Genomic DNA, 288,358 nt, shown 5'->3' on the forward strand with positions numbered 1-288,358 from the left:
TGATACGGGTGACGGGGGTGGAGCCCACAGGACTGCAACCTCATACTGCAGGGCTGGAGGCACAGAGTATTTACTATTCTATGGCGTGGGGGGCTCAAGCACAGAGCTCCTCATTAGCCAGAGTCCCCCAAGTTCCCCAAGCTCTAAGGATTTCCTCATCATCATGCAAGAAGAAGAGGAAAATGAGTGTCCATAGAAGCTCTGGAGCTCTTCCTCTAATCAGGAGAGACCTTGTGTGTATTATTCGCTTCTTTCCTTTCTTTTACAAGATCCAAGTGCTTTAATTTTCATCTTTTATTATGGGAAAATATACCATGTAGAAATGTTAAAAATTATAAATGTAGATTATTTCATATAGAATGGCCAGTATAAACATTTACAATTTCCACTCTTTTTCAGTTTACAGTTTAATCACATTAGGTACATTCACATTGTTTAGCAACCATCACCGCCATCCTCTCCAGAACAGTTTTATCCTTGAAAATGGAAATTGCACCCATTAACCAAACTCTCCATTCCTCTCTCTCTCGCCCACCCCTGGGGGCCACCATTCTATTTTGCAACTGTATAAGTTTAACTACTCTAGACACGTGATATAAGTGGAATCAGAGCGTGTTTAATTTTTCTGGTTTGTTTGTTTTGGAGACAGAGTCTTTCTCTGTCGCCCAGGCTGGAGTGCAGTGGCGTGGTCTCAGCTGACTGCAACCTCCACATCGTGAGTTCAAGCGATTCTTTTGTCTCAGTCTCCTGAGTGGCTGGGATTACAGGCATGCACCACCACGCCCAGCTAATTGTTGTATTTTTAATAGAGACGAGCTTTCACCATATTGGCCAGGCTGGTCTTGAACTCCTGACCTTCAGTGATCCGCCTGCCTCAGCCTCCCAAAGTTCTGGGGTTACAGGTGCGAGCCACTGAGCCTGGTCGTCTTTATCCTTTTGGGATTTATTTATTTCACTGACGAGAATGTCTTCAAGGTTCATCCGTGTTGCAGCCTGTGTCAGAAGTGCCTGTCTGGCTGTTTGGGTGTTTGGATGTTTTCTTTTTTCTTTTGGTTTGGTTTGGTTTGGTTTGGTTTTGTGTTCACATGGGGTCTCACTCTGTCGCACAGGCTGGAGTGCAGTGGCACAATCTGGGCTCACTGCAACCTCCGCCTCCCGGGTTCCAGCGATTCTTGTGCCTCAGCCTCCCGAGTAGCTGGGAATATAGGCACACGCCACCACGATCGTCTAATTTTTTGCATTTTCAGTAGAGACAGGGTTTCACCAAGAATGGCCAGGCTGGTCTTGAATTCCTGAACTCAGGTGATCCGCCCACCTCAGTCTTCCAAGATGCTGGGATTACAGGCGTGAGCCACCGCACCGGCCAGAAGTGCCTGCCTTTTTAAGGCTGAAAAGTCTTCCATCGCATGAATGAACTGCAGTGCACTTTTTCGTTCATCTGTCCACGAACCCTTGGGTTGCTTCCACATTTTGGCTGTTGTGAATACTGCTGCTATGAATTTGGGTGTACGAATCTCTCTTCCACTCCTGGCTTCTAATTCTTTTTGGCAGGTACCCACAAGTGCAACTGCGGGAACATCCGCTAATCCTGTTTCTACTTTTTCCGGTACACGCCATACTATTTTCCCTGTTCCTTCACGGTTTTACATTCCCTCCAATCAGATTCGAGCATTCCTACTTCCCTCTAGTTTCACCAATGCTTGTTTGTTTATCATATCCATCCAAATGTGTGGTATCACAATTTTGGTTTGATTTGCACTTCCTTATGATTAGTGATTTTGAACATCATTTTAGACGCTTATTGGCCATTGCTATATCTTCTTTAGGGACACGTCTACTCGAGTCTTCTGACCATTGTCAATGGGATGCTTTGGGTTTCTTGTTGTTCAGTTCTAGCTGTTCTATGTATACGATGCCTATCAGCCTCTTTTCAGAGATATGATTTGCAAATATTTTTCCTAATCCATGGGTTATCCTTTCACTCAGTTCACAGTGTTTGCTGATGCACAAAAGTGTCTGTCATTTAGATGTAATCCAAGGAATCTAATTTTCTTTTGTTGCCTATGCTTTTGGTGTCATATCCCAGAAAGCATTGCCCAATCTGATGTCATGAAAGTGTGGCCTATGTTTTCTTTTAGGCATATTATACTTTCAGCACTTGGGGTTAGGTCTTTGATCCAGTTTGTGTTAATTTTTGCACCTGGTGTGACATAGAGTCCACCTTCATTCTTCTGCATGTGGAAATCAAGTTTCCCCAACACCATTTCTTGAAAAGGCTGCTTTTCCACCAATGGACTTTCTTAGCACTCATGTGAAAAATCATTTGAACATATAGGTGAGAAGTTATTTCTGGGCTGAAAAACAAACAAACAACAACAGACAACAGATAAGGATGCAGCGTGGGCCAGGCACGGTTGCTCACACCTGTAATCCAAGCACTTTGGGAGGCCAAGGCGGGCAGATCACCTGAGGTCAGGAGTTCAAGACCAGCCTGACAGACAGGAAGAAAACCCCATCTCTACTACAAATATAACATTAGCTGGGCGTGCTGGGGCATGCCTGTAATCCCAGCTGCTCGGGAGATGGAGGCAGGAGAATCGCTTGAACCCAGGAGGCAGAGGTTGCGGTGAGTCAAGATTGCACCATTACACTCCAGCCTGGGCAACAAGAGCGAAACTCTGTCTCAAAACAAAAAACCAAAAACAAAAAATCCAGCATGATTTCGAGAGCAGAAAGAGAATAGCTGAAAAACCAGCATAATGAGAAAGTTAGGAAGCTTCTTACTAAAGCATCTGGAAACATGCAAGAAATTCTTGTGAACTAAAATTTTCATACTGTACTATCAAACACTAGAACTCACTTATTCCATCTTTCTGTATTTTGGGACCCAATTATCCACTTCTCTTCATTCCCCATCCCACCCCTTTTCTTCCTACCGTCTGCTAACCACCTTTATACTTTCCACCTTCCTGAGATTCCTTTTGTGTGTAGGTGTGTGATGGAGTCTCTTTCTGTTGCCCAGGTTGGAGTATACAGGCACAATCTGGGCTCACGGCAACCTCCGCCTCCTGAGTTCAAGCACTTCTTGGGCCTCAGCCCTCCGAGTAGCTGAGACTACAGGCACGCATCACCACGCCGGGCTAATTGTGTTTTTAGTAGAGACGGGGTTTCACCATGTTGGCCAGGCGGGTCTCGAACTCCTGGCCTCAAGTGATCCATGCGACTCGGCCTCCCAAAGTGCTGGGATTACAGGCCTGAGCCACCACACCTGGCCAAGATTTTCTTTTTTCTTCCTACACATAAGTGAGGACATGTAATATTTCTCATTCTGTGCCTGGCTTATTTCACTTAATATACAGACCTGAAATCTCATCCATTTTGTCTGCAGTGGAGAGGATTTTGTTTATTCCTTTTTAGGCTGAATAATACTTCATTGTGTGTGTATACCACAGTTTCTCAACTGAAACAAATTTCTAAAAAGCAAATATTTTTAACATGTCTCGGAATGTGAAACTTCAGGGATACTGTGCCTATTTTATTCTTTTCTATTTCCCGTCTTATGTATATGCAAGTGTATAACAAAGCAGCATCAAAGTGTGTATAAATCTATAATTTCAACAAATGTAAAATGAAAATGCTAAGTAGTGGCTGGGCGCGGTCGCTCATGCCCGTAATCCCAGAACATTGGGAGGCGGAAGCGGGCGGATCACCTGAGGTCAGGAGTTCAAGACCAGCCTGACCAATACGGAGAACCACTGTCTGTACTAAAAATACCAAAAAAAAAAAAAAAAAAAATTAGCCGGCATGGTAGTGCATGCCTGTAATCCCAGCTACTTGGAAGGCTGAGACAGGAGAATCACTTGAATACGGGAGGCAGAGGTTGCAGTGAGCCGAGACCGTGCCACCAGCCTGGGCAACAAGAGTGAAACTCTGCCTCGAAAAAAAAAAAAGAAAAGAAAAGAAAAAGAAAAAAATAGAAAATGCTAAATGGTAAGAAACAACAGCATAATAAACATTTGTATGGTGTTGATGGACAATGCATTTGAAGATAATATTTGAAGAAATCATATTACAATTAACATCTGTTCTTACTCATTGGAGCTTGATGCCTCTAAAAACTTCGTCATTGCAACCACCTCTGGTGCTTTAAAAAAAAAAAAAAATCCACATACTCACATAGGTGCAGGGAAATCAGAATCTGAGGTAATGAGACCCAGGCCTCATCATTTGTAAGCTCCCCAGGTGATTTGACTCAAAGCCAAGATTGAGGACCGGTGACATGGATCGCTACACATAACCTGCCTAAATAGATTCTTTAGAAGCAGTTTATAAAGAAATTCCACATGAACTCTGAAGAGGATATGAATTTGATGTACAGTATGTCCTCACTTATCGTCTTTGAAAGTCTCTTGGAAACTTCACCTTTAAGCAAGATTAGGTATAGTGAAACCACTTATTCCTCACCAACATTATAACTACACATCTTTGAACGCACCAATGGTGTTGGAGGACCTGCTGTACATTGCTTCCATGAAGTCAATTTTCAGGGAATTCCAAAACGAAGTGCGGACTTCATGTATATAAAAAGATGGCTGTGATTCCACCTGGATGACAGGGTTATTGCTCAGAAACTAAAGGAGGCCGCCTAGGTATAGAGGATTCAGTCATGAGGTTTCTGCTAAACAAAGGATCCCAGAATCCTCACCCACTCCAGTTAAAGGCACAACGAAGAAAACAATATCCACATAGGAAATGCAGAAAGGAATAAAAGCCATCAAGCCACAAAAATAATGTGACTAAGGGTCAGGATTTGCAGATGTAGGGATTTGATGTGGTTGCCCTTTCTTACCCACACAAGAAAAAGGATGGAACAGATCATGAGATTCGACTGTTCTGCTGCGCAGCCTCCACAGGGCGCTTTGAATGTCCCTGTTTCTCAGGCTGTAGATGAAAGGGTTCAGCATGGGGGTGACCACAGCGTACATCACTGACGCCACCACACCATTCCTGGGGGGTGGTGCCACAGCTGAAGTCAGGTACATGCCAATGCCTGTTCCATAAAATAAGCAAACAACTGCCAGGTGAGAGCCACAGGTGGAGAAGGCTTTATACTCCCATCTGACGATGAAATCCTTAGAATGGAGGGAACAATTTTATAGTAAGACAAAAGGATCCCTGAAATGGGAAGAAAACCAAACATAGTACTATTGAAATACATGAATATGCTATTGATGACGCTGTCAGAACAGGCAAGGTTGAGAAGTTGAGATGGCTCACAGACAAAATGAGAGATTTCCACATTCTTGAAGAAGGTGAATTGTAACAATCTAACTGTGCAGCTGGGAATCCAACAGGCTAAGGAAAAAGGACACCAAAACTAAGAAGACACAGAGGTGAGGATTCACGATGACTGCGTAGTGCAGAGGGCGACAGATGGCTACAAAGCAGTCCTAGGCCATCACAGTCAGGAGCATGTCTTCTATACATGCAAAAAGGACCAAGAAAGACATCCGTGTCAGGCAGCTCGCATAAGAGATGACTCTGATATGTGACTGCATGTCCACAGTCATCTTGGGAACCGTGGCCGAAGTGAAACCGATGTCAGCCCAGCACGGGTTGGAGAGGAAGAAGTACATGGGGGTGTGGAGGTGGGAGTCAGAGCTGACAGCCAGGATGACGAGCAGGTTCCTCAGCACTGTGACCAGATACATGGATGGGGACAGCCCAGCGAGGACAGGCTGCAGTTCTGGATCCTCTGAGAGTCCCAGGAGGAGGAATTCTCAGACACCTGTGAGATGCCGTGGCTCTGTGTGACTTGGACACCTTGGGAAGAAAAGAGGATTGGAAAAATAAAAGATAAAAACCAGCCCTTAATGCTGTGTGTATATTTTGGATGCAAGCAATTCACAAGGAACATTTTCACACTTGAGGACCATACACCGCCAGCAATATTTCTCAGTTGTGACAAGCCCAAAAGTCTCAGAATTATTACATGATTTACTTTTTTGCTATTCAACTCCTTCTGTACATACTACTTTAGAGAAAATCCACTGAAGAATTTTAGAAGTCCAAAACATAATATACAACAAATCCATGATCTCAGTAAAATACGGCCTACTCTTTTCAGAAAAAATAAAATGCAATGAAGATGCTCTTCTCTCTTTAAGAAAAAGATCTCAGTCTAATTGAAAGAAATTAAGAAGCAGTGAAATACACTCTGTTTTATTCTGACACCGTGCGACAAATTCCTTTGATGTAGAATATGTAAAAGGATGATACAAGAGCTAGGACCGCATTATCTAAAAACAAAATAGAACCTTAGAGTTCTTAATCGGAAGACCTTTTAACATGCCACTTACTTTTCATATTTATTATCATCCTTAGGTTTTCTGACATCATTTATTCATAAAAGTACATGCACACTCAAATATGGGAGCTGTGTTTCCACATTAATTTAATATATAACTCTTGGCCAAGTGCCATGGCTCACACCTGTAATCCCAGCACTTTGGGTGGCCGAGGCCGACGGATCACCTGAGGTCAGGAGTTCCAGACCAGCCTGGCCGACGTGGTGAAACCCCATCTCTAGTGAAAATAAAAAAAAAAATTAGCCAGGCGTGGTGGCGGGTAACCCTAGCTGCTCAGGAGGCCGAAGCAGGAGAATCCCTTAGAACCTGGAAGGCAGAGATTGTACACCCTGTGGTATGATTTTGGATATCCTAGGGAGACATTGCTCCTGACATCAGAGTGGGCGTACACCCTGTGATATTGTCTGTAATATCGTAGAAAGATGTTGCTCCTAATATCACAGTGGCTGCACACCCTGTGATACTAATTGTAATATCCTACAGAGATATCATTCCTAATAATACAGTGGGTGTACACCCTGTGATATTGTTCCTAATATCCAGGGAAGGAGAGGATGACATTATGCCCAATATCACTGGGGGTGTACCGCCTCCCGCGGGGATATTGTTCTTAATATCTGGAGGTGGAGAGAATGATGTTACTCCCAATATCACAGGGGGTGTACACTACCCCTGTTTGTAAACACCCCCTGTGATATTGGTCCAAATGGCCTGTGAAAGAATAAATATGACTCCCATTATCGCGGGGGGTGTTCAGCCCTGATGATATTGTTTTCTAACATCCAGGGAAAGAGAGTATGCTATTACTCCCAATATCGCAGGGGTCGTACACCCTTCTGTGTTTTTGTGCCCAATATCCAGGAAAGTAGAGGATGATATTACTCCCAATATCGAAGTAATTGTACAGCACCCCTGTGATATTCTTCCTCATATCCAGAAAGGGAAAGAATGATATTACTCCCAACAGCATAGGAAATGTATACCCGCGCTGTGATATCTTTCCCAATACCCAGTTGGGGAGAGGATCATATTACTTCCAATGTCGCAGGGTGTGTACACCCACTCTGTGATCTTGTTGCAAACATCCAGGTTTGGGGAGGATGACATTACTCCCAATATCGCAGGGGAAGTACACTCCCCCATGACCTTGTTAGTCATTTCCTGGGTGGAGAGGATGATATTACTCCCAATATCGCAGGGGGTGTACACACCCCTGTGAAAATCATCCTAATATCCAGAGGGAGAGAGGATGATATTACTCCCAGTACCGCAGGGGGTTTACACAGCCCTGTGATACTCTTCCTAATATCCACAGGAAGAGAGGATGATATTACTCCCAGTACCGCAGGGGGTGTACACAACCCTGTGACATTGTTCCTAATATCCAGAGCGAAAGAGGATGATATGACTCTCAATATCGCAGGGGGTGTACACCCCTCCTGTCCTATTGTTCTGAATACCCTGGGAGGGAGAGGATAAGGTTACTTTGAATATGGCAGGGAATGTACACCCTCCCCCTCTGATACCCTTCCTAATGTCCAGGGGAAGAGAGGAAAATTTTACTCCCAATATCGCAGAGGCAGTACACCCCACCTGTGATGTTGTTCCCAATATGCAAGGGGAGAGAGGATGATATTACTCCCAATATTGCAAGGCTGTTCACATCCCCAGTGACATTTTTCCTAATATCTAGGGGAGAGACAATTATATGACAGCAAAGGTCACAGGGTCTGTACATCCTGATATGGTTCCTAATATCCAGGGGGGAAGAGGATGATATCAAATATGAAAGGGGGTGTACACCACCCACCCCTATGATATTGTTCTTAATATTCATGAGGGGAGACGATGATATTCCTCCAAATATCACAGGGGTTGTTGACACCCCCCTGTGATATTGTTTCTGATATCCGGGCGGGAGAAAATCATATTACTTCCAATATTGCAGGTGGTGTATACCCCACCTGAAATATGGCATCGAATATCCAAAGAGGGAGAGGATGGTATTAATACCAATATCGAAGTGTGTGTACACACCCCTTGTGATATGGTTTTTAATATCCAGTGGGTGGGAGGATGATATTAGTCCCAACATCCCAGAGGGTGTACACTACCCCTGTGATATTGTCTCTAACTTCCAGAGGGGAGAGGATGATATCACTCCCAATATCTCAGAAGTTGTACATCCCCCGTGATATTGTTTGTCATATCCAGGGAGGCACAGGATGACATTCCATTGAATTTCGCGACAGGCGTACATGCACAGTGTGATATTGTTCCTAATATCCAAGAAGGGAGAGGATGATATTACTCCCAATAAAGCAGTGGGTGTACATGACCCCTGTGTTATTGTCTCTAATATCCGGGGCCAGGGGAGCGGGGGAGAGGATAACATTCCCTCAAATTTAGCAGGTGGTTTGACGCCCCTTGTGGTGTTGTTTTAAATATCCAGCGGGGAAGACAATAGTACTATTTTTGATACTCCGATTCATCCGCTCCACCTTTCTGGAACTCTGAGGCTGGGAGGCGGCACGCAGTTTCCGTGTGATCCCCAATACCTTTGCCGTCTTCTGTACCAAGGCAGCCAAAAACGCAGGCTTGTTATCTGAGCTGATCCGTAAGGACAGTCGAAATCTAGGAATCAGATCTCGAAGGAGCACAGGGTTTACTTCACCAGCTTTCTCAGTTTGTGTTTGATAGGCCTCCACCCACCCAGAGTAGGTACGCCCAAGAACTAGTAAATACTTGGTACCTCCACACTTTGGCATCTCTGTGAAGTCTACCTGGAGATCTTCAAAGGGGACTGCTCCATAAGCTTGTATGCCGGGCGGAACGGCTGGACCTTGCCTCGCATTATGCTCTCGGCAGGTAACTCACCGCTGCCTCAGCATTTTGGCAAGGGCTGACAAATGTGAGATGTAGAAATACCGGCCTAACAACTTTTCCAGTGACTCCTGACCTACATGGGTGGTTTCTTGCACAGCCAGTACAACTGCAGCTCCTAGCAACTGTGGCACAGCTATTCTCACATCTGGTAACTGAATCCATCCTCCCTCCATCACTTGTCCTTCCCTCTACCTGGAGAAAGTCCTTTTCTTCTTTAGAAGAAGTAGGTCCAAGATCAGGTGCTTGAGGGAGCACTGATGCCCAGAAGGGGGCAAATGCTGCTTCTTCGAGCCTCTGAGTCAGCGAGGGAATTCCCCAAACCCAGCAAGGTGGAAGCTCGCTGGTGTCCTCTGCAATGCATGACTGCCACCTTGTGGGGTTTCCATACTGCTTTTAATAATTGCAAGATTTCTTGTTGATATTTTCTGTCTTTTCCCCCAGAGTTCAATAGGCCCTTTTCTTTCTATCATGCTCCATGCACTTGAAGGGTTAAAAGACATACCAAGAATCAGTGTAAATGTTTACAGTCTCACCTTCACTGAGTTCTAAGGCCCGAGTGAAAGCAATGAGTTCCGCTTTCTGGGCTGAAGTGGCCTGGGGCAACAATCTGGCTTCAACAACAGTGTCCAGGGTTACCACTGCATACCCTGCATCTCTCTCTCCTTGGGGGTTGAAGAAGCTGCTCCCATCCACATATAGTTCCCAGTCTACTGATGTGCAAGGCTGGTCCCGGAGGTCAGGTGTGCTAGAGTCAACTGAGTCCAACACTTCTACACAATCAGGCTGGACAGGGCTCTCTGGTACCGGGAGCAAGGTGGCAGGGTGTAGGGTGTTACAAACTTCAATAGTTATATAGGGATTTTCACAGAGCAAAGTTTGGTGCTTGATGAGTCTGGCATTCGTTAGCGAATGATGTCCTTTAGTATTCATTAAAGTCACCACAGCATGGGGGGCCTTTATGTTCAGGTTTTGCCCAAGAGTCAGCTTATTAGCTTCTTGTACTAGCAGGGCAGTTGCTGCCAAGGCCCTCAAACAGGGGGACCATCCTTTAGAAACCCCATCTAGTTGTTTAGAGAGGTAGGCCACTGGCCTCAGCCAGGGCCCCACAGTTTGGGTTAAAAGTCCAGCTGCCATCTTTTCTCTCTCTGACACATACAATGGAAGAGGCTTTGTCAGATCGGGTAGCCCCAAGGCTGGGGCTGCCAGAAGGTTTTCCTTTAACTCATGAAAGACTTCCTGTTGTTGGGATCCCCATTCCAAAAGTTCCCAGTCCCTGCCCCCTTTGTGACCTCATACAAAGGCTTGGCTAATACTGCAAAGTTTGGGATCCACAGTCTACAAAACCCCACAGCTCCTAAGAATTCTCTCACTTGCCTTCTGCCCTGAGGCTCTGGTAGGTTGCAAATGACCTGCTTTCTTTCTGATCCAGGGCTGCATTCCGACCCCTCTCGGATAGTAAATCCCAAGTAAGGTACCTGCCGTCCGCAGATCTGAGCTTTCTTCTTGGACACCTAATACCCATAGTCCTCCAGGTGCCTGTGTAGGGCATCTGTTCCCTTGGCGCACCCGACCGCCGTGGGGTGTCTTAACCTACTGGAGCAACACACAGCCTAGGTCTCTGGTGGGAAACTCTGGAGGTCTCAAGCCAATGCCTCCCTGAAGATGGTGGGGAGTTCTTGAACCCTTGGGGAAGTCCAGTCCAAGTGTACTGAGTAGTGACACCTGACTCCGGATCTTCCCACTGAAAGGCAAACAGCTTCTGCCTCTCAGGGGCTAATCTGATAGGAAAGAAAGCATCTTTCAGGTCCAAGCAGGTGAACCAGCTGTCCTCAGCTGGCAGCAACCCCAACAATGTGGATGGGTTAGGTACTGTTGGACGTAAAGTCAGTGTAGCTTGATTAAGCAAGTGCAAATCCTGTACCGGCCGGTAGTCCTTGGTCCGTGGCTTGGGAACAGGCAGGAGGGGAGTGTTCCATGGAGACTGACAAGGAACAATAATTCCAAAAGTTCTTAGGTGCTTGAGATGGACCTGGATACCTTGAAGAGCTTCTCTGGGGACCAGGGCCTGTTTTTGCCTAACCGGCTGGGCCCCAGTCTTAACTGGCCAATCCCGGAGGGTTGTCTTCCACCCGTACTCTTGGCCACCGCTTAGCCAGAGCTGGTCTTCTCTCTTGGCCCAGCTCAGTTAAGAAAAGTCTCCATTCCTCCTCTCGGGGGACCATAAGGGTCATAATGACTCCTGTTCCGGGTAACTTTAGCAGCAAAGAGCCATGCTCTGTCAAAGAGATAGTGGCTCTCAGCTTGCTGAGCAAGTCCCTTCCCAAAAAGGGCAAGGGACAGTCAGGCATGTACCAAAACTGATGAATGACTTTATGTCCTCCTACAGTGCAAGTCCGAGGCAAGCAGAAAGCCTGCTTTGCTGAAACCCCCGTGGCTCCGATGACGTCAATAGTTGTTTCGGATAAGGGGGCGACCGGGGCGGTTACTAGCGAATGTTCAGCACCACTATCTACAAGAAAATCAATGTCTCTACCCCCGACTGTCATTCTGACCAGAGGCTCTTTGGGGACACTTGAGCCCGGTCTCCCTCAGGCCAATAACCCTTCTGCCAGGTTGAGCAGGGCCCCTTCCTCCTTCTCCGGGCCCTCCTGCTCTGAGTCACCTTGTTTTCTTTTGAGCTGAGGGCATTTGTTCTTCCGCTGTCCTATTTCTTTACAATAAGCACACTGGTTACGCTGCAAACTCTGACAGCCAAGCTGAGTTTCTTTCCCAGGGCCCCCCTTCCCTTGCCTCTTTGGGTGGGGGGCCCTCTGATTGCTGCAGCTAACAAACAGGTCGGTGTTTTGCTGGGCCTGACCTCCATTCTCTTTGCCGTTTTCCTTACTGCTTACTGCATCCCTGCTTACAAACACCTGGCTAGCTATTTCTAGTAATTGTGATGTATTCATCCCTGCAAGCCCAGCCTGTTTCTGCAGTTTTCTTCTCATGTCTTCTGTGCTTTGACGGACTAAAGCCATGTTAATCATGCGCTGATTTCAGGGCTATCGGGATCAAAGGGAGTATACATACAATAGGCCTCACACAGCCTCTCGTAGAATTGTGCTGGACTTTCTTCTTTTCCCTGAATGACCTCAGAGACCTTTTTAACATTTGTGGCCTTCTGAGCTCCCCTCATTAATCCTTCCAAGAGAGCTTCCCTGTCTCGGTTTAGCCTTTGCATATCCTCTCTTTCATGTGGGTCCAACTGGGGGTCGGTTCCTGGTAACTGGGTCCTTACATACTCTTGGGGGTTTTGATAATCAGCTGATGCATGTTCCTCTAGCCACTTAGTTGCTGCTTGGGGACTCTCCGCCTTTCTTCGCTGTTAAAGAGGAACATGAGCAACAGGTGCCAATCAGCCCAGGTGTGGTTGTGGGTCTGGATAACAGTTTGGAGCAAATCAATTAGGGCTTGTGGCTTTTTGGTATAGGGCGGTGTATTGGTTTTCCAGTTGAGAAGGTCGACGCAGGTGAAGGGCTGGTACCCAAAAACACGCCTCTCCACCACGTGACCATCCTCATCTATCCCAGTATACCGCTGCTCTCTCAGGGGCATTTGTATCCCCGTTTTGGGTCGTAAACGAGCTGCCGAGGGAGGGGTGGAATGGCGCAATGTGACTTACCGCAATTAATAATCTCAGTTATTAATTGACACTAATAATTATCAATATTAATAACTGATAATATAATTTTTAAAATCAATACCAATAATAATGATGATTAATATTAAATAGTCATACTAATGATAACAATAAATGATTAATATTAATGATTAATGATGCCCGATATTAATAACTGATATTGATCTTATTCACTAGAAAACAGTAATATTAGCTCCTAATAATTAATATTAATATTAATCTGAAAAATTTTTATTAGCAATTATTTCTTAATATTAATATGAATATCGGTCATTGATATTCATGTTAATAATAAATGAGGAATAATTCATACTACTATTAAGCCTAATACCTCAGTGGGTGTACACCCACCTGTGATATTGCTCCTAATGTCCAGGGAGGGAGAGAGCATGATATTACGTTCAATATCGCAGTAGGTGTACACCCAGCCAGTGATATTGATCCGAGTATAATCTCCAGGGGGTGGAGTATGAAGTTACTCCCAATATAGCACTGGGTGTGCATCCACCCGGTAATTTTGCTCCTAATAGTCACGGAAGAAGAGAATGCTATTACTCCCAGTATCGCAGGAAGTGCACACCCCTTCTGTGACATTGTTCCTAATATCCGGAGGGGGAGAGGGTGATATTACTCGCAATATCGCAGGCTGTGTACACCCACCCTCTGATATTGTTCCTAGTAGCCAGGAAGGGAGAGGAGGATATGACTCCCCATACAGCAGGAGGTGTATACCCATCCTGGGATATTATTCCTAATATCCATGGAGAGGAGAGGCTGATATGACTCCCAATATCGCAGGGGGTGTACATCCAGTCTGTGATATTGTTCTTAATATTCAAAGGCGGAGAGGTTGATATTACTCCCAATATCACAGAAAGTGTACAAACCCGTGTACTATTGTTGCTATTATCCAGAAGAAGAGAAGATGATATCACCCCCCCCCCCCCCCCCATCGCAGGAGGTGTACACCCACTCTGTGATATTTTTTCCAATGTGCAGGGCAGGGGAGGATAATATTCTTCTTAATAGCACAGGGTGTGTACAGCCCCACTGTGATATGGTCCTTAATATTCCTAGGTGGAGAGGATGATCTTACTCCCAATACCGCAGAAAGTGTACACCACCCCAGTGATATGGTTCCCATGATCCAGGAGAGAAGAGGATGATGTTACTTTCAATATCGCACGGGGTGGAAACGCCCCCAGTGATATTGTTCCTAATTTCAACGTGGGAGAGGATGATACTACACGGAATGCCCCTAGGGGTAAAAACACTCCTGTGATATTGTTCTTAATATCAAGGGGAAAGAGGATGCTATTACTCCAAAAGTGCAGAGGATGTGCACCCGTCTGTGACATAGTTGGTAATTTCCAGGGACGAAGATATTACTGACAATAACGTGAACACTCTGTGTGACCACCGTGGATCGTCATATCCAGCGGGGGAGAGGGGGGTGATATGACTCCCCGCATCGCGGGGGGCTCATCCCCTTGCCATGGGAGTCCTAAGAGCCAGGGGGGGATAGGGGCTGGCTCTTACTCCCCTTACCACGGAGGGGGCCTCACCCCCCTGCGATGGGGCTCCTAAGAGCCAGGGGCGGAGAGGGGCTGGCTCTTACTCCCCATATCGCAGGAGGTGTGTACAACCCCTGCGATATTGGGACTAATATTATCCTCTCCCCCTGAATATAAGAAACAATATCACAGGAGGATGTACACCCCCTGCGATATTGGAGGTAACATCATTTTCTCCCCCTTGGGATATTCGGAACAATATCACAGTGGGTGTGTACAGCCCCTGCGACATTGCCGCTAGTATCTTCCTCTCCCTCCCAGGATATAAGGAAGAATGTCACAAGAGGGTGTACACCCCCTGCGATATTGGCCGTAATATCTTCCTCTCCCCTGCTGCCCTTTAGGAGCAACGTCACAGAAGGGGTGTTCCCCCCCTGCTATATTGGGAGTGATATCATCCTCTCCGTCCCTGGATATTAGGAATAATATCCCTAGGGAGTGTACACCTCCTGCAATATTCAGACTAATATCATCCTCTCGCCGCCTGAGTATTAGGATCGATATCACAAGGGTGGTGTGCACCCCCGGCGAATTGGAAGAAATATCATCCTCTCCACCTTTGGATGTTAGGGACAGTATCACGGGGGAGGTCTCCGCCCCCTGCGATATTGGGAGTCATATCATCCGCTCCCACCCAGGATATTAGGAACAAGATGACCGAAGGGACGTACTCCCACTGCGATATTTTCAATAATGTCATCCTCTACCCCCTGGCTATTAGGAGTAACATCATAGAGGGGTGTACACTTTCTGCGATATTGGGAGTAATATCATCTCCCCCACAGATATCGGGAACAGTTACATTAATTATTAATATTAATAAACAATAACAATTAATAGTAATCATCGATATTAATAATTACAGTAGAGACAGTAAAACAGTATGGATTAAAATATTAATGGTTACTATTAATAATTAATAGCAATATCACTATTAATAATAAAATAATGATATCGGTAATTAATGTTACTTCAATCATAAGTGATGGTAATAAAACAATAATTAGTATTAAAATTAATAACTAATATTAAAAGTGACATTAATATTAATTATTTTAATCATGCATAATCATATCTTGAAAATAAGCATTAATGATTAATGACATTATACTATTAATCTTACCATTGATAATTCTTAATAAGACTGATGTTTAATAATTCATAATATTATTACTCCTAACACCACAGGGGGTGTACACCTACCTGTGATATTGTTCCTAATAGTCAGGGATGGAGAGCATGATATTAGTTTTCATATCACAGTAGGTGTACACTCACCCTGTGACACCGATCCTAATACCCAGCGGGTAGAGTATGACATGACTGCCAACAGAGCAATGAATGTACAGCCACCCGGTGATATTGCTCCTAACATCCACGGAAGAAGCGTATGATATTACTCCCAATATCGCAGGGAGTGTACACCTCTTCTGTGATATTGTTCCTAGTATGCTGAGGGGGACAGGATGATAATAATTCCAGCATCACAGGCTGTGTTCACCCAGCCTGTGAAATTGTTATTAATATCCTGAAAGGGAGAGGATGATATTACTCCCCATAATAGATAGATATGACTCCCCATAATAGAGCAGGAGGTGTACACCCACCCTGTGATATTCTTCCTAATCTTCAGAGGCCGAGAGGTTGATATTACTCCCGATATCGCAGGAAGTATACACCCGCATGTGAGATGGTCCTTAATAATATTCCAAGATGGAGGGGGTGATATGACTACATATATGACAGAAAGTGGACACCCCCCAGGGATATTGTTCCCATGATCTTGGAGGGAAGAGGATGGTATTACTTTCAATACGACAGAAGGTGGACACGCCCCTACTGATATTGTTTCTAATTGCAACATGGGAGAGGAGGATATGATACGCGATATCGTAGGGAGTAGAAACACCCCTGTAATACTGTTCTTAATATTCAGGGAGGAAGAGGATGATATTACTCCCAATACAGACGCTTGTACACCGTCTGTACACCGAGGGTGTACACCCGTCTGTGAAAAAGTTCATAATCTCCAGAGGGGGAGATGATATTACTCACAATATGGTAAACAGGCTGTGAGTCCACCGCGGATCCTAAAAACCAGGAGGGGGGAGAGGGGCTGGCTCTTACTCCCCGCATCGCGGGGGGTGCCTCACCCCCCTGCGATGGGGGTCCTAAGAGCCAGAGGGGGAGAGGGGCTGGCTCTTACTCCCCGCATCGCGGGGGGTGCCTCACCCCCCTGCGATGGGGGTCCTAAGAGCCGGGGGGGAGAGGGGCTGGCTCTTACTCCCCGCATCGTGGGGGGTGCCTCACCCCCCTGTGTTTGTTTGCACTTTTATTTTGCTGGAGTAAAACATCCAAAGAGAGGAGGTCATCTTTTGGAGTCCCTGCTGGGTAAAACTTTGTTTTGCTCTCAGAGAACCTCTCTGGGCAGCTGATGATGCCCTTCTGATGCAGGACAGGTGAGCCCCCACGATTAGGGCTTAGTCCAAGAAGTTTCTTGGCTTCACTAACGAACAAATTCAAGAGTGAGCTGGTGGTAGAAAACAGCCTAATTGAGGTAGCAGTGTCACAGCTCCATGACTGCTGCTGCAAAGCAGGGCTACCCCATAGGTGGTGTTTGGAGAGTAGCAGCTCAGAAGCAGTTTTGCAGTCATATTTATACCTGCTTTTAATTACTTGCAAATTCAGGGGTGGTTTATTCATAAATTTCTTTGGGCAGTAACTTCCAGGTGTTGCCATTGCAATGGTAAACCACCATGGCACTGGTGAGCATGTCTTGTGAAGAGATGCTTTCAGTGGCTGTTCCAGCCACTGTTCCAGCCAGTCTTTCATCTGGTCTGGATGAAAGACCAGATGTCTTTCATCTGGTCTGGATGAAAGACCAGATGTCTTTCATCTGGTCTGGATGAAAGACCAGATGTCTTTCATCTGGTCTGGATGAAAGACCAGATGTCTTTCATCTGGTCTGGATGAAAGACCAGATGTCTTTCATCTGGTCTGGATGAAAGACCAGATGTCTTTCATCTGGTCTGGATGAAAGACCAGATGTCTTTCATCTGGTCCTGCCTCTTACCTCATTCCCTGCTCAGAGATTAGATACTTCTCCTTGCAGAAAGGTGAAGGCCCATTTTCCGTAACTGCTTTCTGCTGATTTTAGGGGCATACGCCCTGCCTGGCATCAGAGGAGTAAAAATGTCTGTATACCTTATCTAGGGGGCCAAGAGGCAGGATGCTTTTATTCTCTGTATCAGTAGACAGAATGTGTTTGAAGCCTTGTGCCAGCATTGTGTTTACCTGGAACTGTTATAATCTAGAAGACATAAAGTTTACTAAGAGGTTAAAGTAGCAAGGGCCAAAGATTAGTAATAACAAGACAGCTATCAGAGGTCCTAGGATTGATAAAAACCAGGTGAGACTTGGGATGGCAATTTTAATAGTGGACCAGATATATTTGGGTTCACTGCCCCAGTTATATCTATGTAATCAGGTAGCTTGCTCATAGATCTTTTGAATGTTAACCTCAACATGCCCAGAGTTGTTAATATATGTGCAGTAAGTTTTACTAATAACTGCATAGACTTTGCTTTGTTCAGCTGGTAAATAATCCAATACTAGTCTGTTGTTGAGAACTACATTTGCCAAACAGTCTAGGGACTCTTGAATTCCCTTTACTGCCTGACCTGTGTTGGTGGCTAAGGATTCTAGGATTTCAGTCAAGTTCTTTAGGGTTGACTCGTGGTAGGCAAAGCTACCCCCTGGATGCCATTAGTCCTATTGCTGCCCTGATTCCTGCCAGAATTAATCCTCCTGCTTGCTCCTTTCTGGTATTCCTGGGTCTTATGGGGTTATAGACTGTGACCCCTGAAGAGGCAAGGGTGGTCAACATACATTCACCTCTGCTTCAAGCTTTGATATACAAGGGAAAGCTACTCCTAAAAGAACAGGTGGCTCCTTGGAGAGTCGGGCATGGTTATGGGGTGTGACTTCTTCCCATTCATGGCCACAGACAAAAATGAGCCCTGTTGGGGCTCAAATGGAGGCCCTTCAGGGTATGACACCTATCCTTTGCTGCCAAACTGGGTCTATGGAAATATTCCTCCCCTGTTCCCGTGGAGGTGGTTGAGCAATCTTTATTTTCCAGAGGTGGGCAGCACTCCCACCTTCCCAGCTTAGGCAGTTGTTCTTCCCCTGTATGTTCTGATCTGGGAGACGCCACCATATATGGTCTCCTTGCTCACAAGTGGAATTCCATTTACCTTGCTGCAGCCTTGGGAACTTGGCAACTAGAGCTGTACCAGAGCTTCACAGGGAAACTTCTGCTTTTGCGTCATTAACACAATAGGGGGTGCAAAAGATAGAATCATTAGTGTACTGGAGATATGGATACACAACTTCCCAGGTGCAGGTGATAGTGGTTGGGGAGGTTCAGGTGGAATCCATTAGGTGGGAGAGAGTTCCACAAAGCAAGTAGGGGTCTGGGAACTTTGGGATCATATGGTTAGTTAGGAGGTCTGGGAATATGACTGCGAGATTTTCCAGATAGACCATAAGGTGGAACTCTCTATCCTGGGGATGTTGATGAAAAATCCAGCAACCACAAAGATGATTCCCTGATGCCATAATTTTTGAAATACTTACCACAGAGTTATGTTCCCACCCACACTGGATCAGGATAATTGAGAGAGCCAACAGAATTAACAGTGACAGCATGGTATCTGGTTGGGCCTTAGAGTGGCTTCTACACCCAACAACTGCAAAAGAGGTGTTTCCCAGGAAGACGTGGTTGGCCAAAGCAATGGAAAAAATGTATTGCAGTTGGGAAAAAGAGAAAAATTAACATGCCTGTTCCCATTCCCAGCATCACATTACCACTTCTGGCTGAGTGTTGATTCTTTTAAGTAAGTAGTGGAGGTCTTTTAAAGGTTCACAGATGTCATCATGGTGTCCTCATTTTATGCCTTGCATAAAATGCAAAAGAAATAGGTTTAATCCTGGACAGGTGTACCCAACTAGTTATTCCCTGGAGTTTAACATGAGTAGGGTACTCAGCAACACTTGGCAAGCACCCTTCTGTTTTGGTTGTAATCCCTTGGAGGATTTTTCTTCTTCAGTTTTTAGTAAGACTAAGTCTTCTGGGAGGAGGCATTACTTTATTTCTATATTCTTAAAGGGTGTTGCAAACCTGGCCTAAATTGTAAAGGGGGCATAGTGAGGTGTCTCCAATCCCCTGTTTTGTGTCATGGACTGAATTAGTTGTTTTAGAATTTTCTTGTGTGTGTGGAAGGGGGATTTCCTTTGGCCAACAAACTTAGAATCAAAAGATTCATAGTCAATTAAACATTCTAGGCCAGTTGGGAATAGAGGTAGGCAGGTACTTAAAACCATTTTAAGCACTATAAGAGTCAAAAACTAAAAGCCAAAAATAAGGTTTTAAAACTGACTTATCTATACATTCTGTGCACTGAGCTACTGTAATCTTGACTTGTAGCAATTAGCTATACCAAACACAAGCATTTTGTTTAGGCATCTGTGTGCCTTTTTTTGATTTGGAGGGGCTGAATTAATTTTATCCCTCAAAACCCAGCCCTTGCAGTCTTTCATGCCCACTTATTCCACTATAGTTCCCAGGCCTGAAGGAATTAAATCATTTTAAATTCTAGATGTAAAACAAAACAGAGAATTAGCAATGTTTCAAGCAAAAAGTTCATAAGCCCTGCCTAGTTTTGAGAATGACAATAAAGAAAGCTCACAGGTAGCTAAACATTTAAATTATTTGGTGTCAAGGCATAGAATAAGTTATATTAATTCAGTTAGAGGCAAGATTATTAAATGAATACAAGCTTTTCTCTTGTCTCATGAAAGCAGTTTACTTTGATTGTCTCCTTTGCCCAGGTTTAAAGACAAGGCTTTGGTTAACTTGAGTTTGATATTAGATACTGGCAGGAATTGGTGCCATCTCTAGATGAGCTATGCATACCCAAGAATAAAAGCCCTGTAATTTAACAGCACATGGATTAGTTAATAGCACCTGATAAGGAACTTGTCAGAGGGCTGGAGGTAGTGATACTGGAGTTCATGACCTGACTGGAAGCTGTAAAAAGATTTTATAACATTGCAGTGATTAATTTTTATAGCTTTGATAAACTCCAGCAACAAGCAAGAGATTTAAACTAGGATTCAATTCTAAGGGCATTTGTCAAAGGGGTTAAAGGCCCAAAATATTTGATCAGTGTGGAACTACAGGTTATTGTAAGCAATAGTTACTTATTTATCCAAAGTTAAATATCCTTGGCACTGTGATTACCTCTCCATATGGGAACTCCACTTAAATAACCTGAAAGTTGAGTTTGATGAAGAAAAACATAATACTTGAATTTAATCAGATGCAGGAAAAGTGTATTTAAGATTATGAGTGTAGCAGGGGAACTGAGAAAGTTTTCTGGTTACACTGAAAATTTAGAAACATCAAGAAAAACCAAGAGTATAGAATCAAGTTATATTGGAGAAAAACACAGCTTTTATAGACCTCTGAGACAAAACACTTTAGTATCAGGCCACAATAACACTCAGAACCAGAAGAGAAAATGTCACAGGAGCTGATGAAAAGGCTAAAGGACACAGTTATATGACTCTGAGAAGCAAGAGGCTTTTAAAAGAAATAGAATATGAAATCGAAAAGCAAAATTTTGGGTAATTTAGCAAATTAATACTGTAAGAAAATTTGGTTTGACATGGAGACTATTTTTAGAAAGTCTATTATATACAATTTTCTTTTAATTACAGCTAGCTTAATCACACATAAAATTCCTTTCATAAATTCCCCTTTATGAACCTTATCACAACTTACATATACCATCTACCACATGCTTGGACATTTTGACTTGTCCTATACTACCTCTTTCTTAAATAACCATTCATTTTCCTCTAGGACAAGAGTTTACTGTAGAATATCTTTTTATACAAAATTACTCTTTCTTTATATCCTTCCTTGCAAAAAAAAATACATTTTTTATCTAGAGATTTCTTTCTATCTCTTTTTTTTCCACTCATGGTTGCTTCATAATTTGAACCTCACCTTCAATGACTTCTGAATTTGACAAAAATTACTCCTTTTCCCAATAAAGAATATATTTTCCCTGGCACATTTTATATAAACCTAGGAGGCAAGAAATCCTGAACTTCCCAACAGACATTGGCATTCTGTAGATAAGAACCATTTCACAATTTTAAGGTTTTCAACTACACAAAAAGCTTGCTATTTAAAGCCATTTTAACCAGTTCAAAACCTACAAACAACAGTGGTTTACCTTAAAGTTAAATTGTAAAAGGCACTATATTATTTTCAAACTAACAAGTTCAGACTAGACTTACATGTTTAATTTATTCTTGCTCTTTTATTTATAAGCCAATCTGATAGCATGCTAGACACAGGACATGCCACAATACCTGTCTATACACACAAACACTTCAAACAAAGGGCCTATGCAGGATAACAGGATCCAAGTTATTTACAAAACTGGGACCTGTCTACCTGACCAAACTTTATTTGCCCCAATAGGCATGGAAGACAGGAAGAGGCAGGGAAGGGGATCCTGTAGCAGCCAATAAGGAAAGGAGGGGGCAAACTGTGTTACTGAAGGGGAGACCTGAGTCTCTGAGCTGCTGGAGAGCTCACCCAGCAGTGGAACACTGAAGAAAAATGTTCAGGCAGCCTCTAGTCTGCCACTGCAGGAAGCTGTTTGTCAGGTAAAGGATCTAAGATCCCTAGTAAACTTACTTGAGCAAAGCAGCTCATTGGGGCTAGTGGAAGAAGGTTAGCTCTAGAATTGATGGAGAGTTTTTTCTCTCTGTCAGTAGGGACAGTTAGGACAGTCTCATTGTCAACAGCCCTTTTGTTCATAGTAGGCACATTGATTCTGACCCAGGGGCCAGTCAGTTTGGGGCTCTCATCTGGGCATTCCAGACACTGATCTTGTGACACTTTCTTGGGATGGGTAACCCTGAGGAGGAAGAGGGCTTAAAGCTTATGCTAATAATTGCACTTTTTGGCTATTTCTTATGGTTTTGCCTCTTCTTCTCCTTTGTCACTTTTGTTCTTAACTCCAAAAACCGTCTTTAGGAGTTGGATTATGGGGGTGTGAGACCCCCTTGCTGCTGCTTTTTGTAGCATTTTCCTGATGTCAGGGGAAGATTGAGTAATAAAATGCATACCCAGGAGAGCCTGCCTTTCTGAGGAGTCTGGATCTGTGTTAGTATATTTCTTGAGTGCCTCAACCAAACGACCCTGAAACAGAGTGGGACTTTCATATTTTCCCTGAGTTATTTCTCTAACCTTGTCATAACTCATTGGCTAAACCACACCCGTTTCCCACTGCATTTCTTCCATAGCACAGCAAGTAAATGATAATACTTGCAAGTCATGACAAGTTAAATTAAAGAACATGGTCAACTTAAAAAACTCCTCTATAAACTTTTCTGGATCCTCTGAAAACTAGCCAAATTTTTTTTGTTAAATACAGCCAAATCAGACATAGAAAATAGCACATGTACTCTAAGTGCTCCCCAATTTTCATCAGCTACTTCTTGCAAGGGACACAGGTTTGACTTTTAGGGGCTGATATGGGGTCCACTTCTGGAGGTATTGGTTGGGCTTACTCTTTTGAGCAGTAAGAAGTATAGGCTGGAGCTAGCTGGATAAGGGGGAGAGGTGCCTGATGACCTTGGGATGGAATCCTTTGTTAGAGAACTGGCAGGACCCTCCTCAGAACGGCGGCACTGAGGAGGCTCCAGGGAGGGCATAGGCCTTCTGTGAGAGCAGCTAGGAATGCCACTTGATGCAGGGCAGGCCAGTCCCAAAACTGGGGCTTAGCCTGGGAAAATTGTTGGCTTCACTCAGGAAAGGTTTCAAGAATGAGCTGGTGGTAGAAAAAAATGGCTTTTATTGGGGCAACAGTGTTACAGCTCTGTGACTGCCTCTGCAGAACCAGGATACCTCAAAGGCCGTGTGTTTGAGTAGCAGTTCAGAGGCAGTTCTCCAGTTATATTTATACATACTTTTAATTACATGCAAATTAAGGGGTGGGTTACTCAGAAATTTCTAGAACAGAAGTGGTAACTTCCAGGTGTTGGCACGGCAGTCGTAAACCATCATGGTGCTGGTAGGCATGCCTCTTCCCTGTTTCAACCAGTCTTCAATCTGGCCCGAAGTGAAATCCCACCTGCCACCTCACCTCCAGTGGTGTCTGCAGTGACATTTTGTTCCCTCTTTCAAAATCGTTTTCAATGGGGTCTCTTGTGGGTGGGGCATTAAGCACAAGTGCTCAGCCAACTGCACTGAACCAGAAATTCTGCATCTGTGCTGACCAGAGATGCTTTCTGGAAAACCAAGTGTATAAACCATGGGGACCATGGGACACATGTCACGCTGCTCTCTCACACCTTCATGTATGTCCTTTAGTGTTGCGCAGCAGCAGCCTCTAAGGGAAGCAGCCCTGAGATGTACTTTTAAAACATTTTTACTATTTCATTTGATTTTTTACAACTATGAGTCACAGATGTTTTACTGGGGAAAAAAATATGTAGAAGACATGGCTGGATGTGTGTTATGAGAAAGAGGTCAAGTGCAAATGAGAAAAAGAGGAACTCATGAACCTCTTCTGCCTTTTGGTGAGTGGCCAGTCATTTGAAACTGTGAAGCAGAAGGTAGTGAGGGGCAGTTGTTCCTGTGGGTGCCAAGGGGAAACTTCCTCTTTGCCCTTGGAAGGGTCACTGAAAATCAACTGACAAGAGACAGATTAATTGGAGAAAAGGCACACATATTTATTAATGTGCACAGGAATCTTACAAAGATCTCCAAGAAATGGTAAGGAGGTTGAGACTTTTACACTATCTTTTTAAAGGCTTTTGATATAGGGTCTCACTCTCTTGCCCAGGCTGTAGTGCAATGGCAGGATCATGGTTACTGTAGCCTCAAACTCCTGGGCTCAAGCAGTCCTTCAAGCAATCCCGCCTCAGCCTCCTGAGTAGCTGGAACTGTAGGCCTGTGCCACCATGGCTGGCTAATTCTTTTCACTTTTTGTAGAGATGGGGGTCTCGCTATGTTGCCTTGAACTTGAACTCCTGGCCTCAAGTGATCCTCCTGCCTTGGCCTCCCAAAGTGCTGGGATTATAGGCAGGAGTCACCACATCCAGCCTATACACAGCTTAAGGTTACAGAAAAAATGTGGGCTTGGAGTACGGCCAAAAACTGGTTGCGGTGGTAAATCAGGTTATGATGTCAAGGCAGGTTATGGGAGGAAGAGAAGAGGAGGTCTGGCTTGCAAATGTGGTCTTATTATACAGGTGAAACCTTACAGGTAGCAGTCCTCAGAGAGAATAGATGGTAAATGTTTATTTCAGAAATTTAAGGTGTCAGACTCTGTTAATCTTTTCTTGATCTGGACAAGGGTTAGCCTCAGAGAAAACCTGGCTGCACCATGCTGATTCTGTACAGATGCAAATCTCCCCGCAAAGGACAGCTTTGCAAGGCTACCTCTGTTTGCAGGCCCTCTGAACAGCCACCTCAAAATATGTCAAAGAAGGATATTTGGAGGTGAAATATTTTGGTTTCCTCCATTACAAATCTGGATCTGACACAAGATAGTACCATTTACTCAATGTATAGCTTGGGCCAAGTTGTTTGAATTCTCTGTCCCTCAGTTTATCTGTAAAATGAAGAAAATAATAGCACATACTTCACAGAGTTTTATGACAATCTAATTAATATAAGCAAAGCACTTCTAATAATGCCTGGCACATTGTAAATAACCAACCTGTTATTAGAAGACAGAATCCATGGATTTACTGTTAGTATAAACAATGTGCTCTCTGCTACACAGAAAAGCAGTCTCCAAGGGGAGCATCCATTTTCCATTTGGAATTCAAGCAGAAGCAGCGTCCCTGAGCCAGGAAGGTGGGCCACAAAGAAGAGAAGGTAGATCCATGTGTGCAGGGTGGGGCCATGGCTGTAGCAGCAATGCCCATTCCTGGCCACAAGCACAGATGAAGGTGCTACCAGGATCCAGAACCAGGCACTGAAGAGGGAAGTGGGCAAGCCATGTAAGTGATCACAAAGCACTTAGGTCACGAGAAGAGGCGACCCAGACCCCACTCCCCTAACCATCATGACAAGAAGGAAGAACCAGCTCCCTGCCAAGGGGAGCTTTTTAATTAGTATGTTCATTTAACTGATGCCAGCTCTCATTTCAGAATGTAAATTCAGTCTTTCCCAAAAAATCCTTGGATATCTTCAGGAAGTCCCAAGTTACTGTTAAATGTGGACACTTTCATCCCTTCTACCTTGGCTTTTTCAGAAGCAGACGCAGATTTGAGATCCCAGTAGAAAGAATTTATTTGGCAGGTGCAAGGTACCCCAGCAAGGGAGCAGGGACATGGGACCAGGAGGGGAAGGTGAGACCAGGAAGGGAAGGCAGCGCATTTGTGAGCCGCTGGAGCACAAGGAAACTGCAGAAAAATCTGTGCTTCTTCCTGAAGGATGAGGGAGCTGGGACATTCAGACACCGGCCTGTCAGTCATTGGTGGAGGGCTGCCAGGGCTATTAATTCCCTAGCACTCAAACCACCCTGGACATGGGCAGAGAGGCCTCCTGAGGCTTAGGAGAATGTCCTCAGGCAAAGAAGAAGTTGCAACTCAGATAGAACCCCCCAGGCCAGAGGGGTGTGAGTGAGTCACCAACAGTTCCTGTTACATTTACATTTAGGGAGAAGATTCTGGAACCCAACATAGATAGATCAAGGTAAAGAGCATCCCTCCCAGAAGGTTGCCAGGATGCTCTAGAGCTCATGAGATTTGCTCTTGCTGACACTGAGAAGCAGGAAGGAGTAGGAATGGAGAGTGCAGACTTTGAAATCCGCCCATCCGGGGCTGCTTCCCTGCTCTGCTCTCATAGCTCTGTGATCTTGCGCAAGTTCCGTAGCACCTCTGGGTGAGTTTTCCCATCTGTAAAACGGGGATGATGATAATACCTGTAGGGCTGTTGTGAGGACATAACACAGTCATACAGATAAAGCACTTAAAAAGCACCCAGCCCTTAAGCGCTCAAACATTTGTATTCTACATCTTTTGTCAATTGCCTTTGTTTAGAAATGCTCTGGCATGTTGGGTGCTCAAAAGATGTTGACAGTAATTTATTCACTACGACACACCAAGAATTAATGAAATATTGCTAAGAAAATAAAAACTAGTGTTCATCACATCCTGCGATGTGATGTCTCTTCAGAGAACCAGGCGAGGGTATGTGGCCAATGAACAGCCAATGAAGTCACTGTCAGAGTGGCTTTGTCACCCAAGGAGCCCCTACTAGTTTATTAGGGCAATCTGACTTTCAGATCTGAATCCTAGCAGTGTATGGATATAAAAGATACCAAGTCTAAAAATAATAATTATAAAGATCTTAAAAACAACCTGTGACACTCACAAATCCGTTTGACTGGTAATTTTTGAGACATTGGACCATATCTAATACTTGGCAACAGGGCACCACTGTGCTATCATGAAGCATCATCATCAGTTCCAGCGAAGGTGAAATGGTTTCTATTATAGGCATGTTAATAACTTCTATTAATAGAGGCGAGGAAAAGCACAAAACCTTTATCTCTTCTTTTCATGCATGGAATAAAATGAGAACTCTATATTACAAAAAAAAAAAAAAAGATTCCCTTTCTAATGCCATCCAAGGAACAATATTCTAAGTGTGCCTACTGAGACAGGATTTCATCTGAATCTATTGCTATGTATTCTCCAACATCCCCTCCAAGAAGATTAGACCATTTCCAGCTGAGACTGGTTTTTGCTAGCAGTGGTTAGATTTTCACAGTTCCCAGCCCAGGGGAAGGGAGGGTGCCTCCCTGAGACTACATTGCCCTCTGCTGCCCATCCAAGGCCAAGTCAGGTAGGGAAGGCCTCTGGGGAATTACATTTTAAAAAAATAAAGTTTATGAAAATTATACATGAGATTTGCATAAAAGGTGAAGTGAGGTTGTTACAGTTGCAAAGTCTCTCACTCTCCAGGGGCAAAATCAGGAGGTCAGAAGTGCACTTGGAACTATCGGGATGGTGAGGGTCACATAGGAAGTGTGGGTTTGGAGTCAGGCTCACGTTGTGCTGGTACTAGCTGTGCCATCTTGGGCAAGTTGTCAACCCCTCTAAGCATCAGTTTCTCATATGTGAGATGCGATAATCCCTGGGGCCACTTATCCAAAGATTAAAGAATAAAATGCACATCAAGTTGTAAGCAGAGTATGTGACACTTCGTGTTCTAACAAATGTTGGTTATTATTGCTCCAACTTCCTCCTTGCAGATGCAGAAACTGAAAACTCTCAGGACTTGACATAGGGACCCAAAGTCACATGTCTGCCTAGGGATGAGGAGGGGAGTCATCCCAGGCCAAACCTCCCACTGTCCCCAAGGCATCCTGGGCTTTCATGAGCATCTTTAGCTCCATCCCCCAGTCACAACCCATCTCAGTGGACATGTGTCCTGGACACTGCGCCTGGCCTACCCCACTGCCCCACACAAGGAAACATTCCCTGTGGGCTGGGCCTAACGCTTTGCTCACATTTGCCCCCTACAGAGCAGTTCACCTGGAGGGTAGCACAGGTGCTATTCCCAAAAGGCCATGTGAAGCTAGTGCAACTGTCAAAGTGAGGAGGAAATTCCATAGGCCATGAGCAGCTGGGCTGGGGCGGTAGGCTCGAGGGCAGGGGCTATTAATGACTGAACCATAGAAAAGTCCATTTGTCCATTTTTCTATTCATTCACTCCCAAGTATTTTTTGAGCAGCACATGCTAAGCAAGTCTTCTCAGCACTCACATCGAAGAAAAGAGGTGGCCCTGGTCTGCAACACCCTTGGGCACCTGGTAGGAGGCCTGGTTCCCCTTTTATGTGGTTTGTCACACTCTCAGGACTGTGACCAAAACCAAATGAGGGCATTCCCATTAGATCCTGCTGAGGGAGCAGTGCCTCCAGTAAACAAGCTTGAGCAGGTGTGGTTCATATTAACTGAGAACCTCATGCCACCAAACAACACATGTGCTAGCAAGGGTTGCCCACACGTTGCCTCAACACCAGCGCTTGTCCTTCCTGTGTCCTTCCTTCTGGACAGCCACACAGCACTAGGGCCATTGTGCAAGAATCATTCAAATCGCCACCACTAATGGGTTTGGATTGAAATTCCAGAAATAATCCCAGCTTCACTACTTACTACCGGTATTCCTTCAATGGAGTGATTAATCTTTCCTGTCTCCAAATTCTCATTGGATCATGCGAGTGACAATACTTATTTTGCAAAATTTTTGTAAGAATTAAAGACAGAAAATATAAAGCCCCTGGTTGCCTACACAAAGTGGACACTGAGGAAATAGGAGCCATTGTTACTATTTCACACCTAAACGAAATACACGTATGGACAGAGTATATGTATAAATTCACATACACATATTGATGCATATAAAAATATGCATGCCAATTTCTGTTGCTGTATATAAAATATATAGTATTATACTGGAAAAGCGCAAAGAACATACACTGTAGAGATTATAAAAACTAAATATGTTTATCTTGCCAAATACAACGTTTGAAAAGATACTGCTTTGGGTCATGAAGACAGTTGCTTTCTTATCTCTTGAGTTAAGGAAAATATATATTTTATGGAAAGCTATGGAGGTAGCTACTAACTAAAAGCAAGACTTAAACTTCTTTTGAGGAATAAAATCAGTATCCTCATTTTTTTAATATTCTGAGGAAATAAAAGAGAAATCACATGTATGAATACATAGTTTAGGTCAACTTACATTTCTGCAATGTAGGATGCTGTAACCATGCTGTAGAAATATACTCCTACTAAAACCCTCAGCAGTCATCCCTTCCCCACCCCGAAAAAGAAGGTGTTTTTCAGTAGCATCTGCTACTTTCAGATGGTCAAGTGATGGCAGAAGTGATTTACAGTAACCACGTGCGTAAGGATATAGGGGCAGCCTAGCCTATGATCTCAGGAGCCAGACTGTCTGGCTCTGCCACTTCCTAGATGTCTGATCTTGAGAACCTTTTCTGCCAACCTGTGCCTCAGTTTCCTCTGCCAGAAAATGTAAAGAATAGCACCCTGACCTTATTTCAGATTTAAATGAGTTGATGCTTAGAGAACAGAACATAATTAGCACTGTTTGTGAAATAATGCTTTTTGAATTTATTGGCATTTTAAAAGTCCTTCAACTGAAAAGAGACCTCAAAGACTCTTGGAGAAATTGCACTTAACAATAAGGAAATAGGATACTTTATCAACCCAATAAGGAGCATCTATAGAAAACTTATAGCCTGTGTCATACTGATGGTGACATGAACACTTTTCCCTAAGATGAAAAAGGAGGTAGAAATGTTCACATCCACCAGTTCTACTCAAGGTTGTACTGGAAGTTCTAGGCATTGCTATAAGGCAAGAAAAATAAATAATTAAATAAAAAATATAAAGCTGGAAAAGGAAAATAAAACTTCCTCCATTTGCAGATGACAGGACTGTTTACATAAAAAAAACTAAGGAATTTACAAAGAAACCACTATAACACAAAAGTGAACTTACTAAGGTCTCAGGATACGAAGTAAATATATAAATTTCAATTGCATACTTATATAATATCAATAAAAAATGGTAAATGAAACTTACAAAAAAACCACATACCATTTTATAATAATATAAAATACTTAGAAATAAGTAAAGATGTGTAAGACCTGTACACTGAAAACTATAAAACATCACTAAAAGAAATTAAAAAGGACCTAAATTAATGGAGAGTTATACTATGTTCATAGATGGAAAGATTCACTATTGTTAAAGTATCATTTCTCCCCAAATTTACCTATATATTCAATACAATACCAACCAAAATCCAAAGAGGGCTTGTTTGTAGAAATTAACAAGCTAATTTTTTAATATTTATATGGAAATGAAAAAGACCTACAATAACCCAAACAGTCTTGAAAAATAAAATAGGGAAATAAATACCTAATTTCAAGTCTTAATGTAGTATGGTAATCAAGACAGTATGGTATTGGTGTAAGGATGAATAGATAATTAAACAGAATAGAAATTCCAGAAGTAGACCCACATGTATACAATTACAAGATTTTTGACAAAAGCATCAAAGCAATGAAAAAGGGAAAAGGAAAGTCCTTTCAAGAAATAGTGCTGAAACAACTGGATATTTGTGTAGAAAATTAATAACTCACTTCCTATTTTACACTATACAAAAAATTAATTCAAGATGCATCAGAGTTCTATTACACATAAAAGCAATAAAATTTCTCAAAATAATAAGAGAATATCTAATGTGGTAGGCAAAGTGTTCTCAGGCTGGTAAAAAACAGCACTCATCTAAAAATAAGAAAATTGTTCCATTTCATTTAATCAAAATTAACTTCTGCTTATCAAAAGACAATGATAAGAAAATGAAAAAGGTAGCAGTAGATTAGGAGAAAATATTTGCCAAATATGTATCAGACAAATGACTTCAATCCAGAATATATCTTTTATAGTTCTACAAATTAATAATCAAAAGACAATCTAATTTTTAATGGGCAAAATATTGGACAAACACTTCATAAAAAATAACAGAAAAGAGTTCATAAGCACATAAAAATATGTTCAACATCATTGGTCATCAGGACAACTAAGACCACAGTGAGATATCACCATCCCCTCACTAAAAGATAGTCAGATAACATCAAGTGTCGGCAAGGATGTGAAGCAACTGGAGCTCTCATACACTGCACAAATCTTGTACACAAAATGATACAACCCCTTTGGAACCTTCTTGGCATTTTCCCAGACAGCCATCTGCTCTATAACTCAGGAATTCTACTCTTAGATCCTAGGAACTTATCCAAGAGGAATTAAAATGTAAGTCCACAAAAAAGACTCACACAAGAATATTCATAGCAGCCCTATTCAAAACAGAAAAAAAAAAAACTAGACATAGCTCAAATATCCATCAACAGAACAACAAACAAATAAATATATATCTCTGTATAATTACAGTTGAAAAAAACAAACGAACAGTTTTTCTCCTACCATACTCAGTACAGAACACTTCTGGTCATCAAAGGACAGCGGGGTGTCCTTCCACTCAGTTTTAATCCGATACTATCTACCTGGAGATAGCATCAGATCACAGAGGTTGAGGGCTTAGTGTCACAAAACTCTTCCCCGTTTAGATGCCAGACCCAAGCCCCAGGTTGTGACCTGCACTTCTAGCCAGTTATAAATCAGGATTTTCAGCCGGGTGCGGTGGCTCATGCCTGTAATCCCAGCACTTTGGGAGACAGAGGCGGGCAGATCACGAGGTCAGGAGATGGAGACCATCCTGGCCAACATGGTGAAACCCTGTCTCTACTAAATTACACACACACACAAAATTAGCTGGGCGTGGTGGCGCATGCCTGTAGTCCCAGCTACTCGGGAAGCTGAGGCAGGAGAATCACTTGAACCCAGGAGGCGGAGGTAGCAGTGAACCGAGATCGCGCCACTGCACTCCAGCCTGGTGACAGAGGGAGACTCTGTCTCAAAAATAAATAAATAAATAAATAAATAAATAAATATATAAGGATTCCCCCTCCTCAGGTTAGATAATTTGCTAGGACAGCTGACAGAACTCAGGGGAACACTTTACTCACATTTACCCATTTATTATGGAGGATACTAGAAAGGATACAGATAAATACTCAGATGGAAGAGATGCATAGTGCAATGTATGTGAGAAGAAGCGCAGAGCTTCCATTGCCACTCCTGGGGCACCACTCTCCATTGTTCACCAATTCAGAAACTCCAAGTCTTGTCTTTTTGGGTTTTTGTGAATGTTTCATTGTAATGTTTCATTACATACGCATAATTGATTAATGTATGGGCCCTTGGTGATCAAGTCAGACTTCAGCCCCACTCTTCTCCCCAGAAGTCCACTTGGGGCTGAGAGTTCCAAGCTGCTAATCACATGATTGGTTCCCATGGCAACCAGCCCCATCCTGAGGCTATCTAGGAGCTCCCCATCCCCCATCAGTCATCTCCTTAGCATACAAAAAGGCATTTACCATTTTGGAGATTCCAAGGCAGATAGGAGCTGTACGCCAGAAAACAGGGACAAGACCAAATACAGTGTATTTCTTATTATAAGTCACAGTTATCACAATCAACAAAAAATAAATAAACAGCATGGCTGAATCTTAAAACCATGAAGTTGAGCAGATGAAACTGGACACACAAGAGTACATAAATGTGAATGACAGAGCCTTGGGAGACGTAAAAAAAAACTACATAAATGTAAGGATCTCATTTAAATAAAGTTCAAGAACAGAGAAAACGAATCTCAGATGACAGAAATCAATTTTTTTTTTTTTTTGAGACAGAGTCTCACTGTCAGCCAGGCTGGAGTGCAATGGCGTGGTCTCAGTTCACTGCAACCTCTGCCTTCCAGGTTCAAGCTATTCTCCCACCTCAGCCTCCCAAGTAGCTGGGACTACAGGCATGTGCCACCACACTTGGTTAAGTTTTTTTGTTTTTTTTTTTTTGTATTTTTTAATAGGCTCTAGGGGATTGGGGACTGGCTGCAAGGGGACAATTTCTTAGATGATGGAAATTCTCTATGTCTTGATCACAGTGATGGTTACCAATCCAAACAAAAAGAGTCAAACTCTGTAAAATATTTAATATTTTATTATGAGCTAAATATGGGCAACCAATGGTCCATGACACAGCCCTCAGGACATCCTGAGGACTTGTGCCCAAGGTGGTTTTATACATTTAGGGAAACCTAAGACATTAATCAATACATTTAAGATGTACATTGGTTCAGTCTCAAAAGCAGGGGCTTCCAGGTCATAAGCAGATTCAAAGATTTTCTGATTGGCAAATGGTTGGGGGAGTTAATATCTTAAGACCTGGAATCAATAGAAAGAAATCTGGGTTATGATAAGGGTTTGTGAATGCCAAGGTTTATCATGCAGATGAAGCCTCCAGGTAGCAGGGCTTCAAAGAGAATAGATTGTAAGTGTTTCTTCTCAGACTTAAAGAGTCTACCAGTCTTCAGGTCTCTGTGTTGATGTTAATTCTGGTCAGCTGTGAGACATGTTCAACACCCTCTTCCCACCAAACCCCTACTTCCATCATGGATTGAACTAGTTTTTCAGGTTAACTTTAGAATGCCCTTGGCTGAGAGAAGGGGTCCTGATTGGGGGCTTAGAATTTTGTATTTGTTATACATTCTCCCTCTTCTGGCCAAGATTTGCCAGAAGCAACATCAATGGACACCAAACTTTCACTGTGTCCCATAGCATTGCCAAAGTGGCATGGCTGTCTGCTCTGGGTCCCTCCTGTCCCTCAGTGGGACGCCTATGGCCAAGGGACTTAGAGCCAAAAGATGCATAGCCAATGTAAACGTTCTAGGCCAGACAGGGATGGATGTAGACAGGTGTTCGCTAGTCCTTAAAACATTTTTTCAGTAATGCAAGAGCCTACAAACAAAAAGCCAAAGACAAGGTTACAAATTGACTTATCTACCTCTCAATTCTATATGTTGAGCTACTGTGATCTTGGTTTTAGTTACAGACTTATTGCAATTAGCTATACAAAACATAAGCACTATTAAAGCCTTTTAAGCTAAGGAATTCAGAGACTTTTGCTGTGCCTCAATGATTTTTGCAGTATTTTACTAATTTGTCCCAAGACGGCTGATAATAAACGTTAAATATATATATATAGGCCGGGCGTGGTGGCTCATGCCTGTAATCCCAGCACTTTTGGAGGCCGAGGTGGGTGGATCACGAGGTCAGGAGTTCAAGACCAGCCTGACCAACATGGTGAAACCCCATCTCTACTAAAAATACAAAAATTAGCCAGGCATGGTGGTGAGTGCCTGTAATCCCAGCTACTTGGGAGGAGAATTGCTTGAACCTGGGAGGCAGAGGTTGCAGTGAGCCAACATTGTACCATTGCAGTCCAGCCTGGGTGACAGAGCTAGACTCTGTCTCAAAAATAAATAAATAAATAAATAAATAAATAAAATATATATATATGCATAAATCTCATAACTGGGAGTATTATACCCAGCAAGCTTTGTCACAAAGTGTCTTTATATCCTCTCAGTAATTTTCTTTTAATTCTATGGGAAGCAGGAAATTCTTTACGGTTAGGATGGACAAAAGGGTGCCACATACATAATAACACAGGAGGCACAGTCCCTTATTTTACCAGCTGTTTAGGTATCTGTGATTTGGAGGCTCTAAACTAATTCTATCCCACAAAACTGGCCCTTGCAATCTCACACACTGACGTCTTACGTGATAGTCCCTGGGCCTAGAGGGAGGGTGCTTGTATAGTTTTAGCAGCAGGGCATTTGCAATGAAAGACAGATGGGGCCCGGTGGGATTCCAAATGAGGGAGATTCACAGGCTTTGTCAAATTATCTCTAGTCTTATGAATATATGATTCTAATTTTCTCAGAAGTAAAACTACATGAGATAAATAACATTAGTAAACTTGCTAATCAAAACAGAATCTGTGTGTCAGAACAGAAAAAGGAAACTATTTCATTAGGGCAACAACTAAAAACATGAAGAAAATTATAAGCTGGTACTTTTTAGAGGATTATTGTAGGAAGAGATGTAATTCGATCTGCACTCTAAAACAAGTCGGGGCTGGAATTCAGTAACGGGTGTTACAGTTTTCCCTTGAAACAATTTTTCTCTGATTCTCTAGCCCTCCTTTTCTACTAAAGAGAAATTATAGTAAGACCAATTTGTGTGCAGAATAAGTTTTTGGCTTATTACACTTGGCTTGATTATTCACATAAAGCGCAGCAGGAATTACTTGGTTTGAAATGCTTGTTCTTTGGTGCCATAAAGAAATAGCACTTGAACATAAATTTAATTTATTTAGTAAGGCCACTTTTACTTCCTGCAGAAAGGGTACACTCGCCAGCAGTTTTGCCATGAGAGTACACTGAACAAAGGAGACAGGGTCATTTATAACCTGACGTGTCCACCCTACTGTTGTGTCCAGTTTCCATTGGCTGGAACAAGAGCTCGCATTCTGTATTTGTCCTGATTGGCTAGCAACTTAGAACTTTTTAAAAGAGGCAAAGGTAGAGGGGAACAAAGGAAGGAGGAAGTAACTAGTGGAAGGCTGAGAAAGGTAAAAACACTTTTAAATAAGGAAGAGGAACAGGCTATGACCTAATGCTTGCTTGGACCAGTATAAGCATGCCAGGGCAAATATTTAGGCTAAATTGTGGGAGCTAGGAACATAAATTGTATATTGATTTTTTTATTATGGCTAGCAGATATTTAAGAATGTTAGCACAGGTCTTTGAATAAATTTTGCTTCTAAGAGAAGTTACTATTTATTCCTAATTAGACGGGGAGGAAAGTCTTTGAAGAGGAACCTCTACTTTACTTTTTACAGTTGGCCATAGAGACTCTTTTCAAGTTGACTTTGCTGGAGCTTCACCTAATAATGTTATTCTAGTCAAAGCCTTGGTATAATAACCAGCACCTGCAATTGTGTCCTGTTTCAAAAGAAAGGGCTCTTATTAAACATGCCTTTACATATCACATATTTATCAGTTTACTGTTGATTGCCTATCTGCCTGCTAAACTGTTTGCTTCTGCAAAATAGAGACCTTGCCTGTCCTGCACCCCCAGAGCTTAGGCCTGCATAATGCTCAGTAGACATTGCATATATAATAGATGTTGGAAGAAGATGCAGTTGGCAGAGAGATGTAAGGACAATTTCTCATTGTTTTGTCAACATAAAGTATGTATGTTTTATATTGGAAAGCTGAGATCTTGAAAAAACTGTATACAAAAATTTTTGCAGGTATGTCTCTGTTTCTCCATATTGAGCTTCCACTTTTGATGATTGTAGAAATGTGCTGTAGAATGGATTAGACCATGTTTTTTTGTTTGTTTGTTTGTTTGTTTTGAGATGGAGTTTCGCTCTTGTTGCCCAGGCTAGCGTGCAATGGCACAGTCTCCACTCACCACAACCTCCACCTCCTGGGTTCAAGCGATTCTCCTGCCTCAGCCTCCCGAGTAGCTGGGATTACAGATATGTACCACCACACCCGGCTAATTTTGTATTTTTAGTAGAGACGAGATTTCTCTATGTTGGTCAGGCTGGTCTCAAACTCTTGACCTCAGGTGATCTGCCCACCTCAGCCTCCCAAAGTGCTGAGATTACAGGTGTGAGCCACTGCACCCAGCCAATTACACAGTGTTTTAAAGACAAATAAATATGTGAATTTTGTATTAAAGTTCAGCTGCTCTTCACCTAAGAAATATTCATCAAGTAAGAAGTATCTGGCTTGGGTAATTGTTAACTAAAGAATCATGAGATTCATAAATTTGGAGAGGAGAGTGTTATTTCTTATAAAGGCTTGCATCCAGCAGGCTGCCCACTGTGCAGGCTGGGAAGCATAGCTTCTGGTAGAAACCAAAAGCAGGCACTTTGAAAGAGGGAAAGGTGAGACAGAAATTTGGGCTGAATGGGCTAGCTAAGTATACATATTCAATAGTTATAGGAAGGGCTGAGAATAATTATGAAGGGGGTGCACACATTCATAGCAAGCAAACATCCATGTTACATTCATCTCATATTCATTTGGGGTGAAGACTTACATTTAATTGCATTATAATTTCACTCTGTATGTCACAAAGTGAAAGCAAGGACACAGGGGCATGTTGTCTGCAGCCTGTGAATACCTGCCAGAGCCAGTCTACGGCCAGTGGTCTTTTATCAGGAAGGAATGCCAGTCAGTTGTTGTGTAAATCAGAGGTGAAGCGAGTCTTTCAAAAGAGCTGGTTTCTGTCTGTTAGAGAAGGAAGATTGATGGCAGTAAGGGAGGTGGCATAACAAGGCGTGTCCCACCTCCTGTGTGCCTGGCATGGCTGGCAACTCAGTTTTTAAGGCTTCTCTGAGGCTCCTTGGACAAAGAGGGAGTCCATTCAGTTAGTTAGGGGACTTAGAATTTTATTTTTATTTCTCAGAATTTATCTAGGAAAGTTAGATGGTAGATCGTAAAGGTGCAGAATGTCATGTTAATTTGGCTTGCTATCGAGATGTATCAGAGTACAACAATAACAGTGTTATCAGCTGTATACTAAAAACATCCTTGGTCAGCAATATCTCAGACATTTTCCAAGGACAAAAGTATTAAATTTCATAAAGAAATAGCACGCTTTCAAATAACACTCCCAGGGCTTGACACGTGTATAAGAAAATCTAATTCCCAGGCACATTTCCCAGTAAGGCCATGAAAATAGCCGCGGAATGTGAAATATACACGTGACTGCCATCCTAATTTGGATGTTTCTTTAACACCCACAAGAAGGATGATAACTTCTCTCCCCCTAGCTCCTATTACGCCACTCCAATATGCACCCTGGACCTCAAAGATCATTTCTCTTTCCTGCATCCAGATAAAAGGTCACGATTCCTGGTGCCTGGTGTGCTCTGGACCACAGTGTATTTCCCAAGGTAGTCACGACCCCTTTAATGGACCACAGTGTATTTCCCAAGGTAGTCACGACCCCTTTAATGGCAGACTCTGCCTGCAGACTGCTGGTGCTGAGAGGGTGCTGGTGCTTGTGCACATAGCAAGAAGTGAAATAGAAATGACTGAGTTTGTTTTGTGCAGCATCACCACTGTTCTCGTAAAGAATGAACTATATAAGCACATAAGAACTACAAAGTGCAAATTGTGTAATTTTGGTGATTCCGCATACGAGTCCAATGTTTTTATGTTTACATTTAAAACTGGCATAACAAATTCTATGTAAAGATAAATGGTAAAGTCCGTATTAATAATTTATAATTTCTATTTTTATTTAGTTAGAATGACATTCAATAGCAAATTTAAAAAAACACTGACATCTTGAAAGAGACAACAGAAGAGAAAAAAGGTTTTATATTTTAATACCTTTAATGGCCATTTTATTTTGCTTTTTGAACCAGGATCCATTTTTTATTTTGTACTGGGCCCCACAGATTATGAAGTTGGCCCTAGGCACAACCTCACACCACTACCTGTTCTGGTTAGCTATTACTAGGTAAGCTATGTAACATATTACCCCAAAACCTGGTGCCTTGAAACAACAATCATTCTTAAATATCTCACGATTTTGTGACTCAGAAGCTCAGGCGGAGCTCAGCTAGGTGATTCTTCTGCTTCACATGGCATTAACTAGGCACTCAGCTGGCTTTCAGGCTGTTAACACAGCCTTGGCAAAGATTGGGGAAGACTGGGCTCAGCTTTGCACCTCCAACTCTGCCCCACCCTTTGGCCTCTCCAGCAATCTTTGGAGTTCTTACATGGCAGTTCAGGGTTCCAAGAGACCAAGACCTAAGCTGTCCATCCTCTAAAAGGCTAGGCTTAAAATAAAAATGCCGTCACTTCTGCCACACTCTCTTGGTCAAAGCAGTAATAGGGCAGCCCAGATGCAAGAGGGAGAGTCTATTACACATCAGGAAACCAAGGCCCAGAGAGGCTCAGTAACTTGCACAAAGTCACACAGCTAGTAGGTTATAAACTTGGGAGTTGAACCAAATCTGGCTCCACGGTCAGTGCTGTAGGCCACTTTGCCATGCTGGTAATAGTAGTCTCCAAACACCTAAACTGTGTGACAATAAAGGACAAAGTCTTAACTTCAGAAAGCAGCTTTAACCCACACACACAAAGAGAGAGAGAGAGATGTCTTAGGAAGTAAAACGTGTGAAAGAACTTTATAAATATTGGAGTTCTCCAAAACTGTAACTTAGAGATTCTAAAACCTCTTCTATCCTAGAGACAGGACCCCGGAGCAAAATTGCTGGATGTACCTCTGCCCCCAGGGATGGAGCAAACCAGTCCCAGAGCAAAGCTGACATCTGGAGGGGACTTGTGCACCAGTGATGATGCACACACTGAGATGCTGAGTGCTATCCATCCCACTCTCAAAATAGAAGCGTGAATCCCCCAACATGGTGCCAATCAATGATTGGTGGGTTTGAGTTATTCTCAAAACTGAATCAGAGAATCTGTTGTCTATGAATCCATACACATACGTATTTTCTATGTGTACTGATAATAAAAGTTAAAATCTCATCTTGTGAGGGGAGAAGCTTTTGCCCTCAGAGTTTCTCAAATCCTGAAAAAAAAAATTATAATGAAGCAAAATTACAAAGCTGTAGTAATTAAAGCAGCAACATCCTATTGGATATTAGATAGATCAATGAAAAGCAAAAGAAACACCAGAACTAAACCCAGGTGTTTAAGCAATCTGGCATTTGATAAAGCTTAAGTACCAATCAGTGAGGAGAAGATGGATTGTTGGATAAACTGACTAACCACTAGGGAAAAAGAAATAGAATCTCTATCTTGCTCCTTATGACCAAACAAAATCCCAAATGGATTACAAATAATTAAATGTGAAAAGGTGGCCAGGTGCTATGGCTCACGCCTGTAATCCCAGCACTGTGGGAGGCCAAGATGGGGAGATCACGAGGTCAGGAGTTTGAGACCAGCCTGGCAAACATAGTGAAACCCCGTCTCCACTAAAAATACAAAAAAATTAGCCAGGCATGCTGGCGGGCGTCTGTAATCCCAGCTACTTGGGAAGCTGAGGCAGGAGAATGGCTTAAACCCAGGAGGTGGAGGTTGCAGTGAGCTGAGATAGTACTATTGCACTCTGGCCTGGGCGACAGTGCAAGACTCAAAAAAAAAAAGGAGTGAACATTTTTATATATTTGGAATAACAAAGGTATCAAAGCTAGAAATCATAGTTGATTTTTTTTCCATATAAAACGTTTAAATCATATTGTTGGCACAAATAAATGAATAAATAAGAGAAAACTAAAGAATGAACTCGAGAAAATGTTAATAACATAATTGATGAACATATAATCCATTAAAACTTTGTAAATCAATAAAGATTAGTATCTCATAAAAAATATTGAGAAATTTGATGAATAAGGATTTTACAAAAGAAATAAATATGAACAGTCAACAAACATATAAAATAGTTTTCAACTTCTATAGTTAAAATGATACAAATTAGAAACAAAAATGAGATCTCTTTTACCTCTAGGATGAGAGGTAAAACAAAAATGAGATCTCTTTTACCCCAGAATGAAAACATTAATAATGCCTAGAACTAATGGCTCTAGGTAGCAGAAATGCCTGCCCTCACAGCCTGACACCAGGAGCTTGCCTGTTCCTATAGAAACTGTGTATGATGAAGGGACAGGCACCCCTTCCTTGGGGCAGATGCAGCTCCCTGCTGGTCAAACAGAGGGTGGTCTAGGTTTCAGCCCCACCAGACTCAGAGAGCACCCCTGTGCTGAGCACAGCCTGTACCAGGTGGAAGTATAAACCAGAATTGAATCTTTCCTAAGTGCAATTTAGCAACAAATGTCACAAATAAAACAGCATCTCCTCTGACTCTCAACATTTCTCCTAGGAATTTATCTCTTAGAGAGATTTATCAAGGATCAAAGATGTATAAACAGGAGTGTTCCCTGTATAGTAGGTCATAATAACAAAACCCTGGAAACAACTGTGTATCAGTCAGGGGTTGGTTAATAACCTCATGGTTCATGCATTCAAGAGAATGATATATAGTCAATAAGAAGACAGTATGGAAGTATTTCCACAACATGCTATCTAATCCAATAGTCAGCTTACTAAATCACATATGTAACAACATTTACACTTACATTTCTGTATGTAGAGACAGATACTAAAATATTAACAAAAGTTGGAGCATATTTGCCTCTAAGATTGGGATTTGGGGTGTCTTATATTTTACCCCCTTTATTAATTTTTCTATTATATATTATTTTTGAAACATCAGAGGGTTCTTTATCAAGTCTGTTCTACTTACAAATTCTGCACTCATTTATCCCTACCTGGCCTCAAAGCCCCCAGAGTTTCCTTGAGATCTATTTTGTCTTTGACACAAATCACAGAGCACCCCGTTTGGAGAGGAGTGAGCTGCATCTTGAGGACTCACAGACCCAGAGGTGAAAGTGTAGCCAAGAGTTCAAAACTGTGGACAATTATGGTCAATCAATCATCTCTTCCATATCTACTTGGCAATCAAGTTTTACAGCTACCTGGGTTAATAATAACAAAATATACATAACTTAATAATCTTGTCATTTTGAATTTAGTTTCACGGTAGCAACCTCGACCCTAGATCAAACTTGGAAATTGAAATCAATCAACTCTTTCAAACATTTTTCAATAAAACAGATGTGTATGGACAAGCAGGAAATGCCTATTCATACTGAAACATATTTGAGTCAGAAAATATAATCTCTGTTCCTTGTTTCTAGGCAGTTTTTTCCGAGTACACTTAAAATAGATGATGATTCCCAGTGTAGTAATATGTAACAGAATTTAACATCCATTCATTTAATATTTTATATTAGAAGACTCTCCAAAATAATGTTATAATTTTTCTCATTTTTCTTTTATATTTAGCTAAATTTGCCCTGTGGGTCACTCATCATACCATGTATGAACTTCAATAAGCAAATCCATTTGAGTACCGTCAAACTGAAAGAAAATCCCAGTGTAGTAATATGTAACAGAATTTAACATCCATTCATTTAATATTTTATATTAGAAGACTCTCCAAAATAATGTTATAATTTTTCTCATTTTTCTTTTATATTTAGCTAAATTTCCCCTGTGGGTCACTCATCATACCATGTATGAACTTCAATAAGCAAATCCATTTGAGTACTGTCAAACTGAAAGAAAAAGACTAGTTATTTGTCACACAGTGTCGGTTGTGTAAGATTAATTTTCTGCTGTCTGGGATAGGCATCTGTAATCTTCAGCATAGGCTCCAAGGAGGGCACAAAGATTATTTGTCTGGGTCAGGAATGAGGAGGTTGCTACTAATACTTCAGCCCCAAGAAAATCTGACAGTAGGAGGCCTATATCCTGGCCCATGTTCCTCAGGTCCTTGGAATCTGGTTGGCCAAAGTGTTCCACCTGGTATTTTCCATGCCCTGTCCTGCCTGCCCAGAGAGGCACACACTGCTTTCCCCACCCCAACCCCATCAATAAAAACCCTTTAACTTCAGTGCCTCAGGAAAAAAGAAGAGAAACAGTTCTTGAATGAAAGAGTGGATAGTTTCGTCGAAACTCTCTCCAATGAAACAATTCTTTGAGTGGCAAAAATTATAAAAAATAAAACACGTAAAAATCTCTGGGAATTGTCCTAAAGACACACAGCAAGTAGAAAACTATTTATTTGAGAAAAATGATAAAATATCAGTAAGAACACAAGAGCCCGCATCATCTGAGCCATGACCTGCTCTCATCTCCTCCCCGGTGTTCAGCATAACACAAGCTCTACTCTGGGTGGAGGCTGCCAAGAAGATGGGTGTGCTCTCCCCCAGCTCCAGTCTACAGCTCCAGTTTTACCCCAGCAGGGGCAGGCCTTGGGCCTCTCCCATCCCCTCACCCCCATCTTCTGGTTGCAGAAACTGCATCCCAGGACACCCATCTCCCGGTTGCAGAAGCTCCATCCCAGGAAACTGCATCAAGAGAACTGGGGCTCCCTTCCCCCACCAAGCCCCCACTCGTAGAGTGGATGCTTTACCCCAGGGACTCTAATTGCCACTTCCCTAGCACCCTTATAAGGCAGAAGTTCCACTCATAGAAGGCTACTGACCCCACCCAGTGCCCTGCTAGTAGAGTCAGGGTATCAGCCCAGGAGAACCAGGCCACTGTCTCCACTCCCAGGTCCGGTGCAAGAGAGCAGAGTTTCTTCCCAGTGGAAAGGCAGGTTGTAAGAGCAGAGAGCTCCCTAGCTCACCCTAAGGGGGCCGACTTTATTTGAAATAGAGGACAAAGTCCCAGCTAAGTATTCTCAAAAACAAGAAGGTCCTTAACAATTAAAAGGAGCAACAAGTAAAACATAGATGCCAGGAGCAACAATGATGCCAGGAGCAACAAGAGAAACATAGACCAGCTGGAACACTAACAGAGGAAAAGAGGCAGTTCGGAGGTCTCCCGATGTGGGAGCAAGCCTCAAAGACTGGTAACAGCTGTCCTGCAAACAGCACTGACTTTAATGGGATTTGACTGGAGGAATTTATACCTTAGGGCATTGTTGAGAACAACAGAGAAATCAGCAGGCCACTAGAACAGGCTAAGATCTGTTGTGACACCAATAACAAACCGGACATAAGCTCAACAAGGAGATTAGAGACAGAGAGAGCCAAAGCGATCCCCACTCAGACCACAGTCATCCTGATGGTCAGAGAGACAGTTTCCACACCCAAGATGGCACTCACGGAAGAGCAACATCATAGGCTGCACATTGTCAGGGAAATAGATTTCACTGGAGTCCAGCCAAGACCCTAAACACATGCTAAAGCAAGCAACAACAAACCCTCAGAGGGCAATCAGTAACAGACGTGCTATAATATATTATCAAAAATGTTGGCTTTTCTTTTCTTTTCTTTTTTTTTTCTTTTGAGACAGAGTCTCGCTCTGTTGCCCAAGCTGGAGGGCAGTGGTGTGATCTAGGCTCACTGCAACCTCTGCCTCCTGGGTTCAAGCAATTCCCCCGCCTCAGCCTCCCACGTAGCTGGGACTACAGATGTGTGCCACCACACCTGGCTAATTTTTTTGTATCTTTAGTAGAGACAGGGTTTCACCATTTTGGCAAGGCTGGTCTTGAACTCCTGACCACAAGTGATCTGCCCACCTCGGCCTCCCAAAGTGCTGGGATTACAGGCATGAGCTACCATGCCCAGCCTAAAATGTTGAGTTTTCAACAACAAAATAGTGAGACACTCATAGAATCAGGAACATATCACTGGGACATAAAAAAACAGGCAATGGAAACTGCCTTTATAAGGACTCAGATGGTGCATTTAGCAGACTTCAAAGGAGTTATTATAAATATTATTGACAAAAAGAGTCAAACTCTATAAAATATTTGAAGAGATTTATTCTGAGTCAAATATGAGTGATCAATGGCCTGTGACCACAGCCTTCAGGAGATCCTGAGAACATGTGCCCAAGGTGATTGGGCCACAGTTTGGTTTTATACATTTTGGGGAGACATAAGACATCAATCAATATGTGTAAGATGTGTATTGGTTTGGTCCAGAACGGTGGGACAACTGAAGTGGGAGTTTCCAGGTCATAGGTGCATTCAAAGCTTTACTGATGACAGTTGGTTGAAAGAGTTATTATCAATAGAAAGGAATGTCTGAGTTATGATAAGAGGTTATGGAGACCAAGGTTTTATCATGTACATGAAGCCTCCAAGTAGCAGGCTTCAGAGAGAATTGATTGTTAATGTTTCTTATTAGACTTAAAGAGTCTTTTAGTACTATTCCAAAAAGGAGGAGGGTGTGATAAGGTATGTACAGCACCCCCTATCATGGCTTGAATGGGATTTTCAGGTTAACTTTGGAATGCCCTTGGCCAAGAGGAGGGGGTCCATTCAGATGGTTGGAGGAGGGGAGGCTTAGAATTTACTTTTGGTTTATAATATGTTCCAAGAAGTAACGAAAACCATGCTTTAAAAAATAAGCTAAAGAAGATCCACAAAAGGACCACATTCATTGATAAGAATATTTAATATTTATTCTCAAATTGATGTAGAGATTCAACACAAGCCCTATCAAAATCTCAGCTTTTGTTTTCACATAAATGGACAAGCTGATCCTAAAATTCATATGAAAATGCAAAGGAACCATAATAGCCAACACAATATTGAAAAGGAACAAAGTTGTAGGACTCAAACTTCTTAATTTCAAAGCTTACTACAAAGTTGCAGTACTAAAAACTCTTTAGTACTTGTAAATGCCTGATGGGTTCTTCCTGCTTACTGCACAGGCAAAACCAATTTATTGAGACCACACCATCACAATAAAAGAGTTTAATTGACACAAGGCCGGCCACACCACATGAGAGATGAAGTTACTACTCAAATCAATCTCGGAAAATTTGGAGGCTAGGATTTTTCAAAGATAGTATGGCAGGCTAAGGAGTCTGTTTCTGGGTGGGAGCACATGACTGGTCCGTAGGGTTGGTGGGGTCAGGGAGGTCAGTGGGGTCAGCAGGGCCAGCAGGGTCAGCAGGGTTGGTGGATCCAGGTGAAGCCATTGGTTGTCAGAAATTCAAAAACCTAAAAGGTATCTCAAAAAGCGAATCTTAGTTTCTGCAACGGTGATGTTATCTGCAGGAGTAATTGGGAAACTTGCAAAACTTGTGACCTCTAAATAATAGCTGGTAATCATTTATGTCTACACCTTAGCAGAATTCAGGCTCCTCACACCCTCCTAACCTGGTGGCCTTTCACAAGCTTTACAAAGGTGGTTTAATTTGGGGAAAGGACTATTGTCATTTAAACTATAAACTAAATGTCTCCCCAGGATAACTTAGCTCAGACCCAAGAATGGTTAAGGGCAGTTTGGAGGCTAATGGCAAGATGAAACTTGGTTAGATCAGATACTTTCCACTGTCATAATTTTCCCACTGTTATAATTTTTGAAAAGGTGGTTTTAAGTTAGAATGGCAATCATTAAAAAGTCAGGAAACAACAGGTGTGGAGAGGATGTGGAGAAATAGGAACACTTTTACACTGTTGGTGGAACTGTAAACTAGTTCAACCATTGTGGAAGTCAGTGTGGCGATTCCTCAGGGATCTAGAACTAGAAATACCATTTGACCCAGCCATCCCATTACTGGGTATATACCCAAAGGACTATAAATCATGCTGCTATAAAGACACATGTACACGTATGTTTATTGCGGCACTATTCACAATAGCAAATACTTGGAACCAACCCAAATGTCCAACAATGATAGACTGGATTAAGAAAATGTGGCACATATACACCATGGAATACTATGCAACCATAAAAAATGATAAGTTCATGTCCTTTGTAGGGACATGGATGAAATTGGAAATCATCATTCTCAGTAAACTATCGCAAGAACAAAAAACCAAACACCGCATATTCTCACTCATAGGTGGGAATTGAGCAATGAGAACACATGGACACAGGAAGGGGAACATCACACTCTGGGGACTGTTGTGGGGTGCGGGGAGCGGGGAGGGATAGCTTTAGGAGATATACCTAATGCTAAATGACGAGTTAATGGGTGCAGCACACCAGCATGGCACATGTATACATATGTAACTAACCTGCACATTGTGCACATGTACCCTAAAACTTAAAGTATAATAAAATAAAATAAAATAAAATAAAATAAAATAAAATAAAATAAAATAAAATAAAATAAAATAAAGAAAAGGTAGTTTTATAAAGATAAATATACAGATCAATGAAATAGAATTGGAAGTCTGGAAATAAACCTTTACATTGATTTTCAAAAAGTGTGTCAACTCAATTAGGACAGAATAATTGTTTTAACAACTACTGTTGAACTGGTACAACTGGAAATCTGCATGCAAAAAAAATGAAATTGGATCTTTGCCTCATATTGTACATGAAAATTAACTCAAAATGGATGTTGGGCATAAATGTAAGAGTTAAAACTATAAAATTCCTAGAGGAAATCATAGGAGTAAATCTTCATGACCTTAGATAGTAGTTTCTTAGCTACATCACCAAAAGCATAAACAACAAAAGAAAAAAGTCGATAAATTGAACTTCATCAAAATTAAAAACTTTTATTCTGCAAATGATACCATCACAAAAGTGAAAAGACAACTCTCAGAACAGGAGAAAATATTGGGAAATTCTATATCTAATAAGAGACTTGTATTCAAAATATGTAAAGAACTCTTACAACTTAATGATACAAAGATAAGTGACTCAATTGAAAACTGGGCAAATGATCTGAATAGACACTTCTCCAAAAATATGCAAATGACAAAGAAGCACATGAAAAGATTCTCAGCATTGTTAGTCATAAATGAAATGAAAATGAAGTCATCAGATACCACTTCACGCCCACTAGGATGGCTATAATCAAAACGACAGACAATAACAAGAGTTGACAAAGATGTGGAAAAATTGGAACCCTCCTGTTTTGCTGGTGGAAACCTGAAAATGGTGAAGCCACTTTTGAAAACAGTTATCAGTTCCTCAAAATGACAAACATAGATTTACTATATCACTCAGCAATTCCACTCCTAGTTATATATTCAAGAAAAAAGGAAAATATACACCCACACAAAAACTTGTATAGGAATGGTTGATGCAAAATTATTTATAGTAGCCAAAGAGCAGAAACCGATGAGTGGATAAATAAAATGTGGCCTATCCATACAATGGAATATTATTTGGTACTAAAAATGTAAAACACTGATGTATGCTATAACATGAATGAAAACATTATGCTAAGTAAATAAGCCAGTCACAAAGAGCACATATTACATCATGCAATTTATATGAAATGTCCAGAATAGGCATGTCTACAGAGACAAAAAGTAGATGGGAGGTTTTCCTAGGGCCTTGGATGGGGAGGAGGGAAAGGATTGTGTGGGATGGGAAGCATGAGAAGTGATATGGGTATGGGGTTTTGTTTTGTGGTTTAAAAAAGTTCTTCCAGGTGCAGTGGCTCACATCTGTAATCCTAGCACTTAAGGATGCAGTGGCAGGAGTATAGTGTGAGCCCAGGAGTTTGAGACCTGCCTGGGCAATATAAAGAGACCCCATTCTTCACAAAAAAGAAAAAAAGTGCTTAAAAAAGTTCTAATATTGATAGTGATGATGGTTGTACAACTTTGTGAATACACTTAAAACAATTTAATTGTATACTTTCAACAAGTAAACTGGATGTTATGTGAATTATATCTTTTGAAAACTTAAAAATGGAACCGCACTTTGAAAAATATAAAAAAGAAAAAGAATGAAAAGATCTTGGTATGAGAAAAACCATCTAATTTTCACTACAGTGAAAAATAACAGCTGAACTACCTTCTAATTATATAATTATATTTTAAAAGAGTACTCTGTTAAGCAAATGATTAGCTACCCATTGAAATAGATGAAAGGGAGGAGTTATTTTTGAGCATAAGTTTTTTCCATCCTTTTGAATCTCCAGTGGCTTGGGTCATGTCTGGCAAGTAAAGGACCCTAATTCAATTATTGAATTGTTTGCTCCCTGGAATTTCACAAAAAAATAAGGAATCAGGTACACAGAGGAAACTTGACTTGCTCAGAGCTGCACACCTACAAAAAGTAGCAGAGCTGAGACTACTATGGCCCGTGCTTCCTGACCCGTGGCCAGTGCACCTACCGCTGGGTTTAAACACATGTGATCACACTTCAGACACTATCTTTGGTCTTTAAGTAACTTTTCTGTTTTGTTTGTTCAAAAGATTACTAACAAAAGAAAAATGAGGAAGTTTACCATTTGTAGGTGAAAAGTCACTTTTATATCTGGTTGAATTGGTTAGGGAATACCAGCAGAAGGAAGTTGTTCCTCTGGCTACATCCTGTGTCATTTCAGCAACTGGATGAATGTGATCAGAAGGTGAAAATCACTGAGAGAAGCCACTCACCTCCATCATGCTGGTCTATCAAAATTAACTTCCCTTCATAGGACACAATAGGGTTGTTACTTTTTTTTTAAAGGTATACCTACATATGAAAATAATTAATTTTATCTAAATTTAATGTAATATGCATAAAAATACACCTGATGCTGTCCTAACTATGCAATATTCTCCTTTGTGTGTCAATAAAAGTGTATTATTTCAATACATGGAGTTGGTTATTATTTTACTTGCAACCTAAAGCACCTTAACAGATATATCATGTGTAACTTGTGTATTTTTTTAATTTAGAAGAGACAAAAATGAGGACCTTACATTCTAAATATTAAAATGTGCAATCACATGAGTCCAGGAGTTTGAGACCAGCCTGGCAACGTAGTAAAACCCCATCTCTACTAAAAATACAAAAAGTCCCAGCTACTCAGGAGGCTGAGGTGGGGGAATCACTTGAGCTGGGGAAGCCAAGGCTGCAGTGAGCTGTGATTGCGCCACTGCACTCCAGTCTGAGTGACAGAGTAAGACCCTGTCACAAAAAAAAAAAAGTACAGCGTATATTCTATAGTAAAAAACATGTGGGCCATTACATTCTGAAAGAACATAGTGAAACATTTACAGAATATCAAGGCCTCACCATCTAGAAGAAAAGAATCCTTACTTTCCTCATCTTTCTACCTCAAGAAAAAAGGGAAGCGGGAAGAAACAAAAGTGCTAAAGTTACAAGTGGTAACCAAACAAGAAAAGGAGAACCGCTTAACAAAATGCACTTTGAAAAGCGCTGGCTCATATAAAAACCAGAAGTTTGAGAGTATCACAATGAGGCCACACTCCAACCTCCCAGAAACCATATATTGTGCGTCTACAAAATCCTGAACAATTCTCACTCAGATCTTGAGAGAAGAAGGGGCCATTGTTTATCCTTAGTTTTTCTCATTTTTGACTGTGGAGTAGTGAAAATGGCTGCAGTGGAGATTAGTGCAAAAGGAAATAGCAGCAATGTGGCATGATTTTGTCAGAGTGTGAGGACTCCAACGACCCACATTAATTGGGGGAATGAGCTGAAACTCACAGATGCCCCCAACCTCGCTGGACAGAGTAAGCTCAGCCTTCTCCCTCCCTCAATGAAGTGCGAAGCCTGCATGTTCCTCACAGTCTCACATTGGAAGGAGGGGCCCAGTTTGTGCAACACAACTCCAGCTAAGCCCACCCCCACCATTCCCACGCTCAAAGGTTATAGAAAATCAAGCTCAAAAGGAATATTAAGCCGTCATATGTAATCCAGAAAAGGGGTAAGAAAAGGCTCTGACATGAGGATTTAGGAGCTGCCACACACAAAGGGGCAGAGCAAAGTGAAAGTCTGAAGAAAGCTGCCAAGTATGGACAAGATGAAATCAATGAACTAGCAGCTATGCAAACCTTAAAAGAAAATAACATGCACAAATTAAAAATAAAATCCAGTCTGAAAGAATTTTTAAGTGCACAGGCTACAAAATTTGATAAGAGCCTGCATTCAATTTTTTAAAAAACTCAAGAACCGATTGAATAACCAAGAGAAAATAACTAAAAAGAGTGAGATAGAGAGAACCAGAGACAAAGAAATAATTTGAGGACCAATAAACCTACCTACAGGTAAATTAGAAATAACAAGAAATAAAGCAGACCCAGCTAAACATTTAGTTCCCGAAAAAAAAGAAAGGGAGAGAGAGAAAATCACTGTGAACCAGGAAGAAAAAACAAAGTAGATTACTACAATCAGAGAAAAGATAATAGACTTAGATGATAAAAAGTTAATTAATATCCTTGAAGAAAAGCACTTAACAAATAAAAAGGTATTTAAAATCACACAAGAAAAAATTCTTTGAATGAAGATCTAAATCTGCGCATTACAATGGTGGATACACAGCATTATATATTTGTTAAACACCATACAATATACAACACCAAGAGGGAACCTCAATGCAAACTTTGGGCTTTGGGTGATTATGATGTGCATTAAAGAGTGCATTGTGTTTAAGAAATAAAAGATGGCCGGGTGTGGTGACTCCTGCCATCACTTTGGGAGGCCAAGGCAGGATGATCACCTGAGGTCAGGAGTTCGAGACCAGCCTGGCCAACATGGTGAAACTCTGTCTCTACTAAAAATACAAAAAATTAGCTGGGCTTGGTGGCGGGCGCCTGTAATCCCAGCTGCTCAGGAGGCTGAGGCAGGAGAATTGCTTGAACCTGGGAGGCAGAGGTTGCAGTGAGCCAAGATCACGCCATTGCACACCAGCCTGGGCAACAAGAGTGAAACTCCATCTCAAAAAAAGAAAAAGAAATAAAAGATGCTGGTTGATCTGTATCAGTATATATCCTTGTCAAGTTTCTTAATATCTCAGTTAAAGAAAGTTTCCTCCAGCAGCCTGGAAAGAAGAGCAAGTCACCTAAAAGAGGACAAAGGACTGGCTGTTCTCACATTTCTCCAAAACAACATTCAATGCCAAAGGGGCAAGGGAGGAAAATCAACCGAGTCTAGGCCAAAGGGAAGTAGGATGGAGACACAATGTGCCCACCTTGATGTCACTGCAATACAACAGCAACAGAATAACATCCTGAAAGTGGAGAGCATTGATAGATGCAGTATGTGGGATCACATCTTCACAGAGTCCATCCAGCTCATCAACAAAGAAAGTAGGAATGAGATATGGTGGTAGAAAGGTCTGGAGGTGCATAAGGTATCCTTTTAAATGGAGAACTAAGAAGAGACCACTGAGGGTTTATGGTTACAGAAATCAAAAATTTTAAACTTAACTATGTAAAACTCATATAACTAGGGAAACGTGAGAGGTGAGCTGAAGTGAAGTGGAGTGAGAGAGGTAATTGGTTCATGTATCATAGCAGAGTTACTGATACTGTCTGAAATTAAAGCTCATGGTTTAGAAGAAATGACGAAAACTGCTTATTATTGTCACTTTTCTTTTCCTTTAATCAAAGTGGGGTCATTTCAGAAATGATACATTTGTGGCAAAGAATCATTTCTATAAAATCAGCAATTCTTTAGATCCCATTTCAGAATTTTTTATTCTGTTAAATTTAAGTAGAATTAAATATCATATTTAACATGGATAAAATGTATAATAAATGTATTATATTTAAAATGATGCCCATTTTTATATCTATTGCCATGTGTACATATAGAAAGAGATAATTTTGTAAGGGTCACCTAACGGTAATGATGATTATGTCTGAAATTTGGGATGTTTCTATTTCCTTTGTGCTTTTATTCTTTTAAGGGATTGCCTATTAGGAATACTTGCCACTGTTACCAAAAAAACTATTTTTTTAAATTAAACACTATTTTTTAGAGCAGTTTTAGGTTCACAGTAAAAATGAGAGGCAGGTACCGAGGTTTCCCATATACCCACTGACCTCACACATGCACAGCCTTTCCCATTATCAACAGCCCCATCAGACTGGTACATTTGTTACAATTGATGAACCTACTTTGACACATCATAATCACCCAAAGCCTGAAGTTTACACTGATGTTCCCTCTTGGTGTTGTATATTGTATGGTGTTTAACAAATGTATAGTGCTGTGTATCCACCATTGTAATATCATACAGCATACTTTCACAGCCCTAAAAAATCTCTGTTCTCCTTCTATTCATCCTGCCCTCCCCACCAGCCCATGGCAGCCACTGATCTTTTTACTATCCAGATAGTTTGGCTCTTTCCAGAATATCACCTGTTGAAATTATACAGTATGTAGCCTTTTCAGAGGGCTTCTTTCACTTGGTAATATGCATTTAGATTTCATCCATTTCTTTTCATAACTTGCTAGTGCATTTCATTTTAGTGTGGAACAATATTCCATTACACTGATGTACAAGAGTTTATATATCCATTCACTTACTGAATGACATCTTGTTTGTGTCCAAGTTTTGGCAATAAACTTAGTAAATAAAGCCAGCGTAAACATTTGTGTGCAGATTTTTGTGTGAACATAAGGTTTGAACTCCTTTGGGTAAATACCAAGAAGCACAATTACTGGGTACTACTTTAGGTAAATACCAACTACTTTGGGTAAATACCAAGAAGGACAATCCTCTTATAATTACTCATGTTGTAAGAGGATGTTTAGTTTCATAAGAAACTGCCAAACTGTCTTCCACAGTGGCTGTACCATCTTGCATTCACAACAGCAATGAATGAGTATTTCTATTGCTTCACATCCTCACTAGTGTTCACTGCGGTCAGTGTTCCGAATTTGGGCCATACTGATATCTTACTGTCTTCATTTGCATTTCCCTGATGATACATAATGTGAACCATCTTTTAGGCTAGGCATGGTGGCTCACGCCTGTAATCCCAGCATTTTGGGAGGCCAAGGCAGGCAGATCACGAGGTCAGGAGATCGAGACCATCCTGGCGAACACGGTGAAACCCCGTCTCTACTAAAAATACAAAAAATTAGCCGGGCATGGTGGCGGGCGCCTATAGTCCCAGCTACTCGGGAGGCTGAGGCAGGAGAATGGCGTGAGCCCAGGAGGCAGAGCTTGCGGTGAGCTGAGATGATCGGGCCACTGTACTCCAGCCTGGGCAACAGAGTGAGGCTCCGTCTCAAAAAAAAAAAAAATTACTACATGATACTAAGTAATGCGGAAGGTGACTCAAAGGGGGAAAGGAACACAGCAGTGTAAAGGAAGGAGGTTGTAGATGGATCTAGAATTTCCCCCTCATTTCCATCAGGTGAAAGCCTGAGAAAACTGCAATCTTTGTGCAGGCTGGGTTTGCTTTGTACACACTGGTCCCCTAGTGTTCATCTCCAATAATGCTGACAACTCTGAAAACCATCTGTAGACATTCTGCAGGCTCCATCTCAGGAACAATGGCTATTTTTTCGGGTAGTTGAAGCAAAATTAAGTCCAATGATAAGCAAATATAACCATTATCAAAATCTTCCATTTATGTTTGTTAAAGCAACCTAAGTATGATCTGAGAAGGACTCTGTATTCTATATTTGAGTCCTTGTGGATGAACTGTAACCTAGCTTAATAGGCAGACAAGATTGAAAACCTAATTTAGGAGTATGTGCCTTTAACAATAGCTGAGTCTTGGCCAATCCCAGTGGCCATACTTCAACCATTCATACACTGCTGAGTGTTCAAACTGTGTTCAAAGAAGGCAAAAGCCAACCTGTAACCAATCCAGTTGTTTCTCTGCCTTACCTCCAATTTCTGTATGTCACTTCCCTTTTTTTGTCTATAAATATGTTCTGACCATGAGGCATCCCTGGAGTCTCTGAATCCGCTGTGATTCTGGAAGCTGCCCCATTCGCAAATCATTCATTACTCAATTAAACTGCTTTAAATTTAATTCTGCTGAAGTTTTCTTTTAACAGGTTTAGAAAAAATAATGGCAAAAATGAATGAAAATCCAATAACCCTGGAAGCAGAAAAGGCTGGGGGCTCCAATAAGTGTAAATAGTCCCATCCCTATATTTTCTCCATGGCAATTACAATCCAGCACATTATATATATATTTTTTTGCTTCTCGCATTTTGGCTTAGGGTAAAGCTTTTTAAAACAGGCACTGCCAACCAGTGTTATCAAGAAGGTCTGGATGCCGTTTTGTGGGAACATTTTAAAGAGGAATGTCCAAAAGGAAAAGGGGGATGGGTTGGGAGAAGGGTATCAGGCGGGTATCTCAAAACCATTCTTAGGGCTATAGGTTTAATTTATTTGGTTGTGGACGTCAGAGCCGTCATGGTAAGAAGGAAGCAAAGCCTTTTGTAATAATTAAAGCCTTCAGAAGCAGCGTGCCCCATTGCCCACTAGTGCGCCGTGAAGTCTGGTGTTCACCTACAGGGTCCCTCTCAGCACTGCCCAGGCCTCCCGAGTGCTCCAGCACAGTAGCTTGGAGCTTGTTGGTTTGGTGACCAAGATACACTCCAGGGAATATGCCATGCAGTGGAGTCTCTTCCCCGGCACTGCATAGCAAAAGGAAAGGGCCGCTGGGTGTCTGTGGGTCCTGGGCAGTCACAGAAGCCACCGCGCTGGCGGGGAGGAGGGGGACCGATGCGGTCCATGTCCCGGGCAGCCCCACCTTCTCTGCCTGCGAAGGGCCCTTGTCCGGCGGGAGGAGAGAGGCGCGCCCCACCCGGGCTCCTCTACACCTGCCGCCGCCTGGGCCGATTCCGCGGGCCTCGCCCGGCGCTTCAGCCGATTCCCGCCCAGCTCCGGGCTCATGGGCGCGGTCAGCAGGGCGGGCCAGGGCGGCGGGGCGCGACACTGGGAGGAAGTGCGGGCCGCCTGCCCGGGCGCGTTAAGGAAGTTGCCCAAAATGAGGAAGAGCCGCGGGCCCGGCGGCTGAGGCCACCCCGGCGGCGGCTGGAGAGCGAGGAGGAGCGGGTGGCCCCGCGCTGCGCCCGCCCTCGCCTCACCTGGCGCAGGTAGGTGTGGCCGCGTCCCCTACCCGGCCGGGACTTTCTGGTAAGGAGAGGAGGTTACGGGGAACGACGCGCTGCTTTCATGCCCTTTCTTGTTCTACCTTCATCGGCCGAGGTAAAAGTGCTGAAACCATGTGAATAAAATACAGGTGGGTTCCGCCAGCTTCGCTCCTGAACCTACCCGCGCTCGGGATCCAGAAGCTGCGCCGGGAGAGAGGGGCTCAGGCCTGGGCGGAGGGGACGGAGGTCAGACCGTGCGGAAAGTGACCCGGGCACCCCAGGGCGCCCAGGCCCCCAGGGAGCGCGGAAAGTGCGGTCGCGGCCCGGCCCTCGGGAGACGCGGGATTGGGATCAGGCACAGCGCGAGGAAGTCGATCTTGGAGCTAGAACATTTTCCTTTGGCCATTTACACGAATCCACTGGAAAATGCCGCAGTGTTTATCAAAGTTACTCAAAGTAGAAATGTCCAGACGTCTTATGAGCTTAGACAAATCTTTTACTACAAAAAGAAACAGCAGTTGCATTCAAACAACAACCCTTCTGAACCACTACTAAAATTTAGCATAATTACTCTTGTGGATACATTTTCATTGTCAAGTAATTTACTTAGCCAATGAACTTGGAGAGCAAGAAAGTTTTATGTAGTAAAATGTAAATTTGAGTTAAGAGTTAAGGGTGTTTCTTTTTGTCTGTTTGTCTGTTTTTGGCAATGTGGCTCCAAAACCTTAAGCCCACCTAAAAACTATATAAATGCAATCCATTCTTTTGTTGGAATGTTCAAGGACTAGAAAGACAATTGGAGAAGTGAGAGTTTGAATCTTTTTTTACGTTGGAAACAGTGTTGCAAAATATTTTTTGAGTTTTGCCTGACTTAGCAAAGATTCAGTCGAACTCAAGTAGAGTTCAAAGCATTGCAGCGTGTAGTAAAAAAAAAAAAGAGTTGAAGATGTTGTGCCATATCTGATTCTTGGTATTAAAAATAAAAAAAGGAACCATTTAATCCCTAAGAGTTCCTGGAAGAAATGGAATTGATTCTACCATCTGACTTCTTTGTCTTAGTAGGGACAAATTCATTGCCTTCACACAGGCAGCATTTTAATTAAATGCAACTAAATACATTGATGTCCTCCTTCTCCCCAGTGAAAGTCCGAGCAGTGCATAGATAGAATTATATTTTCTCAAAAAGGCTTAAATACATGTAAATTATTAAGTGTTTTAAGTGAGAAATCTTTGTCAGTTGAAATTATTTTATCAAATCATTTTTGTTCTGAACGGCACTTTTGTTTTAACGTATTTAGAAAACTCTTGCATTAAAACAGAAATTGATTTGTATTATCCCCTGTATTTGAAGTGCACTTTAAAGTGTATTTGAATGAGAGATTATAATCAAATTACTTGATTTGTGTCTTATCCTCTTACTCTTCTACCTTGGATTTGAAAAGGTTGGATTTGAACACTAGGAAAAAAGAGATTTTTCTACTGAGGGATTGTGGGAAGATTTTTTTTTAAGCCTCTGTATTTGAAGTGAAATATAAAATAGGATTTTATAATAGTCTTAATAACTAGAAAGTTTTAAGCTAGGATAAAAATGGGGTGTATACTTTAGGTCTTTATCTTTCCTGAGAGATGAAATTGGTAGAAACGTTATTTTATTGCTAGATTTCACTTTAGAAATGAATCACCCTGATCTTTGTTAGGCCCCTATTTAATATTCTAAATGCAGGTCTAATCTCTCTGCTTTTTTTTAATGGAAGACTTCTTAGTAGAACTTCACTTATTTAGCACATTGTTTGCCCATGGTTATAATCCAATATGCTTGTGCCAAGACGTATTTTGGAATTCAAGCTTTTTCAGAATTTGGAATTAAAATTTAGAATCTAAATTTCAGAACTGAGAAAGACATTGCTCAGAATTTAGAAAGGTAAACATACATGTTGACCCTGCTGGTTACATGCCATTCCAATATAGTCTGGAGAGAATCCTGTAATTCCATGCATTAATATTTCTGTACTTTTACATTTAAGAACATGAATATTCTCACTAAGTGGAATAAATAAAGACTATAAAGAGCTGTGTGTCTGTTTAGAGCAGGTGTTATCACTACGAGAGCTTCTCTAAGACTTACCAAAAAAAAAAAAAGTGTTGTTTTTCAGAGCTTTTTAGAGCTGCAGCTGAGGGACTGAGTCTGTATTAGACTCCACTGAACTACGGTTTGCTTTTAAAAGGAAAGTGCATTTATGTTGTTCAATACTTCACACTTTCCAGTAATTAGAAGGGCAGTTCCTCTCTCTTTAGGGAGTCTTAAATAGCAAGATTTTACTGAATTTTCAATCATACCGATCAAAATAGAGGTACTTCAAGTAAGAGTGGATGTCTCATCTTTGTAATATAATTTCAAACAGCATAGTTTCTGACAGTCTACCATTTTAGAGAAACAGAGCAGAAGTTACTTACAGGAGGGGTTACTGTCACCCTTTACAGCTGCAGTCTGTCCATGGAAGAAATATTATTTCCTGTTAACTTTGCAACCAGCTGGGTTTGTGTCAGTTATCTAAGCCTAAGTGATGGCTAATTTTTACTTTCTCAACTTTCCCTGTATAGATTTTTTTCCAGCTACCCCCTGACTTTTCTACTCTTGCTTTGCTGGTTTTAACATTTTCCACTACTTCTGGATTGGTTTAGCTATAACTGGGTGGAGAAAACAACAACAACAACAGGAATTTAGGCCTTTGGGGAAGAATTTGTTTTGTTTTAGAAGTCTACACATTGAGCATTACTTTTTCTTCTAAAGCAACTAAAATCAGAAGGCAGAGTCCTAATGAGAGATTATGATCAAATTGCCTCATTTGTGTCTTATCACCTTCCTCTTCTACTTAGATTTGAACAGGTTGGATTTGAATACTAGGAAAAAAGGGTTTTCTACTGAGGGATTGTGGGAAGATGTTTTAAGAACTAGTCTGATTGGATTTTAGGAAAGTTCATTCATTTTGATATGATGTTATCAGGGACATTTTCTATTTGCTTATAATTTTATCTGACCAATATTAGCTTGTATCAATTTGAGGTTTTTTTTTCCTTTATGAATCAATTGTGCAAGGTTTGCCCTACATCTCTTAAAAGGTGGTTAAACTGGAATCTTAAAGACAGTTGAATTTAGCCAAGACCAAAGATATGCAAAGAAAGAATATTTTGTTTATGTTACAGTACATTTAATAAATCCAAATGGCTCCCTTGATTCTTTTCTTTCTGGGACACCACGTATTGATTTCTGGCAGCTGGCCAAAGGCAGATGGTGGTGGAGCAAGCGAGGACAGTTAAGAATGTTGATGATTACTGGATTACTGAGGAGTACTGTGAGCTTTCTGGTCCTCTGCTCAGAGGTGTCTAGCTCTGAAACTGGGATCCTGGCTCTGAGCTGGAGAGGCGCTTCCAGTTACTGCTGTCCTGGAGCGCTGGAAGGGAGCATAAGTGTGAGGAGACAGTGGGCTTTTAGCCTGGGATGCAGATGAGAGATGTCTTGACCTGAGTGAAAACCTTGCAGGCAAGCTGCAGGTCTACCGAGCAGGGTGAGGGAGGCTCTCGACCTGGATACTGTGAACTAGGGAGAGAAAGTAAATTCAACAGAAGGAGGGCCCAGGGCAGAGATTTAGGAATATCCACAGTTTAAATATTGCTTTACTTAAGTATACTCTGCCTGACTATAAGTAGCATTTGAATGTTCAACATATGACCTTTCATTTCTCCCCTCCATTGGTTTGTCTTAACTGATAAATCTTTATTTTCCCATGGTCAACCTGGTAGTTTATTAATATTACATCTATCAGTTCCTGTTGAGTTGACATGAAAATGTTTTGGTGTGACCTAAGTTAATTTCTCTTTTTGTTTAATTTTAATTTGTAATGAGTTCCTCTTTTCATTCTGCCCATCCTTTGGTACTGCTTTGAGTTATGTCCTCTAGAATTCTCACTATTTCCTTATGATTGGCATATTTTCAAAGTTTTTTGGTGTACTAATTTTAAACAGTGTTTGTTGACACTGAGAATTCAGGACTTTGGAGTTTTAGACCACCATCACCTTCTACTCCTTCTCACACCATCCCAGGATAATTATTCTCTCATTTGAGATTAAGAAGTTATTTGGTTTATTTTATTATGGTTATATAAATATAGTTTACTGCTAAAGCAAGGTATATCATTCCATTTTCTATCTCGTACCCCTTTTTGCTCTTCCTGGGGTAAACCCTTGCTTTGTTTTTGTGTTTTCTTAGTTTGCACTGTGCCTATTATCATTTCCTTCCCAACTTTCTGACATAAAGATGAAAGCCCTATTGACACAATTTTCTACAGTGTCAGATATACCAAGTAATCTCACGGTTCCATTTTTCTTTCTTTTTTTCTAGAACCCTCCATCTTCTTCTTGTCTAACAGTTGCTCTTCAGTCTTGCTATACATACAGTAATACCTGAAGAATGTTTGGAGGATATTTGGTGTGGGACTTTTCTTTTTTTTTTTTCTTTTTCTTTTTTGTAGAGATGGGCTCTCACTATATTGCCCAGGCTAGTCTCAAACTCCTGGGCCCAAGCAATCCTCTTGCCTCAGCCTCCCAAAGTGCTGGGATTATAGGCATGATCCACTGTGCCCAGCCCTATGGGGAATATTTGTTGACTAAATATGTTTTATGTAAATTGCTTATCATACTCTTTGTTGTAACATCTGTGGCATTAATATGCCTCTTGTTAACACTCACCTACATTTTACCTGTTGTAAATCCACTGTCATAATTATTGAAAATATTTCTCCAGAGCTTTTTAATTCTATGGTTATTTATTTATTGTAGTATAGAACTTTTATGATTTCTTCCATCAGGGTGCATTCTGAATCATGCTTAGTGAGAGATGGTTTTTAACTCCACTTTAACAGTTAGCATCTATGTTTTACATCAGTGTCAATGTCACTTTTGTATTATATACGACACCAACATTTTATTATCTGAGTGATGAGAATGTTTATTTTTGTGGAAATGGAGATCTCATGAGACTTTAAGCAGATTGCTGGCCTTCTCCTCGATTTCCTTGATTGATTCCTGAAGTGGAACTGCAGTGCTAAGTGGAATTCCCTGGGAAGCTTGCTCAAGTAAGTAAGCATGAGAAATGCTGAATGAAATAAAGTGCAGCAAGCAGGGATAAATATCATGGGCATCTTCAGAGCCTTTGTGCAGGTAACATGCACAGAGATTCTCTGAGAGAGTCAGTCTCAGCCAGTGGTCCTACACTTCCATGACCCTGCAGTGCGTTTGTTCTTAGAGTGGCTTTCAGGGCTGGCTCTGCCACAGCCTCTTTGGGAAACCATGCATGACCTCTTGCTGCTCCTTACCAAGCTCCTTAGGCTTTGCTTGGTAGAGGCAGAATGTTGTGGTTGTTTTCATCTTAAATGCTAACAATATATGAATTATGTGGTGGATACACTGCCTCAAAGTGACATTTATCGAATATTTTTGTAGCTACGGGTTGAGAGTAAGGGTCTGAGGCCCCACTGGGTTCAAGTCCCCCTTCTTTATTTGTAAGCTCTTCTTTTGTAAATGGAGCAGTCACAGGGGGCTTCACTCTGATACCTAATGGAGACCGTGCCTGCAGTGCTCGGTACCTGGTATGTGGTTAAAACTGACATAACTGTCAGAGCCTCTCCCAGGCGGGCTGACTCTGGGAATCTGCCCTGCAGTCTTGGAGGGAAGGCACGTCCAGATAGGTTTGATGAGCAACTACAATTGCCAAAGTTAGTTTCTCTGACCTCCAAGATGGGAGAACTTTCTAATATTTTCTTTTAGGAAAGTTGTCCATTGCATAACTGATACACGAGTACATATCCTTTAGTACAGGATTCAGATACAGCGAGCAACAGAAAAGCCCTTCTTAACCTCCACCCTCAGTCCCAGCCCTGCCCCCAGTCCCACTGTTGGGGAGCAGTTGGAGCTCTAACCTCTCTTCTTTCGTCCTGTGCATTCATGTGTGCATGTGTGCACGTCTTCAGAAGATATAATGGTGGGCTGTGTATGTCTTCTTAATACCTTTATCACTCTGGAACTTTCTTTTTATTAATATGTTGGGGTGCGGGGAGGTCTCCATATTCAGTGATTATTGTAATTTTTATGACAGTCCAGAATAGGCATGTCGATTTTTTTTAATTTTTGATATTATAAACAGTGCTGCAATGAATGCACTTTTTCTTTTCATTCTTTCCCTCTCCTTTGCCATTTGCACTGTGTTTTCATGAAACCATCAGGTTAATCTTTATCTCAAGGAAGCCCTTCATCCCTGTCCATCCTGTTCTTCAGTCCATCCACTTAGTTTTCCTATGATTATTTTAGCAAGCAGGTGGTTAATTTCCAAGGAATGTAGTTACTTCTTTGGGATTTTTTTAAGTGATGTATTAGTTTTCTGTGTATTTTATTACTTGTTTGAGTGCACCATTACCCCCGTCTCCCGGGGTATCAGTTCATCTGCTTGCATGCTTGGTGCCTCTCTCTCCTGCTGTCAGCTTTCCTGATGTGCTGGGTATTTCCACGTGTGTGTTGGTTTTTTTTTTTTTTTAGGTACCCTAGGCATTAGTCTTTTAAGGCTGCATTCTTGCAGCCTGTCCCACATGAGATAGGAGGAGGGCAAGACCTGGATGTGCACAGGGCAGGATGGGCCCATAACTGGTCTGTGTGGTGTGTGGGTGGCAGGAACTCCCTGTTCTTTGTGGGTATGGCCATGCCTTCCCTATTCAAACGAAGCCACACACCTGTCTTTTCCTGCGAGGCGTCTTCTGCTGCTTTCTTGGAGCTGGGGAGCATCTACTCTTCCCTTGTCCTCCCGCTCCTCCCTGTTCCTCCCTCAGGTCTCTGTCGCTTCTAAGGCACTCCACCCTTGGTCTTCTCCCACCTTGCACCCCCCACACTGCTGCCTGCCTGCACAGGGGGACTGTGATTGCCCCCTTCAGTGTGAGCCTGACCTGCTTCATGCCTTTCAAGGAGAGCATTCATTGCCAAGCTACTCATGGAACATCTCCTCAGATCCTCAGCGTGCTATGACTTCATTTTCTGTAATACTGTTTTTCATGTTTCTTCCCCTTCTCTGCATTTATAGCTGTGCATATGCTTGAGGTGGAAGGCCACCACTTCCTTTTGGTTAACAACACCAATCAGCTGATGGTCATGGCTACGTGAAGGAACTCACAGTGAGGGCTCAGGAAGAGCCTGGCTAGAGCAGGCTGCATCGCAGGCCTTGGCGTTAGGTTCCCCAAATCACTGCTGGTGATCTTGTAGCTCTGTCATGAAGTCTGTCCTGCTTATTAGGATACCGAGGGTCCAAATTCATAGATTCTTAGAAGCCTGTTTAAATATGCAGAGTATCTAATTCAACCCGATTAGAAACGGGCTCAGAAAGGTGAAGGGATTTGTCCAACCACTGAGTGATGCTGCTGGGATTAGAACTCTCAAAACTAGGTGTTTCTAATCCAGAACCAGAATCCCTATCCACTACTCTAATAAGGCGTAAAAGAGGATCTGCTGTCCTGCCTAATTGGTGGGCAGGTTTGGAGTCCTGTCAGCAGCTCAGGAAAGCCTGGAGAGGCAGAGGGAGGACACAGGCTCAGTGTCAGACATGCCAATTTTACTCATCACCAATGGTTACACAAAACTTGTTTTGATCTTTGTGGCTTTTGCATTGAGAAGTTAAGCATATACAATAGGAATTAGACACAATCCCAAACCAATGAGAGACTCAAGTGAGAAGAGCTGAAGCTTTTATGCATGCCTTCCTTCCATAGAGATAAATTTACTATCCAGAGTGAACTAGAGCCTCGTGGAAAGTGAGTGCCGAGCCCCTAGCTGTGAGTGTCTCTGTCCTTCCCACATCAGACCTCCATGTCTGTGGCTGTCCCCCTACGGGGCAGAACTGCTGCTCTCTGCTTGTGTTGCTGTCGTGAGGGTTGGGAGTGGACAGGTGTGGACAGATCTCAGACCCGTTTCCCTCCTGTTATGGAAATGTTTGTGAGGCAGGTGGGACTTCAATGATTTGGTCAAGGAAAGGCAGCTTGGCAGCTGGGGAGAAGGGCTCAGGCTAGAAAGGCAAGCGTTTGTGAGGGATGATTTCCCCAAAGAAGCCAGCAGTGTGTAAGGTATTCCCCGGAGCTTGTTTCTTCTCAGAAGACTCTGGAAGCTGTGTCAGTGTCTGTTATGGAGGAATGGAGTATCAGTCCGATCAGGCTTTCATAACAAAGCACCACATACTGAACGGCTTGAACAGCCCAATGTGTCGCCTCCCAACTCTGAGCCAAAGAGACTGAGGTCAGGATGTCCCAGGGTGGCTCCTTCCAAGGGTTGGGTGGGACAATGTGCCCCCAGCATCTCCTTGGCTTGTGGGTGACCATCTCCAGCTCCACATGGCATGCTCCCTGTGTGCCTGTCTCTGGGTCCAGATCTCCTTTTCATGTAAGGACACCAGTCATGTTGGAGTAGGGCTCACCCTAAGGACTTCAATGGGGCGTAATCACTGCTGTAAAGACCCTGTCTTTAAATAAGGTCACACTCAGAGGGGTTAGGGAGTTAGGACATCAACATTTGAACTTGGGGGGACACAATTCAACCTGTAACAAATGTGTGAGTGAAGACTGGCACCTCCCCACGATGGCCTTTCTGTGATGCCATCAAGAGCACCAGGGAGCTCTCCAGATATGGAGATGGACAGATGTCTAAGGCCCCTGAAATGAGCCTGCTGTACAGATGATTCCAGAACTCTGTCAGTGTGAAGACCAAACACAATTAAGCACATTAAAATACTTACGGTAAAGTGTTTCTTTCACTTTAGATGTGCAAAAACTTAAAGAGAGAGAGACTTATGAGAAGACTCAGGGAAGAAATGTAAGATAAAGGTGTTAAGGGAGACAAACTCCACAAAATTGTAAAGTGAAGCTGCTGTGGGGAGTAGAGCCCAGACCCAGATAATATGCAGGCATGGGTCCAAGGGAGGCTTTGCACACCAGGCGGGGGAGGTGCAGGGCCATGGATGAATGGTCTTGGGAAAACGGCAAATCGTTTGGAAAAAAAAACAAAACTTTGCTCTTTATATCAAAATAAATTCCAAGCTGAACAAAGAATAAAAATATAGCATTGAAATAATGAAGCTATTAAAAGAAAACTTAGGTGAGTTTTAAAATAATTGTGAAGAGGCCTGTCTAAATGTGATAAAACATATGAATTTATATTCACACTCATCACAAGATTGATAAGCATGATTTCCTAAAATTTTAAGCAAATCCCCATAAAATGAAAAAATATACAAATAAGTGAAAAAAATGGTAAGATATATTTAATTTCAATACTTGTGGTAAAGCATCAATAGCTTTAATATGCAGCGAGTTTTTTCAAATCAATAAGAAAAAAGACACAGATGGGTGCTGACAGGGCCGTTTGGTAATATCTTTTAAAATTTAAAACACAAGTGCTTTCACTCAACAACTTCACTTTTAGGAACCTATCACACATATAAATTGACAAAAGTGGAGAAATATTCATTGCAACATTTTATTTTATAATAGCAAAAAAAAATCACTAAGGGAAGTACAGTTGATTCATATGTTGGAATCCTATGCAGTCTTCTAAAAAATGTGGAATTTATTTCATACACCAAATATAACAATGTCCAAGTTCTACTAGTGAAAAAGCAAGATGTAACATATCATTGTATTTGTTTAAAAAACTCATGCTGGGTTGGGTGCAATGACTCATGCCTGTAATTCCAGCACTTTGGGAAGCCAAGGTGGGTGGATTGCTTGAGCTCAGGAGTTTGAAGCCAGCCTGGGCAATATGGCAAAACCCCACCTCTATGACAAATACCAAAAAAAAAAACTAGCCTGGACTGGTGGTGTGCACCTGTAGTCCCAGCTACATGGGGGCGCTGAGGTGGGGGGATCACTTGAGTCCAAGAGGTCAAGGCTGCAGTGAGCTGAGATCATGCCACTGCACACCAGCCTGGGTGACAGAGCAAGACCCTGTCTCAAAAATAATAAGTGAAAAAAAAAAAAAAAACCTAAAAATCTCCCACATGCACATAATAATTTAAGTGATATTGGATTGTCGTTTACTACTTATACATGCATTTCTGCCTATACATATTCTATCCAGTGTGTACACATGTGTATGTAAATATGTAGCATGATCTGGAAGTGTAAGCACCAAATTAAGAACAGCAGCTTTGGGGGGAGGGGAATAGAATTGGTTTAGAGAAAAAGGTGAAATTAACATTTTTATTCTGCCTACTTCAGTGTGCCTGCAGTATTTACAACGATCAGGAGTGTGTACTTTTTTCAATTTAGAAAAATGATAATAATAAGGTTTGCTTGGGGGGAAAGGGTAAGTAGGATGAGACCAGGAAGAGAAGTAACTTAGAAACACATCATGCATCATGACTGCTGGCACCATTCTGTCCTCCAATGAAGAGCGAGGCTTTGAGAGGTTCAGCAGCTCACCCAAAGGTGTACAGCCATGGTCTCAAACATGCTTGCACCCTGCTGTCACTCAGGTCCTGAAGCCCAGGCCACCTCCAAGGACACTGGGGTGCTCTGGGGTGCAGCCTGCCTTCAGATGTTTCTTAAAGCCACTCCTACTCCACCCCACCCAGTGCAGGAGCCAAGATTGAGGACCACCATTTGACAGCTAGTTCATAGGATTTCATAGCACACAAACACATCTTTAAAGGCTGATGAGGTTTCCACCAAATTGGGATTTATTGGTATGCTGGGTATAATGGCAGCTGTGTGTGCCTTTGACTGCAAAGACACTGGGCAGGCCAGAGTGGCTCCTCCCCATTTGATATGTGTGTGTGTGTGTGTGTGTGTGTGTGTGTGTGTGTGAGAGAGAGAGATTGAGAGAGAGAGGGCTCGTGTTTTTCTGTTGCGAACAGTCCTTTCCACGGGAACTTATATTCTCCTAAGGTTTGCCACTCTGCAGAACTTTTGGAGGAAGGCTTTAGAGTGAGAATGTCAGTGCATTCTCAGCGTGCAACTGTAAGACTTGCAGGAGGTGAATGCACATGAAATAATTCTCAGAGGAAGAATATGTGCACTGGTCAGATAGCAAAACTGACCTGTAACATTTTCTACACAAGAGGATTTGAATGGTTTTCGTCTTTAAGATTTTTTTTTAACATTATGCTTAGTCCACCATGCTTTATTCTGTCAGACCATTTGCCATCTGCATGCTTCATGAGAAATGTTTTTTTCTCGTGAGAAGGACGTAAGCAATTTCGCTCCTGGTTGAGAGTTTGGTCCATAGTTTCTTGGTGTCTGTGGGTTGGCTTCTGGGCCTCGCTGGCTGCAGCTGATGGTGACCAGAAGGGCTGTTCTTGTGAGTCATTAGGGGATGGGCCGCTGCTGCTACCTCCCCACCCCAGCCACCTCCATCAGCACTGTGCCATACTCGCCCAGAAGGGCCCCTGGACTCATCGCCTGCCCCCATGTTTACACTTTTTAATAAAATCTCTAGAATTGTGGCTTAGACCTGTAAACATCCAGTTCCAAGAAGTGGCTCTAAAGCCCTCTCTGGGGGCAGAGTGGTTGTCAGAAGCAGACCAGGCCTCGGGGTCTAGATTCCATCCTTCACTGGAACTGCTGGGGGCTGGTAGTACCCCATCTGCAAAATGAGGTTAAAAATACCTAACCCTTGGGTTGCTATCAAGCTCAGAGATGCTGTATGCAAAGCACCAATCAGACTGGCTCACAAAGAATAGGCCCTCTGTCAAATGTTCATGGTTGAGTGCGGGATGTCAAGGATAAATAGCTACTGGTTACCAGGGAATTGAAGACAGGGTTCTTTTACAAGCAAAAAGATTTTATAAGAGGGTCACAGAAACAGAGTGACTCTTGCCCAACAGTATCATAAGCAAATAAGCTGTGTCTAGATCCTAATCATGTGTTTAGGGCTCTGCTGGGTTTAATAAGCAACACATAGGGGGTGCGTTGTCCTCCACTCTCACATCCCCAGTCACTAGACAAGGTCACTCCCCCGGGGGGCATCTTACTCAGAAGCTCTAAAAGACTTTGTTGCATGACTTTGGCCCTTGCTCTTTTAAAATGTCCAGTTAGAGACCATGGCATGGAGAGTTTTGTATACTCTGCTCCCAGCATGGCACCCTCTTTGCATATTGTGGGCACTCTTAAAGTTATTTCTCATATTGTAATATATCAGATATGACTTGGATATAGTCAACTAGATATTTAGTGAAAAATGTATCACCCCCATTATCAAAAGAAAACCCAAAGCCTTCAAGTTTGGCCCAACTAGAAGGAATTTCTGGAAGGGGGAAGTACCAGGACCACACAGACTCTGGTCCTGGCGGTGTGTTTATAAGATGCAGCTCATCATGTTGGTCTCTGTCATCCCTGCTAAGGCTGTTCATTATGGAACCACTGGCCACATGTGGCCACTGACCGCTCAATTACTTAAAACCATTTAAAATAAATGTTGAATTTCATTTAAAATTTAAAATTCAGTTCTCAGTCACACAGGCCAGGTGTCAGGGACCAGTTGCCACACGTGGGTGGAAGGTGTGTGTCAGGCAGAGTAGAACAGGTATTTCCATTGCTGTAGCAAGGTCTGCCAGACACCAAGCTGCTCTCAGCCCATCCCCTGAGGAGCCCAGAAGGGATATGAACTTCCACCCACCTCTCCCCTTTCCCAGTTCTCAGTGCCACTCCTTGCCTAAGTGCACGGTAACACTCGCCACTATTTCATGTGTTGATACCTGCAGCTCCCAATTTTCTTAAGAGGATCTGACCCTGGGAACTGATGAGGGCACCAGGAGTGCCCTCTCCTTTGACATGAGACCTTGAGTCTTGTCCATGGGGCCCTGGCCTGGCCCTTTTCATCCCCAAGGCTGTAACATTCTCCTGCACAACACAACACACGTGCACACACACACACACACACACACACACACACAAAATAATGTTACTTCTCAGTCACCCGGGAACTGACATGGTTCCCAGTTATTTCCTTGCAGCAGCCCTCCAAGCGGTAACACAGCCTTGGAGAAAGCTACTAAGTCATGTATCCTTGGGGTAAGCACACTTGGTTCAGAATAGTTTCTGAAAGAACAAACCAGGTTTTTGCTCAAGAGGGTTTTGAGGGACTGGAGAAAACCTTAGTGCTTGTTCCTTTCTCTTCGGTTAAAAAAAAAAAATCCAACATAGTTTCCTTGAAACATTTGGAACCTGAGGTTTTGTCCATTTTGAAAAGAAGATGTAGAGAGGTAACGTGTTTCTCACGAAGGCAAAACAAAAAAATAAGATGCCAAGCAAGTGGCCCTTGTACCTTCAAGACCAAGAAATAAGGCGTTTGTTTCTGGGAATGCCTTCCATTTGCTCATTTTGTAAGTAATCAAGGCAGGCTGAGAGGGGAGCCTTCTGAGGCACCCCAGTGAGCAGAGGTGGGGTCCTGCCACTGGCCCCTCGGCTCCAACCTTGCCTCACTCCAGGCGCTGGGGCAGAGATGTGTGGTTGGCCTGTCTCTGGAGTTCCTGTGCTGCTTAATTTGAGTAGAGATAAAAGGCCACAAGAGAAGTCGTTTTGAAGGGTTTGTGAATTATAGGACTTCCTTTCATGATTCAGCCTGACTCCAGGAAGTGCAGTCACGTGCTGCCCTCCTAGGGGAGCTTCGCCCCACCACCAGCACTCAGGCTCCACTTACTGCAAAAGGCGCGATCAAGATTCTTCTTCCTGAATTATTGTCTTAACAAAATTGATACGTCTAAACATTGAGTTAACACTTTCATTCACTAAAAATGTTTTCCTGAATGATGCTTTTCATGTGACTTCTTTATAGTCCCACGTGAAAAGGGGAATGTGCTCGGCTCTGTGCTTGTTCCCCTCTGTTTGGGAGCCTGCGCTGCTGCTCACTTCTGCAGTCAGCTCTGTTTGGATCAGTTTTGAACCCCAGAACCTTCCACATAGAGGTGATAATTCTAGATAATTCTAGAGCAACTGCTTCTCTATCTGGCTGTATGCTAAGCTCTCTAGAGAGCTTTACAAGGGAGAGATTCTGAGTGTTAGGGCTGGGAAAAGAGCACTCTGTGTGATCCTAACCTGCAGCTGAAATGCAGAACCACTGTTCTCAGCTGGAGCTTTTCATTGTTTTTTGTTTGTTTGTTTTGTTTTGTTTTGTTTTGCTTGTGAATTGAGCTTACTAATGGAAGCAGGAGCTTGTTCTGTTTAGCGATCGTGAGAACCACCTAGGCAGCGGAGCCTGCCCTTAGAATCTGCTTCACTGGGCTGTACTGGGCTGGGCATTGGCAGTTTTAGGACACATCTAGATGTGTCCCAAGCAATCTGATATTTTGATGTTTATCTTACAGAGAAGCATGTGTTTAGAAGGCAGATAGCTGTGCTTCTGTTCTTCTGATTTTCGACAGAGACATCAGAACCTTCCACAGTCATTTTAGTCTAAGTCCTGAAATCGTTCACTGCCAGCCCTGAGTCTAGCTGGACTATATGCCTCTGGTTGGACACGTCTGCCACCTCTGAGAACTGTGTGGATGTAACTCTTCTGTCTTCTGGCTCGTTGTGTTTCCAAGGAGAAGCTTGAGGCCCAGTAATACTTAAAAATTTTTTGGACAAATTTAATCTTACATAATTATGGGGTACACAGTGATATTATATCTGTACAAGGTGGAAGGGTTGAATCAAGCCAATTAACATACCCATCATCATAAATGCTTATCATTAATCCTCCTCTCTATCTGCAACTTTGTAGTCTTTGACTGTCATCTCCTTATTCCATCACTCCCCAGCCCCTGGTAACCACTATTTTGTTCTCTGTTTCTATGAGTTCAATCATTTTAGATTCCACATATGAGTGAGATCATGAGGTATTTGTTTTTCTGTGCTTGACTTATTTCACTTTACATAACTTTCTCCAGCTTCTTCTATGTTATCACAAACAATAGGATTTCCTTCTTTTTCATGGCTGAATAGTATTCCATTGTGTGTGTGCCACATTTTCCTTAGCCGTTTATTCCTTGGTGGACTTTTAAGTTGATTTTGTATCTTGGCTATTGCGAATAGTGCTGCAGTGAAGCATGGGAGTACAGATATCTTTTCAACATAAATTTGTAAACTTTCTTAAAACATTATGAGTTTTTTGTTTTGTTTTGTTTTGTTTTTTGCAATTTTTTGTTTTTGGCTCATCAGCTATCATTAGTGTTAGTATATTTTATGTGTGGCTCAAGACAATTCTTCTTCTTCCAGTGTGGCCCAGGAAAGCCAAAAGATTGCACATCCCTGCTCTAGAGGTTCCTGGATAAGATGCTCTTTTAACCCCTGTAGACAAGACTTTTTTTATTTCTGGAAATTTTATAACTTTAAACATGTGTTTTACTCCTTTATTTTAATTCTCTATTTCAGGGACATTAATTTTATATATTTTAGATCACCCCTGTCTTTCTCAATTTTTCTGTTGAATTCCTGAAGTCTTTGTTAATTCCTATTTCATTTTTCTCAAGCTCCACAGATCCTGTCCCCCATGCTGCCTGCAGTGTTAATATCCATTCATTTTTCCCTGCTTGATATAATAGCCAACATTTCTTTTCTGGCCTTTTCTCCTGATCTCTGCTGGCTTATCATTGTTTTTTGTTTTTTGTTTTTTGGCCCCTTCCTCCCTTTTGAGCTGTTATTTTAACCAAGTGATTATTCTGTTAAGTTCTTTGATTCCATATCTGTGTGTGTGGACATGCCTTCATCTGCCTTTTGGGACATTTTTCTCATGAAAGTCCTTTGCCATTTGTTTCTCCTGTTACTTCTCTTCTTTAATTATTTCAGCATCATTGTACAAATCCAAGGTAGGATCCTCATCTTTGAAATAGATCATGGAAGGGCCTTGGATGTGTTCCAGTTTACCAGAATATTTCCTCCCTTCTCAATAATGTTGTGTGTGTGTGTGTGTGTGTGTGTGTGTGTGTGTGTGAGAGAGAGAGAGAGAGAGAGAGAGAGGGTGAAAGAGAGAGAATGAATTGGTTTAATACATATTTCTCCCCAGTGAGGCTGCCAGCCATTCAGTCTCCTCTCTTCAACACTCTAAGAAATGGTTGGCTTTCCATTGCTGTGTATATCCTTCCACTCTGCAGGCCTTGTCTGAAGTCTACAGCAGCCAGTCCCCACTAAGGGTCTTCATGATCCCAGGGCAAACATAGCTGCATTGGGCTCCGCTTGTGGCATGTTATTGCTCAGGATCGGGGTGCCCACTGGTTCCATTTTATTTCTTTATCTGGTTCTTGTTGCAGGGTCATTTCAGAGAGGAGGGGGCAGTATCTCTGCCAACACCCAAGCAATCTGATATTTTGATGTTTATCTTACAGAGTGACTTAGAGTATGTGGCATTGAAACCAATGGTTAAAAATCAACAAATAAGCAGGAAACAACTTCAGAATGACCAAAAAAGTTCCTGGGGCACTCTTAGCTTCCACCAGCCTCTCTGATGGTCAACCAGGCCATTTTGTTGGCTTTGATCCGTTCAGCACATTGAGTTATGGGGCGCCTCCCACGTGTCAGGAGCAGGGTGAGGTATGGGGGCTGTCGCAGCAGCTGAGATGCTTCCCTGCACTTGACTTGTTTACGGTCAGATCGTAAGGAAGCATGGGAGCCCAGCATCAGGCTCTGCTCATGCATAATCTCATTTATTAGTGACAGCAACCATAGGGTTTTTCTTTGTGAAAAAAATTATAAAATACAGAACAGTGCAGTACCACCCAAATTAATAAATGTTGTTATTTTACCATTTATGCCTTTATTTTTCCTAAAAGAACAGTCCCAATAAAGTGGAAGCTATAACCTTTTATGGATGAGGAAGTGGAGAGTAATCTGCTCAAGGCTGGCTAGCTGGTGAGCAGCAGGCCTGGCTCAGGCCCCTCTGGTGCCCCTGATTTAGGCTTCATGGCCTTCTCTACCCTGCAGGAATTATGCTGGCTCAGCTGTGCAGGTTGGCGACTGCAAATATCAACCCCTCTAATAGGAAACCAGGCAGATTTTTCTCATGCTATCAGCTGATTTTTGGTATATGTAAATAAAACCTATGTTTTTGAGAGTAGCAGGAAACATTTTGTTAGAAAACCAAATGAATACAGGGAGATATGGCTATCAGGAGCTGAGACTGATATTATAATTTTCCAAGTACTAGTATCTGTGTATTGATTTTTACAGTAATTTGTACTTTCCCATCCAGCTTGTTTGTGACCACTGAGGCCCTTGGTGAATATCTTAGAAGTCACTCAAAATGGATAAAGAATGAATGTGAGTCACCCATAGCAGTCTTATGTGAGATAATATATGGTTGATCCTCAGTATTCATGGCTTCTGAATTTGTGAATTTGCCTACTCACAATCACAGTCATTTATCTGTAATCCCCAAATCAATAACCATGATGCTTTCAAGACCATTTGAGGTCATACACACAGTGTATTAGTTCATTTTCCCACTGCTGATAAAGACATGCCCAAGACTGGGAAGAAAAAGAGGTTTAATTGGAATTACAGTTCCACATGGCTGGGGAGGCCTCAGAATCATGGCAGGAGGTGAAAGGCACTTCTTACATGGTGGCAGCAAGAGAAAATGAGGAAGAAGCAGAAGAGGAAACCCCTGATAAATCCATGAGATCTTGTAAGACTTAATCACTATTACAAGAATAGCATGGAAAAGACTGGCCCCCATGATTCAATTACCCCCCTTCCTTGGGTCCCTCCCATAACATGTGGGAATTCTGGGAGGTACAATTCAAGTTGAGATTTGGGTGGGGACACAGCCAAATCATATCACCCACCCCTGGCCCCTTCAAATCTCATGTCCTCAAATTTCAAAACCAATCATGCCTTCCCAATAGTCCCCCAAAGTCTTAACTCATTTCAGCATTAACCCAAAAGTCCACAGTCCAAGTTTCATCTGAGACAAGGCAAGTCCCTTCCATCTCTGAGCCTGTAAAATCAAAAGCAAGCTAGTTACTTCCTAGATACAATGGGGGTACAGGTATTGGGTAAATACACCCATTCCAACTGGGAGAAATTGTCCAAAACAAAGAGGTTACAGGGCCAATGCAAGCTGAAATCCAGCAGTGCAGTCAATTTTTAAGCTCCAAGATGATCTCCTTTGACTCCAGGTCACACAGCCAGGTCCCATTGATGCAAGAGATGGGTTCCCATGGTCTTGGACAGCTTCATCCCTGTGGCTTTGCAGTGTACAGCCTCCCTCATGGCTGCTTTCACAGGTTGGCATTGAGTGTCTGTGGCTTTTCCAGGCACATGGTGCAAGCTGTCAGTGGATCTACCATTCTGAGGTCTGTAGGATGGTGACCCTCTACTCACGGCTCCACTAGGCAGTGCCCCAGTAGGGACTCTGTGTGGGAGCTGTGACCCCACATTTCCCTTCTGTGCTGTCCTAGCAGAGGTTATCCATGAGGGCCCTGCCCCTGCAGCGAACTTTTGCCTGGTCATCCAGGCATTTTCATACATCTTCTGAAGTCTAGGCAGAGGTTCCCAAACCTCAATTCTTGACTTCTGTGCACTCGCAGGCTCAACACCACGTGGAAGCTGCCAAAGCTTGGGGCTTTCACCCTCTGAAGCCACAGCCTGAGCTCTACGGTGGCCCCTTTCAGCCACAGCTGGAGCAGCTGGGACACAGGGCACCAAGTCCCTAGGCTGCACACTGCATGAGGACCCTGGGCCCAGGCCACGAAACCACTTTTTCCTCCTGGGCCTCCAGGTCTGTGATAGGAGGGACTGCTGTGGAGGTCTCTGACATGGCCTGGAGACATCTTCCCCATGGTCTTGGGGATTAACATTAGGCTCATTGCTACTTATGCAAATTTCTGCAGCTGAGTTGAATTTCTCCCCAGAAAATGGATATTTCTTTTCTATTACATAGTCAGGCTGCAAATTTTCCAAACTTTTATGCTCTTTTTTTTTTTTTAATAAAACTGAATGACTTTAACAGTCCCCAAGTCACCTCTTGAATGCTTTGCCTGCTTAGAAATTTCTTCTGCCAGATACCCTAAATCATCGCTCTCAAGTTCAAAGTTTCACAGATCTCTAGGGCAGGGGCAAAATGCTACCAATCTCTTTGCTAAAACATAACAAGAGTCACCTTTACTCCAGTTCCTAACAAGTTTCTCATCTCCATCTGAGACTGCCTCAGCCTGGACCTTATTGTTAATATCGTTATTAGCATTTTTGTCAAAACCATTCAACAAGTCTCTAGGAGGTTCCAAACTTTCCCACATTTTCCTGTCTTCTTCTGAACCCTCCAAACTGTTCCAGCCTCTGCCTGTTACCCAGTTCCAAAGTCACTTCCACATTTTGGAGTATCTTTTCAGCAACACCCCACTCTTCTGGTACCAATTTACTGTATTTGTTTATTTTCACATTGCTGATAAAGACATATCTAAGACTGGGAAGAAAAAGAGACAGTTCCACATGGCTGGGAGGCCCCAGAATCATGGAGGGAGGTGAAAGGCACTTCTTATATGGCAGCAGCAAGAGAAAATGAGGAAGAAGCAAAAGTGGAAACCCCTGATAAACCCATTAGATCTCATGAGACTTATTCACTACCATGAGAATAGCATGGGAAAGACTGGCCCCAGTAATTCAATTACCTCCCCGTGGGTCCCTCTCACAACATGTGGGAATTCTGGGAGATACAATTCAAGTTGAGATTTGGGTGAGGACACAGCCAAACCATATCACAGAGTGGCACAAAATTTTAGCCACATGCATATTCCAGACGCTCCAACTCCTCCTTTCACCTCATATTATAAGTAAGTGTCTTTTTCCCCAGTCTACTTAGTGCCGTATTTTTTGCATTTTTGTTCCTTTTTTCAAATTGTGGTGACTTTGCTGTTTAGAGTACCCCCAGCTGAAGTGCTATCTGGTGTCCCTAGGTGTAAGAAGGCTGTGCTGTGCCTTACAGGGAAAATATGTGGGTTAGAGAAGCCTCTGTCAGGCATGAGTCATAGTTAGTGCTGTCGGCCGTGAGTCCAATGGTAGTGCATCAACAATAGATATGAAATAAGGTGCCTTTACACAGAAACACATAAAACAAGTGATGCATTGATCAGTTGATGAAAATATGGTGACGGCAGGCTCTCAGGCACATAACCCCTGAGAAGCGATGGGCTACTACTTGCTAATTCAGTTTTGGGGGTGACTTTGTGGAATGTATAACCTGAAATAATGAGAATAAACTATATTCTACTTCTTTTACAAAGCAAGGAAATAATTTTTAAAAGCAAGTTAAATTTTACTGTTTTTGTAAGAGATATGTTTTCGAAACAGTTGAACTGTTTTATAACACAGAGAAAGTCTCTTTGCCTTACATTTTATATTAGTTAATTAAGTCAGCAGATTTTTCTTGGGCTCCTGTGATGTGACTGGCACTGTTTTGGTACCAAAAGGGCATTGCAAAAAAAGTCCAGAAGTAGACAGATCACAGCCTTCAGGATTAAAAGCAGTCTCATCAATGTGATATTTCGTTTAAACTTAGTAGCAAGCCCATTGAATTCTCAAAATGAGAATCTGCTAATTATCACACACTTTTCTTATGAAAGAATAATTTTTCATAGTCAATATTTCTAAAATATAATGTCTCTTTCTCATTAGCAGAGACCGATTGTATGGCAGATTTACTTGCACCTGCGGATGCTGGAGATAGGTGATGATTTAGTATAGTGCACATCCACCAGGCGGTCCTCCTGGGTCCCAATATTTAGGCCCACAGGATGAGTCCAGGTGATATTGGGCACAGGCTCACTCAGAGGCTATCAGACAGAAAGCTCTGCCTCACTGCACAGCAGCTTCAAGCATTGCCTTCAGTGGGAGTCTTACTTGCAGTCCACACAGCTCAGGTACAAGGCCCCTGAGGTCCACACCTGGAGCTAATCATCTCTTTGAATAACACTGTAGACATAGCTACCAGAAAATAAAAGAAATAGAAAGGCATGATTAATACAAGCCTCACTAGGTTCTTATTGTGAAGATCTGAGAAAGAGCTCCTCATGGCCCTGGCATGGGAGGGAAGAGTGATAACTGTAAAATACCCCTAGGCTTTCTCCATGACAATGGTTACTCTCCAAGGGAAAACACTTTGCAAGAGCCTTGTCTCAGCTGGGAATTCCCAAGGGAATTCCTCAAGTTCCAGCACCCTCATCACTTTATCACTTAAAGGACAAAAAACTCATAGTCAACAGGGGTCAGCGCTTCAAGGAAATTGTTACAGAATGGTAAAGGGGTCGAATATCCAAGAAGACATAACAATCCTAAATGTGTATGTGCATAACAACAGAGCATCAAAATATGCAAGACAAACACTGGTAAGACTGAAAGGAGAAGTAGACAAATCCTGTCTTATAGTTAGAGATTTTAATCTCTTTCTCACAAAAGTTGATAGACCAAATAGATAGGATAAAAATGACCTAAGCAGTACTGTCACTCAACTTGATCTAATTGACATTTATAAAATATTCCATTCAACAACAGAAAAATACACATTCTTCTCAAGCTCACTTGGAATATTCACCAAGATAGAGCACATTCTTGGAAAACATGTTAACACATTTGAAAGACTAAACGTCATACCAATTATGTTCTCAGAACACAGTATAATTAAACTAGATATCAACAACAAAAAGATGGAGGTTTTGGGAAATTTCCCAAATATCTGGAAATCAAACAACAGACTTCTATATAACCTATGTTTCCAAGAAGAAGTCTCCAAAATCTAAAAAAATATTTTGAAGTGCATAAAAATAAAAATATAATTTATCAAAAATTTTGGAATGTAGCAAAAGCAGTGCTTATAGAGAAATTTATAGAACTAAGTGCACACATTAGGTAAAAAATATATAAAGAAAATTACTTGTGATTCTACTTTTAAGAAACTACAGAAAGAAGAGCAAATTAGGCCTAAACCAAGCAAAAGAAAAGAAATAATTAAAATGAAAGCAGAAATCATTGAAATTAAAAACAGGAAAACAGTAGAGAAAAGTCAATAAAACCAATGTTGGTTCTTTGAAATCATCAACCAAATTGATAAACCTTTAACCAAGAAAAAAAAAAGAAAAAAATGTAGAAGATGCAATTTACCAATATCAGAAATGAAGGAAAGGTCATAACTGTTGATCTAATGGATATAAAAAGATGATAAAGGAAGATCATGAACAACTCTGTACTCACAAATGTGGTAACTTAGGTGAAATAAACTAATGCTTGAGTGACACAAACTACTAAAACTTACAGAAGAAATAGGTAGCCTGAATAGCCCTATATCTTTAAAATTTAAATTAATATAACCTTTAAAACAGAAATCATCAGGCCCAGATGGGTCCACTAGTGAATTCTGTCAAACACTTAAGAAAGAAAGAATACCAGTTTTCCATAATCTCTTCCAGAAAATAGAAATGGAGGAAACAGTTTCTAATTCATTTTATGAGTTCAGATTTCACGTAATACCAAAACCAGTTAAGGCATTACAAGAAAACAAAGCAATATTACTTATATATACAAAAACCCTCAACAAAATGTTAGAAAATCAAACCCAACAACGTATGAAAAGAGCTATGTACCACAGCCAAGTGGAATTTATTCCAGGTATGCAAAACAGGTTCAACATTTGAAAATAAATTAATGTGATACATCACATCAATGGGCTAGAGAAGAAAAATCATATGACCATGTTAATGGAGGCAGAAAGGGCATTTGACAAACTCAAAACACTCTTTCATGTCAAAAAAAAAATCTTAAACTAGGAATAGAGGAAAACTTTTGTAACTTGATAAAGAGCATTAAAAAAAAAAACCTACAGGTAACATCATACTTAATGGTGAGAGACTGAACACTGTCCCTCTGATACTGAAAACAAGGTAAGACTGTCCTCTCTTACCACTCTGTTCAACATCCTACTGGGAGCCCTAGCTAGTGCAAGAAAACAAAACAAAACTTATACAGATCAGAAAAGAAGAAATAAGACATCTTTTTTCACAGATAATATGCATGTCCATATGGAGAACTTCAAAGAATCCATAAAACAACTCTAATAACCAATAAGTGAGTCTACAGGATGCTAGATCAATATACAAAAGTCGGTTGCTTTCCTATATACCAGTAGTTAACTATTGAAATTTGAAATAAGAATAATTACCATGTATAATAGCACCAAAAAGACAAAAAAAAAAAAACACAAGAAAATACTTAGGTATAAATCTAACAAAATATGTACAGGATCTGTATGCAGAAAACTACAAAATAATGATGGAAGAATCAAAGAAGATGTAAGTAAATGGAAAAGTAGTCCATGTTCGTACATTGGAAGACTCAATGTTGTTAAAATGTTCATTCTGCCAAGCTTGATCTGTAGATTCAACCCAATCCCAATCAAAATCCCAGCAAGCTGTTTTGTAGCTAATGATGAAATGATTCTGAACTTTACTTGGGAAGGTAAAAGATCTAGAATACCCAACACAATACCCACTAAAAAGGACAAAGTTGGAGGACTCACACTACTCAATTTCAAGTCTTACTAGAAACAGATACAATTTCTGCCCTTATGGGACAAACAGACATTCATCAAAAATTCACATGCTAGAAAGTAAAGGTAAATTAAGTCAAAACAGTGGTCAGTGGTACAAAAGGAAAGCATGTTAGTTTTGACTGTGGGGACAGGGACATGTTTATCCTGAGCTCAAAGGGTAGCCTGGACAGTGGAGGATTTTTAGCAGAGAAAAGGGCCACAGCTTAGAACATGTAGGAAGGGAGCAAGGTGGGGGCACTGACAGCCAGAGCTACTCAAAAGAGATGTGGAGGAAAAGGATGTTATGTGGTTTTGGAGACAAGTAGGCATGTGTGGGAGGCTGAGACGTGAGATGGGAGGGATTGGCAAGGGGTTGACTTTCAGCAGTGTAGAGAAGGGAATGATCTAAGAGAGCTTGGATTTTCATCTTCATAAATGGATGGAGCTCTTGGGCCAAGGTTCTCAAACTTGAGCCTTTAAAATACAAAACCTAGAGCTTCACCCCAGAGTTTCTGATTTGGCAGGTCAGGGTGGAACCCTAAGAATTTTCATATCCTCCATGTTTCCTGGTGATGCTGACATTGCTGGTCCAGAGACGCACATTGAGAACCCAGCTCCAGGGAACAAGAAGGAGCTCCAAGTTAGGCAGGAAAGCCCCAAGCTTACATTTGGATGGGTTGACTATGAGGGCCTTTGCACTGCCACCTGAAGATGGTAGCTAAGAGAAGAGGCAGGCTTCAAATATTGGCTCCACCACATACTGTGTGTTCTTCAGCAAGCCAGTTGACCCTCCTGAGGCTCGATGACCAGGTCTGTGAATTGAGGATAACAATAGTATCTACCATTAGGGATGTTGTGCACATCAGTTGATAACCTTTGAGTCAAGTACTCATGGAATAGCTGTTTTGCATTATCCTCATCACCTTCATCATCATGGCCATTCTGGCCAGCACTAAAGATGTACAGCCAACCTCTTCTGTGGCTGAAGTTTATCTTCTATAAAATGAGAACTTGTTTTTCATGAAGCTGTCATTTTCACAAGTTTGGGGTGCAGGTGCAGATTGCCTACTGTTGTGTTTCTGAACACTTCCCTCGCGAGGCTCCTAACCCCACCCCAGTAAACTCATCAACATGACTCCTTCCAGCTTCTACAGCTCTGGAGAGGGTTCCTTTTTATCTTGCGTTTCCAGGGATGTTTCACGGCCTTTTGTGGAGTGGGCCCTGGCTGAGCTTCTGGCCCTTCTTGAGTGTGGAGGATGTCACAGACTGCAGTGGGAAATTAAAAAGCTGCTTGCTTCACAGAGTAAGGGAATGTTAGTAGATGCTTGAAAAGTACCCTGAGGGAGCTGGTCAGAGGTGCTCTGTAAAGTTGCATCTGTTGCTAGCACCATGAGCAGCTGTCTGACCAGGAGGCCTGGGAACAGGGACAGAGAGAGCTGGCACCCTTCTTTCCTCTGCCCTACACATTGGCCTTTCCGCCATTAAGACCATCTCTGCTTGACTTTTTCAGTCTCCTGGCTGGCAATTAGCATCTTGAGGTCTCCATTAAGATCTTTTCAAGGATGCTCTTCCTATTTGGTTCAATCTTCTGGTTGAATTTGATACATGTTATGATGTAGGACTTTTTAAAAAAACATAAAACAATCAGGAAAACCTCGCTATACCCATTCCAGCAATTCAAGACCAAGTTCATTTTTGGTAAAAACACTTGGGAAAGGGCATTTCCAGGCTGGCTAAGCACTAAATGGCACAGCCCTGTCCACTGACTCCCTCCTCAACTGGTGTGTGTTCTGGAGGGATCCATGTCTCAGAGCATTACTTCATTTTGAATGTGCAATTAAAAGAGGCCCCGTGCTGCTGGGGATCTCACACTTCTGCTTTCTGGTTTGTTTTGCATGCTGACACTTTGAGGAAAAGCCCATTTCCCTAATTACAGACATCGTCCAGCAGCAGGAAGCACTCTGGCTTGTTGATGCCTGTCTTGTGCTTTCTCTCTGTTTCAGCTGTTTTCCTTTTAAGATACTCCTCTCAGATTTGTGTGCTTCTTCCCTTCCCACATTCTATACTGCCCAGCGCCTGGGATTCCAGATCTGCGTTTGAATCCAGGAAAGGGAGGTAGGTCAAATTTGTGGGAATCAAGCATATTTAGAAACCCTAACCTCAGGCTCTGCGCATCTGTGGGTGTCTGTAGGAGGGATACTTAGGTTTCATGCCTGCATCTGCGTTTCCTCTCCTCTGCCGCTAACATTCTTCCACTGAGCACATGTCCATCTTGAGCTGGAAGGTTTAGCGGTTTGCCATCTTGTCTTGCCTGCAGTTATGATGCAGCTAAAGCATCCTTCTCTCCTTCCTATAACCTATGCCACTTTGCTTTAAGCATTGAGTATATTTATGTCTCAGGTTTATGAAAGACAATTATAAAATCTCAGGAGACCATCATAAGCTCCTGTAATATCTTGCAGTCCTGAGTCACCCACAATTATTTTTTAACTGGCTAGGAAAAAGAATGCTAGCGATTTTTTTTAAATAGACATTCAGTAAAACTCTAGATATTTCTTAATCCACATTTACTGTGTCCTTTTTGCTTAAGTCAGGTGTTTTGGTTTCTCTAGCAGCTGCAGGATCCCCATAAAGATTATGCTCATAAGGTAGTGATGGAAAAGTAAAATAGAGCCTGAAAGCGGGAAACTTCAGCAAGGCACTAAGGCACAGACAAGAGATGTTAGGTCTGCCGGCTGTTGTCATTGCAGTCTGCTGTGGCCTCACCCCCGCCCCCCCCCCCGCCCCGCCCAGGCCTTCACAGCTGAGTAGGAAAGGATCTTGGGATGGGTACCAGGGCAGGATCAAGGAAAGCCTGCAACTGCGCTGCCCTTCTCATCATCCATATGTGGTTTGCCCAGATAAAAGCAATATAGTAAGATCTATCAGGCATATTCAACGTGAGTTCTTTTTTCTAGCATCTTGTTGGTTGTTTGTGTTTTTCCCCAGAGAAGAGTGAGTGATGAGGTGGCCCTGGGACATGGTAGATGGTGCAGTTCACTGGGGAGACATCCTTGGCCCCACTCAGGGTCAATATGCGCCCCACACCGCTGGCTGCAACCCCACCCTGTCCTCTTCTGCTCAAAAGAGCATGCAAGGGACATTGCTAAGTGGCAATTTTGGTTGCAACCCAGTGTTCTGTTAATTATTCACAAAAGCTAGCTCTCTTTTTAATTACCAATTGTGTGTGCGTTGCGTGTGCGTCCCTTCCCCCTTCTCTGAGCACACCTGTATGATGAGGCATGTACTTCTTCCTGGTGGAGAAGAACTGCAGAGATGTCTCCCAGGTTGAGCCTGCAGCCTGGCCCGGTCACCAGCACAGCACGGTGACTTGACTGTCCTCCCTGGCTCCCTTCCCCACCCGTGGCAAGTGGCAACTTGCTTTCGCTCACACTGAACGTGGTCAACTTGCCTCCCTGTCACACTGTAGCACTTGAATAGGGCAATATTAGATTATAGCAGAGGTTCTCAGACATTAGAGTGCTTAAAAATCACCTGGGAAGCAGGCCAGGCGCAGAGGCTCACGCCTGTAATCCCAACACTTTGGGATGCCGAGGTGGGCGGATCATGAGGTCAGGAGTTTGACACCAGCCTGGCCAACATAGTGAAACCCTGTCTCTACTAAAAATACAAAAAATTAGCTGGGTGTGGTGGTGTGCGCTGTAGTCCCAGCTACTCAGGAGGCTGAGGCAGGAGAATTGCTTGAACCCAGGAGGCAGACGTTGCAGTGAGTGGAGATCGTGCCATTGCACTCCAGCTGGGGTGACAGAATAAGACTCCGTCTCAAAAAAAAAAAAAAATCACCTAGGAAGCTGTTTAAAATTTACCCTTCTTGTCCGTATGCCCTATTTGCTGGGTCTGAGGTGGGCCCAGAACCCTGCTTTCCAGAAGGGAGCCTGAGGGTGGGGTGCCCTGAAGACCACACTCAGGAAGAACCGGACATGTGAGCTTTCATGAGCCAGAGTCCTGCCAAGAACTAGAATCTGCAGGTGGCTTTGGCCAGTCCCACTTAGAGGCAAGAAGACGTGAGGATAGTAGAGAACCTGGAAATCACGCAGTCCCCAGGATGAAAGTGGAACTCTCGGACCAGATCCTTATTCTCTTACTTTCGTGAGCCATTTCTGCCTACCTGTTGTCAGGGAGGCAGGAGGTTCATTTTTCTCTCACATGGTGCCTGACATAATGACTTGCACGTGATAGATGCTCAACAAGCATATTGAATGAATCAATCAGTTAGATTGTAAATTAAATGCACCAGATGGGCTGGTTGTTTATTTATAACTACACAGTTAACATTTATATTAACATAATGTTAACACCAAAGCGTAATATCTGTTTTCTGTGTTAATTATGGCAAGGTGGGCATAGAGAAGAGATTTCTGAGTGTCTTTTGCAGAGCTTGAAAATGTCTATGTGTTGGTTGAGATAGATCAGCCTTTACTTGATGCACTTTCAATCTTTTAAGTTCTGAAGGCACAGCAAGAGAATTTGGTGTTGAAGGTTTGGATAATGTTTTCAAGTATTTCAATATCCCTCTATTTCTAAACATTAGTAAAAATCATGCCTCATGCTACCATCCTTAGCTTCACTTTGTGTTTCTGAATTGTGTATCTCTATATACTAAGAAGTCCCCCATGTATGCCTGCAAATATGGGAGAGTCAACCGCTCAGCAGAATGTGCACAATGTAAGGCTGTGCCTTGGAGACCAGGCACCCTGTGCAGTGTGATGCACAGGCAGGCCTCAGGATGGCGCCGTGGAGGGCAAGTGATACCTACTGACGAAGCCAGTGGAGTGGATGCAAGGCCAACTCAGGCCCTGCAGCTGGGGTTCTGTTCCTCAGTGTTGAGGCCACAGGTCTGTGTCCACATGTTTTCTTTTGTACAGTGGGATTCTGCCGCACAAGGCAGTGCCCCCAGCCCTTTGCAGATGAGTCAAACATGCTTGTTTGCAGAGCCTGGTGCTGGGTGGGGTGGTCCCATCACATCACCTCTTCCTTGGTCATTTCTCTGTAATTAATCAGCCAGTCCCTGACCAAACCAGCAAGATCAATTCTCCCTCTGGTTGGACTCATTCCTCTTTTTTTTTTTTTTTTTTTTTTGAGATGGAGTCTCGCTCTGTCGCCCAGGCTGGAGTGCAGTGGCATGATTTCTGCTCACTGCAAACTCCGCCTCCCAGGTTCATGCCATTCTCCTGCCTCAGCCTCCCAAGTAGCTGGGACTACAGGCGCCCACCACCACGCCTGGCTAATTTTTTGTATTTTTAGTAGAGACGGGGTTTCACCCTGTTAGCCAGGATGGTCTCAATCTCCTGACCTTGTGATCCACCCGCCTCAGCCTCCCAAAGTGCTGGGATTACAAGCGTGAGCCACCACACCCGGCCTCCTCTTTCTTATGAAAATTAACCCACAGATGAAGTTTCCTTTCACCCAAGTCTTGACAATTTTCTCAGCTTCAAGCTGCAGAGGAAATTCCTAGGCACATCTTAACAGGGCTGCTTTGCATTGAGGGGGCTGTGTGGTTTGAGCGTGATAAGCCTGGATATCTTTCTGCACTATGCTGATTTTTGTTCCCTTAAATGGTATGGATTTGGCAACAATTGTTTGCAGGTGATCTTTTCCCAGAGAACCACTTATTTCCCCCACTGTCTCTGTATGATAGGAGGGCTCTAATGGCCCAGGGATGTGAAAGTGAGACACCTTCAATCGCTAAGGACTGCTGGAAATGTGAACTACAGGAAGTTGAGGGGGCTGGAGGGGAGGAGGCAGCACCTGCCGGAGCCATGCTTCAGTGGGTCTCAAGAAAAGCAGAAGCCTGGAATCTCAGGGCTGAGGCCCCTTGATAACTAGGACAGATGGGTTAATAAAAAGGGATACAGAGACATAGGCTACCTCTTCTGGTTCAATGCCAAGCTAGAAAATCCTGAAATGAACACAGATTTATGAGATAGGAGTAATATATTTAAGAACACAGTCTTACATAGAGATAACTATTTTCCCAAAACATCCAAGGTAAATTTATATATCTTTATGGATGAGGTTGGGTCTTTTCAGGGAAGGTTGGGGAGACGGAAGGGAAATTACTTATTATCAGTCCTCATGATTCATGGATTCCATATCTCCGCATTCATCTATTCATTTAAATCTGTTTGCAACCCCAAAATCAATACTCACAGCACTTTTGCAGTCATTTGTGACGTGCACAAAGCAGTGAAAAATTTAAGTCACCCAACACATACGTTGAGGTCGCACAAGGTGACACTCTGCTTTCTTGTTTTAGCTCTTATAAACACATTTTCTTTTCTCTTGGCCCATTTAGTCCATGGTTTTTGCATTTTTGTGCTTTTCTGGGGTGATTTTGCTATTTAAAAATGGCCCCAAACACAATGCTAAAGTACTTACTGTCTGGTGTCTCTAAGTGCAAGAAGGTTGTGATGTGCTTTACAGAGAAAATACGTGTGTTAGGGAAGCTACTTTCAGGCATGAGTTATTGTGCTGTTGACCATGAGTTCAAGGTTAATGAATCAACAATATATATGAAATAAATATCTTTAAATAGAAATACACATAAAACAAGGTTCTGTATTGATTGATTGACAAAAAAGTTGTAACCAGAGGATCACAAAAACCTAACACCATATTTCCCCAGGAGCAACTGTTCAGGATTTGCAAATTCAGCTTTCATGGTGATTTTATAGAGCATAACTATTGTGAATAACAAGAAGCAACTGTATTTTGTTTCATGCATAAGATGGAAAGAGAACAGAACCAGAAGTATGATATCGATGAAATGGAGAGAGGAGAAAGAAAAGAAAGAAATGACACTATGAAGATTTATTAGTTAAAATGTTACTAGTGATAATAAATTAATCAGAACTTTGGCCTCTGCCTTTGATCCTGGTTCCCATAATCTCTAAGTGCCAGGCTCAGATAATGTGGCCCTTGCAGGGTTTGGGCAGCTAGTCCTCTAACCATTTTCTACAGGTAAACGTGGACATGAAAGAAGCCAGGGTGAGGCAGGCAGCTTCCAGAAGCACACACTGGGCTCAGCTCCTTCCTTCCTAACCTCTATTTTAGCTCCACGTACCTCTTCAATACCAGAAAGTCTTCTTCTGATTCTGCCAGAGCCCAGCTCCTAGAACCTAGCTCATACACTCACCAGCCTTTTTTGTCAACAATTCATTCAAATATTTATTTACTTAAATATCCATTAAGCACTGTTGCTTCTCTCGCCCAACTCCATTGCACATGCTATATCAGTTATCTGTTGCTACATAACAGATCACTCTAAACTTAGTGGTTTAAAACAACAATAATTACTTATTATTGCTCATAATTTCTGTGGGCCAAGCATTTGAGATAGCTGGGTAGGCTCAGGCCCTCTGTAGGGTTGTAGTCAGGTGTGGGCCAGGGCTACAGTCTCATCTGAAGGCTTGATAGAGGCTGGAAGATACTATTCCAAGGTGGCTGCTCATACGGCTGGTCACTTACTGCTGGCTATTGGCTAGAGGCCTCAGTTCCTTACCACATGAGCCTCCCCAAAGAGCTACTTGAGCATCTTTCCAATGAGGCATCTGGTTTCCCCAGAGTGAGCAATCCAAAAGCTGAGGAAAAGTGTTAAGGGCTTTCATGAGCTAGCTTCAGAGACCCAACATTGTCACTCTGCAGTCAGCCACTCTGTGTGCAAGGGATGGGAGTACCAGGAAGTGAGGATCACTGGGCACCATCTTGGAGGCTGCCTGCCATGTATACATTTTAACTCTCAAACAAAATTTGAAGACTGAAGACCCATACTTAAAGTAGCCTCTGTTCCAGGCAGTAGAGAACAAAATGTAAACGTACTTACACTAATGGAGTGTCTATTCTAGTGGCTTTGGGGAATATAGACAAAAAAACAGAACTAAAACTCTAAGGTGGGACAGGGAGCTGGGAGTGTTAGTGTCAGGTGGGCCTATAGAGCTCAGCCCCCCTTCATCATGTTGGCATTCATGCTGGCTGTTCCTCTGTAGGGGATGAAATTTTCCCCTGCCAGAAGAATGGGCTCTGGACAGCTTGTTCAGCTGCTTGCTCAGGTGTGAGCATCTGTGCCTAATCTTCCAGTCAGACTGCCCTAGAAACATCATTTCTTAATTAGCTGAAAGGGTATCTGAAACATTGTACTTATGGTGGCAAGCATGGATCTATTGCTCTTCATCTATAAAGTTGCTGCCTGATAAGGTAGAACTACACAAATGATAGTTTCCCAACTAAATGCATTTTAAAGGGCAAAGGTTGTATAGTCAGCTTTAGTCCTGGCATAGGGGAAATGGACTATGGAAGTCTAGTTGGAAGAGAAGATTGAAACATGCCAGTAAGTGCAAAAGGATACAGTATAATTTAAATAAAACACATGGAAGACATGAGGATGCTAGTGGGATATGATGGGCTCATCCATTTCTGCAGGCTCCAGGAGGGTGGCTGGCAGGGCTTCTTTGGTGTGGGGCAGAAAGAATCAAAGCCTGTAGAATAAATCTGACTCCGTTCTAGATTTAACTCCTCATGGTGTATCACGTGCAAGGTGAAGCCTGACTGGCACTAGGGAGGATTTTGAGGTAAGGAAGCATTGTCTTTGGTTCAGTCCAAGCCCTCACTGACTTTCCACCATCTTCAGGTGGGGGTGGGCATGTCCGTCTGTCTCCCAGCCTCATGCACACACATGTGTGCACACACATGCACACACATGCATGCCTTCTTATGAAGTGTGGGTCTGGCTGCCCGTGCTTTTTCCTTCATCTCACCATGACTTATCCTTCCCTCTTCTATTCAAAGTTCCCACTTGAGAGGGTCCAGTTGCCCTGGGCACCCCTCCACACTCCCCACTCATGACTGAAATTAGTTACAGTGGCTTTGGTATACTGTCATCCCCTTTCACCAGTGAAGAACTCTATTGCTATAGTGCCCAGGTCACACAAAGCTGGGCCGGGTCGCCAGCGTTCCCGATTCTCACCTCTGTGTCCCTGGGTTTCCTGCTCTCTGGCCCAGTGGAACCACCTCCACGGGGTACCATTCCTTTCCAGCCTTGTCTTTTGTTCATTGGCAATGATGTTAACAAATTAAATAGGGGAATATTTGTTCATCTAATTTATTGGTAAAAAGGCTAGAACAAGCTTATCCAACCCATGACCCATAGGCCACATGTGGTCCAGGATAGCTATGAATGTGGCCCAACTAAAATTTGTAAGCTTTCTTAGAACATTATGAGATTTCTTTCCCTTCTTTTCTGTAGTTCATCAGCTATCATTAGTATTAGTATATTTTATATGTGGCCCAAGACAATCCTTCTTTTATCAGTGTGGCCCAGGGAAGCCAAAAGATTGGACACCCCTGGGCTAGAGCAATAAAATGGGCACATCAGATTTGTGTCCACAACAGCTGACACAGTGGTTTCCAGTCAGGGGTAAGTTACCCTTAGGGAACACTTGGCAATATCTGGAGACGATGTTTGGCTGTCATGATTGGGGAATGGGGTGCTACTGGCATCTAGTGGGGAGAGGCCAGGGATGCTGCTCAATAGTCTGTACTAGATGAGACAGCCCCCGACCCTACACACATAACAGAGAAGGATCCAGCCCAAATGTCAAGAGTGCCAAGGTTGAGTAACCCCGAGCTAATGTGATGAATGGTGCCAGATGGAAATGGGTGGGACCATCATAAGGAGGGGGAACAGGGTAAAGGCAACCATCTTAATTTGTAAATTGAGTGTGGGGGATGTGTTTTGACCACATGCTTTTGAAAAGGGAAGCTGTTCATTCTCCAGAAGCCCAGCGGAGATGTTGGATGGATGGGGCCACCCATAGCTGCATTCATGGACAGCTGGACACGGGCCCAGGAAATCTTGGCAGCGTCACTGGGGCCGGTGCACTTTTAAGAGGAGCTTGGGTGATATGAAATTGTTTGGACAAAATGAGTGAGAGGTCTTGAAATAATGTCAAGGCAGGAAGAATGCATTGACTTGGAGTGGCTGCCAAGAGCAAGCATTTGCAGGTTGTTTTGGGGAAGCAGAACTGGCTGTGTTCTCTTTGTCCTGTGCACAGTTGGAAGACGGGAAATGGAGGAGGAGAGATGGGGAAGGAGAGATGGGGAATCAGATAAGAAAGTGTTTTCCAACAGAAGCATCGGCACACATTGGAGTGAGTTCCCTTCCCTTAAGAGGCCAGGAGCTTATGTAGGAACCAAGCTCCATCTGAAGCAGCCACAGGGCTGGAGCATCTCGCAGATTAGTTGCCAGGGTTCTCTGATTCTGGCCCTGTTAGCCTCCATCTGGACACACAGCAATTGCATGTTTAGCATTTTTATTACAAAAGCAACATACAATTTTGACCCTTGAACGTTACAGGTTTGAACCATGTGGGTTCACTTATATGCGGATTTTTTTTCAACAAAAATATTGGAAAAAAGTTTTGAAGGTTTTTGACAATTTTAAAAACTTGCAGATGAACTCCATAGCCCAGAAATATAAAAAATGTTGGCCGGGCGCTGTGGCTCACGCCTCTAATCCCAGCACTTTGGGAGGCTGAGGAGGGCAGATCACGAGGTCAGGAGATCGAGATCATCCTGGCTAACAAGGTGAAACCCCGTCTCTACTAAACATACAAAAGTTAGCCAGGCGTGGTGGTGGGCACCTGTAATCCCAGCTACTTGGGAGGCTGAGGCAGGAGAACAGCGTGAACTGGGGAGGCGGAGCTTGCAGTGAGCCGAGATTGTGCCACTGCACTCCAGCCTGGGCAACAGAGCGAGACTTCATCTCAAAAAAAAAAAAAAAAAGTTAAGAAAAAGTTAAGTGTATATTGAATGCACAAAATATATGTAGTCTATTTTTTCATTTACTACCATAAAATGTGTACAACTCTATTATTAAAATTAAAATTTATCAAAACTTACACATAAATACTTATATGCCATTCACAGTCGAGGAAAATGTAAATAAATATAAAGATGCAGTATTAAATCATAATTGCATAAAATTAACTGCAGTACACACTGTACTGCTGTAATAATTTCATAGCCACTTCCTGTTGCTATTGTGATGAGCTCGAGAGTTGCAAGTACCTGCCTAAATCACTGTGTGATGCTCATCATCTCTGTGTGAGCAGTTCATCTCTCCAGTAAATTGCATATTGCAGTAAAAAGTGATCTTTAATAAGTGATCTCTTGCAGTTCTCAAGTATTTTTCATAATGTTTAGTGCAATACCGTACAACCTGAATAACACCATGGGTCCCATGTGAAGGGTCACAGTGAGGCTGGAAGTGCTCCCAAGAAGTCATGACATTATAAGAAAAAGCTGAATTGCTTGATGAGGATTGTAGATGGAGGACTGTAGCCATGGTTGCCTGCCATTTCAGATGGATGAGTCATCTTGTAAACAGATGACAGTAAATTTATGGTATTGATAAATACAGTACAGTATTGTAAACATATATTCTATTCCTTATGATTTTCTTAATGACATTTTCTTCTCTAGCTTACCTCACTATAAGAATATAGTATATGATACATATAACATGCAAAATATGTGTTAATCAGTTATTTATGTTATAGGTAAGCCTTCTGGTCAACAGTAGACTATTAGTTAAGTTTTGGGGGAGTCAAAAGTTACACATGAATTTTTACTACAGGGTGGGTGGTCAGCATCCCCACATTGTTCAAGGGTCAGTTGTATATTCACTGTGGAAATCCTAAAAAGCAAAGAGCAACATGTTTCCATCAAGCAGGATTTTGCCAGCCTCTGGTTAAACCCTGAAGCCTGAGCAAGGCAGTGAAATCTCCAGACCTTTGGGGCTCACATTTTAGGGAAAGGGCAGGTTTGTGTTGATGCTACAAAGGTAATAGATGCTTTTGAGAAGTTAACTATGTGCGGGGGTGGCCAAGGTAGGCCGAAGCAGCACCTGAGACTGGATCATCATGATGCAACTCTCTGAGTAAAGGCCTGAGAAGGAGGAAGCCAAGCAGGAGGCAGGAGAGGCCTCAACCTGGAGGCAGAAGCACAGTGTGGTGGAGATAGTGAGCAAGGTGAGGTTGCAGGTCTCGGGCCTGGTCAAGGAGAGCCTTGTGGAGGAGCAATGAAGATTTGCGATGTGATGTGGATGGAGAGGTTCCTTGTGAGCCTCACTCCACCTTCAGGGTAGGGAATTGTCAGTAAGGAAAGGAAGGACCAGGTGAGACTTCCAATACCTGAGAGATGGCGGTGGCTTCCACGAGGGCAGCCTCAGGAGCTATGGGGAGACATGATGGCTTGGGAATATATTTTAAAGAAAAGCTACTCAGAGGACCTGGAGACCAGCTCATCTAACCTGCTTCAAGATTCTCCATCCCTGTGACTGCATCAGATGGAGCTCAGCTCCTGCACAAGCTCATGGCTTCCCTGCATCACTGTGAGTGGCCAATGCTTCTGGTAGAAAGCACATTCCTTTCTGACTTGGTGAGAGGGAAGACTCCTGAAAGCAGCCAGGGTCTCATCCTCAGCAACTGTGGTGCTCAATGTCATTTCCTCAATTAGGAGAGACTGAGGGAGGAAGAGATTTGCTGAGGGAGTGGCAGGAGGAGTCAAAAGCCTCATCTGGAGTATGTGGAGGTCAACTTGTCTGTTACACATCCAAGGGGGGACGTCAGATAAGCAGACATGCAGATCAGGAGCTCAGTGGAGAGAAATAAATACCCATTAACCAACAAATATTTTTGATGACTTATTCTGCACTAGGAGCTGTTCCAGGCATGGTGATATGGCAGTGAACAAGGTCATCCTATTCTCACCTCCCAGAGCTGGCCCTCTGGTGGGAAGAACAAGACAATACTCAAATTCAACAGTGAATCATGATTTAAAGGGCTGCTGCCTTATGGAGATGTGCTGCAGAGAAAAATTAGGCAGGGAAGGGAGGTATGCGGCCCAGGACATTACAGAAGATTATTTCATGTCAAAAAACATTTTTCTACAACTAAGTGCACATTTAACTTGTGTCACAAAAAAGGTCTCAAAAGAGCAAGGGATTTGCAGTGTTTTCAGGAGCTCACCAGACACCTGAAAACCCTCCTTGCTGAACCACTACCTGCCCAGGTGTTCACTGAGGTGCCAGACCCAGCAGGCTGAGGGGTACAGGTGGAGTTAAGGAGGAGCTAAGTGGCCTGGTTTGTTTCTCAGTTTCGTGCTTTGGAATGAAGTAGTGTCACACATGGAAAAAAATAACTGGGAATGTTGAATTAAGAAAAAATAGGGAGCAAGTTCTAAACACTATTTGGAAGAAAATGATCCCTGGGAATGCTAAAGAGAATTTGAGCCATGAGCTGTTCCTGTAGTCAGAGTTAAGCATTGTGAGTTGGCAAAAGCATCAGGCGGGAAGGACTGAGTCTGTGTGTGCAGGAGGAATGCCTGCAGGGGAAAGTCACGGGCTCCGTCCCTGTCTCAGTTGGTGGGGGTGGCAGAGATGCCACAGCCGTGGCCAAGACTACGCTGGGTGAAAAGTGAGACTCTCTGGATTTGCCATACTGACTGAAAGCTGATATCTGAAAAGTGGAGCTGAGAACAGCAGCCTGGGCCACTGTGGGCAGTGACTGGAATGGAGATGGCCATTTCCTGCCAAGGTGGCCTGAGAAAGAGGAGGTTGGAGACCAGGACAAGGCCCCGGGTGGGTGCCGGTGGGTGCCAGTCCTGAGAAGGTATGCACAGGAACACCATGGACATTGTTTATTCCCCCAATTAAGTAGCCCAAAAATGTGCCATAAGCTGTCCTTGCAGTGAACCAGTGATTCTGCCCAAACCATCACCACCAACATACCCAGGTCAACTCCGGCACAGGAAGTCACATGGCCAGAAAAGGGCCATCAGCCACATCGGTGCTGACACTGAGTGCAGCACATTCTTCTGCCACCTGCTTGCGAACATATCTGCAATGCACCATCAAAGCCACACAGAGTGTCCCTGGCGTGTGCCTGGAGGTTGCTCCGGGTCTGCAGATGCTCCCCAAGACCCGACCACAGCCTGTCTCACTTCCTTTCCATTCACTTCAATATGGGATTCATGCCCAAGTGCCAGCACCGATGTAATGATTAGTGACAAGCCAATGAATTTTTAAAATAGTAGCTATGTTAAGATTTATATGAATTAAAAAGTATTTGCTCTCATTTTATTTAAAATTTTGTTCCTACAAAGTTACTGTCTCAGTTTGAGCTGATGGTGCAGTCTGCTGTTCTGCAACTACATAAAAAGTAACCTGGGCCCTGCAGAGGGGACACAAGCATCGGGGCCAGGTACACAGTGACAGGGGTATTTGAGCTGGGTCTGTAAGGATGACTGAGATGGCTGGGAGGAAGAGCTGCACGCCTCAGCAGAAAGCACACGTGGTGAGAACAAGAAGGGAAAGCCACAGCATCCCGGTGCAGTCCAGTGTGGTCTGTGGACTGGGCATGTTGGAATAGGCAGGAAGGGCTGATGTGCGCTTTGAGGGAGGACCGGGCAGCTGGAGAGGGAGGCGTCAGGAAGCAGGAGGGCAGAAGGTGAGGAGTGAAGGGCAGCAGTGGAAAGGACAGGGTTACGCCAAGCAGTGGTCATGGATATGGGCAGTAAGGAACATGCACCAAGGGCGCCTGGAAAACGAACCTTAGAGAACGCAAGTCCTGCGGAGGACTCCTGGGTTCCTGGCTGGGACACCGCCTGGGCAGGGAAGGCAGAGAAGATGGAGAACCTGGTCTCAGGTGGCATCAGAACCCAGCATCCGCATCACCAGGATTGCAGGAGCAGCAGCGTCTCAGGCCCTGGGTGTGTCAGAGCCCCCAGGCCACGTGGAAGTATGAGACGTGCTGGGCTGCAGGGGAAACAATGGAAATGAGGTTGGAGGCCCGAGAAGACCCACTGCAGGAAAAGGGTGGAGTGGGGGAAAAGCAGGCTGGGGGCAGTGGCTGGCCTGCAACAAAAGCATTGTAGAATGCAGGCGTGAGCCACCGCGCCCGGCCAAGGCGGGCAGATCATGAGGTCAGGAGATCGCGACCATCCTGGCTAATGCGGTGAAACCCCGTCTCTTCTAAAAAAAAAAAAAAAAAAAAAACTGTAGAAAGGGGAAAGCAGTCCAAAGAGAAGTATTTCTTCCAAGAGACTCATCAGCACACTGTGTTTCCAGAGATGTCTTTCTGTTAACAGCATTCTTAGACTCAAAAGTAAATGTAGATATACTTTAAAAAACAAAAACACCTTGCTAAGAGATGAATTTTTAGAAACTTGTTGGACAAAGAAAAGTCATTGATAGTCAACTGCTGTGAGAGGCAAGCCAGGAAATGATGATTAATACCCTCAAATTATAATAAAACCCATGCCTCATTAGGGGCTCGCCCAGGAGTACTGACTTGTGGATAGACACCGTCTGGGGAAAACTCTGTCGCCTGTGTCAGGCTGATGCTCTTACATTTTATAGCCCCTTGTAGGATAGTGCATGTTGAGAAGAAGCCGCTTCACATCATCGTGGTGCAGGATCTGTGGTGTGGTGTGCTTCATGTGTGTGTTTTGTGTGTGTAGTGTGTATGTAGTGTAGTGTTAGTTGTGTGTACTATGGTGTGTGTGTGGCATGTATGTAGTTTGTGTGTGGTGTGTGTGCAGTGTGTGTGATGTGTGTAGTGTGCATGTAGTGATGTGGTGTGGTTTGTGTGTGTTTTTATGTGTAGTGTGTAGTATGTGTGTTGCATGTAGTGTGTTGTGTGTCGTGTGTATGTAGTTTGTGTGTGTGGTGTGTTTGCAGTGTGTGTGGGTGTGTACTGTGTTATGTGTGTAATGTGTATGTAGTTTGTGTGCTGCACGTAGTGTGTTGTGTGTACTGTGTATGTAGTTTGTGTATACTGTGTGTAGTATGTGTGCAGTGTGTGTGTAGTTTGTGTATGACGTGTGCAGTGTGTGTAAGATGTGTGTAGTGTGTTGTGTGTGTAGTGTGTATGTAGTTTGTGTGTGTGTGGTGTGCGTTTAGTGCATGTGTGGTATGTGTCCATATGTGTGGCATGCATGTAGTGGGCATGTAGTATGGGGGTGTATGTGTGTGGTGTAGTGTGTGTGATGTGTGTAGTGTGCATGTAGTTGTGTGGTGTGTTTCGTGTGTGTTTTGTGTGTGTAGTGTGTATGTAGTGTAGCATGTGTTTAGTATGGTGTGTGGTGTGTATGTAGTTTGTGTGTGATATGTGTGTAGTATGTGTGATGTGTGTAGTGTGTACTGTGTGTGGTGTGTATGTATTTTGTGTGTGTGGTGTATGTGATGTGTGTAGTACATGGTGTGTGTAGTGTGTTATGTGTGTAGTGTGTTGTATGTGGTGTGTATGTAGTTTGTGTGTTGTGTGTGCAGTGTGTTATGTGTGTTGTGTGTGTAGTGTGTATGTAGTCTGTGGTGTGTGTGATGTGGGTAGTGTCCGTGTAGTACATGGTGTGTGTAGTGTGTGTGGTGTGTGTAGTGTGTTGTATGTGGAGTGTATGTAGTTTTTGTGTGTTGTGTGTGCAGTGTGTGATATGTGTAGTGTGTTGTGTGTGTGGTGTACGTGTAGTTGGTGTGTGTGATGTGTGTAGTGTCCATGTAGTACATGGTGTGTGTAGTGTGTGTAGTGTGTTGTATGTGGTATGTATGTAATTTGTGTTGTGTGTGCAGTGTGTGTTGTTTGTAGTGTGTTGTGTGTGTGGTGTGTATGTAGTTTGTGTGTGTGGTGTGTGTGTGATGTGCATAGTGTGCGTGTAGTGCATGGTGTGTGTGTAGTGCAGCTGTGGCATGTGTTCGTAGTGTGTGTGGCATGCATGTAGTGTCCATGTGGTATGGAGTGTGTGTGTGTGGTGTAGTGTATGTGATGTGTGTGGTGTGTGGTGTACCGTATGTGATGTGTGTAGTGCGCATGTAGTCATGTGGTGTGTTTCATGTGTGTTTTGTGTGTATGTAACGTAGAATTTGGTGTGTGCGGTGTGTTTCATGTGTGTGGTGTGTATGTAGTTTGTGTGTATGTGTATGTGTGTGGGGTAGTGTGTGTGATGTGTGTTGTGTGCATGCAGTGGTGTGTTTCATGTCTGTTTTGTGTGTGTAGCATGTATGTAGTGTAGCATGTGATGTGTGTAGTGTGTTTCGTGTGTGTGGTATGTATGTAGTTTGTGTGTTTGGTGTGTGTGATGTGCATAGTGTGCATGTAGTACATGGTGTGTGTGTAGTGCAGGTGTGGCATGTGTTCATAGTGTGTGTGGCATGCATGTAGTGTGCATGTGGTATGGAGAGAGTGTGTGTGTGTGTGTGTGTGTGTGTGTGTGTGTGTGTGTACCATGAGGGACATGCGCTTTGCTCCCTGGATAAATGGATGGAGTCATGTAGATAATTTTCCATTCACGACCAGCCCCTTTTGGTTAAAATGTGCCTCCTTGGATACTTTTGGGGCTGGCAATATGTATCCTTCTAGTTTACAACCATGATTGAGAGGGAATACTCTCCATGTTAAATATGCATTGGCCGCCTTTCTTTTTGCTTCTGAAATGTATTTATTTACTGCAAGCAGTGTCTCTCCTGTGTCAGATGTCCTCGTGGGCTGGGAACCGGCACTATCTCTTTAGCACGGGCCCTGCAGATGGGAAGTGGCGTTGCCCAGGAAGTGGTCTGGAGAAGCGGGGAGAAGACAGCCTATGGGCCCCAGGCCTCGGGAGCCAGGGAGGGTGTCACTCTTCATGTCTCAGGCAGTGGCTTGTTGCTATCATAGCCCCGGGCTGGAGGTGGGAAGGCCTTATGGTGACCACAAGTCACAGTTCCGTGTGGGCCCTCAACGTGGCCTCACTTCACCTCTGGGGCTCAGCACCAGCGTGTGACTGACTGCTCGAGGCAGCGTCTCGCAGCTCAGGTGGGTGAGGTGGTGGTAGCGTCCTCCTTGGTAATATCACTGTGATGAGGAGCAAGGCTTCTCTAACATTGTCTGGACTCAGGAGGAGCAGTTGGTTTGTTCTCATGTAGATTCTGCCTCCTGTATGCTGCTGGGACCCTGAGGGTCAGCCCAAGAGTCCTGTTTTGCAATAGCCCTTCTGTTTGCTTCTCTTTGCGGTATGTTTATTTTTAGAATTCTTTGTCTTTCCCCACTCCCCCCAAAAAAGAATTATTTAATTTGGTCACTTCCATCAAATGCTCTGATTTTAGCTTAGTTAGAAGGCATGCTGAAAACTGTAATGATGATGTGAACAGAAAGACAACTGTGTGTTGGGAGGGCCAAAGAGGGAAGTGCCTTTGTTCAGAGATGGGAGGGTTTGTCTCCACTTTGAAAGGGTTTGAGTGGTTTTAGCAAACGTTCCCTGCCACGTGGGGTCCTCACCAAAGTTCTCTGTCTCTGTCTTGCCCAGGTGGACACCTGCGCAGGTGTGTGCCCTCCGGCCCCTGAAGCATGGCCAGCAGCGGCATGGCTGACAGCGCCAACCACCTGCCCTTCTTTTTCGGCAACATCACCCGGGAGGAGGCAGAAGATTACCTGGTCCAGGGGGGCATGAGTGATGGGCTTTATTTGCTGCGCCAGAGCCGCAACTACCTGGGTGGCTTCGCCCTGTCCGTGGCCCACGGGAGGAAGGCACACCACTACACCATCGAGCGGGAGCTGAATGGCACCTACGCCATCGCCGGTGGCAGGACCCATGCCAGCCCCGCCGACCTCTGCCACTACCACTCCCAGGAGTCTGATGGCCTGGTCTGCCTCCTCAAGAAGCCCTTCAACCGGCCCCAAGGGGTGCAGCCCAAGACTGGGCCCTTTGAGGATTTGAAGGAAAACCTCATCAGGGAATATGTGAAGCAGACATGGAACCTGCAGGTGGGCCACAGCTGGTCCTGCTCCCTGGGCCCAGGGGGCCCTGTGACCCCACACAGACTTCCTGGCTACATGCAACACATGTGCCTATGTGCCCTGTGTGCCCAAATAACACAACCATCTCCTTAAGCATCAATTTTGGCCAAAAAATGCCTCTCTCTGATAAGAGCCTTTCCTCTTTCACAGCCACAGCTGAGAGGGTGGGTCCCTTTGTGCCAGCAGTGTGGGTTTCTCCACAGCAGGGAACCACTGTTACCCAGTGCAAGGAGGGCCTTTTCAGAGAGGCATTGATAGGTGTTGATTGGTTTCTGTTTATCTGACAAGGTCCTACCATACACACTGATAGGCACTTGATTTTATGGCTTCCTAATATCTCTTGCAGAACTTTCTGTGTCAACACTCATATAGTTGCATCACCCGTTCTTTGGCTATCTGGTATCACCTGCTATGCACCACAATTTATTTAACTAGTACCTATTGATGGACACATTTGCTGTTTATGAATAAACGCTGCTAACAACATTGCTCTAGACCTATCGTATACTACACTTGTATGCAACGTCTGCAGGATAAACTTTGAAAGGGTTGGGATTGCCACAGCAAAGGATATGTGTGTTTATTTTTTTATTTTTTATTTTTTTGAGACAGAGTCTTGCTCTGTCACCCAGGCTGGAGTGCAGTGGCATGATCTCAGCTCAATGCAACCTCTGGCTCCAAGGTTCAAGCGATTCTACTGCCTCAGCCTCCCAAGTAGCTGGGATTACAGGCATGTGCCACCACACCTGGCTAATTTTTGTATTTTTAGTAGAGATGGGGTTTCACCATGCTGGCCAGGCTGGTCTCGAACTCCTGACCTCAAGTGAACCATCCTCCTTGGCCTCCCAAAATACTGGGATTATAAGCGTGAGCCACCGTGCCCGGCCATGTTATTTTTATTTATACACTTGAAAGTACTTAAGTAATGTGTAAAGGTCTTTCTGGTTTTATTTACTGAATGAATGAGTGAATAAGTTTTGATCCTGTTTTACCATGCCAGGACTCGAGATAGATTGGAAATGCCTTCTGCATCATTTTCATTTTTCCTCGGTATGGTTTACTCTGCTTTGCTCTCCATGTGGCAGGGTCAGGCTCTGGAGCAGGCCATCATCAGTCAGAAGCCTCAGCTGGAGAAGCTGATCGCTACCACAGCCCATGAAAAAATGCCTTGGTTCCATGGAAAAATCTCTCGGGAAGAATCTGAGCAAATTGTCCTGATAGGATCAAAGACAAATGGAAAGTTCCTGTGAGTATCGTGCCTTCCCCCTCACCTCCTGCCACCAGGCCTGTGTGGACAATTGGGAATAATTCAGCTTCCTTGTGACTGGCCCCACATGACCCTGGGAAGAGGCCATGCATTGCCATTTGACAACATGCATGCTGGCCTGTTCTAAAGACATTTCTAACCAAAGCTATCACTTGTGACCCAGTGTTTATTTTGCCCAGTCTAACTCTAAAATGAACACTCTTTTTGGGCACCGAGGGATGTAATATTTAAAGAAAATGTGATTCAGCCCCATATTCTCCTTTTAATGGCAAATTATAGGTTGCATAGCACATTCTGTGGTTATCCAACTAAAATTAAAATACTGCAGTTTTTTTACTCAAACTACCCCCTTGATCTCAGACTTTACTTCTATTTTACATGAAACAAGATGCCAACAGGAAAGATGTTAAGGAAAAGTTCCTGGGAGTAGCATCCATGAGTGGTGAGTGCAGGTTTGAAGACTTCAGCCTTAGGCCCACAGTCATTAGAGGGTCTGTCTGAATCCTGGGTTCTGTTTGCTATCCTCAGTGGTTCAGTGTAAATCTAAATTGTAGAAGGTTCTGAGATACAGGCCAACGTGGTCAGTCAGTTGTCCAGAGAAGGTAAAGAACTGTCTTTGGGAGGTGTCAACCTTGTTCCCTCGAGGGGGTCTGGTCAAGGTGGCTCAGTGGGGCAGTTGTCCCTGGGGGAAATGATCCCCTGGTCACCTCTCAGTGTCCCTACAGAGATGCTTACCTTGGAAACATAACCAGAAACAGCGATGCAGCCTCATGGTTTGGCAATTGGTGAATCCCCAGCCGACTTCGTAAACTTTTCCTAGATTTAGAAGCGTTTTCTCTGCCTGTCCATCTATTCAAAGGAATTTCCTCAGACTTCACTGTCATACCTTGTATTTTAAAAATGATCTTAGCTGAGTGCAGTGGCACGCACCTGTAGTCCCAGCTACTCCTGGCAGGAGGATCGCTTCATCCTCACTATGATCTCACTATCGTTTGAGGCTAGTTTGAGACCAGCCTGGGCAACATAGTGAGGCCCTGTCTCAAAAAAAGAAAAAAAGAAAAGAAAAATTGACCACAATACTCTTAAAAAAAAAAAAAAAAAAGGAAGAAGGAAGAGTGGCCCAGGTTGCCACGCGGCAGTGCCTAGAGTGATGGTCTTTAGTGGGATGCAGCCCCAGCCAGCAGCAGAATGCTGTGGGGAGGGAAGACATTGCCCCTCAGTGGAGGCACCTATGGCTATTTTTGCTGAGGTTTGGCTTCTTACCATCTCAGCAATAATTTCCAACATGAATGTCATGGGACCATGCACATAGCATCTTGGCATGTGAAGTCAACCCAAAATAGCATAATCCACACGATGAGGCTGGCCAACTTCTGCTGGTTAAGAAGCCTGCTCATAGCCTCTTTGGCCACGAAGCTGTTTCTTTTTTCGGAGTTGTCTATTCCCGAAAACAGCAGTTGCATCCTTCATGGCCATGACTTTTGCTCTCTCCTTCCTTTCTGGGAGATGTATATAAACCCCATGCAGAAGGCTGGGAGGTGCAGCTCTTGTTTGATGAACATGCCTTGTTCCCTATCTGCCCTGTACAGACTGACATCTCATGTGTCCTCACAGCACATGTCCCTGACACTGAGGCTTATGGTTTATGCAAGAGAGTCTCAAACTTGCCGTGCTTCCTATTCAGCTGGTGTCAGAGCTAACCAGGCATGGGCCTGTGAGAGAGGGGCCTGGGCTTCTGTGTTTTCATCGAGCACCCTCTCCTTAGTTGTCTTCTTCTCCTGGGTTCTTATTCCTGGGTTCTTATTCTCCTGGGTTCTTATTCCACTTTATATTGCAGTTGTCCAGTTATCACCCCATAATTGCCAACCTCCCAGATAATAGCTTCCAAGGCTTTCTCCCTTGTGTTGTCCACAGCTCAGTCCCACACCTTCCCGTGCTCCCTCCACACCTGCAGGGCTCACCTGTGGACTGATGGTGCATAGCACCCCATGCCCAGGCCTGGCATCAGGCAGGGTATTAGTGAGAGGGAAGAGCAGAGCTAAGCCTGGGCAGCAAGACCCAGCTTCAGAACCCATGTTCCCATGATGGTTGTAGAACCTTAGACTAAGGGAAACTTTCCCCAGGCTCTGCTCCTCTGGGTCTGTGACTGTCTTGAGGATTCAATGAAAATACACACCACGTACACCGCACAGCACATGTGGTCATCACTGATGTAGCTTTTCTTCTCTCTTCAGTGCTCTTTCTCCATCATGAGCACCAGGAAAGTCTCCTTGTCAGGGTATCTTATGGTGTTTTTAACAGAGAAAGTGTGAGGAAACACCTTGGAGGGGTTTGCCACCTGGCAATTTCACCTCTTGACAACCTTTCATCTCCTACAGAACCTGGCTGGGGTTCTTGGCTGTTGCTGGGTGTGTAAACCTTCCTTGTTGCAGTGTAGTGGGCGTGTTATACTGTGAGTGTTTGAATATGGTTGTGTATGCTTGTGGAGAGCAGGGAGAGTTTGCCAGCATACTGGATACAGTCCAAGTCTACCATGCTTCCAGCACGGGGCAGGGTCTGCATCCCTGAATACAACGTCTCCCAAGTCCAGGTTGCCTAGACGTTGGTCCAGATTCTTTCATCTTTAGAAGTGTTTGTTTGTGTGTTTCTTTCATGGGAAATAGAGCTAAAAGGCTCCAGGGAACTCTTGTAAACCATCACCAGATCCTGTGGCTGCCCTCTCAGTGTGAGTGCGTCAGCTCCTGATTCACTGTGGGAGTCTGTCCTATATTCCCCTGTTGGGTCAGGCCAACGTTGCAGGAAGTCCCAGACCTGGTTTTGAATCATCCAAATCTGCCCTACTTGCAGATAGTTTTATAAAATGCACATTATTTGCAACGAATAGCCACAGCACAAGGTCTTTGGAGTCAGAACTAGATTCCAGTCACTGCTGGATGTCCTCACTGAGCCAGCTGCTGTTTTTTTCCCACTGTTCTTCTCGGGCCTTCATTCAGATTCTCCTAACGAATGTGCTCATGTCTACTTTCCAATCATCATGTCAGCTAATCCATCCATGGACCAACATTACTGGAGTCTGTAGTTGCATGAAGCACTAAGTGCCAGGCACCATTCTGGACTTTGGGAAGGGAGAAGTGAATCAGCAAGCACCTGCCCTCATGGACCCTGCATTTCAGTGGGAGAAAAGACGCTGAACAATAGGAAAGAACTGCATTTAAGTAAGGGCGTAGAGCACACTGGGGTATGGATGCTGGGTCTTCTTTCTGCTGCGTGGGGAGGATGGACCTTGCTGTGAGGGAGGCCATTGAGAAGAGGCCTGAAGGCAGCGAGGAACCATCCCCACCCAGGGAATGGCAAATTCGAATGCCCTGTGGCAGGAGCGTGCCTGGGGAGCAGGGCACCCACAGAGGCCAGTGTCACTGGCAGAGAGTGAGTGGAGAAGGGTGGAGTTGAGGGCCAGGTTGCAGAGCACTCACGGCACTGGGAGGACCCTGCTTTGGGCAAGTTGGGGGGGCTGTCTTTAGGAAGCAAAGGGCCAGGGCCAGCTGACATTCGGTGGGCTCTGCCTGGCTGCCACATCATCGGTTTGCTGTGGGGAGTTGTGCCTGTACATATACTTGCAAACCAAATGTGTTGATTTTTTTATCGTGATTTCAGGGCCTTCACTTTCTCATGCCTGAGCATCAGTCAGTTTGTCTCCGCTCTGATCTCCTGTCCACCCCACCCACCGTGCTTTTACCTGGGTCCTGTACAGGCCTGTGGGCTGGCCCTTAAGAGGTTTTCAATGAATGCTTGTCACCTAAATCAATGAATTGTTTGGATCCATTCTCCATCTCCCAGCTCGTTTTTGCTTTCCACTTCCTGACATGTAGTAATACCACTGTAGTTCTGTATGGGGGCAGCTCCACACCTGTCTATGTTGGGGAGGGAATGGGGATTCTTGCACCTCTTTCTACCTCCTCTTAAATCATTACTGATGGACAGATGCAGGGACACAGCAATAGATATAGAAATATAAAAACATGACACTGCGCACTCTATGGTTTGTAAGATTCACTTTCTCTGGGTAGGAGGCAGTGTGGCCTGTTAACAACATACCATTCGGGTTGTCTGGCCTCAAATGCTGGCTCCACCTTATCACCAGCTATGGGACCTTGAGCAAGTTACTCAGTGGTCTGTTTCCTTCATTTCTTTGTCTGTAAAATGGCTTTAATGTCATCTCTGACTCTTAGAGTCATTGAGGGTTATAGAGTATCATAAACCGAAGGCCTGCTGCACGGTGCTTGGCACCGAACGAAGCAGCTTCACCCCACTCCTGCAGTGGCCTGGACCACACTTGGATACATCAGTAACATACACTGAAGGTCAGGTCCTCCATGCAAACTCTTTCCATCCCTGCATCACAGGTGTACCATGACCTCTGCAGGTGAGTCATTCTTCTGCAGGTGAGAAAACCAGGCAGGTCCCCCTTATCCTTCCCTTCTCTTCTTCAGTCTGCAGTAGGTGTGTTTATTTCCACTCTGTGGCTATGAATAGATAGAGTGAGAGTCACTGGCCATAAAAGGATTCACACTAGGCTTTTGCTTTTATGAAGTGACAGACTTAAATAAAGAATAATTATTTCGGCCGGGCATGGTGGCTCATGCCTGTAATCCCAGCACTTTGGGAGGCTGAGGCGGGCAATCACAAGGTCTAGAGATCAAGACCATCCTGGCCAACATGGTGAAACCCCATCTCTACTAACAGTATAAAAATTAGCTGAGTATAGTGGTGTGTGCCTGTAGTCCCAGCTACTTGGGAGGCTGAGGCAGGAGAATCTCTTGAACCCAGGAGGCGGAGGTTGCAGTGAGCCAAGATTGTGCCACTGCACTCCAGCCTGGGCAACAGAGCAAGACTCCATCTCAAAAAATATATATATTATTATTATTATTATTTCACAGAGGGGGTTGGAAGTTTATTTTTGCATTGCAAGCCATAAACTAATCAAGAGGATTTTACTAGTTTGGTGGATAATATGGGTAAACAAAATCCCAGCGATTACTCTTCACACTTTCATCGTGAGTACCAATATGCTGTCTCCACCATTCAGATGCCAGCATTTCAGTCTGAGAATCGCTTTACGTGGAAAGTGGCATTGGTAAGAATTGGACTAAAAGGTAAAAAAAAAAAAAAAAGAATTCCTGAAATGCATGCACCTCCATAGCCATCACAAAATGCCTTTGCTCAAACAGACCTTGAAAACACTGAGGGTAAGGCAGCATATTTTGGAGATCAAAATCTGATTATAAATCCTAGGTAATGCAGTTCAAAATGCAGATGATGGAAGCAGATTACGTCTGGGAGATGCTGTCCAACTCGGATCCCAGTTTTCTCTCCTCAGAACTATATGTGAAATCCACTTACAGTGAGAGTACACCTGAGCTAGAGGGCATTTACCACTTAAGGGGGCTAAACTTATTGTTTTTCAAACAAGAACTCGGGTGTGGAGGAGCTTGTCCAAGGCAGGAAGGCAAAACCAGGTCCCTGATGTTGTCTGGGGCTAAGCAGAAACAGCAGCCAGCAACCAAATCCATCTCCAGATGGATCCATCTCCACAACCACAGGCCCCTCCCTATTCCCCATGCAAGATGCAGCACCAGGGCATGTCCATGTGAAATCTCAGAACACACAGAGGCGTCCATCAGCTTTCCCCTCTCTTGTGTCCTGTCCACAGAGCTTACCCACACCATTCAGGAGTGACTTTGAGAAGGTAGTTACAGGGCCTTTGCACATGTGCTTGAAGAATAACGAATATAAACAGAGGCTCTTTGTGGAGGGGCTGGGCAGTGTGGGTCAGTGGTTGTCCCTCACAGCCGCCTGTGGCATTTCTGGAGGTGATGTTCATCACCTGGCCTTTGCTATATAAGCACTGCCCTTGTCTGGGGTCTAGCTGGCCAGAAGCGAGCACTGGAGGGGGAGTCCTCCAGCCCACGTTTGGTGGGTGAGGGTCAGAGTGCTGCCTTGTTGGTGACGTCAGGGACCAAGGCAAGGGAGAGGAGCTGAGTGGGGAAGGAGATCCCCTGCCCCCAGAGGCCTTGTATAGCAGCACAGTTTGCTATTTTGAGAAGCTAGTCACAGCTGTCTGTGAAAAATGAATTTGTTAGGAAAAGGAAACAAAGCTTACTTTATAAAAATTATATATCCCTTCCCCAAAAGGGAGGATCCAGGATTGAGGGGTCCGAAGCATATACAATTTGAAGACTCTCTTATTTTTTTAAAAATATAAAATTAGGCATACAATAGAATGTATTTTTTGGACTAAGGAAAAAAATTCAATAAATTAGAATTTTTTTAAAGGCTGGTCAATACTACAAGCATACAAACTTTAGAAAAGATAATGTAATATTTTAATTAACTGCCTGACACGTCTCTATAACACCTTTTGTTTCCTCCATGTCCTTGACTTCACTGTGTTTGACTACATCTTAGTTCAACAATATTTAATAATATATTTGTCTATATATAGAAAAAGAGACTATTCATTCCTTCCTCTAGGTTCACACTTCATTATTAATAATATCATGTACATTTTTAGAATCCTTGTCAAATTTGGGAGGGGAAGATAAAGTAGAACAGAGTGAGCTTCCCTGGCTGTGACTAAAATATCTTTTGCAATCTGTACAAAACCTAAGGCCGTGCAGTCACATTGCTGGGCTCCTCTTGGTCTGGAGGAGGCTGTGATCAACTCCTCTCTGACCCTCATCCACTTGGTTCACACAATGTGGTTTATTGCCATTGTGCACAGCCAATTCTCCCACACACATCGCTCTGCTAAAATGTAATGGGATGTGGCCTTCATTTCATCTTATAAATGATCTTAGAATGGAAATGCTCTAAAAAGTCCATGCCAGGCAAAATTTTAAAGATGGAAGTATTGTTTCTTTGTATTAAGTGTATTGTTTTTGGCTAAGAGTCCTTGTAAATCTTACAAAGCCAAGAACAATTTCAAGGTGACCTTTAAGACACATAAGTGGCTGCTCTCCAAATAGCTCGATTAATGTTAAAAATAAAAGGTAGTATTTCAGATTTGTGGATGGAGTCGTCCAACCAGTAAGTCACCAATGCTATTTTAACTACAGTTTCTACCTTCTGACTTTAGAAAAAAAAGTTACAAAAACAGTCATTCATTCAACAAAATAGGCATGTTTTCAACCAGACATGCAGCAGGCATTGTGATAGGACTTGGCTACTGTGAGGAATAAGTCAGACCTTAGTCCCTGCCCTCACCGGACTTTGACTGCAGGGGGAAGATGACAAACGCAAGCTGATGTGCTGCAAAGTCTGCAATGCATGGCAGTAGGTCCCCTCCACCACGACACTGGGCCTACGCAGCATGATCTTGATTTTGTTTTCATTTACTTGTTTATAGTCCCCACCCCCACTTGTGCTGGATGCACAAGGGCAGAGATGGGGCTGTTGCCTTCACGAGTGCAACCCAGCACCTAGAACATGGTCTTGGTGGGAAAAATCTCTCTGGGTAAAGGAACATTCTGGCTGCTAACTTGAATGGTGGCCACTACTTGGATAGGAGGAGGGACAACATGGTTCATCGGGCCTGTCTCAGGTGCCCAGGCTGGACTATCATCTAGTGTGTCGCTAACTATAGGAACTGGGAAGTGGCCTTCAGAGCAAGTGGGCTGACTGGATTTGGCAGAGCTTGACACCTCACCAGGCAGATGCAACAAAAGAGCAGGGCAGACCCAGCCATCCCATTACTGGGTATATACCCAAAGGACTATAAATCATGCTGCTATAAAGACACATGCACACGTATGTTTATTGCGGCACTATTCACAATAGCAAAGACTTGGAACCAACCCAGATGTCCAACAATGATAGACTGGATTAAGAAAATGTGGCACATATACACCATGGAATACTATGCAGCCATAAAAAGTGATGAGTTCATGTCCTTTGTAGGGACACGGATGAAATTGGAAATCATCATTCTCAGTAAACTATCGCAAGGACAAAAAAACAAACACCGCATGTTCTCACTCATAGGTGGGAACTGAACATTGAGAACACATGGACACAGGAAGGGGAACATCACACTCTGGGGACTGTTGTGGGGTGGGAGGAGCGGGGAGGGATAGCTTTAGGAGATATACCTAATGCTAAATGACAAGTTAATGGGTGCAGCACACCAGCATGGCACATGTATACATATGTAACTAACCTGCACATTGTGCACATGTACCCTAAAACTTAAAGTATAATAATAATAAAATAAAATAAAATAAAAAAGAAAAAAAAGAGAGCAGGGCAGCAAGAGATTCACGGGGTAGCATGGGTATGGTGGCCAGGGCAGGCCTGGATGCCTGCAGGAGAGGGAGGGAAGTGAAGCGGTGGATGCCGAGTGGGTGTGCAGGAGCCCGGGCATCTACAGAACCCCAGTCCGAGCCCCAGGAGGCAGCACCATGTCATGGTCACGTGGTGCCCTGAGACCATTTTGGTGCCCTGAGATTCTATGGATGGTGGCAGAGTTTTCCTTGATGGTGGCAGACTGGCCGGGTGGTGGAGGGATTGGCACGTGGCTGCCCCAGGCCACACCATGAGGTGTTGAGAGAGATCCTGGCTGCTCAGCTGCCCCGAGTGTGCAGCATGGAGCAGGGGCGGCTGCTCTGACGGCTCACAGCAGGAGAGGCACCTGGAGAGCTGGGCTGTGATCAGGCCCAGTAGTTTGCAGATGTCTGGAGAGAAACTGAGTCAGAGAGGAAGCCCAGGAGGTTGTGAGCCTCAGCGATCTGAGAGGCATGCATGTTGAAGAGTGAGTGAGGAGGATGGGAAGCCTGCAGGCTTGGTGGGTCCTAAAGTTGCAAGAACATCACTGTCCCCTGCAGCTAAGTGGGCCTGATGTACTCCACTCAGGCCACAGTTGCTGTACATGATCTCTTGGGACCCTAGAAGTGCTCCTTTCCATGATAGCTCTTTAATACATTAGTTAAAACGATTCCCAGGAAGCCCTTGTTCCAAGTATGCAGGATCAGATAAAAAGCGCAGAAACCCTCAGAGCAGGGACCGACGGTGAGTGCAGTTTGCCCTCAGAGGCCTTGGTAGTCACCCCTTCCCAACCCCCATGCCACCACTGAATCCCCATGTGGCTTGTTCTTATATGCCCTGCAGCTGAAATTCAGGTGCCCTCCTGACCTTCCTTCCCCTGTCCATTTTGAAAAGAAATAAGCAGTGTAATCTTTGAGTCATCCCTTTTGTACTAGCCAAGTTCCAGGTGCAGCATGACACACTCGTTATCTCCACCTCTCTTCTCCCCTTCCTTTCCCTCATGTCTGCACACACTCCCATCCCCTCACTTCTTCCCCCTACAGCCCGCCTCTCTCTCTCTCACACACACACATACATACACACACACACACACACACACACACACTTGAGAACCGCGGCTGCATATCATCTCCTGTGGACCTGTGCACAACCTGTGGGGCCCAACTTAAAGTACTGCATCCATTCTCCGTGGTTTATCCTAATTTAGGTTTGTTTCCTGGTCATATAGAATACTGAAGTATATGTCTTTAGGAACTGTCTCAATTTCTTAGAGAAATGGGATATACGTGAATAAAATTTTTATGATTCCCTTATACTGAGTCCCACTTGCACTGCAAAGGATTAATAACATCTGTTTCCAAAGCAAGGCGTCACCTGCCATGCAAGCCACCTGCTGGGGAGGGGAGGTGAAGGGTGTGAGCATTGGTGAGAGGTGTTGTTCTCATGTTCAAGGTGACAGGTATGTTATCTGGTGTCCCCAGGCTGGGTCCCACCCAGGGCCTGCTCCTGGACGAGGGCTGTATGGCTCTGATTTGCACACCCCTGATTCTGGTGGACACAACCCTTTTTCTTAGAAAGCCAGAATCACTGTATCTTCTAGTCCTTAGCTGCATAAAAAAATGGGGTGCAAAACTTCTCTGGACTGTCTATTCTTATTGTTCATTGGTTTATCCTGCAGGGCCACCCATGGAGCCCGTAACTTAAGATGCACAAATGAGCTATTGAGTGAATATGTGTGTGTGTGTGTGTGTGTGGGTGTGTGTGAGAGAGAGAGAGAGAGAGAGACAGACAGAGAAAAAGAAAGAACCATCTGGAGGGCTGGCAAAAGCACAGATGTCTGCGTTCCATCCCCTGAGTTTTTAATTCACAGGTCTGTGTAAGGACTCTTCCATTTGCATTCCTGCCAAGTTCTCAAATGATGCTGATGCTGCTGGTCTGGGGATATGGTGTGAGCCTGTTTGAGATACCTGTTACCTACCTGGGCTGGATTAACAACTATGATCATTTGAGATTTTCATAGTTCATTGGAGGGTCTGTAACTGCATTTGCAGTTGCAATTCCTGCAAAATGCCCAAATACTGTATTATTGGACTGGTTCCGATAAAGTTATCTTTGAAAATGCCTCTATTTCTAGAAACTTAAGTTAGATAGTAAAGAAATTCAGGCCATGAGTCAGACAGGCCCTGCCACTTAATAGCTCTGTGATTTGGACAACTTAATTTTGCTCTCTGAGCCTCTGTTTCCTCAGTAATAAAATGGGGAGACTGATGTTTTATCTGAGTCATTATGGAGATGACTTAAGTAATGTGTATAAAGCTAAGCCAATGGTTCTCATGTCTCTGTGGTTCCTACATCCATGAATTCTTTTCTTTCATCAGTTCTGAAAAACATCTTGCTACTTTTTTCTTCAAATATTGCTCTCTGTTGTTCTTGCCCATTTCTTCCTTCAGAGACTCCTATTAAATACAGTTTGACCTTCTCAATTCATCCTTTATATTTTTTATTTTCCCTTGCCTTTTCTGTGTCCTGTGCTATGAGTAACGTCGTTGAATTATTCTTCCAGCGCACTAATTTTTCCTTCATTTGTGTCCAATCTGCTCTTACGCTCATTCACTGATTTTTTTTAATTACATTTTTTAGAAAATTTCTAGCAGTTCTGTTTGTTTGTTTGTTTGTTTGTTTTTTCAAATATTTCTGGGGCATTTTTAGAGTATCTTATTGGTTGCTAATTTCCATGGTTCCGTTTTTTATTTTGTTAAACATTTCATAGTTTATATTCTATATCTGATTATTCTACTACCGAAACTTTTGGAGGATGTAAATCTCTCTCTCTTTCCCTCCCTACCCCTTTTCTCATAACTCATGCTTCCTTATGTTTTCAGTGATCTTTCTGAGCTTATGCCTGATTGATATTAATCTGTGGGAATCCTGAGTATTCGATGCTGGGAACACTTTCCTCCAGAGTTGAAGGGGATTTCCTCTTCACAGGTCCTTGCTTTAAGGTGGGAATCCCACATCCAGGTGCTCACTGGGCTGCTGGCCTGAGATTCTGTCCCTGTCCACAGCTGTGCTGATATTGGCATTGGCCCTTTGGCCAAACCCACTTTAATTGCTCTCATTTGCCACTCACTTTTTGCTGTTCAAGTTTCAACTCACTTTTTGTCCTATACTTCAATTTCAAAAGTGAATTTGCGGCTTAGGAAAAACCTTTTCCTTGTTCATTGAGGAATGAGACTGTGTTAGGCTGTCACGAGCCTCCTTTGCCACAACAAAAACTCTGTTCCATCAGTGCTTTCATATGCTGCCGTAATTGATCAAAGTATGCCATTTTATTTGACACATGTGGTTTTGCAGACCTAGGTCATCATAAAGAGTCATGACCTGTCTGAAGTTAAAACTTCAAAGAGAGTTGTGGGCTGATGTCAATATCACTTCATTGATGCTGATCAAAGTCTCCTTGAAGCTGAAAGACAAGATGCGTTAAATAATTCCACCTTCATGAACTAAAGCAGAGGGAGAGAATGAGAGGGCGTTTGTAATAAAATGTTTTAAACGACAGGTGTGTTAAAACAGCTTGGTGTGGCCTCAGATAGGGATTGTGTACTGATCTTGCTCTTCTTTGTGTGGAATGCACATGTGCCTCAGTAGTGCTATGGCGCAAGGCAGAAGCACTCAGAAGTTGCATTATCTATATCTTTCATGGATCAGTAAAGCTGGCATTTCTCCTGCCTCTTGCTGACATACACACTGTTCAGGACCTCATTCGCTCCCACATCCTCCTCTTCCCCTCTCCCAGCTCTCTTTGAGAAACCACTGTTGGGAGATGGCTCTGAGTGAGAACTGCCCACCCAACCCAGCACAGGCCCCCTCTGTCCATCTGCCCAGCCCACCTTAGCCACAGTGAGCATTCATCCTTTGCACATCTAATGCACACAGCCAATCCCAGGCATCTTCCTTCCCCTTGTATGAGTCTGACAACTGACCCGGTGATACTCTACTCTGCCATGGAAAAAAAATGGCAGGGGAGAATGAGAACACCTAGTGGGCTGGAATGTGCCCGGCTTTTCTGTTCCGTCTACAGCAGATACAGGCAGTGTCCCCGTAGCCCTGGGGAGGCCACCTTGAGTGCCTCACTACTTCTTACATCCTCACTTTCCCCTTGGTGCCCGGGCATCACCTCTGTATATTCTCTCTCCCCTAGGAGGGTGCAGGAGAGTAGAGGAGTCCAGCCCTTCCAGGCCATGCCCCAGCAGAGTCAACATGCCTCACCTTTGGATAGTGTTCTAGTGTCTGTGAGGCACAAGGCCTGCTCACCCCAGAGGCCAAGGCTGCCTACCCTGGGAAAGTAGACATGCCGCAGGTCAAGGACTGTCTCAAGACCAGTTAGGACAGCTTCTCAGCATCATCTCAAGCTCAAGCCCTGGAAATCTCAGGCTTTGCAATAGCAAAACACAAATCTGTTAACTTACTCCTCCCAAGACAATTACTGGGAAAAAATATTTTGTAAATATTCAAAGGCTTCTGTGAACAGCCTGAGGCCAGATGACCCTGAAGGCGGAAGGCAGCAAGCCAGACAGGAGCCAGGAGCCTTGCCTGTGTGCACGCCCTCTCTGGGTGTCTGTAGAGCCATAAGCCTGGGTGGGTGTCCTGATGCCACCACCAGGGCAAAGCTCTCAGTAAGAGGACACAGCCAAGAGGAGGAGCAAGCCTTCCAAATCAGTTTGTCTCCTATGTTTAATTAAAAATGGCCTGGTCCAGGATCTGCCTGCAGCCAACAGATACCTCACAGTTGCTGGTGGTTAATGTCGCGAGCCTTCTGGTCTTTGCCACCTACAGATGCTGGGCCTGTGGGTTTCCTTTCTCTGCTCTTGTTTCCTGCCACCTGCCACAGGGGGCTGCCCAGGCCACATGTCCATGGTCACTACCTATACCTTCCAGTTACCTGTTGCCAGGACTGGCCAGGGCTGCTTGGTGGAGCACAGGAAGAGAGGGGATCGCCTGCAGAACCTGTCCTCTTGAAGAGCCTCAAGGAAGTGAGGCCTTTGCAGAAACTGCTTGTTCCAAAGCAAAGGGCACTCTCTGTTTCCTCTGGGTTGCTCTCTATTTCCTCCTGGTACCAGCTCTCTTTTTATACTGCTTTTATTGTGAAATATAAAACAAACACATAAGAGTGCATAACTAAATAGGTACAACTTAATGAATGATTATCAAGCAAACACAACCCAGTCAAGAAATGAAATGCACCCAGCATTGCAGGAGACCACTCCGCCCTCACACACTCATACCCATCTGTACAGCTGGCCTCCTGGGAGGCACCACCTCCTGAACTCTTGTGTTCATCACGCCCTTGCTTTTTTTGTTATTTTTCATTTGTTTGTTTTTTTAGTTTTACCACCTAGGTGTACATCACTAGATAAAACAGGTGGCTTTTGTCTGTTTGGGGACTTTGTGTATATGGTAGCATGGAGTGAGTTTTATGTTTGTGAGACTCATCTGTGCTTTGTATAGCTACCATTTGCTCATTTTATTGCTTTAGAATACAGTATTGTGTGAATTCCTACAATTTACTTGCTCTGTGGTCACTTACGTTGTGTGCAGTTTTTGATAAGCACAGATGAAGCTGCTATAAGTAGCCTTGGGGTGCATAGTGCACACATTTCATACACCTAGGGGTGGAATTGCTCATTCACGAGGTCTGTGAATGAATAAGTTCAGTTTCAGGAGACTGTTCCAAATTGTTTTCCAAAGTGGGTGAGCCCATTTATGCTCCCACAAGCAACGTAGGAGGGGCCTTGCTGCTCCCCACTCTCAGTAGCACTTAGAATGATCTTTCTAACTTCCACCAGTCTGAAGAGCGTGGAATGGTACTTCCCTGGGGTCTTCATTCATGTTTGCCAGATGCCTAATGAGGTTGATGGCATCATCTCTCAGGGAAACCTGTGCTTGTCTGTCTCAGTTTTTAACAAGAAAATGTCAATCAAGACATAGGGTAAGATGGAGTACAGCAGATTGGACATGGATTCAGAAACCAGAGTTCAGATCCCATTTATTACTACTATCTTTTTTTCTGGAGAGATGGCGTCTCACTCTGTTGCCCAGGCTGGAGTGCCATGGTGCAGTCTTGGCTCACTGCAGCTTTCACCTCCTGGGCTCAAGTAATCCTCCTGCCTTGGCCTCCCAAAGTGCTAGGATTACAGATGTGTGCCACTGCACCTGGTTCAGATCCCATGTATTATCTCCATGACCTTGAGGTCACAGACGTAAAAGATTAAATTATAGGAAATACTTTGGAGTGACATATTGTCACCATTCTTTCAAGGCCAACTTTTATAGGCATATGCATCCACTCTTACTGCTGTAGTATTTGGATAGCTCTCTATACCCTCAAACTATAAGCCACTGATATGTATAGAATAAACATAAATAGTCTCACTTTATAAGATACTTTCCCTATAAAACAGACTCAGTTCTCTCTTTATATGAAAAGATTACCATGTGGTTTTTTGTTGTGTTGTGTTGTGTTGTATTTAACAGTCACCAACTGCTGGCTGTAGTCGGCCATGTGGCTGTGAAAAGGGAGCTCACACCTTGGGCGCTGGCAACTCGGTTGGTTTGGGAAGAAGAGGTTGTTCTCACAGTGGGGAGGTTTCAGCACAGCCACCTGCTGAGGCCACAGAGAACCTAGATATGTGTCCTGTACCCTGGCCAGCTGCCCTGAGCTGTGGGGTGCTGTGCATGGCCAAGCACCGCTAGAAAAGACACTTATTCTGAATTTCACTCCTCCCATGCCATCGTTCAGCTTTCAAGTCTTGGGTTAGCTTTTTGAGATAAGTCTCCATGGCAAGGGACAGGAAAGCATGGCCATGTCCAGTTCTGAAGGCCATCTCAACTCTCCCTGTGGTCGTGTATCTGACTTCTTGCAACCAGGAGGAGGCATCAGAAATTTCCCCAGTACCCAGACGTCCCAAGGCAGTTGGGCACACTTGAACTCTGCCCCAAGTACAGTGCATTTGGGCACGTGGCTTAACAATTTTGGACCTCAGCTTCCTCATTTTAGAAAATGCAGGGGCCAAAGAGGCTTCCTGGGACTTCATGACTCACCCTCAGAACCTAAGATCTCATGAACCAAAGGGCTGCAGCTGTGGAGAGGGGAGAATGGGGCAGTGTGTGTGACTACGAAGCTAAACTGGGGGATTCGCACCCATTTCGTGCCTTTTCAGCCTCCACTGGGACCTCGAACTCCCCAAGTCCCACAGGTCTTCCAGGGGATCTCTCACCTCCCCATGAGTCATAAGCCTTACGTGGCATGCACTGCAGTGGGGGTGTTGTTCCCTGCCTGGCATCAGACTCCTGTGTTTCTGTTCACCAGGACCCAGGGCAGGGGGTTGTTCTGAGGGTCGCCCAGCATTACCATGAAGACAGAGCCTTGGCTGCTCAGCACGGCCAGCACAGCTCTGGTTTCACCTCTGTCTCTTCACCCCACAGTGGATGTCATTTTCTTCTCCTGGGGGTGTTACCCGACAATATCATCATTTGAAACTGTTTGAAGTCCAGCCCTGCCTCCCTTTCCTGCATTGGGAGCTTGGAAGTCCAGCCCTGCCTCCCTTTCCTGCAGTGGGAGAGTGGAAGTCCAGCCCTGCCTCCCTTTCCTGCAGTGGGAGAGTGGAAGTCCAGCCCTGCCTCCCTTTCCTGCAGTGGGAGCATGGGAGGGACTGAGGAAGGCCCGGGGGATGGAGGCTTCCATAACCCTCCATCTCTGGTCCAGAAGATGGCTGGTTAAAATGCCCACCAAACACCCCCACCCACACTCCAAGCTAGGTGGTAGAGCTGTCCATCTTGGATCTAACCCAAATGCAGGCCCTGGTGAAGAAAGGTGAGTCCACAGTGCTCCACAGATAATCAGGGCCCGTGGTGCCCCTGTGCTCATCACCCTGAGAAGCGTCACTGCTACTGAGCACCAGGCTCTCCTGACCACTGCCCAGAGCTCCTGGGCCCTGCTAGAGCTTAGCCATGGTCCATTCATCACCAACCTGCTAGCATTTCCTTGTTGCAAGCTTGCCCACTGGCATCATCCCTGAGTGGTAAACTGGGCCTTCCTGGGTTGGGTAAAGCCCTTGACCCTGAGGCTCCAAACTCTGCCCTCCAGCTGCCTTGCCAGGTGACAGGCCCCAGAGAGCGGCTGCTGACCATTCAGGCCAGGGTGCTTCCTCCCAGGGTCCCACCTGGAGACTGGCGGGCCTGGGGATGATGCAGTTCCATCCTCTCTTCTAGGATCCGAGCCAGAGACAACAACGGCTCCTACGCCCTGTGCCTGCTGCACGAAGGGAAGGTGCTGCACTATCGCATCGACAAAGACAAGACAGGGAAGCTCTCCATCCCCGAGGGAAAGAAGTTCGACACGCTCTGGCAGGTACCCAGCCTCCTCTCCCCACCTTGTGGGTAGAGTACAGGGCACGTGGGGCTCCTTGTCCCATGGACTCTTAGACATGAGAGGAACTGGACCACCCACTGCCCACAGTGTGGTCCCCAGGCCAGCAGTAGCTCTGGAGCTCATGAGAAACACACACCTGGACCACACCTGGGCTCCTGCCCCACCTGCCCATCAGACCCCACTTTCAGCCTCCAGGTGGCTTCTGTGTTTGAGAAGCACTGGTCCAGAGGCCGTCATGTGAGGTGAACGAAGGTTCCATGGCTTGTTCAGGGCCACTCAGCCCTCAGTGCCACAAGGTGATGTAAGTGCAGGGCTGTGTTCAGAGTTTAACAAGACACTCTCTTTGGAGATCTAGAAAATATTTCTTCCTAGGATATTCTAACTAGAGCCCAGAACAGCCTTTCAGACAAAGACACACAAAATAAAGGAATGGATGCCTGGGGAAGGAGGCCTAGGAACAGCCAAGCAGGACTTTGTTGGTGGTGTGAGAGGCTGAATTAGACAGCAAATGTCAGGTGCCCTCCTCATTGTAAATCGAGTCTCTCTCTGTGGAAACTAAGGCAATTTAGGAAGCATACTCCCTGGGCTCCAGGCTGCTGCTTATGCTGATTGCCACAGCCCTGGTCTAAAAAGTGCTTATTCCTGACCCAGCTACTAGAAAACCCTGAAACAACTCCCAATTTGGAAGTTCCTTAGGCACTAATGAGCACTAAAATAATGCTCATCACTGCTTTCCCTGAATCGCAGTGAGCACAGATTGCTTGTCTTAATTTTGCATCACAGCTACACTGGCTGATGATGAAGGAAATAACCGTAACAGTACTTCGTGCATCATCTTCGCAGAGCATCCTATAAACTGTAGTAGGTTCAGAAACAGGGAGAAAGCCAACCGACTCTGCCACCACCCCACCGCCCCAGAGCACCAGCTACCTTGAACATGTGTGGGTGAGGGGCATAATCAGGGCGTGTTCCAATGTCCTCACCCAAGCCCAGCTGGGGCCACACATGCAGTCAATGTTGAGGAAAGGACTCAACTCAAAATCCTGTCTTTTCAAAAACTGAGACTACAGAGCCTTAGCCCCTTTAAAGCACTTAAACTTACTACTTCCAAATGTGATTTGCTTTCTAGTGCTGTAATTGGAAAAAAAAAATACTCCTTTTTTGAATGCTGGATATGATCATATTAAAAAATGTTAGTCACAACATTTACATTGTCTTTTGATTTTGTGGCTCATTGCCATTTGTCATCATTAACCACAGGCTTCTTTCTTTTAACGATATTGATTCGAAAGAGTATTTAACCTTTCTACACTCAAAGCCCCAAAGCACATCAGGGAGGTGAGTAGGGAATGTGGCCTTCTGGAATGCAAAGGCACCTGGAGTCCTCTATGCCAGCTTAATGCTCCAAGGTCCCAGGCCCCATCACTTATAAACAGCCATTCATTCACCTTCTCCTGAAAGGGCATTTTATGTGTGTGGCGTTCTGTCACCATTTCAAAGGCTGAGCACTCACCATAGTGTTAAGCATCTCTAATTATTGAGAATGTCCTTCCCAAGAATCTTTACTATTTGTATTGATTCCCCTGGTAGATCATAGCATTCATCCCTAATTAAATATTCCTCATTGTATATTTTCTAGGCACTGTGTTTAGGAAACTACGTCAAAAATGCCAGCAATACGTTCCAATTTCCCATGCATGATTTCATTGATTTTTCTTGACAGCGTTCTAAGGTACTTCTGTACCCTACCCAACTCCAGGGCCCCAGTGCTATTTCACGGAGAGTTGGTGATTGCCATAATACCCTATTTCAATATTCTTTACTGTAGACCAGGGATCTGCAAACCCACAGACCAACTCTGGCTCTCAGCCTGTTTCTGTGTAGTCCCTGAAGAGAATGGTTTGTATGCTGTTAAAGGTGTTGTTTTGGATAAATAAATAAATAAACAAAGGACACAGATACGGTATGAGGCCCACAAAAGCCTAAAATACCACTTTCTGGCCCTTTACAGAAAAAATTTGCTGCCCCTAGCCCAAGAGGGGGGATCCCTAGCTGTGGGCCCACTTCCCCAGCCACCCTTGTGGAGTGGACTTAAGCACATAAAAGCATTTATGTGTCTTGGGGCCACTTCGAAAGCCCAACAGTCAGTCAGTAGCTCTCAGTCACTATTTGTCTATTTCCTGACCTTGGTATTTACCACTTTCTTACTTTTTTCTCTTTCAGCTAGTCGAGCATTATTCTTATAAAGCAGATGGTTTGTTAAGAGTTCTTACTGTCCCATGTCAAAAAATCGGCACACAGGGTGAGTTCCCAAGACACTGGAGTCTCAGTGTTTGAGGTATCAGTGACAATCAGCCTCATTTTAGACTTAGCTGATTGCAGATTTGGGTTGGATGAGGACTTCTTTTTACGGGTTGATTAATAATGATATCAGAGCACTCCGATTTTGTATATCGTGAATCAAAAAATAGCCAGTTGCTTTAACTTTAAAAAAATTGTAATTTATTTGTCTTCATTGCATGCGGGAAAAAGTAAAAGAGGGTCGAAAGAAGTACCTGCAGAAAGCGTGCTCACTTCTCAAGCAGCAGCACATCCTGATCTCATTGATTGATCTGCAGTGGGGAGGGGAAGGAAGTGGTTTCCTCAGATAGAGCAGTAATTGTCCATGCTCTCTCTAACCAGGAAATGTTAATTTTGGAGGCCGTCCACAACTTCCAGGTTCCCATCCTGCGGTAAGTGTCACTAGGAATACCACTGAATGAGAAGCTGTTGCATATTTCACAAATGAAAAGCATGTTTTAGCTAACAGGAGTAGTAGGCATTGATATTTTGATTGCGCTTCAAAACATACTCCGTGATGAGCTGGGATTGCTAGTGAGTGTTAGGCAGAATCAGCCTCCTATTAGTGATAAACTAACCACATTTTCTTTTCTTTTTTTCTTTTGCTTTTTTTTTTTGGAGATGGAGTGTCTCACTCTGTCACCCTGACTGGAGTGCACTGGTGCAATCACGGCTCACTGCAACCTCTGCCTCCCAGCTTCAAGCCATTCTCATGCCTCAGCCTCCCGAGTAGCTGGGATTACAGGTGCCTGCCATCACACCCGGCTAATTTTTGTATTTTTTAGTAGAGACGAGGTTTTGCCATTTTGGTCAGGCTGGTCTCAAATTCCTGGCCTCAAGTTATCCTCCTGCTTCGACCTCCCAAAGTGCTTGGATTACAGGCATGAGCCACCACACTCTGCCTAGCCACATTTTCTTAACTTCTTGTCTAGATGAAATTCTCTTCATTTTTGGAGAATATACACAATGCGAATGAAACCCAATATTAAATCAGAAGTAGGCCTCTTGCAATATTTGAGAAATGGGAACATATTTTTTAACTTCATCCTTGAGCCGTCTATGTTAACACACGTAATTCACAGGACCTCAGCTGTCTCCTCCCTCCAGCCTGTTAGGAAGTCAGGTACAGATTTATGCTCTAAGCAGGAATTATTTTCCTGCTCTTTTCTTGGGGCTACATATGGCCTTTTTTTTTTTTTTTTTTTTTTTTTGAGACGGAGTCTCGCTCTGTTGCCCAGGCTGGAGTGCAGTGGCGCGATCTCAGCTCACTGCAAGCTCTGCCTCCCGGGTTCACGCCATTCTCCTGCCTCAGCCTCGCGAGTAGCTGGGACTACAGGCGCCCGCCACAACACCCGGCTAATTTTTTTATATTTTTAGTAGAGATGGGGTTTCACCCCGTTAGCCAGGATGGTCTCGATCTCCTAACCTCGTGATCTGCCCGCCTCGGCCTCCCAAAGTGCTGGGATTACAGGCGTGAGCCACCGTGCCCGGCCCATATGGACTTTTTATGCCCTTTAATGCCATCTGTGAAGTGCGCCCTCTGCACCTCACTTTTTGCCTGGTAACCCTTGAAAAACAAAATCTGCAGAAAGCCAAATATACATCCTGCCTCCAGTAGGGACAATTGGCTGCCCAGTAGCTGAGCCCAGGTTGAAACAGGGGAGGCTGTCCAGGGGCAGCACTTGTTATCAAATGCAGGGAACGTGAATTTGCTAAAATACCAGTGACCTTTGGGATCAAAATGTAATGCCTTTATGGAAGTGTGACTTTATTTTGCCCTTTACAGGGCTCACAGGCCTGGCAACTCTATCTTAATATTATAGGCTCGGTGAGACAGATCCATACACCCTTCAGATGGATGAGGGCTTAGGGCTGAGAACTCTTAAAAGAATGTCAAGCCCTGTGCTTAGCCATCATCACCCAATGACTACAAGAAGTTAGATATTTTGGAATAACTTTTTAATTGACTGGTAAGATACATACGGGAAAAAAAAGGCATACGCCCTATGTGTACAACTCAATTAATTTCCACAAAATTTTCCACCGTGGAACCAGCACCCACCATGAAGAAGCAACACAACTGAGCACTCAGATCTACTTGTAGTTTCTTTCGGTGGTTTGTCTTGAGCTTACAACTTAATAATTCCACGTGAAGCATGAGCTAGTGAATGTAACAGCTCTAATTTTGTAGCCTTCAGTGGAACATATTTCCCAAATATATTTCTAGATCCTTCTTCCCAAGTGGCAGGCCCTTCCAGAAGCCTTCCCAATGATCAGGTGTTGCCCGTGGTCGATCTCATTGGCAGGGACAGGAGGGGGTTAGTGGTGCGATTATAGAAGCAAATTTAAGTAGCATGTCGTGGAAGGGATCCTGTATTTGTTTTCTGAAACATTTACTGTTCCTCTTTGCCGTTGTGGTTTCTAGACTTGGTCAGCGGGTGGAATAATCTCAAGAATCAAATCATACTCCTTCCCAAAGCCTGGCCACAGAAAGGTGCTAAAGCAACCCCTGCTTGCTGTCCAACTAAGTGGTAGGACCAACGCGCACTCAGCTCCCGCCCGCCCAGTCTGCCCTGTGTGTGCGCTGCCCCCCATCTCTTGCCACTCTGCTTCCAGGCCTCTTTGCCCTTGCTCACACCTGCTGTTCCTGGGCAGCCGCGCCCCAGGTACATCATGTGCTTTTCATGTGGGTCCTCAGTCCGTCAGCTGGAAGTCCAACAGTGTGAGCATGCTTTCTGTGCTCAAGCGTCATTTTAAAGTCGTTTCAGTTGGCGTCATCCGTCATAGCTAATTATCATGTCCGAAAATCTTTTCAAAGATGGCCCACTTACTTTTTGGTGGCCAGACTCACGTGTTGCAGTGTTCTGGTAATTGATTATGTAAGTTACGTTGTGATGGAGGGAACACCAAGGTTTTGTGAGGCGCGCTGCACAGTGAGGTCAGGCAGTGCATGGTAACTTCATTATGGCTTAGACGTCTAACATAGAACTGCAAATGTGACATGTAAAGAAGAGGTGTAATCTGAGGTCTAGAAAAACCAGTTTTCTTTTTGAGGCAGTAATGTTGACATCTCATTGATTTCCATGTTTTGTTCTATTATTGGATTTTGAGGGAAAATAAAAATAAGTTCTTTTTCATGACTTTTATTTATAATGACTTATTTATTCCTTCCCCCAAAATATGTATATATAATGTGTTTGAATTGCTTTTTTTCCATTCTACTTTTATTATCAGTGGGGTAAAATTGGTTCTTTTATCAGTAATTCTTTTTATTTTCATATTACTTGGTGTTTTTACCGACATTTTAGCATATAATTGAGCATCCACTCATGAAATAGATTGCCTAAAGTATTTACTAGAAACAACAGAAATAAAAGACATAAAACCCTTGAGATTTTATTTAGTAATAATTTTCCAAGTTTACTCATACTCAAGAAGTTCTCAATCGTGTTGACCACAGAACAGAAAGATTTAATGCAGTGTTCGAGAGGAAGAAAAGGTTTATTTTACACTTGAATAAAGTAACTATGTCTGTTTTTCATGTTTACCCAAGGCAAAACACCCCCACAGATTACTCACAGTGGCTAAAGAAATACCTAGAAAATAAGTTTTGGTGCATCTTTAGACTACAGGAGAACATGTCAGAAAAAAGTTGAAGAAAATATCAGTGACCACCTAAAAATAAAGAAGTATATGTGTAGATAACAACCATAACATCATCAAAAGAGAAATGAGAAACTGGGAGTAAGTAGCACTAATGCTGACACATAGATTAATAGCTTTAATATACAAAGAGATTCTAAAAATAATTAACAAAAATATTAACTGTCTACTAGGATAATTGGCAGGGAATATCAGTAGTAGTTTATAGTAAAGCAAATATAAATAGTTCTTAAACATATGAAATGTTGTTTAACTTCATGAGAAGAGAAATGCAAGTTAAAACTATGGTGCTTAACTGTGTCCACCTATGATCCAAATTTTAAAAGCTTGATAACACTGTAGTAAAGGCATGGTAGATAAGCACTTTCACTCTTCCTTGGGGAAGTCTGAAATGATGCAATCTGTAAGAAAGGCTCTGCAATTTTATTTCTAAGTATGTACAGATATTCTTGCATTTGTGTGAAATCATGTACATGTGAAGGTGTTTTTTCCAAAATTGTATAATTGACAAAGTCTGATAATAATTTAAATGCCTATCAATGGAAAACAAATGAAATTGGTTACAGTAAAATTGCTACTATGGGAGGCAGCTGAGATCTAGAATTGTTTTCAAAATATAATTTTAAGTGTAAAAGTCAATGTCCTGCAACACACACATACACATACATATATGCAGAATGTGTTGATATCGTATACAGTATCCTAGAAAAATACAGAAAATGCTGGCAATGCTGGTTGCCTCTGGAGTAAGAGATGGGAATGTTAAGAAATCCCACTTTTCATTGTAAACTCTGTTGTATCTTTTTAAATTTGAACCTGTTAAGAAATTTTAATCAATTTTTTTAAAACAGAAAATTAAATAGTAGAGAGTAATTAATCTGATTAATATTGTGAAAATACCTTTCTGGCAAAAAAAAAAGTTTGCTTTCTATTTAAGTTTAGAAGAACTTTAAAGTATACATTGAATTTTTTATAGAAATAAGAAACTGGAAATAAATATTACTAATGATGACACATATATAAGGCCAAAAATATCAACAGATAATTTTTAAAAGATCAAGGTTGTAAGGTTTAAGCTATAGATTAAAAATATTTTAATTGCTTATCAGAAATATTTTAGAGCTAATATGTATATTTTCACAAACAAATGGGGAACTTTCCATTATGTAATCAGTCATGAGAAAAGAATTGTGAGAATTATGTCAAATGTCCCATCATGTTAGCTAAGAGATAAATAACTTTCTTGAACTTGTTAATTTGCTCAGTGTACATAGTTGTTTTAATAATTCAGGCACAAAAAATACATGTTAGAACTTGAACTACCTATAGCATCTAGATAGTTAATGAAAAGTATGTTTAGATTTGAAGATGATTATGAATCAGATAATTTAAATTTTTCATAAAATTACTAACAGGCTGATGCATTTTAAACTTGTCTTTAGAAATTAGTAGCTTACTGCCAAGCACAGTGGCTCATGCCTATAATCCCAGCACTTTGGGAGGCCGAGGCAGGTGGATCACTTGAGGTCAGGAGTTCAAGACTAGCCTGGCCAATATGGTGAAAACTCATCTCTATTAAAAATACAAAAATTAGCCAGGCGTGGTGGCACACGCCTATAATCCCAGCTACTCAGGAGGCTGAAGCAGGAAAATCACTTAAGCCTGGGAGGTGGAGATTGCAGAGATCGTGCCATTGCCCTCCAGCCTGGGAGACAGAGCAAGACTCTGTCTCAAAAACAAAAAAAGAAAAGAAAAGAAAAGAAATTAGTAACATACTTATAAAGTATAAACAAAATTAACTTAAGAATACAACTAGTAGTCTTTAAATGAATTAAACCCCTCCCAATATTAGTCCTGGAATTTCTTTCTCTGCTGCTTTAAGCACAGAACCTTATCCTTCTTTTATGGAAAATAGGTGGAAATTAAACAGCAACATCTCTAAAAAGACTTCCAGGGAACTTTTCAGCTTTGCATTTCAAAGGCACATCCCCTAAGAGGATTAAACTGAAATGTGTCCCAGAATTTCCAATTAAAACCCATTTTTCATGTTTTATTCCAACACATACATTGGTGATTATAATATTTTAAAACTTACATTTAAGTACAGGGCTCAGTGGGAAGAGAAAAAAGAAAGAAACATCCTCAAGTTGTACCCTGTTGCTTGGTAATGCCTTAGTAGACCAGACCCTTGAGAAAATGTGTTTTCATATAATTATAAAGGAACAGATTTTAGATCTTCACTGTAAGAGAACAGTAATTGCAGAGGTCAAGTGTTATTTTCATGGATCTCAGAGCAAAGCTAATAGTAGCCTATTCCCCAGCCAACAGTCTGCCCTCGCCTGTGGGGGTCTACTGAACCAGGGTAATTCCACCAAAAAAAGGAAACCAAACCTAGTTTATTGCAGCCAATATTTCTAAAGCCAGCTGGCTCTTTTGTCACTATTATTGTGATGACTAATGACTGTATTGTCATCTGCATTACTGCTGTTGCCTAATTTGAAAATGGCCCAAGAATCTGGGAGTAAAAATTAAGATCTAGTAAATGGATGTTAGGACACTTGGCAATACTCTGGAATCAGGAAACTCTGAATGGACCTATCAGTTCCACAGACCAATAATTTTTTCCTCTTTTGTTCACTTTTGGATCACCAGCTTTTAAACATAGGCACTCAAAGAATGCTTGTCAAATACATTTTCTATTCGCAGTTAAACCTTACCAATAGGAAATCAGGGATAATAATTTATAACTGGACTTATTATTGCAGAGTGATATCCTTACCTGAATTTATAAAATTTAAAGAAAAGTCACCAGTTGTTCTTTTGGAAGGTAGAAAGCGAAGGTGGCTAATGCCATCTAGCGGTGGACTGAAGGTTTGAGCCTGTTCTGAGTATTAGCAAAAATGAAGAAAGTGGAATGGTCAACATTTCATTTACACCTTGTTGCTCACTGTGCAGAACAGATGACACTTATTGATTGGGACAGAATGGCTCTCTCAAATGCAAACATAAAGAATAAAAGGTTAATAGTAATGTAGACCGGAAATATATTTTTTATTAAAATTAAATGTCATTACATTTTTTAAGAATAGTATTTTTACAATTTATCATTATGCCACTGTGCTCATTCTTTACAAACTCCTCAAATTTTTCTTTTTAACTGAGCATTTTCTTTTAGAGATTGTTTTGGTTATTGTTCTACTAAGTGGCATATTCACCAAGTGCTTTGGGAAAGATGAAGCATGGATTTTGCATCTTCATCTTTATCATAAAGTAACTACTGTTCTTTTAACTGACTCAATAGGAAACCTCCCATTTCTTCCACATTCTTCCAGTTGTGGCATCATTCTTTGCTCCAGTCCTGTTAGTCACCAGAAAGAGATAGGGGCAGGGAGCCCAGGGATCTGGGTAGGAGAGAGTTGATGTGGGGTTGTTGAGAGACATGAGGGTTCTTTGTGGCTTGGCTTAAAAGGCTTATAATCACATAGTGGTCTGTGTTGGGCAGCATGGAAATGAAGCCCCAAGCTTTATTGGCTATAAACGTGGAGTTCTAATTTCCGAGGAAGATCTCCCATCTGTTTCCCTATCCATAAGCCAAGATAGACTAGGGGTGAACAACACACTGCTAGTGAGAGTATAAATTATTTGTGCCCAGGGGTTTAGATTCTCTGTGTCCATCGCTACTAATTCTTACTCATTCCTGACACCCTAGTATCCCTTTCAGCATATTTTGACAACCCCATCTCTGTTTTAAAATTCTTCCCTGCAGGATTCATATGTCAGGGAATTGCGTTCTGGTTTAATTGGAACAAGCCATTTGGAAGTCCTCCTGGTCTGGAGAACATTCTGTGAGGTAGAGAGGCTGCAACCCCAGGATAATGTCCTCAGTGGGAGGGACAGGAGGTCTTATGTCAAGAAGAGGTGATGGTCCCTCTCCTCACCAGTGATGGCTAGTCCGAGGACATCCTTTAATTCCACATCTGTTCAAGTTTTGTCTTTGGATCTCAGAATGTGCCTGCCTGCAGGGAAAATCAAAGGAGTTGAAATGACAGTAAATATTAACCTTGAAAGAGACTTTAAAAAAAATAAAACTATTTTCAGCCTAGAATTGGTTGCGGGAGAAAACTGGGCAAAAGAGGAGGACAGAAAGCCTAGGGGATCACCCAGTTTCTGTCAGGACAGTTTTCCAGAGGCAGGATAATTATATTATAAATCAGAAGTGAAACCACAGCACAGTCCTGTAATCATATGTAAATGTTTAAAAGAAATAGATTGTCATTTGGAATTATTCATTCTTATTTCTCTTCATCAGCATAAAGGCTTGAGAGAGAGCTAATTTTTAAAGCACATTAGATTATACTTCACATCTCCTAGTTTTTAGAAGTGATTTTCATTCATTCACCCATCCATTCATTCATGTGTTTGTTCAACACATTTTTATTGAGCGTCCTTGTGGACGTGGCACAGTTCCGAGTGCAGTGAATAAATGTCTCCCCCTCCTTGAGCTTATATTCTATTTTTATTTTTGATGTGTCATAGTTACTTCTGTTAATCAGTTCAGTAGAAGTGCTGAGATACTCTGTGACAAAACAGATCCCATCGACATCATTTTTACAAATAAGACCAGATGTCCTTTAGCCTTGTCAACAGGCTTGGGCCATGGTGAACAATGTCTGCCTCTGAAGTGCTCAGCAGACCGTGTGAAAGAAGAAGGTCCGGGTGTTTGGAAACAATGGCTGAGTGGCGGTAGTGGTGCATTGTGACCTCATTATTCTGCTTTTGGTTTCTCGCCTTGTAATATGAATAAGGCACATGAGGATTTAGTGTGTGTCATAAGATAAGTGACTGTCACGTTAAGCTTAATGTCTCTGTTTCTGTAACTTTCTCCATAATCTGGCAGTATCTCATTTCTTCGTGGCCAGTGTTTGGGCACTGAAAAGGTCAATCAATACATAGAATTGTGACTCAACTCACGCTGAAAAAAAAAAAAAAGCATCTGAATCATGGTTCTCCTGTGAATTAAATTTAGTAGCAAGAATCTTGTTTTAATTTGGAAGAAAGGGTGGGTCAGGAAAACTCAAGATAGAGACTTTCAAAAGGGAAAGTCCTTAGGATAATGAGTAGATTTCCCCCCCCAGTTGTTTCATGATATAAACTGATGTGGACCAAATAAATACCTGTCTCACAGGGGTACTGATTTCCAGCATTAGCTGTGGCAGCTGGAGCATTGCTGGCCTAGGTGGCAGCAACTGGCCTTCCCTTGGGACCTGTAGTTACTGACCAGTGCCACCCTCTGCCATCCACCCCAATGCTGCTGCATCTCCACCGAAGATAAAGACTTGGGTGGAGACTTGGAAAACATATGTGCGTTGGAGTTGGGAAGTAGGTAGGAGCAGCTGATGAGTACTAATTTTCCTCTTTAAATAATGTCCATGTAATATGAAATTGAAGAGCACAAGTTAAAGAAGGAAAATGCTTCCAAGGCGAACATGCAAATCATCAGCGATCTTTGGTAGGTGGGAATAGGATGTGCAAGGGGGTGAGTGGGGAAGCAGCTCTATCCAGGCCAGTAGAGTTGACTCTCACCACACCCTCTGAACACCTCACAGAGTCCCTTGAGTTGTAGCAGCACAAGCTTGCTTTAGCCCTTGCAAGATCCAAATAATTGCCCGAAGAATGAGATCAGCCTTATTTTCTTCCCTGTTTTTCGTAATTCTTTCCTTTGTCTTTCCTGCAAAAGTTAAACTGTGATTATTGGAAAATAAAAATAATTATGCAGATCAACTTAACAGTTTTGTGGATGAAGAAAAACAACCTGTTGTCCTTTATGTACTTTAGTCCTCCCCTGCCCAAGGGAACCGGCAAGAGAGTACTGTGTCATTCAATCCGTATGAGCCAGAACTTGCACCCTGGGCTGCAGACAAAGGTGAGACTTCCTTTCATTCAAGGGACATTCACAGAGCAAAGTGCGTGGTCACTTGTAAGTTTGTAGAGTTGGTTCACGAATCCACACCACGTCCGTGATTGCAATACAGCCACAGTTAGCCATGGAAACACTCACATCTAGTGGCAGGCAGCAGGCACCACATGCCCATGAGCAGTGATGGTGCTATTGAATGAAATGGTCTTTCCCACCTCCCTCACCCAACGACGTTGGAAATGTCCCTGCCACTCTTCAGAATTTCTCATCCCTTGCAACATTGATGCTACTCTGAGTTCATATTCCCATGAAGATCATGTTCTTGGAAGGATGAATCCTGGTGTGGGGTCCAGCCCCAGGTCGTATGTTTCTTGACTGCATTGCAGGCCCCCAGAGAGAAGCCCTACCCATGGACACAGAGGTGTACGAGAGCCCCTACGCGGACCCCGAGGAGATCAGGCCCAAGGAGGTTTACCTGGACCGAAAGCTGCTGACGCTGGAAGACAAAGAACTGGGCTCTGGTAATTTTGGAACTGTGAAAAAGGGCTACTACCAAATGAAAAAGTAAGTTGCTATGTTCCACCAGCCTCACCCTCACATGAGCTCAGGTTCTAGACATGACTGAGAATAACAAAATGTAACCTGGCATGACTAAACCCTTTTTTTATTAATGCTACCATTCTTGTTAATTTCTGGTACTATTATAATGAAAGCGTCCATTACCTTTAATGGCAAAAACTGCAATTACTTTTGCACCAACCTAATAGTACATGCACCTTATGGAAAATTAGGAAATAGAAACAAGCAGAAACATAAGAAAATAAAAACATCAAATTGGCATGGTGGCTCATGCCTGTAATCTTAGCAATTTGGGAGGCTGGGATAGGAGGATTGTTTGAGGCCTGGAGCTTGAGACCAGCCTGGGCAACATAGCAAGACCCTGTCTCTACAAAAAAAATAAATAAATAAATAAATAAATAAAACATAAAAAATTAGCCAGACATAGTAGTGCACACATATACTTCCAGCTGCTCAAGAGGCCAAGAAGCCAAGGCTGCAGTGAGCCATGATTGCACCACTGCACTCTAGCCTGGGTAACAAAGCAAGGCCCTGTTTCAAAAAACAAAACAAAAAAAAGAAAAGAAGAACATCATATTTGTATAATACCATCCCAACACTACTACTGTTAACTAAACATTACTACTGTTAACTTAATCTTATTGTATATATTTTTAGATCTTTATTTGTACACACAGATATTATTTAATTAAAACAAAATCATTCCATTATAACAATAGTTTTTACATTTATTTTCTTTAATTTTATAGTTACATCTCATTTTTCTTACATGAAAATTATTGATTCCAAATATGATTAGTATAATTATTTATTGGCTTTATCCTATGATTTCAGATAACAATACATATTATACAACAGTTAAAATTGCTAAATTTCGAAAATATCTTTGTATTTCTTTTGGTCTTTAGAAGGTACCCAACATAGAATGTACAAGTAAAACTACTGGTTTCTAAAGTCCTTTGAAATACACCCTCTGTTTGAATTGGTATGATACTAATATGAATGTGGTTAGATTTAGTAGCTTCATGGTATTTCAAATGTAAGGGATTTTTGTAAAAAAAAAATTCGTGAGTAGGTAATTTTTATGATTCAAGGGTTAAAAATATAGACAAAAATATACACAGACATGCGTGCTTTCCGGCCGGGTGCCGTGGCTCATGCCTATAATCCCAGCACTTTGGGAGGCCAAGGTAGGTGGATCACCTGAGGTCTGGAGTTCAAGACCATCCTGGCCAACATGGTAAAACCTCGTCTCCACTAAAAATACAAAAAATTAGCTGGGTGTGGTGGCATACACCTGTAGTCCCAACTACTTAGGAGGCTGAGGCAGGAGAATCACTTGAACCTGGGAGGAAGAGGTTGCAGCCAGCCAAGATCACACCATTGCACTCCAGCCTGGGCAACAAGAGTGAAACTCTGCCTCAAAAAAAAAAAAAAAAAAAGAAAGAAAGAAAAAAGAAATGCTTGCTTTCCAATCTGTCCCTTCGATTTGTTTTTGTGCATGTGTGTGTGTGTAAATTAGATACACATACATGTATGTATACACACACAAACATACACACATATGTATACATTCACAAGTATATACATGCGCACATATATACACACACAATCAAAATTGGCTGTGATACTTATTTTAAAATATATGTTTGTATATCACAGTCATTTTGTACAATGAGTAAAAATGTTTCTGTATTAATCCTAAGCTTTTTCAGATTATGAAAGGTTGTGATCTTTATTCTGTGCTTAAATTTGTGAATTAACATAGACATGACTGTGGACATAATTTCAACTAGAGAATTTGGGGAGAGGAGAGGCTCTCTCGGTCAATTTGGGGCAAAATGATGTCTTTACAATACTGAGTCTTTCAATCTATAAACACAGCCCATCTCTCCATTTACCAGGTCTTCTTCAGCCTCTCTCAGGAGAGTTGTTTACCTTTTCAATGTATTACATTGAAATATATGCTTTTAAATTCTGCACCTAGAAATTCACTTTCAACAATTATGAAAGGCATTTTATATTCACATTCATTACATGTAATCTGAGATGGTGAATCCCAAGATGTTACAGGAATTCGTACATGTCATCGTTGGTGAAGTTTATTTACAAGTTATTTAAATATTTTACAGTTTAGGGTTTTTGCTTGGTTGGGACATTCTTCAGTACTGTTCTTCACCATTCTTTTTATTTTATATTATTTTTTAGAAACAGTGTTTCACTGTGTCACCCAGGCTGGAGTGAAGTGGCAAGAAGCTCACTGCAGCCTTGAACTCCTGAGTCCAAGTGATTCTCCCACCTCAGCCTCCCGAGCAGCTGGGACTACAGGCTTGCACTGTCACACCTGGGTGATTTTTTTTAGAGATGGGGGTCTCACTATGTTGCCCAGGCTGACCTTGAACTTCTGACCTCAAGCAATCCTCCCCTTTCAACCTCCCAAAGTATGGGGATTGTCAGCATGAGCCACCATGCCCAGCCCCCACCATTCTTTTTTAGTAATGGAGTATTACTCTCATTGTCTATAAAATAAGGGAATATAGGTTGGAAGGCCAGCCATCCATTACAGGCTTCTGAAGACACATTGCCACTCTGTGGCAGGTATTTCCGTGGGACTGTTTCCACAGGGGGATTATGCTTCACAGGATAAGATTATCTAGAAGTGAGGCATTTTGGAAAGTTTCTTGTGTGTTATGATTTCTCTTGCAGAGTTGTGAAAACCGTGGCTGTGAAAATACTGAAAAACGAGGCCAATGACCCCGCTCTTAAAGATGAGTTATTAGCAGAAGCAAATGTCATGCAGCAGCTGGACAACCCGTACATCGTGCGGATGATCGGGATATGCGAGGCCGAGTCCTGGATGCTGGTTATGGAGATGGCAGAACTTGGTCCCCTCAATAAGTATTTGCAGCAGAACAGGTATTGTCAGGTGCCCCCACACATCTGGAAGCTATCCCCTAAGGGACAGGGCCCACCCCTGGATGGGCCGAGCAGCCTGATTTCCTTGGGAAGCCTTCCCACCCTCCTGTGCCTTCCTTTATTGGTCCATACTCAGGGACCTTGACAGAGGGACAGGGAGACATAGTCTTTGGATTCAGCTCTGTTAGCTCTAGTTGTTCAGAGAAGAACTCATTTGACAGTTTTGTCTTTTTTTTCTTCCTGTAGTCATTCAGTCTTGGCCTAGTGATAGACTCAGCCTCAGAATATCTTGACATGGAATCTCCTTTCTCACTGGGAAGAACACTTTCTTTTTAAAGAAACATTTTAAATAAATGCTTTTCTAAGAGGTGACAGTTAAGTCTTATCTGTTTGGCTGACCTTATGTTCTCATGAGTGATGACTTCTGAAAATACCAATCACTGCTAATTGATTACATCCATCAAGGGAGTAATTGTGTTCTTCTCATCTAAAGCTGTTGTTGAGATGAAGAAACTCACTTGGAGTAAGACAGAATGATGGCCACCGAGGAGCTTGCCTCATTTGCTGTGCTACGTTTGTACTTAGATTGTCTCTTTAGTCTCCATGGAAGGGAGGTGTTCTTACCCTGACTTTGTAGGTGAGAAACTGATTCTCAGGGTTAGTTCTGTGACCTGTGTGATACTGGAACAAGGATTTGAGGTGGTGCCTGGCTATCTGTGAGCCAGGCCTGACTACTCTGTTATACTGCTTTTCTTGCAATTCCAAGCATGCCAGGAAACTCAATCCCATTGAACACCAGGAGAATATGGCATTGAGTCCTGAAGAGCTATATGCTAACAAAGTTATTTGTCACCACTCGTGAGTTTTGTTGTTTAAGAAGAGGGAAGGAGTAGATTCACCCACTGCCTGCGTGAGGAGCATGGTTGTTTGTTGTGAAATGGGTCACTGTCTGTTATAGCTGATGAGATCATTATGACTTTCAGACATGTCAAGGATAAGAACATCATAGAACTGGTTCATCAGGTTTCCATGGGCATGAAGTACTTGGAGGAGAGCAATTTTGTGCACAGAGATCTGGCTGCAAGAAATGTGTTGCTAGTTACCCAACATTACGCCAAGATCAGTGATTTCGGACTTTCCAAAGCACTGCGTGCTGATGAAAACTACTACAAGGTAAGTACAACTTAGCTAATATTCAGAGCAGCAGGTGGTAAAAAATGCAAGATAAATGTACGTTTTCTTTATTTTATTATTGGTATGGTTTCAAAAAGCAGTTTTGCTACTGAAAAATAACTATGTAAGATATGTTCTTATAATCTTTGATTTTACTGTTTAAAAAATAAAAATAATATCACACCTTGAGATTTACTCAAAGTAGTATATTCTAAATTATGTTTCATGGAATGATCAGGAATCGAGGTATTAAGTGAAGATTTGTTTTGAAAAAAGAAGAATGGGATTCCTTCATTAAGTTAATTTGAAAAGTTTGCATTGGACAGCTTGATTCTTGCAGGATTTCCCCGAAGCCCTTTTCATGCTACTTAACATTACGAATCTCAGTAGAGGGTTTACTGCACTGCATTTCTCAAACCAGATTCATCCATGGCATCCTTTTCTGATAGGACATTTCATAACATGTGGTGGAACACTGTCCCACAGCATGGAGCTATTGGAGCTTGGAGCTCCAGTACTGCAGTTCAGAGCTCCAATATTGCAGCTTGGAGCTATTCCAAAATAACTTTCTAATGAACACCTACCTATACATGCAAAAGTTAGAAAGTGAAGATTTACCAAATAAACTCGTCATCTGTGTATGTCCACTACATATGTAGAAATTGTTCTATTGGCTTAACTGGTATCCAGAAGAGTTGAAGTGTCAAAAAATAGATGCAGTGCTGGAAAGAAGAGATCTAGATAGTTATGTGACTGAAGCTAAAAGAAATATGCCCCTTGGTTTGGTGAGGCAGAGATTATCAAGAATTAAGGGTGGACTTCCAGCAAAACATAAAGTAGAAACTAGTTCTGGGTGCAGGTTTGGACTTCCTAAAAAATAATTTCACAGTGACCAATCCCCTTGCTAATATAACTTGACCCCTCTCTGAACCCTCAAATGAACCAATAACAACTAAAAGAAGAAAAGATAAGAAAGCTCTATCTTCATATTAACTCATCTGTGGTGTATACCTAGGGTCTATGTTAACCAACTGGAAAACGTGATGGCACCAATCCCACTGAGTCAAAGAGGGTGCCGAAGGCAGGTTAACAACCCTGCTAGTCTCTGGTGAAGTCCACATGCTCAGAAATAGATGGCAGACCTTCAAAATCTACCTAGTGGGTGGCAGATAGGATCCTGTGTTTCATGCCCTGCAGTGGTCAGAGACCCCACCCTGAGTGACAATACCCACCCACTCACCTTTCCCTAAGAGGCAGTCCATGGACTGGTAGGTGATGGGGAATGGTGGACCTCGGCCAGCAAAGGGACTGCATGAAGGGTAAGCCACAAGAGCCAAGCTCCCAGGCAGGCAGGCAGACTCCACCATCTTGAGCACAAAGGCCAGGCGAGAGTACAGCAGGGGTCAGGCTGGCCCTCCTCACCCCATTCTTCATACAGTAGCTTCCCAGAAGGAAGCCCCTTCAGAGGTGAACCACTGTGAGAAAGGCATCAGCATGGGCCTGGATAGAAATAGCAGGGAAACAGAGCAAGGAAGACAGCAGCCTAGGATGACCAGCATGGGACATGCTGGAGAAAGAAGCCTGTTGTAATGCTGGATGTACCTCATCATGATCATTACAGAAAAGAAGACAGCCTGTCTGAAACAAGGACACAGAGGAGATAGAGAAAATGAAACATGAATGCTGGGCACCTTATCCACTGCTGTATAACAAATCACCCCAAACTTACTGCCAAAAACACCACCAGGTGTTGGTTTCCCTGCCGTCCTGCTGTGTGGGCAGGGCCAGGTAGGCAGGGTTCAGTGCGTCTGCTCACACAGGGGATTGCACAGTGGCCCGAGGGACAGGAGGACCGTTTCCACTCTGCTCACTCACACTACTCAGCCACTGAGCAGCTGGTTAGACACAGCCCATGCTGGAGACCTCTGCGGGGCTGTCAGCCAGCTCACCTGCACATGGCCTCTCCTTGGGGCCCTTGGGCTTCCCTTGGGCCCATGCTTCCCTTGGGCAGCATGGCAGCTGCGGGCTGAGAGCAGTTACCCAAGAGGCAGGAAGTGGGGGCTGCCAGGCCTATAAAACCAGGCCCAGAAACTACCTCAGGGTCACTTCCACCTGATCCTATTGGTCAGAGCAGCCAAGGCCACCAGCTTCAAAGGATGGGATAGATAGAACCACCCTTTTGAGGAGAAGTGTCAAAGAGTCAAAGAACATGGGGCCAATTCTAAAACTGCTGTAGATATTAAACAGCATACCATTAAAAAGTAAACTAAACTAAAAAGTAAACCAAAGATTGTCTTTGGACAATCAATGAAGAAAAAAAGCCACTAGGGAAATAAAAGCCATCTTGGAAGCAGCAAAAAGAGACAAAACTACCGAAAAGATAGGGTAGTGGAAGATTTCTGTATGAAAACAAAGCAAAGTGAAATGGAAAAGAATAAAAAGTGGGCCGGGCGTGGTGGCTCACGCCTGTAATCCCAGCACTTTGGGAGGCTGAGGTGGGTGGATTACCTGAGGTCAGGAGTTCGAGACCAGCCTGGCCAACATGGTGAAATCCCGTCTCTACTAAAAACACAAAAATTAGCCAGGCATGGTGGCAGGCACCTGTAATCCCAGCTACTCTGGTGGCTGAGGCAGGAGAATTGCTTGAGCCCGGGAGGTGGAGGTTGCAGTGAGCTGAGATCGTGCCACTGCACTCTAGCCTGGCCAACAGAGCAAGACTCTGTCTCAAAAAAAAAAAGGAATAAAAAGTGAAACAAGATCAAAGAAAAGTGCTAGCTGTGGAAGCAAACGAACGCTGGCACTCGGGAAACCATGCGTGACAGGGTAGATTTGTGCAGCATCACAACTGAAAAACACAGGTGTTCTTTGATCCAGCAGCTCCTTCCGAGAGCAAACACACACATCTGGTAATGTGCACTCTAGCACGGGCTGCCACGGCAAAAATCTGGAAACTGCCTGACGACTGCTCCGCAGGGTTTGGTCCAATCAGTCATAGCAGATTCACAGGAAGCTCACAATGCAACCCTTTTAAAAGTGACTTATTTGCATGTGCTGACCTAGAAATATGTCTACTATACATGGTTAGGTAGAAAAATTAAAAAGTACAGTGCTCAAAGAATATGCCCCTAGTTTTATGACCAGAAAAAAGTATACACTACCTATTTATGCATGTATCTAGGTTATTCTGAAGACAGCCTAAATTTCATTGCATTTAAGATTTGTCAAAGGTTTACTTTTTTCATCAGTTCAAAATTCAGAAGAAACCTGAAATAACACACATGGTTGTATTGTTCATGACTTGTAAGATCAAAATTTTAAAATAGCACACAAGGTGATGGAAACAGAAGTATAATCAGTTGTATCATTTGGAAGAGAAGTGCCAGGGCACCTTATGGTCTCCAGATTGATGTCCTGAATGTCTCCTTGTGATCCACTGTAGTGTCATGAAATCAGTTTTCACTGAAATCATGTCCCCCTCTCCACCCCAATGAGACCTCACACAGGTGACATCAGCAGAAGATAACCAGACTCCGCTGTGTGCCCCCTGAATCCCAAACCCAGAGAGAGGGTTTTGCTATGCAGTTTTGACCTCTGTACTATCACTTGCTTTTTAAAATTAGGAAATTAGAATGCTTAGATCATTTTTTAATGATGCTAGCAAGTAGTGCATGCTAAAATAATTGACCTGGGTGGAGAACTGATCAAGATGGACGACTAAATGCAACTAGTATATGCTCCTCCGTAGAGACGGACCAAAATAACAAGTACATATTCACACTTCCAATAGATGGTCTAAGAGAGAACACAGATGCAACCAAGGAGCGACAGGAAGCACCAAAAGCAAAGCACAGGGAAACAAGGCAGCCTGCTTGGCCAGGAATGACTGGGAGCTGGGAGAAGCTTCCAGATATGGGGAAAGCATAAATGAGAGATCCCCAGGGCTCCACATTCCAGCCAAGGACTTCTACAATCCTAGCGACAGAAGAACCCCTCGACCCACGTGGGCCTTAAGACTAACATAGGGAGCTGCCTAGGGATCACACAGAGGCATTGCTCCATAGAGGGAACTCACGCTGAGTCCCACAGGCTTCCAAGCTCTGAGTAGCTGCAGCTTGGTGCCATACTGAGAACCAAGTCCCCAAAGGACTGCATCTTGCCCTGGGACTATTGCTGATGCTGCCATCACCAGGCCAAGGACAGAGGGGAGAATGGACACCTTCACACACCCCAGGGACAGATCCCCCTGCTGCTACAGGCTGCTGTGGGGCTGAGACACAAGCAAATCACACCCCCTATAGCTGCCTGCCTACACTGCTCCCCCTGAGAATGTCCGCAGCCTCCCCAGGAGCAGGCCCATAGCCAGCGCCATTCTGAGAGCCAAGCCTCCAAAGGTCTGTGTCCTTCCTTGGGCCAGGGCTGATGCTGCCACTGCCCCGCCACATAGGGAGAAGGGAGGCCAGGCACTTTCACATGCCACAAAAACAAATACCACCACCACTGCTGAGGGCTGCTGTGGGACCAAGGCTCAAGAAGACTGCATATCCCACAGCTACCTGCCTACTCTGCACCTATTGAGAGTGGCCCTACCCTTTCTGGTGGTAGGCCTTCAGGGCAGCCACTGCTGGCAACCTAGAGACCACCCCTCCCTGCGTATCACAGCCAGCAGCTGAATGCACCACCAGGGAGCCTGAGCACAAGTCCATTGGCCTAGTCACATGCCCCAATACTTGAGCATGACATCCTGTTGCAGCCACCGCCAACACCAACATGGACCACTTGGGTTCCAGTGAGTTGCCCTACCACCATTACTGCCATCACCCACATCACACCCACTCCCCAGGAACCCAAGAACCTGCCCACATGCCCAGCCACTGCAGCATCCACACAATCTACCTGAAAGCCCAAGGGTCAGCCTTCTTAGACCTACTAACACCAGTGCTAGTGTATACCGCCCTAGGGCCCAAGGACAGGCATACTCAGCTCACTGCTGTCACCACTGGGGTCTGAAGACTGGCCCACCTAGCATCCTATTCACAGTACACCTTCACAACAGCCTCCACTAATAACCATACCCTAAGGCACTGAGAAAATCACAGGTGTCACTGAGGCTGTTTATGGCCATAGAAATTATACATAGATTAAATACTGCATTCACCCCAAATCAAACCCAAAGTGCCCTACATATATATATGTGTGTGTGTATATATACACACATACACATACGTGTATATATACACACATACACATACGTGTATATATACACGCATATACACATACACATACGTGTATATATACACATACACATACACATACGTGTATATATACACACATATACACATACGTGTATATATACACACATATACACATACACATACGTGTATATATACACACATACACATACGTGTATACATACATACACACATACGTGTATATATGCATACATACACATATGTGTATATATACATACATATACACATATGTGTGTACATATACATACACATACACATATGTGTGTACATATACATACACACACATACACATATGTGTACATGTACATACATACACATACACATATGTGTACATGTACATACATACACATACACATATGTGTACATGTACATACATACACATACACATATGTGTACATGTACATATATACACATATACACATATGTGTACATGTACATATATACACATATACACATATGTGTACATGTACATATATACACATATACACATATGTGTACATGTACATATACACATATACACATATGTGTACATGTACATATACACATATACACATATGTGTACATGCACATATACACATGTGTACATGCACATATACACATATGTGTACATACACATATACACATATGTGTGTATATACATATACACACATATGTGTGTATATACATATATACATATATACATATATATACATATGCACATATGTGTATATATACATATATATACATATGCACATATGTGTATATATATACACACATATATGTGTATATATATATATACCCAACATATATATACCCAACAACATATATATATTTTCAGGAAAAAGACCTCCTCTACAAAAGCAATTTCAAAAAACTGGAAGAAATGACTGTTGTACCACATGGGCAGATATCAATGTAAGAACACAGGAAACATGAAAAAGCAAGGAAATATGATACCTCCAAAGGAACACACAATTCTCCAGCAAAAAAATCCCAATCAAAAAGAAATTCACAAAACCCCAGATGAACAATTCAAAATATTGATTTTAAAGAAGCTAAATAAGATATAAGAGAATTCTGAAAAACAATAGAGAGAATTCAGAAAAACAGTTCAGGATATGAATGAGAAATTTATCAAAGAAATAGATATTTTTAAAAGAACCAAACAGAAATTCTGGAACTAAAGATTCATTGAATGCAATAAAAAATACATCCCAAACTCCACCAATAGACTAGATCAGGCAAAAGAAAGAATCTCAGAACTTGAAGACAGGTCTTTTGAAACAACCTATTCAGACAAAAATAAAGAGAAAAGAATAAAAAAGAATGAGCAAACCCTTCATGATATATGGGGCAGTGTAAAGCAACTGAATATTCAAATCATCAGTGTCCCCAAGGGTGAAGAGAGAATGAAAGATTAGAAATCCTATTTAATGAAATATTAGATCAAAACTTCCCAAATATAACAACAAACCTAGACATCCAGATGCAGGAGGCCCAAAGGTCCCCAAACAGATACAATGCAAAATCATCTTCTCCACAGCACGTTATAATCAAACCACTTAAAGTCAAAGCAAAAGCAAATATACTAAAAAGAGCAAAAGAAAATCTTCTAATTACCCATAAAGGAACCACCATTAGACTAACAGTGGATTTCTCAGCAGACACCTTACAGGCCAGGAGAGAAGGGGATGACATTTTCAAAGTGCTGAAAGAAAAATACTGCCACCCAAGGAGACCATGTCCAGCAAAACTATTCTTCATAAATAAAAGAAAAATAAAGCCTTTCCCAGGTAAGCAAACACTGAGGGAATTCATCACCACTAGACTGATCCTAGAAGAAATACTCAAAGGAATCTTAAACGTGGAAGTAAAAGGACAATATTTACCATCATAAAAACACACAAAAGTATAAAACTCACTGGTAAACCAAACATACAAATAATCCTGTTAAATAGTGGGCTAAGAACATAGATAGACATTTCTCAAAAGAAGATATACAAATGGCCAACAGGTATATGAAAAAATGCTCAATATCACCAAACAGCAGGGAAATGCAAATTACAAACACAATGAGATACCATCTTACCCCGGCTAGAATGGCTGTTATTAAAAAGACTTTTTTTAAAAAAATGCTTTGCAGATGCAGGAAAAAAAGGAACTCTTATACACTGTTTGTGGGAATGTAAATTAGTATAGTCACTACGGAAAATATTAGAGAGACTTCTCAAAACAAAAACAGGCTGGGCACGGTGGCTCACACCTGTAATCCCAGCAGTTTTGGAAGCCCGAGGCAGGCAGATCACAAGGTCAGGAGATCAAGACCATCCTGGCTAACACGGTGAAACCCTGTCTCTACTAAAAATACAAAAAATTGGCCAGGCCTGGTGACAGGTGCCTGTCATCCCAGCTACCTGGGAGGCTGAGGCAGAAGAATGGCATGAACCCAGGAGGCGGAGCTTGCAGTGAGCTGAAATCACACTACTGCACACTCCAGCCTGGGCGATAGAGTGAGACTCCATCTCAAAAACAAAAAGAAGAAAAAAAAACTAACTACACATAGAATTACCATATGATCCAGCAAGTCTACTATTGGGTATTTATCCAGAGGCAAATAAACTTGTATCAAAGGGACACATACACTCAACGTGCTTATCATAGAACTATTCACAATAGCAAAGATGTGGAATCAACCTAACTGTCCATGGATGGATGAATGGATAAAGAAAATGTGGTGTGTATATATATATATACACCTCTAGAGGTGTTCACTGGTTACTTAGGGTACACCCTATGTAAATGAAGAGGCTAAAGTGAAGTTACAAAGTTATTTACTTGGTGTACACCCTATGTAAATGAGGAGGATGAAGTAATGTTACAAAGTCATTTACTGAGTGTACACCCTGTGTAAATGAAGAGGATATTTCCTGTCATAGCTGAAGTGTTTCCATTTGATTTAGTTCTAGGAAGTCCTTAGGTTCCCTGCCTCCAGGCCCTATTCTCCTGTCTCAATTTCACTCAGCATAATGTCCTCTAGGCTCATGCATATTGTAGTGAATTCCCTTCCTTTTGAAGGCTGAATGCTATTCCATTGTCTATATAGAGGGTGTTTTGTTTATCCACTCATCTGCTGAAGGACACTTGGGTTGCTTTCATGTTTTAGCTATTGGGAATAATGCTGCTATGAACATGAATGTACACAATTTTATGCTTTTCTTTCTTTCTTTTTTTTTTTTTTTTGAGATGGAGTCTCTCGTTGTGTCACCCAGGCTGCAGTGCAGTGGTGTGATCTGAGATCACTGCAACCTCTGCCTTCTGGGTTCAAGCAATTCTCCTGCCTCAGCCTCCCAAGTAGCTGGAATTACAGGCACCCGCCACCACACCTGGCTAATTTTTGTATTTTTAATAGAGATGGGGTTTCCTCTTGGCCAGGCTGGTCTCAAGCTCCCGATCTCAAGTGATCTGCTCTCCTCAGCCTCCCAAAGTGCTGGGATTACAGGCATGAACCAATGTGCCCGGCCCACAATTTTATTCTTAATGGAATTTCTCCCTCTGCTTTGCTTTTAGGCCCAGACCCATGGAAAGTGGCCTGTCAAGTGGTACGCTCCGGAATGCATCAACTACTACAAGTTCTCCAGCAAAAGCGATGTCTGGAGCTTTGGAGTGTTGATGTGGGAAGCATTCTCCTATGGGCAGAAGCCATATCGAGTGAGCCAGTCCTGCTTCATTTTCTCACTGTGGGGCCATTAGAACAGATAAGCACCAGATTGTCTTTACAACAACCTGAAAATCCTAATCTGAGTCTCTCATTATCTTTTACCAGTAAGCAGTTAATGTGCCCTCAGTCTATTCCAAACTGAGAATGAAATATCTGATGCTCACTGAAGAGTGTGTTTTTCCCATTGTGTGTCAACACATGTAAATATACACAAAATATAACCCAGATCATTACTCATTAGAGTTGAAATAGAAATAATGACTATTTACAGTATCTTAATTACATTTTTTAGATCTTTTAATTAAAACATATATACCAAAAAGGGCACAACTCTTAGCATGCAGTACAGTGGTTTTCCACAAATGAAACATACCCATGAAATCAGCCCCCAGATGAAGAACAGAACCCCAGAAGCCTGTTTCCTCTGCACACACAGCCTTCCCCAGGGGTGACCCAACTGACTCCAACATCACAGATTAAGTGCTCCTGTTTTTATACTTCGTATAATTGAAATCATACAATGTGTACTCCTTCATGTCTTGGAGTGGCTGTTTTGTTTTGTTTGACTAACACCTTTAAAAAAAAAAAAGCTTATGCATATCTTGCATGTTGTAGGGGATGAAAGGAAGTGAAGTCACCGCTATGTTAGAGAAAGGAGAGCGGATGGGGTGCCCTGCAGGGTGTCCAAGAGAGATGTACGATCTCATGAATCTGTGCTGGACATACGAGTGAGTACCTGACACTGACTGTGATGTATTCAGATGCTCTGGAAACAGGTGAAATGGTTGGGCGTCTAAAAAAAAGGATAAAGTTCACCTTTTCATGAATCAGGAATGTGCCCGCTTTCTAAACAAACAACGGTGGGGGCTGGTCTTGCTTTAGAGACCTTGCTTTCTGGCCCATGCACTTACATGTAGTAGAGCCTAAAGAGCAAGTTTAGATGGGGACTCTAACCCGAGTGTCCAAATTTAAATGTCGATAATGGTGGAGAGATGGGGCAAGGGCAGTCAAAGTAAAAAAGTGTTTGTAAGAGTTTGGGGCTGGATGCCATTTTTGGCATAGAGGATGGCAGAAGCACTCGGTAGGGGATGGTATACTTTCCTGACTCCCTGATTACCATGAGCAGTGAGGGGTGACCTCGGACTCTGGCCAGCTCACAGATACATTGGCTAAGGTTGCACTTCCCTAGAATCTACCTCATCCTTGAAGTGGTGGCCTCAGTCCACCCTGACTGCCGTCATACGTCTCGCTTAGTGGATCCCAGGTGCTGTTATGCTTTTAAAGTACACCTGGCATTATTCTTAGGTGATGTTCAGGGCAGCTCAGCAAGGAAGGAAAATGCATTGCCACTGAAAATTAGGAGTACAGTTTTGCCAGGCTCAGCAGCCTGCTTGTGCGTGCATAGCACGGTGACCCCAAGCCGCCATCTCCAGTTCCCTGGTACTGAACTGTGCACACAGAGCCCACACAGCTGAGAATCGATGTGGTTTGTGATCAGGAGGACATCACAAATCCTGGCCATGGATTTGATGCTTTGCGGAATCAGGTTTGCCTTCAGATACAGCTGACATTGCCAGAGCCTCTGAAAGATGAGGGCTATTCCAAATGCTGCAGATGCCACCTGGGATTCCGAGACCTCCCCTCCCCACCCTGGGAGTATCACTCTACCACAATTGTGAGTGACAGGGAAATAATCTCATTCTGTATCTAGAAACCACCCAGGGGGCAGCCACAAAGGCAGCAGGCAAACTGTGGGTATATGCTTCCCTGCCCCTGCTGCTGCCGTGGCTCAGGAGAGGAGCCTGGCCTGGGCCCCGGAGCATCTTCTCCAACCCCAAGTGTTAGTGCAACAGGGAGAGCTAAGTGTCAGCAAGAGGGAAGTGCTACTCATGGATCTAAGAGGATGTTTATTCCTAAGTCTTGGCTTAATTCTCCCAGTGCCTAAACTAGAATCGTAAGAACCATTGGCAGGTAGGCACTGGCAGCACTGGACCCTGGGGAGGGCAGCCCTTGGGCACGTGGCAGCCTATGACCCTTTACTGAAAGTGTTCTTTGGTCCAGCCTGCAGCTCCCTTTGCAAGGCTTCCCTTCTTGTAGAAGGGTGAGGAGGGTAGAGTTTAAAACATTGTGATACAAATGCAAAAACTTTGAATTAAAAATGAACTCGCAGTGGGGGAGTTTTTGCATTTAACGTTGATGCTGATCTATGTACTTCTGTCGATTCTTCTTTGTGGTGTGTGTTTAACAGTGAGGAGTGAAAGGTGGGTGGGAAGAGAGCAGGGTGCGCAGCCAGGGGCACCACCTCCCACTTGGCTCCCAGGTGGGTGCAGTGAGGCTGCTGAATACCCTTTGGGCTCGTGGTGTATTCTTGTGACTCAAGGAATCAGGATAGGGGCTGCTGGGCCGACCTCTGTCCTCCATGGACGCACGTAACAGTGGGCAGTTATTTCCAGAGTGGTCCACCAGGGGCAGACCGGGGAGGGAAAGCAGTCTACGTGATATTCACTGGATGTTCACCAGAATTACAGCAAAGTAGAGCAGTAGAACAGTCTCCTTAAGAGAGTATTCTTTCTAAACGTATTTTCCCGCCTGGAGATTTAAGATGGAACCTGAGTGAGGTTCACAGGCAGGCAATGTCTTTCCCCTTGGTTCCCACCCCAGTCCGCTCTGCAGGGGTGCATTTCAGTGAGTTCTGCAGGCTTGGAGGAGTCAGCTCCAGGGCACAAGCCCCAGTCAAAAGGAAATCATGACAATGGCCCATGCCCCATATTAGAAATCACAGCTCTTTATCAGACTTTGATTTATTTCCCAACAAAGCTATATTTCTGAAGGTTACAGTGTTTCTAGTAGTGACCTCAAACAGGGTTGGGGGAGGTGGGGAGATGTTCTGAAACTTTTGAAGCAGCTGTGTTTGTCTGGGGTAATACCTGAGCTCGTTGCCTCACGCCAAGGAAATCAAAGATGCAGACACACAAGAAGTGAGTTTAAGAGCAGAGGTTTAATAGGCAACAGAAAAGAGAAAAGCTCTCTTTCCTGCAGAGAGACAAGGGCTCCCAAGTGGTTCTTCCGGCTCCGTGTGGAAATGCAAGGGTTTTATAGACGAGCTTGAGTCTGATTACATAGGGCCCAAAGATCGGTTGGACAGCCAGGCCATTTACATAACACGAAAAGAAACTGGCTGCCCCACCCTAATCTTTTATTATGCAGATGAGGTCTCTCCTTGGCCGACGCCATGTTGCCTGCTTTTTTTTTTTTTTTTTTTTTGAGACGGAGTCTCACTCTGTCGCCCAGGCTGGAGTGCAGTGGCGCGATCTGGGCTCACTGCAAGCTCTGTCTCCCGGGTTCACACCATACTCCTGCCTCAGCCTCCCGAGTAGCTGGGACTACAGGCGCCCGCCACCACGCCCAGCTAATTTTTTTGTATTTTTTAGTGGAGACGGGGTTTCACCGTGTTAGTCAGGATGGTCTCGATCTCCTGACCTCATGATCCGCCCGCCTCAGCCTTGTTGCCTGCTTTTTTACTGCACACGTGGCAACAAGGAAAGTGGAAGAGGGAACCTCCATGTTGAATATCCCTGGCTCCAGGGATCCCTTTTCTATTGACACAGCTGCCGGCATTTACCTATGTGAGCTTTTAGCTTGCTTAGCTATGCTTGCAGCTTGATTTTTCAGGCTGCTTTTTGTTATAAAAGACATGATTTAGGAGCTGCTTTTTATTGCAAGGAAACCTTACAGAGGACTCTGTTACCCTCACTATCTGCCTAAATAATTTCTTTCTAGCTCTGAATCACTTTGTCTAAACATAAGAAATTCAATGAGGTGCAGTTGAATGAAAAAAAAGGAAAAGATTCCTTGGAGCAGGGCCACAAGGAGAACTCAGAAGCGCCAAGGGCTGGTCCTGGTAACCCAGGCTATTGCTTGAGGCCCTCCAGAAGATGCAGGGGGTCCCTCACTGCAGGCATTGTCATCAGTTCCAGGGTGTGGTCCTGGAGGGAATTCAAAGGGACTTCCCAGCCTCAATGACAAAGCCCTGAGAAGGCAGACAGCATCCCTCACCCTTGTAAGACAGCCAGAGATTACCTCCAACCCCTTTTTAGTCTTAATGGACTCTTCAGCTGGACCTAGAAACCAAATTGATACCAGGCCAGATTAACAAAAGAAAAGCTTACCAATTTTACTAGTTTTACATGTTTATGGGGATCCTCACAAGACAGTGAAGTCTAAAGAAGTGGCCAAAACAACATGCTTTTATAATCTTTAGACAAAGAACCATACATTTAAGGAGAAATGACAGGACAAATAAAATCTGGCTAGAAGGAGTAAATTTTCTAGAGAAGGCGCTAGGAGATATGAGGAGGGTGTAAAACCAGTGGAAGATAAGGGATACTGTGTTAAATATGTTTACTCAGGCCCATTGCAGCTCCAATGCCCAGTCTCTGATGATAAGGGGCATTTTCTCATCCTGCTACAGGAAGGGTCTCCTTCCCAGAGGAATCTTTATGGCTTGCTGCAGGCATGAAGAGACAGGTCAGTTAGTCCTATCCGAAACTACAATGTATCCAATATTTTCAACTCAAAATAATCAATATCCCAATCTGGCATATTTTGGGATGGCCCATGCTTCACTCCTTCCCCCTCTCACTTTCCAAAGAGGAAACACAACATCAGAGTCCTGCCCTGTGCAGGTCACTCAAGGAGGCAGCGTGAAAGCCAGGAAGGAAACACTGGCCCTAAGAAAAGCAGGAATCAGTCAGGAAGCCTTCCACTGTAGTGTTTTCCAGAGCCAAGTCATGCTTGGGGTGATTAAAGACACCAGTGGGGAAAGCCCTTGCAAATGGAGAGAAGTTGGTGCTCTTGATCCTGAAAAACGGTTTCCTAATAGTCCCAGCCCTCCAGTGGGGGCCTCTGCCGAATGGAGAAATTTCCTGGGCTCTCCAGGTTCTCTGAGAGTCAGGGAGGCTCTAGATGCGGCTCAAATTCCTGTTTAAAGATCAACAAGCCCAAGATAAAACATGAATTCCCAGGACCTTGGTGAGATGTCCCCTGGCTCCCTGCACAACCTCAGCTCCAAGGCTTTCCTCTGAGCGGCACATCCTCTGAGAGCCCTGGGTCATTCACAGGGTCGGTGGCCACTGCCGGAGCTCCTGCTATGCAGGCTGCCACCCCAGGTGCAAGCCTCACAGAAGCCTCAGACCCTGTCCCTATCAGACCTTATAGTTGGGGCTGGGGCAGACAGGCAATAAACAATAAGCTAAAAATAAGTGTGTCCTATGATGTGTCTTAGGAAAGGGATGACTCCAGTGGGAATTCTAAGCAAGGAGGGCACAGGGGCCTGGAGGATATCACGTGTATATATGGGGTTTTTTAAGCCCTCTCGTGTCGAAGTAGTTTCTCACAGTTGCCTGCAGCACAGAAGCACATTGGAGCTTCTAGAATGTGGTGGATTCAATGAAGGGACTACAGGTGGTCCTAGTATATTCTCTGTTTTGTTTTGTTTTGCTTTGTTTTTTCATTTTTTCCTCAGTAGTAAACAGCCACTCTCTCCAAGGTGATATATAGAGACAGACAGAGAGAGCGGGAGGGAGGTAGATGAAGGGAGAGAAGGAGGGAGGGAGGGAGAGAAATAGTCTCATTAGCACAAACCCAGGTATGGTTGAAGGGGGTTTATTATGAGTAACAAAAGATGCTGCTTTCAGCCCAACAATCAGGAAATTCCAAGGGTTTTAGGAGCTCTGTGCCAGGAACCCAGGATAAAGACCATATATCTCTTTATATAAAATCACACACTGGAAACTTTAAAAGAGAACAGAAAATTATGGGGAGGGAAGCCTCACACTTCCAGCAGGGGCTCCAGATAGGCCGCCTTTAGGGATTGCAGCTGAGACCTGCAGGCTAAGAAGCAAGGTTGAGTGCAGGGATGAGGGGAGAGGAGGAGGGTCACTGGGTACAAGGAGCAGAGCAGAATCTGCACTCTGGCCCGAAAGCAGAGTGGCAGGCCAGGGCAGGCCAGGAAGCTGGGCACGCAAGGGCACTGCATCACCCTCCTGCTGCTGAAGCACAGCTGTGTCCCAGCTTCCTGGAGGCAGCATCTCCCATGGATGTACAGGAGAGATTTCCTAGGAGACCTGACCAGGTGTTTTTCCTGAGGACGAGTCTGTATTCCTGTTTCCCTGCATTTGTTTGCTCCTTGGCTGCTGGGCAGATGAACCCCCAGAGCAAGATCCAAAGGTGCTCTTTGTACCATTTGGATCCCCACAGTTGGAGCAGAGCCCCCTGTTTTGCAAAGATGCTGAAGTGTGTTCTCTTTGACTGTAGAAGTTTAGGAGCAAGACAGAGGCTGTCCCTCTGGGTGGACACATGCTCCTGTACCAGAGGCTTGGCCACCATATCCCCTCTCGGAACACACTTGGTGGCCAGAGACAAAGCCCCTCTCAGTGACACCCTGGGAGGCCCGTGTCCCCAGACATGACCACAGATGGCTGACCACACTGATCAATTCGAGCAGTTTTATCATTTTGCTCACTATTGAAAGCTATAAGAGAAACCATGTATTTTGATGCCATTTGACAAAGCTACCCATTTTGATTTGTAGAAGCCACTCTGCTCTTATAATGATGAGTGAGTCTTGGTCCTGATGCGCGTTCTATGGCTGTTCTCTTGTGTCGACATTGAATCATATGAAATTGCCATTGATATAGGTCAAAATGGCTGAATGTGGACGGTTTCCTACAATTTAACCTCACATTCTGTTTCACTTTTTCACTTATTGTATTTCAACTTCACCCACTTGCAATATATCCAGAAATCTTGCAAAATAAGAAAAATAACTTCTAAGTGAGGATCGATTATCAGGGTTTTAGTACTTACTTCCAACTGATCTGTACAGGATGTCTGTGTAAGACAAAACAGAAGTGTCTGTAAGTGTTTGTTTAGAGACTGCGAACTGTTAATGCTTTTGCCCATAGTTTACTGACATTAGTGCCTCCCTGGCCAGCAGTGGCAGTAAGGACTGGCTATATTAAGGTGGATCATAGACAAGCCCTGGGTCTTTGCTCCTGCCATGACATGTTTTGAGCTTTCCTAAGAACCCATATCAACAGCCCATTTTCAGAAAATCCAGAGCCATCGATTAGAGCGTGGAAAGGGAGAATTAAAGTTATGTTCGTATTTCTTCTCTTAACAAGATTATGAGTCAGATGTTGACTATATCTGCAGAACATTTGCCAAGTATTTTCAGACACCTGTTTTGCTAAAATCACAGAGTGACAGCCTCTTCGTGTTGCCTGTGGCACAGAAGCATATTGTGTGCCGCATATCTGAACCTGGGGCTAAAACACTCCCAGTTCTAATGCAAAAAGTCTCCTACTTTAGGGTGGACATGAATCACCGGGAGGTCTTGTTAAAGTGCAGATATGGGTTATTTAGGTCTACAGTAGGCCGACACTATTTTTGACAGCCTTGTGGTCACCCTGGGGTGGGGGGCACAGGGACCACGCTGTGAGCTGCAGGCCCTAGAGTTAGCCACCAGGGAGCAGCACCACTGGTACTCAGCCTGCAGAGGCCCTGCTTGTGATCAGCAATTTTTCACAAGCACATTGACAAACAAGAATGCATCTCTTCCATTCCAGTGTGGAAAACAGGCCCGGATTCGCAGCAGTGGAACTGCGGCTGCGCAATTACTACTATGACGTGGTGAACTAACCGCTCCCGCACCTGTCGGTGGCTGCCTTTGATCACAGGAGCAATCACAGGAAAATGTATCCAGAGGAATTGATTGTCAGCCACCTCCCTCTGCCAGTCGGGAGAGCCAGGCTTGGATGGAACATGCCCACAACTTGTCACCCAAAGCCTGTCCCAGGACTCACCCTCCACAAAGCAAAGGCAGTCCCGGGAGAAAAGACGGATGGCAGGATCCAAGGGGCTAGCTGGATTTGTTTGTTTTCTTGTCTGTGTGATTTTCATACAGGTTATTTTTACGATCTGTTTCCAAATCCCTTTCATGTCTTTCCACTTCTCTGGGTCCCGGGGTGCATTTGTTACTCATCGGGCCCAGGGACATTGCAGAGTGGCCTAGAGCACTCTCACCCCAAGCGGCCTTTTCCAAATGCCCAAGGATGCCTTAGCATGTGACTCCTGAAGGGAAGGCAAAGGCAGAGGAATTTGGCTGCTTCTACGGCCATGAGACTGATCCCTGGCCACTGAAAAGCTTTCCTGACAATAAAAATGTTTTGAGGCTTTAAAAAGAAAATCAAGTTTGACCAGTGCAGTTTCTAAGCATGTAGCCAGTTAAGGAAAGAAAGAAAGAAAAAAAAAAAAGGCCTGGATACTGCTTTTGCTGTCTCTGTTATGAGATGGAAGACTTACATGTTTGTGATAAAAGGGGACCATGAGAATGAATTGGCTTGGCTTACTTTCCCCCTGAAATCCTCTCTCCTGCAGACTGTCTTGAAGACCTGGTGACTGGTAAATAAAGCCCTGCATGGAGGCTGCACAGCAGGGGCAAGAGGCCCATCCCCCAGCATCTCACTGAGGACAGCTTCAGGCTGCCTTCCTCTGAACGTGGTCCACACCTTCCTCTCCTCCACAGAGAGGGTGCCGCCAGAATCCCCTGTCGCTTTCTGTGTCTGCAATGGGGGGCAGCACAGGGATCAAAGCCATCTAAAGAGTTTCCAAAGAAAGTATTAATTCAGAACAAGCCAAAGACCCTGAGCCTCACCACAAACAGGCCTTTTGGAGTGTGAATTTGAGTTGAAGATACAAGATCGGAGAATGATTTTCTGGTCTTAACTAATCCTCATCTTCATGTTTGATCTTTAAGAAGTCATCACCCATTGATTTCAGTTTTGCTGTACCTCTTGAAAGTTAAAGAGACATCTCAGCACTTTAGGAGGCCGAGGCGGGTGGATCACTTGAGGTAAGGAGTTTGAGACTAGCCTGGCCAATATGGTAAAACCCCATCTCTACTAAAAATACAAAAATTAGCCGGGCATGGTGGCATGTGTCTGTAGTCCCAGCTACTCGGGAGGCTGAGGCAGGAGAATCGCTTGAACCCAGGAAACGGAGGTCGCAGTGAGCCAAGATCATGCCACTGCACTCCAGCTTGGGCATCACAGCGAGACTCTGTCAAAACAAACAAACAAAAAAACAACTTAAAGAGGTAATTTAGCCATCATTCTTATGCCAGCAGATATAAATAAACTTGGACCCATCTGGTCTTCAGCTAAACCTGAGACATTTTAAAGTGCATGGACAGCCATGGACAGCAGGCCCTCCTCTAACAGGGGATGCAAGGCATGGAGAAAGACAATCAGTACCCAAGCTCAGCCACAGAAGACAGGAGTCACTCATATAACTTGTGTTTAGAAGTTTTTGGTAGCCACGCACACTTTCTGAAATCACACTATCTGGTGGTTTAATCATATTTTTAAAGACAGAATCCCTGAGTGCTGAGCAGATTCTCAAAACACATTTAGAATCCCTGAAATTAGAAAGATCAATGACAAAATATCTGTCAGCCAGGCCACAAACAGGTGTAAAATTATGAAAGGAGTGGTTGGATGTGCCAAGTTTGGTAAAGTGGTGACTGCATCTGAGAAAGAGGCTGTGAGGCTGAACTCTTGGTGGCTTCCTTCTGTAACTTCCAGAGGGAGTCTTCAACACAGGCCCCGTGCTCGTAGGAATACGGTAGCACCTATGTAGGAAGTGCGTGGAGTTTTCTGTCTTCTTTCTGTGTGATTTTTGGCCTTTTTATCAGCACTTCTCCCCTCCCAGGAGCCTGGGGATGCCAAACATCCAGAATGTGATGGGACAAGATGGGGGCAGGGGCCTCACCTCCCTGCAGAGGTCCGGCCAGGTCTCCTTGTCCCTGGACAATCTCCTGAGCCTCTCTGCTTGGTGGAGCAGGCACCTGTGTGCAGAATTCCCACTGTGGCCAGCACGAGGAAGTCTTTTCTAGTGAAAATGTGTCTTGTGGTCAGGAATAATTATCCTTTCCCCTGTAGCCACCAAGGAGGGCAAATAGAGAAAGGTAACCTAATTGAAGGATTGGTCATGTGAAAAGGGCTACATTTGGGAAGCTGGGAAAGGCCTCCAGGCTTCTAGAGCAGCTAGCTTGGGCTGGATTCTCATACCCAGGCTGCCCCTTGGATTGTTCTACCCAAGCTTTTCCCTGGGGTCTGGGCTCACTCCATAAGGTAAGGTGCCTTTTACCTTATGGTCCTTCTTTAGCAGGTAACAAAGGAGCATCAGGGGCAGGCTGCCCTGGTGGCATCACACTGGCTAGTGAGGCCGTGAATATCTTGTCCCCCAGCAGGGCCGACAGTTTCTATCACAGAAAACAGTGTGTTCAGTGGTGAAAATCGTTGCATGCATGTTTTCATCTGAGCGTGTCCTTCTCCCATACTCCCTATCAGCCAGCCCTGCCTGTAGCTGCTGTATGGTGATTGCACTTGGACATCAGTCCAATGACTGCAAGTCGGCCTGGATTTTCACTTGCAGAGGCTACAGCTGCATTGTCAGGTCTCCCAGCCCTGCAGAGAGCTCCCTCCACTGGTTAGCAGTGTGTTGTGTTTTCCATTCATTTCAGAAGAGCTACATTGTGTCACTGGACATTTTTAAAAACTGTGATTTTTAATAAAAATTTAAAATTTGCTTTGTGATGATTTTCATGGAAGTTATTAGGATGTGGTAAGTCACACTGTCAAATAGTGTCAAGCAGCATTGTCAAAGGGGTAGCTAAATGTTTTCTAAAACATTAAGTCCCTGCCATGTCCCAAAAAAGTGAATGTGTTGGCCGGGTGCAGTGGCTCATGCCTGTAATCCCAGCAGTTTGGGAGCCCAAGGCAGGAGGATCTCTTGAGCCCAGAGTTTGAGACCAGCCTGGACAACATAGTAAGACTTTAGCTCTGCAGAAATCAAAACATTAGCCGGGTGTGGTGGTATGCACCTGTAGTCCCAGCTACTTGGGAGGCTGGGGCAGGAAGATTGCTTGAGCCTGGGAGGTCGAGGCTGAAATGAGCTGTGATGGCACCACTGCACTCCCAGCTGGGTGACAGAGCAAGATCCTATCTCAAAAAAAAAAGTGGATGTGCACAGGTCAAAGTTGACTGTGAGATTCCACCACACAGAACGGCGGGGAGGCCCATCAGGGAGGGCCCTGTCCTGCCCTGCCTCTATCTTTTATTCATGAGCAGAGCATCTACCCAGCCAGGGCCTGACAGCCCATGGCCTGCCTAATAAAAGACAGACTGAGGAGACCCAGAAATCCCCCATCAGGCCAAAGCAGGGCTGTGGGTTTTGAGCTATCCCTTTCTCTATGAAGACAGCCTAAAAGGAACTGCGGTAGGCAAAGAAAGGATTCCAGAGCCCCAATTTCTGCCTGTTCTAAGGAGGTTACACACATGCGCAGACATGCACACATATACATCCACATGCACACATGCATTCACACATGCACAGAAGGCATGCACACGTGTACATATGCACACATGCATATATGTCAGTGCATACATGTATATGCACACATGTACATACACATGTGCATGGGCACAAATGCATGCATTTACATGAACACATGCATCCACACACATAAGCACATGCACAAATGTACACATGCATTCACACATGTGCACACATGTGCATGCATGTACATACACCTGTACCCACATGCACACATATACATACACATATGCAGAGACGGGCACACATACATACACATGCACACAAATACACAGAACATGCATGCACCACACAGTACACATATACACATACCAAACACATACCACATACACCTTCACACACCACACACATACATACACTGCGCATACACATACTATGCCATACACACACACCACGCAAGCACACACACACAAAACGCACACACCACCGCACATACTGAACCTTACTCCAAATAACCACTTAAAAATCCATGTGAGGCAGTGGTCCTGCAGTGGACACACCCTCGTGTCTGTATCCATCTTCATTACCACCCTCTCTGGTGTCAAGCACTAAGGGACTCTCCTCACAATCTTCCATCCTAGCCTCCCCTGGGTCCCCTCTGCTCTTGCCAAGCCAAGTTAGGTTTGGAGGAAACAATTAAGTTGGCTGGGCCAAGGCTCCCTGGGTCAGCTGGGAGATGGGAAGGACACAGACTGCCCAGTAGCCCAGTGGCCTGCGGGGGGCTGCTCCAAATACAGTGGGGTGGTGAAGAGCCCTGAAGTCAGAGAAGAACACAACACACAAGAGACCACTGGGCTCCAGCACTGACCTTAGGCATGTCCTATAAATTGAACCCCTGAGCACCACAATTTCAGCTGAGGGTGCCTATGCTGACACATGTAAGTGCCAGCACAGTGGCCTTATTCTAAAAATGTCAGCAGATGCCATGGTCTGTGCTGTTCATGCCAGTGGCCATCTGCTGGGAGGAATGCTGCAGGCAGCAGACGGCGCAGGCCCTAGGACAGCTCTGGAAATAAGCACTGGCCTTTGGCTTCAACCCCAGGGAGGGAAAAACTCTTGTGATAATGTATCACTGCACTGCAGTGAGATGGCTTTACCACTAGCCTGAGCTGCAGCAGAGAAGCGGTTTAAGACCCCGGGGCTTGTCCTTCGGAGATGAGGAGGGGACTTTAGAACTGATAGATAAATATATTCTCATTTTAGGGAGGAAGGGAGCACTTTGAAAAAGGCAGATTTTGGTTTTTAAATTATGTTTTAGTTTGTGATAAACAATGCCGTGTCTCTTTTCCTCTCTTGGTTACTCGCTGGTGGTCTCAGGGTGGAAATTCATCCCTGCTTCTGGGCAAGCAACCCTACCGAATTATTACCTCCTCTCTGGTGTTAGGCTGCAACAGGGACCAACACCTCTGTGCTGTGGGACCTCCCACCCCCTCCTGCTCCATGCTCTGTCTCCTGTGGCCTGACATTTCCAAAGAGCATCCCCAAAAAAGGCATTTCACAAAGTGTCTTCCGGGATATGAGTCTGGAAGGTGGAGACACGCTCTACAGCACGCAGTTTCCCTGATTAACTAACTTAGAAAACATGGCCAAGTACATTCACAGTGCACATTAATCTACTAATAGCTCCAAAGAGCACTGCAACCAAGATCTTTTCATGGAGCTTTTCTAGCTCAACATTCTCCTGACTTCTTTTGCCACTACCACTAGGTGCTCAATACCTATTAGCATGATAGAGTGCTGTTCCCCCCACACTCACTGGGAAATGTGCTTAAGGAGAATTAGGGAGGCATCTCTAAAGGGCAATGGTCATTTGGTCCAACCCTGAAATCACACCAAGGAAGCAGGTATCTGTGTTCTTATTAACTGGAAAGCCAGCCCTGTCCTGTCAGTTCTCAAAGGTTAATTTACACATGATATGTTCTTTCACTCTCTCTCTCTCAGATACATACACACACACACACTCTCTCTCTCTCTCTCTCTCTCTCTCTCTCTCTCTCTCTCTGTCTCTCTCTCTCTCCAGGGCATATAGATTCAATCTTTCCTCCAAAGAAAAAGAAGAAACGATGACAGCACTTTGGTATAGAAAGGTGTGGGCAGCAAGACACCCAGGTGCCGAGGCAAGAGACTGAAGGCACAAGCTGTTCCAGTATAATAAAGAAAATAATAAGAATAAGAATAGTTATACTAGAAATAGAATATAGATATGATTATATATGAATATTATTAATCATTAGTTTGTAGAATTACTCTTTGTTCTGTTATTATAATAATCCCTATTCTAGAATTATAACCTAGGAATAACCAGGCCATACGGAGTTAGGAGCTGAAGGGACACGATGAGAAGTGACCAGAAGGTAAGAGTGTGAGCCCTCTGTCACGCCCAGATAAGCGCAACTAGAGGACTCCTTGGTCTAGTGGTAACGCCAGTGCCTGGGAAGGCACCTGTTACTTAAGCGGGAAAGGGAATCTCCTTTTCCCTGGAGGAATTAGAGAACACTCTGCTCCACCACTTCTTGTGGGAGTCCTGACATTAGCCAGGCCCACACACAGCCATTCAGAAGCTTGAACGTCTCCCAGTGATGCTGTGCTTCAGCAGTCACGCTCCTGGTCCACTTTCATGTTCCGCTCTGTACCTCTGGCTCCTCCTTCTAGATAACAGTAGCAGAATTAGTGAAAGTATTAAAGTCTTTGATCTTTCTGTTAAGTGCTTAGAAGAAATGATGACGTATGATGTATGCTGTCCTCTCTCTCTCTGCCTCGGCTGCCATAAAGGGAAAGGCCCCCTGTATGGTGGACACGTGACTCGTGTGACCTTATCAATCACTGGAGATGACTCACACTTCTTGCCCTGCCCCCTTGCCATATATACAATAAATAGCAGCATGGCCAAGCATTCAGGGCTACTACCAGTCTCCGCATCTTGGTGGTAGTTGTCCCCCGGGCCCAGCTGTTTTTTCTTCTATCTCTTTGTCTTGTGTCTTTATTTCTACAATCTCTTGTCTCTGCACATGAAGAGAAAACCCACAAGCCCTGTAGGGCTGGACACTACATCTGGCGCCCAACGAGGATTTCTCTTTCATTATGTGAAGGCGCGCTTCGAGCATGGAACACAGTGGAGAGCATCAATGACAGATTCCTGAGAACTGCAGTCAATACGCTTGGTGGTAGGCTTGGGCACTCAGAGTATCCCCGGACACCATGGGACAGGCCAGTACTAAGTACTCGGCTTATTTAAACTTTATAAAAACTCTCCTTAAAGAAGGAGGTGTAAAAGTCTCTACTGATAAGTTAATTGCAGTGTTTGAGGTCATAGATCTCCTCTGCCCTTGGTTTCCTACTGACGGAACTTTAGAACTCAAAGATTGGGATGAGATTGGCCAACAATTCAAAATTGCTCATAAAGGGGGAAATATTCCTCCCACCATTTGGTCAATCTGGGCTTTGGTTCACTCTGTTCTAGAGTCCTTGCAGACTCAGGAGAACAACATGGAGACTGACCCCTGTTTCCTGTCCTCTGAGGAGGTTGAGGAAGTCCTCAGTTCTCTTTCCCCTGAGGAAACTGCACAGATTGAGGCCGTCATTTTACAGATGAACCTCCATTCTGACATTCCTTTGACCCTGCCACCTACACCAGAGCCTACCGCGCCCCCATTATCACTTTATGATGAACTTTTACATGATTTAAATAATCTCATTTCCCCAAACCAGAGAAATCCAACCGAAATACATTCTCAACAGCTGTTGTAACTGGACCCTCCTGTCTTTCCTCAGACCTGCTGTAGGGCCCCCGACCTTCCATCTGCGCAGCCCGAAAATGGCTCTAAACTACCTTTCTATGGAGCCCGGTAATGAGGCTCTCAATTCTGTCCCTGTTCAGCCCTGCTGTAGGGCCCTCAAACTTCCACCTGTTCAGCCCGGTAATGAGGCTCTCAACTCTGTCCCTGTTCAGCCCTGCTGCAGGGCCCTCAACTTTCCATCTATTCGGCCTGGCAATGAGGCCCTCAAACCTGTCCCTCTGCAGCCTGATTATCCATCTCTCACTTTTGTTTCTCCTTCAGCAAATCAGGCTCCCTTGAAGCCTCAGGGTCCCTTGAAGCCTGTCCCGCAGTTACCACTGCAGCCTGGACCTCAGGCCCCTGAAGGACCTGCCCAGCAGGTAATCTCACCTCAACCTGGCTTACAGGTTCTCAATTCTTCCTCCGTTCAAAATCCTAACTTCGTTTCTCCTTCTGGTCTGGTCACTACTGCCGCTCATAAGCAACAAGTTACATACATCCCTCAAGATGATACTCCTCTTATGAGAGCCATCACTCAGGCCAGAGAATATGGGGCTCCTGAGGCCTGGCAATTTCCTGTAATTTTACAACCTCCTATACCTGCCGTCCCTGCAGCACAAAATCAGCCACAGCCCGCTGACCCTGCTCAGCAGGAGGCTGACCCCGCGGCTCCTCAAGATCTACAGCCTGAGAATCAGGTCCCTCAGCCCGAGAATCAGGCTCCTCAGGCAAATAATCAGCCCCCACAACTGCCTGCTGCTGTGGCACAGCCAGTTCCAGGTATACATCCAGGCAGCAGTCCAACCAGATCCTATTCATCCAGGCCAGGTTTGGCTACGCCCTGCTACTTGGGAAAGTTTTTCTTTTAAATTCCTCAAAGATTTCAAAGCATCAGTGAAGCAGTACGGCACCAACTCCCCGTTTGTTCATTCCACATTAAAGGCCCTAGCAGAAGGTAAACGTTTGGTGCCCTATGACTGGAAAATTCTAGCAAAGTCAGTCTTATTTAAATCCCAATATTTACAATTCAGGACTTGGTGGGTTAATGCTGTCCAGGAATGCATTCATCTTAATCAGGTCTCTAATCCTCCTGTTAATGTTACGGCTGACCAGTTACTGGGAATGGGACTATGGGATGGAATTCGAAACCAAGCTATACTAAATGATGAGGTTATTGAACAATTATGAAAATGTTGCCTAGATGCTTGGGATAACATTCAGAATGATGGTAAAATATGTCCATCTTTTACGGCTGTTACACAGGGACAGCAGGAACCCTATCCAGACTTTATTGCCCATCTTCAAGATGCGACAGAGAAAACCATCCCTGATAGCCACGGCCAACGACTTGTTGTAGAACTTAAGGCTTATGAACAAACAAATGCAGACTGCCAAGTGGCTATTCGCCCCATTAAAGGCAAAATTCCACCAGGAGGTGATATACTCTTCTACATTAAAGCCTGTGAAGGCGTGGGGGAACTCTACATACAGCAATGGTCCTGGCACAAGCCATGGCCACTATTAGAATGCCTGGACGATTCTCTGGCAAATGCTTTCAATGCGGCCAATCAGGGCATTGTAGAAAAAATTGTCCTCGGCTTTCAGGCTGCCATTCTTTTCAATGCCAACAACAAAACCCTATACAGCAACAAATCTTGCCCTCCAGTCTGTGCCCACGATGCCGTAAGGGAAATCACTGGGCTGCTCAGTGCCGCGCAAAATTTGACATTGATGGTAACCCTTTAAAGCCATTCAGCAACTAGGGAAATGGAAAGAGGGGCCAGCCCCAGGCCCCTCCAAACAATGGGGAATTCCTCAACTCACAGCCTTTGGCAGCCAGCCAGATGAGCACTTTCCCAGCCCAATCCATTCAACCTGCCCCCCAGTTCCCACTTCAGCCATTTGTACCACAGGATCTAACGACTCAGTCCCAACACAAATCTCAGTACAATGCTTGTCCCCTGCCACCACAGGCTCAGCCACTGTAGATCTCTGCTGCACTCGAGATATTTCTCTCTTACCCGGAGAGCCACCTATTGCTGTTTCCACAGGTGTGTTTGGCCGTTTGCCACCTGGCACTGTCAGCTTGCTTCTTGGTCGCTCAAGCCTAAATTTAAAAGGTGTTCAAGTACATACTGGTGTAATCGACTCTGATTATTCAGGTGAAATTCACATTGTCATTAGCTCTGCAGTATCTTGGTATGCAGCAGCAGGAGACAGCATTGCTCAACTTCTTATACTCCGTTACATTCCACTAGGATCTAGTTCTTGTAAGAGAACCAGAGGTTTCAGAAGCACAGACTTTCAGGGCAAAACAGCCTATAGGGCCAGCAAGATTTCTGATACTCGTCCTGTGTGCTCCATGCATACATATTCAAGGAAGGAAGTTTGAGGGAATGATTGACTCGGGTGCTGATATCACCATTATAGCCTCATATCAATAGCCTAGACACTGGCCCAAAGAATATGCATCCACAGCCTTAGTTGGTGTTGGTCAGGCTTCAGAGGTTTATGAAAATTCCACTATTTTACACTGTACGGGCCCAGAGGGACAGACTGGTACTGTTCACCCCCTCATTACGCCTATTCCAGTTAATCTTTGGGGAAGAGATCTTTTACAACAATGGAGGACACAGATTTCTTTCCCACAAGGTAATTACAGCTAACAAAGTAAAGACATTATGGCAAAAATGGGATTTGTTCAAGGTATGGTTCTGGAAAAATCAGCACAAGGTATTACTGATACTATTATAACTACTCATAAATCTGATTCAACAGGACTTGGTTGTTCTTTTTAGAAGCAGTCACTATCAAGCCTCCAGATCCCATCCCCTTAACTTGGAAAACTCAGAAACCGGTTTGGGTAGATCAGTGGCTGCTCCCTAAAAATAAGCTGGCGGCACTCCATATTTTGGTCCTTGAACAATTAAAATTGGGACACATAAAGCAATCTTTTTCTCCTTGGAATTCACCTGTTTTTGTTATTCAAAAGAAATCTGGTAAGTGGAAAATGCTTACTGATCTTAGGGCAGTAAATGCTGTCCTTCAACGTATGGCAACCCAACTTGCCATCCCCCACTATGATTCCTGAGTATTGGCCATTTATCATCATTGATCTTAAAACTGTTTCTTTAATATTCCTCTGGCCCCCTCAGGACTTTAAAAAATCCACAGGCCCTGTAGGGCTGGACCCTACAGAAGGGTACATAATTTCATGTTTCATTAGAGAGTGCTTTTTAAGGCCACTTGTTATTTTATAGCTTTGCAAAATTAAGTGGTGAAAGGAAGAACACTTTCTCAGAGCCCTGCCCACCAAACCCAGCGAGCCTGCACTGCGATGCCCATCACATCCCAACAGATGTCACATGTCCAGCATTTGCCTGAACCCCTACCTCACAGCCTGTTGCTGCCACCACTCCCTTATGGCGCATCACACAGCTAAGAGATGCTCACAGCCCCCACGCAGCTCAGCTGGCGATGTTTCCCGGAGCTATTTTTCCTTATTAGTTAAGCATTATTTTACCAAAGCCATGAGTCATAAGACTTTAAACATCTGCAAATCTTTGAGGTCTTTGAATAACTCAGTTTTCCACGACTATCATCAAACTGTGGAACAATGAGTGAAAAATGTATTTTGTTCATAAACAACTCATCCTCATTCATAAAAATAAAGAGCCAGTGTCTCATACTGTTTGTTCTCCACAGCTCATATCAAATGACATCATAAATTTCTGTCAACCAAGCCCACTGGAACACAGTGAGGTGAACACACCCCCACTTGTGAACAGCTGCTTTAGTTCTTTCCTTCCCTGAAACAAGAGTAGAGGGAAGACCTCAGCCTCCAAGCGTAGTGAACAGGTTAGCAAATGGAGGCCCATCACTATCAAGAAAATGGTTTTGCTAGAGTCCTTATCAAGTGGATTGTGCCAGAAAGAAAGTGATCATCATAGGAGTAGGCAAGTCAGCCTCGCCAACTGTACAGGACATGACCTTTCCATTTCCTGATGAACCCGGAGGTGTAAGGTCACACCCATAGCAATGGCTCCTCTCGTACCAAAAGCGCCTGGTAAAGCACACTTTCTGGACACCGGATGTGTTCCCAGGGATGCCAGAGAGCTCCCTGTAGCCGGTGGCATCCAGGTGGACAGACTTACACAGCAGCACGCTGTCCCTCGCTACATCGGTCAGAATTTAGGGACACAAGCTGCCCAGTGCACCTCCATCCATCACCTCTCTTCCCCCTCTTCTTGCTTCCTTCATTATTCAACCTCGAAATAAAAAAGAAAACAAGATGCTTGGTCAAGCCAATCTCAACTACCGAGACTTTCTACCTCACACTACCGTGTACATGGCAGGAAATCTCAACAGAACAGGGGCGAGAAAAGACTCCTCGGACAGACTTCAGTGGACCAGGATCTGAGCAGGATTTGCTCGCCTTGGAAATAAGGCAGACCTCCCAAGGTGGAGAGAATTTAAGTAGAAGAGATTCATGAAGAGAAAAATATCGCCCAGTTAAAGCATGGCCGTGAACAAACAGCCATTTTATTTATTTTTCTACAGTCAAAATATTAGACACTTGTTCATTCAATCTTCTCTTTTAAAATTAATGAGATATCCATTCCTTAATGTCATGCTATGAATTTTTTTCTCAGCCTCACCCCAGTTCTTTAATCTTGATCACTAAATAGTAGCTTTCTAGAGGATGCTTTTTTTCATTTGCTACCAGGGCTTCCCCTAATGGGCCGGAGGGTTCATCCTGTTAGGAATCTGTGTGTGTGTGGGAGGGGGTGTACGTGTGCATCTGTTTGTAGTATGTGTGTGTCCGTTCATGATGTGCGCATGTGGTTTGGGGAGGTGTCTGTGTGTGTCCATGTGTGTTTGTATGTTTGCATGCATACATGGTGTGTGTATATGTGTGTATCTCTGTGTGGTGTATCTGTGTTTGTATATGTGTGGCATGTGTGTGTCTATGTGTGTAGTGTGTGCATGTGGTATGTGGGGATGTCTGTGTATACATATGTATGCATGTTTATGTATCTGTGTGTGTATGTATTTGTGTGTGTGGTGTGTTTGTGTGGCATATGTCTATGTATGTGCTTCTGTATGTGGTGTGTATTTGTGTACTTGTGTGTATGCATATCTGCATGTGTATACCTGCATGTATGTGTGTATGTGTAGTGTGTGTGGTGTGTGTATGTGTACCTGTGTGTTTGTGTGTGGTGTATATGTGTCTCTGTTAAGCAGATGTCTTTGTCCTTTCATTTTTCAGATCTTCTTATGCTCTCAACATTACTGCCAACGTGAAAATGACCTTTTATTATTAACCAGCTTGGTCATCATTTTTCCCCATTCGGGTCACGGTGTGTAGAACCGGTTTTCCATCTCACTGGCATCCACGGGAGTTAGCCCTTCCCCGGTGGATCTGGACATGACACCCCCACTCCCATCTCAAACCACCTGCGATTGGCTCTATGATAGACGCCACCATTACCACAGTAAAAATAAAACAATGGAGAGGCCATTACTTAGGTCCCTGAAGCCCAAAACAGGCCAGTACACTTTTACCTAAGTCTTCATGAGAGCCAAGCACCTCCACTCACAGCGAAAGGTCTGCCTCTCCCGCACAGCCTAAATAAGGACCCTGCCTCTGCCCCTCTGGGGCGTGCAGAGGGTGGGAGGGCACTGAGCAGCACCCACATCACACCCATGGGTGCTTTCTCATGGAAGCTGGGCTTGCCAGGACCGCCTGTTCTCCTTCAGACAGCATCTGCCCTGCCGCAGCCCGGAGTGAGAAAGCAGCCGAGCGGGAAGCGGGCTTTGAGCCTCGAGACAGACTCCATCTCTCTTGTTTCTTACATGGTCTCCTGCTGCATGGCCTGAAGGAGGGGCGCCAGCCCAATGGCTCCCAGCACTCAGTAGTGTCAGCAGCTGCCAGGGCCCAGTATGGCTCAAAATCATGCCCTGCCAGGCTCCCAGTACAGCTGGTGGGGCAGGGACCCTTCCCAGGTTTCGGCTGATGTTTCAGGCCACTGGCAGTTCTTGGAGATGCCTTCTTAAAGCCAGAACAGGCTTCTCTAGGAGAAAAACCACAGTTAGACTATTCATCCACTTCATTTGACAGTGACATTAGAGTCTGGCTGTCACTGTCTCCCTGCCTCCCCATTCTCAGCCTTTGGAGAGTGAGTACACAGGTGAGTACCCAAGGATCAAAGTACACTCGATGCCCTCCAGCAGCTCATCGCTAACATGCAAATGACTTTACAATCAAAACATGTGAATGCCCAGAGCGTTGCTCACATGTGCAAATGCATTAGCTTGCTGTGATAGAATAGATGCATACTATGTTACTTTTGAACACTTTAACGGAAGTTGCATTTGCATAATATTTTATAGCTCACAAAGCCTTTTCAGGTAAATTTTCTATTTTAAGTCTAAAAACAACCAGCTTTAGAGATAGTTGCTATTATTAACTCCTCATTTTACAAATGAAAAAGCCAGTAAGTAGGCTGACTGCTGACTAAGTAGACAGCACCAAAAAGAAGCAGCAGACTCCCATTTCTTCCTAGAACATCGCTGGTTCTCAGGCCCAAGTGCCCATTAAAAGCAGCAATAGCCTTAACAGTGCTGGTGCCCAGGCTCCATTCCCTGAGAGCCTGGTGTAATGGGTCTGGACTGGGGCCAGAGACCAGGCACTGAAAATCTTTAAAAGTGTACTGGGGGCTGGGTGCAGTGGCTCATGCCTGTAATCCCAGCACTTTGGGAGTCCCAGCACTTTGGGACTTCAGTCCCAGTTCTTCAGATTGTGTCTGCTGTACCTCCATAGAGCTGGGTGTGGTGATCAGGCCAAGCTTCAAGGTCTTGTTTTGCATGCCGGTCCCATGTCTCCAGCATCCCCTGAATCCAGTGACACCTAGTCCTCCCTGTCAGCTTCTCCGCCAGTAGTAGTCTGATAGGGCTGCCAAGACAAAGCAGTGCAAACAGCAGACATTCATGGTCTCAGCTCTGGAGGCTGGAAGTCTGAGATCAAAGTGTTGGCAGGATTGATTCCTTCCGAGGCCTCTCTTCTTGACTTGCAAAGGCCTTTCTCCTGTGTCCTCCTGCAGTCCTACTCCTGTATGACCTTATCTTAGCAAATTACATCAGCAAAGTTCACATTCTGAGGTTCTGGGAGTTGGGACTGTAACATATGTTTTTGGCAGGGAGTTGGGGGCAGACATAATTCATCTCATATCACTGTGCGGATGGACCCTGTCCTTCTGTGCACTGCTTCATCTCAAGTGCCTGTGAATGGCATACCCCCAGTGGACCCAGATTAAGGCCTCACTCCTAGCTCAGAGAGGATTCTAGGTGACTGAGTGTGGTTGGTTCCCTCAGAGCTGGACCCTGGGGCTGTGCAGCAAGTTGGTGAAGATGCCTTCTGAAGACCTAGGGGGAGCAGGAATGAGGCTGGGGCCTTCCAGGGGACTGGCTTCATTGGTCTTGGCCTTGGGTGGCCCCTGCACATCAGGAGGAGGGGATGCACAGGCCCGCCCACCCTGAGTCATTCTGGGTAAAGTGGTGTTGAATCGTGTGCCCTGGAAAGATGTTGAAGTCCTAACCCCAGTATCTGTGGATGTGGCCTTATTTGGAAATAGGGTCTTTGCAGACCTATAACTTATCTTAGATCAAGTTAAAACAAGGCCATAAGGTGGTCTCTAATTTAGTAGGACTCTGTGTCCTTAGAAGATGGGGAAACCTGCATAGGCATACACACTGGGAGACATGAAGACACGATCTGCAGGCCAAGAAGAGAGGCCTCAGAAGAAACTCCCAACTTCCAAACTGTGAGACAATCAACTTCTGTAGCTTAAGCCGCCCAGTCCCCACCACCAGAAAGTGAATCCAGGTATTGACAGGAAGCCCCAGGTCGGCTGCCCCACCATGCTAGCCATGCCCCCACCTCCCCGGGCCCCTGAGGTAAGTGCACAGGGAGACTCCGGAAAGGGGGCGAAGGACTCCAGGGCTCACAGTTCACACCTCCCTGTACCTGACAATTATTGGAATCTTATTGAAAAGCAGATTCTGCCTCAGTGGGTCATAATGAGTCAGCCAGGTTGGAGGGGGTCCCTCGAGAAACTCCTACCAGCCTGTCCACTGAGGTGGAGCCTCAGGAAGTTCATGATGTTTGCAGCTGGGAGGAGCCTGGCCCTTCCTCTTCGTGTGCAGAACCTGAGATTTGAATGGCAGCAGGAAGCCCTCTAGCAGGGACTCTGGCCTCGCAAGAGTCCTCATTTCCCCCTTTTCTTCTTTTTTATCCAGTAAAACCCTGCTTTACTCACCCTCTCCAACTGCCTGCAAGCCTAAATTTTCATGGCCGTGGGACAGACAAGGACCCAGTCTTTAGCTGAACTAAGGAAAGGTCCTGCAACAGTGGAGGCTGGGGGGCTGCATTTCTCTCAGCTCTTGGGTGATGTAGATGGGGCCCTACCTGACTACAGGCACTGGGCACTCACCTGTGAAAGTCCATGAGGCTGGCTCCTGGTTCTGGGCTGTGGCCTGGCAGCTGTCTAAAGCCCCTGGGCAAGTCAAATGAGCAGCTGGTTTGAGACCCAGGGCCTTCAGGAGGGAGACACTTCCAGGGGTTCAGGTGGTAAGCACTCCAGTTCTGTGGGGCCTGCACCTCCTCCAGTCTGGGGCCATTTGTAAGAATAGACAAATGTGAATATACCACCACTCAGGAAGCTGCAGGAGAGAGGTTGCGGCTCAACGGCCTGTGGCCAAAATGCCTCACTTATTCTCAAATATATAGAGCCCCACCTCCAGCAGAAGCACCCCTGTCAACCCTGGCCTCTGGCAGGAGGTCCAGCCTATGACGTGATGCTGCAAGTTGGTTTAACATCTCACCAGAAGAAGTCTGACCAGAGCCTGAAGCTGAGGGGAGCCCAGCGTGGCACCACGTCTCCCGCTCCAGCGCCGTCCCTCTGGCCACCAGCCCAGGTCACAAGCACCAAATATATATTCATGTGATCATACATCCTAGGAAGAGGCAGAAGAGGGCCCCCAGCCTGAGTGCTTTTAGCTGTACAATAACCCTCCCATAGCCATGAGGCAGGGCCACTGGGAGGAGCACTCAGGACTGAGCCGAAAACGTTCCTGGGTTCTCCCAGAGCCTGAGGGGGGGTCTGCTCATTAGGGCCCTGAATTCTTCTGGTGAGATGTTAAACCACCTTGTAGCATTACGTCATAGGCTGGACCTCCTGCCAGAGGCCGGGGTTGATGGGGGTGCTTCTGCTGGAGATGGGGCTGTGCAGGTGTGTACAGCTGTGCACATCTTGGGCCACCTGGGGCAACTCTGCTGGATCACATTAGCTCCAGAGCCCCTGTGAGGGTATCCAAAGCTTCTGTTCACTTCTGCTGTGGCAGGCATGGACGCCAGGGGCTGTCCTGGATGAACCCCTGATCTCCACTGCCTCCCAGAGCCAGCTTCCCAGGACCAGCTGCCACAAGCTGCTTCCAGCTCTGTGGGGGGAGCTGGACGCTCACCCATTTTGTGCTGTGTGCTGTGCGTTGCAGTTGGGCGTTGACTGTTGCTGGGTTAGAGGGCACATATCCTCACTGAAAATGATAGCAGCTGCCTAACTGTCCCCAGGACACCGCCATCAGTCCACAAGAGCACCCAGCCCCATGCCCTCCTGCTCTCTCCACCACTTGGGGTCCGCTGAGGCCCAAGAGAGGAGAAGAAACAACTGTCTGCCACTACAGACACCCAAGCCTGCAGGGTCAGAGTCACACACAGGTAGGAGGGGAGGGCAGTGCAGCCCCTGGCTCTGTGTACAGCGGTGTGGAAGTGGGGGGTGTTGGGAGAGGACCCAGCCAGAACTCACTGTCCCGACACCTCAGTCCTGGTAGTAGCAGCTCAGCAGAGCCACCTTAGCAATGGAGCTCAGGAGGGCATGATCTCAGAGCCAGGGGCCTGGGCCACCCGCCCTGCCACTCTCTCCTGGGTGACCCCAGCTGCCTGGTCCCTGCCTGCAGGGCGTGGGGAGCATCACCCACGTGTGTAGCCAAGACTTGCTCATCTCTGGCCTGTCGAGATGACCAGGTCACTGCAAGGCAGGTGGGAGAATTCCAGGTGCAAACATTGTACTCGAAGTGTCCTATCCCTCTGCCATTGTTTACCTCTGCCTAGTGGTGTTGGGGCTGAGAAACACTGGCCTGTGAGGATGTCTGAATTCAGAGACTCTGATTCAGCCAATCTCAGCCATGGCTAATTAGCATCAATAAATGTGTCTTATTGTGGGTCTTTCCTGACGACTTTCAAACCAGCCAGTCTGGCAGGACACCATGCCACTTCCCTCCAGAGCAGACCAAGCCCCTGTTTTCTCCCCCAGCCCCAACTTCAAGCCTGCATGGGCCCCAGGGTGCCCATCGTCAGCCAGAGAATCAGGATCTTCCGAGTCACCTGACTTTCATCTCTTAGCAGCTGTATAACATCCTAGATGTCCCCTCATAACCACTCTCCTCGGTGGCTGGGACAGGTGCCCAGAAGTCACCTGGATGGGGGTGGGGGATCTCTCTTAGAAGCCAGATTCCTCCCCCTCCATGCTCGGGAACTGCCCCACCCCATGCAGACTCCATGGGCTTTTCAGGGACAGGACCCATGAAGCTGCCCACATGGAGGCATGGAGCTGTGCTGGGACCCGGGGAGGCCAGGAGGGCAATGCTGGGCTCTGAGACTGCCCTGCTGTCTGCTGAAAAACCTGGTGGTCCCTGTGAAAACAACACCCGACGCCCAACGTGAGACCGTTCCTGGGGAATGGGCAGGTGAAAGGCACAGGTGGGTGTTTCCCAAAGTCCCTGCTCAAAAAACAGTGACAGAATGAGGGTCATATCTGCCCAGGGCCATGTCCCAACCAGCTTCCGCTCCCTGGGGGTCAGACCTGTCTGTGTAGGTTTGTCCAGACAGACTGGTAGAAAGATCAGGCCAGGTCCAGCTGGCATGTTCTGGCTCTGTCCTCTAACCCTGCAAGGCCAGGGTACCCCAAGGTGGGCAGCTATAATCCCAGAGCTGCCCCCACCACACAAGCCCCATGGACGGAGCTGCATCGCTAAGTCCCACTCCACCCATGTTGCCTGGTGCCGTGGGGAGGAGCAAAGGAGATGCTGTCCCTGAAGTCTGACCAGAGCCTGAAGCTGAGGGAAGCCCGGCGTGGCACCACGTCTCCCGCTCCAGTGCCGTCCCTCTGGCCACCAGCCCAGGTCACAGGCATCCAGCAACAACTGCAGCATGGACTCTGGGTCTGTTGGATGTGGGCATGGCTGCTGGCTCACTGCTAAGTCAGGGAAGCACCACGTGGCCCACGCTGTGGGCCCCTCCAAAGCCACTGTGTTCCAGCCCAGTGCCCAGCCCCAAGTACCGTGTTATAATGAGCGGCGACTGACGTGACCCAAGGCAGCCTCCCATCCAGAGCTCCTGGGCCCAGGATGTGAATCTCAATCCCTGATGAGTGCTTATTCCTGAAGCCCCAAGGTAAGACAAGGGACCCTGAGCTCTGGGGTTTCACCGTGTAGACCCCCCAGGGCTGGGGTTTACATAAAGAATGGCCATCCTCAGGGTAGTTCCTCAAGTAAGCAGTAGTGGCAAATACTGCCCACTGCTGCTGCACTCTCTCTCACTTCGGGGGGTTAATTTCCTTGGTTTGGGAATTAAATTGGCTTGCCAATTTTAAAAGGCAAACATTACCAGAAGGACAGAGGGAAGGAAAAAGAAGGGAAAGGACAAGAAGTGGGGGTTGGCCATGGAGCCATGTCCCTGACATGGGGTGGGAAGGCCTGGCCAGAGTGCTGCTCTCCAGGGCAGGAAGGAGGCAGCTTGCAGGGTGCCTCTCCGCACGGGGACGGCCCACTTGGGGCAGACAACTGAGAGTTGGACTGCACAGCAGCTCAGGGCTACTTCTCAAGTGCCCACTAGATGGCAGCCAACACCTGGGCATGAGCTGGTCCCAGCCATCCACCTGGCAGGAAAGGGACAGGCTACCTACCTCCTAGGTTATGCCTATTTTTATGAAAGTGGAAGAGACACCAACTGCATGCACAATTGGAATCGCGTTTCAACAGGTACAGAAATAATGTATTAAGTGATTTATATTCAAAATAAGTGACTGGCAAATGACTGCTCTATTCAGAGAACCCATATCTAATCTTTGAGATCACAGTGTTGTCCAGCAGAGGGGATTGGAATGAGTTTCTCTAACTCCACTTGCTAAAGGTCAGCTTGGTGTGGACTTGTTCTGTTAGTTTGACATTGAAATGCAGTCATTTTGGAGTCTTTGGTCTCCGAAGGTGGGATGTAGCGTGCTTTAGCTAGAAGGGAGCCTTCGCCCAGGCCTGCTAGCCTCCAGCCTGGAGTCCTTGGGCTGTTGGGAACTGAAGGACTCGTCACACTTTTCCCGGAGGCATTCCGGATGACAGGAGTGCTCAGGTTCCCCACCTGGAGCTTGCTAGTCCAGGCTTTGATTAAGGGAGATGTGAAAACAAAGTAATGAATTTATGTACTGCTGAATCAATATGGTGTGGAGGGACCCTACCTTACAGAATGTAGGGTCCAAAGAGGTGACAAAAGAATCTCAGATCTAATCCAGCCTCTGCTTTCCAGGTGAGGACAGTTAATTTTCAAAAATCTGCAATGGACTGAGAGCAGGGATCCCGTCACCACCTGCTCTGAGCTCCACTGTAGTCCCGGCCTAGCCTTCTAGCACCTTCCCAGGGGGGGCGCCATCGGCAGTCTTGAGTAGATCCCACTTCAGGGCTGGCTCACAGCTTTTCTTGATTTCCAGACGTGAAGCAAAGCCAAAGGTGAGCCACTTTCTTGACACATCCAAAAGAAATTTTGAGGAATGTCAAAAGGAGTGACTGGCGGTCCTTCCTGGGTGGTAAGAAGCTATGTATTTCTTTTTTTTCTTTTTCTTTTTTTTTTTTTTTTGAGACTGGGTCTCACTCTGTTGCCCAGGCTAGAGTGCAGTAGTGCGATCTAAGCTCACTGCAACCTCCGCCTCCTGGGTTCAAGCAATTCTCCTGCTCAGTCTCCTGAATAGCTAGGATTACAGGTGCATGCCATCACATCCAACTAATTTTTTATATTTTTGGTAGAGACGGGGTTTCATCACATTGGCCAGGCTGGTCTTGAAATCCTGACCTCGTGATCCGCCCCCGCTCGGCCTCCCAAAGTGCTGGGATTACAGAGAAGCTATGTATTCCTACGCATGTATTCTCACTGCCTTTCAGCTAACTGACAAGGCGGCCTATGGACAGCACCAAACAGAGGTAAGGGACTTACCTGGGCACATTACTGTGAAGCCAAACATGTTGCTCAATATGTCAAATAACCAGCTCCCCATAGTTCTTCTGGGAAGTTCCCATCCATGCCCAGGGAGATGACTCTGGGACATAAACTATACACTCTGAATCAGCCTCCAATCGATGGTGTTGTTTGTCCCATAGCCACGACTCACTGGTCCGGGAATCAGGCAGTGGAAATGGGAGATACACCACTCACCATCACCCCTAGTGAGCCACTGGCAACATTTTTGCTTCCTGTTCCCACAACTTTATGCCCTGCTAGCCTAAATGTCTTAGCTCCAGAGGGAAGAATGCTTCCACCAGGAGATGCAACAATGATTCCATAATTTCTACAACTTCCACAACTTCCAACTGGAAATGAAGACTGTCATCCAGCCATTGTGGGCTCTTCGTGTCTCTGAGTCAACAGGCCAAGAAGAGAATGATATTGCTGGCTGGGGTGATTGATCTTGACTATCAAAGGGAAATTGGATTGCTGCTCCACAATGGAAGTAAGGAAGAGTATGTCTAGAACATAGGAAATTCCTTAGGGCGTCTCTTAGTATTACTATGCCTTGTGATTAAGCTCAATGGAAAATTCAGGAATGAAGGTTTGGGTCACTGCACCAGGTAAAAACTCATAACCACCTGAGGGGCTTGCTGAAGGCAAAGGGAATACAGAATGCGTCGGTGGAATAAAGTGGTTATAGATACTTACTGTGGCCATGTGACCAGTTACAGAAACCAGGACTGTAACTGTTATGAGTACTTTCTCCCTGTTTTGTTAAGAATACATTTGTGTGTATGCAAAGTAAGCAAATATCTTTTTTTCTTTCCTCTCTTATTCCCTTATCCTGTAACACACAATACATTGACTTTATATGAATACTTAAGTATTGTCAATCTTACATTATAGTATTTAAATTATGAGATATCAAGGAGAAGAGTAAACATCACCGAAGGCCCTTGCCTTCTCTTGTGGGGAAGGGATTAGTGAGTTTTGGGTTGTATGCAAGATAGGCAGATAGCATGACATTGGTATTGTCTTTATTTGAAGATTAGCATAGTTTAAGAAGATGCCTTTTGGTGTTAAGTTGACAAGAAGTGGACTTATGATGGTTAATTTTATGTGTCAACTTGCCTGGGCTAAGGAATGCCCAGATAGCTGGTAAAACGTTGTTTCTGTGTGTGTCTGTTAGGGCATTTTGTGAAGAGATGAGCATTTCCATCAGTAGACTAAGAAGATCCACTCTCACCAATGTGGGTAGGCACCATCCAATCTGCTGAGGGCCTGGATAGAGCCAAAGGGCAGAAGAAGGGCAAATCCGCTCTCTCTGCTTGAGCTGATATATCCATCTTCTGCCCTCGGACACTGGTGCTTCTGGTTCTAGAGCCTTTGGATTCTAACTGGGACTCACACCATCAGCTCGTCCGGTTATCAGGCCTTTGGACTAAGACTGAGTTACACCACCAGCCTTCCTGGGTCTCCAACCTGCAGATGGCAGATCATGGGACTTCTCCACCTCCATAAACATATGAGCCAATTCCTATAATGTCTCACATATCTATATATGTCCTATTGGTTCTGATTCTAGAGCAGAAGACACACAACCTTCTAGATCTGTAGGGCTCCTTATGAATCATGAGATCCCCAGAACAGCTGCAAAATTAAACAAATTCAGCGAAACAAAAATTAGCTGTTTTGCAGATAATTACTGCTTTTACCTTTAACTTTCAGTTTTGTCATGATGTAGACATCACTGGAGACGCTGGAGCTGAAGTTCGGGCCACGGTTGTCAAAGGAGAGTAGGATAGGCTGGGGAGGGAGGCACAGCAAACCTTCATGGTCTCCATATTATACCCAGTGGATTTTCAGATGCTCCAGGAAGGTGGACTATGTCCATGGATTCCAGAGCACCTCAATTTGAGGATCTTTTAAAAATGCTTTTTTACTGTCTGTGTGAAACTGAGCAAGTTGCTCAACCTCTCTGAGCTTTGGTTTCCTCTTCTGCACAAGATATTGATGATGATAATAATAATACTGACCTTCTATAATATTTGCACATCACTTTGCCTCTATAAGTAATAACTCTTAGCAGCCACCATTTTTCCATGGCCTTTTGCAATGCGCAGGGTGTGAAATCTTCCTAGACAGAAGCCCGATATGGATTCTTCAGGACATGGGTTCTGTATAACCAAAGCACCCAGATATGTGAGGGTAGGACTTAGTGGCCAGATGACCTGAGCCTCCTACTGTGCCTTCCGTACCACCTGAGCCACAGTTACCGCATGTGCGTAGTTCACTGTGGGGGTATGAAACCAGCCATGTCACAGCCATCTGTGGCATGCACCTGTAATCCCAGCTATTCAGGAGGCTGAGGCAGGAGAATCGCTTGAACCCAAGAGGCAGAGGTTGCAGTCAGCCAAGATTGTGCCATTGCACTCCAGCCTGGGTGACAAAGCAACAGAGCGAGACTCCATCTCAAAAACAAACAAACAAACAAAAAGTCAGTGTTGATGACAGTTGATGACTGTCCTCCCTGCATAGGGTGCCCCTTCACTTGTAGCTATTTACCCTTCAGGAGTTGTGCTAGAAAGGCATGAGCTCTTTCTACCACGGAGGGCAGGCACTGCCCTGGGCCTGGAGTGTGGACTCCCACCTGGAACAGCCTCTGAGTGCCCAGCCCATGGTGACCCTGATTCTGGCAATGCCCTACAGTTACATGGCCCAGCCCAGGGGTCCCTGTGGATGGAGAGCCGTTTGCCACCCCCAGGTCCATCCTGGGAAGCCGGGGCTGTGTGAGTGTCCCTAGTACTTCAGCCTTGTTCTTATGTGATCTGCACGGAACCCGCTCCAGGCTTGCCATCACCCCCAGATGGCTGAGGACCACCTGTTCTCCTCAGCCAGGGCCAGGGCTGAGGTGAGAGAAGGGGACACTGGGGCGTAGCTTAAGGACACTCACTTGCCTCACCTGGCCTGGGCCTGCCATAGGGATCAACCCAGCCATGTGCTTTCTGCCCAGGAAGCCACACTGAGGAAAGAGACTGGAGGCAACCCAGCCTGGGTGCTCGTCCTTTGTTGCCCATACAATGGGCTTTCAGCTTCAGCCCTCTGTCGACCTCGCAGGGTGGGCTTAATGTGCTGTGCAGTAGGGTGAGACCCTCCGAGGCCGGAGTCTCTCCCCTGCCCCAAGACCATTTCAGCCTCTGCCGTGTTCTTGCATGGGTATTGTCAGTGGAAGAGAGAAAGCATTCCATGGTTGGTGACTTCTGGAAACCTCTGTGGACTTGCATTCCCTCCGTTGGAATGAAGCATCTTCAGGATGCACAGAATTTCGGCAGCACGGAAACCTGCTTGTGCTCATTTCTCCCGGCATGTCCTCCACGTCTTTGACTCCTCACAAGGCGGCTGTACAGGCACTTTCCCATGCCAGGCCTCACTGTTGGCCTGGCATGGGCTCCCACTCAGCCCGTGCTGTTCCAGCGAGTCCTTCCTGGGGCCTGAAACCTTAGCCCATGGCTCCTTCCCCACATAGTTTTCCCTCTTTCTATGGCTGACGACCTCTCCCTCGGGCCCCAGAACATGACGTCCCCACTACTTTGAGGCTGCCAAGCTCTCGGGAAACGGGTCGCTCTGTTCCTCTCTTGGGCCTCCCACAGCCCTGGAACAGTCTGGGTGCCCTGGGAGGGACCCAGCCAGCCTCTCCTTGCTGGCTGGACTGTGTCCAAGCATTGTGCTCCATGCATCCCCTCCTGGACAGCCTTGGCTGCCGTGCTCATCAGCGCTTCTACCAGGGCAGTAAAGGAGAAGGACAGCAGGCAGAGCTGCACTCTCTGCATTGGCCCCCAACTCCTAATGCCGGCATGAGTTGGCTTGGCCAAAATGAATTGTTTGGATGATTTTTCTGTATTTGAAGAGCCAAGGAAAAAGTTTCCATTTTGTGTCTGTGTGTGTGTCCGTATATACGTCTGCATGTATGTCTGCGTGTATGTCTGTATGTGTGTCTGTGTGTCTAAGTGTCCCTTTATGGGTCTGTGTGTGTATGTACATGTGTATGTCCATGTCTATGTGTATCTGCGTGTATCTGTGTGTCTGTATGTACATGTGTGTCTGTATGAGTCTGTGTGTCTGCATGTATCTGTGTCTGTGTGTCTATATATACATGTGTGTCTTATGAGTCTGTGTCTGCATGTATCTGTATCTGTGTGTCTGTGTGTCTTACATACATGTGTGTCTGTATGAGTCTGTGTATCTGTATGTATCTATGTGTCTGTATGCCCATGTGTATCTTATGAGTCTGTGTGTCTGCATGTGTCTGTGTGTCTGTGTGTCTGTATGTACATGTATGGCTGTATGAGTCTGTGTATCTATGTACCTGTGTGTCTGTGTGTCTGTATGTACATGTGTATCTGTATGAGTCTTTGTATCTGTATGTATCTGTGTGTCTGTTTATATGTACATGTGTGTCTGTATGAGTCTGTGTATCTGTGTGTATCTGGGTATCTGTGTGTCTGTGTGTACTTGTGTGTCTTATGAGTCTGTGTGTCTGCATGTATCTGTGTGTCTGTATGTACATGTGTGTCTTATGAGTCTGTGTGTCTGCATGTATCTGTATGTCTGTGTGTGTCTGCATGTGTTGTGTCTCAGCGCACAAACCCGCAGCACACAGAGCTGGCCCTGCCCATCCACTGACACAGGAAACCTGAGCCTCGAAAGCAGCCCATGGCGCACCTCAGTGCTGGTGCACTCACCCTCTTCAGCCTCCTGGTTCTTCCACGGAGCCCAGCTCTGGAGCAGCAGAGCTCAGGGACACTGTGTTCCTCCTGTCCTCACATGCTGCAGCCCACCACCTTGCCAAGCTGTGTCTGGGCACGTTTCTGGAACCTGGCTTGGCTCCAGCACTGGCCCTGCCAGCTCTGTGCAGACAAGCTCCCAGGAGACGCCCTGGGATTTCACAATGAGCCTCGTGTGCCCAGTCTACCCCTGCCCCCCAGCTGCTGTCCGCTGCACCTTCCTTTGGTTTCCAGACCAGGTCAAGACATGGGATGAGCCTGCTCAGAAGGGATGAGCCTGCTCAGAAGCCCTGGGCCACACACAAGCCCTGGCCAGCCACAGTCGGTGCCCTATGCTCAAAGAGCCACAGCGCTCTTGACCCAGCTCCACATTGCTGGCCGCAGGCACTTCATTTCTTGTAAATTAACCCTTCTTTCTCTCTGGAAACTTCAAAAACTTCTCTTTACCTTTGAAGTTCCAAAATAAATCTTTTTAAAATGCATTCTGCCATGCGTTGGTGGGCCCTTTTAAATAGGACTGGCTATCTGGTCTGCAGAACCTGGTGCTAAACTAAAATGTGGAAGTCCTGTTCAAAAAGCAAGAAAAAGGCATAACAATACTAAAATATACAGCTTTTTCCTCTCTTCCAGAGTCTCTTTCTTGATGTGCTGCATTTTTCATGTTATTTAATGTCATTCCAAGTTAAAATTTTAAAGTATTAGCATGAATTTTATCATTTGTGCAATGCTAGTTTTAAATGCAAATACAAAAGTGTTTAACTCACATGAGGAATCACTGAAATTATGGTTTGTGTTATGTGGCTCGAGCATGCATGTGTATTTCATTTCTACCATAACAGCGACAATGCTGCTGAAAAGTAGCTCAACTGTTTGTATTTTACTTCTTGCTACATGCACGTGCGCCAGCACCCTCTTATCTTCAGCTGACTAATGAGGGAGAAAGCACTGAAGGACAGGAACTCTGGGTTGCCCTGTCCTCATCTTTCCTCGTATGTCATCATTTTCAAAGTTCGTGGTTGTCGAATACTGGAAGTAGCCCAGGTAAGAAGGGATGGGATAGGATGCCTTCATTGTTCTGTTTCTTAGAAGGCCTTTGCCTTCTTTAGGCATTTGAAACAAGTTCTGGTTCCAACAGATCGTGTGTGGCTTTGTACGGCTTCCATATGCCCCTCCTTCTGTGGTAGAGCACGATTACCTTCTACTCGCCTTCAGTGTCGCTGAACTGCACCGGAATCCACTGGAATTCTGTATGCATGGGCCTTGGGAGCGTGAATGGAGCAGCAAGGAACGGGGACACATATATCACCTGTGTCTCTGCACATGCACACGGTTTGTGGCTCCGTCGGACTTCACTTACAAAACCCAAGTTCAAAGATCAAATTATGAAGCATTTCAAGATGGCAACAGATGAGAATCAGACAAGCATAGAGTCCTTCTGAGCTTAGAGCCTTACGTGACCACAAGGGCCACATATCCAGGAAGCTGGCCCTGCTTTTGAACTGGAAAAGTTCTGATCAATTTTCTTCTATCAGTTATTTAATTATTTTCCTCCCTCAAGTCTCTCTGTTCTCTCCTCCTGGAACTCCTAGTAAATACATAAAGAAACGTCTAGCTCCCGCTCGTGTCAATTGTCTCTTACTTGGATTTCTTTGTCCCCATGAATGACATTCTACAAGAACCCCTTGGTCTTTCAGTTCACTAATTTATTCTTCAATCACGTCTGTTTTGCTAGGTTTCATTAACAATCATCTTTTAAATTTCAAAGTTTTATAGTTCTTTTTTGTAACAGCCTCTTCTTGTTTCAAGGATAGTTTACATTCTCTAATCTTCTCAAACATGTTAAATATGATCACCTTTAAAACTTTAAACTGCTGTGTTTAGCTGTTTCCTTGAGCAGGGAGAGTTCCGTTTGTTGAAGTTGAATGCCACTGTTTCGTAGCATTCATTTTGCTGACATGTTTGACAGCTCTCATCTATCTGATTATCTTCCTCTTTGAGAATCCCTGACCAGTCATGTTTCTCCCTGCTCAAGTGAAATAAAGGCCTCAAATAGATCAGTGGTTTTCAACTCTTTTTAGCATAGATAAATGTTGTAAAATAAAATTTTATTTGTGGAAATACAGTGTGTAAATCCACAGTGGAAAGGCAATAATTGAGGCAGAGATGCCCTGCAACCCTAGAGGTGCCCGCTTGGACCCTTGGTGTTCCCTCTGCAGCCTCACCACACAGTGGGCCTTCTCTGTGATTGCTGGGCTGAGCGATCCTGGATCCTCACAGCCCATGTCTCAACAGTTAATGAACCAGGTGATCTGCACATGTATTTCAAGCTCCTGTATTATCCCTGATGAGGATATCTAGATTTGAACTTCTTTGAAATTCCTTCCTAAATATTTATTTTGTCATGTTTCTACATATGGAAGGGTCCTCATGGCAGATAGACTCACAGGGACTTACACACTACCACACTCTTTAATGGGAACAGACCTCCTATTACTGACTTCTTGACAAAGTCTTGAAAAAGAATGAAAATGAGGATGCAAGTCACCAGGGAAGGCAGAGGAATATTTCTTTTATTTAAGCGGACTTGCTGATTTCAAAAGAACCATTTCCAGAAAAGACTGGGCTAAGCTCCAATCTTGGCCTCCGTATATAATGCAAAAGTAGATGCTATAAACTAGTAAATTCATGGCATTCGATCATAAAAAAGAAGAAGAGATGCATTTTCTGTTAGACCCTGAGGCTGTACTTTCCCAACCGCTGTGTAGAGCAAACACCAGGTGGGGAGATGGCTTTGTGGACATGCAATCCAGTTTCTAATCCAGAAATAGGTCAGAGCACCAATGTGAAAATACCTGTTGTTTTTAAATAGGTCTGTGTGTCTCAGTGTGTGTGTGTGTGTGTGTGTGTGTGTGTGTGTGTTTTCCTTAAGGGCACTTGAGATGCCGCAAAGAAATGAGGAAGTGGAAGTTTTGAATTGGTTTTTCTTCTTTTGTCTAGGGATGATTTTTTTTTAAGAGTTTCTAAGAGGTAATTGAGTTTCTTCCTCAGGAACAGTCAGTTTTTCATGAATCAAATGTATCAGTAATAATTTTTTAAATGCTGGATTATAACTTTTGAAAGTTTGCAAGTTGGGAGCATATTTCCTTGGCTCTGCGACATTCCCTCCTCTTCCTGGGGTTCTCTCCTCCTAGGACCCTGGGACCAAGCACTGCCCTTCAGGTCTTTGATCTCTCTGATCTCATAAACTTTGCTCTCCTTGTCCTTTTGAATACCTTCTAGAAGAATCCCTGGATCCTCCTCGTCAAAAGTCCACATGCTCTTGGGGGTTACCATTGTTCCGGATAATCTGGAGTTTTCATGTTGAAAACAACCACCACCACACCAACACGTTTTTCTGTTGTCCTCTTGGCAACTTCAGAGCCCTGACACCGTAGGGAAAGCGCTTAGGGATCCCATCACAGTTCAAGGGCCAGGGCCGGTGGCCTCTGCCAAGTGCCAGGCCCTCTTATCCCTGAGTGAAGCACTCACATTCCCTAAGAAGGGGCATAGGGACCAGAGCACAGGGCAGTGAGGGAAGTGCTGTGGGGCAAGGGTGGTGGTGTCTGAAGACGGCTCTGCCTTTACAAGGCCCACTGGAGCTTTATGTCTGCATGCCCCACAGCAGAACTGTCCTTGCTCTTTTTCATGTTTAAATTTATGGTGAGGTAGGAAGATTGCTTGAGCCCAGGAGGTCAAGGCTGCAGTGAGATATGATCATGCCACTATACTCCAGCCTGGGAGACAGAACAAGAGCCCATTTCAAAAAGAATTTAAGGGCCTGGCGCAGTGGCTCATGCCAATAATCCTAGCACTTTGGGAGGCCGTGGTGGGTGGATCATTGAGGTCAGGAGTTTGAGACCAGCCTGGCCAACATGGTGAAACTCCATTTCTACTAAAAAAAATAAAATACAAAAATTAGCCAGGGGTAGTGGCGTGTGCCTGTAATCCCAGCTACTCAGGAGGCTGAGGCAGGAGAATCGCTTGAGCAGAGGTTGCAGTGAGCCGCGATAATGCCACTGCACTCCAGCCTGGGTGACAGAGCAAGACTCCGTCAAAAAAAAAAAAATTAAGGTATATAGATGCACATTTAAGTTATATAAACACACGTACACACACATAAATGCAGCACCTTTCCTAAGTGTACAGTTTGTTGAATTTTCACAAACTGAGCATGTCCATGTATCCAGCCTCTGAAGAAGAACAGTGGATCACCCGCACTGCATATAGAAGCACACCACATGCCCCTTCCCAGTCACAACTGGGCCCAGCATTATCTTGAGTTCTGACAGCATAGCCTAGTTCTACTGGATTTTATACCTTGTATAAATGGAATAGTACAATTTGTACTATTCTGTCCTGCTTCTTTGGCTCAATTTACTTTGCAAGATTCTCATACACATTATCTCAGATCATTGTAGATCATCAACTTCTTATCACCATCTGGTAGTCATTCCTTGGTGGGAACAGACCATGACTCAGTTATACATTCCACTGCTGAGGGCCAGTCACATGGTTTCCTGTACTTATTCCTACTAGCTGGTGTGAAGCACGATGCTTCCGAGAGTATTTTCAGGCCAAAGAAGCTGGTATTGTCCAAATAATTTAAGGAACAAATGAGGAAGAGGAGATGGAGAAAAGGAGATGTTGGTCAGAGAGTACAAAGTTTCAGTTAGACAGGAGGAATCATTTTTGTGATCTATTGGACAGCATGGTGATTCTGGTTATAATAATGTATTATATATTTCAAAATTGCTTTTAAAGAGTAAATATTGAATGCTCTCACCAAGGAAAAATGACAAGTATGTGAGATGATGGATATCCTAATGTGCTTGATTTAATCATTCTACAATGCACACATGTACTAAACCATCAGGGTGGGTGTGCTGGCTCATGCTTATAATCCCAGCACTTTGGGAGACCAAGGCAGATGGATAGCTTGAGCCCAGGAGTTCAAGAGCAGCCTGGGCAACATGGTGAAACCCCGTTTCTGTGAAAAATATGAAAATTAGCCACACATGATGGCATGCACCTATAGTCCCAGCTCCTCAGGAGGCTGAGGTGGGAGGATGACCTGAGCCTGGGAAGTAGTGGCTGCAGTGAGCCATGATCGTGCCACTGCACTCCAGCCTAGGCAACAGAGTGAGACCCCTTCTCAAAAAAAAAAAAAAAAGTACATTGTACACCATAAGTATATACAGTTATTATGTGTCAATAATAAAAAAGTATAAAAGTAAGTCAGAACAAAAACCACACCAAACTTCTTCAACAACAAAAAAGAAAGAAATGAAGCAAACCTAGCCTCAGAAAATGTGCTGTTTGATCAGTTTTACCCAGATAGCACAGGAGCAGAGGAAAAGTTTGTTTCTATATTCCTTGGGTACTGCCCAGCTTCTCTTCCTTTCAGGGCAGGCAGTGTGGATGACGACCTTAAAATACAGAGAGCTAGTGGTGTTTGGGAAGTTACCCACCAAGCCCCAGCCTTGATTTGCTGAAAGATCTCATCAGAAGAGGAAAGAGTGGGTAGGCAGGATTGGGATGGCGGAGGCAGGCAAATGCCTTCATTCATGGGAGCAATTTCAGAAACACCTGGATGCTGGACTCCACAGGCATTTCTCTCATCTAGAAGACTGTGAAAAACACATAGACTAACTTGTCCCACTACCAGGAAGATGCAACTAGGTTCCCCCATCCTCTCCTCCAAAACAGTCCCCTTGGATTCAAGGTGGTAGCAGTCGGCCCTAGGGACTGACGCCAGAAACCTCAGAAAGACATCAAACCATTCAAGGAAGTTCAGGAATGTGCTGCACAGAAACTTCTGACAGGAAATCCAATTTCCCTATCTAGATTGAACCCTAAAAGACAGTAAATCACAGAGGTCTTGGAGGTTGGAGAATTCAAAAGTCTGGATGTTTGTATTCTTTAGTTGGTGCTAATGTAACCCTGACATTACTGCTTCAGTTGAATGAATATTAACTACGTGGTATTAGCTGGTATTTGCAAGCTCCAGGGAATGCTTCCCTCAAGACAGCAGCATTTTGTAAATTAATTCAATAAATACAAAAGCAAATGCATCTGTTTAATGGGGGAGGCGATTAATGTTTCCAGATTCCCCTGGCCTCCAGCTGGAAATCTGGTTGAATTTTGAGACGTGATGCAGTCCATCCCTCAATGGGCAATGACTTGAAGTCTCAGGTTCTGGAGGTATTGACTCACAGGGTTCAGGCACTGCGGTCCTCGCTGCCAGGTCCCGTCTGTGTTCAGGGAGTTGCTGATGCTATCTCCCAGGAATACTCCATTCTCATGCAGGAGGCTGGGTCTCCTCTTGAGGGGTGTTAGGTGGTACCAACTCACCCCTGGGCCAACAGCAACATCGATGACAACTCAAGCTGTGGCTTCCTCTGAGTCAGGAACTTGTTGGGCAGCCTCACCCCTGAGGCTGGGCTTCATCTGGGGTAGCAGGTCCAGGCCTCGCAGGAACAAGACAAAGATGCTCAGTTTCACTACATCATTCAGGAAGTGCTAACCAGTGCGATAAAACAAGATCATAGCATAAGAAACATAGGTTTTGGAAAAGAAAAGGCTTACTGTTATTCATTGTGGGCAATATACTTAAAGCCAAAAGAAAACCCTGAAAAACAATTAGAAACACTAAGAGATAATAATAATAAAAGGCGGCACTTACAAAATTAATATAAAATAAATAGTTTTTTGATATACAAATAACAACTCTTTAGAAAATATAATGGAAGAAAAATGCCACTCAGAATAACACTAAAAAACCAAAGTCCTAGGAATAAATTTAAGAAATATGAACATGTGATGAGAAGGAAATATTAAGTCCCCAGTGTGAACATAAAAGAAGATTATTTCAATATATAAAAATCTCTTTTTCTTGAATAAAAGGCATAATGTTATAAAGTTGTCCATTCTTCCTATGTACTCTATATCCTAAATACTAATAGAATCTATTAATATGTCCCTGTAATGGAGCTGGAGAAAGTCTAAACAAGAAAAGAGATGAGAGGACTCTTACCAAGTATATATGAGTATTTGTTATAAAGCAGGAGTTGGCCAAGCCAGCTCATGAGCTGTTTCTGTATGTCCCATGAGCAAAGAATGTTTTTTGCAATTTTAAAGCTTTTTTTTTTTTTTGAGACGGAGTCTTGCTCTGTCGCCCAGGCTGGAGTGCAGTGGCGCCATCTCGGCTCACTGCAAGCTCTGCCTCCCAGGTTCACGCCATTCTCCTGCCTCAGCCTCCCAAGTTGCTGGGACTACAGGCGACCACCACTATGCCCGGCTAATTTTTTGTATTTTTAGTAGAGACGAGGTTTCACCATGTTAGCCAGGATGGTCTCAATCTCCTGACCTCGTGATCCGCCTGCCTCGGCCTCCCAAAGTGCTGGGATTACAGGCGTGAGCCACCGCGCCCGGCCCTAAAGCATTTTTTTTTAAAAACTTGTGTGTGACCCTATGAGGCCCATAAAGTCTGATAGATTCACCATCTGGTCTTTTCCAGCAAGAGTTTGCCAATGTCTGTTCTAGAGCATCATTAGTTATAACAGTCTGATAATGGAACAGAATTAGACCACACATCAAGGAAATAATACGCAATACAGAAATAAACAGAAACCAATGACAACTAAGTGTATAGACTAAGCTGCCATTTAAAAATCACCAGCCTGGCCAACATGGTGAAACCCTGTCTCTACTAAAAAAACAAAAATTAGCCAGGTGTGGTGGTGCACACCTGTAGTCCCAGCTACTCGGGAGACTGAGGCAGGAGAATTGCTTGAACCCAGGAGACGGAGATTGCAGTGAGCTGAGATCACTCCACTGCACTGCAGCCTGGCCAACAGAGCAAGACTCTGTCTCAAAAAAGAAAACAAAAAACAAATCACTTAGAAAAGATGGCTTATCAGTATCTCATCTTGGCTCACCTAGATAGCCATTTGGAAGAAAAAACAAAACTGGTTCCCTGTTCTACTACTAACTTTGGAGAAATGGAGCCTTTTCTTAGTTCCACACGAAAAACATTAAAAGAAAGCATTAACAACTCTGACTACATAAAAACCAGTACCTTTTGAGAAAGAAAAATGCCTTAAGCAAATGTAAAAGTCAAATAACCAACTGGTATTTGAACTGAAAGATATATAGAAGAAATAGGACAAATGATTTCTTTAATATAAATAAGTTCCTGTGAATAAATAAAAAGAAACAACTCCATAAAAATGATCTAAAAGTACGAACGAGCTGTTTATGAGGAAACAAAAATGGGCAAGAAACATGTTCAACTCAAACACAAATAAATGTAGATAAAATTATTGTATGTAGTTTTTCTTTTATCAAAATGACAAAAATTTTGGTAATGCCAGTATATGCCATGAAAGGCATTCTGAAGAAACAGTGTTCAGGCTGGGATCTGAAGGGCGTGTGGGAGTTATTTGGGTAGAGGGCGGAAGCATCCCAGATCGAGAGAACACTGTGTCCAAAGGCCTGTGCTGTGGTGGCATGGAGCCTTCTTGTTCAAAGAACTGAGGGGCCATGTGCCCATATTGGATGAGACAAGCTGGACATATGGCAAAAACCTGGCACAGAGGCAGGAATTTTGTCTTTGTGCTAAGAGCCATAAGAAGTACTTGAAAGGAGCCAACAACATACCCAGAGGCGTCTTTGACCCAGTCTCTCTTTCACTATATAAAAATCTCCATCTTTTTCTGGAATAAAAGGCATAATATTATAAAACTGTCCATTCTTCCTATGCACTCTATATCCTAAGCACTAATAGAATCTATTAATATGTCCCTGTAATGGAGCTGGAGAGAGTCTAAACAAGAAAAGAGATGAGAGGGCACTTACCAAGTAGATACAAGTATTTGTTATAAAGCAGGAGCTGGCTTTATAACAGGCAGTTAGAGTGTGAGGAATTGGGGCCAGGTGGGTTTACATGCATAACCTTCTCCAAGAGCAGGATTGATTTAGAAAGTGCCGACTTCCTATCTGCTGTGTAGATCAAAGGTATCAATCCACTTAAAGGGCTTAGTTTAACACACAGCACATGAGAAATGCTCAATATATCCTTGCTATTCTGATGGCTTTCCATCATCTGTCCTGCTAAGCAAAGAAGTCCAAGATGTACTAAAAGTTACAGAAGTGATAAAGAAGTGCTAAAAGTTACAGAATAGTAAGCTTTCTAAAGTCCCACTTGTGTAAAGATAAAGTAAAACAGAAGAATATGCTTGTATATAATTGTATATGCAAAAATATTTCCTTCTTGGGAAGCAGGGGGTGAATAGAGATTATGTTAAACTTTGACACTTAAAACCTAAAAATAACACGTTTATTGTAGCAACCTTGGAGAACAAAGAAGATCACTTGTTATTTAAAGTAGATAGGCTGAATGTCAAACGTGTTTAGGACTTAAAGGAAATCCCTTTAATGAAAGGAAATATGGTTCCAAGTAATTAAATCCATGGGCTGCCTTTGTGCTGTAGTTAGAAAATAATCTAATATGGAGGAGGGAAAGGAGGAAGAAAGGCTGAATTTCAGGGGCAGGACAGCAAATCCGATTCCAGCTAATACTCACCTTCCAGGAGTTTTTTTTAAAGGCCAATGAAGAAATTCCTATCATTAATAATAAAGAACATCCCAACACTAGCATTTCCAATTTATTGTGACCTGTTGCGCATAGAGACTTACTGACTCATGAGAAATGCACCTCTTTTGAAGAGTCTTCTAGATGGATGCATCATTTCTGCACTCAAGATTGTGTTCCATTGTGCAAAGAGCTACTCTAGGCAGCCTAGTGGACATGCCGGATGACTCCACCCATGGTGCTTCCAGCAAGAAGTTAGACAATGGAGTGGGGAGAAAGGATGCTGGGCTTCCTCTGGCTCTCAGATCACCCACCTTTATTATGATTAGGAAATTGGAAAACCAGCCACAACCAAATGCTTCAGGAATACCTCGCCTTAGGAGCTAGGGACCAAAAAGAGGCCCAGAACTATGAGTGTCTGCTACTTGCTCATGAGCAAAATGGCTGCTCCAAGCCCTGCTCTTGACACTCACAGAGCCACTGCCCAGAAATCAGGACCTCTTGCTAAAACTGCTGCAGAAAACCAGGACCTCTCCACTGTGCTTCACAATGGAAATGGCAGACACGGCAAAGCGCAGCCCCCACTCCCTTCTGTCCTGTAAATGGCAAGTAAGTGCACCTAGTCAAAATGAAATAAAATCAGGCCCAGAATCTAGCTGCAAGGGAGTTTGGAGAATGTCATTTTTAGTATTACAACTTCTGCACACAGGCTGGAGAGTAGAAAGCGTGCAGAGCTCTGGTCCGCCAGGATCCAGTGCAACTCAGAGTGCAGATGCATTGATTTCCAAACAAGAATTGCTGTCAATTGACTGCAGGGTAGACCATAAGCATTCCGGGTCTCATGGGACCGCACTTGTCTCTCTTCTTTGCCTGCGAGATCTCCCCCAGCTCCTGTACTCAGCAGTAGTCACCCCTGCAGTAGGTACTGTGAAGGAGGATGCTGAGGTCAAGGAAGAATCTTCAGCCTCAGAAATGTCTTTGATTGTGAAGTCACAGAAGCTGCCTGGGTGGCAGACTGCTTGTGCACTCCTGTGCAGATCAGGGGCTGCAACCCAATTCTTGCCCCACAGCAGGTCAGTGAGAAGGCAGACCTACAAATCAGCATGTGCTTGCTTCATATGATTTGTCTCATTTAACTGGCCAGACAGCTGAGGCTTAAGTGGTGTTATCAAAATACCAAGGCTGAAATAAATCAACATAACAGAGTTTTAGAACAAATAATCAATATAAAGATAATTAAAAGTAAATACATAATCTGAAATAATTTGGGGGAAATAATTCAGGAACAGAATGAAGAGGGAAACCCTCAGGTTCTCCTCGAAATATTGTAAGTGAGTCAGAAAACAGGACCAGTAATGGCAGAGGCAGAAGAGCGGCAGGAGACGGCGGTTACCCCACAGCAGAACGCTGCTCTGTGAGAATCCCCCAGCAGGTACCCCATTCCAGCTGTGGTTCGCCTACAGGCAGTCAGCCTCCCTGAACCTCTGCAGAGGGCAGGGATAGTAGATCTGCCCTTTAAGACCCATGCAGAGGTGCTGAAATGACAGTATTGGTACTCTGGATACAATGGAAAGTTCATTAGGGCTGATATTAATGGTAGTCACTGTCATATTTTCAGTTGCTTTCAGCAGTATTTGGGCCCCAGGATACTGATGTTTGCTCAATACATGAGCCTGCAGAAGTAACTGGGAGCAAACACCTGATATCAGTATTAAGCATGTGGTGCCGAGAACAATATGTTACAGAATACTGCAGACCCACTTAAATCATTCTTTTGTCTAAGAATGTGGGGTGTTCAGTGGATAAGTGAGAGTCCATGGATTTTGCTCTATGGCTGATGAAAGGAACGTGATGTGTGACATTTAGCACCGGTGTCAGGAATGGCTCTCCTGTTGGCAAACTTATTTCGCACGTGCCTATTCATCATCTATCCTGGGCACCTCACTCAGGTCCTCATGAGTCCCCTGTCTTCTCAGCAAGCATTACCTCTCTACTCAGACCAAGGCCTTGTGAGGGATGGAGGGTCACTAAGATGCACTTCCTGTCCTGAAGACATTGTCAGTCTCCTGGGGAAGACGGACTTCAAGAGAACAAAGACGAACACTGGATCCCTACTGGATTTGGAGGTCTACAGAGAGGGCTGCATTTTGTCCAGAATTTGGAAGGTAAAAATGGCCAGAAAAATGCAGAGAGGGAGGTTCTAACCCAAAGGAGCTTTATCAGTCAGATGTTCAGTATGGTGCTGCTGTAACCAACAGTTCCCTTGGAACTGACACGTGTCATATGTTTCCCCAGCTTATCAGACACAGGGGCCAGGAACAGAAGCCTCCCACAAGCCCAGAAGGACATACTTAATGCACAGCACTGATTGCTACAGGGACCAAGATGGGGACTTACAGGTGCATTTGGGGAAGAGGGCACTGGCCAGAAGGCCAAATCCACGCAAGGTGTGGGTTTGGGGAGGAGGGATGTGTCATAACAGAGTTCCCAGGAACAGCCTCTGACTTGTGCATAGGCAGTAGACTGGGGGTGCCCCGAGGGTCAATGCCCATAGGGAGTAAGGAGACAGGACTGGGTAGCAGGAGAATTTGAGCTGTGGAGGCCCAAGGAAAGGCTCAGCTGGGGGCACTTCAGGCTTGTCCTAATGCACCAGGCTAGACCTTCGTGCACCTCCTAAACCAGCCATTGGATGGGGGCAGCTCAAGGATGGGGTAGAACCTGGCTGAGGGCAGGCCCTGGGGAGGGCTCAGCTAGAGACTTCAGTAGCATTGCTCCAGCAGGAGGCGGATGTGGGTGCCAGCCACAAAGGAGTGTCCTATGGAGCACTATTGTCTCCAGCACAGAAGAAAGCCAGGGGCCTGGAGATGCCAGGCTAGAGATTCTCAAGCAGTCATTCTTGTATTGCTAGAACCACAGGGGCAGAAGATTTCAGAAGTGTCGATGGGTAATGCCTTTCCTATGGGCTTGACTGGGATGTACACTTTGCATAAAGTATATATTGTGAGGGTTTAACAACACACAAAGGACACCTGCACCTTGGCAAGAGAAAACGTAACAGTATGTGTAATATACCATCTGCTTTTCAGGTGTGGGAAAACTGTATGCAAAAACAAAACCCAAAAAGGACCTGAATTTCTGCCCCTGTTATAGTGTGATGTAGCAGACAGACCTGGCATATTTGACACCCTGATTACTGCCAACACTCCTCTCTTCCATAAGACAAAATTGTCAGTAATAATCATGACATGAAATAAATATGCATGAGCTAAAATCTGAACTTACCTAATAAATATGGTGCACCTCACAGTTCTAACCCTATGTCGCTGTCTGGAATTTTAAACACAAATGCAGATTCCAAGTGGTCACACTGAAGGAACTCCGATGTGTTTCTTCATCTTTACCTTCACTGTGCAGTCGCTGCGTAGGTCATATCTGCTGCATCCATGCAGGAACAGGAATGTGTAGCTCCGTAGGGCTGAGGATCCCAGCAGTGCCTGAAGCAAGCTTGAATGATCCAGGGCCCTGACAAACGTCTCTCATGATGCGCCTGTGGAAGCTCAGTCCATGTGTGTCAGAGATGACCATATTGCTGGGAGTTCTCTGAACTGACACGGTGTTTATTAAGTTATCAGTAATGACTACATGCTCACCTGAAGCTCATGTACCTATCACTGAAGCTTTGGTAACTGCAGCAATTGTTCAGAACTCTCACCAGAAAAGATTTTGTGGGAAAAGAGCATGTCATGATTGACATTGTGGGGAATTCCTAGTGTGCAGTGACAATAAAGAGCAGGCTCACTGGTGCTTGGTTTTATTATTGTTTTAAAATCCCCCACAGATGATGAGCCCCCTTCTAGCCTGCGCCAGGGCAGACCCCTTGCTCACCCCGTCCTTGGTGCTCTGCTGGGATGGCACTTCTCACTGCCCTTATGTTATTTTTTTGCCCCCAAGTTCCACTGAATTCTGGTATAACATCTCCAAAATCGAGCAGCATGTCTCAAGAATGAAAGCTGGAATAATTCAGAACATAACCATTGTGAGCCAAAGTCTCCCTTCTTGGTTTCTAAAGGGATGAGAGAGAAAGCAAGGATGTGTATGTGTGTGCAAATGTGACTGTGTGTTAGACGGCAATGGGAACTGAAGGCTGTGGGGACAGAACCAGGAGAAAGAGGTTTTGTTGGAAACTTGAATTCAGTAAGCAATGTATTTGGCTTCCCTATGCCTTGCTTTCCTCCTCTACTAAATGCCAGGGAGGCATTGTGAGAATTAAGAGAAAATCTTCATGAAGGCCTTCAGCACTTTAGCTGCCTGAGAAGCAAGTACTCAATAAAAGCTAGCTCTGCAATAACAAGGCTATAAGCATCTCTATGTACGTCTCCTGGGAACAAAACCACAGAAAGACATCGTGGCCACTAACTGGGGAGCCCACCATGCTGACCGTGAGTCTGGCATTGTTCCACCTTGAAGGCTTTTCCACTGAGCATGACGGAGATGTGCTGTTGTCATGGTGCCACGACATTAACCTCATCCCACACAAGCTGTGGGGCAGTGACTCATAGCGACAGGTGGCCAGGCGGTTTACACAAGGAGGGTGAGGTCTCTCAGATCTTGGAGAATTGAGCATTAGACAGGTACAAGCACAGTTTAAGTATAAAATCCATCCAGGAATCAGGTCCTTACATTTCTTTGGAATTTTCTACAACTGGGTTATGAAACTAACCATATTATGATATAAGGCATTTCCAGAATGCAGTGATGGTAATAATTGCTATCACTTATTGGACACTGACTACATGTCTTCTCCAGAGCTCCACACCAAGCTTTCATCTTTGTTTAGGTGTCCCCCAAAGCAGATGCTACAACAAGGACTCAAGAGCAGGTGGTTGGCCGGGCGCGGTGGCTCACGCCTGTAATCCCAGCACTTTGGGAGGCCGAGGCGGGCAGATCACGAGGTCAGGAGATCGAGACCATCCCGGCTAAAACGGTGAAACCCCGTCTCTACTAAAAATACAAAAAATTAGCCGGGCATAGTGGCGGGCGCCTGTAGTCCCAGCTACTTGGGAGGCTGAGGCAGGAGAATGGCGTGAACCCGGGAGGCGGAGCTTGCAGTGAGCCGAGATCCCGCCACTGCACTCCAGCCTGGGCGACAGAGCGAGACTCCGTCTCAAAAAAAAAAAAAAAAAGAGCAGGTGGTTTACTTGAGCAGTGATCTGGGAAACCCAAGCAGGGAGAGGAAATGCAAGACAGGGATAGAAAGGATGCCACAAAGTGTGCACTCAGGAACAGGTCACTGCTGGGGCAACTGGGCTCAGTGCCCGGGGGACCTTCCAAGTCGTGACCTGGACTTTGCCCTAAATCATCCTACCATAAGATGGGATTCTGGGGTTATCTACTCCCTCTTGTCACTCCTTGGCTGAGGATGCCTTTGGTGAGTTACACAACTGGTACTTCTGGGTCACCTGCACACGTGCACAAGCTCCCGAGGCACCCAGGAAAAACCTCGGGCAATGATGCAGAGCAGGCTTTGGGTACCAGCCTGGGGGACTAGGAGTCATGGCCTGGTTTGCAGGGAATCGGTAGAGGGTTTTGGTTATCCTCAGGTTCCTCCCACTTGGATCAAACCCTGCTGCAATGTGGATGGGAAAGACTAAGACACCACCCACCCCCAGGGGAAGTGGGAAGCTCAAAGACCTCGGCATTTGTGTTGCTCTGTGGTTCTCGGCATGTGGTCCTGATGCCAAGAACCACAGAGCAACACAGACTGAGCTGCCTGCGCCGTCCTCTGATAAATAACTTCCCCTAACATGCTGGACTGGACGTTCAGCCCCTACTGGGGATGGCTTGGACAGAACTGTCTGGCTTACTATGTTCTCTCTTCTAGAGTCAGGGTCATCCATGGGAAGGATGGAAGAATCTCAGGCAAGTGACTGGGACACTTCTGTGAGCGGGGCCATCACTTAGCAGGGTCTCTAAGGGGAGCCTAGAGAAGTAGTGATGGGAAGGGCTGCCCAGGGAGCTCTGCCCTCTCACTGCAGTGGGGAAGGAAGGCCTGGGCCAATTCTGGAAAAGGGAAGCCTGTGACACTGGTGGGTAAGGGGTCAGTAGTGTCACAGTGGGGAGTGGGGCCCCATGTCTCTGATGCCACTGGTGGGGAAGGTGGACCTGGTGTCACTGGAGGGGAAGGTGAGCCTGCTGTCACTGGTGGGGAAGTTGAGCCTGGTGTCTCCAGTGGGGAAGGTAAGCCTAGAGTCACCAGTGGGGAAGTTGAACCTGGAGTAAGGTGAACCTGGTGTCCCAGGTGAGGAAGGTAAACCTGGATGTGGAAGGTGAGCCTGGAGTCACCAGTGGGGAAGGTGGACCTGGTGTCTCCAGTGGGGGAGGTAGACCTGGTGTCTCCAGTGGGGGAGGTGGACCTGGTGTCTCCAGTGGGGAAGGTGGACCTGGATGGGGAAGGTGAGCCTGGAGTCACCAGTGGGGGAGGTGGACCTGGTGTCTCCAGTGGGGGAGGTAGACCTGGTGTCTCCAGTAGGGGAGGTAGACCTGGTGTCTCCAGTTGGGGAGGTGGCCTGGTGTCTCCAGTGGGGAAGGTGGACCTGGATGGGGAAGGTGAGCCTGGAGTCACTGGTGGGGAAGGTGGACCTGGTGTCACCGGTCAGGAAGATGAGCCTGGTTTCTCTGGTGGGGAAGATGAACCTGGTGCCTCTGGTGCGGAATGTGAACCTGGAGTCACCAGTGGGGGAGGTGAAAGTGGAGTCACTGGGTTTTCTCCTCGCCTTGGTGATAAGGGTCCGCGGATAACAGAGCACCTTGTTTTACAGCTTTACAATGTTCTAGTCAGATTACACAGAAAGGGCACTAATCATTTCTCTTCCTAACTCACCCTTCAATTCTGGAAAACAGTAGACAATTTTTAATACTGTTGTCTCTCTGCTATCCACATTTGCGTGAAAAAAAAACTGCATATTAGTGGACCCTCAAAGTTCAAACCCATGTTGTTAAAGGGTCAGCTGTAATTCCATTAGTAATATTAGCTGCACCTGGAGATAAACACCCGGGGACCCTCGAGTTCACCGGTGGGGGAGATTTTCCCAAACTCTTACCTTCAAGCAAATGTGGAGCAGAGCAGACCTCTGAGGGAAAGTCCTGGGTGGGGTTTGCTCCATGTTCCTTCCACTCTCAGGGTGTGGAGCCCCCACAATCTCCCAAACCTAGAGAGAGTAAACTGAAGCTTACTGTCCACCAAGACTGAAGGATGTTCCACCTTGTAAGTAACTGACAGTCGGATGACTCTTTAGTTGTCATGGCAGGTGCTGAAGGGCCAGTGCTAAACTCCGCTCAGTGCCTAGCATCTACTAGAACTCCCTCATGTTGTCCTCCTTTCCTAACAATTGTTACAAAGCATTCAGCTATAAAGTCAGTGCCTGAGGAGGAGAAAGCCACTTGCTTTCCCTTGTTTAAGACCCTCTTGCCCGTGGCTACTTCTGCTGGGGTGTTGCCTGGTTCTTTGGCATGAATTACCCCAGTATTGCTCAGGGTAGTGGGCCCACATCACAGCATCTGAGAACTCGCTAGAAATGCACATTTTAGAATCCTTCCCTAGAGCTTCTGAAGCAGCAACCATAGGGGTGGCCCAGGAGTCTGTGCTTTCACATGTTTCCCGATTATTTGTATGAATGCTGAGGTTGGACACACATAGACTTTAGCACAGGTGCGGCCTGCCCATTCAGGTATCCCTTTCTCTGGGATCTTGCCAGAATTCATCTCTTTCTAACCCCAGGACAAGCCAATTACAGGATCCATCAGAGACCAAATCATATGGAGGCAATAGCCTTACTACGTGTTTAAATAATAGTTTCTAAAAGTTTTTCTGCATGGTTGAAATATAGTGCTGGGACGGATTAAGCAGAGTGCTATGGGCTGAACTGTGTTCCCCCGAAAGTTCAAACATTGAAGTCCTAACTCCCAGAACCTCAAAATGTGACTGTATTTGGAGACAGGGCCTTTAAAGAGTGGGGTACATTAAAATGAAGTCCGTAGGATGGCCTGGTGTCCTTATAAGAAGAGGAGATTAGGACACACACACAGAGGAAAGGCAATATAAGGAGACATGGAGACAAGACACCATCTGTAAACCAAGGAGAGAGGCCTGAGGAGAACCAGCCCTGCCAACCTCTTGATCTCAGACTTCCAGCCTCCGGAACTGTAGGAAATCATTCCTGTTGTTTAAGCCCCTGGCGTGTGGTACTTTGTTATGGCAGCAGAGCCGACTACAACACAGTAATTCAATTAACTTCAAGTATTCCACTGAGAGGTAGCTTTTGAGTTAAATAATATTTAAGGAAAAGAGGGAGCATGACATTGACCATTTAATAAGATGAAGACACCTGCCTGTTGTAACCAGACTCTGTAGACCCCAAACTTGCAGCACAGAACCACTTATTATTACCCAACTCACGAGCGATGTGAATCACTCCATGGCAGCCTTCACATCACTGCACCCATGTCTGACAATGAGTTCAACTGTATAATTAAGTAAATTAAGATGGCCAAGGCCACTGGATCAGATAACTTATCTTTAGATCCATGAGTATATTTGGCAGGAACATCAAGGCTTCATACAGATGGCTTCAGAATGTTTAATCTGAATTTTTATTGGCAGCCGTATCTAGCACAACCAATTCACTGTGAAAACCAAAGTGCCAATTAGATCTTGTTTGTCCCCCGTTGCAGCTTTATGAGGCTGTTGAAATGAGAGTAGCCAGGGCCCAAGGGTAGGGTGGCGGACAGAGTGTGGCTGACTTCTATTTAAGCTTAGTTGGCCACCCAGGAATTGCATTTCATTGAAATGGACCCATTCTGGCATTGTAGACTGGGGGGATATAATGTTATTCCCCATCTCACCCACACAAGCTAAACCAAGGTGTCTAAAAACATCCTCTGATGTGGAGGAGATACTAATGACATTGCTCTAAAGAAACTTACCTAATGCCCACCTGAGACAAAGAGGTTTTGAATCACTATTTACCCTGACCTACAAACTAATTTGTAGAACACGTTAAGACCAACAGCATCTGTGGCTCCCAGCTTCTACAGCATAAAGCTGATTGAAAATAATTTAAACCAAATTGTATAACTGACATCTAATCTGTAGGCATATCTGAAAGTTGGCAAAAATCAGAGCTAGCCCGTATTGAACCTGCAGCCACGCACGTGCCCACGTGTGCCTATGTGTGGATCTGAGCGATGTTCTCTCCAGTGCCTATCATTCCAGAGGTGTCAGGCAAAGCCAAGAAAAGAATCCACCCGTTCAATCTCCACATAGACAAGGTGCAAAGGTTACTAAACGGTCTATAGTAATCAAAGTACTCATTTCAAAGACTTGTGCTCAAGTCTGTGCTGCACAGCAAACAGTAGTTGGCTAAGAGGAGCAAGTGAAGAACACTTATCAGGCACCAGCTTGTGTCAGCAATTGACCCAAATCTCACATCACACCACAAGGCAGGAGTCAGAGCCCATTTCACAGACGAGGACCCTGAGAGGCTAAATGCCTCTCCCAAGTGGGAAGAGCTAGCACTGGACACAGGTGGTCTGACTCAAATCCAGCCCTGTGGGTGACCTGGGGATAAATCACACCACAGACAAGTCATTTGAGTGCCCTTCCAGCCAGTAGTGACAATGTTATTTGCCTTTTAGGCAAATCAGAGTATGCTGTGGTCACTTTGCCTCTTGGTATTTGCTCCTGCACTGAATTGAGGCTGGCCTACTGTGATAAATTGCATGTGGCAGGATCATGTTGTGTGACCTCCAAGGCTGGGTCATAAAAGGTCTTGCAGCCCCCACCTTGGTCTCTTGGATCACTTACTCTGGGGAGGCTAGCCGCCATGTCATAAGGACATTCAAGTAGCTCTGTGGAGAGGTTCACAAGGAGAGGAGAGGGGCCCTCATGCAGCAGCCAGCATCAATGTGCCAGCCACGTGAGCAAGTCACATTGGAAGTGGATCCTCAGCCCCAGATGAGTCTTCAGATGAGCCACATCCCCAACTGACATCCAACTGCAATTGCATGAGCCAGATCCTGAGACAGAAGCACCCAGCCAAGCTGATCCCAAATTCCTAACCTGTAGACACTGTTTACGGGTGACTTTTTGCATGGCAATAGATCATCAATGCCCATATAAATCTCTTCACCCTATTTCCATGTATTAAAAAGAGTGATGCTAGTAGGACGTGGCACCATCTCTGGCAGTAAAAAATAAGTAAGTAACACTACCTGCTCCACCAGTCGATGACAGAGTAGCAGGACCCCAAGGAGCTCAGCAGCTCCCAACTTTTGGTGTTACCATCCTCCAGGTGTTAAAGAGCCCATGGTTAGGACCCACAAAAGCCCTGTGTATTCTGATAGCCTTATGTATACATCACGAAAAGAGGTACCATCCTCAATTCCTCTCTTCCTCTTATATCCCAAAATATACCTCAACAGAACCTGCTACAGCCACCTTCAAACCTATCCCAAATTGACCTGCTTTTCTCCATCTTAAAACCACACCCATGGACAACCCATGGGTTGTCTCTCCCATGGACAACTGCAGCAGCCTCCTAAAAGGCACCCAGGCTTCCTCTCTGGCTCCATACAGCAGCCAGAAGGGCCTAACATAAATTCCATCCTAGCACTCCTCCCTCAGGCGCTCCTGTGGGCTCCTGTTACCTGGAGAGTAAAATCCACTGCTTTCCCTGGCCTTCAGAGTGCACCCCAGCTGGACCTGCCACCAGACCTTTCCCCTGGCAGTCCTTCTTTCTGGAGCATTCTTCCCGTGGATTTTATCTGGCTTCTTTCCTTCATTTCTCCTCACCTCATGGTCACCTGACCACCTTTCCTAAAGAAGCTACCTGATGACTCCTTTGCGTCTCCCTGTACTGATTGTCTCAGTCGGCTCAGGCTGCCACAACAAAACCCTGGAGGCCGGAAGTCCAAGACCAAGGTTCTGGCAGGGTTGGTTCTGGTGAGGGCTCTCTTCCTGGCTTGCAGATGGCTGCCTTCTTACTGTGTACTCACACAGGGGAAAGGGAGAAAGGGGGCGAGTGCTGGTGTCTCTTCCTCTTTCTATAAGGGCACCAGTCCTGTGGGATCAGGTCCCACCCTTACAACCTCATTCCACCATTGTCACCTCCTCACAAGTCCTGTCTCCAAATGCAGTCACACTGGGGATTATGGCTTTGACATATGAGTGAGGGGGGTAGCAAACATTCTGCCCATAGCACTTGTCTTCTGCATTGCCTTTTACATCGCTATTTTTCACTGTTTTAGTCATTTATGGATTTGCCTCTCTACCCCACCTACCTTAACATCCCCAGTGTCAAAAGCTGTTCCTGGCATGCTGTAGGTAGCCAGTAAACATGGGGTGGGTGCACGAGTGATGAGTATGTGAAGCTGGAGAGAATTGCACATGGCTGAGATATCAGAAAGACAGAAGCGAGTTCCTGCATGTATTGAGCGGCGGGGTGAAGGGGCTCTTTATATTGATTTGCATCCTCCTCTTGGTCTTAATACTGATAGAAATTTATGCAATCAATGGGCAGCTTATATTTGTGTACTGCTTAGGATTCACAAAGCTTCTAACGCACATGGCCTCGTTTGCTCCCCGCAACATTCTGAGATACAGTGAGAGTCAGCACCCCTGTAACAGCTATTATTGCAAAGAAGACCATCCCCAAATTTGCTAGCTTCAAACAACCACTTATTTAGCTCATGATTCAGCTGATCAGCAATTTCGACTGAAAGCAGCCAGGCGGTTACTGTGGTTTGGGCTGTGCTCCCTCATGTCGCACCTGTCTGGGAAGCTGGGGGTCAGCGAGAGGGTGTGCTTTGGTGACGTGGCTCACAGTCAGCTGGGACGCCTCTGCTCTCCTCCACACACCGTCTCTCTCCCAGCAGGCCAGCCCAGACTTGTTTGCAGGCAGAGACCAAGGAGTGAGAGCTGGCAAAGGGCACCAGGTTCAGGAGGCCCAGCTCAGAACTATGCATCCTGTTAGACAAAGTGAGCCATGAAGCATCCCATCTCAAGGGGTGGGAAGTTAGACTCTGCCTCTTAACAGGAGGAGCTGAAGAGTCACACGGGAAAGGACGCAAGGAAGGGATGGAAAGTGGGGACATTTTTGCAATCAATCCATCATGTTCACATTTTACAAAAAGAGAGACTCAGAAAATGTAATGACTTGCCCAAGGTCACAGTGCTCAAAGACCTGAACTTGGATTGCCTGCCCCCGAACTCACTGCTCAGTTCTCAGTGAGCAGTTCTGAGGGTGCAGCAAGCTCTCTCTAATGTTAGTTGCTGACTTTCTTCACCAACCTGCTGATGTTAAGAACCTTCCCCCATACCACTTCATCCAAGGTTTATGGCAATGATTTTGTACCCTCATGCAAATGCTGTACACTGTACACTGTACACTGCACTGACCGCATCCCAACAACAGAGGCTGTCTCTTCTTTCTCTAAAAACGCTCAGCTTAGATTTAAGTATCGATGCCAAATGAGGAGTGCCATGCTTTGGGCTTAAACACAACTGTCCTCATGAAGGTTCAGGCAGGCTTTTTGCTCTTCTTTGGTGACATTTGATTGACACCCTGAGCATACCTTCGAACTGTGTAGGTGGCGACCGTGAAAAGTGCAGGGCTGGTGGATATAAAGAGAGTGGGTGACAAGCCCGAAAGTCCACACTCTCTTAGAGTGCAAACAAAAACAGAAACAATGATTAGAGGCTGACTCACCCACTGCGTGGCTCCATTAGAAATTTCCAGTGCAGTTACTTAGGCAGCAAATCACACTCAAAAGACTAGATGCTGAAAGGATAGATTTTTTAACATACTCTCCACAAAAAATATATATATAAAAGTTGGTGAGATGACGGATATGTTAATCAGCTTGATTTGACCTTTCTACAATGTATACATGGATGAAAACATCACATTGTGCCACATAAATATGCACAATTCTTATTTGTGAATTAAAAATATATTAATTAATTTTTAAAAACCCAAATGCCTTACCTGGTAGGAAGGATTTGAGACTGCCTTTTCCTGTTTTTAGCCAATTAGAAAAAGATTAAAATATAATGCATTACATTTACTAAAAATGGCAATTAAAAACCATCATTAACAAGTGTTTAAATCAAATAGTGCATGATGATGAAAGAACAATTAGTGCACAATTCTGTCAAGTTCTTTCTCTCATAGAAAACAGGATAGCTGAGTAATTTAGATCAGGGGTTGGCAAACCATATCTTGGAGCCAAATCCAACCTGCCGCCTATTTTTGTAAATAAAGTTTTATGCGAACACAGCCTCACTCATTCATTCATGATTTGTCTATTTCTGCCTTCATTCTACACCAACAGAATTGGGTAGTGGGAATGCAGGCCCTATGACCTTCAAAGCCTAAATTATTTACTCTTTCGCCCTGTACAGACAAAGTTTGCTGGGAACTGGTCTACTTCCTGGAATACCAAGTTCTGTAAAGGTCCTGGGATATGGAGGATAGGGAGAGGGTGGCCAGTCCATCGGTCTGCATGGTACATGAGGCAAGTGTGACATGCTATCCTCCAGGTGCATGGAGCAGTGTGTGCTCCCAGGGAGAGTTTGCTGAATTGAACAGCATAGAATCAAGATCCAGCTGATCCCCAGGTTGGAGAACATGCAGAATGTGCCCCTTCTCAATCCAATTAGCTAGAATCTCAGAGAACCAGTTCAACTCAAGCCCCGACAGTCTGCCTGCAAGCCCAAATTAAAGCAATGGTGCAGTTTGATGCTCCTGTTTTTGCTAGGGCACCTCTGAACCAGAATTACTCCTTGAGTCACGAACTGCCCCAGATGAGACTCTGTTATGCTCGGGGAGGACCTGAACTGCTAGAGGGTGAAAGAATCAGGCAGGTCGACCCTTTGGAAACTCAGTTTGCCCCGAAGGCTACACCCAAAGTGGTCACAACCTAAGTTCAGGCACAAACGGTTCCCTGGTTCCAGACATGCCCATGCTGTTGGGGTTGCTGCTGTCCCTGATGTATGCTTGTGTCTGAAAAGGCCAGAGAGGGACCAGGGGCCCCTCTCAGGCTTGATTTATACAAGGGCTCACATCAATCTGGATGATCTTGGTGAGACAGGAGAATAGGGAATTAGGGCAACCAAGTGTTAAGTCATAAGCAAAGGAAAGGCGGGTGGAGCCAGTTCTGGGCAGGATTCGGCAGTGTGTGGACCACATCTTCACTCCTGTATTGACAGAAGTTTCCACTTCAGCCTCTGACCATGGGCAGGGTCTCCACTTCAGCCTCTGATTGGTCTCAGGCCAATCCTTCATGGGGTGCAACCAATTGGAGGCGTCTAAAGAGCACCTAGGGGTGTTGCCAGATTTTTTTGGCTTAATAAAAACCCTAATTGGGGGATACTCTTGAGCTGCTTGCTGGAGCCTGCTCCCACTCTGTGAACTGTACTTTCACTGCACTAAATCTGTGCTTTTGTCACTTCTTTCTTTTGTTGTTTTGTTTTTCATTGCTTCGTTCTTTTGTTGCTCTGCTTGTGCATTTTGCTGAGTTCTTTGTTCAACACGCCAAGAACCTGGACAACTCACAGTCAAGACCTTCCATCCAGTAACACTGGGGCTGTCACTATGGCTAGTGCAGCTTAAGAGCCACCCCCTGCTTTTGTTCAACATGAGCTAATCCCATCACCTCCCAAGCCTCTGGGTCTGCAAGCTGGGAGTAGAACTGGACTGCCTGCACAAAAGTGTTAGCAGCTCAGGGCCAGAACCCTTTAGACTGTCCCCATGGAGCTGCCCAGGTGATGAAAACAGAACTGGGAGGTAAGGCTAAGAATACTTTTCCTAGAAGTGAAGCAACTCTGCATTCAGGTCTCTCTACATCTTGCTTGGTGGCATCAGGCTCTTTTCCTTTCTGTTGTCCTCCTTCCATCCCTCCACCCAATCTCCCTTTCTCTCCATGCACTCAGGGCCCTCACTTCTGGCCTGGACTGTATTAACAAGCCTTTGTGTGTCCAGGAGCCTCTCGTTCCTCTCCTTGCCTATCCATGCATTCTTCAAACATAAGGACCGTCCCGCCACCACCTAAAGGAGCTCATAGCAGCTCTTTGGGAGACATTGGTGGGCACATCCCAGTCTCAAAGGATGAATAATAGGAGTTGGAGTCAAGCATGGGGCCTCTTCCCTTTGCCAGTGATTGAATTAGGTGTGACAGGAAAGACAATTCTGATCCAGGAGACATGAGGGGACATCTGCAGAAAGGACCTCTGAGGAAGGTTGTCCTTCCTATTGAGAAGAGGGCAGGGGAAGGGATGGCACTGACCACTTCACTTTCCACCACTGTGGCTGGACATGGTGCCTGGACAGTGGCAGGTGGTGTGTAGGAAGGCAGCCCACCACAGACCAACACCAGCATGAGATAGAGAGACCTGCATTCTTGATGATATTGGCAGGCTGATGAATTAATTGACTCTGGAATCACACCGACTCCAGAATTTGTTATTTGTGGGAAAATGTACTTTTTTGTTCATTTAAGCTATTTTAAATTAATTTGCATGTTATTTGCTTAAACAAGCTTTGAAGTACCTGCCACCAATGAAACACCATCCCTGGACCCAGGGGCCTTCTTTCCGCTAGGCACACCTGCTCTGACTCTTAGAGGTTCCCTCTCAGTCTTAAACATCCTGGATTCCTTCCCACACTGATGCTAACCTAGGCTCAATTTCAAAGTCTTCCCATTGGCCTGTATTGTCTCACAATTTCTCCTATCATGTCCAAAGATATTGAAAATTTTATTTAAAACTGAATCACTCTTGCTGGAGGCCAGGAGTTCAAGACTAGCCTGGAAAACATAGCGAGACCCTATCTCTACAAAAAAAAAATTAAAAAATTATCCAGGCATGGTGGGATGCACCTGTAGTTCCAGCTACGCAGGAGGCTGAAATGGGAGGATCCCAGGAGTTCCAGGCTGCAGTGAGCTATGATCACACCACTGCATTCCAGCCTGGGTGACAGAGACCTTTTTTCTAAAAAAAATAAAAATAAAAAATAAAAACTGTCTCACCATACTTCTGCTTCTGGTAATGATGAATTCGGTTATTTGAAGCAAAATTCTTGCTGAGGACACTATGAAAGCAGAATAAAATATCAAATCATCAGTCTAAGGGCATCAGAAAACTAAAAATAGAGAATAAAGTAAAGCCAGGATTGTGTAAAGATGGAGATCCCAACAGGTGAGCTCAGCATTGGGGCTGCTTTTCCCTGGGGGCATTTTACAGTTTTAAGAGGGCATTTGAGAAGCAGGGCAACAGGTTCAACAGGCTCAGAGAACAGTCTCCCAAGTCAAGGAGGGAACAGAGCATGAAGCCAAGGAGAAGTGTGGTAGAGAGGGATACTTTATTTATGTCCAAGGCAGATGGCCATGCAGTCGTGAAAGAAAAATCTTCTCAATAAGTGGTAGTGGCTTTGCTTCAGATCCATATGGAAATAAGAGAAAATTGCTACCTTATACCACACACACACATTTGCAGGTCTAAATATGAAAGTCAGAACACATCTTTTGAATAAAAATGTAAAAGAATATCTTCTTGAACATTGGCTAGAGAAAGACTAATTAAACAAGCAGTAAAATGCATGACCCATACAAGGAAAAACTTGATAAATTATTCTACAATAATTCTAAGACCCCCTAGTCATTGAAGACACCAGGAAGAAAGAAAAACGTAAGCAGCAAAGTGGGAGGAGATATTTGTAGTGTGTTTAACTTGAAGAAGATTTCTGCAAATTATTAAGATAATGACAACCATGTAGAAAATGAAACAAGAGACTTCAAATGACCAATAAAGATATGAATAGGTAATCAAGGAAAATTAAATGAAAATCACCATGCCCCATGCATCAGAATGGCCAACACAAAAAAGCCTGGCAGCACCAAGGCTTTGGTTGAGGTGTAAAGTTATAGAGCCCTACCACCCTGGAAAGGGTTTAAGTCAGTACAACCACTTGGAAAGACTGCTTGGTGTAAATTATTAAAACCAAGGTCATGAAGAATGGAGGACCCAGCACATTTACCTCTGGGTATGTCGGTTCCGAACAGCATTGCATGGACAAGTACACCAAGAGGTAAATACAATTCTTGTGGCAGCAGTGCTTTCTACAGCCCCTAATTGAAAATGATCCAAATGCAAATCAATAATAAAGATGTATTCCTAGGTATGGAACTACACAAGAATGATCTACAGCTAAACATCATAGCAAGCCAGATACACCAGAACGCTTGCTGCACAATTTCATTAAGATAAAGATCAAAACCCAGCAAAACTAAGTCAACTATTCAGTTGCTAAGGGACAGCAAGGAAATGATTTCTATAAAAGTTGGGATAATTGTTACCTTTCGGGGCAGGTCCTCTGGGAGTGGCAAAGTTATCCTTTCGACCTGAGTACTGGTTATGCAGGTTTACTTTGTGGATAAATTATCTTGGTCCTGTGTACTTTTCTGGTTGTATTTTATATTTCACCATAAAGAGAAGATAAAAGGAAAATTGACACTCAACCCTCATTCAGTGAAGCCTTTGGGAATAGGCTCTGCCTGGTTTTTTACACTCCATGCCAACATCGACACGAGTGTCTACATATAGACGCTGCTGCATTTCCTTCTAGGTGCTGGATCTCATGGCTGATCATGTCTCTGGGTTTGATTTCGGCACACAAAGCTAAGCACTACCTGGATGCAACTGCAACCATTCAGGATGCAACTGCAAGCCCTTCTGTGAGACAAACTTACTTTGGGCTTTATTATTTCTTCTACTCCTCATTTTTCTATAAAACTTCCTCAGTGATTCATTTGATTCTTTCTTGTTATATATACGTATATTGTGATAAGTAATGTTGCTTCAGTTTGTGTAAGTAGCACTGTCTTTGCTATCTATTGTTATTGCAAACAACAGCCCTACAATTTACTGAATTGAAACAATGACAACTGATTATTCCCCATGACTTGGCAATCTGGGCTGAGCTCAGCTGGGCTGGGTAATAGTGTCTGATGTGGTTGGAACATCCAGGATGGCTTCTTCACTTGGCTGGGAGCTGCCTGGACATCCTTTCTCTCCATGTGGCCATTTTCCCAGATGGGTAACTGAATTTCCTTACCTGAGGCTCAGCACTGTAAGAGAGGGTGTCCCAGGAATATAAGCCCAACCTGCATGCTCTTATCAAGCCTGGGCCATGCTTTCTGACATCCACTGGCCAAATCAAGTCAAAAGCCAAGGTCACTGGGAAGGACAGCACAAGGCGGTGAATATCAGGGATCATCAGGGCCACGAAAATAAGCCCATCACGGATACATGGGAATAATCAAATGCATATATTCAGAAATGCATAGAGCAATAAAATAACTTGGAAAATATTTCTGTATCTCTGTAAAAGTTTTCCCTTGTTTGTCAATTTGACCAACAGCTTACTAGTGATCAAATCTCTACCAGTTTTAGCACATGTTCTCCATTTGCAGCATGACTGCTTAGAAAGTTTTCCCTAAGATTAGGCATTTTTATGAACACTGTGATGCTCATAAACCTCAGAGGTGGGAGATCCAAAATAAGTCTCAGGTCCCAGGGACCTAACATTAAAGGACACAGCTCCTCCAAAAAATGTGCAATGGGAGGAGAATTGAGGTGCCATGGGCTTGCCCAGGGCCTGGGCACTCCAGTTACCTTCCTGGAAGGCTGGCTCTGACCTCAACACCTTTCCTGAACTTCTCAGAGCAATCTCCTTGCTGCATTGTCCCCTCAGCCTGCCCCACTACTAGAAATCCCTGTCTTGGTATTTTGGTATTTTGAGATGAAAACCACAGAAGACAGTAGGAACTGCTGGGAAATTCACCTGAACAAACAGGACGTGAGAAAGCCCAGAAATAAGGCATCATCCTTAGACGAGGGGGCCATGCAGTCTGGGGAGGAAAGTGTCTGGACCATTCAAAATCTGGATTGCAAATCTTCCATCACCCCGCAGCTACTTCCTTTGTAACCCTCTGGAGCACGCTTCCTTCTCCACTTTCCCTCATAAGCATTTCTACATTCAGTGCCTGTAGATGGGGTGGCTGGCCAGGGTTCCAGACTGTTTGCTACTGCTGCTTCCAAACAGCTACAAGCTGCTGAGTTATTCCTCTTGTTGGTTGTTCGTGGAGCCACCATAAGATACCCACCACAGTCTCTGATCCCTGCCTGCCTGGTTGAGCTGTTATGCCACATCGTTTCCCTGACTTGGTCTCCATGCAGGGAAAATCATGGCGTCTTATTTAGCCTGTGCCTCAGGACTGATGCTGGCAGAACTGTTTAAACAACAAATAAATGTGCTTAAAAAGTCCTTTCATTTTGTCAAAAGAAGGGAACTAACAATTTATGAGAGCTTACTATATGCCAGATGCTTTATTTATTCCCTGACTTAGTTCTCACAAAAAACACTTGAAAAACATATCATTATACCTATTTTCACAGTCCTGCAAACTGAAGTGCAGAAAGGCCAAGTCAGTGGTATGCAAAGGCTCCACAGTCCTGATAGCGCTATAAGAACACACTTGAAAATGTGTTTCTGACAAATGTTCTGATCTGCCTAAAATACTTGAGTTTTTTTGAAAGGAAGAAACCATTGTTGATCTAATATCTAAGGAAGAAAGTGTTCTGTTTTGTTTTTAAATACTGGGAGCTGGTTTTAGGTAAGAAAGTCCGTGTGATATTTGGTAAGGATTACTAATCCTTAGAAAGAGACACAATTGGTGTCAATAAATAAGGCCAATAAGAATAACAAAAATAAATGTTGATGTCTATTAGGAAAAAATAGTCTCGTGACAATGGTTAGGATGAAGCTTCCTGCTGTGTTTACTTAAGGGATTTTCTTCAATTATCTGTGAGGCAAGAAGGCAGAAAACATTGAGTGAAAACACGAAGCCACTGTTAGTCAAGAATTCTACTGTCTCTCAACAATCAGAAACAAAATTCCCTGGGGAAGCCCTTCCCCATATTAATTAGAAAAGTCAGGGAGATGAAATTGAGACTAGAATAATAAGATAAGCATGAAGGCATAGGTGGCCCCAGTGTCCTTACAAACACTCCAGAAAATTGTACCCTATGGAACTGTGCAGAGGTAGGTTTGCAAATCAAACACATGAAATGATGAAATGCTACTAGATATAAGTCAGATTATATGTATTCTTATATTTATGCACTTAATAAGCATTTATTGAGCACCTATTATGTGCCAGGTTCTATGTACTTTGAATACAATGATGCTATCCTCTAAGAATGTAAAATAAACTTATAAGTGCTGCAATCGTAATTACTTAAAATATTGACATATATTGAATGTATATTTAATTATATTTCAGGTTATAATTATAACCATTCTTTTTTTTTTTTTTTTTTTTTTTTAGACAGAGTCTCAACTCTGTCGCCCAGGCTGGAGTGCAGTGGCGCAATCTTGGCTAATTGCAAGCTCTGCCTCCCGGGTTCACACCATTCTCCTCCCTCAGCCTCCCAAGTAGCTGGAACTACAGGTGCCTGCCGCCACGCCCAGCTAATTTTTTGTATTTTTAGTAGAGACGGGGTTTCTCCGTGTTAGCCAGGATGGTCTCGATCTCCTGACCTCGTGATCCGCCCACCTCGGCCTCCCAAAGTGCTGGGATTACAGGCGTGAGGCACCACGCCTGGCCAATTATAACCATTCTTATACTTTTGTTTTAATTATAAATGGGAGTTTCATAGAAAAATTGCCATTTGGCCTTATTCACCTCAATTCATCACTTCTTGATTAAATTTATCCATCAGGTTTATGTAGCCTTAGCAAGTACAATAATTCTCCTAATGGGAACTGCTTCAAGTGAAGAAGGAGGAAGCGCTATCTAGGAGGAAGCACTCAGTCTCTGTGATGTATTTGCAAATCCATTCCTACTAACAAATAGTGGCTGTAAGAAAGACATCAATGAATACATCTAATCTGTCTTCAGGTTGTTTGTGAAGGACTAGGATAGATGTGGGGGTCCAATAAGGTAGAGGGGATCAACTGTACACTAAAACAAGTTATTCCAAATGTAGTCTAAACTTCACAATATCTGGTTTTAACATGATAGCACAAAATCTTTGTTTTCTTCCTTTCCTTAATTTCTTGGCTATTTTGCCCAACGATATTTCTTTCTGGCAAATCACCCAATGGCAACAAGGAATATAGGGAACAGAAATGAAAACTGCATCTCTGATGAGCCTAAAGATGGTTAAACCCGCAAACTCTGACATAAGAGGGAGAATGGCTAAGAGCAAGGTCAAAAGGGATGTCAGAAGACATAGGGAGGGAAGGCATCAGAAACCTGGGAGAAGGCCTCTCAGGGGAAGTGGTGTGTCTGAGCTTCCAGCCCACCCATCCCTATGCAACTGGGCAGGAAACAGAATGTGAGATGTGCTTTACTATATAACACAGTTTGCTCAGGTACTTAAAAAACTGGTGTGATTTTGGCATCAGAAAAACAAGCCATATTTGAAAACTGCCAAAGCAAACACACAAGCAAGCAAACAATCCCTATGATCTGGACATTCTTTTTTTTTTTTTTTTTTTTGAGACAGAGTCTTGCTCTGTCGCCCAGGCTGGAGTGCAGTGGTGCAATCTCGGCTCACTGCAAGCTCACCACCTCCCGGGTTCACGCCATTCTCCTGCCTCAGCCTCCCAAGTAGCTGGGACTACAGGTGCCTGCCACCACACCCGGCCAATATTTTGTATTTTCAGCAGAGAAGGGGTTTCACCATGTTAGCCAGGATGGTCTCGATCTCCCGACCTCGTGATCCGCCTGCCTCGGCCTCCAAAAGTGCTGGGATTACAGGCGTGAGCCACCGTGCCTGGCCGATCTGGACATTCTTAACCCATATCTTAACCAACTCCTAACTCAAAAAGAAAACTAAAACCAAATAGCAGAATGTAGACTATGACCATGATAAAAGCTTGACAAACCAGAACCTATGGGTTATCCCTAAAGAAGTGCTCAGAAGAAATTTCAGGGCCTGGAATAATGTGCTATATTCATGCATTTGATCAATGAACAAATACATTGCATACCTATTCTATGTCAGGCATTATTCTAGCAGTACATAAAACAGGTTGAAACGCCTGTCTCTGTGGAGTGTGCATCCTAGTGAAGGAAATAAATAAGTACTGTATTTACGTAGTAGGTCATGCAGTGTTAGTGTTAGAGGAGAAAATAAATTAGGAAAGGAACTAAAATGTGCATAGTGGGTTTGAATAAGGCGGTTAGGAAGGCCTAATAGAGAAGGATACATCTGAGTAAAGATGTAAATGGGTGAGAAGTGTGTCTCTCTGGGGGAGAAAAGGCTCCCTGCCGAGGAAAGAAAACTTGCAAAGGCCCAGAGGCTTGCAAAGGTCTGAGGCTTCGGAACTACTTGCTTCTAAAAGAACACTCCATGTTCCTCTCCCTTCCATGTACCTTGAGAGTGCCTCTAACTGCTGGCATCTAAACCAGAGCCCTCTAGCAGAGATTTGGGGAAATGTAGCTCCTAGGCAACCATGTCCTGGAGTACACGGGAAAACATAGAAAATACACACCCAGCATGGGTTGTAGCTGGAGATGGCTGTGAAGTCAAAAATTTGCTGTTGCTGTTGTTGTTTTTATTTTAAATGATAAACATTAAAGTGCACTGTTATGCTGATGTTAATGTCTCACTGTTGTGGGAAATTTTTATTATGCAGGAGAAGGGAAAATTTTCTAGAGCAAAATGCTAGAAAGCATAGGATCTAGCAAACAAGAGGAAAGGTTTTTCTAGATAAGAATGGACAGGGAGCATGTTGATTTCTGTGGTGGAAGTTTGCTGTGATTACTCCTTTCATTTCTTTCCCCCAGTGAAATAGGAAGCAAGGTGATTGGCTGAGAGAGAAGACAGAGAGGAAGTTTTGGAGGTGTAAAGACAGGAGTCATGAAATGATCATGTGGGACATGAGATTAATTTGGCCAGGAAACGTGAAGTGATGGCAGGAAACAGCGAGGACCCATTTGATACTATGAAATTAAAGTGAGGCCAGTAGCATACTGGAGGTTATTTTTCCTGCCACCAGCAGGTGCATGAATGCAGTGCAGAGTGGTGGAAAGTTCCCTGGTGAACTTCAGAGCATCCAGCAATGCTGGCTGTGACAGCACAGGCATTGGCCAGCCAGGACGGACTATGGCTGTACTACCAAGAACCAGCCAAAATGCCAGTCCTGGGAAAATGGGATTCATCCAGCTCAGGGCTCTTTCCAGAGACAGGCATGCAACAAAACAGGTGAGTTGCGTGAGTTAACGATGCATGTAAAGGTGTGATCGTAATGGGTTATTCAACTGAGGCATGAAGGAGGCAGTGAATGGGAGAGTCCATTGAGGCTGGAGAATCATAACAGCAGACACACAGGTGCAAGTGAGCTGGGAAGATGAGAGGGGGACGCTAGGAGAGCAGGGTGCTGGAAATGGCAACTGTGGCAGGATTGCTGGACAATTCCTAGTAACAACATGAGTAATCATGATCATAGTATTACCCTGGCAGAGAGTGCTGAGGTGGAGTGGAGAATAGGAACATTGAAAGGAAGGAGGCCCAGAACTGGTGTGGAGGGAGGCAGTGTAATCTGAAAGCTCTGCTCTATGGCACTGAAATCAGCAAACATTAAGAAAGTAGTCGTGTTGTAAAGAATGACAGTGGGCCAGGAGATGCATCTTTACAGATTGATGAGACTATTCTGAAGGGGAAGGGGAGAGGAGTCTTCAGAAAGAAGAGGTGTCGTGTGGTGGGACCTGATCTCAAGAGATTCTAATCTGCTGGGAGGTGTGCAGAAAACATCCCATAAGCGAAAGTGCAGAGCACAACCTTGGATCCTATCACCATACTGACCAGGTCTCCACAGAATCACTTTGATATGTGAATGTCCTTAATTCTCAGCAGATATACAATAATTTCTGTATGTCAAGCCTGGGATTAATGGGGTATTAAAATGGAACTGTCTTGGCAAAATCTGTCTTCATTCCAAACAGACACAGTGATGGCAGATCCAGCTACCCCATCAGGGTGGGGATTGCCTGCAGGTCAAGCCTGTAGAATATCACTCTCGGGGCAGCTCCTCTTACAGAGTAATGAATTGTACTCAAAGGTCAATTCTACAGTTCCAGAGGTTTTTTCATACTCTTGATCATGGGCTTCTTTTCTTTTTTTCTTTTTTTTTTTCTTTTTTTTTTTTTTTTTACCAAAGGCAGATACTACAGACAGTATGAACAATGAAATCTGAAATGTCTCATTTTTGACATTTCATAGACTTTGATTAATCAACAGAATTGACTACAGTGTCCTTATTGGTACTAGAATGTGCCATTCATTCATACAAAATATATTTATCAATTCATTTATTTGTTCATTCAAAATATACTTACAGAGTCCCTACTCTGCTAGCCATACTTTCAGGGGCTAGAGTTACAGAAGTAAACAAGACGATATGCCTGGTTTTCTGGGGCTTCTGTTACAGTGGGGAAGAAATGACAACAAGATAATCAGTCATGTAGCTTCAGAGAATAATCATGGAGATGAAGAAAGTAAAGCAGGTAGGAAGACAAGAGCAACGGTGATGCTCTTTCTGATGACGGGTTGCAGAAGGCCTCCCCTTGCAAAGAGCTTGGGGAAAAGAAGTCCAGACAGGGGCATGAGGATTCTGGACCTGTCGCCACATGGCCAGTGAGGGCAGAGCTGAGCACAGGACGGACAACCGGGCAGCAATGAGATCTGACCACACGGGACAAATCATAGAGGGTCTACCTCACAACAAGGAATTCAGAGTTTAACTGTGATATGAGAAACCACTGGTGTGTCTGGAGTATAAATCATATATTTGGAAGCTCACTCTGCCTGCTGCACAGAGAAACACCAAAGGGGACCAAAAGGAGACTTGAGGAGACAGGTGATAGGCTGGGTGGCTGAGACCTGAGTGTGGCCCAGATCGACAAGAGGTAGCTGTATTCTGGAACTGTTTCCAAGGTAGAGGAGAATCAGGAGCAATTTCTATTTTGGAGGCGAGCAACCTTTCGAAGGATGATGCCATTCCCGGACTGGGAGGGCAGGGTGCAGACCATGAATGCTGAGTCTGGTTGGGGCTTGTGCGGTTTCTGATGTTCTCGAATTACCCGAGTGGAGCTGAGGGTGACCAGAGGATATGAGTTTGAGGCCTGCACTCAGAAGCCATCAGCTGTAGAGGGAACAGAAGCCATGGTCCTGGGTGAGCTTTCCAGGAGTAAGTGCTTATGCAGTGCAAGAGACCAGTGAGTGCTGGACCCTGGGGATACAGACATTCCAATGTCATTACCACCAACCCAAGAAGCAGCAGTGAAGAGGTCTGGCCCTGCCCTTTGCCATGAGAACAACATGCCCAGAGCCAGGTTTTTGCCAGGTTAGTGGAAAAGTAATCGCAGTTTCGGGCCATGAATTTTAAATCATTATAACTAGGCTCAAACAAATCCTTATTAATCAGAAACAGGACCCATTACAATCAACACATTTTTGCCAACAAGAAATAAGTTTGTTTATTCCTGTACCATACAAATCGTGCTTTGGAATTCAAAGAACTCTTGGAAAGCATTTTCTGCATCCTGCTGGTTGTGGAAGCATTTTCCCTGCAAAAAGTTGTTAAGATGCTTGAAGAAGTGGTAATTCAGTTGTCAAGAGGTCAGGTAAACATAGTGGATGAGGCAAAACTTCGTGGCCCAATTTGTTCAACTTTTGAAGGGTTGGTTGTGAAATGTGCGGTCAGGCATTGTCATGGAGAATTGGGCTCTTTCTGTTGACCAATGCCAGCTGCAGATGTTGCAGTTTTTGGTGCATCTCATCGATTTGCTGAGCAGACTTCCCAGATTTAATGGTTTCACCAGGATTCAGAAAGCTGTAGTGGATCAGACTGGCAGCCGACCACCAAACAATGACCATGACGTTTTTTTGGTGCAAGTTTGACTTTGGGAAGTGCCTTGGAGCTTCTTCTTGGTCCAACCACAGAGCTGGTCATTGCTGGTCATTGTGTAAAATCCATTTTTTGTTGCACGTCACAATCCAACCAAAAAATGGTTCATTGTTGCATAGAATAAGGGGAGACAACACTTTAAAACAATGATTTTTTAAATTTTTGCTTATCAAGCTTTGTCACTTCCAATTTGCTGCTAATGCTGAACAACTGTAGAATGGTTGATGTTGAGTTCTTCGGCAACTTCTCATGTAGCTGTAGGAGGATCAGCTTTGATGGTTGCTCTCAACTGGCCCTTGTCAACTGCCAATGGCCGGCCACTATGCTCCTCAGCTTCAAGGTTCTCGTCTCCTTTGCAAAACTTTTTGAACCACCACTGCACTGTACATTCATTAGTAGTTCCTGAGCCAAATGCATTGTTGACGTTGCAAGTTGTCTCTGCTGCTTTATGATCCATTTTGAACTCAAAAAAGAAAATCACTCGAATTGGCTTTTTGTCTAACATCATTTCCATAGTCTAAAATAAACATAAAATAAACAGCGAAGAATAAGTCATTAGCAAAAAAAAAAGTGAGAACTGCACAATAAAATGATGTATAACATAACCACATTTATTTAAGAATGTATTCCAGTATCAAATGGCAAATTCCAACAACGCGGAAACCACAATTACTTTTGCACCAACTTAATATCGCTAAAGTTCCATTCTGCAGGGCTCCTGGTCCTCCTTACAATTACTCCAAGCCAACTTGTCCGCAAATAACTTCCATTAACCTTTATATCATTTCCCACAAGGGTTTGCCAAAGTGGAGGTAAAAGTTTTTGTTTTTTAATTTAAGCAAAGTGAAACAGGGATTTGAGGAATGGCAAATTATAATCTTTTCAAGTTTGGAACTCCAAAAGGGAAAATCCAAGATGTTTTGAGAGATGAAGTAGGAAGTTCTGGGACCCAAAAAACTTCAGGCTAAAACTGTGTATTGGGTAAAATTGTATCTCAGCAGACTAGCCAGTATGTTTTTACTAGCATTTTACTGACTACACACCAAGGAAGCCCTGTTCTCCGTTTCACACATTTGATATTGACAAAATACCCTGTGCTAAGCTAGCTACCTTACCTCTCCCACTTTACAGACAAGGAAACAGGCACAGAGAGCTCCCGCAGCTTACCCCCGTTGACCTGACTAAACGGAGGGGTAGAGGGGTGGAGAGTTGGCTGTGTGCAGAGCCCCCACCCCCGCTTAGCTGACCAGGTGTTTGTGCCTGCTGAAGGAAGGGAGATGTGGCCTGAGCGCTCCTTCCACACTAAAACACTACACGTACACGATACCCACCTAGCAGGACCACAAGTCATTCCAACTTACAACAATTTAGAAGACAGAGAACGTACATTCAACCCTGACACATGTTTGGGAGGTAGGGTGGGGCTCACCTGGGCTACAAACACAGTGACATTCTCAGCTCAAAAAAGAAAGTGGGTGGTGTCCCGGAACCTTGACCTGGTTGGCATTTTTGCCTTCTAAACAAAACAGTGAGTATGAATTCTTGAGAGGACTGAGGCACCTAGAGGAGGTTTGTGTTTGCTGTCAGCACAGTCATTGCTCAAACCTACAGAGGCCTCCTCTCCTCCTTGGAGGCATTCAGCTAATGCCCTTGGGCCCAGTTCTTATCGTCCACATGGACACCCTGCCAGCCCCACCAGGCAGGAACTGCACCACCCCCAGCACCTGTGAGCAGCCTCAGGGAGACCTGAGAGTGGACATGCCAAGCAGGTGTCCTACTAGACAAGGGAGGAGGCAGTCCCCACACCAGCCTGGGGAAAGGCAAGGGCTGACAGTAACAGAGGCAAGTCAGGGGGTCAAGGGCTGGGAATGTATTACACAGCACAAAGGACCCAGATCTTCAATCAGCAATGAAACTCCCAATCACCTGCATGATAGCTCAGTGTGTAAAAGGCCCATTTCCTCAACAACAGAGACAGCCTTTACATCAGGAACATCAGTGGGCCTCAAGTGCACATCTCTTGTCAGTGTCACAGTATGGGTCTCTTGAAAATACCTAGTTCCAATTCTGCTCGGCAAGGAGGGAAATGCTAGGAGCTGGGAAGGAACCCAAGGTCAGTATGACCTTATTCTTCCACGAGAATAACTTTCACTGGAATACTTTCTAAACAAATTGCCCTAGATATAGCAAAGGAAATACAACTATATGGGGTTTTCCTAGTGAAATTTGCTGAAACCAATCTATTCTTCATATTAAAGTAAGGTTTCCCAAAATGTTTCAGATGTTACACTGACAAATATTATACCCTAAGAACTGTATATCTATTTTAGAGCATATTATAAACAATAGAACTGGTATAGCAAACCTACGCCTTCAGTAGTGATATAAAATTTTCTTTATAAGATTATAGAGGAAGAATCTATTTCAGGTAAAATGTTAGACTGAGGATAAAGTTGGTATGCTGGCATAGCAAACGTTGGACTCCGTAGCTGCCATAAAGTCCAAAAGAAGAATCTTTCTATGTCAGCTCCAGAGCACTCCCTTTTACAAGAGAGACATCTGGGCCGGGTGTGGTGGTTCACGCCTGTAATCCCAGCACTTTGGGAAGCCAAGGTGGGTGGATCTTAAGGTCAGGAGATCGAGACCAGCCTGGCCAATATGGTGAAACCCCATCTCTACTAAAAATACAAAAACTTAGCCAGGCATGGTGGCATGTGCTAGTAGTCCCAGCTACTCAGGAGGCTGAGGCAGGAGAATTGCTTGAACTCGGCAGGTGGAAGTTGCAGTGAACCGAGATCACACCACTGTACTCCAGACTGGGTGACAGAGTGAGACTCCTCAAAAAAAAAAAAGACATCTGATTCTATGTATAGTTTATGGAATTGGAACAAATTATAGTTAATCAATACAGTGTTTATTAAGTGTTCTTTCAGAGGCTGGAGAAAAACTCATGGCTAAGGACTAGTTGGAAACATATTAAATCCTCAAAATGTCCTTTCTTTCTTTCTTTCTTTCTTTCTTTCTTTCCTTTCTTTCTCTTTCTTTCTTTCTTTTTTTTATTAGACAGGATTTCTCTCTGTCACCCAGGCAGGAGTGCAGTGGTGCTATCACAGCTCACTGCAGCCTCGACCTTCTGGTCTCAAGTGATCCTCCTGCCTCACCCTCCCAAGTAGTGGGGACTACAGGTGTGCAGCACCACACCCAGCTAATTTTTTCCTGTTTTTTGTAGAGATGAGGTCTCACCATATTGCCCGTGCTGGTCTCAAACCCCTAGGTTCAAATGATCCTCACGTCAGCCTTCCAAAGTGCTGGTGTTACAGGCATGAGGCACCATGCCTGGGCTCCCATCATGTCTTTAAACCCATGTGGGGCAGGCTTCTCTCCCTACTCCATCACTGAGAAATGAGACTGTGGGTCAATCCACCCTTACCCTTGCAGAAACAATGGGGACCTCTGGGGCCCAAGGAGGGTCCCAGGAGGGAACTCTGGGTCTGTTGAGTCCACACCCTGCTGTGAGGAGGAGCAGGACCATGAGTCAGGTGGGCCGGCAACTGACACAGGGGCTCAGAGCTTTCTAGAATGTGACAGAGCAAAGCCCCACATAAACACAGGGCCAGGTGATGTGCAGAAATTTGAAATGTTTTCTGAGCACAAAAGATCTCCAGTTTGTCCACATTCCATAAAACTCAAAAATGTGAAAACAGTGATTGGATGTTTGGAGGTGCAAACAGCTGAACCCAGGTATACTGGATAAAAAGATAGAACAGCGCCATCATAGCTGAGGGAATGATGGCTGAAACCCTGTTCCTGCATCAGGCACCTGTAGTAGGCAGGATTCTAAGGTGGACCCCAAGGCCCTCAACCCTGGTGTGCTTGCCTGTGAAATCTCCTCCCCTAAGCACAGGTCCCCTGGGGACTTGACAGCACATCATTCCTGTGACCACGGTGGGCAACAGGGAGACGGTCCTGGCTGGGTTTGATCCCATTATGTGAGGTCTTTAAATGCACAGAATTTTCCCCAGCTGACTGCACAGGAGAAAGCCAGACAGAGGCATTCCTGCTGGGCTGGGTAAAGGAGGAAGAAGCATGTTGTAAATTACCCATGGGGTGGCTCTAGGAGCGGAGAGTGCCCCCTAGGCCACAGCTATCGAGGGAGCAGAGATCTGCCACCTCACAATTTCAGCCTGTGAAACACTAAGCAAAGGGCCCATGTGACCTGGATTCTCGGTGGAGTTGTGAAATGATGCATTTGTGTTGTTTTATGCCACTGAGCTTGTGGCATTTTGCAACCACAGTAACCATGTCCTTTCCTCAGATGTCCTTTCTTCCATGTTCACCCGTGAAATGGGGCCCATGTGTGCGCCTGAGTACCACCCAAAACACACAAGAGGAGAGGTGGCAGACATTACCCTAAGGAAGTTTTAAGGAGGGGGACTCCACTCTTTGCCTTTAAGGCATGTCTACAATCATGAGAAGATCTGCTGGTCATTTTCATGGACCCACAAAATTGACTTTGGCAAACACCTCTGTGCCTTGCCCATCTACAAGTAGGGCAATGATGACTTTCTCTGTCTGGATCCTGCTGAGTCACATAGTTTTTCTAAGAGCCAAATTTTGAAACAAGAGCACACTTGGCCCTGGAGCGTTTCTGCCGACAGCATGACCATGCGGCCCCAAGCACCCGCTTTGCAGGTTCTGGGCATGATGGTCCCAGCAGGAGAGCTGGGAGCTGCCCCACGTAGACAGCTGGCTGGAAGCCAGGTCGTCTGGGTTGTCGTCGCTGACACAGCACAATACAAAGCAGGTCATGTGTTTGTTTAAAGGGGCTGCTTTCTCTCCTTTCACACGGACCCCGTGAACATGGGCACTTTCTCAGGACGCACCCTTCCCTGGCCTTGGGTGTCTGGGTGGGCCATCCCCTAGGCTGCACACTCCCAGAGGGCTTGAGCTTGCACACTGTTCTTCCTTTCCATCCTTGCTGCTACTTCATGGACTTCTTAAACTATTGTCCCTTGCCCATCATCCTACAGATTTGGGGATTTGCTTTACCTTGGATGAAATTGTTGTTTAAATTTTTCTCTGCAACCTCTGTCACAAGCCACTCATGACTGATTCAAGTGTGAAAAAGCCAGGGAAAAAACAGATTTTGTACCTCACTCTATCCATGCGCATCACACAATGGGGTGCTGCCTCTCTGGAACCCCGTTTCAGAAAGCAAATCCCCTATCTGTCCCCAACTCTCTCAGTGAGGCTGCTGTCTCTCCTGCTCCTCACAGTCCCAGAATAGACCCACTACCACTTTCCCCAGTTGGTGCTTAATTACTACAGAATCACCAGGGGAGGGTAGAAAAGGTGACCAGAAGGAGGTGAAGAGGAGCCTGGGGTCCCAGCGGCCACGCTTTTCCCACATGGAACTCCTGGCATGCCTTCTGCATACACAGCCTTATCCAGACACAATGCACAAGAACCAGCCTGCATTCTCCACCTGCGTCAGCTGTTGTCTCCGTCAATTCAGGCTGCTGTGACAAAATGCCATAACCTGGGTAGGTGGCTTATAAACAACAGAAGTTTATTTCTCACAGTTTTGGAGGCTGAAAGTTCAAGATCAAAATGCCAGCAGATCCAGTGTCAGGGAAGGGCCCACTTCCTGGCTCATAGACAGACATCTTCTTGTTGTGTCCCCTCATAGCAGAAAAGGTGAGCAGTGTCTCTTGGGCCTCTTGTATAAGGGCACAAATCCCATTCATGAGGGTTCTACCTTGGTGACCCAATCACCTTCCAAAGGCCCCACCTTCTCATACCCTCACCTTAGGGGTTAGGATTTCAACCTGTGAATTTTGGATTGACACAAACATTTAGATCATAGCAGCTATCATTTCTTTCTCAGAGCAGCTGCCCTAAGCAGCTCTGAGAGCAGGGCCCAGCTGCTGATGCTGGAAGGTGCTCTCCATCTTGCCCTCTTACTCAAAGATGTCTTGTCTCCCCTTCATTGGTTAGTGTCCCTGGGTATTAACCATTTGTTTTCTTCTATCCTCAGAGGCACTGGTACTTGCATCGTAGAGAGAAACAGGCCCTCTGTTCTAGAATGGCACAGCCACGTGGTGAAACCCTCCTTTCCTGGGTGATATGGTTTGGCTGTGTCCCCACCCAAATCTCATCTTGAATTGTAGCTCCCATAACCCCCACTTGTCATGGGAGGGACGTGGTGGGAGATAATTGAATCATGGGAGTGGTTTTTCCCATGCTGTTCTCGTGATAGTGAATAAGTCTTATGCAATCCGATGGTTTTATAAAGGGCAGTTCCCCTGCACATGCTCTCTTGCCTGCCTCCATGTAAGACATGCCTTTCTCCTCTTTTGCCTTCCACCATGATTGTGAGGCCTCCCCAGCCATGTGAACTGTGGATCCATTAAATCTCTTTTTCTTTATACATTACCCAGTCTTGAATATGTCTTTATTAGCAGTTTGAAAACAAACCAGTATACTGGGCTTGCCCCTTCCCAATAGTGCCTCTGTAGGGAAAGCTGGGGTATCTGTGTCTTTTTAAGGTTCTTTCAAAGAGGCCACTGAGGGTGTTTCTCCAATTCCATTTAGGAAACCATCGCACTCATTTCAGTTGATCACAGCTATTCAGGTTTTCATATACCTATAAATATTAACACATCTCTTTTACCTATTTTCATGAATCACCAGAATGAGCACAGAAGAGGAGGAACCACATAAGTATGGTAACCGAGAGGGAACTGAATTTCTTTGAAGAAAGACACCAATTTTCCAATTCTAGCTGGTCCAAGCAGCCAAATAGCAAATAAAGGAAATAGCAAAAAAAAAAAAAAAAAAAAAAAAAAAATCTATAACTAGGAGCAGTTGCAGACAAAAGTTTGATGTCTTATCATTTCTCTCAGCTACATTCACACTCAGAGACAACTGCTTTGTCCAACGTAGTCATTGCAGAAAAAAAAAAAAAAGCAATAAAGGTTTTCCATATTGGCTACAATGGCTACAATCTGTAGACTCTGGTTAGCAAATTCATGACCAGAGTTCCATCTCATTTTTTTTGTCATTTAGAAATTGGTATTTTGTTAAACGAAATCTCCGTATTTTACTTAAACCTTGCTTGTCTAATTTTCACAAGTATCTAAAAATGCATATTGCTGTTCTTGGCAGAGCCCAATTCCATCTTTATTTATCTTAAGAGTAACAATTCTCCAGACACAAAATGTTTTGTTCTTTAAAAAACAACCCAGATAACACTGACTGGGTGCTTAGGAGTGGGGCGGGTTTTCTACTGAGGGCTTCAAAATCATGACTCATAATAATCCTAGGATAGGCAAAAGTGTAATTACCACATTACAGATAAGGAAACTGAGGCTCAGGAAGGGGAAGTGGTGTGCTTAAGGCTCTCATGGCAGAACTGCAGGCTTTAGAGAGCCGCTGCCCAAGGGTGGCAACACACCGCCGCTGTCAGCTTACCGCCTAGCTCCCAGACTGAGGCCGTCACCAGGAGCCACCTCCTTCACACGCCACTGCCCCTGGTGGTGTGTAAACAGTCGGCCACTTTCACACCCTCATGCACACACTCAGCAAAGATTGCTCTTCAAACTTAGGCTCTCCCTTCCTGTTTTGTGCGCCTGCTTCTAATTACACAGTTGTCTCCCTAGTGAGCTAGCTCTGCAGGAAGAGATGAAAAGATTGGTGTTCGGACCCTCCAGAAAAGACTAGACGTAAGATGCAGCTGGAAGTATTGGGCGGACAGGAGCCTGGCACAAGCCATCATCTCCCAGGGGACGGAACGACCCCTTCATCTCCCTTTCCCAGACACATCCGGTCTCCCGTCCCCACGGCCTCCGCCCCCCAACCCGCCTTCTGTAGGCTGCGTGGAGGGTGAGTCAGTCGGGGGAAGGGAAGAAGAGACAGGTTTAGAAAACGCTGGCGGAGGCTGGATTGACAGGGAGAGGTCCCGAGCCTGACCTTCTTGAGCTGGGTGTGACCTTGGTCTAAGGGAGAGCAACAAAATCCAGCCCGCCCCCTTTCTGCTCACACTCCCCCAAGGGGTCCTCCTGGCAGGGCCATGGTGCCTGGGAGAAAAGAACCCCACCGGTTGCATCCTCAGCACCAGCAGGCCTGGGGCTTTCCTAGAACGCTACTTTCCTTTTCACCCCAGCCTGTTCTTGATGCTGCGGTGCTCAGGACGGGACCTACGGACTGCCTGGGAGACCCACGGACTGTGCTGGCCCCTTTCCCCGCATGCAAGACCCTAAGTAGAGATGCAGGTGGGGAAGTGATGCCTCCGTTCTTGTGAAAATGTTTTCACACGCTGAAAAGTTGGAAGACAACAAACACTGCGACATGTCACCTGGATCCAGCGCTTCGTAGCATGTTGTGATTTCTCTGCCTCCGCCCGCTTTCTCTCGTGGAACCGGTTGGAAGCTAGTTACAGACGTCAAAACAACTCACCCTTGCATTCCTCAGCAGGCGCCTCCTAAGAATAAAGATGTAACTACTGTATGAGGGCTCTCCAGAGAAACAGACCGATAGGATGCATGTGTATGTCTGTATTTAGAGAGAGAGAGATTTCCTTTTAAGGAATGAGTTCCTGTGATTGTGGAGCCTGGAAGGAGGGCCTGCCAGGGGGCCTAGTTGGTTCCAGCAGGCTGGAAATGTAAGCGTGTTGATTTTGCCTTCTTAAACTTGATCTCTGCAGGGAAAGCTGGCAGACTGAAAACTCAGGCAGGGTTCCTGTGTTACATCCTTAAGGTGGAATTCCTTCTCCTTTGGGAAACCTCAGTCTTTGCTTGGAAGGCCTTCAACTGATTGGATAAGGCCCACCCTCATTAGGGAAGGTCAACTTCTTTACTCACAGTCTCTGCTTTAAATGTTAATCACATCTAGAAAACACCTTCACTGCAACATGTAGGCTGGTGCTGATCAAACAGCTGAGCATACCATAGCCTAGCCAAGGTGACACACACATTAACCATCACAATCACATTACCATTCAGAGTGGTTTCATTTTAATAATAGCCTGAAGTTTATGGTTCAATACATCCTTAGAAACAGAGGCAGGGAATGTCACCCTTTGTGTACAAAAGGGAAAATAAAGGAAATGGTACTACGTTTCTTGCATTTGCATATGGAAAATCAGGAAGGAGACACACAGAGTTCATGGAAGTGGAAACCTGGCAGAGGTGGTCACCAGACAGGCAGCTCCAAGGGAAGGAAGCCACTCACTCAGAGCTTGCTTTGACTTACGAGCCACATGACTTACGAGCTTGCTTTGTTGAATAAACAGCAAAATGTCAAAAGGGGTTGAATTATAAGCAAATCCCTAGTTAAAACAACAGAACAAATTTTGTTGTGAACTGCTGCCCCAGGGAACCCAGCACACCCTATTTCTACTTTCTCCATGGGAAGATTTGCCCACCTAACGATTCAAATCTATCCTAAGGAAAACAAAACAGAGCCAAAATTAAAAAGCAGACAACATATTGGGAGTTGAGATTTTCATCAATCCTTAGGGAGTGAGGGCAGAATCCAGGAATCACCAAATGGCTACACTCACCCTTTGGGCTCTGGAGGGTCCCGAGGCCCAGCCAGGCCTGTGAGAGGAGCCGCAGCAGTAGCTGCAGCCTGCGGGATCTGCATCCGTTTTCACGCCCTGGTCTCTGGCCTGTGACGGGACTGTGGTTGTTTTAAGAACTGGGATAGTGAGCACAGAACAAGCGTGCCACCCGACCCCACGGCGCTGAGTGTCTGCATTCATCCAAAGGGGCCCTTTTGATCTTACTGTTCGATGACTTTTCTTTCACCCACGAAACATCTACATGTGGGCTGATCTTTCCACACCCATATTATAACGAGGAACTTTCCAGATGACTAATAACTAAGACATGTTTTTCAAGATGTGCTTTACATTTCACTCTGTAAGTGTGCACCGCGGGAAGGATATTCAATTCTGTTCCAGTTATTACTGCGGGATAACGGGCACAAACTTAGTGGTACAAAATAGCCCACGCTCACAGATTCTGTGGGGCAGAGATGGCATTGGGAGTGGTTATGGGGGACGTGACCTCTTCTCCATGATGCTTGGGCCTCAGCTGGTAAGACTCCAATGCCTGGGGCTGGAATCATCTAGAAGCTGCTCTCCTGCATGAGGCTGGGCTCCTTGGGACCATGCACCAGAGAACCTGCATGCAGCCTTTCCCATGCCTCCAGCTTCTCACAGCATGACCCAGACAGAAAGCTTCTGAAGACTATGATTTCCAGGTCCCCACGTAAAAGCTACATGGCCTCCTTTGACCTGGGGAGCCATGTGTCATGACAGCTAGGCCAGATCTAAGGGAAGGGCTTTAGTCTCCCCTACTCTTGTGGGAAGGGAAGGGAAGGCCCATATTGTAGAAGAGCTCGTGAGATGGGAGATGTTGACGTCAGCTTTGGAAAATGCGAGCTTCCCCAGAATCTGACCATGGTGACGTGGGAAGGGACTTAGGACCCTCCCTTTCTCCTTTTACACATTGTGAGGCTCTGAGTAGGAGTTGGAACCTGGGTTTCCAGACCCCCCGCCCCCGCCCAGAGCTGCTTCTACCAGGCCACACACACTTCCATTTACATTTCAAAGAAAAGTTGCTTTATGTTTCTCTTCACGTGTTTTTTTTTTCTTTCTGCCTTCTGTGTTCTCTAGATCAAATGAAGAAAGCCCATTTATTATTTATTCCAGGTATGTCCTAGATGCATACAATTTCTTCCCAGTGATTATTTAAGATAAAAATGAAGATTGGGCTTTATCTTTTAAATGAGAGTCAAACAAGCACCCTGGCTTGTTAACAGAGAAGTCAGTGCCATACCCTGCATTGCTTCTGCAATCTCCTTAATCTGCTCTTTCGTGGATGCATTTAGTGAATCCACCTGGCCCTGATTAACTGGGCTTTGTAAAGAAAGGCCCCTCACATGGAGTCAGACATTGAAAGATATTCAGTGTTTTAACATTGAGTGGGGAGGCAGGGAAACAATGGGAATTCTCTTATAGTAATGATCCATTTTAGGTCACCTTTCACCATTGGACTACATGAGTTGGGATATAGGCTGCATGGCTATAACAAAGGCCTGAAAATACAGTGGCAGAAATACATTTATTTCCCTCAAATACAAGACGACAAAGGCAAACAGCCTGGGCCAGTGTGACTACTCTGCCACTTTCAACACATGGCTTCTATTTCTGGGTTCCAGGCAACTACTCCAATTTCCTAGATTGAGGGGTCAGGGGGAGGAAGTAGTGGACATTTCCCTTTTTTCCTAAGGCACACATCGCTTCTTTTCTCATCTCATTGGCCCAAACTTGGTCACATGGACATGTCTAGCAGCAAAGGAGTCTAGGAAATGCAGTCTCTAGATGAAAGTCTAGGCATGCAATTAAAATTCTGAGGGTTTCTATTCCTAAAAGGAAGAAAAGATGAATGGATGTTGGGAACAGTTGGCTATCTCTGTCCTGCACTAATACATTTATCTTCTTGGTTTCCCATGAAGAAGCAGAGATCATGGGAATTGCTATGGGGTAGCACTTGTTATGGACCAGGGATACAAGTTGCCACAGCAACCACACTAACTGGCTGGTGCCACCCACAATGTTATCTTTTTTTCTCTACCCTTTGCATAAGTGATGTCTCTAAATGAGCAAGATTGTAAGAAACAAATGCTGTGGACTGAATGTCCACTGTTTCTTGGTCATTGGTTCTCTGTAACAGTCTGTTAGTCTTTAGAGCCAGATACAACTGGGTTCAAATCCCAGCTCTGCCAATAGCTATGTGGGGGCCTCAGTTTCTTCACCTAAAAATTAGATACCCTATTACTTGCTGCCTAGGGTTAACGTGCGGGTAAAGTGAAAGAATGTAGGTGAAGCACAGTGCCTGGCACTTAATAGAAACTCAAAAAAGGGTCCTAACCATTACCATTACCAGGAAGGACATACTCTATAAGAGCCTGGTTTGCCAGTCTGATCAACAGATTTGTGTCAATTGTGGCAAAGGAGACCCTGGGGACCTCCAGAAGCCTCCTGTGCTGACTCTCCAGTGCTTACTGGGTCCACCTCTAGGGCCAGCCTCACCCACCACATTGGCTTGAGGTGCAACTGGAAAGTCTGAGTCAATTCATTCTTCCAATGCTGCCCCAAAGAGGGTACAGACTTCCCACCAAGCCCTACCTCAGTTGACTTTGGCCTTCCTAGCTTAGGCTGAGCCTCTTGGGAACACAGCAGCCAGCACCTGGCTTCCGCGTGCAGTTAGACACCCAGAGATGAGCCGGGGGAGTTCAGAACGCCTTCTCCCTGTGAGCCATGTGGTGGCATGCTTGACTATTGCGATGTTGGCTAGACACTCTGGCTTTGTAGGAGTCTGGGATTTGGGGGTTATCTTCTTCAGGTCACATGGCCCTCGTTTAGAATCTGGGGTCCCCCAGCCGGGATTCCCATCTTTCAGAAACACCTCAGCCAGCTTAAGGCATCTGCTCCAATGGTCTCCATGACAACCCTGAAGAGCCTGCAGTGAGCAGCCAGCAGAACTTGCCAGCCGAGAGGCTCATCCCACTAATTGGATAATGTATATGAAAGAGCTGATCACACCTGGCACCTGAATCAAAGGGTGAACTCACCAGACATGAATCATGCCAGCCTGTTAAGTAGGTACAAGCGTTTTTATTCCTGGCCATAGGAGCAGCCTTGCTTGTAATTAACCATCATCCCTAATATCTGTCTAATGCCCATAACACCCCCGAGAGGAGTTTTGTCATTCTTATTTTGTAAATGAGTAAGATACAGAACTTAATCAGAACTCAAGGATTCTTATTTGGTGGGCTGTTTAAGCTGGAGTAAATGTTTGTTTTTTACTGACCATCATGATGTCAACATTGCCTTTAAAAAACAGGGAATAGAAGAAGAAAAGGAAAAAAGGAGGGAGGGAGAAAGAGAGAAGGAAAAAAGGAAAGAGAAAATGGTGATTAGATGGTGTGGTGTGGAATCAACATAAGGTTACCAAGTGTGTATGATTTCACAGATGTTAAATACCATGACTACTGCTATTAACTACTCCCGCCACATCACCACATCTGCAGAATCTAAGACAAGAATGTGAGAAAAAACAATGACAGTCCTAAAGGACAATTGGCAACTTGGATCACCATCCCCCCAGGGTCCCCATTTTCCTAATTTCCACTTAGAGTAGTTACAACTTGAGCATTCCCACACATAGAAATCAAAGGGCCAGGCCTCAGCACCAGGCTGCACCCAGTACAGCCAGACTCCCTTCTTGCTTCATTACAGTGGGCTTGCATTTGCCTCCAAGGATGTCCAGGGCTCTGGAAACCAAACCTTCCAGCCTTTGGACTTTTTCAGCTACAAAATATGGATCAAGTATGAACTAGTAACAACCCATTAAAATATATGTGTATGGTTTGGAAAAGATCATGTATTTTAAAGTGAAAGCAAAGACTTAGCACTGAGTAAAAGTTAAATATTTTTGTTCAATTCAGTCTGAAAATAGAAAAACAGAAAGTGGTGTCTAAGAGCTTATGGGCATGAAGGAAATCAAGCTTGGGCAAAACAATCTTCAGTGAAATTTTATAGCTGACTCACAAATCCTTACAAGGCAGAGGGTGTTAGTATTAGGGATACGAGGCAGCGCTATTAATTGTGCTATTATGCACCTGGTGAAATTTTAGGAAGGTAAATACGTGAAAGAGGACCACTGAGCCTGAGCTTTGCATTAAGGGATAACACTGCTCTTCATCCCGGGAGGGCAGATGTCTTGATCCTGGCTTTATGATGGCATGACACACACATCCCTCAACACCTGACTCACTTCGTTGGCCCTGCTGATGTCCACAGGCAGCCACATGTGATGGCCTCAGTGCTGAGTGGAGAAACGCCTGCGGCTTTGGGAAGGACTTGCTGCAGCCTGCTCCTACCCCAGCCAGCCTCCTTCCAGCCCCATTGTTCTCGACACATAAGAGGCCTGGCAAGTCTCAACCCGGGTGTAAAGCGGCATCCCTTACCCTAGAAATACAGAAGTCATTTTTTTCTAGTAGCTAAGAAAGGCCTGGCGCTGCATTACAAGAGTTCATTCACATAAACAGTGAACGCTAGAAATCGAATTACACTTGGATGCTTCCTTGGGGGATTCTGTTATTTGTTTGATTGTCCCCATATATTTTGATGGGAAACGTGGTCTATGTTCACTCAGACCTACACAAAATAACCATAGCTACCGTGTATTAAGTACCTGCTATGGGACAGGTGGCTTATATGCATTTTTTATTCATGGTTACTTTAGTCAGTAAAGAATGAAGGCCAGGTGTGGTGGCTCATGCATATAATCCCAGCACGCTGGCAGGCCAAGGCAGGAAGATCACCTGAGGTTGGGAGTTTGAGACCAGCCTGACCAACGTGGAAAGGTGAGGAAACTGAGGCACAGCCAGACAACCTGCCACAGGGATGGCAGAGCAGGTTGGGGACAGCCCAGGCTACCTCCATCTTATGACAATTCTTCAAGAAGATGGGCATGGAAAATGCAAAATTATCTGCAGGAATATTGCAATCTTGCTCAGAAGAGGAGGAGGAAGATAAGCGGCAGAGTCCCTTTAAATGCTCTGGTGCCCATGGCCAATCTAAACCACTCTGGGCCTGCTTCAAAGGCCTCCAGAGAGGCTGACGGCCAGCAGGCCTCACTGTGGGTCAGCTCCAGCCCTGTGCCTTCCAGCACTTTCTTATCAGGAGGGTGAAGAGCTGGCTGAGAAGGGTGGCCAAAGAAACAATCACACAATGGCTGCCCCACAGTGTGGACATATGTGCCCTCTAACTGAGCTGATCAAATCAACTCTGAGAATGCAGCTAGGTTTTTAGGAGTGGTTGAATCTAGTTAATAGGTGATTAAAAAAGTAATCAATATTTATGGTTTAGTCCCATCTCCAGATTTACGTAGGCAGTCTCGGGATTCAAAGTGCTCAGAAGGCGCTGACATCGGATGTTGTAAAGGGGAATAGAGTGGGAATAGGATTCCGCATCCTCTGAGGTGTGATGGAAGAAATGATACAGCAAGCAGCTGTCCTCGCCTTTGGCTGTGCTGCAGTCACTGTGAGGCTGTGAGATTCCACACACCTGGCTGCACCCAGACCCATTCAGCCCGCAGATCCAAGACAGATGGCACCCCGGCACCCGTGTTCTTAATCCCCAAGGGTGGCACTGCCTCACAAGGCTGGGGATCCTGGTGTCCTGTCTTACAGGTGCAAGCATAGATGAGAGTCCTGGCCACGCCTGCCATTCAGGCAGAAAGGCTCTGCTACCAAGAATCAGAAATCAAGTTCTTTCGTAGTTAAAAAAGAAAAAAGAAAAGCAGAACTAGCATCACCAACAAGGCTAGTTTCCACCCCCCACCTATGGCAACTATGAAACTGTCTCACCAGAAAAAAATGAAAAACTGACAGCCAGAAACCTTTTTACCCCTTTTGTTTCATGAGCGGTAGAAAGCTTATGACCCACAGGAAAAAAGAAACTGGAACCAGTAGCAGAAAGGGAGCTGGGGTGGTCTCCAAGCTCTGGAGGGGCAGAGCAGGACACAAAGCTGCATTACTCATGAGCCCACCCAGGAACTGTGGCTCCCTCTGGTCGGAGGGCTTGTCTCTGGGCAACTGGGTCCCCCTTTAACTGAACATATGTAGGCCACTTGTCTGAGCACAGGGGTAGCTAGACCTCAAAAAGTCTCATAAGCAAATGAAAATTATAGGGGTGAGAAGTGAGAAAGGAAGAATCACATTTCACACAACTGCTATAGAAATGCCAAGCCAGGAGAACGGCGTGAACCCGGGAGGTGGAGCTTGCCATGAGCCAAGATCGTGCTACTGCACTCCAGCATGGGCGACAGAGCAAGACTCCGTCTCAAAAAAAAAAAAAGAAAGAAAGAAAGAAAGAAATGCCAAGCAAGTTGTCTGCCTAAGCACGTGGCACATTTTTCAATAAATGGACAGACACAACCTTACATCCCCAGCCCCCGCCCTGTTCCAGGGAAGTGCTTGACTCTGTCCCCACTTCGTTAAACAGATCATTCTACCTCTTCAGATGGGCATGGAAAAATCCCTTTAGGAAGTCAGCTATCATATGAAAGTAGCAGCATGCATTCTTCTTTCATTTCTTTTCTTTTTTTTTTTTTTAGATAGTCTTACTCTGTCGCCAACGCTGGAGTGCAGTGACACAATCTTGGCTCACTGCAACCTCTGCCTCCAGGGCTCAAGTGACCCTCCCACCTCACCCTCTCGAGTAGCTAGGACTACGGGCACATGCCACCATGCTCAGCTACTTTTCAGTTTTTTTGTTTGTTTGTTTTTTGTTTTTTTAGAGATGGAGTCTCGCTCTGTCACCCAGGCTAGTGTGCAGTGAGGCCATCTCAGCTCACTGCAACCTCCGCCTCCCGGGTTCTAGCAATTCTCCAGCCTCAGCCTCCCGAGTAGCTGGGATTATAGGTGCATGCCACCACACCTGGCTAATTTTTTGTATTTTAGTAGAGACGGGGTTTCACCGTATTGCCCAGGCTGGTCTGGAACTCCGGAGCTCAGGCAATCCACCCGCCTCTGCCTCCCAAAGTGCTAGGATTACAGGCATGAGCCACCGCACCTGGCCTAATTTTCATATTTTTAGTAGAGACAAGGTTTCACCATGTTGGCCAGGCTGGTCTCAAACTCCTGACCTCAGGTGATCCGCCCACCTCGGCTCCCAAAGTGATGGGATTACAGGCTTGAGCCACCACTCCCGGCCCTCCTTTTATTTTTAGAAGTAAGCCTGCACTTACTCTTATAGCTAGAGGCGTTTCCTCTGCAAATAACTTAAAAACAAAACCAAAAATATCTCTGGTAAAAACATAAAACTTTTATTTCATTTTACTCCTTAGTATTTGAACTAGTTAATGGCCAGATCAGTTGATCCTTCTAATCTTTTCCTTATCTATACCTATAAAGAAATAATGCATCTAATTCTAACATTCCTAACCTGGGGTCCATGGATCTCCCAAAAGTCCATAGATGGAATTTGGGGGAGGACTATATGAGCATAGATGGGGAAAAATAAACTTTTATTTTCATCACCTCTAACAGAAATTTAGTGTTGACTTTGGCTAGGAATGTAGGCAAGAAACCACAGTGGGTTTAGCAGTGCTTGCAATGTTGTTGCCATAGAACTCCAGTCATCTTCATGGTACACTGCAGTTGTTGCAAACACAGATATGGTTGGGTTTCTTCCGACATACCATGTGTGTCATACACATTTTTTAATATTGTTGCGAGTCTTTTCTAGGCTTTACACCACCAAAGGTTCCCATTGCTCAAAAAGGTACGAATCAGTCAAGCTACAAGAGATCAGAAACACGGCTGAGTTAGGCAGGAAATATGTTTGCATTTCTGGAAACACCAGTTATGATGGAGCTTGTAGGGTGCGGTGTATTTTTCAAAGTATTTTTAGACTTTATTCTCATCACAAATCTTCCAGGGAGGCAAGGTAAACACAGGGCAGGTTTTATTCCTTCTCGGTGCTCTAAAGCACAGAGAGGTTTGGTGAGCTGACCAAGGTCACACAGCTGCTGATCAGTGAAGGGAGCGTTTGTCACCTTTACCCACGTTCTCTCAGCTGACATTTATCCCTCTCTTAGGTGAAGGTGAGAGGGGCTGTGTCCTTCTGTCTTTCTGTCTTTCATCTGCTCCCTTAATGGGAATCCAATCTTCTATTAAGTGCCTTGGATTGACAGATCCATCGCTTATTCAGTCCTCTAGCCTGCACCCCTGCCAGCCTGTCTTGCACCATCACAGCCTTGTGGCTTTTCTGGGAGAACCACGGCAGCCCATTTCACAAATGTAGCTGTGGAGTGGGCACCACTAAAAAGGGTGAGTGTGCCAATGAGGCAATGCCCAAAGGGGAAAGACTCAGGTGCTTGAGAAACAGGCTGGCCAAATGGGAGCGAAGAGAGATGAGAGACAGGAACAGGCAGCCACAGCCAGGGGAGAGAGAGCAGAGTGAGAAGAGGAGGACGCAGACAGGCCATGGGCAGCAGGAATGAGAGAACGCGGGAGGGGGGGAAAGTACGCAGGAGAGGCAGCAGGCAGTGAACTGAGGCCCTGAGAGCGGGGCCTGGCCTGGGGATTGCCTCGACTTGATGTATCTCTGGAGTAAACATCTTGCATCACAATCACAAATCCCACACATCTGTCAATGGTTCTTTCTATTTTCAGAGCAATTGTCTTCCTGTGTCTTCTCACAACAGGCTCCAGGACCAGGGAGACCTAGGCTCAAATCCCACCCACAGTCTCCAAGCCGCAGGGCCTGAGCCCCTCCACCTGGCTTCCCCATCTGCAAAGCCTCAGTCCCTCATACAACAAGGGCTGTGTGAAGGATGGAAGGAGCATCAATCCCCCAAGAGCACCCGGCTGCTTCGCCCCCTTATTATGCACAGGTGCCACCTTCTCAGCCTTCTCTGAGCAACATGCTGAATTTGCACCTTCCCTTATCACGACTCCCTCTCCCTCCACTGTTTTTCAGAGCATGTGACACCATCTGATGTCCTACATAGTAAACTCACTTATCTGTGTATTGAGAGGTGCCCACTCCCTACCCCTAAAGTTTGCGCTCCCAAGAGCAGAGATCTTGTCTTGCACTCCCCATTGCGTCGCTGCCCTGGGACCCGCCTGGCTCATGGCCCCCGCTGACCAGCATGTGTTGAAGGAACTGGTTAATGAATGCAGAGCATGGGGCGTACAGTGAACAGTTGCTGGTGCATTTGAAGGCTACAGACTCCAATGTCATCTGCGATTCCTGCTCTCAACATCAAACTTGGCACCAGACAGAGGAGGGAGCTTCCGGCCACAGCTTGCTTTCTTCATTTTGGTGGCCAGAACTCGCAGGGAATCTGAGAATTGGCCCCATCAGACAGGCCAGGGCCAGCCTGGATGAAGTGATGTTCCTGGGGGTGAACTCAGAGATCTGCCTGCACCTCTCCAGGCTCCGAGCTGTGTGCTATCATCCTGTTGCTGGCAGGTCACACTGGGCAGACATTTTTTTACGCAACCATTTTTGTGGTGGGCTCTCCTGCCTGGTATCTGGGACATCTGCCGGAAATCAGGCCCTGTCTGTGGGATTCCGCAGCCATCTCAGCTGGCGTCCTGCTGCCGTTGACTGAAGCCACAGCCTGGGCCTGCATCTCAGGCGAAGGGATAAAAAAGGCAGCGTGGTGTGGGCCATCAATCAACCCTGGGGTTTCCATCCAAGGTGAATCTCATGCAAAAATAAAATCAAAACCCCACGTCTAAAATATCCTCAGGGGGAGGCACACAGGAACTCTGCCTGCGGTGGGCCAGGCCGGGACCGCAGCATCTGGGATTCCTAATTATAGGGGAACCCGGGCTCAAATGCGTCCCATGTGAGCTGAGACATGCCTGCCTGCCAGGGTCTAACTGTCGCCTGCCACCGGCTTCCCTGCAGCAACCAGACAGAAACAGACTTCCCTGCGCCCCAACGAGCTCTCACTCACACCTGTAACGTGGTTTCTACCTTTCTCTTACGGATCAATTTCAGATCTCAAGTCAATTAGCACCCTACCTCTATTCTTAGATAAAGCCCATTTGACCTAAAGAATAATTTCTTTTTTAAGTTCTCAGGGCTGGTAAAAAACATTTTCACTAATATCCTTGAGGAAAAAAAAAATTTATTGACAAGTGTGTTGGGAAAGTCACATTTCTTTCCCACCTCTTCTGCCCAAGGAGCCTCTTTGTCTCTTCCTTTCACATTTTCTAGACCAAGGATGTGACCAGTGGACAGTGGGAGCCGCTGGAGGTGTCAAAACAGAGCAGTGAAGCCCCCAAGAGGGCTTCTAAAGGAGCAAGGATGCTGCGGGCCTGCTGGAGTGCCACAGAGGGAGGAAGAGCTCTCATTTATTTTGGGGACTCCTGAAGACTGAGACGATGGTGGGAACATTGATCTGGAGGGTGAGAGTTGACACCAGAGTAGGACAAAAACTCTCTAAGGAAGTGAAGGTTGAAAAACATTGGATCAAAACAGCCAATTACACTCACTCACTTAATTCCGTGCACCCCCAGAATCTCTGAGATAACAAGAGTTACTTACAAAAAATAAATCCGTAAAAAGCAGCAGAAGGTAAAAAACAGGACCATCAGGAAGCCAGGAAACAACAGCAATTCCTGTCGAATAGAAAGGAGAAAAGAACCACGTTGCTGAAGAAACAAAAGTAGAGACAACAGCAGCCTAAACATTCAGGGGCAGGGGGAGGAAGGGGAGGGCAGAGCAGTGACCCTAAGAGCAAGGCGGTGGAGCAGGGAGTCGTAGCCGGGTGAACTAGCCAGGGTTCTCCAGAGGAGCAGAACTGATAGGAGATACCTCCTGTTGGAGATGGGGGATAGGTTTTTATAAATCTCATATTGTAAGAATTGGCTTGCATGATTATGGAGGCCAAGAAATCCCACAATCTCCCTCCTGGAGGCTGGAGAACGAGGAAAGCCAGCATTAGAGTTCAGTGGTGGGATTCAGTTCAAGTCCAAAGGCCTGAGAACCAGGGGAACCAATGATGTTAGCTTCAGTCCAAGTCCAAGAGCACAAGAACCAGTAGCACCAGGGCCTGAGGGCAGGAGAAGATGGATGTTCCAGCTCAAGAAGCCCTTCCTCTGCCTTTTCGTCCTACTCAGGCCCTCTATGGATTGGATGAGACTAGCCCACCTTGGTGAAGATATCCTCTTTACTTAATCTACCAATTCACATGTAAATCTCTTCCCAAAACACTTTCAGACACGCCTATAAATAATGTTTACCAGATATTTGGGCATCACTTAGCCCCGTCAAATTGACACATAACATTACTCATCACATCAGGGTGGCTGGTCCAAGCAGTGGTGCCTTCTGCCCCAGCCTGCGGGCTGAGTGATAGGTGAAACAGAGATTCCCACCCCAGGCTCCAGAGGAGAACAGGGTCAGAGCACAGCAGAGCAGGAGGGCTCACCTAGGAGGTTCCCCTAGAAGGTAAGCCCCCAGTTCACCTCACCCACCCAAACAGCATTTCCACAACCACCAGAGTCCCATTCCTGAGATCCCAGCTCTCCTTGGGAGAAGAGCAGGGATTGTCAAACTAGCTGTTGAAAACTGAGGATAATTACTGCACATCGGAGAAAATGACATTAAGAAAAAGATGTGTCAATCCAGTAGACAAGCAAACAAAAAAAATACCCAAGAATGGAATTGATGAAAAGCAAAATATGTTAAAATTAGCCTCATCAATATCCTCAGAGAAGATTCAAGAGGGTATTTTATGGTCATCCCTCGGTACCCAAGTGGGACTGGTTGGTTAACAGACCCCGCAGGTGCCAAAATCTTCAGATGCTCAAGTCTCTGATATAAAATGGTATTGCTCTTGCATATAGCCTAGGCACATCCTCCTGTGTACTTTAAATCCCCTCTAAAACACTCATAATACCTCATAGAATGTAAATGCCATATGAAGTTGTCAGACTGTATTTTTAAAATTTTGTATTATTTTTTATTGTCGTGAGTTTATTTTTTATTTTTTTCAAACATTTCCAATCCATGGTTGGTTGAATCCATAGATTTGGAACCCATGGATATGAAGGGCCAACTGTATACATAAAATTCTAACAGGTCCTAACCCCCATGGGTGAAGTACCTGTGCTCTGTTCAGCGGCCACCTCCCTCCACTTATAGAACCCCCGGCATACATACACCTACAAGTGTGAGGCCAAGCAGACCTACCTCACCGTAGGAGGAGCTGTGGGTCCAGCAGAGAGCTCCTTTCCCTGCTGTCCCCCTTAGATCTGGAACTTTCTCTAGATATTCATGCATACTGGACAAATAGGGCAAGATCTCCTGCTACCAAGATGTACATGGTCCAGCACATAGTCCAGATTTATGTGGCCTGTCGATGCACACACTAACCCTTGCTACTGTTAGCAGCAGCAAGAGCACTGACTCTTCCTTAAGCATGATATTCTGGAAAAATCTACGTGATGCCTGCTCCGATCTGGCCATGTGACAGTCTGGCAGTGTCCCCTGCATCTGTCCCGTATCCCCGGCTTTATTCTTGTCAGTGGGACATCTCGATCAGCCTGCAAGATAGCACTCCCATCACCCTACAAGGAAACCTCACCCTTATTTACATCACCCTCATTGCCCTACTTCTCTGCACCCATTCATGGCAGGGCAGGGAGGAACACCCAAAAGTGAGTCCTAATGTCCTCACCATCCATTTCCTGTTTTCTCTCGACCAGACTTCCACCACGTTCTCACCTCCATCACCCACTAAGATTGCTGTGGTAGGTAATGTTGATGGCACAGTGTCAAATCCAGTGCTGGGCATGGTGAGTCACTGTCCTTCCCTGAGTGCTCCTTCCCAGGCCCCTGCCTGGAGGCTCCCTCGCCTCCATACATGTGTGGCCTCCTCGGAGACCATCTCCCGGCTGTCTGTGTGCCGCAGCCCCACCCTCTCTGTCCTCCTTTGTGCTGGCTTGTTTCCTGTCCCTACCCCTAGCCCCACCTGATGTTGACACTGCGTCAGCTCCATGAGGTCAGGCTCCTGGCTTCATTCATTCCTGCACCCTGGGGCCCATCAGTAAGGAACATCAGGAATGAGAAAGGAGTTCTGACTGCAGATTGGTCTTGTTCACCTCTTGTTGGCTCAATCACGTGTGTTTCATTCTGTGTTTCTTTAAAGCTTTTGTTTTGAGATTGTTTTACACTCACAGAAGAGCTGCTGAATACACAGAATTCCTGTGTCCCCTTTGGCCGCCCTGCCCTTGTGTTAGCATTTTACACTTGCCATCCTACTTCAACCTCACAATAACCAGAGGGGGAAAAGCCGTTGATACTCCCACTTCACAGACAAGAAAATGAAACACCCCAACGCTTAGCAGCAGGTCTCAGTTCACACAATTGGTAAATAAAAGAGCTTAAGATAGGCACCCGGGCCATCAAGGACAGGAGCCTGTGCTATCAACCACAGTTCTACACTTTGTGTCAATTAGATAAGAAAAAGAATGAGAAACCAATAGTGGAAAAGAATAGAAAAATACAGTCATCTTCTGAAGACCAAATGATTGCATACCTTGAAAATAAAGGATAATCCCTGACAACTCATTACATCTAGTAAGAGAGTTCAATATTTTCACCAGATGAAAGATCCCCAAATAAAAATCAAGCTCTTCTCTGCACAGCAATAATCACGCAGAAAATGTAAGGAAAAAATTCTATTCACAGTAGAAACAAAACCATAAGATACCAAAAAGAAATGTGCAAAACCTACTAGAAAAAAAATTTTTAAGGCAGAAAAAGGATTCCTGATTATATGGAGACACACAAACATCTATCCTAGTGAAGAATCCATATTGTAAAGATGCCAATTCTCCTCCAACTGAATCTGTAAATTATGATCAAAATCTCAACATGATTTTCTGCAATATTTTATGAAAAATTTAAACACAAAAAAGTTGAATTTCAGTGAGTACACATATACTGCCACCTAGACTCTGCTATTACCATTTAACCATATTTACTTTATCACAAACTCTCTGTTTATCCATCTCTCTATCCACCCATCAATTCATCATTTTAGTCCATATTAAAGTTGCAGGCATCAGTACACTTTACCCCTAAATGCTTCATATACATCCCATTAACTAGAGTCAATATTTGTTTACAGTTTTTAAGGGAAAATTTACATGCAGTCAAATGCACAAGTCCTAAGTGAACATTTCCTAAGACCTGAGATGGATATTCCTGGGTGACACAAATTGGTGTCACGTAGGAAACATTAACGTCACCAGAAAGCGCTGTCATGTGCCTGCCAGTCAATCCCCAAGCCGGCTTTGAGGCTACCGCTTTTCTGATGTTTTCCCACCATGGTTATCTTCGCCTCCTCTAGAAGTTCATACAAATGGGATCTTACAGTCTGTGCTCTTTTGTGTCAGATTTCTTTCCCCTAGCATAATTATTTTAAGATTCAGCCAAGCAGTTGCATGTATCCATACTTCAATCCTTTTTAATTCCTGTGTAAGACTCCACTGTATAAATCAACCAGTCTCATTATCCATTCAACTGCTGATGAATACCTGAGATATTTGTCATCCAGGTTTTAAATGGAATTTGGCAAGCTAATTCTAAAGTACATATGGGAAGAAAAAAGTACAATGGCCAAGTAGAAATTTCTCTGAAGGGGATCTTCACAGACATGAAGCATATGAAAGCTATGAAAGCATATTATACAGCCATGATAATTAAAAGAGGGGATTTTGACATAGAAAAGGAAAATAAGGCCGGGTGCGGTGGCTCACGCCTGTAATCCCAGCACTTTGGGAGGCCGAGGCGGGCGGATTACGAGGTCAGGAGATCAAGACTATCCTGGCTAACACAGTGAAACCCCGTCTCTACTAAAAATACAAAAAATTAGCCAGGCGCGGTGGCGGGCGCCTGTAGTCCCAGCTACTCAGGAGGCAGAGCTTGCAGTGAGCCGAGATCGCACCACTGCACTCCAGCCTGGGCAACAGGGTGAGACTCTTGTCTCAAAAAAAAAAAAAGAAAAAAAGAAAGAAAGAAAGAAAGAAAACAAGAAAAGGAAAATAAATCAACTGAATAGAGTTTAAAAGCCCAGAAACAGAAAATGTGCTTAAATAACAGTGGGCATTTTAACAGCCCTCACTATGAATTACATTAAAACTTGAAAAAAAAAAAAGAAAAGAAGAAGAAGAAAATATATAGAACATAGGAAAGGCTTTCCTAAGGAAAGTGTAAAACCCAGAAGCCATAAATGGAAAAACTGACTAATTTAACCACATAAAGTTTGAAACCATCTGCACAATGAAAAACAGAAAAATTAAAAAGATAAATGTTGGTTTCAAAAGAAAGCGTTTATACCCATAGATATTTTCTGAACTCTGACTAATCAGTAAATGTAAGATAACTCCTAGAAAACTGCAAAGGAAATGAACAAGTGTCACCAAAAGGGAGAAATACCAGTGGCCAGTGTGTGTCTTTCAACGTTCAATCTTGCTCATCCTCAATGAATTGCAAATCAAAGACCATCAACTGACAAAGAAAAAAAAATTTTTTTTTTTTTTGAGACAGAGTCTCACTCTGTTGCCCAGGCTGGAGTGCAATGGCATAATCTTGGCTCACCTCAACCTCCGCCTCCTGGGTTCAAGTAATTCTCCTGCCTCAGCCTCCCGAGTAGCTGGGCTTACAGGTGTGCACCACCACATCTGGCTAATTTTTGTATTTTTAGTAGAATTGGGGTTTCACCACGTTGGCCAGGCTGATCTTGAACCCCTGACCTCATGTGATCCACCTGCCTTGGCCTACCAAAGTGTTGGGATTGCAGGCGTGAGCCAACCACACCCGGCCAACAAAGAAAGTTTTTAAAGTTGAAAATAAACACTGTCGGCAAGAGTTTGAAGCACTGTCATATATTTTGTCTGCAGGAGTATAGAAAAGTAAAGCCTGCACTGTCAATATGCATATCAGTGACCCACTGATACTTCTAGCTTTGTATATCTACAAAAATACTGAAACACAAACATTGTGGTATTGAAAACTTGAAAATAACTCAAATGTTCATCAAGAAGAAAATGGTTACGTAAAATATGATATACTCATATGATCCAATATTATTCAGCTCTTTAAAATAATAAGGAAGAGGCTACAGACTAACATGGAAAACAATCTCCAAGCTATATTTTTAAAAAGATAAGTATAAAACATTATGTACTATGTGATCTAATACATGTAAAAAATGATCCAAGTATATGCACATGTACAGGTTTATTAAGGCAGAAGAAAATACTTGAAGGCTTCATAGCCAGAACCATTTCCAAAAAGTGAATTTTTATTCTGTTTCCTGGTCTGTGGCTTGGATCTTTACAATGAGACTGTATTGCTTGTCTGTGGCTCCTTTGTTTTTTCATTTTTCAAGAGTAGGGGAAAGTTGAGGAAGGCCCATGATTTATCTTTCTTATGACTCTTTAATTTAATAATTTAAAATTATTCATACCATTTTTAAATACAGTCTTAGTCATCTCCATCGTCGTTGTCATCATCATCCAGGTTTGCAGTCATGGAGCACCCTTCCGTGCATGGGACATGTTACATATGTCATGTCTGATGCCCATCACCATTCTGCAAAGGGGATATTGTTATCTCTTTTTTTTTTTAGATGGAGTCTTACTCTGCTGCCCAGGCTGGAGTGCAGTGGTGTGATCTTGGCTCACTGAAACCTCCACCTCCCAAGTTCAAGAGATTCTTCTGCCTCAGCCTCCTGAGTAGCTGGGATTACAGGTATGCACCACCACACCTGGCTAATTTCTGTATTTTTAGTAGAGATGGGGTTTCACCATGTTGGCCAGGCTGGTCTCGAACTCCTGGCCTCAAATGATCTGCCCACCTTGGCCTCCCAAAGTGATGGGATTACAGGCATGAGCCACCTCATTTGTCCTTTTGATAGACAAATAATCTGGGACTCAGGGATGTTATACAACCGCCAAAAGCAGAGCAGGGATGGAGCCATTGTTGGGCTCCTACTTCTCTCTCCACCCCCTGGTGGCTTTCAGGAGACATATCCTGAGTAGGACCCTTTCAGAGGCCCTGCCCTCCCACGGGACACATTCAGGATGCTCCCACACCCCTGGCTGTCATTGCACCATGTCCACACTGGAGCTGACATCTGCAAGGGCATCCGGCCAGCCAGGCCTTCCCCTGGGTACTCTGAAGTCAAGTTGGCCATAGGATGCCAGCAGGAACACCACCATCTTCATATACTTATATATACATGTATACACACACATATACATACATGTACAAACACACAGATACACTCACCTATATATACATGTTTTTGATAGAAACTCAGCTTCTCTGGGCACCAAAAGCAATCATGCTGAATGGAATTGGACATAGGCAAAATTGTGAAGAATAATAAGGCCTCCTCGTATTTTCCTCTCATTTCCCATTCAGCACATAGTGTTATTTGATGTAGGCTGAGCATCAAATCGCATCATGGGCAGGGAATGCAGGTATGGGAGGACTCCTGGATGGACTGGACCAGGTATTCCTCCAGCCCTCCCACCCCATTCTTCTGTGCAGGGTGCTTACCAATGCACCACCCCTGGCATTTATAAAAGCAAACAGTGTGTTCTGGCTAGAATCCTCCCCTTCTCTGTTTAGCCACATGCTTCTCCCCTCCCTTGCTTTGCCTTCAGGAGTCAGTGCAGGCTGACCGCCTGTGCCCAGATGCAGCACTCAGTCTGTCTAAGGTTCCAAGGCTGACTGCACTTCCTCCCTCCTCCCAGCCTGTTGCCCTTCATGCCTTTCCCTGGGCTACCTCCCACCTCCACCCTCCCAAGAAAAACTACCTCCCTCCTTACACACTGACGACAGGTAGTGGCTTCAAGTTGTCCTCATCTTATAATATATATGTAATATATACTTGAAACTTTCCATAGCCAAACCCAGGAAATTCTGGTACTAATGGGTACCCATGAAATCCAGAAGAAGGGACTATTTGTGGGAAAGTGAGCCTTTTGGTCCCCAGTGCTATCCGTTCTCTCTTTTGATATGTGTAATTGCTGTTTTAATGTCATACAGTTAAAATGAGCATGCACAAAGTAAAATGTCATCAAAATCCTCCCATGAAGTGGCTCCCTGCAGCTCATGGACTTAAAGGTGAAAATACACACTTACTCGTCTCCAAAGCCAGTTGTTAGGAATCTTTCTTAGAGATCCCATTTTCATAGGAATTCCAGAATCTCATTTATTTATAGCTGTCCTGCATCAACAATGAATACATTGAATACAACTGGAAGTGCCAATTCCTTCCTGAGTTTAAAATTTATACTGGTGTCTAGTAAATGGCTCTCAGAGAACTTCCTTGGGTTCCAATCATTAAGGGGTGCCAATGAATCATCCAAGATCAAGAAAGAGAGAAAACACTACTGCTACACCTCCTTTTAGAAACAGCATGGGGGGGCCAGGCACGGTGGCTCACGCCTGTAATCCCAGCACTTTGGGAGGCCGAGGCCAGCGGGTCACCTGAGGTCAGGAGTTCCAGACGAGCCAGGGCAACATGGTGAAACCCCGTTTCTACTAAAAATACAAAACTTAGCCAGGCATGGTGGTGCATGCCTGTAATCCCAGCTACTTGGGAAGCTGAGGGAGGAGAATCACTTCAACCCGGGAGGCAGAGATTGCAGTGAGCTGAGATCATGCGACTGTACTCCAGGCTGGGTGACAGAGCGAGACACCATCTCAAAAAAAAAAAAAAAAGAACATGGGGTTTCATCTGGAAGGATGGTTCTTGTCAGCGGATGTGGGAGCCATGTGAGTGTAGAGAGGAATGGAGAGTGAGGATGTAGAGCTCGTACGTGCTCCACACCTACCAGTGTGAGGCCAAGCAGCCCTGCTCTAGACCTCACAGTAGGAGGAGCTGTGGGTCCAGCAGAGGGTTCCTTTCCCTGCCGTCCCCGGAGATCTGAACCTTTCTCTAGATAGTCATACATACTGGACAAATAGGGCAAGATCTTCTACTACGAAGATGTATGTGGTCCAACACATAGCCCAGATTTACGTGGCCTGTCGATGCACACACTAACCCTTGCTGCTATTAGCTCTCCTCCCTAATAGGTAAGAGCACTGATTTTTCCTTAAGCGTGCTATTCTGGAAAAATCTACATGATGCCTGCTCTGGTCTGGCCATGTGACAGTTCTTCCAGAGGGACTTATATGTTCCTGTGGGTTCTGGGACTGGAAACACCTTATCTTGGGAGATGTCTCACACTTAAGTTGAGCAAATGATTTCCCTTCTCGGCTTTTTCACGGTGGATTCACAGGCACATGGTTTCTGTCTGAATGTGTAGAAAACAATTATCTCATCTCATCCACTCACTGTCCTGACTGTCAGAACCTGCCCTTACAAGTCCCAAATCCAGCTGTGTTTCTTCTTCAGTTACAAAAGGAAGTAGAAGATGATCTATTTTAAACTGCCATGGGGAAAACACAATGGGAATCAACAATTCAATTTTTCTTTAACTTTGTTAAGAGAAACTCATTTTTATCAAGCCGTATTGGGAATATAAAAGTAGAAGCTAGAAGGGAAGCAGTGTTGCCTATAATTTGTGTCTGGTCCTGAACATATGCTTTCTTATTTCTTGCACCCGTTTAACCCAGCACAAATCTTATGTATTTCCTACATCATTCATTGTTTTGTGCTTGAAAAAATATTTTTCTCTACATTCATCTTTCTCTGTGGGCTTCCTATTCCTTGACACTCTTTTTGACATCAGAGTCAACTTCCTCCTCAACCTGTCCAAATATTCTCTGACTTATTATTGAATGACTGCATTGGCACTCACCAGATTAGAGTAATTTCCAAGCTAATAATTACACTGGGCAGAGCCACAGACACACACAATCTCACACACACACTCACACACACACACACACACGTGTCTCCAGGCATCCCCTGCAGCCTTTGGCTTCACACATACCACATCATAATGCTGCTGGGAATGGGGAGGTTCCTCCGCTAGGTCCATCGAAGCACCCAGATTAAAATATGGTGACCATTTTATTATTTTATCAGACCAGAAAGGAGAAGCCACGGCCCTTAAAATATAGGTGCCCTTAAAGGAAAATTGAATGAATAATTTTAAGCTGAATACGAGTGTGGAAATCCAAGTTACATGATAACCGCTGGCCTGATGTTCTCATGGCACAGTCTTGATTAATACTTTTTAGCCTACTGCTATATGTTTACTGAACCCCTCAGGACAACTTTAATTGGTTCTGAAAAAGCCTGAATATGCCACATTATTCTAGAAGATGACAGTAACAGGTTGGGTGACCTGTGAAGCAGATTCGCAATCAAAATGAATGATTGTTTGTATTTTAAGCCTCTGAGTCTGGGTGTTTGTTATGCAGAAGTACTGAGGTCTGGGACATCCCTGTGAGCTCCCCATCTTCCTATTCCAGCAGGGTATTTTCTGTTAGCCCAATCCTGTTTCTTTCTTAGGCCATCAACCTCCACAAGATCACAGAGCACAGTGAGAGATAATCTATGTTATACACCCAGGAGGTCCAAAAATTTGGTTCCAAAACTTCCTACTAATGTAGAAAAGCATAAGGAACCTTGGCTCCATATAACCATCAATTTAATGCACATTTCAAAATAATTTCAAATGGTAATTTCAAAATAATATATACCAATATTTTTAATATATTACTATGATATATTATGTACTAATATGTTAATAATTAATATAAATGATAACAACATTTAATATGGAAACTTCCCCTGAAGCTCATGACAGAAAATCATACTAGTCCTTGTCTCCTGGCAGGAAATAAGGAAATAAATGTAGAGTATCTAGATTGAATCTGAACCAAGTATAATATATCACGCAACTGCTGGCATCTGATGCATATGTTGGCATAACTTGAAGACATGATAGTCTTTCTCAAATGAATAATTATCTCTGGTTTAACAGGGCCTATTTCATCCAGTTAGCAGTCCTTATATGCAAAAGGATGAAGATACTGGACAGGACAAGCCCCCTGTGATGAGGGCTGCAGGAATGTCATAAAATCTTCTCCCTTACATGTGTGTGGACTTGCTGTGGGTGGCATGAATAACCATGGCATGATAGTGATAAGTATATAAAATAAAGGGAAAATTCAATGGTCATTACTTGTTTTCTTCCCTCCTCTACCTGCAGAAACAGCACCACAGTTGCTTGGGAACATTTCCAGCAACTCTCCAGAACTGATGGAAGATCAGATACGAGGTAGTTGGCAGGCAATGACTAACTAGCTGTTGCAGTTAAGAAGAGGTATAAAACCCTTCTGGTTGGTAGGCCCACACTCTCCATAATGACCTGATCCTCTGTGTGTTTATATAATGGGAAACCCAGGAAGAAAATGCTCTGTTCTCATCAACGTGTGTCTGAATTGTTACTCTTCAGTTTATTTCCATTATTTCCTAACTCTCAGAACGGGAGTATATCCCTGCGACTGAAGAAATAACATTTCTCAAGGAACACTACAGTGGCCTGTATTTTCCAAAGATGACACCAACAATATGTTCCCAATCCACAGATTCTCCTGCAATGTGACGGTCAGACCCTTTGACCACTTTGTCCAATAGAACACAGCAGAGAGAATGCTGTTCCACTCGTGGTTGTCCTTAACAGGTCTGGGAACTTTCACTTCCTGCTTTGTGAAAGCCAAGCGCCATGAAAGAGGTATGGCGATCTGAAGACCACCAACCTGTGAGTAGTCCAGGTTCCACTGACAGGCCCTGAAGGATGAGGATGTCACGTGGAGAGGGAAAAGCAAGGAGCAGCATCAAGTGACAGTCCTAGCCAGGCAGAGCAGAGAAGAACCACCCCAGACAAGCCCCTGAAATATTTCAGACACACAAAATCATGAGTTTTAAGCCATTACTGGCTTGTTGAGGTTCCTATGACTCAGCAATAGATAACTAAAACAGGTTCCAGTGTTTATCCCAGTTTTGCCCAATCCCAATCTTCACTGAAGGATGCCATTTGACCATCAATTAGTCGCTGTGTCCTCTAAGGAAGCATGCAGACAGCAAGTTTGTGGTGTTTACTAAAGAAACACTCTATGTTTGACCCATTGCACTGGACACAGATGGCTGCCTTGAGAGTCAGGGCTCCTATGGTACATATGTCTTTATTTTATAAGCAGGATGACCATATTTTCTGAACCACAGACCCAGGAATGTGGTTTGACAATTATAAATGCAATCAGGAGGCAAGAAGACCGAATATTTTAAATCAGCACTACCCCAGAAAATACGGAAATTATACTGGTTGTGCTTACTGTCTGTCGTGTTTTATAAATAAACCTTAGACAATCTACGTACCCTTCATGTTTCTACTCCTTTGTTAGTAATAAACTACTACATCCTTCACAGATTGTGGAGATTAAATGAGATAATTCACACATAATCAGGAGACTATATGGCACATTGTAGAACTGCTCCATAAATATTAGCTAATTACATTTTTATAGTTGCTATCTCTTTATGTCCCTTTCATATACCTTAAGTACAGTAAGTGTTCAATAAATAGTTGTTTATGGAAGTTAAGGTTGTTTGTTGGGATTATGGAGTCTATTAGTTGGCTATTGTTGTGTAACAAATTACCATAAACTTAATGGCTTCAAACAACTTCCATTCATTATCTCACAGTTCTGTAGGTCAGAAGTCCAAGTGGGCTCAACTGGGGTCTCTACTTAGGGTCTTTCAGGGCTGAAATTTTGGCTGGGCTGGGCTCTAACCAAGGTTCTGAGGAAGAGTCTGCTTTTAAGCTTGTTCAGGTTGATGGGAGAATTCCATTTTTTGCTATTGCTTGACTGACTTCTCCATTTCTTTGTTAGCTGTCAGTCAAGGGCCATTCTCAGCTCCTAAGGCCATTTGCATTCTTTGCTCCATGGCCTCCTCTATCTTCAAAGCCAGTAATTGTTCATCAAATACTTCTCATACTTGGAATCTCTCTGACTTCCTCTTCTTCTACCAATCAGATAAAACTCCACTTTAAAAAAATAGATTTAGGAGGTACAAGTGCAGTATTGTTACATGTATGTGGATATATTTCATCATGGTGAAATCTGGACTTTTGCGTACACGTCACTCAAATAGTGAACATTGTACCAAATAGGTAGTTTTTTAACCTTCACCCCATTCCCATCTCCTCATCTTTTGGAGTCTCTAACATCTGCTATTCCACTTTATATGTCCATGCATACCCAGTGTGTAGTTCCCACTTACAAGTGAGAACATGCAGTATTTAACTTTCCGTTTCTGAGTTATTTCACTTATGATAATGATTCCAGGTCCATCTATGTAAAACTCTATATTTAAAGGGCTCATATGGTTAGGTTAGGCCCACCCAGATTATATTTTTATTTTAACATCAACTCATTAGTGACCGTAACCACATAGGCAGGATTTCTTTGCTATATCACTTAACCTAATCATGGATGCTGCAATGGGGGCAGAGATCATTAGGGCCACCTACAGTTCTGTCCACCAGAGTACAAACTCTGGCCCCATAATTCACTCTCACTTGCAGAAAACATTTACCTGCTCCCCAAGGTTTCCAACAGTCTCATCCCATTATCACACTAGATAAAGTCCAGAATCTCACCAGCTCAAAAGCCCAAAACTCATTATCTACTTATCTGAATCAGGTGTAGATAAAGCTTCTGAGTGTCACCCATTAAGTACAGCTCCAGGGGCACAATTTGTCTCCACCTACACACCTGTGAAATAAAAGACACAAGGTATCTTTCTCCAATACTCCCAACACACAATGGTGGAAAGAATAACAGTTATAGAACTCAAGTCCAAAATTGGGGAAATGGAAGGTAAAAAGGAGTCATTTGTTTCAATCTGTTTTGAAACCCAGCTGGGCAAAATCCACCAGGTCTCAAAGCCAGGTAACCTGTGTCTCTCAGCTGCTCTGGGCTTTCATCTTCAACTTCTGGGCTCCTGCTTTAGCTCTTAGAGTCATGCTCCGTTTTTCACAAAAGGTGACAGGTGTTTGCAGCTGGGGAATTTTATCAGTCTGCTTTTGCCATTTTGTAATATCTATATTCCATTTAGTCCTAGTTGGCATCTTTATTTTCTGCTAATCTGTTTTGCTAAAATATTTCCACTAATACAATGTTTTTTTCTAAAGTGTGTGGGCCTTGTGTGTATTTTCACTGGGTTTCTCTGCATTAGACAAAAGCTATACACACAAATCTTTCTCTAATAATCTCTTCTCTATCTTTGGCTTCTGCTTGGAGTGCTGAACACCAGTGTTTTTAAGCTTCCCAGAGGCTCTCTGGTTTGATTAGAAGATCTACATGGAACACTCTTAATCCCTTGGAAGAGTCATTATGTGGCTGAATACACAAGACCTCTGAGCTTTCCAGGGTTTCAGCAAAGAGCTGCACAAACACATATTCAGCCTTTTCTCTATGTCATAATTTTGGCATCCATCTCTGACTTCTAGGGGTATTTTTTGCCACCTGGAGAGGCTAAACTTTTGAAATTATCAAGTCGTTGTCCCTTCAATAAGTCTTCCTTCAATATGTCTCTCTTCTATTACATTTTAACATAAAAAGCAAGAAAAAAACAAGCAGCACCTTCAACACTTTGCCTGGAAATTTCCTTAGCTATATATTCCAGTTTATTACTTATGAGTTCTGCTTTTTATGTAACAACTGGACACAATTTCACTAAACTTTCTGCAATTATATAACAAGGATCTCTTTTCTTCAGGTTTCCAATAACGTGTTTCTCACTTCCTTCTTGGCCCATGTCAGTAGTATCCTTAAAGTCCAGATTTCTACTAGCAATCTGTTTAAAGTGATTCAGCTTTTTCTATAATGCTCCTCACTTTTTTCTGAGACTTCACTGGCAGAGTCTTTAACACACATATCTCAGTCAACCAATCAAACTATTAGAGTCCTTTCTAACCCATCACTTTAAAACACTGAGTCCATACTCTCAGTGAGCCTGTATCAGTAATTTCAGACTGATACAACTTTATATTCCTTCCACTTTGATGCCACACCCTTAAGATCCATTCCCACACATATTCCCCAGGTTTCTGTCACTATAAGCTAGAAACATCACATAGTTCTTTTGGTGTCCATCACACCTCTCTGTGGGTCACAACTTGTACTTCACCTTAGGATCTACTGGGACTTGAGCCTCACGATAGGTCTCTAGGTCCAGAGGAGGATCAGCAGTGCCTATAGGGTCACTAGGTCAGAAAAGCTCATCATAAGTCTTCAGTAAAGGGGGGATAACCTCAGGCAGGGGGAAGAAGCTGCTTCTACTGTTGTACTGGGGGTCCCCAAGACCACTCCCCACCTCAGTGATTATCTAGGAGGACTCAGCATACAGTTGTACTCACTGTTATAATGTATTACCTCAAAAGGATAAAAAAGCAAAATCAGCAAAGAAAAAAGGTCAATAGGACAAAGTCTGGAGGAAACTAGGCACAGCTTCCTAGAGTCCTCTCCCTGCAGAGTCACAGAGCCTGGACTAATTTCTCCAGCATCTAGTTGTGACAACTCCTGTAAAATATCATCTACCAGAGAGACAGACCAGGGTTTTTATTGAGGGCTGTTCACACAACCACTGTCTGCTTAGCACATACCAAAATTCCAGAGTCCCAGAAGGAAAATCAATCTCAGCCTAGATCAAATTGTTTGCACAATCAGGTTAAACAGCGTGAGCAACCTTTGCCATTTAGGGAATAGGGAAACTCTCCCAAAATCCAAGTTCCCAGAAATCAACCAAGGCTCAACCTTATAAGCAGACCTTTCTAAGGAGAGCATTCTCAGGCCTTGCTCTGTTAAAACTCTTTCCTACACAGCTGTCAATGAAGACATGGTAGAATTTAGGGGTTTGAGGCCCCCAGTTTGCTTGCATCTCTTCCTATGTCCATACTCCAGTTTTCAAAATCCCACTTCTTCCCAGTCAGTGCTCTAAATTTCACAAAAGACAAATTGTGAGTTAATGAATTCAATTTGCTTTGTAATTAAGCCATGACAGAATCAGACTCTGAGTTTAACCATTTGCTACAACAATTGGGGGTGCTTCTGGCATTTGGTAGGAAGAAAATAGGGATGCTAGACATCCCACAAAATAACAAACTTCCCCTCATCCCATATGAATTTTGAATGCCCACTTGGATTTTCACATAGATGGAGCAACCTGCTTATAATGATCTGAGCCAATAATCTAACTCTTTACATGTAAATAGAAGGGATATTTTTACATGGGTTTAAAATTCATTGACTTTTCCAAGAATATATCCATTGTGTAAATTAAGAAGAGATTGTGCTCTGTTTTCCTTGGAACTTTACCAAGAGTGGCTCATCACTTTAGAAAATCACATTCCTGATGACCAAACTACTTGTGATGCTTGAGTCACAAAAACAACACTTGTATCATCAGTCTGCATTCATGACTTGGGCATTCAAAATGATTATCTCTGTGTGTGTGTGTGTGTGTGTGTGTGTGTGTGTGTGTGTGTGTGTGTGTATTTATTTCAAAATGTCAAATATAGAAACAAATTTTTAGTTGAATATTGGTTTCCTTTTTTCAAATTAAACCTTTTTATTTTAAGTAGTTACAATAATCTATTAATAGTTATCTCTTTGTCTCCTAGTGATATACTCTCTCTTCTTTTTTTTGTTATACTTTAAGTTCTGGGGTACATGTGCAGAACTTGCAGGTTTGTTATATAGGTATACAAGTGTCATGGTGGTTTGCTGCATCCATCAACCCGTCATCTACATTAGGTATTTCTCCTAATGCTATCCTTCCCCCAGCCCCCCATTCCCTGACAGGCCCTGTTGTGTGATGCCCGCCCCCCCACCCCCACCATGTCCATGTGTTCTCATTGTTCAACTCCCACTTATGAGTGAGAACATGCAGTGTTTGGTTTTCTGTTCTCGTGTTAGTTTGCTGAGAATGATGGTTTCCAGCTTCATCCATGTCCCTACAAAGGATATGAACTAATCCTTTTTTATGGATGCATAGTATTCCACGGTATATATGTGCCACATTTTCTTTATCCAGTCTATCACTGATGGGCATTTGGGTTGGTTCCAAGTCTTTGCTATTGTGAACAGTGCCGCAATAAACATACATGTGCATGTGTCTTTATAGTACAATGATTTATAATCCTTTGGGTATATACCCAGTAATGGGATTGCTAGGTCAAATGGTATTTCTAGTTCTAGATCCTTGAGGAATCGCCACACTGTGTTCCACAATGGTTGAACTAATTTACACTCCCACCAACAGTGTAAAAGCATTCCTATTTCTCCACATCCTCTCCAGCATCTGTTGTTTCCTGACTTTTTAATAATTGCCATTCTAACCGGCATGAGATGGTATCTCATTGTGGTTTTGATTTGCATTTCTCTAATGACCAGCGATGATGAGCTTTTTGTCATGTTTGTTGGCCGCATAAATGTCTTCTTTGGAGAAGTGTCTGTGTATATCCTTTGCCCACTTTTTGATGGGGTTGTTTGTTTTTTTCTTGTCAATTTGTTTAAGTTCTTTGTAGATTCTGGATATTAGCCCTTTGTCAGATGAGTAGATTGCAAAAATTTTCTCCCATTCTGTAGGTTGCCTGAGCACTCTGATGATAGTTTCTTTTACTGTGCAGAAGCTCTTTAGTTTAATTAGATCCCATTTGTCAATTTTGGCTTTTGTTGCCATTGCTTTTGGTGTTTTAGTCATGAAGTCTTTGCCCATGCCTATGTCCTGAATTGTATTGCCTAGATTTTCTTCTAGGGTTTTTATGGTTTTAGGTCTAACATTTAAGTCTTTAATACATCTTGAGTTAAGTTTTGTATAAGATATAAGGAAGGGATCCAGTTTCAGCTTTCTGTGTATGACGAGCCAGTTTTCCTAACATCATTTATTAAATAGGGAATCCTTTCACCGTTGCTTGTTTTTCTCAGGTTTCCCAAAGATCAGATGGTTGTAGATGTGTGGTGTTACTTCTGAGATCTCTGTTCTGTTCCATTGGTCTATACATCTGTTTTGGTACCAGTACCATGCTGTTTTGGTTACTGTAGCCTTGTAGTATAGTTTGAAGTCAGGTAGTGTGATGCCTCCAGCTTTGTTCTTTTTGCTTAGCATTGTCTTGGTTATGCTGGCTCTTTTTGGTTCCATATAAAATTTAAAGTAGTTTTTCCAATTCAGTGAAAAAAGTCAATGGTAGCTTGATGAGGATAGCATTGAGTCTATAAATTACTTTGGACAGTATGGCCATTTTCACAATATTGATTCTTCCTATCCATGAGCATGGAATGTTTTTACATTTGTTTGTGTCCTCTCTTATTTCGTTGAGCAGTGGTTTGTAATTCTCCTTGAAGAGGTCCTTCACATCCTTTGTAAGTTGCTTTCCTAGGTATTTTATTCTCTTTGTAGCAATTGTGAATGGGAGTTCACTGATGATTTGGCTCTCTGTTTGTTTGTTATTGGTGTATAGGAATGCTTGTGATTTTTGCACATTGATTTTGTATCCTGAGACTTTGCTGAAGTTGCTTATCAGCTTAAGGAGATTTTGGGCTGAGACGATGGGGTTTTCTAAATATACAATCATGTCATCTGCAAACAAGGACAATTTGACTTCCTCTTTTCCTAACTGAATACCCTTTACTTCTTTCTCTTGCCTGATTGCCCTGCCCAGAACTTCCAATACTATGTTGAATAGGAGTGGTGAGAAAGGGCATCCTTGCCCTGTGCCAGTTTTCAAAGGGAATGCTTCCGGTTTTTGCCCATTCAGTATGATATTGGCTGTGGGTTTGTCATAAATAGCTCTTATTATTTTGAGATACGTTCCATCAATACCCAGTTTATTGAGAGTTTTTAGCGAAGGGCTATTGAATTTTGTCAAAGGCCTTTTCTTCATCTATTGAGATAATCATGTGGGTTTTTCATTGGTTCTGTTTACGTGATGGATTACGTTTATTGATTTGCATATGTTGAACCAGCCTTGCATCCCAGGGATGAAGCCAACTTGATCATGGTGGATTAGCTTTTCAGTGTGCTGCTGGATTTGGTTTGCCAGTATTTTATTGAGGATTTTCGCATCAATGTTCATCAGGGATATTGGCCTGAAATATTCTTCTATTACAACACATGTTGTGAAGAATTTGTTCACATGCTGCTTCAATTATGTAGCATACACAAAGCACCCTGAAAATAGTAGCTCAAAACAACAAAACTGTGCATTGTGCCTCATGGTTCTGTAAGTTGACTGGAATCAGCAGGATGGTTTTTCTGACCCACATAGTGTCACTTGCAGTCATCTAGAGGCTGACTGGGCTGGGACATTTAAGATGGGGCACACAGCACTTGCCAACCACGTCAGCTAGTAGCTTCACTTTGCTGCAGACTGGAGAGGCTCAGTTTCCCTCCAAATGGCCTTTCCATGGTGCTTGGGCTTCTCCCCTCATTATGTGGGAGTTCAAAGAGACAACGTTCCCAGTGTGGAATAGCTTAGCCTCAGAAGTTACAGAGCGTCACTTCCACTGCATTCTATGGCTCAAAGCAAATCACAGGTCGAGCCCAGATCCAAAGGGAAGGGAAAGAGGCTCCACTTTTCAAAGTGGGCATGGCAAGGAATTTACAGCCATCTTTAACCATCACAATACATGACACATAAACTGGAGAATCTAATCACCAAATGAAAAACAAAACAAACAAACAAAAACAGAAAAACAGAAAAGCCCAGCCATTTTCCATGAGGGGTTAGTTTCATGCTGCTGCAACACCAGGTGGTGTGCATGAGAAATGCCACTGGCTCAAAGCAGTCTCCTGCTGAGGTGCTCCCGCCTGCTACCAAGCTGGCCCATGGTGAGCCCTGCAAGCGCACAGAGCTGGTCTCCTGAGTGTTAGATGTTCTTGATAGAAGTATCCATTACAGAGTCTCAAACATAAGCAATCATTTGGGTTATAAGAATCCGAGTATGCATGTCAAAGAAAAGCCTTGAATATTGAGGAGTAGCTTGATATAATAAAATATTTGGAAACACAAAGATCACGTGATATTGCAAAAGCATCGCACCTGTAGGAATCCACATTGCACAACATCAGGGAAGTGGCTTTGAGAGCAACAACAAAATGAAATAGTAGAGTTATCAGCTGTCTGAAATATGGCCAAAAATTACTTGCAGTGGGTTGAAGATGAAAACTACCACTGAATGCAGCAGAATTTTTATTTTAAACCAGTGAGAAGGCACCAAAATAGGCCAATGCCCATTCTTGTATGGAAATATTTCATTCCATAAATGACAGGCCTTTCCATCCACCCCTATATGGTTTGGCTGTGTCCCCACTCAAATATCATCTTGAACTGTAGCTCCCACAATTCCCATGTGTTGTGGGAGGAACTCAGTGGGAGATAATTGAATCATGGGGGTGGTTTTCCCCATACTGTTCTCGTGGTAGTGAATAAGTCTCAGGAGATCTGGTGGTTTTATAAGGGGAAACCTCTTTCACTTGGATCTCATTCTGCCTTGCCTGCCACCATGTAAGATGTCCCTTGCTCTTCCACCATGATTGTGAGGCCTCTCCAGCCATGTGAAACTGTGAGTCCATTAAACTTCTTTCCTTTATAAATTACTAAGTCTTGGGTATATTTTTATTAGCAGCATGAAAACAGACTAATACACACCCCTTCTCCAAAACCACATCCACCCTCCAAACTGCATGTGTTTGTCAAGGTAAATGGTGTGTGTGTGTATGTATGTGTGTATATATATATATATACATATACGTATATATATATATACGTATATATATATATATATATATATACCTACATGCATATATATATATACATATATATTTATTGACTGAGAATTTAAGGTGTCTCAAACTATGGCAGAATTTTAATAAAGTTTATTATTTATTTTGTAATGAATTAATTACAAAATTATATAGCAGGTCCTGGAATAACATCATTTTATTTCAAAGTCATTTTGTTATAATGTTGAAGAGAAAAAAAAATGAATTCCCCCTGGTGGGGCCACCATCTGTGTGAACTTTGCACATTCTCTCTAGGTCTGTGTAGGTTTTTTCTGGCTACTCCTGTTTCCTCCCACATCCCAAAGGTGTGCCTATGAGGTGAACTGCCATGTCTACACATCCCAGTATGAGTGAGTGCAGGTGGTGTGCACGCGCCCTGCGATGGGAGTGTGTCCTATTCAGGGCTGGTTCCCGCCTTGCGCCCTAAGCTTTGGAGATAGGCTTCGGCCACCCTCAACCCTGAACTGGAATAAGCAGGTAAACAATTCTCTTACTTGTTTTTATTAATTTGTCTTAAATGTGTTATAGCTTTTATTTTAATGTTTAATATTACATTTATTTTATTGTTTTAATGTTTAATATTACAAGTGTTTGGGTCTTCATTTAGAAGTTTGGTGATGTTTTTGCTATCAGAAATATGCTACAGGAACTTAACTCTTGTGGATATCAATTAGCCTATAGGGAAATTGGTTTCTTTCTATGCAGTTTTGCTTACAGTCACTGTTTCCAAGAGCCTATGAACGTCATGAAAAACTTACTGTATAGGTGTTGGGTATTCTGTCACTAACCTCATTTCCCCACAAGCTCTGTTATTTTTATTATGCAAAATTCCATAGCAAGTGATTTTAGGAACACATTGCAGAAGAAATGACCATATATTGAATTTCATGTTATTTTATGAAGAATTATTTTCCTTTTGCTTCTCTATATTACTGTTAGGTATATGAATAATATATATGTTATATATGAACATATAGTCATACAAATGTATGTCACATATCTAGATCTGTTGTATTGTCCAGCAATTTCATAACTGGCTAGTAAAGGGGACCGTAAAAGACACATTTTTAAAGGAGGAAATTGGAAATAGAGCTGAGGAACCTCCACTCGGTGATTCCTGAGGTTACTGTACGTGGCAGCTAAACCACTCGGCTGGGATACAAGAGGTCCTGTATCGGTTATCTATGGCAGCCTAACAAATTCCCCTCACATTTAGCAGCTTAAAATAATGACTTTTTATCACCTGTCATAGTTCCTGTGGGTCAGGAATTCAGGCAGGGTGGCTTGTCGCCGCCTCATGGCGTCTGGAGTCTCCGCTGAGCCACTCGAAGCAGTAGCAGGGACCATCTGCAGGCACATAAACTGGAGAATCTAATCACCAAATGAAAAACAAAACAAACAAACTGGTGGGTGTGGCAGTCCACACAGGCTTCCGGTTTTTGGCTGGAACACCCACACATGACCTCTCCCTGCAGGCTGGGCTTCCTCACAATGAGGTGGCTGGAAGCCAAGGAAAAGCACCCAAGAAAGCCAGGTAGAAGCCATATTGCCTTTTACGGCCTAGCTTGGAAATCCCACAGCATCACTTTCCCTGTATTCTATTGGTCCAGGCAGTAATAGGGGTGTCCCCAGGTGTGAGGGTGAGACTCCCTCACACCTCTCAGTGGGGGCTAGCATTGCACTGTAGGAAGAGTCATGGGATGGAGTATATATTAGTGTGACCATCTTTGCAAATACAACGTGCTCTAGCCCCCAAGCAAGGGCTTTGGGTAAAACAACGGGTAGAAAGATGAAAAAGATGATATAGGTAAACTTAGAAAGAAACAAAACAAAACAGAACTTTGTAAGGGGATGCATAGAACTAAAGCAAGAGCAAAGCTGAATACTTCTGGAATATCATAGTGAATCGAAATCCCCTAGAATCTGTGATAAACACACACTGTTTATCTTGGAAGAAAAGAGTTTCGGGAATTTCTTTAAAAGTAACATTATGTATATTGCCTCACATGTGGACTTTATGCAAAACTCTCACTTGGCAATTTAGTTTTGGTGTGTTTCAGAAATAATCTCATTTGCTTTCATATCATGTAGAAAGAATGAAAGAAAAGCCAGTTTGTTTAGTCAGTAACTCTTGCTTTGGACTCAGAGGCCTGGGGGAAAAGAGAGTATGTATGTGCATATGTGTGTGTGTGTGAATGTGTGTGTGTATGAGTGCGTGTGTGTGGGTGCATGCAGAACAAAAGCAAATGCAATAAAATGAGAAGAGATGTGTGTCATTGTCCAGTTGCTTGCTTGTAATGTGAATAGCTTATGTTACTGGAGGGACTGATGCCAGGAGCAACGAAGCCAATTGCTTCCCATCCCATGATGGGATGGGAAAACACTGGCCACTTCAGTCCATGCCACTGTGTGGCACCCTACTTTTCCTTGGGTACTGAAACTTGGTGCCTGGAGTTTCATAGAAAACTTGAGGTATTCTAACCACAAAAGTAAAACATGCTTCTGCCTGCAGTGCCCAGTGGAATAGTATAGCCCGGGCAGGCCACCCGAGAGACCAACAGCCACACTGCGCATCCTACCCGAAGCCAGTAGGAAATGTTAGCCTTTGGAGCTCACTCAACACACAGTAGGCCTGTGATAAACCTTTGTGAATAGTGCATCAAGTTCCTAGCTGTCTTCCCTGAGCGGCAGAAACACAGGGCTGAAACACGTCCAGCCAGCCTGGGCCCACGTCTGCCAACAAGCCTAGGCGTGTGACGCTCGTAACAATTCTGCATTTTCTACACGGCACAATTACCATCAGTGCCAGAGTATGATAGAGAAGCCAAACAACTGCATTTGCAGATACCCTGAACTAACAAAACTTCATCCTCAAAACAGCTCGGTTCCTGTTTGCAATCATGAGTTTGCATAATCTGTTACCTGGAAGCAATACGAATTGCACAGCAGCTCTGGGAAATGAGCCGGGTAATTACATCTTCAGGAGCTGAGGACAAGATGTGACATTTTACCTACAGGGCACCAAACAAAGTCAACATGTTTAATTTTTATTCTGCTCCCACTGTCCTTCTGGCCTTTTGTTTGAAACTATCTTATGAAAATACAGCATTCAAACAGCCAGAAAGCCCTCAGAGAGACCACAAGAGAAATGATAACGAATTGTTTGTGAACAGCCCCATGGCCAGATTAGTTTTTATAAGATACAGCTTTTTCTACTACCCATCTTTGGCTCCCTCCATTATTTTTCAGCTTCCTGGGGTCCCATTTTCTGTTTGTTAGGGAAAGGTTTTTGTTTCATAGCTCTAATTGTGTGTAATGTCAAATAAATCCCAGAGGAGAGAACCACCATGTTGCCATCATCGTGTATAAATCGCGGGCCCACCATGAAAACCGTTTGGAAGTCTTACTCCCATTTTTTCGTCTTTCTAGAAAACCACATCTGGTCAGGAGCCCAGTGTGTCCCACTTGGACAAGAATAGAAATCTCTCTTCTGGAATATGGTAAACACAGATTTTGTTTCCAAGTTAACACATAATGTAGTTCTATCATGTTTACAGACAGTAAGTTCTCAATATCATATTAAATATAGATTCTGTGCCAAAAGAATAGGGATCAACCTGTCATCTCTATTTCCAGGAATTAGTCTTTTTTATTCCTCTAGTGGAAACCTTTGAGGAATTTGCTCATTTTCCCCCTAAAGCTGTGAAGAAAAGTTAAAGGTCAAATGGGAGAATAGAATGAAAGAAGAAGAAAACAGAAACTCAAAGAAACCTAGACTCTTGAATTTGAACTCATTTTTTTGCAAAATAATTGAATGAGTCAGTCCGAAATCATCAGAGGGCTCTCCACCTATTTCTCAATGAACTGAGAAGCATGGAGGATTCAGGGTGGGGCTAGGGAGGTGGAAACCCATGCTTTGATTCAGGGAGAGGTAATGCTTCTAAGCTTCATTAGGAACTGAATAATGGCAAGGTGCCCAGGGAGCATGCCTGGATTCTGGCTCCTTGCCCAACCCTCACCCTGCCCCAGGGCAAACTCAGAAAACCAAGTCAGATCATCATAATGACGTGCATGGCTGCTGTTACCTGAGACAGAAGCCATGATGTCATCTTGTCATAATTGACTTCAGGTTTGTCACTCTCAGATCTTCTCTGGTTGGAGCCAATGGTTTCTTTCAGACCTGAGATATCCTGATGAAGCAGACCACACCTGCCCTCAGAGATGACCTCATGAGGAAGCTGAGCTGCATAACAAACATCTCTGCTGCTCAGCCACCTCCACTCTTTTTCAACAGACCTTGGAGATAGCACAGCACCCACACCAAAAAATCAGGAAGCTCTCTTATCAGCAATCTTTCTGTACCTATGAAATCAGACATTCCAGCCATGGCAGAACCTCCTGAGTGGGCCAGAGCCTCAGAGTCAGGAAAAGCTGGGGCCTAATGATGTTTCAAATCAAATCACTCTGTAGGGGATTTTCCATTTAACATATTGTGATTGTGCAGTAACATTAGTCTTTGCCATTTAATTTATTAAATTTTAAAATCTTATAATATCCTCAACACCGTCTTTGTCTCGATTTATACATATAACATATACATTTTTATTACATATTACAAACAATTGATATATATGAAGAACTCTGTGTGTTTAAATGCCAATCACTGGTACACAGGCTCGAGGAATGTAATATCCAGGATTCAGTCTAGGAAACCAAAGTAATTCTAGGTACTTGATTGAAGAAGGTTTAATATTTGGAATTTAATGTTTTAAAAATTATTGAAGAGGCTGGGCACGGTGGCTCACACCTGTAATCCCAGCACTTTGGGAGGCTGAGGCTGCCAGGTCATGAGGTCAAGAGATCGAGATCTTCCTGGCCAACACAATGAAACCCCATCTCTACTAAAAATACAAAACTTAGCTAGGCATGGTGGTGCACACCTGTAGCCCCAGCTACTCGGGAGGCCGAGGCAGGAGAATCACTCGAACCCAGGAGACAGAGGTTGCAGTGAGCCAAGATCGTGCCACTGCATTTCCAGCCTGGGCGACAGAGCAAGACTCCATCCCAAAAAAAAAAAAAAAAATTATTGAAGAAGCAGGTTTTAGGCTGTGACTCTTCAAATGACCCTCAGAACAATGAGAACCGGCCAGTGGGGGAATTATTGCCTCTGAGGTCAACACTGGAGCCAGGCAGTCTAGGTTGGAAGCTCTAGGGACTAACACCCAAAACATCGAGATGTGACTGTCCCTGAGACTCAGGAAATCAAAGATAAACACTGGAAAAACTTAGAAGAAATCCATGACTCTCCTGAACCCACAGTGAAAGACAGAAGCTGTAGGGAGGCCCAGCTTCAGCCCTGGCTCACCTCTTGCTCCACATCAGGGGCCAGCAAACATGCACTAGAAAGGGCCAGAGAGTCCAGATTTGTGGCTTTGTGGGCCATAGACTCTCTGTCACAGCCACTCCACTCTGCCATTACAGTGTTGAAACAGCCAAAGTAATAAGTAAATGAATGAGTATTCTGTGCACCTGTTTACAAAAATAGACTTGGTCCCTGGGCCATAGTTAGCCAATCTTCACTCTAGTGAATCTAAATGACACTAATTGACCTCCAGAATCCTAGCTGCAAAGGAGTCTTGAAAATGTATTTTTTAGTTTTCTAATTAAATGCTCCTGAGACCATGAAGGAGTACCACATTCCTGTCTGATGAAAGCACATCCCTCCTGCTGCTTTCTATTTATTTGAATGTAGAGAAAGCGTTAGCCAATACAAAAGGTGCATACCAGGAGACAAGGGCTGTGTTGATTTGCTCCACCAAAAAAGCTACCTCTTGAAGAATGGCTACAGTTGTAGTCATATATTATTACACGTATGACAATTTATTGTCATTCTCCAAGAATCGCCTGTCCTCTGCATGAAGAGGACACGAGAGTCGCCTCCCCTGCATCTTGCAAGTTTCTGATGGTGCACCATCTTTGAAATTCACCAGATATGCTTGTTGATTTTGGTTTTATAGGGAAAGGTAGTTCCAGGGGTTTCCATGTGACCATTTCTACCAGAGGGACCCTAGCCCCACCCTCCACATTGATAAGGACATCAGTGTAGAGATTTGAGCAGTTGTCGAGTATTTCTATCTCAACTTTACATTCAGGAGCTAGAAAAATAACCACAAGATGGGCTCCCAGAGCCACTGGCCTACTGTGAAATAGACTTCGGCCAAAATTCTATTTCTCCCCTGACCATCTCACCTCCCACATCAATCTCCAATCTGGTTTGGATTCGTATCAGCCCAGAGCCTGTGCCTATGTATCCCTGAAAATCTGAGTTTCTCCCTTTCCCCTGTGCATGGCCACCCTAGTTAATGGCTTCAGGTAATTTCTTGGATGGTAGGAGGAAGATAGAGTATGCTCTTGTGGCAGTTTCTCTAGGGTCTGGGCTCAAGGGGAACAAACCACCTCTTCTCTCAGGGACTTTCCATAGTGTGTGCTCACTCAGATTCAGGAGTGTTAACTCAAGTGCTTTTCAGTTTATAGATCAGATAGGTTGTCTGTTGATTTCATGGACACCGTGACCCCACCCTGGAAACCTTTGGGCCCAACCATCCTGACCCACCACCATTGGCCCTGATGCTGGTCATGGTGGTCACTCTCATCTTGTCACTGACAGCAGAGTTAATTCTTCTGGAGTTAAGGCTTGTGAAGGAAAGTTAGAGGTCCAGGCCACCATCAGATGAATCCATCACTCAACTGACTATGACAGGAATATAAAGCTAGCTTTTACTTTTTTAATTTGTTAAATAAAAGAACTATGATTGTATTTAACACAGACTTCATGCTTGATTTCTTCTCCTATTTACATATGACTGATATCTATGAAAAACTGTGTTTTTGTTGTATTTCAGTGCTTATGGCAAACTCAAAATTTGGAATTTAAGTTGGCACTATTTGGGGTTTTGTCTCTTTGCTGGGACAGATGACAAAGCCAGCGGTAAATAGGCCTTATGAGGCATTTTCTGTCAACAGCCAGAACCAGAGTCCCTTGAAGAATCACAAATCTATTTAGCTGAAGATTTATGGTATCCTATCATGGAACCATTGTGATTTCCAACTCTGAGAAAGGCTGTAAGTCTCTGTGATTTGGAATGATTTATCTGCCACAGCCAGATTCCATAAGGCTCAATTCTGAAGAAGTGTGAAGCAGGGGAGGCGAGACCCGGGCCCAGAACCGGGTCTAGGGGAGACCCATGTCCGGGCGTGAGCCCCACTATGCCAGTGTCATTATTCCTCTGCAGAATGGGTTAGTACTGCCCGGGATGAGGATGGAGTTTGTCCCTGCAGGAAGGAATGCAGCTAACAGGAATGGCTTTGTGCTCCAGCACAAATGAGTTCAGCAAAAAAGCACAGACTCTGGAAACAAACTAGTTTGAATTCCCACCTCCAACATTTCCCAGAGAAATTACTTAATTTGTGTCTGAGTTTCCTCATCTCTAAAATAAGGATGAGGGAGTTCCTAACTTACAGGATTGCTTAGAGAATTAAGTAAGTTAACTCATGTGAAACACTGCAAGTGGTGGCCGGCACATGGCGAGTTCACTGAATCAGCTACGCCATCTATACGGGGCGACAGGGCAGGAACGGGGGCCCAGAAGACGAAGGCAGAGTAGTAGAGGGAGGACCTTACTCCCCCGAGCTCCACCTATCCCTGCAGGGGTGTTTGGATGGGATTGCCCCTGCTCTGCCAATCCTTCTGTCTTTAATAATTGAGCTTCTCTCCCACAGTAGAAAACATTGAGCTCTGCCACCCGCTCAGGTGATATGCTCCAGGCACAGGCATTACGGAGCTGTGGTTAGCTTTCAGGTGGCCTCTAGGTGTCTCTCGGGCCTGAATATAGGAGAACAGCCCATTCCACTGACATCTCTCTTCCTAGCCCTTCTCCTTTCTTTCCTTCTTCCCTTCCTCCCTTCCACTCTTCACATTTGTTAAACTAAACTGAATCCCAGCAGAAGTTCCATATTATCTTCTAGAAAGTCCAAAACACTCTAATTCAAGCCACACTCCCCAAAAGCATCCAAAGAGCTGCTGAAAGAAATGTGCTTGGTCCCAGGCACAGTGACCTGTAGTGAGTTATCCCCCTCATCTGTTTTCCTGGGATGTATTCGGTGTTCTCAGGCAGGCCACTCTCCTGCCACAGACATTTCCTTCGAGCTCAGGCAACCCCAGCACAGGCAACCATATAATATAATGTCTTAGCGCACCTCACTCAGGGATCCATGCTTATCAGGGACATAGGCTTGGTATGAAGAGACACAAACACTCTGGAGTTGTATGCAGAATGGACTACCCAGGGCTTTGTCAGTATCAACACACTCTAGAGTAGCACTCTGTTCATCAATGGAAGCAAAAGCCTCCCACCAGGCAGGAGAGATGGTCAGGATGACGGGAGGGGCCCATCAAAGGAGGAGGGACAAAGAGAGAAGATAGATGGCACATGGCAATGGAGGACTAACTTAGTCCATTCCTGCCACATGAGAATAACAAGAAAAGATGGTAATTGTTGTTCTTGTTGTTGTTGTTAGAAAGCCATCTACTTGAAGGCACCAGAGAACAAACAAGCCAATAAATTGTTACAGAACATGATTTGGGAGCAAAAGGAAGGACAGAGAGTGAGCCTAGCACCTGCGGCCAATCTTCCCAGAGACACCTGCTGCTTCCAGAAGCAGTCCAGAGGCAGGGATAGGGAGCAGAAGAGCGTCTGGCAGCCTTTCAGTGCAGCGAGCATAAGGTCTGGAGTTCAGGGCCCACCAAAGGGCAGGGAAGGCTCCTAAACCATCCATTCTCAGTCAGGACCATGAAAGGCTACATCCTATGAGCAAGGGTGATCCATTTGTGAATCAGCCCTTGTGGGCACTGAATCCCGGTGTCAAATCTCTTGTGAAATTGGATTATGGGGAACCTGAGTTGCTCAGACCCCAGCTGCCAACCAGGAGAAAATATAAATCTTGCCTGAGGGAGATAACATCAGACTAGGCCTCAAACTGTTTCTACTACTCTTAATAAACAATATTGCAATTCAGTCAGAAATAACCCAATATTCTCAAAACCAAAGCATGGGAATATAAAGCAAGAAAGGCAATTTAAAAAATAGAAGCAGTATCAAATCATCAAGTTGTATACCTTAAATATACACAAATTTAAGAAAAGAAAGACGATAGAAGCAAACTCTGGCATTGCCCCCATAATGGAATTATCAGAACTGACTTTTTAAAAACTTTTTTAAAGCCTACATCAAAGGAAGAATACCAGAATGAGCTCCCATGTACAAATTATGCATCCTCACCAGTTATATATACACACACACACTTTTTTGGAGTATTTAAAAATAAATCACAGACATAATATCATTTCCCCTCTAAGGACTTCACTATACAATTTTAATGACCTAACCATTATACCATTATCACACCTAAGAAAATAAACAAAAATTTTTCAATAGCATTTAAAATCCAGTTTGAGTCGCAGTCTATAAATTAACTACCTCAATATATTTAAGCAGATTATGAATAAGACTGAAAATTTCAACAGAAAACTGGAAACTTTTAAAGAAAAACAATGGACATTCTTCTGAAAAATAAAATTGTTGCTATTAAAGCTTATAATGGGCTAAATAGCAGAAGAGATACAGCTAAGGAGAAAATATGTAAATAGGAATATAAACTAGAAGAAAAGATTCCAAATAAAGCACAAAGAGACAAACAGATGTGAAACATAAAAGAAAGGGTGAAAAACAAGAGAATACAGTGTCCTGTTCAGAGGTAACAGCACAGACTGGAGCAGAAGCAACATTAAGAGATACTGGGTGAAGATTTCCCCAAACTAATGAAAGATATTTCATTGAACACAATTTATGCCCCTTATCAGATGCATTCAGCCTCTCCTGACTCCAGGGACCCGCACCCCTTGTTTGCAGAGGTCCCCAGCTGCTTCTGCCCCAGCTGCCACCACATCACCTCCAGGCCCATTGAGGTCTTGGCCATATTCCATGAGGTGAGCCCAGCTTCTCCTTGTCCCATGGAGCTGTTTGATCACTGCTCAGTTAATCTGGAAAATAATAATGAAACGCTAATTAGAAAATTCCCATATGTTTGGAAGGTAAGGGATAAATTTCTAAAGCACTCAAGGATCAATGAAGACATTACAATGGAAATTAGGAATTATTTTGAACTTGATAACAAAAATCTAAACACTTGTGAGATGCAGCTAACACGGTGCTTAGAGGGAAATTTTAAAACTTAAACAGATACATGAAGGAACATAAATAACTAAATACCAAGTGGTCTAAGTATCCATCTAAAGAAATTAGAATGAGATTACCAAATTAATTTTTTTTTAAAAAAAGGCAAAGTTGGAGAAAGAGAATAAAATGAGAGGACAGAAATTTATGTAATAGAAAATAGACATCTAATACAAAGGCTCAATAAAGCGAAAGTTCTTTCTTTGAAAGAAGCAACTTGTCAAACTCCTGCTAAGACTTATCAATGTAAAAAAGAGGACACAAATCCCAAGAATCAGAAATGGAGGTCAGGAGGGGGGCACATCACTATAGCTTCTGGAGATAGGAATGTGATAGTAAGATGATAATTACAATAAACCAATAAACTTAAATTTTTAAGAGAAAAGTAAACAAATTCCTAGGAAACTCCAACTCACCAAAGCTGACTCCAGAAGAAATAATAAACAAGGATAATCCTTTAATATTGAAGAAATTAACACCATAAATTAAAACCTTCTCTTAGAGAAAACTCCGGACCCAAATGGCTGCCCAGTGAAAAACTAATGCAAATCTTACACAAACTCCTCCAGAGAACAGAAATCAATGAAACCCCCAGGAACCTGTTTTCTGAAGCCTGCATGACCTTGACACCAAAACCAAGCAACATCATTGTAAGAAAGGAAAAGAACAGGCAAATTCCTCTCATATATATAGATGCAAAAATACTTTTTACAGGGAAGGGAAGGAAGGTGAAGGGATGAAGAAAAGTTGATTCATGTGTACAAGAATATCGTTAGAAGGAATAACTTCTAGTATTCTATAGAACAGCAGAGAAATTATAGTTAACAATAATTTATTGCATATTTCAAAATGGCTAGAAGAGAAGAATTGTAATGTTCCCAACACAAAGAAAATATAGTCTTGAGATGGTGGATATTGCAGTTACCGTGATTTGATCATTACATAATGGATACAGGTATCAAAATATCACATGTAGCCCCAAAATATGTATAGCCATGATATATCAACAAAAATACAAACAACATTTTTTTTAAATAAACGAGTGATGATTGAGAGAGACAGGAGACTTTCGAGAGCAAAGTGGCAGGGTCCTCTTCACTGTGGAGGTTTGTCAGGAGGTCAACTTTGGCTGGCTGGTGTGGAGCATTCATAGAGTGTCCTGTCCTCCCTCACCACCTCCTGCCCAGCAGCCTGTATCACATAGGCCTTGTTGCCATCTGTGGTCTGACTCCACCCGCTTTTATTTGTGGTTTGGGAGACACCTTATCAACTCATTTTGTTATGTTATTCATAGATAATGAGTTTTTATTATTTCAATTGCTCTGGTTGGATTTGTTGAGGGTTTCCAGAACATTCACAATTATGCCACCACTGCTGCCTTCTTATGCCTTCTTACTCAGGGTTTAACCCACGCCTTTAATATCAATGCTAGTGCACAGTATGTATGCTGCATTGTTTTTACAGCAATTCCACCATGGATAGATATTCAGATTGTGTTCTGTGTTTTTCTGTTACAATAAATGCACGAGAATATCTTTGGGCATATTTCTATTTTTTTAATTTTTGTAAAACATATTGCTAAAAGTGGGATTTCTCCATCATAGAGTTAACAGATACTGTCAGATTACTTCCTCTAACATTTGGGGCAATGCACACTCCCATCTGTAAAATCAGGGAGTACAGTTTCTCTAAATCCTTTCCAATATTGGATCCTATAAACTTTCTCTAATTTGTTAAAATTTGATAGTAAATTTGGCATTTTGTTGTTTTAATTTTAATTGTCCTCATACTAATGAGGTCGAGAGTTTTAATTTTCTCTTACTTTTTGCATTTTCTCTTGCCTGTTCATATCCTTTGATACTTTTCAACTGGACCTTTATTTTTCCTTTTCTGAAGAAGTTCTTTGTATATGAGAGATATTAAACCTTTCTCCACATATAGTTCAAATGTTTTACCCTGTCACTTGCTATTTGACTCTCTCTGTTTTTTTGCCATATAGAAATGATTAACTTCCATCGTGAAACCAGCCTCTGTCTGCCTGTATGTCCTTTGAGTTTTGTTTGTTGCTTGACAAGGCCTTTTTCACCCCAAGATTAGGCAACATTCTTCTATATTTTCTTCTAATACTTGTATGGGTTTGTTTTACACTTAGTTATTTGATATGGTTTGGATCTGTGTCCCCACCCAAATCTCATTTTCAATTGTAATACCCAATGTTTGGCAGTGGGGCCTGGTGGGAGGTAATTGGATCACAGGGATGGTTTCTCACGGTTAAGCATCATCCCCTTGGTGCTGTCTCATGATAGAGTTCTCATGAGATCTGGTTGTTTAAAAGTGTGTGGCACCTCCCTGCTCTCTCTCTTGCTCCTGCTCCTGTCGTGTAAGACATGCCTACTCTCCCTTTGCCTTCCGCCATGATTGTAAGTTTCCTGAGGCCTCCCCGACCATGCTTCTTGTGCAGCCTGCAGAACTGTGAGCCAATTAAATCTCTTTTCTTTATAAATTACCCAGTCTCGGGGTATTTCTTTACAGCCGTGCAAAAATGAACTAATACATTATTTAAACTTGGACTTTTTGTGCACGGAACAAGGTAGGAGTCTATCTTTGTTTTCTTTCAAGTGACTGATTGTTGTTTACTTAGAATTAATTCATTTCCACCTCCTCCTTACTAACGAAATCTCAAACTTGTTCAGAACATAAACTCTCTGCCATATTCTTCAGAGAAAGATAATCCTAATCCAGAGATTACATTAGGTTGTCTAAGCTCATAGCTCTTTCCAGAGACTGGCTCAAAAATTGGCACGTGAACCAATTCTGGTGGAAAAGATGTGAGGAGTGCTGTGCTGGGGGATTTGGGGAAGGTTCTCCCTTGCTCTTCTGGGTCCACGTGACATGCTATCATCTCTCTTCCTCAGAGAAGGGGCCCTGAGTGGGTGTGAGGCCTGGGGGTGCTATGGCATCTGCCCGCCTATGCAGAAGGGTCTGGCACAGAAGAGGCACCACTGAGAGACTCTCTGGGAGTGGAGGCAGAGCCATCAGAAACCCTGTTCTGAAGGCCTGCATCTCTACGGTTCCATCCTCCTTAAAACTGAGGAACAGCCTTCCTTTATGTCTAAATGTGTCTCGTTAAATTCATTTTCATTTACTTGATAGCTTTTATTGTTATTATACATTGGCAGTTTTTCATTTAATTTCTATCTATTGATGTTATCTTTAAAGGTATTAATTTTATGTTTTATTTTGTGTACAAAATATCTTTTGAATGCAACAGTTTTTAAAATCTGGCCTATTGTATTTTCCAAGCCTGTAATCCTATTGCCTACAAATAAAGTTAATTTTGATCTTTCTATCCTAACCTTGGTATGACTTACTTGTTTTATATTTTATTACATTAGCTAGACTCTCAAAAATAATGTTGTTTAATAATGGCGATTGGGGCATTGCAGTCATGTTCCACATTTCAGTTGTTTAATATTTCAAAATATGTAGTTTTTTACGAACCACCTTCATTATCTCTCAGTAGCTTCCTCCTAGTTCTATTTTATTTACAGCTTTTGCAATAAATAACTAAAAATTAGTCAAATGTGATTTTTAAATCTGTTGATTTAATTATATGTTTGTTTACTGTGTTCATATAATGAGTACGCTAAGCATGTTAAACCTCTTTTTCATTTCTGGAACAAGCCCTGCTTGGTCAAGCAGGATTCATTTTCTAATTTACTGCTGAATTTGATTCACTAATATTGTACAGTTTTTTGGTTTCGTGTCTATATTCCCAAAGGGAATTGATTCATTGTTTTTCCTTTTACTTTGTTATTTTTAAAATCAGATTTTATTCTATACAAAGTCAAGGCATAGTAAAAAATAATAATAATAAATAAAAAAGAAGGAAATAAAGATCAATAAAGTCAGATTTTTGTATTAAAATTATAATGAGCGAAATATAAAATAAATGAGAAATTTTCTTCTTTTCCTGTGATCTGCCACAGTTTGAGTAACATGAAAATTATATTTTATTAATTGAGACATGTTCTCAATGCGCTATCATGTTGTGCTTCCTAATGCACATAGTACCACAAAAGTGTTTTCTTGCCTGAATAAACAGCTTCTTTGAAGAAGCTTCTTCTGTAAAAAAGTAATAATAATAATAACACAGGCCCCAGAATTTTAACATTTGGGGAGAAAGTACAAATTTAGAGAAAGCATTCCAATTCTTGTAAACATCACATCATATTTCATGCTCAAATTATATTTTCAAATCAATATTATTCATAAAAAGGTATTATTAAATGGTTTCATTGAAACAAATAAATATGTACTTTTGAGGCAGTGGAAAATATACTTATCAAGGATCCACGAAGTTCATCATCACGACAAGAGCAGCAGTAAAATGGAAATTGTACCACTGAAATGCACAATAGCCCAATCCACTGAACTTAAGGAAATGGTCATTTGACACAAACAATTACTTGTCCATTTCCTACTTTACAAGGATACAGTGAAGATAAAAAGATTTCCGTGAGAATGCTTCAGGGTGTTTCAAAGGAAGCTACATTCTTTGTATGATCACCATTATTGTCAAGACTACCAATTTAAAAATGACCTATCTCTGGGGTGACCAAAGGGTATGGACATTTATGGTGTGGTTTGCAAAGCCTTCAACTATGAAACATGATTATTATTTTTGGCTTTGCTACAAAATGGAATTATTCAATAGGTACCATGTGCCAGAACAACAGTAGGCTTTTCCAGAGAGCTCTCAGGCTAAAATTAGATGATAGTTGCCCAGCTGTATACCAGTTATTAAAGGATCCATAAGCATATTGCTAGGCTATCTCAGTTGAGTAAAAAGTCATATAATTTTATGAGTAAAACTTGAAGCCTTACATATAATCATGTGATCTAGCTCTATTGTCTTATAGAATGTAAGTTGGTTATCGAGGTGAAGTGATTTGTACAAGGCACAATAAATGTACCTTCCATTTATTCTGCAAGTATATAAAAAACAGTACAAGAGGTTGAGGAAACAGTGGTGAGCAAATATAAATGGTCCTTGCTCTCAAAATATTTGCAGCTCAAGGAAGAACATAAAGATCAAAAGAGATGATCGTGTGATTCATGGTACTGAAATAGACCAAGTTTTCAAAGATTGCCACTTTTTTCGCACATCCTGTTTTCTTTTCTAATGTAAATTTTTCTTTTTCCATCAAGATATAGAATCTTCTTCCTTGTCCCTGTGATCTGTTTCAAGCAATAACAGATGTGGCAGATGCTGGGCAGTTGTGAGGCTGGGCCTCAGGAGTCAGGCAACCTCTGCCTCACTTCACGTAACATTCCTCCTCAGAATCCAGCTGCCATATTGTGAGGAAGCCCAAGTACCCAGAAAAGATCACAAGGGAAACTACTGAAGGCCCCAGCCAACAGCCCCAGCTGAGTCTTAGCCGCAGCTAACACCAACCACCAGCCATGAGACTCAGGCACTTTGAAATGGGGCATCCCAGTGCCCCAGCCAAGTAGATGAACCAGATGCTTCTCCTGGAAAGAATCATGAAAAATGATAAACTGTTGTTTTAAAACCACTACATGTGACGTGGTTTGTTATGCATCAACAGATGATTGAAACAGGTATGAAGACAGACAAAAAAAATGTTGCTATGAAATAGCAGAGCATGAAAACCTACTTAGGGAGGGGAGGAGGAGTTAGGAAACTGAATAATTGTTCACCTGGCCATGACTGGAGCAGGAGCACTTCAGTCAGAGGGCAAGGGAACCTGTGGAGGCCTTCAAGAAGGAAAGAAGGGGTTTGGCCTAGGAGCTGACATGGCCTGGAATGGCTAGACAGTTTTGATTCAAGGGGAAAGTGGGTAGATATGAATCTGGGGAGGGTGGCACAGCCTGGCAGGGATTACCTAAGGCCAGTGGGAAACTACACAGCTTCCCGTAGACAGAACCCTGATTAAGATCCAGAATTGCTGGCTCTCACTTTAGTGGTTTTTCATCTAAATGACATCATCCTCAACGGATGCCTCCAATTCAACAAAACAACACAAACAGCCACAGAGACAGTGCTACTGTGTCCCCCATGGGCTGCCATCAGCCATGCTGGGTCCATGTGCATTCAGCTGTGGTCCAGGAGATTGCCTGAGCCCCTCCTCTGCATGTTTGCTCTTACCCTGTCGCTCTCAGCTCTCAGGGGGCTGGCATCAGGAGTCTGGCTCCTTCACCTCTCTTCCCCAGAGGAAGAAGATGGGGCAGAACCTGTGGTCAAGGCACATGTCCCCTAAGGAAGCCCTGAATGGTCATCAACAACAGCCTGTGTGTATGTATCATGTCATGTATGGGATAGCTGGGTCTTACACACCTTATTGAAAGGAGGTTGTTTCACTGTACTTCACACAGGAACCAGGCAGGGTCATCTCCAGATACCACAGAGAAGCAGGAGAACCCTCATGGGAAACCAGAGACAGGTTGCCTCACACCTGGCTCTCCCTGTAGCGAGGCAGCTTGCGGGCGACCCAGGAGAGACCAGCCCTCAGTCATCAGATGCAGAGACAGGAAGGAGCGTGGAGGAATCAAAATTACGAGGAGGGAGGACATTCCCTCTCTGCCAATAGCTCTGGAAACGATATAATGTGCACTGCACTGGCTCCTGTCTCAGCCCTTGCTGTTGGCTGGTAGGCACCCTCCTTTTATATCTTCTGCTCAAGTTTCCTATCAAGTTGCATTTGATGAATTCAATATGCCTGTCCAAAGTGATGCCTAAAACCCCTGCATATTGGCCACTGAAAAGCAGCCATTGGCTGCCACCAGGACAAGAGGGTGACGGGAGGAACCGAGCAGTGGTGAAGGATTGTTCTGGTCACTATCCAACCTTGCACCATTTGGGGCAGGTCTCTTCAATGCGACCGTCATTTCTTCCTCTGTGAAGCAGGGGTAATAACAGAGTTCTCTCCACCTCCCAAGACTGTGAGGAGCAAACAGAAGAGTGGGGTAATATTCTCATAAACTGTACATCACAATTCAATGGTGAATTATATATTTGATTGAACCATACAAAGTAGCCAAGAGTCAACTAAAAAATTATCAATTTAGGTCAAAAATGACAACAGTAGGTAACTCTTGGCAATGTCACATGGTTCAAGCTAAGTTTTAGCCTGTTATATAGCAACTACCTTTTTCATTAAAAAGTAAAACACAATAGACTCTATGATAATTTAGTTTCATAAATTCTCACTGCACCCTGTCCCATGACTGATACTTTAATATTCTGATATGCACATTTGACAGAGCTAGGAGCAAGCAAAGAGGTTAAAATATGAACAGAGCATATTATCATAGAGAGGTCAAGAGCATGGCACCAGGATCCCATTGCTCCGGTTCCAATCCTGGATTTTCCAGTACTCCCTCTGTGACCTTGGACAAGTTGCTTAGTCTCCCTGTGGCTCAGTTTTCTCATCTGTAAAATGAAATTAATAGTAACACCGACTTCACAGGGATGAAGTAAGGAGGACATGAGTCAGTAAGTTGTGAAGCATATAAAAACAGACCTTGCCCATTTACTACCTCATCTGATGTTATTTTTACTGGATTTTGCATTTTGCCCTAGATAATTTTGAATTTAATTCTAAAAAAATAACATTTTAGAGCTGGAAGGAAACTTTTAAATATTCAGTGGGTTTTTATATGTCTGTAGGTCTACCTGCTTTAAGAGTGGTGAAAGGCAATTAATTTTATAGAGCCTCTCTGAATCGTTTCACTCTGAAAACTCCAAAACATTTGATTCCTGCATTACCCTTGAAGTTGGAACGTGGAGAGTCTCGTTCTCTGTTTCCACAGGAAGCCTTGGTATTTTAAGCCTACTAGCCACAAAATCGAACTTTTTGATCAACTTTAATAAGACATGACATGGGTTCTCATAAGTGATACCCTTAGGACTAAAAGAACCCTGGAATGCAAATTTTGCTAGCATGTTAAGAAGAAAAGTTTAGCATGTTCCCTAACATGAAAAGCCCTCTTTGATTCTTAAATTGTCTCAATATATAATTTGTTCTATTAAATTATAAAAAAATACAGGAATCCCCATTGCAGGCAATTGTGCTGTACAATGGACATTTTTACATTTTAGGAGTCATATCTGTATTTCTCCAAGTGTTTTCTGAGGAATAACTGCATTGTAATTAACTAGAATATTTATAAAAATGCAGATTCCTAGATACCACAGCATTATACATCTAGTAGCATTTTTGGCTTTTTAAAATTTGACAAATAAAAATTGTACCTATGTATAATGTACAATATGATGTTTTGAAATATGTAGACATTGAATGCCTACATCAAGCTAATTAACCTGTGTATTACCTCACACACTTACCTTTTTTTTGTGGCAAAAACACTTAAAATCTACTCTTAGCAATTTTTAAGTATACAATATATTGCTATCAACCATAGTCACCATGTTGTACAACAGATCTCTTGAATTTATTCCTTCTGTCTAATTGAAATGTTATATCCTTTGACCAAGATCTCCCCAGTCTCCCTGCCTCCAGTCTCTGGTAACCACCATTCTACTTTCTGCTTCTAGTGATTTCAACTTTTTTAGATTCCACATATAAGAGAGATCCTGTGGTATTCGTCTTTCTGCACTTGGGTTATTTCACTTAGTGTAACTTTCTCCAGGTTCACCCATGCTGTTGCAAATGACAGAATTTCCTTCTTCTTATGGTTGAGTACACAATATTTCATTGTGAGTGTATACCACATTTTCTTTATTATTTCATCCAGTGATGAACGTTTAGGTTAATTCACATCTTGACTATTGTGCATAATGCTGCACTGAGCATGGGAGTGCAGATATTTCTTCGACATACCAAGTTCATCTCCTTTGGATATGTACCCAGCAGTGGGATTGCTGGATCATGAGGTAGTTCTATTTTCAATTCTAATTTTTTATTTAGCAATAAGGTTTCTATTTACTGAGCACCTAATGTGTGCTTGACACTGTGCTAAGTACTGCATTATATTATCTCTTTGGACCTTATAAAACCCATATGCTGTAGAGCTTGCTATCATCCTTTCCATTTTACAAGTGCCATAAAGAGGTCTTCAGTCACTTAGTAGGATACAGTTAGCAAACGAGAGAGCTTGATTGTGCTGATGGTTTTATGGTTTATCTATGTCAAAATTTTTCAGATTGTACCCTTTAAGTATGTACATCATTATATATCAATTATATCTCAATAAAGCTATTTTTAAAAAATTAAAGCAAAAGTAGTAACTGACTAGCAAGTTAGATGAAGTCACAAGCCATAATCCTGCAGAGGACTCTGATGAAGTGAGCCAAATGAAGAGGCTGATTAATGGATCTAAAAGCACAGCTAGGGTGGAGGAACAAGTTCTAGGGTTCTACAGCACTGTGGGGTGACTACAATAAACAGCAGCTTATGCACATTTTCAAATAGCTAGGTGAGCAGATTTTGAATGTTTTCAACACACACTCAAAAAATAAATGTTTGATGGATATGCTAATTACCCCGATTTGATCATTGCACATTGTATACAAGTATCAAAATATCACACTGGAGTAGAAGAAAAATGGTGGATAGGAGGCAGGACTAACTTGCAGCTCCTACTTGGCTGGACAGGGCAGTGTGTGGAGACCCACATTGTAAACTTTTGCTCCAAGAACTACTGCAGAAACATACCAAAAAAGCCGAGAGAATCCACAGACCCTTTGAAGGAGGTGGATTGCTGCTTCGGGCTCCGCCGGACAGCCGAGGAAGTGTAAGTCTGCTTGCTTTCTCAGCTGGGAGGCTTGTAGCCTGGGGCAAGTTCTCAGCCCTGCTCACTGGGTGCCTGGAAATAAACTCAGTGTTGTTGGAGGGGCACAGTGAGAGTGAGACCAGCCTTTTGGGAGCTTGGCAAGGCCTGTGGCTGCCAGCTTTCCCCTATCTCCCTGGTAACATGTATAACACAGCAGAGGCAGCTGTAACCCCCCCTCGGATTTTTAGCTTTTTAAAACTTGACAAATAAAAATTGTGCCTATGTATAAAGTACAATATGATGGTTTGAAATATGTAGACATTGAATGCCTAGATCAAGCTAATTAACATACGTATTACCTCACACACTTATCTTTTGGGAACCACACTCCCATCCCCTACAGCAGCCTCAGCAAGCCCCACCCAAGGAGAGTCTGAGCTCAGACCCACCTAACCCTGCCTCCACCTGATAGTTCTACACCCACCCCGGTAGTCAAAGACAAAGGACATTAATCTCTTTGGAGCTCTATGGCCCTGCCCACCACCTGATCCTCCCTATATGACAGCAGCTGAGGTGCTCTTGAAAGCATCATCTCTTGGCTGAAGGCCAGCCAACACAAAACCAGCACACTTAACTAAAATACAACCAAGGACCCTTACACAGTCCACTTCACTCCCCTGCTGCCTCCACCAGAGCAGGTGCTGGTATCCATGACTGAGAGACCTGAAGATGGATCACATCACAGGACTCTTTGCAGACACTACCCAGTACCAGCCCAGAGCCCAGTAGCTCCAATGGGTAGCTAGATCCAGAAGAGAAATAACAATCACTGCAATTAGGCTCTCAGGAAGCCCCATCCCTAGGGGAAAGGGGAGTGCACCACATCAAAGGAGCACCCTGTGGGACAAAAGAATCTGAACAGCAGCCCTTGAGGCCCAGATATTCCCTCTGACACAATCTACCCAAATTAGAAGGAAACAGAAAAACAATTGTAGTAATATGACAAAACAAGGTTCTTTAACACCCCAAAAAGATCACACTAGCTCACCAGCAATGGATCCAAACCAAGATGAAATCTCAATTGCCAGAAAAAGAATTCAGAAGGCCAACTATTAAGCCAATCAAGGAGGTACCAGAAAAATGTAAAGTCCAAATTTGAGAAATCAAAAAAAAGAAATGATACAGGATATGAATGGAAAGATCTCTAGTGAAATAGCCTAAATAAAAAACAATCCCAACTTCTGGAAATGAAGGACACACTTAGAGAATTGCAAAATGCACTGGAAAGTCTTAGCAATAGAATCAAACAAGTAGAAGAAAGAATTTCAGAGTTTGAAAACAAGGATTTTGAATTAATTCAATCCAATAAAGACAAAGAAAAAATAATTTTAAAAAATGAACAAAGCCACCAAGAAGTTTGAGATTATGTTAAATGACCAAACCTAAGAATAATTGGTGTTCTTAAGCAAGAAGAGAAACCTAAAAGTTTGGAAAACACATTTTAGGGAAAAATCAAGGAAAACTTCCCTGGCCTTGCTAGAGATCCAGACATCCAAATAGAAGGAGCTGAAAGAACATCTGGGAAATTCATCACAAAAATATCATTGCCTAGGCACATAGTCATCAGGCTATCCAAAGTCAAGACAAAGGAAAGAATCTCAAGAGCTGTGAGGCAAAAACATCAGGTAACCTATAAAAGAAAACCTATCAGATTAACAGTAGATTTCTTGCAGAAATCCTATAAACTAGAAGGGATTGGGGTCCTATCTTTAGCCTCCTTAAACAAAACATTATCAGTCAAGAATTGTGTATCCAGCAAAACCAAGCTTCCTAAATGAAGGGAGGATACAGTCCTTTTCAGACAAATGGTGAAAGAATTTGCCACTACCTAGCCAGCACTACAAGAACTGCTAAAAAAAAAAGCCCTAAATCTTGAAACAAATCCTCCAAATACACCAAAATAGAATCTTCTGAAAGCATACATCTCACAGAACCTATAAAACAACAACACAATGAAAAAAAAAAAAACTAAGGTATTCAGGCGACAAATAACACAATGAATAGAACAGTACCTCACATCTCAATACTAACATTGGATGTAAATGGCCTAAATGCTCCATTTAAAAGATACAGAATGGCAGAATAGATAAGAATTCACCAACCAGGTATCTGCTGTCTTCAAGAGACTCACCTGACACATAAGGACTCACATAAACTTAAGGTAAAGGGGTGGAACAAGATATTCCATGATGGACACCAAAATAGAGCAGGAGTAACTATTCTTACATCAGGCAAAACGACCTTTAAAGCAACGGCAGTTAAAAAACACAAAGAGGGACATTATATAATGATAAAAGGACTAGTCCAACAGGAAAATATCACAATCCTAAATATATATGCAGCTAACACCGGAGCTCCCAAATTTATAAAACAATTACTTCTAGACCTGAGAAATGAGATAGACAGCAACACAGTAATAGTGGGGGATTTTAATACTGCACTGACAGCACTAAACAGGTCATCAAGACAGAAAGTTGACGAAGAAACAATGGACTTAAACTATACCCTAGAACAAATGGACTTAACAGGTATTTACAGAACATTCTACCCAGCAACTGCAGAATATACATTCCATTCATCAGGACATGGAACATTCTCCAAGATAGACCATAAGATAGGCCACAAAACAAGTCTCAACAAATTTAAGAAAACCAGAACTATAGCAAGTACTCTCCCAGACCACAGTGGAATAAAATTGAAAATCAACTCCAAAAGTAACTCTCAAAACCATGCAAATACATGGAAATTAAATAACCTGCTCCTGAATGATCATTGGGTCAACAATGACATCAAGATGGAAATTTAAAGATTCTTTGTGTAGAATGATGATAGTGATACAACCTATCAAAACCTCTGGGATACAGCAAATTCAGTGCTAAGAGGAAAGTTCATGGCATTAAATGCCTACATCAAAAAGTCTGAAAGAGGTTGGGCACGGTGGCTCACGCTTGTAATCCCAGCACTTTGGGAGGCCGAGGTGGGCAGATCACCTGAGGTCAGGAGTTCGAGACCAGCCTCAACATGAAGAAACCCCATCTCTACTAAAAATACAAAAAAAAATCAGCCAGGCATGGTGGTGCATGCCTGCAATCTCAGCTATTCAGGAGGCTGAGGCAGGAGAATTGCTTGAACCTGGGAGGCAGAGGTTGTAGTGAGCCAAGATCACACCATTGCACTCCAGCCTGGGCAACAAGAGTGAAACTCAGTCTCAAAAAAAAAAAGTCTGAAAGAGCACAAATAAAGAATCTAAAGTCACACCTCAAGGAACTAGAGAAACAAGAACAAACCAAATGCAAACCCAGCAGCAGAAAAACAATAATCAACGTCAGAGCAGAACTAAATGAAATTGAAACACACACACACACACACAATACAAAAGATAAATGAAACAAAAAGCTGGTTCTTTGAAAAGATAAACAAAATTGATAGACCATTAGTGAGATTAACCAAGAAGAGAGAAGATTGAAATAAGCTCAATAAGAAATGAAATGGAAGATATTACAATGAACATCACAGAAATACAAGATAATTCAAGGCTACAATGAACACCTTTATGCATGCAAACTAGAAAATCTAGAGGAGATGGATAAATTCCTGGAAATATACAAGCCTCCTAGACTAAATCAGGAAAAAATAAAAACTCTGAATAGACCAATAACAAGCAGTGAGATTGAAATGGTACATTTAAAAAGTGCCAACAAAAAAAAAGTCCAAGACCAGAAAGATTCACAGCTGAACTATATCAGATATTCAAAGAAGAATTGGCACCAATTCTATTGACATTATTTCACAAGATAGAGGAAGAAGGAATCCTTCCTAAATCATTCTATGAAGCCAGTATCACCCTAATACCAAAACCAAGGAAGGACATAACAAAAAAAGAAAACTATAGACCAATATCCCTGATGAACATAGATGCAAAAATCCTCAACAAAATACTACCTTACTGAACCCAACAGCATATCAAAAAGATAATCCACCATGATCAAATGGGTTTTACACCAGGGATGCAGGGATGATTTAACATACGTAAGTCAATAAATGTGATACACCACATAAACAGAATTAAGACCAAAAATTACATGATCATCTCAATAGACACAGAAAAAGCATTTGACAAAATCCAGCATTCCTTTATGATTAATACCATCAGCAAAATTGGTATAGAAGGGACATACCTTAAGGTAATAAAAGCCATCTATGACAAACCCACAGCCAATATTATACTGAATGAGGAAAAGTTGAAAGCACTCCCCCTGAGAACTGGAACAAGACAAGGATGCCCACTTTCACCACTTCTATTCAACATAGTACTGGAAGTCCTAGCCAGAGCAACCAATCAGACAAGAGAAAGAAATAAAGGGTATCCAAATTGGTAAAGAGGAAGTCAAACTGTCACTGTTTGCTGATGGCATGAGCATATACCTAGGAAACCCTAAAGACTCATCCAGAAAGTTCCTAGAACTGCTAAATAAATTCAGCAGTTTCAGGACACAAAATTAATGTACACAAATCAGTAGCCCTGCTGTACCCAACAGCAACCAAGCTGATAACCAAATCAAGAACTCAACCTCTTTTACAATAGCTGCAAAAAATAAAATAAAATAAAGTACTAAGAATATACTTGACCAAGGAGGTGATAGACTTCTACAAGGGAAACTACAAAACACTGCTGAAAGAAATTTTGGCTGACACAAACAAATGTAAACACATTCCATGCTCACAGATGGGTAGAATCAATATTGTAAAAATGACCATACTGCCAAAAGCAATCTACAAATTCCATGCAATTCCCATCAAAATGCCACCGTCATTCTTTACAGAACTAGAAAAAACACATCCTAAAATTCATATGGAACCAAAAAAGAGGCTGCATAGCCAAAGCAAGACTAAGCAAAAAGAACAAATCTAAGGGCATCACATTGTCTGACTTTAAAATCTATTATAAGGCCACAGTCACCAAACAGCATGGTACTGGTGTAAAAACTGGCATATAGACCAATGGAACAGAATAGAAGACCCAGAAATAAAGCCAAATACTTAACAGCCAATTGATCTTAAATAAAGCAAACAAAAACATAAAGTGGAAAAAGGACACCCTATTCACCAAATAGTGCTGGGATAATTGGCAAACCACATGTAGAAGAATAAAACTGGATCCTCATCTCTCACCTTATACAAAAATCAACTCAAGATGGATCAAAGACTTAAATCTAAGACCTGAAACCATAAAAATTATAGACGATAACAATGGAAAAACCCTTCTAGACATTGGCTTAGGCAAAGAATCCATGACCAAGAACCCAAAAGCAAATGCAACAAAAACAAAGATAAATTGATGGGACTTAATAAAACTAAAAAGCTTCTGCACAGCAAAAGAAATAATCAGCAGAGTAAACAGACAACTCACAGAGTGGGAGAAAATCTTCACAATCTATACATCTGACAAAGGACTAATATCCAGAATCTACAAGGAACTCAAACAAATCAGCAAGAAAAAACAAACAATTTCATCAAAAAGTGGGCTAAGGAAATGAATAGACAATTCTCAGAAGAAGATTTACAAATGGCCAGCAAACATATGAAAAAATGCTCAACATGACTAATGATCAGGGAAATGCAAATCAAAGCCACAATGCAATACCACCTTACTCCTGCAAGAATGGCCATAATAAAAAAAAATACTAGATGTTGGCATGGATGTGGTGAAAAGGGAACACTTTTACACTGTTGGTGGAAATGTAAACTAGTACAACCACTGTGGAAAACAGTGTGGAGACTCCTTGAAGAGCTAAAAGGTGATCTATCATTTGATCCAGCAATCCCACTCCTGGGTATCCACCCAGAGGAAAATAACTCATTATACAAAAAAGATACTTGCACACACATGTTTATAGCAGCACAATTCGCATTGCAAAAATATGGAACCAGCCCAAATGCCCATCAGTCAACCAGTGAATAAAGAAAATGTGGTATATACATACACCATGGAATACTACTCATCCATAAAAAGGAATCAAATCATGGCATTTGCAGCAACATGGGTAGGATTGGAGACCATTATTCTAAGTGAAGTAACTCAGGAATGGAAAACCAAACATCATCTATTCTCACTCATAACTGGGAGCTAAGCTACAAGGTCACAAAGGCATTAAGAATGACACAATGGACTTTGAGGACTCAGGGGAAAGGGTGGGGTGTGAGGGATCAAAGACCATGGTAAATAGATACTAAGTAAAACTAATGAAAAAATCATACTTTACTCCATAAATATGTACAATTATTATGTGTCAATTAAAAATAATTATTTTTTAAGGTGAGTCAAATGCACCACAAAATACCAGAAAGCTTCAGAAATTTGAAGCACAAAGGCTCTTGGAAGGCTTAGTGGAAGGGCGCTGGATCACAGTGTTAGACAAAGCACCAGGGCCCTTCTCCATCCTGGCAGCCTGACTCCCTGACCCCTCCCGGCCCTTTGCTGTAGGATCCGCCCCCCACCGCCCTCTACTCTGCTCCGTGACTGGGAACAGTAAGACTTGTCCCTGGCTAGCTATTGGCATATTCAGCTTTGTGGAACAAGAGTGGCATATGGGTTTCTACCTGCACATATGTACAGAAAACTAGCATGCCATGCCACCTCTGTGCAGTGCAGCCCCAGGTGGCATAACCTACCCCTTCTTGTTAACAACAGTTGCAAAAAGTCAGCTTTTTGGGCACTCTCTCTTTAACATGAATAGATAAGTATTTCCCAAACATTTAAGGAAGGCTTCCAATATGAAAGAGGAAAGAGAAAGTTGAAAGAAAGGCCAGGGAAGGGAAGGCAGGCAGAACAAACCAGAGAAAATAGAAACAAGACAAGAAGCAAAACACTACCTCAGAAAAATTGTCATTAACATCTTCAGAGAAATAGGAGATGCTACATCCGTAAGTCAAGAAAGAGTAGTATAAAAGAGAACAATTAGATATTGAAAAGAGCTTCTGAAAATTCAAATTATGACTGCTGAAAAAAAAAACATTTCAATAGAAACATTGAAAGATAAAAATCATGGACATCTACCAGAAAGTAAACCAAAGGATATGTCTACAGAACAGTAAATCAAATGTGTGCCAAGTAAGAGGGAAAAAATAAAATAAGAGAATCAGTTATGTGGGCCCAACATCTAATTAATAAGAGCTTCAGGAAGAAAGAACAGAGAAAAAAGAAGGGCTTGCGAACAGCTGAGGTTCGTGGAGGGTGGGGCATCCAGGCAGGGCATGGAAGCTCCGCGTCCCTTCCCCCATCCCTCGCCCTATTTATCTCTTCATCTGAGCTGAAAAGCACCAAGGCTTGGCCTTAGCAGAAGGTTCATGAAGGGCTGGGTCCCAACACTGGTGTGAAGAGAGCTACCTGGGAGGCTGAGAAAAATCACATGAAGGAGAACTCAGCCCATTCATCTTGCTTGGAACTAAGAATCTTGAGTGATCCATTTCCTTAAAATTCAGGCTTCCCTGGACCCCAAGAAAGAAAAGTGAGTTTTCCAGCACTTGTGTTTATAGGACTCTTGCTACGAAACTGTTTTCAGAATCAAAAATAAAGCAGATGGCCATCTGAGACTGGATACCAGATTGTTTATATCAATGAGTTGACCCGTGAAACAAAGAAGCAGAGGAACATAAGCAGATTACAATGGATGCTGGATTTGGACAAGGAATTTTTGACGTGAAAATCTCTTCGAATCAGCCCTTCCTCTGAGGTAATAATCAAGACATATATTGAGTTATAGCAGAAAGTTATATTTTAGGGACAGAGGGATCAGGGTTACAATTTAGACCTAGGGTTACAATTTAGACTGGTCACCTAGTCACCTAGTCCAAGGCCTGTGTGAAGCCTTGGACAAGACACATGTCTCAGCCTCCATGTCTTTATCTGTAAAATGTGGATGGTAATACTCTACCTTCAGGGTTATTGCAAAGATTGAAGGAAAAAGTGAATATGAAGGATCTGATGACCTTTCTAATTTATAATAGGTACTTAATAAGTGGCCATTCATATTAGATATCCTGTTGGGAAAATAAGGAGGTAGCATCATTCTTCAAGATGAACAAGACGAGACTGGAGCAGACACTCCCTGCTGTCTCCCCACTATTCATTCTCTCTTTCTTTCTTTCTTTTTTTTTTTTTTGAGATGGAGCCTCATTCTTTCGCCCAGGCTGAAATGCAGTGGCGTGATCTCGGCTCACTGCAACTTCTGCCTCCTGGGTTCAAGTGAGTCTCTGCCTCAGCCTCCTGAACAGCTGGGATTACAGGCGCCCGCCACCACATTCAGCTAATTTTTGTATTTTTAGTATAGACAGGGTTTCACCATCTTGGCCATGTTGGTCTCGAAATCCTGACCTCGTGATCCGCCCATCTCGGCCTCCCAAAGTGCTGGGATTACAGGCGTGAGCCTCCGCTCCTGGCCTCTTCTTCTTTATTAACAAGTAAGTCTCTTCTTTCTTAGAGGGCAGCGCTATTTGTAATTACAGAACTACATTTCCCAGCCTCTCTTGCAGCCCCCAGGTGGCCCTGCCCCACAGTGTTAGCCAATGGGACTTCTATCAAAGTCTACCAGAGGTTCTATTATATTTACTCCTTGCCCCTTCCTCCTGCTTCCCTGACACAGGGGTTGGGCTGGGATGCAGAGGTCATTTTTTGATCAGAAGAGACCATGAGGGGGAAGGCAGAAGAGAAGACAAAGGATAGAAGAGAGCTGAGACACTGGTGACACAATGGCCACTGCCCCTCAGGACCTCACATTGCAATCATCTGTGCGAGAAAAGTAAACCCTATGTGGTGCAAAAAAATAGAAAAGGAGGAAAGAACTGATGTAAGAACATTTCCTGTAATGAGAGATGAATCTCCAGATTGAAAGGGCCTGTAGAACACCCAGCACGATGGAGGAAAATCCCTGGACCGAGAAGCATCATCACGTTTCACAACCTGTGGAATCAGCGCCAGTGGAGCCCACTGTGTGGCTCAAAGACTTAGGAACATCAGGGCCTGGATACCTCGTGCGTGTGGACCACTTACCCAGCTGCTCCCACTGACTGATCCAAGCACGATGAGGTTGAGATGAGACAATTACACCCAGAAAAGTCAGAGGGGAAAACGCTGCATTAGCATTTGGTTCTAGTCAATATCTTTGGATTTCAAGAACCAGAAGAACTTAAGGGAGGTGGGGGCTAGGGAGTTGGAGGTACTGGTGCTCTAAGAATCAAAAATGCTGCAGGACTGAGCCAGAATATAACTATAAAGTCTTTGGTAATTGGGGTCATGCCTTCCATGTCTCAGGGGTTACATTTTCTCTCTCTCCCCTGCTTCTTTCCAAGCATCTACTCCCTCTGGCTATTCCACCTTGATGCATAAGCTTGCACAGGGTTCAAAGTGGCCATCGACCTGCCATGACTTTCTGTTCACCCACCTCCTTCTTTGGCTCCTCTCTGAGCTTGCCAGTTAGGTGTAATTGCAATTGCAGTTCAATGACTAAATGATAATTCATCCCCAAGCCTTGAGACTGGCAATCCTAAGGGAGAGAGTATAGTGGTTCTAATCAGCTATGACAGAAAAAGAAGAGAGGGAGTAGAAGGGTCAGGAGAGCAGGGGTAGCATGGAAAAGACCCTCTGACAATGCTCTGACAGTAGGCATGCTGATCACATGCAAACTTATAAGCTAGTCCAAAGTGATGACCACCGACGGGAAGAAGCATGGGGTCGGGCAAAACTTGCATGGGCTCATTTAGTGTTGCTGCTGCAGACATGTACTGAAGTATTGATCTTCAGACTTTCACAACTAGCCAGTCAGTTTGTGCACCATCCCTGAGTGGTCTAATTTTCCTCCCTGGCCCCTATGCTCCTTGAACCCAGCACTTGCATCTTTTTTGTGTTGCATGAAATGAAGAACTAAATGCACTATGTTTACATTGTGTATTTACACTTTGTACCAATAAGTGCATAATTGATTGTCTAGTCTGAGTGCTCATACACAGTTGTTTCAATAGAAACCTGATATTAATTGATCGATTAGCAAAGTATTTCACAGTCTATATGGATAGTATCTCTGATTTAATAAAACCCCAACTTTTTATGTAATGTTTTTTCATTTTTCTCATTAAAGGCATCAAGAAAAGGTTTGTGCATCCACTAATTGAAAATAGATGCACAGATAACAGGTTGTTTTTTAGTTATCTTTCTATGACTTTGTTGAGATAATGTAAGAGTATAAACTATAAGCACTCTAAAACACCAGACTTCACTTTGGGAGGCCGAGGCGGGCAGATTGCCTGAGCTCAGAAGTTTGCGACCAGCCTGGGCAACTCGGTGAAACCCCATCTCTACTAAAATACAAAAAAACTTAATCAGGCGTGGCAGCGTGTAGTCCCAGCTACTCGGGAGGCTGAGGCAGGAGAATTGCTTGAACCCGGGAGGCAGAGGTTGCAGTGAGCTGAGATCACACCACTGCACTCCAGCCTGGGCGACAGAGGGAGACTCTGCCAAAAAAAAAAAAAAATGTTTCAGGAAAACCCTCCATCATACAACGAGTGTGTTCCAGAAACCTCAGTGATGTAATATGGGCCAGTGTTGTAGCAAAGCGGATTAAATATTTGGGGTGAGCAGGGACAGTTAACACCTGGGGGTTCTGAAGATGCTTGAGCTGAATCTGACACAAGCCTGGAGGTGGTGCAGTGCCACTTGGAGGTAGTGGGGACAGTTCTGAGACATCAAAGATGGTGCCAAAATTCTGGAGACATATTGACTAGTTGATGCCTACTTTGTCAAACTGCTCTGGGGACATTAGGCCAAAATACCAAGAACACAGGGACTCCCCTTCCTCCCCACCTCTTGGGAAGGGCTGCCTGCTGTTTCCCCACTAAGGCAAATGGAATTTTCCCACCTGGCCACAACATCTCCCGCATGCTCTTTTGACAATGTGATTTTGATACTTCTGCCTTAAAGAGATGGCTGGTGGCTCTGGTGAAGACTGCTGTGGACTTCTGAGGCCAGTCATTGAGGACAACATGGCTTCTGCCTGGCTGTTAGTAGCTTTCTGGCTTCCCTGAAGCCGCCATGCTGAGAGGAAGCCCAAATGCGTCCATGTGGAAAGACCACACTGAGCGGCCTTGAGGCTATATGTAGAGATGCCTGGCTGGCCCCCAGCTGCTCCATCCCGCTCCCATACAGCTCCAGCTGGAACCACTTGGAAGGCCCTGAGTCAGACCGCCCAGCTGAGCCCTTCCCAAATTCCTGCCCAGCAGAGACCACGAGAGATAAGGCACTAAGATCCACAGTTCTCGCTGCACAGCAGCTCTAGGATCACTACAGCAGCCTCCTATTGCCCACCATCCCCATCATGAGAAGATGCTTCCTCTTCTCCCATTTGAGAATGGGCAGCTGGGCCCAGAAGAGAAGTCAACCACAAAGGGACTCCCGGCATTGTGGGGCATGATGCCGCATGGCTCTAACTGAATGTGTCTTATTTATTTTGAGACTGAGCCTCAACGTTTCTGAACATCGGAGGTTGACTCTAAGTCAAAATGGTCACTCTAAAATTACCAGAACTTTCCTTCCTGTGGTCCTGAGGGTAGATGTCGACATTGTCCTTCTGAGAGAGGCATTTGGAGACCCAGGGAGGATTCAATGTGACCATGTATCACCCACAGGGGGCTGCCCCACCATTGGAGGATCGACTCAAATTCAAGATGGAACACTGTAATTATTCTGTGGAAAAATACAAGGCTGTGTCCTTACAGGTGAGTCCAGCTCTGAGGGGCGAACTTTTTCATGTCAATGGATTTTCAATTCTCTCCACTGGAAGAAGCTGGAACTTGAGGAAAAGAGGGTTTGGAGGAAGGGTGTGTAAACATGCTGAGCTGGTCTGTGCTGGCCAGGTCTAGGAGGAGAGGAGAGGAGGCCCAGGCCCCTAAAGGCTCTGTGTGCTGGCACACGTCCAGTGGACCTTACTAGGATGGAGAGCTGGGCTCCGTTTTATATTTGCTTTTGTTGTTTGTTTGTTTACACTGAAATTTTCCTTGATACAAATGTTCAATAGCATCAGGTAAACAAACCCCCACTTCTTGAGTTTCAGGCTTTGGGGAATCAACAGACAGACCACACCATACCTGAAGGATCATTTCTCAGAGAGCTTGGCAGCCTGAAGTGCAGCTGCAGGAGAAAGAGGTGAACAGCCAGGATGTCGGCTGTGTCTCGGATGAGAGCAGGAAAACAGTGTCAGGGTATGCAGACTCTCCCCACATCCTCAGGCACCCTGGGGCAAGGGCAGGACTTTCCGTCTTATGCGTCTTATGCGATAGGACTGTCGCCTGGTCTGGAATACGCTCTAAATACTTCCAGCCCCGGGGGCCACCGCTGTCCTGTTGGGAGAGCAACAGCCTCTGCTCCCTCCAGAGGCAGCTTCCGTGAGGGCGTCAGCTCTCCCTGTGGCAGATCCACACTGGTGGCTTTGAGATTAGTAAAATAGATGTGAGCACATCATTTTCATGCATGAGGTCAGACATGCGAAATTGTATTTAAGAGATGTAAATTGGCTAGAAATGCGATGGCAGCAGTCTCTCATTTGCATGCGTAGAACATAAGAGTGCTGTGACTCCAGTGGCCTGAATGCCCATGAATGTTGTCCCGGGTGACTCCCAGGCCCTGGTCTGGAGCGTCCAGGGTTGTCTGACCCCATTAAATGATTCCAGTCCTGTTTGTCTTGGATGAACTTTCCATGCTCTGTAGATGGTGTGCTTGTGGGACAGAATCCGGTCTGAGACTTGCTTCACAACCGGTTGTGAGGATGTCAGGAGGTACTGTAAGCCTTACCAAGCTCCAGCTATTGATACTAACAATGAAAAAAAAACACAAATAACTTTGAAAGACTAAGCTGGCTTAGGTCATTTTTAAAACACACATTCAAGTTATTTTGTGTGGACATTAAAATAAAGAGGAACCTCAGGCAGCTAAAAACCCCAAGCACCATCTAGTCGCAGACCTCAGTGGAAAGCCACGTGTATGTGCTGCAGTTTGGGTATCCGTGCCCTCTAAAGCTCATGTTAGGCCAGGCGGGGTAGCTCTCGCCTGTAATCCCAGCACTTTGGGAGGCCAAAGCGGGCAGATAACTTGAGGTCAGGAGTTCGAGACCAGCCTGGCCAACATGGTGAAACCCCATCTCCACTAAGAATACAAAAAACATTAACTGGGCATAGTAGCAGGTGCCTATAGTCCCAGCTACTTGGGATGCTGAGGTAGGAGAATTGCTTGAACCCAGGAGACAGAGGTTGCAGTGAGCTGAGATCATGCCACTGCACTCCAGCCTGGCAATCGAGTGAGACTCTGTCTTAAATAGATAAATAAACAAATAAGATAAATAAAGCTCATGTTGAAATTTGATCCCCAATGTTAGGGTGGAGCCCAGTGGGAGGTGTTTGGGTCAGGGGGTCAGACTCCTCGTGAGTAGATTAATGCTCTCCATTGGAGGTGAGTGACTTCTTGCTGTATTAGTTCCAGAGAAAGGTGGGTGTTTTAAGAAAAAAAGCCTGGCACTACCTCCCCTTCTTTGGCTTCCTCCCTAGCCATGTGATCTCTGCACACACCAGCTCCCATTCCGCTTCCACCATGCATGGAAGCAGCCTGAGGTCCTCCTCTGAAGCAAATGTCAGCACCATACTTCTCGTACAGCTTGCAGAACTACAAGCCACACAAACCTCTTTTCTTTATCCATTGCTCAGCCTCAGGTATGCCTTTGTAGCAATACAAGTAGACTAAGACTGTGTGTGGAGTTTGCCTCTTTTCTTCATCAATTGCCCAGCCTCAGGTATGCCTTTGTAGCAACACAAGTGGACTAACACTGTGTGTGGACGTTTGTGTATTGGGTGAATGTGCAGAAGCACACACGCGCTCTCAGCAGACACACCCGTGGGCTGCTTCTCCACATGGGAATGTCACCCGGCACTGCCAGAGCTATAGAGATAGTGCACACATTCTCACTCTTCTTTGCCTCTGTGATGTCTCTTTGCCACATCACCCTGGGGGTACCGATGATGTGCAAGATGAGGATAAAGCCAATATTTGACAGATTCTCAAAAAGTACTATTAGGTTGGTACAAAAGTAATGCAGTTTTTGCCATTTTTTTAAAAAGTAATGGCCAACCGCGATTACTTTTACACCAACCTAAGACTTCCCTTTCCAGGAGTCCTTTGGCTCCCAGTTCACTGCTGGGTTTTCCCAGCTCCTCTTAACTTGCCTCAGTGCTTGAAGGATTCTGCCAGCCCGCAGCCTCCCACCCTACACCTGCAGGCCCCAGAGGCTCCCTGCGGCTCAGCCTGGTGTTGAGCAGTAGTGTTTGCTCCATCTACACCACAGGAACCAGACTCTTGACCAATTGCAGGTTTTGTATGCACACAGGACTGCATATCCTGGTGGTGGTCACCACCCAGGCCCCATGCTCAGCACTTTCATGCATTACCTACCCTCTAGACTAGGTTTTATTTACCCATGTTGCAGATGAGACACGCAATCCAAGAAGTTAAGTAAGCAACCCAGGTTCACACATTTTCTTTCCTTTCCTTCTCTATTTGCCCTGTAGCCAAGATGACTGAAGTACCAACTCCCTGTGGTCGCTTTCACCAAGCTGGTGAGACTCAGCCTGCATTACAGCCAGCGGTGGCTCGTGCCAGGACAGCAGCCTCTTCCCTTTAGAGAATCAGGACAGCCAACAAGCAGAGGAGGCTGCGTGGGGCAGCTCAGGCAAACACCTAGGAGTCCTTGATACCGACGACTGCAGCCCAGTCCTCAATCACATCACTAGAGGTACTTAAAAGATGTCAGCAGGTTGGGAGGGAAAGAGAAAGCTGTCCTTCTGCTGAAGGGAAGCACAGCCCGACACAGCTTCAGTGTTAGCATTGCATCTTGCTGGACAACCAGTGGCAGATTCTTCCTGGAGCAGTTCCAGGCTTGAGAATGTGCTGCAGTCTGTGGTTTTTCCAGGTCTATACTTTCCTGGAGCCTCATAACTGATGCAACCTCAAAGGGGATCCCTCTTCATGGAGCGGTGTTCAGGTTGTTCACTCTCATGCCTGCTCACCTGGGGCTGTGGTCACTTGCAGCCTGGGGTCATTAGCTGCCTTTTCTCAAGATGGTTTTTACTGCCTGGAGTATAGGAGCTCTAACATCTCTATATGGTGGGTTCCCCAACACCCACCCCAGGGCCAGCCTGGAGTGGATACACAGTACAATTTTGTTTTTTAATTGAGATGAGATTTCACTCTGTTGCCCAGGCTGGAGTGCAGTGGTGCGATCTTGGCTCACTGCAACCTCTACCTCCCAGGTTCAAGTCATTCTCCTGCCTCAGCCTCCCAAGTAGCTGGGACTACAGGCATGCACCACCACGTCCGGCTAATTTTTGTATTTTCAATAGAGACGGGGTTTCACCACATTGGCCAGTCTGGCCTCAAACTCTTGACCTCAAGTCATCTGCCCGCCTTGGCCTCCCAAAATGCTAGGCTTACAGGCATGAGCCACCATGTCCAGCCCTACGATACAATTATTGCATTACTAAGTCTCAAAAGGCTGGAAAACAGGGGGCCCCCTATGAGCTGACATTCTAATTATTCTTTTTATGATCCCTTCACAGATTGTCATAATAGACTCCAAATTCACTCTTGTTCACCCACAAGCATGCATTTACTTGCAATTTGAATGGACTTATGTGCAAAGATAAAAGGAAAATGACCTTCTTTTTTAGCAGCACTCACTTAGTTCCATCTCTAAAACTAATACTCACTTTTTAAGTTTTGACTATAAAAGTAGAAAAGACCATTGCCTGTCCATGGAGGAGACACTCAGGCAACTGAGTAGGGCATCTGGGTGCAGCTGTCACGGGAACACTGCACACTCCAGGAGGTGCGAAAGGTCATCCCTGGAGTTACCTGCACATCCCAGAGGCCCTGGCCTCAAGATGCCCACAAGAAGCTAGTGAGGAAAGACAAATGTGCATCCTCTCTGGCCTCGGCATGGCAGAGCAGAGGGAAGCAGATGGAAGGGCTCCCAGGCTGGCCCACCTGAACCACAACCAGGATAAAGGCCCGAATCAGGAGGCGGCAAACAATAGCCACTGGCTAAACCCAACCCTTGGCCTGAGTGTGTGTGGCCAGTCAGCTAAGAATGGTTGTTACAGCTTTGTTTATTTTTTTTTTTAAGGAATATGCGACAGGAACTATCTGGTCAGCTGGTTGGCCAAGACAACTATTTTCTATCTGGCCCTTTGTAAAAAAGATTTGCCGACCCCTGGTCTACAGCATGAATGTGTCCCTGGGAAGAGCAGATTGTCCTGACACCACTACAAAGGAGGCCCAGGGCAGCTGAACTGCTCCATCTCTGCCTCATCTGTTATAAACTGGGCATGGCCAACACCCTGCAGTGGCCCCACTGCCTGGCAAGCCAGACCTGCCTCTCCTGGCCCTCTTCATATGCGCCAAGCTAGTGCCCACCAACAGGAGGCGCTGCTGATCCAGCCTAAAGATGTGAGCAAAGAGAGGTTTGCTATTATTATCTGGAGGTGGTTTGCAGGCAGGTGTGAGCACATATGGGTCCAGGGCCTTCCAAGTGAGTTCCTCAGTAACCACCCCCTCAGTGCTGTCAGCTGAGAGGTAGCGGGGCCTCCAGAGGCTCTTGAGATTTACAAAGACTTTGACCAGGTGTGGTGGCTTACACCTGTAATCCCAACACTTTGGGAGGACAAGGTGGGTGGATCACTTGAGGTCAGGAATTCAGGACCAGCCTGGCCAACAGGGTGAAACCTCGTATCTACTAAAAATACAAAAATTAGCTGGTCTTGATGGTGCACACCTGTAGTCCCAGCTACTTGGGAAGCTGAGGCAGGAGAATGACTTGAACCTGGGTGGAGGAGGTTGCAGTGAGCCAAGCTCGTGCCACTGCACTCCAGCCTGGGTGACAGAGCGAGACTCCATCCCAAAAAAAAAAAAAAAAAAAAAGAGAGAGATTTACAGGGACTTTGCAGTGGGCCCTGGAGAACCATCTTTCCTTGCTGCAGACCCAGATGCTGGTGGGAGCATCTGGGGAAGCGCGCTGAGAACCTCCGTCGTTCCTCTTCCCCGGCCTCCACTCCCCAGCCTTGCCAGTGCTGGACAGACGCAGTTGCCTGGGGACACAGGAGCAGCTTCAGCTTTCCCACCAGCTTGGGTTAGCACCACAGACATGTAGGCCACTCGTTGTTCAGTCACAAGCAGGTGTCCTTCCTTCTTCC

At 44.1% G+C, this 288,358-nt stretch overlaps 1 protein-coding gene, 3 long non-coding RNA genes and 1 pseudogene across 17 annotated transcripts, besides 18 other annotated features; 3 read left to right on the forward strand and 2 right to left on the reverse strand.

Moving 5' to 3' along the window:
- Positions 4,845-5,867, reverse strand: OR7E108P (olfactory receptor family 7 subfamily E member 108 pseudogene; annotated as a pseudogene).
- Positions 9,837-9,896: an enhancer, noted in NCBI's record as "active region_28571". NCBI's record gives its function as "activates an Ori minimal core promoter by ATAC-STARR-seq in GM12878 lymphoblastoid cells {active_cell/tissue: GM12878}" and the evidence as "EXISTENCE:reporter gene assay evidence [ECO:0000049][PMID:35858748]".
- Positions 28,334-28,393: an enhancer, noted in NCBI's record as "active region_28572". NCBI's record gives its function as "activates an Ori minimal core promoter by ATAC-STARR-seq in GM12878 lymphoblastoid cells {active_cell/tissue: GM12878}" and the evidence as "EXISTENCE:reporter gene assay evidence [ECO:0000049][PMID:35858748]".
- Positions 48,561-48,730: an enhancer, noted in NCBI's record as "experimental_109072 CRE fragment used in MPRA reporter constructs". NCBI's record gives its function as "activates a minimal promoter by MPRAs in K562 erythroleukemia cells, with activity observed for both the introgressed and non-introgressed 9:93557301 variant alleles {active_cell/tissue: K562}" and the evidence as "EXISTENCE:reporter gene assay evidence [ECO:0000049][PMID:34662402]".
- Positions 55,195-55,404: a silencer, noted in NCBI's record as "silent region_20022". NCBI's record gives its function as "represses an Ori minimal core promoter by ATAC-STARR-seq in GM12878 lymphoblastoid cells {active_cell/tissue: GM12878}" and the evidence as "EXISTENCE:reporter gene assay evidence [ECO:0000049][PMID:35858748]".
- On the forward strand, positions 55,227-152,176 carry SYK (spleen associated tyrosine kinase). Of its 9 annotated transcripts, XM_047423809.1 has the most exons (15): positions 55,446-55,666; positions 72,765-81,206; positions 97,485-97,942; positions 99,061-99,221; positions 115,833-115,971; positions 118,216-118,294; positions 118,675-118,724; positions 120,758-120,826; positions 127,831-127,918; positions 128,299-128,476; positions 131,198-131,407; positions 132,391-132,580; positions 141,376-141,516; positions 142,142-142,254; positions 149,155-152,176. In XM_047423809.1, the coding sequence occupies exons 3-15, from the start codon at positions 97,526-97,528 to the stop codon at positions 149,225-149,227; spliced, it is 1,908 nt and encodes a 635-aa protein (XP_047279765.1). In that variant the 5' UTR covers positions 55,446-55,666; positions 72,765-81,206; positions 97,485-97,525; the 3' UTR covers positions 149,228-152,176. The 9 variants fall into 9 exon arrangements, with proteins under 9 accessions (XP_011517248.1, NP_001167639.1, XP_047279765.1 ...); XM_011518946.4 differs by lacking the exon at positions 72,765-81,206 and having other exon boundaries at positions 55,227-55,632; XM_005252147.5 differs by lacking the exon at positions 72,765-81,206.
- Positions 55,425-55,584: a silencer, noted in NCBI's record as "silent region_20023". NCBI's record gives its function as "represses an Ori minimal core promoter by ATAC-STARR-seq in GM12878 lymphoblastoid cells {active_cell/tissue: GM12878}" and the evidence as "EXISTENCE:reporter gene assay evidence [ECO:0000049][PMID:35858748]".
- Positions 62,415-62,564: an enhancer, noted in NCBI's record as "active region_28573". NCBI's record gives its function as "activates an Ori minimal core promoter by ATAC-STARR-seq in GM12878 lymphoblastoid cells {active_cell/tissue: GM12878}" and the evidence as "EXISTENCE:reporter gene assay evidence [ECO:0000049][PMID:35858748]".
- Positions 69,762-69,811: an enhancer, noted in NCBI's record as "active region_28574". NCBI's record gives its function as "activates an Ori minimal core promoter by ATAC-STARR-seq in GM12878 lymphoblastoid cells {active_cell/tissue: GM12878}" and the evidence as "EXISTENCE:reporter gene assay evidence [ECO:0000049][PMID:35858748]".
- Positions 84,560-84,629: an enhancer, noted in NCBI's record as "active region_28575". NCBI's record gives its function as "activates an Ori minimal core promoter by ATAC-STARR-seq in GM12878 lymphoblastoid cells {active_cell/tissue: GM12878}" and the evidence as "EXISTENCE:reporter gene assay evidence [ECO:0000049][PMID:35858748]".
- Positions 92,932-92,981: an enhancer, noted in NCBI's record as "active region_28576". NCBI's record gives its function as "activates an Ori minimal core promoter by ATAC-STARR-seq in GM12878 lymphoblastoid cells {active_cell/tissue: GM12878}" and the evidence as "EXISTENCE:reporter gene assay evidence [ECO:0000049][PMID:35858748]".
- Positions 93,022-93,081: an enhancer, noted in NCBI's record as "active region_28577". NCBI's record gives its function as "activates an Ori minimal core promoter by ATAC-STARR-seq in GM12878 lymphoblastoid cells {active_cell/tissue: GM12878}" and the evidence as "EXISTENCE:reporter gene assay evidence [ECO:0000049][PMID:35858748]".
- Positions 133,779-133,991: a silencer, noted in NCBI's record as "fragment chr9:93642434-93642646 (GRCh37/hg19 assembly coordinates)". NCBI's record gives its function as "represses an EF-1alpha promoter that drives an FKBP-Casp9 reporter gene in an ReSE screen in K562 erythroleukemia cells {active_cell/tissue: K562}" and the evidence as "EXISTENCE:reporter gene assay evidence [ECO:0000049][PMID:32094911]".
- Positions 168,637-168,786: a silencer, noted in NCBI's record as "silent region_20024". NCBI's record gives its function as "represses an Ori minimal core promoter by ATAC-STARR-seq in GM12878 lymphoblastoid cells {active_cell/tissue: GM12878}" and the evidence as "EXISTENCE:reporter gene assay evidence [ECO:0000049][PMID:35858748]".
- Positions 174,961-175,123: a silencer, noted in NCBI's record as "fragment chr9:93683616-93683778 (GRCh37/hg19 assembly coordinates)". NCBI's record gives its function as "represses an EF-1alpha promoter that drives an FKBP-Casp9 reporter gene in an ReSE screen in HepG2 liver carcinoma cells {active_cell/tissue: HepG2}" and the evidence as "EXISTENCE:reporter gene assay evidence [ECO:0000049][PMID:32094911]".
- Positions 177,812-177,861: an enhancer, noted in NCBI's record as "active region_28578". NCBI's record gives its function as "activates an Ori minimal core promoter by ATAC-STARR-seq in GM12878 lymphoblastoid cells {active_cell/tissue: GM12878}" and the evidence as "EXISTENCE:reporter gene assay evidence [ECO:0000049][PMID:35858748]".
- On the reverse strand, positions 180,965-219,024 carry LOC105379829 (uncharacterized). Of its 2 annotated transcripts, XR_001746828.2 has the most exons (4): positions 218,891-219,024; positions 191,602-191,709; positions 184,606-185,683; positions 180,965-181,376 (listed from the first exon to the last, which is right to left on the reverse strand). It is a non-coding gene; the product is annotated as an uncharacterized LOC105379829 (long non-coding RNA). The 2 variants fall into 2 exon arrangements; XR_007061656.1 differs by lacking the exons at positions 180,965-181,376; positions 184,606-185,683; positions 191,602-191,709 and adding an exon at positions 208,922-211,051.
- Positions 186,578-187,936, forward strand: LOC105376143 (uncharacterized). Of its 2 annotated transcripts, none has more exons than XR_001746829.2 (3): positions 186,578-186,666; positions 186,797-186,900; positions 187,853-187,936. It is a non-coding gene; the product is annotated as an uncharacterized LOC105376143 (long non-coding RNA). The 2 variants fall into 2 exon arrangements; XR_930110.2 differs by lacking the exon at positions 187,853-187,936 and adding an exon at positions 187,588-187,670.
- Positions 229,856-230,356: an enhancer, noted in NCBI's record as "H3K4me1 hESC enhancer chr9:93738511-93739011 (GRCh37/hg19 assembly coordinates)". NCBI's record gives its function as "activates a minimal SCP1, AML or CMV promoter by ChIP-STARR-seq in naive H9 embryonic stem cells {active_cell/tissue: H9 hESC(naive)}" and the evidence as "EXISTENCE:reporter gene assay evidence [ECO:0000049][PMID:30033119]".
- On the forward strand, positions 250,665-255,528 carry LINC02957 (long intergenic non-protein coding RNA 2957). Of its 4 annotated transcripts, none has more exons than NR_184136.1 (4): positions 250,665-250,747; positions 251,223-251,444; positions 254,397-254,467; positions 255,112-255,528. It is a non-coding gene; the product is annotated as a long intergenic non-protein coding RNA 2957 (long non-coding RNA). The 4 variants fall into 4 exon arrangements; NR_184137.1 differs by having other exon boundaries at positions 255,146-255,528; NR_184138.1 differs by having other exon boundaries at positions 251,273-251,444; positions 255,097-255,528.
- Positions 253,997-255,196: an enhancer, noted in NCBI's record as "BRD4-independent group 4 enhancer chr9:93762652-93763851 (GRCh37/hg19 assembly coordinates)". NCBI's record gives its function as "activates an origin of replication core promoter dependent on BRD2, P300/CBP, MED14 and CDK7 cofactors, and independent of BRD4, by STARR-seq in HCT116 cells {active_cell/tissue: HCT116}" and the evidence as "EXISTENCE:reporter gene assay evidence [ECO:0000049][PMID:35650434]".
- Positions 256,445-257,002: an enhancer, noted in NCBI's record as "NANOG hESC enhancer chr9:93765100-93765657 (GRCh37/hg19 assembly coordinates)". NCBI's record gives its function as "activates a minimal SCP1, AML or CMV promoter by ChIP-STARR-seq in naive H9 embryonic stem cells {active_cell/tissue: H9 hESC(naive)}" and the evidence as "EXISTENCE:reporter gene assay evidence [ECO:0000049][PMID:30033119]".
- Positions 287,649-287,718: an enhancer, noted in NCBI's record as "active region_28579". NCBI's record gives its function as "activates an Ori minimal core promoter by ATAC-STARR-seq in GM12878 lymphoblastoid cells {active_cell/tissue: GM12878}" and the evidence as "EXISTENCE:reporter gene assay evidence [ECO:0000049][PMID:35858748]".

Source organism: Homo sapiens, chromosome 9, assembly GCF_000001405.40.
Source record: "Homo sapiens chromosome 9, GRCh38.p14 Primary Assembly".
In the NCBI taxonomy this organism is placed as follows: Eukaryota; Metazoa; Chordata; class Mammalia; order Primates; family Hominidae; genus Homo; species Homo sapiens.

Excerpts from the sequence above, each read along its gene's own strand:
- SYK (XM_011518946.4), top strand. The coding sequence starts at position 97,526 with ATGGCCAGCAGCGGCATGGCTGACAGCGCCAACCACCTGCCCTTCTTT. Across the intron at positions 128,477-131,197 it reads GGCTACTACCAAATGAAAAA|AGTTGTGAAAACCGTGGCTG; the intron begins GTAAGTTGCTAT and ends TTTCTCTTGCAG. Across the intron at positions 131,408-132,390 it reads AAGTATTTGCAGCAGAACAG|ACATGTCAAGGATAAGAACA; the intron begins GTATTGTCAGGT and ends TATGACTTTCAG.